This window comes from Chelonia mydas, chromosome 2 (assembly GCF_015237465.2).
Source record: "Chelonia mydas isolate rCheMyd1 chromosome 2, rCheMyd1.pri.v2, whole genome shotgun sequence".
Lineage (NCBI taxonomy): Eukaryota > Metazoa > Chordata > Testudines > Cheloniidae > Chelonia > Chelonia mydas.
This window is the reverse complement of record NC_057850.1, coordinates 257,533,087-257,781,343: the sequence shown is the minus strand read 5'-3', so window position 1 is coordinate 257,781,343 and position 248,257 is coordinate 257,533,087. Positions and strand designations below refer to the sequence as shown.

Genomic DNA, 248,257 nt, shown 5'->3' with positions numbered 1-248,257 from the left:
ATTGAAATAAGTTAGATGTATTCAAGTTGGCAAGGCTGTCCGCCATTCACCCTAGCATACTTAAGGAAGTAGCTGAAGCAATCTTTGAACCCGTAGTGATTATCTTCTGGAATTCATGGAGGATGGGTGTGGTCCCAGAGGACTACAGAAGGGAAAACATTTCTCTTTAAACTTAAACTCTTTTAACATTAAACTTTCTCTTTAAGAAAGGGAAGAAAGAGGACCTGAGGAATTACAGATAGTCAGCCTAACTTCGATACCTGGAAAGTTACTCAAAGAGACCACTAAACAATCCATGTGTAAGAGCCTAGAATAGAACAGAATGATGAGTAGTAGATGAAGGGTGAAGCAATAGATGTCCTATTTCTTGATTTTAGTAAAGCTTTTGACACAGTCCCACACAAGCAAATGAGAGAAAAGTTGTGAAGATGAAATACTTAGAGGTGGGTTCTACAACGGTTGAAAAAACATTCTCAAACAGTAGTTATGAATGTTCACTGTCAAACTGGGAGGGTGTATTTAATGGGGTCTCCAGTAGTCTGTCCTGCGGCCGTTACTATTCAATATTTTCATTAATGAGGTGGATAACTGAGTGGAGAGTACGCTTATGAAATTTGCAGAGGCCATCAAGCTGAGCGGGGTTACCAGCATTTTGCAGGACAGGATTAAAATTCAAAATCACCTTGATCAATTGGAGAACTTTTTTGAGATCAACAAAATAATACTCAATAAAGACAAGTCCAAGTGCAACACCAAGGAAGAATAAATCAACTGCACAAATACATAATGGGGAATGACTGACTAGGTGGCAATACTGCAGAAATGAATCTCAGGGCTACAGTAGATCAGAAACGGAGTATGAGCCAATGACGGGATGCTATTTTGAAAAAGCTTAACATCATTCTGGGGTGTCTTAAGAGATATGTCATATGTAAGACCCAGGAGATCATTGTTCCATTCTACTGGGCACGGGTGAGACCCCAGCTGGAGTGCCGTGTCTAGTTGTGGGGGCCACACTTTAAAAAATACATAACAAATTGGAGAGAGACCAGAAGAGAGTAACCAAAATGATAAAAGGTTTAGAAAACCTGACCTATGAGGAAAGGGCAGAAAATGCGATTAGGGTTATTTCTTTTATTTCTTATTGGCTTGTGGACTCCTCTGTGCTAACCCCAGATGCTTTTGTATGCTTGTAACCTTTACGTTGAACCCCAAGAAAGTTATTTTGGGTGCTTAATTTTTGGAATTGCTCTTTTAAAATCTAGCAAAACCCTAAGTTCCAGATGTATGTCTTTCTTTTTGTTTTTAATAAAATTTACCTTTTTAAAGAACAGGATTGGATTTTTGGTGTCCCAAGAGGTTTATGCATATGCTGCTTAATTAGCTGGTGGCAACAGCTAATTTCCTTTGTTTTCTTTCTCAGCTCTTCCCTGGAGGGGTATGTGTGAAAGGGCTGCAGGGTACCCCACAGGAAGGAATTCCCAAGTGCACCTTCCTGGGTTTCAAAAAAGGGTTTTCCATTTGGGTGGTGGCAGTGTTTCCCAAGCCAATGTCAGAGAAAAGCTGTAACCTTGGGAATCATACAATCATAGATTAACAGGGCTGGAAGGGACCTCAGGAGGTATCTAGACCCTCCCCCTGCTCAAAGCAGGACCAATCCCCAACTAAATCATTCCAACCTGGGCTTTGTCAAGCCTGACCTTAAAAACTTCAAAGGAAGGAGATTCCACTTTTACCTGGGAGTTTAATACAAGCCTGGAGTGGTAAGTATTAATTTTTAAAAATCCTTGCGGGCCCCCACCTTCTGCACTCGAACTGCCAGAGTGGGGAATCAGCCTTGACAGAACCACATTAAATATGTAACTGAAGCGTTGCTGCCGACCTTCATAGTTTTCATACAGTCATAGTTGTTAAGGCTGCCAGGGACAATTGTGGTCATCTAGTCCGACCTGCTGCAGAAAATAGGACAGGCCAAAGAACCTCAGCCAATCATTTCTGCCTCAAGCCTGTAGCTTACATTTGAGTGAGAGCATCTCTTTTAGAAAGAGATCCAGTCCTGACTGAAAGCCTGCAAGTGATGCAGAATCCAGAACATCCCGAGGTAAATTGTTCCCGTGGTCAATTACCGTCACTATTAAAAAATGCACCATATTTCTACTCTGAACAGTACAAGCACTCCAACTTTTAAGCCCCAAATCTGCAGTTATTCTAAAGGACAGAACCCTGTGCCCACATGCACCCCAATGAAGACAGAATGGGGTGCCACACGGGTGCCAGTGTCTGTCTGTCTGCACAATACTGGGGAATTGGGGTTCTACTTAGCCCAGCAAAGAAATGGACTAGAAACTTTATTCCAGTGAGCAAACTGCTGGGGGTGTTACCCAACTAACTTCTATTTCCTGCATTCACAAAGAAATACCATAGCATTTGGGAAGGAAACCTGCAACTGACATAATGTTACAGTGCTGTGTCATTCAAGGCCTGCAGGGGCAGCTCCTTCGCTCTTCCACGGAAGAGAGCTAGGGAGTTCTGGAGGAGCCTGCTGCATGGCATGGTTGTGGGCACTGTATGAGAGGTGAGGATTGTGTTGGAATCAATACTGGCTGGCCCTGGAGGGAGAGGCTGGATTCCAGGATCTGGGGAATGGGGGCACAGGAATGAGGTGCTGGCTGGCTATGAAGGAGGCAGCTTCCCTCCAGATCTGGTGGACTGGGCATACAGGGAAGATATGCCAGTGAGGTCTGGAGAAAGAGCTGCTTGAGGGACCTGGACAGCCAGGAGGGATAAATGCTGGTCAGTTTCCCAAGGGCAGGTTGTGCTGCAGACGGAAGAGCCTGTGCTCCGTGCTCAGAGGATTTCACTGCAGTGCAGACACGCTGGTAACACAGGGCAAACCAAGAAGAACCCCGCACATTTCACTTAAGCAGGAGTGTTGGGATAAGCAGGGTTCAGTGATCAGGTTTGTGCTGGAAAGCTGCAAGGAGGAAGCAGGGGGACATCTGACAGACACAAAAGCAACATCTTGTTACAGATGCACCCTCAAGAAGGAGACGGCAAATGTTTGCAGGCCCCTTGGCTGAGCAGTGCTAAACCTTGGGGCAGCAACAGAGCTGCAGCGGGACTCTCAGAGCAACCACTATTCAATGGAGTGCCCGGAGATAAATACTAGGAGCTGAATTCTTCACCGCCATGCACCTCAGTCTTCTTATTCATAGGACGCTAGCACCTACACACACCAACCAAGGTCTATTATGCTAAGCGCTGTACGCAGACATAACAGGAGAGTCCTTGCCTTTATGAGTGTTCAGTCTAAACAGGCCACACGGACGAAGAGTGGGAGAAAGTAAGGATCGCTATTCACAGATGGGGAACTGAGCCTCAGACAGATAAAGTGGCTTGCTGGGAAGTCACACATGGAGTTGACAGGGTTTGCAAAATAATGGCCAAATTCAGTCATCAGAATCCAAACTGTGACCAAGTACAACTCTGCATCAAGCTGTACCCCAGGGGGGCACATGCAAGAGGCACTGCCTAGGCTGAGAGGGAAATTTTAGGTGGACAAAATATGATTTTGTGATTATGGTTTTACAATAATTATAATAAGTAAATTAAATGTTATAATGACACAAGGATCAGATGAGCTAATAGGGGAGTGTTATAAGACACTTCAAGAACTTCTAGCAACTGACTGATAGAGAAGTAAGTGGTACGAGCGCACTGCCACCCAACCCCACGTGACGCAGCACCAGCTTTAATTCACACACCGCACAGGGAGCGATGGAATTGTCAGTTACAAACCCCGACTGTCCTGCCTGGATTACCAAACCGTAGTAAATGGTCAGCCAGAATGTGCAGGAAATGAGCTGAAGAAAGAATCCTGAGACTTCCTGTTCTTATCCCGCAGCAGAATCCTGATGAAGGGGACTTCTCAGCCAGGATTACCGTCCACACTGTTGACTGTATTTTATGTAGGAGGGAAAGTATTGTGAGAGCACCACACAGAGGACACAGAGAACGTGCTCGAAGCACACAGAAGAGATCCGATAGTTTGATGGTGCTTGACAGAACTGCAGGACCAGTGGATGAAGAGGAAGTGGCAGATAGGATATAACTGGCTTTTAGTAACACATTTGAGACAGTCTCTCATGAATCAGACTCTCAAAATTAATTCAACTTTTCTTTGGTAGGGACACAGCCACGTGCACTGAAAATTGGCCAACTGTAAATACAGGAGAATGAAAAAAGGATAGCAGCCTACAAAGGACTTAACCCCGTGAGAGGGGGATACATTTGGAAAGGGGGCTAGGGGTATGACTAGGAGCAATGGGATAACATTAAGAAGGGACGGGTTAGACTGACTCACAGGAGGACTACATAATAGAAGGTTTCAGAGTAGCAGCCGTGCTAGTCTGTATTCGCAAAAAGAAAAGGAGTACTTGTGGCACCTTAGAGACTAACCAATTTATTTGATTGGTTAGTCTCTAAGGTGCCACAAGTACTCCTTTTCTTTTCATGGTAGAAAAATCTCTCAGGCTTTGTAACAGGGTCCTCCTATTGGATACGAGGGAGCCCCATTGCTAGGGATACAAAAGAGCAGGTTGGCCTGTCAGGAGCAGTCCGATGTGTGGTTATCCATTGTTAATGCACTGTACAGTCCCCCTGGATTTAGTGGTGGCACCATCAAAACCAGTGACCTGGGCCTACTGACTGGCTCTAGGGGAATGATTGTTGTGTGATTTCTGGACAGAGCTGTTGGGTAAAGCTCTGGTTGTCTGGACTTTAGGGGACAGGTCTTCTATTCACGTAAATCAGCGTAGATCCATGAAATCCAATGGAGATATGGCAGCTATACCAGACGAGGATCTGGCCCAACAGAATTAAGACACGTAGCTCAGCCTTTCCCAATACAGGGGGCCCTGGACACCCCCTACCCACTACCATGGGTTGTTTTGCAATTGGTGCACACCATTTCAGCAATTTATTTGAAAAAATCCTCCTTTTCCTCTTACCGACCTCCCCTCTGTGCCTGCTCCAGCAGGGTGGCCAATAGAAACGTCCTGCAGATGGATGGGGAAAAGTCACCTGTTAAGGGGGGATGGAAGCAGGCAGCCAATGAGGCACTAGCCTATACAGAGGAGGCAGCGTATAAAAGGGCTTTCCCCGGGAGGGACAGGGCTGCCCACCCAGCTCTCACTGAATCCCACAGGGCACAGGATGGAGACCTGCCTGAAAGTCCTGCTGATTGTCGGGGCGGTCACAGCAGCCCCCGCGCCATCATCATCCCCTCTGCCAAGCCACGAGGATGCGGTTTTAGCTGCAGTTCAGATCTACAACCAAGATCCAGATATAACACTGGCCTATCGGCTCCTGGAAGCTGAGCCGCAGCCAGACTGGGTGAGTGACCTGGGGAATCGCTTTGTGGCCTGTGTATATTCGATGCCGCTTGAGCTCATAGAGCAGGTCAATGGGAAATCGCTGGCCTCTGATGCTAGACTCCTGTACCTACAGTCTGGTATTTGCACCCTTGCTGTTATTAGCCAGGGCTGATTTCTGGTGGTGCTGGCAATGGGCTAGGTACCCTCCAGGCACTCATGAAAGACAGTTTCTGCTCACAATCCAAGTAGGCAGTGGTTAGGGGAAGGGGAACGACAGGGAATTTATAGACCAGCCAACTCGAGTCACTGAAAGCAGCATGGCCAAAATTGGTTATAAAGAGGGAGTGAAATATGCGCAGGGACGGGTAGCAGCCAGACAGCTATTTCCCTGTATTACCACACAGCAGCTTCCTGGTGCCGCTGCAGAGGAAGGGCCTGAGAGCAGCAGTTCATTCAGATACAGCAGGCAGAGCATGTTTTCCATTTGAATTATACTCTGAGCAACTCGGGGCAGGGACCGTCTTACTCTGTGTTTGTACAGCGCCTGGCACAAAGGCGGTAGCCAGCATAAGTGTTCAAAGAGAATGAGTCTGAAAAAATCATGCAATTGGCTCACAATTCTTGAGTGTTCTTAAAGTAATACACTTGTTTTGTTTTGTTTGTCTGGGTTCTGAAACTTTACAAATAAATACTGATTATTGGTCATTAAAAGAATGGAGTTCGGAAGGTTTAAAAAGGTTTAAGAGGAAAAATTATTTGAATTAAATGCCTCCCTGGGTCTCCTTGCGAAGAGAATTCATATTTAGTAGTATGTAGAAGACAGATTTAAAATAAAGACATTTGATAATCCCTTATTGTCATTATTTATTAAGTGGCAACAAAGCGCTGGGCACTATTCTTCCTGGAGGGACCGAATTGATATATTATTTATATCCCAGCAGCATCTACAGGTTCCAGCCAAGACCATGGCCCCATTGTGCTAGGTGCTGTACAAATACATACTGTCAGCCCTGGCGGATTGGGCTCATGCAGAATGGCCGTGCACACCCAGGCAGTGGTGGGAGGGGATAAAGGGAACAGATGGAGTCCTGCCATTCTGGGGCTGACAGCCAGAGGCCCTGCCTCCCTGGGACAGTCACGGCCTGAATGCCGATGCCCCGAGTCAGTCACTGCCAGAATCCTGCCACCCAGGCTCTCCCTCCCATCCCCCCAATCCCTCACCAGGAGACAGCCCAGGCTTGGGTTCTTTTCCCCGTCCCGCAATCACTCACCTGGAGGCAATGGCAGGGCTCCGGTTGTCAGCACTGGGCAGTGGGGACCTGGCTGTCAGCCCCAGGGTAACAGCAGCAGTGCAGAAGTAAGAGTGGCAACGGGACACTAAGTGTGCTGTGAAAAGTGATATTTCACATTGCCACCCCACCCTTATTCTGCACTGCTGCTGGCGGGGCGCTGCCTACAGAGCTGGACGCCCACCCCGCAGCCGCTGCTCTCTGACCCCCTGGGAAGCAGTCTGTGTATTTGAGTGGCGGGAGAGGGGGGAGAGATAAATGACTATAGATACGAAGAAGGGGGGTGCGATCAAATAAGTTTGAGAACCACTGGACTAGAACAAGTCAATACTTACATTCTGCTTAGACTGGAATCTTTTTGCATAAGGGCCTCATCTGCGTATGTGTTTGAGCAGCTCCTAGCACAATGCGGATCTGATGCCAGTCTAGGCCTCTGGGCAATACTGTAATAGAATAGAAAATAATTACAAGGCCAAAGTGGAGCCTGGTGCCTTGTTGGTCACAGTGAATGTTTATTTTGTTCTTTCATTGAATTTCTTCTTAGGACGTGTCTTCAAAAACTATCCAGCCGCTGACATTCACTGTTCAAGAGACAGTGTGCCCGGTAAAAGAGAAACGCGACATCAGCCAGTGTGAATTCAAAGAAGATGGGGTAAGGATCACTTGCTGCATGGAGACACCTCCCTCTGCACTTTAAGTTGACCAATAGCATCTGTCAGGTCCTGAAGCCTCACAGAAAACGTGTGTTTCCAGCAGAGACATAAAGGAAGGAATGGGGCCATGGGACAGTGCCTTTTCCACAGTAGCCTCCTTACCAATCCTTACATCAATGTCACAAACAACATCCATCCATTCATCCATCCCCTAATTATAGGACTGGATGGTTTTTAATCTCTAGTTTGCTGTTGTCAGCTGGGGCACCGTTCTACCGGGGAACCCTCACTGAAGTCAAAAGGAGAAGGGGATGCAGCTCGTGTAAAATATTATTCATGGTGCACTGACGTTCCTAATGAGATCAGGGCCGCATGGTGCCAAGTGTTGCATAAACTCAGACAGTCCCTGCTTCGCCCCAAAGAGTTCACAATCTAAATAGACCAGACAGAGACAGGCTGGCCGAGAGGGAGTGCTCTTATCCCCGTCTCACTGGTGGGTGATGTGACTCACTCAAGGTGACACACCAGGACAGTGGCAGAGTGGGGAATTCCACCCAGGTCTCCCGAATGGCAGCCCAGTGCTTTAACTGCACGTCCAAGCTTCCAATTCTATAGGTATGCTCTGTCCTAACAGAAATCCTGCTTCACTTGGCTCAACTGAGTACAGATTTTGGCTCATTCTCTCCTTGTCTATATCTACATTTACCCATATGCTGTTCTCTGTGGGCCCCTCTCACTCATCTGGAGTACACAAGGAATCGCAAAGTGACTGCTCGCAAAGTAAGGAACTATTGAACATGAGCAAAGGCTACTTAGATTGAAAGCTCCTCAGGGCAGGGATCATCTTTCTGGTCTGTGTTTGTACAGTTCCTCTCGCAATGGGGTCCTGATCCAGGGTGATGTCCAAATCAGGCCGAAGACTGAGCCTCCCAACGTCCTCTTTAACTTGTGACCAACCCACCCTGGGAAGCAGGTCTCCACATGCAAGAGGCCTGAGCGTTAGCGCTCCCTGACAGTAAGATGCTGAGGTCTCTTTTCTCTCCTTTACAGCTGGTCAAAGACTGCTCTGGATTCTTCTCCACTGAACAGGACCCTGCTTCCGTCATTATCAAATGCGAGGAGGCATCTGAGGAGGTGAGTGCCCGAGACGGCCTCCTCTCTGCTCGCAGCTGGGCTGAGGCAGGGCTAAGGGTTTCCCTCGCTGAGATCCTGGCCAGGTATTTCACACTGCACAAGTGTTCCCAGAACAAGTGTCCAGCTCCACCTGCTGGCAGTGAGCTGGCAAAGGCCGCCTGCCCCATGAGCCTGGAGGTGGAACCCTGCAGCTGCCAGCAGAACCGCGGGAAGGAAATTCGAATCTCCCTGGGATACATAAGAAACCTAAACCTCCAGACGGTGCCTGGGAGCGGGGCAAGGGCAGGGGGGCCTGGGGAGGATCCTCACCACCTGCCTTTGTTTGGCATTGACGTTTAAATACGTTGTATGATGCAGACACTGAATGGCCCCCGGTCCCACACAGCAGACAAAAGGCCCCAGGCATGGCCCTTTCTTCTTGCTCTACAGCAGGGACCTGCCCAAGGTGGGCGTAAGGGTTACAGACAGTAAAGGGCGAGGGGATAAGGGCTGAGTCTATAATCCTGTGCCTTCAATGGCACCACCCTAGCACACTGTCCCCCCAGCAGGCAAGCTCCTGCCCCTCCCTCAGAGCCACAGAGCGATGTCACCCCCTGTCCAGAGTCCAACGGGAACACTCGCTCCTGAAGGCTACTCCTCTCCCCCACTAGCCACCTAGGCCCACAGTGACACTGGTCGGATGCTCTCTGTTGTTCTGGAGAGGCCATGTGCTCCAGGGGAGAGGGCACTGGACTGGGACTCAGGAGACCTGGGCTCTACTTCCTGCTCTGCTACTGACCAGCTGTGTGACCTCAGGCATGTCACGCTCTCACCCCTCACCCTTTACCCCTCTGTCTATCTCGGCTGTAATCCCCTTGGGGCAGAGACTGTCGCCCACTGTGCGTGTGTTACAGCAACTACCGCAGCCCTCCTCAAAGTTGGGGCTTCTAGTCATTGCTAATAACAAATGAAACACAAGAGAGAACAAAGTAACATTCCCTGAGCTGTAGGAGCCAGTTTCAGTCTGCGTGGAGATGCTAACCCTGACTTCTTTTCTCTCTAGCCTAATATCGTCACACGGGGCCGCTGGAAAAGATTCTGGAGAGGAGCTGGCAGGTTTCTTCGTCGACATAAAGGGAAAATCATTCGTGCCGGTATAGGTATCGCCCTTGGCTAAGAAGATCCAGAAAGAGAGGAGATGAAAGCGAGCCGATGCTGCCAGACCCAGCTGTGGCTCCATTTCTCCTCCGCTGGAAGCACCATCGGAAGCCAGGCTCATAACAATCTCAACAGCTTCCGAGTGTCTGCTTCTATCCGCCGCTTAGCAGCTGTTGCAATGCTGCTCACCAGGGCTCCTGTGCGTAATAAATTGCCATTCTGCAAACCTAAACTCTTGTCCTCTGCTTCCATATTGTGGGAGGAGATTAGGGACATGAACCAGAGTGAATCACCTGATTTTGCTACTGGCCAATGAAAACCCCCAACTAGGAGTCACACACCATCCTCATTAAAGAGACCCAACCCCTGCCCTATTGCAGCAGAGATCCAGAGACTAAGGCCCAACTTGTTAAAAGTGACTAGCAACTATGGGTGCCCAACACGGGATGTCCTCAAAGGGGCCTGGTTTTCAGAAAGTGCTGAGCAGCTGCCCTCCGAAAATGTGGCCCCTTTGAAAGTCTCTCTAAGTTTTGAGACACCCAAAATCAATTGTCACTTTGGAAAATTTAGCACTCAGGGCATGCAGTGCTTTAGCCTCCCTGATTTACTGCAGGTTCCATCTAGAAAGTGGGTAACACCCTTTGCCCTCTTGGTTCTATGAGACAGGTAGCCCATAACACCCAAAGAAATCACTCCCTGATGGTTTAGTACACTCCAGGAAGGAGGGCCTGACAATGTCCTGTGTTAAAGGCTTGATGGTGCTCAGGTCCCTTTGCAGCCCGTCTGCCAAGGGGTGAATTTTCCCCGAAAGAACATGATGGGGCTGCCCCAAGGTTTCTCCCAACCAGGCACACCCGTAGAGTTCAGGCTCCTTGCACAGCTTTCAGCGTGGTGTTGATCATGAAAGAGGACCCCACAGCTCCCTTCCCACCTTCCTGTGCACAAACCCACAGGGACAAAATCCCAAAGCCGGGTCATTAAAGGTACAGATTCCATCAGACTGAAAACCCTCGAGCTCTTTGGCCTGACAACAAACTTGATTCTGCCGCCCTTATGCTCCAGCCTTAAAAATCTATCAATTTGGAGTCATGAATGACATGAAGCCTCCTGAGAGGCCAATACGGCTGCATCAGGCACTCTTTAGTGACCTGAACATTATCAAGTGGAAACAGGGACAAATTGCTACGGATGAGTAGAAAAGAACAAGCCAAGAATGTAGGGAAAAAACCAGGAATGCTAAGATATAAAATAAGTTACACCTAGCAAGGACATACCAGGCAATAAGAAGAGGTTCTATAAATACATTAGGAGCAAGGGTAAGACAAAGGAAAGTGTAGGTCTGCTACGTAAGAGGGAAGGAGAGCTAATAACAGACGATATCAAGAAGGCTGAGCAGGTTGATGCCTATTTTACTTCAGTCTTCACTAAAAGAGTTGATTGTGACCAGGTGCTTCACAAGAAGGGGGAAGGAACACAAGCCAGAATAGGGAAAAACAGATAAAATATTGAAATAAGTTAGATGTATTCAAGTTGGCAAGGCTGTACGCCATTCACCCTAGCATACTTAAGGAAGTAGATGAAGCAATCTTTGAACCCGTAGTGATTATCTTCTGGAATTCATGGAGGATGGGTGTGGTCCCAGAGGACTACAGAAGGGAAAACATTTCTCTTTAAACTTAAACTCTTTTAACATTAAACTTTCTCTTTAAGAAAGGGAAGAAAGAGGACCTGAGGAATTACAGATAGTCAGCCTAACTTCGATACCTGGAAAGTTACTCAAAGAGACCATTAAACAATCCATGTGTAAGAGCCTAGAATAGAACAGAATGATGAGTAGTAGATGAAGGGTGAAGCAATAGATGTCCTATTTCTTGATTTTAGTAAAGCTTTTGACACAGTCCCACACAAGCAATTGAGAGAAAAGTTGTGAAGATGAAATACTTAGAGGTGGGTTCTACAACGGTTGAAAAAAACATTCTCAAACAGTAGTTATGAATGTTCACTGTCAAACTGGGAGGGTGTATTTAATGGGGTCTCCAGTAGTCTGTCCTGCAGGCGTTACTATTCAATATTTTCATTAATGAGGTGGATAACTGAGTGGAGAGTATGCTTATGAAATTTGCAGAGGCCATCAAGCTGAGCGGGATTACGAGCATTTTGCAGGACAGGATTAAAATTCAAAATCACCTTGATCAATTGGAGAACTTTTTTGAGATCAACAAAATAATACTCAATAAAGACAAGTCCAAGTGCAACACCAAGGAAGAATAAATCAACTGCACAAATACATAATGGGGAATGACTGACTAGGTGGCAATACTGCAGAAATGAATCTCAGGGCTACGGTAGATCAGAAACTGAGTATGAGCCAATGACGGGATGCTATTTTGAAAAAGCTTAACATCATTCTGGGGTGTCTTAAGAGATATGTCATATGTAAGACCCAGGAGATCATTGTTCCATTCTACTGGGCACGGGTGAGACCCCAGCTGGAGTGCCGTGTCTAGTTGTGGGGGCCACACTTTAAAAAATACATAACAAATTGGAGAGAGACCAGAAGAGAGTAACCAAAATGATAAAAGGTTTAGAAAACCTGACCTATGAGGAAAGGGGGGAAAACGCGATTAGGGTTATTTCTTTTATTTCTTATTGGCTTGTGGACTCCTCTGTGCTAACCCCAGATGCTTTTGTATGCTTGTAACCTTTAAGCTGAACCCCAAGAAAGTTATTTTGGGTGCTTAATTTTTGGAATTGCTCTTTTAAAATCTAGCAAAAGCCTAAGTTCCAGATGTATGTCTTTCTTTTTGTTTTTAATAAAATTTACCTTTTTAAAGAACAGGACTGGATTTTTGGTGTCCGAAGAGGTTTATGCATATGCTGTTTAATTAGCTGGTGGCAACAGCTAATTTCCTTTGTTTTCTTTCTCAGCTCTTCCCTGGAGGGGTATGTGTGAAAGGGCTGCAGGGTACCCCACAGGAAGGAATTCCCAAGTGCGCCTTCCTGGGTTTCAAAAAAGGGTTTTCCATTTGGGTGGTGGCAGTGTTTCCCAAGCCAATGTCAGAGAAAAGCTGTAACCTTGGGAATCATACAATCATAGAATAACAGGGCTGGAAGGGACTTCAGGCGGGTATCTAGACCCTCCCCCTGCTCAAAGCAGGACCAATCCCCAACTAAATCATTCCAACCTGGGCTTTGTCAAGCCTGACCTTAAAAACTTCAAAGGAAGGAGATTCCACTTTTACCTGGGAGTTTAATACAAGCCTGGAGTGGTAAGTATTAATTTTTAAAAATCCTTGCGGGCCCCCACCTTCTGCACTCGAACTGCCAGAGTGGGGAATCAGCCTTGACAGAACCACATTAAATATGTAACTGAAGCGTTGCTGCCGACCTTCATAGTTTTCATACAGTCATAGTTGTTAAGGCTGCCAGGGACAATTGTGGTCATCTAGTCCGACCTGCTGCAGAAAATAGGACAGGCCAAAGAACCTCAGCCAATCATTTCTGCCTCAAGCCTGTAGCTTACATTTGAGTGAGAGCATCTCTTTTAGAAAGAGATCCAGTCCTGACTGAAAGCCTGCAAGTGATGCAGAATCCAGAACATCCCGAGGTAAATTGTTCCCGTGGTCAATTACCGTCACTATTAAAAAATGCACCATATTTCTACTCTGAACAGTACAAGCACTCCAACTTTTAAGCCCCAAATCTGCAGTTATTCTAAAGGACAGAACCCTGTGCCCACATGCACCCCAATGAAGACAGAATGGGGTGCCACACGGGTGCCAGTGTCTGTCTGTCTGCACAATACTGGGGAATTGGGGTTCTACTTAGCCCAGCAAAGAAATGGACTAGAAACTTTATTCCAGTGAGCAAACTGCTGGGGGTGTTACCCAACTAACTTCTATTTCCTGCATTCACAAAGAAATACCATAGCATTTGGGAAGCAAACCTGCAGCTGACATAACGTTACAGTGCTGTGTCGTTGGGAGCGGGTGACCCATTCTGAATAGCCTCTGTCCTTAGCTCTTTCAGGTCGAAGTACTTTGCTCTAATAGCAGAATGTATATTACATTTTACTCAGACATTGTCTCATTAACCCTGTGATGGGTTCGATCACAGAAATCCACTTGGGAAGTGCCAAGACTACTTCTGCCCCTGCTTTCCCTGCCAGCCTGGGACCCCAGCACCCCGTCTTGTTGAGCCAGACATGCCAGCCTGCTCCAGCACAGACCCAGGGTCTGAACCACGTGCCCCAAAGCTGCAGGCTTAAACTGAAAGCAGCTTAAGAAGTGTTCCTGTCTTTAACACTCAGTTGCCCAACTCCCAATGGGATCCAAACCCCAAATAAATCTCTTTTACCCTGTATAAAGCTTATACAGGATAAACTCATAAATTGTTTGCCGTCTATAACACTGATAGAGAGATATGCACAGCTGTTTGCGCCCCCCCCCCAGCCCCGGGTATTAATACATACCCTGGGTTACTTAATAAGTAAAAAGTGATTTTATTAAATACAGAAAGTAGGATTTAAGTGGTTCCAAGTACTAACAGACAGAACAAAGTGAATTACCAAGCAAAATAAAACAAAACACACAAGTCTATGTCTAATACAGTAAAAAAACTGAATACAGATAAAACCTCACCCTTAGAGGAATTCCAGTGAGCTTCCTTTTACAGACTAGTCTCCTTCTAGTCGGGGTCCAGCAATCACTCACACCTCTTGTAGTTTCTGTCCTTTGTTCCAGTTTCTTTCAGGAATCCTTGGGGGTGGAGAGGCCGTCTCTTGAGCAAGCTGAAGACAAAATGGAGGGGTCTCCCACAGCTTTAAATAGACTTTTTCTTGTGGGTGGAGACCCCCTCCTCTCTCAAAGTGCAAAGTCCAGCTCCAAGATGGAGTTCTGGAGTCGCATATCCATGCATGACTCATTTTGGAGTCACATATCCATGCATGACTCCGTTTTTACAGGCAGAAGCCATTGCTTATCTGCTACCTTGAACGTCTTCATGTAGACTTCTTATGTGGATTGGAGCCTTCCAAGATCCATTGTCCCTTAAGTGCTTCTTGATTGGGCACTTAATTTGCACATTCCTTTCTCAAGAAGCTGACCAAATGCTTTACAAAGGCTACTTAAAAATCAAGCCAGTAAGCAGCCAATATTCAGAACTTCGCATACAAAAATGACACATGCATACAAATAGGATTAATAGATTCAGTAGATCATAACCTCTACAGAGATATGTTACATGGCACACGTAGCATGAAACATATTCTAGTTATGTCATTTATACATTCATAAGCATATTTCCGTAAAGCCTTATGGGGGGCACCGTCACAAACCCTCCCAACACTTCAGAGACCCAGGTCTAGAGAAATATTATAATCTCCATTTCAGGGAGTTCCAGGCACAGAAATGCCATTTATCTTTGTCTCCTCTAATGAAAGTGTACCCCGAGAAAGGAAAGGCGCTTTAGTTCTCCTAAAGGTAAATCACAGACTGGCCAACACAAGAGGACACAACACACATGTGTGAGTCACAACAGGTGTGTAGTGTTCTGAGATATCTGTATTGTGTGTGTGACGGACACAGGGTATTTGAAAACTCGAAAGAGCTGTTTCTAGGGAAAAATTCATGGCAAAATTACTTATTATCAGTGATTTGCATCACAGCAGCCCCCATTCAGTGCCGGTATCAGAGTCCCATTGCGCCAAGCACCGTATCCAGGAATGAAGCCTGGACTTGGCTGGTAGCCACCAATGATGAGGGCAGTCTTTAAGGCCAGCCTGCACTGGGATGGCCCCATGGTCCCCTTTAAACCAACCTGTCTTAAAAGCATTTCATGCAAACTAGGGGTCTCTCATTAGCTAAAGGCTTCAGGAGGACACACAAAGCTCTATGAAAACAAGTGGGGATTCCTGAAATCTGAGGCTTCTATCTGTGTGCTCCAGATCCTCCAAACTCTGGCAACAGAGTTCAAGGCCTGCAGGGGCAGCTCCCTGGCTCTTCCAAAGAAGTGAGCTGGGGAGTTCTGGAGGAGCCTGCTGCATGGCATGGTTGTGGGGACCGTACGAGAGGTGAGGATTGTGTTGGAATCAATACTGGTTAGCCCTGGAGAGAGAGGCTGGATTCCAGGATCTGGGGAGTGGGGACACAGGAGTGAGGTGCTGGCTGGCTATGAAGGAGGCAGCTTCCCTCCAGATCTGGTGGACTGGGCATACAGGGAGGATATGCCAATGAGGTCTGGAGAAAGAGCTGCTTGAGGGACCTGGACAGCCAGGAGGGATAAATGCTGGTCAGTTTCCCAAGGGCAGGTTGTGCTGCAGACGGAAGAGCCTGTGCTCCGTGCTCAGAGGATTTCACTGCAGTGCAGACACGCTGGTAACACAAGGCAAACCGAGAAGAACCCCGCACATTTCACTTAAGCAGGAGTGTTGGGATAAGCAGGGTTCAGTGATCAGGTTTGTGCTGGAAAGCTGCAAGGAGAAAGCAGGGGGACATCTGACAGATACAAAAGCAACATCTTGTTACAGATGCACCCTCAAGAAGGAGACGGCAAATGTTTGCAGGCCCCTTGGCTGAGCAGTGCCAAACCTTGGGGTTCCAACAGAGCTGCAGTGGGACTCTCAGAGCAACCACTATTCAATGGAGTGCCCGGAGATAAATACTAGGAGCTGAATTCTTCACCGCCATGCACCTCAGTCTTCTTATTCATAGGACGCTAGCACCTACACACACCAACCAAGGTCTATTATGCTAAGCGCTGTACGCACATGTAAGCAGTCAGGATGAGCTCCACCCTGACATCTGGTGGTGAGGTGTAGCAAGTTGTGGAAAAGAACTTCAGGGGCTGATCTCATTTGCATAGGCACACCCACCCCGCCTAGAATGAGGCCATAGCTGCCCAAATGGTCACTTTGGCTGCTGTGGGATCCCCAGTGTCTCTGTTATTGGGGCAGGAAGAATAAATTGTTATTACCCTGATTATGGGAATCAAGGACAGTGGAACTGTACTTGGCCTTTTGTTATGGTGGAGGGACTCGCCATCAACTAAGTAGCACTCACTAGGCAAGGGACATGGGTTCCAAAACTCTGTGAATTGAGATAGGTTGGGGACAGGTATTAATGCTTGATGGCATAGGCCCCCTGGTGAGGGCCTTATATGCTAATTGCACTTTCTTCTCTTACCGCTGTGGAATATCAGAGCTAATTTTGATTCCATTAGGAATCTAGTTACAGGCTGCTGAGCTGAATTCACTTTGGGATAATGGTGCACCAGCACTGAGGCTCCCCTACTACAAGCTAAAATCACAAAAGAGCTAAACTTACTAAAAGCTGAAATCACTGAGTGTTGTGTGAAGTAGTGGGGGAGCCTGAAGATATATGGTGGAGCAATTTGCGGGACGGCTGGTGGAGCAGAGCAGTTTGTGGGACGGCGAGCGGAGCGCCTGGTGGAGCAGAGAAGTTTGTGGGGCGGCTGGCAGAGCGGAGCCACTTTGAGAGGTGGGGCCATCAGCTTTGGACCACGTAAGATGCCCCTTAACTCCCCCCGCCCCCCAATCTCCACCCAGGTTGGGAGGTAAAACTCTGTAGATAAACTTTTGAACTCTGGGGCTGCCCTGACCAGGGACAGAGACTTTTGGGTCTTTGGACTTTTGGGACTTTGGGTGATTTTGGGTTGCTGGACTCAAGAACCAAAGGGAAAGGACATGCCCCAATTTGCTTTGGGTGGGTTTTTTTGCTCATGGGTTGTGTTATGAATCCTGTTGGTGGTGTTTCCCCAACATAATGCCACATTGTTTCTCTCTGTTATTAAAAGGCTTTTTGCTACACTCAGACTATGTGCTTGCGAGAGGGGAAGTATTGCCTCTTGGAGGCACCCAGCGGGGGTGGTATATATTTGTCCCAGGTCACTGGGTGGGGGCTCAAGCTGGTTTTGCATTGTGTTATTGGAATGGAACTCCTAGATTACTGAACCTGGCCCTTGTTGCTGCCAACTCTGTCAGGCAGAAGGGTTACATACACATAGGACAGGAGAGTGTTCAATCTAAACAGTGTGTTTATGAGTGTTCAATCTAAACAGGCCACATGGAGGAAGAGTGGGAGAAAGTAAGGATCGCTATTCACAGATGGGGAACTGAGCCTCAGACAGATAAAGTGACTTGCTGGAAGTCACTCATGGAGTTGACAGAGTTTGCAAAATAATGACCAAGTCATCAAAATCCAAACTGTGACCAAGTACAACTCTGCATCAAGCTATACCCTAGGGGACACATGCAAGAGGCACTGCCTAGGCTGAGAGGGAAATTTCAGCTCGACAAAATATGATTTTGTGATTATGGAGAAGTAAGTGGTACGAGCGCACTGCTACCCAACCCCACGTGACGCAGCACCAGCTTTAATTCACATACCACACAGGGAGGGATGGAATTGTCAGTTACAAACCCCAACCGTCCTGCCTGGATTACCAAACCGTAGCTAAACAGTCAGCCAGAATGTGCAAGAAATGAGCTGAAGAAAGAATCCTGAGACTTCCTGGTCTTATCCCGCAGCAGAATCCTGATGAAGGGGACTTCACAGCCAGGAATACCGTCCACACTATTTACTGTATTTTATGTAGGAGGGAAAGTATTGGGAAAGCCCCACTCAGAGGACACAGAGAACGTGCTCGAAGCACACAGAAGAGATCTGATAGTTTGATGGTGCTTGACAGAACTGCAGGACCAGTGGATGAAGAGGAAGTGGCTGATAGGATATAACTGGCTTTTAGTAACACATTTGAGACAGTGCCTCATGAAATCAGACTCTCAAAATTAATTCAACTTTTCTTGGGTAGGGACACAGCCACGTGCACTGGAAATTGGCCAACTGTGAATACAGGATAATGAAAAAAGGATAGCAGCCTACAAAGGACTTAACCCCGTGAGAGGGGGAAACATTTGGAAAGGAGGCTAGGGGTATGACTAGGAGCAATGGGATAACATTAAGAAAGGATGGGTTAGGCTGACTCATAGGAAGACTTCATGGTAGAAAAATCTCTCAGGCTTTGTAACAGGGTCCTCCTATTGGATACGAGGGAGCCCCATTGCTAGGGATACAAAAGAGCAGGTTGGCCTGTCAGGAGCAGTCTGGTGTGTGGTTATCCATTGCTGATGCACTGTACAGTCCCCTTGGATTTAGTGGTGGCACCATCAAAAACAACGACCTGGGCCTACTGACAGGCTCTAGGGGAACGCTTGTTGTGTGATTTCTGGACAGAGCTGTTGGGTAAAGCTCTGGTTGTCTGGACTTTAGGGGACAGGTCTTCTATCCATGTAAATCAGTGTAGATCCATGAAAGCCAATGGAGATATGGCAGCTATACCAGATGAGGATCTGGCCCAACAGAATTAAGACACGTAGCTCAGCCTTTCCCAATACAGGGGGCTCTGGACACCCCCTACCCACTACCATGGGTTGTTTTGCAATTGATGCACATCATTTCAGCAACTGATTTGAAAAAATCCTCCTTTTCCTCTTACCAACCTCCCCTCTGTGCCTGCCCCGGAGGGTAGCCAATGGAAAAGCCCTGCAGATGGATGGGGAAAAGCCACTGGTAAAAGGAGGACCAAACCAGGCAGCCAATAAGGCACTAGCCCATACAGAGGAGTCAGCGTATAAAAGGGCTTTCCCCGGGAGGGACAGGGTTGTCCACCCAGCTCTCACTGAATCCCACAGGGCACAGGATGGAGACCTGCCTGAAAGTCCTGCTGATTGTCGGGGCGGTCACAGCAGCCCCTGCGCCATCATCATCCCCTCTGCCAAGCCACGAGGATGCGGTTTTAGCTGCAGTTCAGATCTACAACCAAGATCCAGATATAACACTGGCCTACCGGCTCCTGGAAGCTGAGCCGCAGCCAGACTGGGTGAGTGACCTGGGGAATCGCTTTGTGGCCTGTGTATATTCGATGCCGCTTGAGCTCATAGAGCAGGTCAATGGGAAATCGCTGGCCTCTGATGCTAGACTCCTGTACCTACAGTCTGGTATTTGCACCCTTGCTGTTATTAGCCAGGGCTGATTTCTGGTGGTGCTGGCTATGGGCTAGGTACCCTCCAGGCACTCATGAAAGACAGTTTCTGCTCACAATCCAAGTAGGCAGCGGTTAGGGGAAGGGGAATGACAGGGAATTTATAGACCAGCCAACTCAAGTCACTGAAAGCAGCATGGCCAAAATTGGTTATAAAGAGGGTGTGAAATATGTGCAGGGACGGGTAGCAGCCAGACAGCTATTTCCCTGTATTACCACACAGCAGCTTCCTGGTGCCGCTGCAGAGGAAGGGCCTGAGAGCAGCAATTCATTCAGATACAGCAGGCAGAGCATGTTTTCCATTTGAATTATACTCTGAGCAATTTGGGGCAGGGACCGTCTTACTCTGTGTTTGTACAGCGCCTGGCACAAAGGCGGTGGCCAGCATAAGTGTTCAAAGAGAATGAGTCAGCCCTGAAAAAATCATGCAATGGGCTCACAATTCTTGAGTCTTCTTAAAGTAATACACTTGTTTTTTTTTTTTTCTGGGTTCTGAGCCTTTACAAATAAATACTGATTATTGGTCATTAAAGGCATGGAGTTTGGAAGGTTTAAAAAGGTTTAAGAGGAAAAATTATTTGAATTAAATGCCTCCCTGGGTCTCCTTATGCAGAGAATTCAAATTTAGTAATATGTAGAAGACAGATTTAATGGAAAGACATTTGATAATCCCTTATTGTCATTATTTATTAAGTGGCAACAAAGCGCTGGGCACTATTCTTCCTGGAGGGACCGAATTGATATATTATTTATATCCCAGCAGCATCTACAGGTTCCAGCCAAGACCATGGCCCCATTGTGCTAGGTGCTGTACAAATACATACTGTCAGCCCTGGCGGATTGGGCTCATGCAGAAGGGCCGTGCACACCCAGGCGGTGGTGGGAGGGGATAAAGGGAAGAGATGGAGTCCTGCCACTCTGGGGCTGACAGCCAGAGGCCCCGCCTCCCTGGGACAGTCACGGCCTGAATGCCGCTGCCCTGAGTCAGTCACTGCCAGAATCCTGCCACCCAGGCTCTCCCTCCCATCCCCCCAATCCCTCACCAGGAGACAGCCCAGGCTTGGGTTCTTTTCCCCGTCCCGCAATCACTCACCTGGAGGCAATGGCAGGGCTCCGGTTGTCAGCACTGGGCAGTGGGGACCTGGCTGTCAGCCCCGGGGTAACAGCAGCAGTGCAGAAGTAAGAGTGGCAACGGGACACTAAGTGTGCTGTGAAAAGTGATATTTCACATTGCCACCCCACCCTTATTCTGCGCTGCTGCTGGCGGGGCGCTGCCTACAGAGCTGGACGCCCACCCCGCAGCCGCTGCTCTCTGACCCCCTGGGAAGCAGTCTGTGTATTTGAGTGGCGGGAGAGCGGGGAGAGATAAATGACTATAGATACGAAGAAGGGAGGTGCGATCAAATAAGTCTGAGAACCACTGGACTAGAACAAGTCAATACTTACATTCTGCTTAGACTGGAATCTTTTTGCATAAGGGCCTCATCTGCGTATGTGTTTGAACAGCTCCTAGCACAATGCGGATCTGATGCCAGTCTAGGCCTCTGGGCAATACTGTAATAGAATAGAAAATAATTACAAGGCCAAAGTGGAGCCTGGTGCCTTGTTGCTCACAGTGAATGTTTATTTTGTTCTTTCATTGAATTTCTTCTTAGGACGTGTCTTCAAAAACTATCCAGCCGCTGACATTCACTGTTAAAGAGACAGTGTGCCCGGTAAAAGAGAAACGCGACATCAGCCAGTGTGAATTCAAAGAAGATGGGGTAAGGATCACTTGCTGCATGGAGACACCTCCCTCTGCACTTTAAGTTGACCAATAGCATCTGTCAGGTCCCGAAGCCTCACAGAAAACGTGTGTTTCCAGCAGAGACATAAAGGAAGGAATGGGGCCATGGGACAGTGCCTTTTCCACAGTAGCCTCCTTACCAATCCTTACATCAATGTCACAAACAACATCCATCCATTCATCCATCCCCTAATTATAGGACTGGATGGTTTTTAATCTCTAGTTTGCTGTTGTCAGCTGGGGCACCGTTCTACCGGGGAACCCTCACTGAAGTCAAAAGGAGACGGGGATGCAGCTCGTCTAAAATATTATTCGTGGTACACTGATGTCTTTAATGAGATCAGGGCCGCATGGTGCCAAGTGTTGCATAAACTCAGACAGTCCCTGCTTCGCCCCAAAGAGTTCACAATCTAAATAGACCAGACAGAGACAGGCTGGCCGAGAGGGAGTGCTCTTATCCCCGTCTCACTGGTGGGTGATGTGACTCACTCAAGGTGACACACCAGGACAGTGGCAGAGTGGGGAATTCCACCCAGGTCTCCCGAATGGCAGCCCAGTGCTTTAACTGCACGTCCAAGCTTCCAATTCTATAGGTATGCTCTGTCCTAACAGAAATCCTGCTTCACTTGGCTCAACTGAGTACAGATTTTGGCTCATTCTCTCCTTGTCTATATCTACATTTACCCATATGCTGTTCTCTGTGGACCCCTCTCACTCATCTGGAGTACACAAGGAATCGCAAAGTGACTGCTCGCAAAGTAAGGAACTATTGAACATGAGCAAAGGCTACTTAGATTGAAAGCTCCTCAGGGCAGGGATCATCTTTCTGGTCTGTGTTTGTACAGTTCCTCTCGCAACGGGGTCCTGATCCAGGGTGATGTCCAAATCAGGCCGAAGACTGAGCCTCCCAACATCCTCCTTAACTTGTGACCAACCCACCCTGGGAAGCAGGTCTCCACATGCAAGAGGCCTGAGCGTTAGCGCTCCCTGACAGTAAGATGCTGAGGTCTCTTTTCTCTCCTTTACAGCTGGTCAAAGACTGCTCTGGATTCTTCTCCACTGAACAGGACCCTGCTTCCGTCATTATCAAATGCGAGGAGGCATCTGAGGAGGTGAGTGGCCGAGACGGCCTCCTCTCTGCTCACAGCTGGGCTGAGGCAGGGCTAAGGGTTTCCCTCGCTGAGATCCTGGCCAGGTATTTCACACTGCACAAGTGTTCCCAGAACAAGTGTCCAGCTCCACCTGCTGGCAGTGAGCTGGCAAAGGCCGCCTGCCCCACAGGCCTGGAGGTGGAACCCTGCAGCTGCCAGCAGAACCGCAGGGAGCAAATTCTAATCTCAATGGGATACATAAGAAACCTAAAGCTCCAGACAGTGCCTGGGAGCGGGGCAAGGGCAGGGGGCTGTGGGGAGGATCCTCACCACCTGCCTTTGTCTGGCAGAGACATTTACATACGTTGTATGATGCAGACACTGAATGGCCCCTGGTCCCACACACCAGACAAAAGGCCCCAGGCATGGCCCTTCCTTCTTACTCTACAGCAGGGACCTACACAAAGTGGGCGTAAGGGTTACAGACAGTAAAGGGCGAGGGGATAAGGGCTGAGTCTATAATCCTGTGCCTTCAGTGGCACCACCGTAGCACACTGTCCCCCCAGCAGGCAAGCTCCTGCCCCTCCCTCAGAGCCACAGAGCGATGTCACCCCCTGTCCAGAGTCCAACGGGAACACTCACTCCTGAAGGCTACTCCTCTCCCCCACTAGCCACCTAGGCCCACAGTGACACTGGCCGGATGCTCTCTGTTGTTCTGGAGAGGCCATGTGCTCCAGGGGAGAGGGCACTGGACTGGGACTCAGGAGACCTGGGCTCTACTTCCTGCTCTGCTACTGACCAGCTGTGTGACCTCAGGCATGTCACGCTCTCACCCCTCACCCCTCTGTCTATCTTGGCTGTAATCCCCTTGGGGCAAAGACTGTCGCCCACTGTGCGTGTGTTACAGCAACTACCACAGCCCTCCTCAAAGTTGGGGCCTCTAGTCATTGCTAATAACAAATGAAACACAAGAGAGAACAAAGTAACATTCCCTGAGCTGTAGGAGCCAGTTTCAGTCTGCGTGGAGATGCTAACCCTGACTTCTTTTCTCTCTAGCCTAATATCGTCACACGGGGCCGCTGGAAAAGATTCTGGAGAGGAGCTGGCAGGTTTTTTCGTCGACATAAAGAGAAAATAATTCGTGCTGCTGTGGATATCGTCTTATCCTAAGAAGATCCAGAAAGAGAGGAGATGAAAGCGAGCCGATGCTGCCAGACCCAGATGTGGCTCCATTTCTCCTCTGCTGGAAGCACCATCGGAAGCCAGGCTCATAACAATCTCAACAGCTTCCGAGTGTCTGCTGCTATCCGCCGCTTAGCAGCTGTTGCAATGCTGCTCACCAGGGCTCCTGTGCGTAATAAATTGCCATTCTGCAAACCTAAACTGTTGTCCTCTGCTTCCATATTGTGGGAGGAGATTAGGGACATGAACCATAGTGAATCACCTGACTTTGCTACTGGCCAATGAAAACCCCCCAACTAGGAGTCACACACCATCCTCATTAAAGAGACCCAACCCCTATCCCTATTGCAGCAGAGATCCAGACACTAAGGCTCAACTTGTTAAAAGTGACTAGCAACTATGGGTGCCCAACACGGGATGTCCTCAAAGGGGCCTGGTTTTCAGAAAGTGCTGAGCAGCTGCCCTCTGAAAATGTGGCCCCTCTGAAAGTCTCTCTAAGTTTTGAGACACCCAAAATCAATTGTCACTTTGGAAAATTTAGCACTCAGGCCATGTAATGCTTTAGCCTCCCCAATTTACTGCAGGTTCCATCTAGAAAGTGGGTAACACCCTTTGCCCTCTTGGTTCTATGAGACAGGTAGCCCATAACACCCAAAGAAATCACTCCCTGACGGTTTAGTACACTCCAGGAAGGAGGGCCTGACAATGTCCTGTGTTAAAGGCTTGATGGTGCTCAGGTCCCTTTGCAGCCCCTCTGCCATGGGGTGAATTTTCCCCTAAAGAACAAGATGAGAAACCTGCCCCAAGGTTTCTCCCAACCAGGCACACCCATAGAGTTCAGGCTCCTTGCACAGCTTTCAGTGTGGTGTTGATCATGAAAGAGGACCCCACAGCTCCCTTCCCACCTTCCTGTGCACAAACCCACAGGGACAAAATCCCAAAGCCGGGTCATTAAAGGTACAAATTCCATCAGACTGAAAATCCACGAGCTCTTTGGCCTGACAACAAACTTGATTCTGCCGCCCTTATGCTCTCGCCTTAAAAATCTATCAATTTGGAGTCATGAATGACATGAAGTCTCCTGAGAGGCCAATACGGCTGCATCAGGCACTCTTTAGTGACCTGAACATTATCAAGTGGAAACATGGACAAATTGCTACAGATGAATAGAAAAGAACAAGCCAAGAATGTAGGGGAAAAACCAGGAATACTAAGATATAAAATAAGTTACACCTAGCAAGGAACATACAAGGCAATTAAAAGAGATTCTATAAATACATTAGGAGCAAGGGTAAGATGAAGGAAAGTGCAGGTCTGCTACGTAAGATTTAAGGAGAGTTAACAACAGATGACATTAAGAAGGCTGAGGAGTTTGATGCCTATTTTACTTCAGTCTTCACTAAAAGAGTTGATTGTGACCAGGTGCTTCACAAGAAGGGGGAAGGAACACAAGCCAGAATAGGGAAAAACAGATAAAGTATTTAAATAAGTTAGATGTATTCAAGTTGGCAAGGTTGGATGCCATTCACCCTAGGATACTTAAGGAACTAGCTGAAGCAAACTTTGAACCAGTAGCGATTATCTTCCAGAATTCATGGAGGATGGGTGGGGTCCCAGAGGACTACAGAAGGGAAAACATGGTCCATCTCTTTAAAAATGGGAAGAAAGAGGACCTGAGGAATTACAGACAGTCAGCCTAACTTCGATACCTGGAAAGTTACTCAAACAGGCCATTAAACAATCCACGTGTAAGAGCCTAGAGTAGAACAGCATGATGAGTAGTAGACAAAATGGATTTGTCAGGAATAAATCATGCCAAATCAACTTAATTTCTTTCTTTGTCAGGTTACTGGCCCAGTGGATAGGGTGAAGCAGTAGACGTGCTATCTCTTGATTTTAGTAAACTTTTGACACAGTCCCACATGATATTTGCATAAGTAAATGAGAAAATGTGGTGAAAATGAAATACTAAGAGGTGGCTGCAACAATGGTTGAAAAAACATACTCAAAAAGTATTTATGAATGTTCACAGTCCAACTGGGTGGGTGTATTTAATGGGGTCTCCAGTGGTCTGTCCTGGGTCCGTTACTATTCAATATTTTCATTAACGAGGTGGATAATGGAGTGGAGAGTATGCTTATGAAATCTGCAGAAGACACCAAGCTGAGAAGGGTTATGAGCCCTTTCAGGACAGGATTAGAATTCAAAATCACCTTGATCAATTGGAGAACTTCTCTGAGACCAACAAAATAATACTCAGTAAAGACAAGTGCAAAGTGCAACACCAAGGAAGGAAAAATCAAATGCACAAATACATAATGGGGAATGACTGAATAGGTGGCAATACTGCAGAAATGAATCTGAGGGCTATGGTAGATCATAAACTGAATATGAGCCAAATTGCAGGATGCTATTTTGAAAAAGAAAAGGAGGACTTGTGGCACCTTAGAGACTAACCAATTTATTTGAGCATGAGCTTTCGTGAGCTACAGCTCACTTCATCGGATGCATACTTGATTGTCATGCACGGTGTGGGGAGAGTGGTCAGTTTGGATGAGCTATTGCCAGCAGGAGAGTATAGCTCATCCAAACTGACCACTCTCCCCACACCGTGCATGACAATCAAGTATGCATCCAATGAAGTGAGCTGTAGCTCACGAAAGCTCATGCTCAAATAAATTGGTTAGTCTCTAAGGTGCCACAAGTACTCCTTTTCTTTTTGCGAATACAGACTAACACGGCTGTTACTCTGAAACCTGTCATTTTGAAAAAGGTTAATCTCATTCTGGGGTGTGTTAACAGGAGTGTCATATGTAAGACCCAGAAGGGAATTGTTCCATTCTACTGGGCACTGGTGAGACCCCAGCTGGAGTGCCGTGTCTAGTTGTGGGGGCCACACTTTAAAAAAATACATAACAAATTGGAGAGAGACCAGAGGAGAGCAAACAAAATGATACAAGGTTTAGAAAATCTGACCTTTGAGGAAAGGGGGGAAAAACAGGGCATGTTTAGTCTTGAGAAAAGAAGACTGAGTGGGACCCGATAACAGTCTTCAAATATGTGACAGACTGTTATAAAGAGGGTGGGGATCCATGGTTCTCCATGGAGACTGAAGGTAGGACACGAAGCAATGGGCTTAATCCTCAGCTAGGGAGAGTTAGGTTAGATATTAGGAAATACTTTCCTAATTCTGTGGGACTCTTCAATGACTCCCAGCTCCAACATCCTTTTTACCTCTGCCTTGACCTCCTCCCCCTTTTTGCCGCTGGGACCCAATAGGGCCTTAAAGTTACCTTTGCCCTAGGGTCTGTGATAATGTGGTGATATGCTTCGGTGGTCCGACGTGGCTTGGTTGAAAACACGTCCTGGTACCAGTTGATCATCTCAGTTACCTCCTTCTTCTGGTTTGGTGTCAGATCAGTGGATATCCTGATCTGCTCCTGCATATTATTTCCCTGGATCGGGGTCTCTTGGGCCACTACACATGCCTCTCGTTGGTGCCAAGGCTTTAAGAGGTTAATGTTATAAATTTGTTCTTGTTTCCGGCATCCTGGCTGCCTCACCTTGTAGGTCACTTCCCCCTTGCGTTCAACCACCTCATAGGGCTCCTGCCATGGGGCCAAAAGCTTGCTTTCTGCCATGGGTACCAACACCATCACCCGATCCCCTGGTTGGAACGGTCGGAGTTTTGCCTGGCGATTGTAATGGGTTCGCTGGGCCTCCTGTGCCTTTTCCAAATGATCCCATACAATAGGGGTGACCTGGGCTATCCATTCTCGCATCTGCAACACATGGTCAATTATATTTCTCCCCTCACTGGGTTCCTCTTCCCAGATTTCTTTTGTGATATCTAGTATGCCATGGGGGTGGTGTCCGTATAATAATTCAAAGGGGGAAAACCCAGTTGAGGCCTGAGGTACCTCCTGGATTGCAAACATAAGGTAGGATAGTAGCGTGTCCCAATCCTTCCCGTCTCGACTTACCACTTTCCTTATCATTGCCTTGAGGGTTCGGTTAAACCTTTCTACCAGCCCATCGGTCTGCGGATGATAGACTGAAGTTCTCAGGGTATGTATATGGAGCAGCATACAGAGGTCCTTCATTAGCTTCGACATAAATGGGGTACCTTGGTCTGTTAATATCTCTTTTGGTAGCCCCACTTGGGCAAAGATCCCCACCAACTCTTTAGCTATCGTTTTAGAGGCTGTGTTCCACAGGGGGACGGCTTCTGGGTAGTGAGTAGCATAATCCAGAATGACAAGTATATATTGGTGGCGCTGGGCTGTCTTCTCCAGGGGTCCCACTAGGTCCATGGCTATTCGCTTGAAGGGGACCTCTATGATGGGAAGGGGTACTAAAGGTGCCCTCAAGTGGTGACGGGGACTGTGCAGCTGGCACTCTGGGCAGGACGCACAGTACCTCCCCACTTCTTCATGTACTCTGGGCCAGAAGAATCGTCGCAGGACCCATGCCAGGGTCTTCTCTACCCCCACAAGGTGGATTAGGGAGCATGGGTCTGCCCAGTTCCCCAGGTTACACTGCATAGGCTCCTCGGCATTGGGACACTGTGCAGCTATGTGTCCCCACTTCCCGCAGGCGTAACATCTGTATGGAGCCCTAGGTGTTCCCCGGTCTCTTGGTTTGGGCAGTCTAACATCATGATCCTCTTCCCCTTCAGTGCTCCGACTCTTTGTGGCTTCTGGTGGGCCTTCAGCCCCTCTCTTTTTCCACCTGGGCTCTCCTGGCGGCCCAGTCATCCGAGCTCTAGGGCTTGGTGCTGCTAGTTTAACCCAGGGTGCTTCTTAACTGGTCGGGTCAGCTCCCTCGCCGTCCTTCGCCTTTCTGCCAGCGCGACAACCTCGTCGTAGGTGGAGCGTTCGTTCTGGCTTACCCAGGCGCGAAGGTCTGGCGGTAGTCCTCTCATGTACCGGTCGATGACCTGAACCTCTAGTATCTCCTCTGGACTCCGGGACTCAGTTCGTAACCACTTTCGTGCGAGATGGATGATATCAAACAATTGGGACAGCGGGGTTTTGTTTTCCTGGTAACTTCACTCGTGATACCGCTGGGCTCCGCACTGCGGTCGTTACCCCAGATCTGGCCAGGATCTCTGCTTTCAGCTGGGGGTAGTCTTCAGGCAGATCATAGTAGGCCTTCTGGGCCTCCCCACACAGGAATGGGGTGAGGATGCCAGACCACTGATCTCAAGGCCAGGCCTCCGGGTAGGGCTGTCCTCTCAAAGGCCAGGAGATATACCTCTATGTCATCCTCCCCCATCATTTTCTGCAGGCAATTGCTGGCCCGTATGATCCACGTCCCATCATGGCCGTGGTTCATCTCCGTAAGGGCCTTTAAATGATTTACCAGTTCCCGCAACATAGCCCGGTCTTGAGCAGCCTGGTCCATCAGCAGGCGATTAGTCTCTTGCTGCAGCCACACTGCCTCCTGTTGGGCGGCTGCCTGGACACGGGTAGCCTCCTGCTGGGCAGCCGTGGCTTGTATCAATGCCCTCCTTTCCCTTTTCGACTTTCTACCCTGTCTGGGAGTGGAGAACAAATCACACAACCAGTGATCAGGTGTTCTGGAACCTTCCCTGTTACCTTATCCAGGGGAAAGGAACCTACTTAACCTGGGGCTGATATATCCGCCTTCTGTCACTCTCCTGTAGCCATCTGGCCGGACCCTGTCACACCACAAAGGAAGATTTTAAGTGATTATAAGTCAAAGCGCAACAAGTCAGATTTGGTCAAATGAAATAAAAGCAAAATGCATTCTAAGCTGATCTTAACACTTTCAGTGCCCTTACAAACATAGATGCTTCTCACCACAGGCTGGCTGTTGCCCTTCAGCCAGGCTCTCCCCTTTGAGCAACGCTTCAGTCACTTGGTGGTGATGTCTGTAGGTGGAGGTGGAAAAGAGAGGAAGAGCATGGCAAAGGTGTCTCCCTTTTATCATGTTCTTTCTTCCCTCTTGGCTTTGCCCCTCCACTTCAGGTGAGCATGACCTCATCGTAGTCCCAAACTATCCAAAGGAAGGGGGGTGACTCACTCGAGAGTCCAACAGATCCTTTGTTGCTGCCTAGGCCAGTGTCCTTTGTTGCTGTGAGGCTGGGCTGGGTTTGTCCCATACATGCCCTGATGAGGTGTGAACTGTTCCTGGTGAGTTTTGCCTGGGCTTGTTTTAAGCCATGAGGACACATTTTCAGCCTCATAACTATATACATGAAATTACAACCTATAACATTACTATAACAACAATGCTCAGTGCATCATGAGCCTTCCAAAGACACCTGACATGACAAACTTTGCATGAGGGGGTGAGAGAACCTGGATTTGTGCAGGAAATGGCCCACCTTGATTATCATACACTTTGTGAAGAGAGTGGTCACTTTGGATGGGCTATTACCAGCAGGAGAGTGAGTTTGTGTGTGTGTGGGGGGGGGGGGGCGGAGGGTGAGAAAACCTGGATTTGTGCTGGAAATGGCCCAACTTGATGATCACTTTAGATAAGCTATTACCAGCAGGAGAGTGGGGTGGGAGGAGGTATTGTTTCATGGTCTCTGTGTATATAATGTCTTCTGCAGTTTCCACAGTATGCATCCGATGAAGTGAGCTGTAGCTCACGAAAGCTCATGCTCAAATAAATTGGTTAGTCTCTAAGGTGCCACAAGTACTCCTTTTCTTTTTGCAAACTTTGCATTGGATACCACACAATCATATCATAAGGATGAACATGGGGGTGCAGGGTGTTCCCTTGAGATACAGTGTCACAGGGTGGTTAAACACTGGAATAAATTGCCTAGGGAGGTTGTGGAACCTCCATCATCGGAGACTTTTAAGAGCAGGTTAGACAAACACCTGTCAGGGATGGTCTAGGTAATATTTAGTCCTGTCCTGAGTGCAGGGGACTGGACTAGATGACCTCTCAAGGTCCCTTCCAGTCTTACAATTCCGTGATTAACGCCACTTAACTTTGCCTCTAAATAAACCAGAGCCTGATAAGTAGGGCCCTACCAAATTCACAGTCTGTTTTGGTCAATTTCATGGTCATAGGATTTTAAAAATCATACATTTCATGATTTCAGATATTTAAATCTGAAATTTCATGGTGTTTTAACTGTAGGAGTCCTGACCCAAAAGGGCCTGTGGGGAGGGGGGGGGGGTCACAAGGTTATTTTAGGGGAACCGCAGTATTGCCACACTTCTGCTCTGCGGCTGGGGGCGGCGCTGCCTTCAGAACTGGGTGGCCGGAGAGCCGCGGCTGCTAGCCAGGAGCCCAGCTCTGAAGGCAGCGCCACCGCCAGCCGCAGCGCAGAAGTAAGGGTGGCATGGTATAGTATTGCCACCCTACCCTTACTTCTGCACTGCTGCCTGCAGAGCTGGGCCCTCGGCCAGCAGCCACCACGCTCCAGCCGCACAGCTCTGAAGGCAGCAGCGCAGAAGTACGGGTGGCATGCATGGGCGGCGGGTACAATAGGTCATGGGAGGCTCTACTTCCCCCGGCGCTGCTGCAGCCACGGGACCCCTGGTTGCGGGTTTGGTGGTGAAGTTTTTGCTTTATTATGCCCCATACTGCCTCCTCGGCCACCCCAGACCCTGCATGGGGCATATCAAAAGCATCTTCTAACAGACGCTTTTCCCTGGGGCGGGGAGACCAGTCCGGGGCTCTGCCAGGCGGCGGCAGTGGGGGGGCCTTGGGGCTGCGGCTGGCCCAGGACTCCTGCGGCCGAGGGGGGGCACGCTTCTCTGGGGCTGGGGGGGCGGGGCCTTGTGGCTCCAGCCACAGGGGGGAGGAAGGAGTCTCAGGGCTCTGGCTGTGGGGAGGGCATGGGCAGAAGGGACGGAGCCGGGGGATAGCCTCCCCAAAGGCAGCGAAGGAGGCAGCTGCCCTCCACATGCAGAGGACCAGCGAAGCTATACCAGCGAAGTCTGAAGAAAGAGGCTGCTTGAGGGACCTGGACTGCAATGAAGGATAAATGCTGGTCAGTTTCCTAAGGCCAGCAAGGGCTGGAGCTGGAGGAGCCTGTGCTGCATGCTTGGAAATTCAGAATTTAGTGCAGACACCCTGTCAACACAAGGCAAACCTAGAGGACGACACCTCCAAATTTCAGTTAAGCTGGAGTTCTAGGATAAGCAGTGGTCAGTGATCAGGTTTGTGCTGGAGACCTGCAAGGAGAAAGCAGGGAGACATTTGACAGATTCACATGCAAGAAGGAGATTGCAAATGTTTGCAGGCCCCTTGGCTGAGCAGTGCTAAATGGGACTCTCAGAGCAACCACTATTCAGTAGAGCGCCAGAAACTAAAGACTGGAGCCAGATTCTCCACCACCATGCATCTCATTCTTCTGATTATTTTACATGACACTAGCACCTACAGGTTGAGCCAAGATCAGGGCCCTATTGCGCTAGGCGCTGTACATACAGATAGAAAGAGAACTTACCTTTATGGGCTTACAGTCTAAACAGGCAATTCAGACGAAGAGTGAGAGAAAAGAAGGATCATTATGTATAGATGTGGAACAGAGAGATGAAGTGACTTGCCTGAAGTCAGAGAAGGAGTCGACAGATTTTGCAAATCATTGGCCAAATTCAATTATCAGCATCCAAACTATGATTCAAGTGCTACTCTGCATCTAACCTGAGCCCCAGAGGGGCACATGCAAGAGACACTCCTGGGGCTGAGGGTGAAAGTTGGGCTAGAGAAAGGATGGTTTTGTGATTAAGGTGTCACAATAATACAAAGAAGTAATCATAACAAACAACAATAATAAGTGGATTAAAGAAAAGCATGACTCAAGGATCCGACAGGCTAATAGGGGAGTATTATAAGACACGTCCAAAACTTCTAGCATTTCAGCAACCCACTGATAGAGAAGCAAGTGGTATGAACGCACTGCTGCCAAACTCTGCTTGGCACCAGTTTTAATTCACAAACCGCACAGGGAGGGATGGAATTCTCAATTACAAACCCCGTCCGTCCTGCCTGGATTACAAAACTGTAGCTAAACAGTCAGCCAGAATGTGCAGGAAATGAGCTGAAGAAAGAATCCTGAGACTTCCTGGTCTTATCCCGCAGCAGAATCCTGATGAAGGGGACTTCACAGCCAGGAATACCGTCCACACTATTTACTGTATTTTATGTAGGAGGGAAAGTATTGGGAAAGCCCCACTCAGAGGACACAGAGAGAATGTGCTCTAATCACATAGAAGAAGAGATCTGATAGTTTGATTGCTGTGCTTGACAGAACTGCAGGACCAGTGGATGAAGAGGAAGTGGTCAATGGGATATAACTGGCTTTCGATAAAGCATTTGAAACTGTCTCAAGAAATCTGACTCTCAAAACTAATTCAAATTGGCTTGGGTAGGGACACAGCCACGTGCACTGAAAATTGGTCAATTGTAAATAAGGAAGAAATAGGGCATGAGGTTGTGGGGTCTGTCTAATGGGACACGTTATGGTTTGATGCGAGGCTCAGACTTATTGTAAACAGCTTCATTAATAATCTGGAAGAGAAGAAAAGAGCCAGTGCAAATTTGGGGATGTCTACGGGAAGCCATGTTGTCAGAGAGTAGAGAGGTAACCGTACCTCCCTCAGGGGCTCTACAGAAGCTTAGCGCATGAGTAACTTTACTGACCTGAATAGACTCGTTGCATAAGGGTCAGCAGGATCAGGCCTTAGGGTTCTCCTTTTGGCTCTGGGCATCTTGCCTCCAGAAAGGGACTGACCAACTGGGGAGGAATTCAGAGAACAGCAGCCAACCCGACCAGGGAGGTGGAGGGATCAACCCATGAGTAAAGACTAAAAGAGCTAAACACAGATTGCTGGCCTAAGGGATGTCTGAGGGAGGACACAATGGCAGAGGGGTTCACACAAAGCGAGGGGGATATGTTTGTAAAGGTGGGATATGGCAGAAATGTCATAAAATAAAGAAAGAGAAAAGTCAGCTAGGGAGACCGCCTGATAGTGAGATGTCTCAGATTCTTGGTGACAGGGGAGCCCCATCACTTGGGACACAAAGGCATGAAACCCTGGAAAATGGCCTGTCGGGAGCAGTCCAGCGTGTGCTTATCCACTGTCACTGCACTGTACATTCCCTTGGATTTATGAGTGGTACCATCAGAAACAGCGTCCAGTGGCTGCCAATTGGCTCGAGAGGAATTTCGGACTGAGAGTGGATGGGTAAAGCTCTGGCTATCTGGACTTCATAGGTGTATGTCTTCAGATGACATAAATCAGCATAGATCTGTGAAAGCCAATGGCAATTTATAGCAGCTGAGGACCTGGCCCAACAGAATTAAGACATGTACCCCAGCCTTCCCCAACAGAGGCCCCTGGCCACCCTCCTCCCCCACCCCCCATCGTGCATTATTTAGCAATTGGTGCACACAATTTCAGCAATTTAAATTAAAAATCCCTCCTTTTGCCCTGACCGATCTCCCCTCTGTGCCTGCCCTGGCAGGGTGGCCAATGGAAATATCCTGCAGATGGAGGGAGAAAAGCCACTGGTTAAGGCAGGACCGGAGCAGGCAGCCAATGAGGCACTAGCCCATACAGAGGAGGGACAGGGCTGCCCACCCAGCTTGCACTGAATCCCACAGGGCACAGGATGGAAACCTGCCTGAAAGTCCTGCTGATCGTCGGGGTGGTGTCATGGGGTCCCCGGGCGATGCTCTGGAACTGCTCCCTATGAAACCAGTCAGGACTCTGGGGAAGTCTCCTTTCTGTGAGCAGACTGTCTTCAGGACACAAAGCTCACACAGCTTCCACCCTCCTAGGTCTGACCTCGGAGCATTCAGCATCTTCTGCCCCTCCGTGTGCTTCCCCCAGAGGGTCCGCCCAGGTGGGGTCCTGGGGAAGCCAGAGGGTCCTGCCCCCCAACTCCGCAGTCAGACGTGACTCTCAGCCAGCCAGTAAAACAGAAGGTTTATTAGACGACAGGAACATGGTCTAAACCAGAGCTTGTTGGTGCAGAGAACAGGACCCCTCAGCTGGGTCCATTTTGGGGCGCAGTGAGCCAGACAACCACGTCTGCACTTCACTCCATGTCCCAGCCAGCCCCAAACTGAAACTCCCTCCAGCCCCTCCTCCTCTGGGCTTTGTCCCTTTCCCAGGCCAGGAGGTCACCTGATCCCTTTGTTCTCCAACCCTTTAGCTCTCACCTTGCAGGGGGGAAGGGCCCAGGCCATCAGTTGCCAGGAAACAGGGTGTCGGCCATTCTCTGTGTCCAGACCCCTGCACACACCTGCCCTCTAGGGCTCTGCAACGATCATACACCCTTATCCCACCACCTAGATACTTAAGAACTGCATAGGGGAAACTGAGGCACCCCCCACACTATTCAGAGGAAACCTTAAGAACAGTCCCACTTTGTCACAGGTGGTCACAGCACCCCCGTGCCATCATCACTCCCTCTGCCAACTGTCAAAGTCAGATTCAGGACTCACATAATTTGTCAGCCCACTCTGTTTATTAGCAAAGCGCTTTGCCAATGCACCCAGATATGTGAGCCCCTCTCTGAGGCTCAAGATAACTTATTTATACAGCTAAGCCAAAGCCAATTTAACATAAGAGACAAAAGGAAGCAGAAACTGACAAATATACGTACATATCTTACTTGCATACTAAGGTTTACCAATCTCCTAGCTCAGTAGGAGCTCTAAATTAATTAGTTTGAGGACCCATTGTCTCACACTCCTTAATGTTTCTCTTCCTGACAACTATATTTCAACAAACCCTTCAAGTAGCATTTCTTTAATGAATTATAATTTCAATATAATTCATTCTACTTTCACACAACCCATGAGGGTCTCTTTCCCCCTCCATTGGCATTTACAAGCAAGAGCCAGGCACAACACTGGCCTGTCAGTTCCTGGAAGCTGAGCCGCAGCCAGACTGTGTGAGTGACCTGGGGATCCCTTTCTGTCCTGTGTATATTCCATGCTGCTTGAACTCATAGGGCAGGTCAACGGGGAATCGCTGCCCTCTGATGCTAGACTCCTGTACCTAGTCTGCACCCTGGTTGTTATTATCCTTGGCTGATTTCTGGAGGTGCTCACTATGGGCTAGGTAGTTTCTAAACACACATACAAAACAGTCCCTGCTGTGAGACACTCACAATCCAAGTAGGCAGAGGTTAAGGGAAAGGGATTAACAAGAGGCAATATATACCCATCAGTTCAATTCACTGTAAGCAGCAGAGCTGATGTGGATATTAAAGAAGGCTGTATGGCTTGTCCACACATGTAAAATAGTCTGGAATAAATTAGGGTGTCAATTTAAAGTGGAATAGTGATTCTGGAATAACTCTGTTGGACTCTGGTTTAGCTTAGTCCACTTCCAAAGTGGATTAGGCTAGTTTGGAAAAAGACACTCCTACAGCAGAATAAGAGTAGCCGACATGTGGAGTAATTCAGACTGAGCACAGATATGAACCTGGTCTTCTATGTCCCAGCTCTAACCACTGGGCTCTTAGCTATGCTGGGGTGGGGCACTCTTACTCACTTTTTTGCAAAACAAAATTAAAGGTTTTGTTTTTATTTGACAAGGGAAAGAAAACAACTGTCCAAATCTCAACATTTTTCACAAAATTGAACAGTTGTTTTCCAGCCAGCCCTCCACAGAACCTCCCTCTTCTGTGCCTCTCCTCACAGCCACATCACTGTTAGCGCAAGAACCTTCTTCTCTGCAGCTTCTGTAATTTGGACCAACCTTCCTGCATCTCCCTATCAATCAGATACTTTGCATGCAGCTTCCAAATACACTTAGTTCCTCCACTTTACCAGTGATTCTCATTATGGGCTAATTTCCCTGTTGGTATAAAGGCCTGTATATCCATTAACTTTAACAGCTGTTCTCATTTACATGAGCTGAGGATCATGAGCTGATTTCAATTAGGAAGCCTATTTTGGTAAATTTGCAGCAGGATGATCACTAGCACAGGGGGTGCAGTGAGATATCTACCTAGCAGTGGGTTTGCCTGCCAGAGAGCCATAAGGGCTGTTGTCCTCAAGAAACTGGAAGTGAACATGGGATGTGCAGCCTATACAGAGGATTTCATCAGTTCTGAGTTCCCACCTCTGCTTGCATTAGCATATTTGCCAACAGATATTTTCCGCAGAAGGAAGCGACAGCTTATGGGAAAAACCCAAGTGCACAAAGAACAAATTTCCCAAGGTCAGAGTAACAAACAGGGGGTATCCTAGTGGGGTGATAGGATGGCCCTTCCCAGCACTGGATGGAGAAAGGCTTCCTGGTCATGTTGGTGGGTCACTGTGGCCACAGCAGCCACCACTTCCACTGCTTAGCAGCAGACGCTGAGCTGAGGGAGAAGACAGCCTTTCGGTTTGTCTTTTTCACCTTTTAAGCTCTTCTCCCTGATTTGATGTTCAGTCCATCACTTAAATTAAGATGAAGTTTTGTTTTTATCCCAAGGGAAACCATGTGAGCAAAAAGGGCACAAGTCAGCAAGGGCCTGATCCAAAGCCTGTTGAAATCAGTGGGAGTCTGGCCAGCGACTTCAATGAGCTTTAGATCAAGCCTCGAGACCTTGAAGGTTCAAATCTCCTGCAGTGCCCACATGGTGCAATTAGAGATGCGTCCGCAGTCAGATCTGTGAGTGGAGCCCCTCCCGGTGCAGGTCTGTCTGTGTCTGGCCCACAGAGTACAGGAACTGAGCATGAAGGGCTAGTTCTTCAAGGGGACTGTTACTTGGGTGAGAAAGGATGGTAAATTATGCAGTGGCTGGGGTTCAGGACTAGCACAGTGGATTAGGGAGAGACTCAGAGGAAAGTAGGTGCATCCAACTGGAATAAAACTGAAAATAAATAAAATAAAGCTCAGGGTAATCTAGGTGAACATGCGGGGGGAAAATCTGAAGAGTGAAGTTCATTAGGCTGGAGGTTTTTGCAAAAAAAAATTGAAATGCCTTGGTTTTGTTTCAATATGGAATGAAAAAACATACAAAACTTTGATTTTTGTGTGAAATGCAATTCTAGTTTTCCAGCCAGCTATAATTATTAACCCCCTTGTAGATGGGAAAACCGAAGCCCAGAGGGATACCTTGCAACCAAAATGAGCTTATAATATAGGCTCTCTGGATGAGGGGAAAGCGGTGGATGTGTTGTTCCTTGACGTAAGCAAAGCTTTTGACACGGTCTCCCACAGTATTCTTGCCAGCAAGTTAAAGAAGTATGGGCTAGATGAATGGACTATAAGGTGGACAGAAAGTTGGCTAGATTGTCGGGCTCAATGGGTAGTGATCAATGGCTCCGTGTCTAGTTGGCAGCCGGTATCAAGTGGAGTGCCCCAAGGGTCGGTCCTCGGGCCGGTTTTGTTCAATATCTTCATAAATGATCTGGAGGATGGTGTGGATTGCACCCTCAGCAAGTTTGCAGAGGACACGAAACTGGGAGGAGAGGTAGATACGCTGGAGGGTAGGGATAGGATACAGAGGGCCCTAGACAAATTAGAGGATTGGGCCAAAAGAAATCTGAGGAGGTTCAACAAGGACAAGTGCAGAGTCCTGCACTTAGGCTGGAAGAATCCCATGCACCGCTACAGACTAGGGACCGAATGGCTCGGCAGCGGTTCTGCAGAAAAGGACCTAGGGGTTACATGGACGAGAAGCTGGATATGAGTCAACAGTGTGCCCTTGTTGCCAAGAAGGCCAATGGCATTTTGGGATGTATAAGTAGAGGCATTGCCAGCAGATCGAGGGACGTGATCGTTCCCCTCTATTCGACATTGGTGAGGCCTCATCTGGAGTACTGTGTCCAGTTTTGGGCCCCACACTACAAGAAGGATGTGGAAAAATTGGAGAGAGTCCAGCGGAGGGCAACAAAAATGATTAGGGGACTGGAACACATGACTTATAGGGAGAGGCTGAGGGAACTGGGATTGTTTAGTCTGGGGAAGAGAAGAATGAGGGGGGATTTGATAGCTGCTTTCAACTACCTGAAAGGGGGTTCCAAAGAGGATGGATCTAGACTGTTCTCAGTGGTAGCTGATGACAGAACGAGGAGTAATGGTCTCAAATTGCAGTGGGGGAGGTTTAGGTTGGATATTAGGAAAAACTTTTTCACTAGGAGGGTGGTGAAACACTGGAATGCGTTACCTAGGGAGGTGGTGGAATCTCCTTCCTTAGATATTTTTAAGGTCAGGCTTGAAAAAGCCCTGGCTGGGATGATTTAGTTGGGGATTGGTCCTGCTTTGAGCAGGGGGTTGGACTAGATGACCTCCTGAGGTCCCTTCCAACCCTGATATTCTATGATTCTATATCAAATGTTCTTATACTAATGTAATTTTTCATCAATGGCCTATTCACTTGCTCCGATGTTGATTGCAAAAGTTTCCAGAGTCATTTTTTTATCTTCAGTTCAAGTTTTATCTTCAGTTCAAGTAAAACGCTGCTCCTCCTTTGAAGAATGGGAGTGCCCCAACATGCCAACCCCTTGCTCAGCAGAGCAGCTCTCTCTGCGTATGCAGAGTCAGAGCTGTCAGCTTTGGGCCAAGATTTTGAAAGAGACGAGTGATTTCCAAGACCCAACTTGTTGAGCTCCCACCCTCTGAGAAACAGGCCCCTTTAAGGAGGCTCAGATTGGGCACCCAAAAACTCAAAGCACCCAAAATCACCAGCCACTTTCTAAAACCTTGGTCTATGGCTAACAAAAGTACTTTCTATTTTTTACTCCTCTTAGCTCTTCAGAGACTGTAATCTCTTTAAGGCAAGGGCCTTCTCTTCAGGTTTTCAACAGTGCTTAGCACAGTGGGGTTCTGGTGCTGCTCGGGGCCTCCAGGATGATGATGTGCCATAAAATAAAGATAATTATAAAAGCCAAAGTGGAGCCTGGTGCCTTGTTGTTGACCACAAGCATTTATTTTGCTTTTTCTTGAATTTCTTCTTAGCACACATCTTCTAAAACTATCCAACCGCTGATGTTCTCCATTAAAGAGACAGTGTGCCTGGCATCAGAGAAATGCAACATCAACTAATGTGAATTCAAACCAGACAGAGTAAGGAACTCTGGGTGCGTGGAGACATCTACACCTCTCGTCTATCTCATTGAATGCACAGCTACACGTTGAGATGACCGATAGGCTCTATCAGGTCTCCAAGCCCAATATGGGCCCATAAGTGAGATTGCATGAACTACAGTGCAATGACCATGGGCAAAGGGGCCAGTGTGACATCAGTGCATCCCAAAGTTCCACTTATGCCCTATTTTGAGTACTTTGATGGGGTTGGGCTGACCACCTGCACCAGGGTGCACGTCACCCGGAGTGCTCCAAGTGTCCTAGGCATTGTGCAGAGAAGTATGGAGATAAGGATTCTGCACAGAACAGCTTATTCTAAACAGCCATTATAAGAGATAGATGAGAGAAGGTAGAAGTGAGATGCTGAAAGAGGCAAAAGCTGAATCATGTCCGACATGTGTCTTGTAGCATCTCATCTTCTGTTTGATTTTTTTGTTCCAGCTCTGTTTGGTCATCATTTAAACTAACATTTCTTACGACTGAGTCTCAAGCAGAGAACGGAAGGAAAGAAGGATGGTATGGTACAGTGCCTTTCCTACTGTACTCTGATTACAGATCCTGACACCCACACCTTGAATACTGTGTGAAGTTCTGGTTGCCCCATCTCAAAAAAGATACTTTAAAATTGGCCAGATACAGAGAAGGGCAACAAAAATGATAAAGGGTCCGAAACAGCTTCTATAGGAGAGATTAGAAAGACTGGGATTTTTCAACTCAGAAAAAAGATGACTCGGGGGAATATGAGAGAGGTCTATAAAATCTTGACTGGTGTGGAGAAAGTGAATAAGGACGTGTTATAACATAAGAGCCAGGGGTCACCCAACGAAAATTAATAGGCAGCAGGTTTGAAACAAACAAAAGGCAGCACTTCTTCACACAGCGCACAGTTAACCTGTGGAACTCATTGCCAAGAGATGTCGTGAAGGCCAGACTACAACTGGATTGAAAAAAGAATTAGATAAATTGACGGAAGATAGGCTATTAGCCAAGATGGTCGTGGATGCAGCCCCATGATCTGGGTGTCCCTAAGCCTCTCACTGCCAGATGCTGGGGCTGGATCACTCGATAATTACCCTGTTCTGTTCATTCCCTTTGAAACATTTGGCATTGGCCACTGTCGGAAGACAGGATACTGGGCTAGACGGACCATTGGTCTGACCCAGTGTGGCCACTCTTACCCATGTTATAAACAATGTGCGCTCATGTTATAGCAGGAGGTGAATATCAAAAGTGGGGAAGGTCTGGCTGGGATCAGCTTCCCATGGTACAAATGCTGATCCAAAGTTACCAGAGTTTTCTTGCCGTGGGAATCTCACCGAGAACAGTTTCCGTCAGTCCCTCGAGTTCTTCTACTGCTGAGGTCTCTTTTCTCTCCCTTGCAGCTGGTCAAAGACTGCTCTGGATTCTTCTCCACTGAACAGGACCCTGCTTCCGTCATTATCAAATGCGACGAGGCGTCTGAGGAGGTGAGTGACCTAGACGGCCTCCTCTCTGCTCACAGCTCGGCTGAGGCAGGGCTAAGGTTTCCCTCGCTGAGATCCTGGCCAGGTATTTCACACTGCACAAGTGTTCCCAGGACAAGTGTCTGGCTCATCTGCTGGCAGTGAGCTGGCAAAGGCCTCCTGCCCCATGAGCCTAGGGATGGAACCCTACAGCCGCCAGCAGAACCGCTGGGAGCAAATTCTAATCTCCCTGGATACATAAGAAACCTAAAGCTCCAGACGGTGCCTGGGAGCGGGGCAAGGGCAGGGGGCTCTGGGGAGGATCCTCACCACCTGCCTTTGTCTGGCAGTGACATTTACAAACGTTGTATGATGCAGACACTGAATGGCCCCTGGTCCCACACACCAGACAAAAGGCCCCAGCATGGCCCTTCCTTCTTACCCTAGAGTAGGGACCTGCCCAGGGTGGGCGTAAGGGTTACAGACAGTAAAGGGGGAGGGGATAAGGGCTGAGTCTATAATCCTGTGCCTTCAATGGCACCACCCTAGCACACTGTCCCCCCAGCAGGCAAGCTCCTGCCCCTCCCTCAGAGCCACAGAGCGATGTCACCCCCTGTCCAAGAGCCCAGTAGCAATATTTACTCCTGAAGGCTACTCCTCTCCCTGCCTAGGCCCACGATGATGTTGGTTGCTCTCTGGAGAGGCCGTGTGTATCGGGGAATCAGACGACATGGGTTCTAATCTCTGCTCTGTCACTGACCCGCTGTGTGACCTTGGGCAAGTCACGCTGTCGCCTCTCTTTCTAGACGTTAGTCTCCTTAGTGCAGATACTCTCTGCCGCTGTGTGTGTAGATACTGCACCTTGCATGATGGGGCCTCTAGGCATTATTAATAATAATAATAATAATAATAATAAATAAAGCACAAGAGAGACACAACAAACTAACATTTCTAGAACTTTTGGAGCCAGTATCAGCCTGCATGGAGATGCTTACCCTTCTGTGCTCTTTTCCTTCTAGCCTAGACCCACTACAAGGCATAGAGCTAAAAATTCTTTACAGAAGTTGGTAACTGCCATGTCCTTCTGTCCGGCCTTGATAAACGCGATCTTGCCCCACTAATATCCATTTAGATGCTGTGGCTAAGCTCATTTTCCTAGCCTGTCTCTTTGACCACGCCACCCTCCTCTTTGAATCCCTTCACTGCCTCTCCTTCCAGGGCGAGATTAACTCTCCTGTGGGCTTGGGGCTATTAGATTTTGTGGGGCCCCTGTGTACAAGTCTTTTTCCTGGGAGGCAGTTTGGTGCAGGAGGAGGCTGGGGCAGGGGATTGGGGTGCAGGAGGGAGGTGTGAGGGAGTTTGCGTGCAGGAGGGGGCTCCGGGCTGGGGCAGGAGATTGGGGTGCAGGAGGGGGTGTGGGGTCTGGGAGGGAGTTTGGGTGCAGGAGGGGATTCTGACCTGGGGCAGGGGGTTGGGGTGGAGGGGGGGGTGCGAGGTGCAGGCTCCGGCCGGGAGACGCTTACCACAAGTGTCTCCCAGCCGGCGGAGCAGCAGGGCTCAGGCTGTCTGTCTGCCGTAGCCCCACACTGCTCCCAGAAGCGGCTGGCTGCTGGCACGTTCCTGCGGCCCCTGAGGGGAGGGGGGCAGCCACAGAGACATGCCAGCAGCCAGCCGCTTCTGGGAGTGGTGTGGGGCCACGGCATGCAGACAGCCTGCCTGAGCACCCCTTTTAGCAGCCCAGAGATTGCTGCCTGTGATTTATTTTTGCGAGGCCCCCTTGAGCCAGGGCCCTGGTCTGCAGCCTGTAAAGCCCCTGCCTTAATCCGGCCCTTCTCCCTTCTCTATCGCTTCAAACATGAGCTGCTTGTTTTCATTTTCAACTCCCTTCATGGTCGATTCCCACCCTCCCTATCCTCTTCTCATTCGTTACCGAGCTGCCGCTGCTCGCCTTTGGTGAGCCCATGCTGCTAGCCTCCATTGCCGACGTATTGCCTTCCTGCTCTCTCCCAGGCTGCTCCAGGCACTCGTGAGATGGCCGCATAAACATCTGCCAGGCCACCTCATAATCCATCTGCAGCTCGCACCTCAAAACTCTCCTTTGCAGTGATGCCTACGAAAAACAGCTAGGCTGCCAATGTGCTGAAACCTCTACCTACCATGCTGACGAGTAGTGTCCCATTGTTTCCTCGTCTGTCTGTCTCCAGCTGTTGTCCCTTGTCTTGTTCTTAGACTGCAAGCTCCTTGGGGCAGGGACCATCTGGCTGTTCTGTGTTTGTAAGGCGCCTAGCACAATGGGGTCCTGGTCCACGACTAGGTCTCCTTGGTGCTACGGCCACACAAATTATGCTCAAATAAATTGGTTAGTCTCTAAGGTGCCACAAGTCCTCCTTTTCTTTTTGCGAATACAGACTAACACGGCTGTTACTCTGAAACCTGTCATTATGCAAGGCACTGCATTTAGCCGTATGGAGTGGAAATCTATCAACTGCATGAAAAAACTTGTATAGATACAGACAACATAGGTATCGTTTCATGGTCTCTGTGTATATAATATCTTCTGCAGTTTCCACAGTATGCATCCGATGAAGTGAGCTGTAGCTCACGAAAGCTTATGCTCAAATAAATTGGTTAGTCTCTAAGGTGCCACAAGTACTCCTTTTCTTTTTGCGAATACAGACTAACATGGCTGTTACTCTGAAACCTGTCAATAATAATAATGAGCACGTAAAGAAATTACTAGCTCTGGGTTTAACGTACTCCAGCAAGGAGGGACTGACGGCATCCCATGTTAAAGGCTTGAGGATGCTCCAGGCTCTGTGCAGACCCTCTAGCGTGGGGTAAATTTCAGCCTAAAGAACAAGCTGGAGCTGCCCCAAGGTTTCTCCCTACCAGATACACCCACTATAGATCAGGCACCTAGCACAGCTTTGAGCAAACCCCACAGCTCCCTTCCCATCTCCCCAGACACACAGATCAGCAAAAGGAACCAAATCCCATAGCAGGGTCATTAAAGGTACAAATTCCATCACATTGAAAACACTGAGGCTGTTCGGTCTGACACCAAAAATGATTCTGCCACCCTTTTGTTCTGGCCTTAAAACCGTATGAATGTAGGAGTCAGGATTGGATCCTAGTATTGGCAACAGCCTGGAGAAATCACAATTTCAGTTCTTTGCACACTGACAAGGCTTCTTAAGGTGTCTTTCAAACCTGGAGCAGGGACTGCAGAAGCAGAGGGGGAGCTGGCTCAGCATGAGCGGCAGCGTTGAACGTGCTCTGAGGCAGCAAATCCGAGGGGCGAGCGAATAAAAACCCAACAAGGCCTCTTCTCGGGTGTGCAGATGAGTTACCCGGGGGGAAAGACTGAAGCAGCTGAATGCTTCATCAGAGAGGGTTTGCTACGGACATGTCCATGGCCATATCCAGCCCCTGGGTAAAATGGTGATGACTCTCTCAAGAGCTCTAAACCCTTAACTTGCTAGTCAGCCTCCATCATTTCACTCTTGAGGTTTGAGAGCCTAGATGTGGGATCTCCTATATCCCTCACCTTTGGAGGAAGATCGTGTGCGGCTATCAGGAAAATGATCAGATGGAGTAACAAGCAGTGACACAGGTATGGAAATACTCATAGGGGGAAATTCACCCCGGTCCAGAGGACCAGCACTGTGCCCCAGTTACGTCCCGCTTTAGCACTATCGTCACAGGTACCTAGACCAGCCCTTTGCACAGGAGGCCCGGTCACTAAGGGGGTCCTCAAGGTGACAGAATGCCTGCCGAAGCCATCAGGTGCCCAGGGCAGCACTCATGCTGCACCTACCCTTAGGAAAGTGCACTGTGCTTCCCACTCTGCACCTGACCAGCCCTGTCCTGTCCCCTTTCGGGGTGGTTCACAGCCCCAAGGACTCTAGGAAGGGGCAGCCTCTGTGCTCAGGGGATGGGAGGATTTGGTGCTCCGGGCCCTGGACTCCACCCCCACAGATGACTACGGTATGACCACGGCACTTTACATAGCACTACATGTGCTGTTAAACATCTGCCATGCACCAGACCAGAGGTGGCTGCATTTCACTAAACTAAAAGGTTGTTACAAAGAGGAGGGAGAAGAATTGTTTTTCTTAACCTCTGAGGAGAGGACAAGAAGCAATGGGCTTAAATTGCAGCAAGGGTGGTTTAGGTTGGACATTAGGAAAAGCTTCCTACCTGTCAGGATGGTGAAGCACTGGAATAAATAGCCTAGGGAGGTTGTGGAATCTCCCTCATTGGAGATTTTTAGAAGTAGGTTAGACAAACACCTGTCAGGGATTGTCTAGATAATACTTCGTCCTGCTACGAGCACAGGGAACTGGACTAGATGACCTCTCGAGGTCCCTTCCAGTCCTATGATTCTGTGATTCTAATCCCCGTATTATGGACAAGCGTCCGTGAGACCAGAGCGAAACTTGTGTCAAACAGGGAACAACACTGTGACTCTCTTTTCCATTTTTATATCTAGGGCCTGGTTTTCAGAACAGATGAGCACCCAAATCTCCCAGTGCAGTCAGTGGGAGCTGCAGGTGTTCAGCATCTCTGAAGATCACACTGTACTTTGTCAGGTACTCTGGCAGCTCTGAAGAAAGCTCCTAAACAGCTGAGGCAGCTTGGCCTTGCGGTTAATGAAGTGGAGTTTTGAGTTCAACTCCCTGTTCTACCACAGAATCCTCGTGTGACCTGGGACACTTCTCTGTGTCTCGGTTCCCTTTCTGTATGTGATGTAACATCCCTGGACATCAGGTTGTCTGTGGGCATTGGACCCTCTGACTCTAAAATCATGAGCATAAACTGGGCAAGAGGGCAACAATGTGAGATACAGTATGAGCCTGGATTCCATGTAGTTTGGAGACAATCATATCTTGTTTCTTTAGATTGGAAGCTCTTCAAGGTAGGTATTGTCACTTCCTATGTATACTTATAGCACCTATGCCCCAATCGTGGTTGGAGCCACGGGCTGCAACAGTAGGGCAAATAGGAATAATTTAACTCTATTACTGTATCATTATAAAACCGCCACAAGAAGAAAACAGTCACCTTTCAGAGCATAAACATGCAGAGAATTTCAAATTCCAGTGCAGAGAGAGAAAGAAATATCATTGCAGGAAACAAATCAAGCAATGGAAGTAAAGAACATCAGAGCTACTACATCTCACGAGCTCATAGGGGAGTGGGCATTGCAAGGAGTTTTGGCATGAACGAAGATATGAGCTCCAAAATAGTAATGTTCTGCTCCCAGCGCCTGAGTCATTTATTGACGTTACAAAGCCATTTAATTGAACTGGGGATTCCAAAAGTTACAGCGACAGTGTTGGTAGTCAGGCGTAGCAGGGTATTATCAGAAGCAACATATGCCAAGCAGGAGATTTTTATACCAAAGAGACAGTTGGCAGACAAAATTTTGGCATCCCCTGCAGCAGACAGGATTCCCGGTGGTTGCAGAGAAAGCATGTGACTGAGCAGAATAAACAAGTTTATCTCACATGTTAGCTACCTTCGGATCTAGCGGCCTGATCCAAAACCCACGGTCAATGGAAAGGCTCCCCTTCAGTTCAAAGGGCTTCACACAAGGCGTTACGTTCACACACCACTGCCCTTGAAGTCCACCCATCTAGGGTGAGATGATGTCCCGATTTTATAGGGACAGTCCCAATTTTTGGGTCTTTTTCTTATACAGGCTCCTATTACCCCCACCCCCGTCCCGATTTTTCACATTTGCTGTCTGGCCACCCGACACCTGTCACATCTCTAAACGAACTCCTCCAGCACTTTGTGAGAGCATCTTATGTTTCAATCCAATTCATATTTGTCCAGGGCTTTGAACAGGAAAAGCAGCAAATTGTCCTGGGCCAGACACCCAGCTGATGTCAATGGATCTACACTAATTTACACCAGCTCAGCATCTGGCTCTTCCAGTGCTGTTTGAGGCCAAACAGTTAAAAGCCATGCTGCCTTTCACAGGCAGCGGGAGACTTCTGGACCTAACCGCACACGTAAATAGGAAAGCGTAAATTCCACTTGGTTATACCAGGCTGGCATCAGCAGTAAAAATATCCTGAGTCTGTCACCTGGGCCTGTGTGTTACTGAGAACCCAGCTGAATGTGAAGCCCTGAACTGTAATTTGAGAAATAAGAGACGATTGCTTCATCTTTTCTTCTGCCAGTGGCATCTCCCTTCCCCTCCTCCTCCCAGCATGTGTGTGTGCTAATCCAGCCAGGATTTGAGCAATAAAGAAAATCCCCTGCACCCACCGTTCTAGCTGAGCTCCCCCTTTTTGCATGCCCTAGCGCTTTTGACAGCTGCAATTTCCTGTAAGTGCAAGGGAAGGTTGCAGCCTTTGGGAAAACCCAAGTAAGTAGCCAATCAGTCTCCATCCACTTTACCTGAGGTACCAGAGGAGGCAGCGCATAAAAGGGTTGCCCAGGAGCCACAGGGCTGCATTTCCACCTCATGCTGAAAAGCCTGGGACCAAGGATGGAGAGAGGCTGGGGAGTCCTAATGATGCTCGGGGTGGCCGTAGCAACCACCACGTCACCTCTGCCGCAGACACGGAGCTATGAAGTGGCAGTTTCTCATGCTGTTGACCTCTACAACCAGAAGGCACCTGGAGACTCTCTCTTCCGGCTCCTAGAGGCAGACCCTCAGCCTGGATGGGTAAGTACCCAGGGAATAACAGGAGATCAGACTAGATGATCAAATGGTCCCTTCTGGCCTTAAATTCTAATGAATTACTTCGGAGCCCAGACGTGTATTAGCTGCTGACTGAAATCATGGACCACTCAGGACTCTGGGCTTCCGCATACTCAGGCCAACTCAAACAGGGGTCCAATCATCCTCTTGGGCATTGAGCACCTCCAGCAAGGTGCAGACAAAAGCCCTTGGCTACTACTGATTTCCACACGTGCAAGATCAGGCCCTGTTGTTTCAAACTCACGAGAAAAAAAAGTGCTGACACCAGGTTGTAGTTTCTGTTGGGTGGCTGAAGGCTGGTGCTGAGCTACTGGACATCAGGCCTGATCCAAAGCCCAAGGAAATCAACACAAAGACTCCCAGTGACTTCAGGGGCCTTGGGATCAAGCCCATCCTGCTGGTGAATTGCAGCTGCTGGACAAGCACAACAGTGGGGTCTGGAACGTTGCTGCTCCCCCAGAAGACTTTGTTTTGTTCTTTTATATCATAGATATCTGTCTTTTCATTTAATATCTTAGGACGAAAATTCTCAAAGCACTCAAGAGCTGAACTTCCTCATTAAAGAGACTGTGTGTCCAGTGTCGGAGAAAGCTGTCACGGAGCAGTGTGACTTCAAAGAGGATGGGGTAAGGGATCACATGCTGTATGGAAAATTGTGCATGTTTATTACTATTTACATTACATTTGAATTTAGAAACCCCAACGAACAGCAGGGCTGCATTGTGCTAGGCACTGTACACACACAGAGAGTGAGAATCTGTCCCTGCTCCAAAGAACTTACGGTCTAAGCAAAGAGCAGGAGGTGAAACACACAAAGTGACTTGACTTGTCCAAGTTCACGCAGCAGTGCCAGGAATAAAGTCCTAGTCTCCTGATTCCCAGCCCAGTGCCCGGTCCACTCGGCCAAGCTGCTTCCCTATGAATTCATTGCTTCAATCTGATTTAAATAATTCTGCAGATCACCGATCAGCTCAGTCAAGGTTCTTCAGACCTTATATAAGGAACATTATCTCAGCGAGGTCCCCCACCCAAAGCCCATGCACTCACTCCAGGTACAAATAACACAGAATGGTACTTTCCAATGGATTGGTCAGTGCAGTGCATGAAAAAATTTCTGTTGACATTTTATGTGGGGCGGGGGGGAGAGTGACAATTTTCAGAGTAACATTAACTTATCCAAATGGCACCTATCTATAGAGTAATGTTTCTGATAAGTAGCAAATATAACATGACAGACTGTTAAATGCACTATGTCACACATACTATATTGAAGTCTAGCAGATTCAACATATAATATGTTGCATTTTCCCCATCCAGAGCTGCCAAATCAGTTCACAAATATTAATGAATTATTCCTAATGATGAGGGCAATTAACCATTGGAACCACTTCCCAAGTGGTGGGCCCTCCAGCACTTGGTGTCTTTATATCAAAACTAGATGTCTCTTTCTCAAAGGTCTGCTTTAGTTCAACCCTGGGTTACTGGGTCTGATGCAGCGATCACTGGGTGAAATTCTCTAGCCTGCAAGAGGTCAGATTAGATTATCACATTGTGGCCTCAAAATCTAGTAATTTCCCTGCGAGGCAGGTCAGTATTATAATCCTCATTTGCAGGTGGGTAAACTGAGGCACAGAGAGGGGACGCAACTGCAGAGCAGAAAGTTGTAAGGAGCTGTTACTCGATTGCAACCAGTGATACTCGGCCTGCTGCCCGGTCTCTCTGTGCCCACAGGTGGGGACAACAGCTCAGCAGCAGGAAAAACAATATGATCTAGTGAGCTAAGGTTAGAACTGAGAGCAAGAAACTCCTCTGATCGGCCACTGACCCACTCCGCGGCCTTGGCCAAGTCCCTCAAAAACACCGTGCCTCAGTTTCTCCATCTGTGACATGGGGATACTAATATTCACATTCCTTCCTAAAAGTAGAGGGCTGTAGCTATACCAAGATTTATTCCAGATGGGGGCAGAGACAATGGACCACGTGGGAAACACGAGGCCAAGAGACAGAGAATACGGTAGCAGAAGGGGGCAGAGACAGCAGAAGCAAGAGCATGGAGTGAACCGAAGAGAGACGAAATCAGAGAGAAGGGAATGGTGCTTTTCAGAGGGAAAAAAAGGGGTTAAAGAGGGGGAAAGCCTAATGAAGCAGTGGTCTGGAGCTGGCCAGAATGTGCTGGACATGCTGGAGTGGGAAAGGGGAGATTAAAGAAATGGAAGAAGGAACTAAGACAAGATACATTCACCTGCTAGGTGACAGAGTTATTTCTGCTCCTCTGTGGTAGAACACTCCCCTTGCAGATGGCCCCTAGCCCCGTGAGTGTGAGCAGCTCCCCTTCTCCAGCCACAGAGCAGGCTGGTGGGAGCTGCATGATCGCTTTTGTTGCTCCTTCGGCCAAGCAGTCAGGGCCTTGCCGGGTGGTTTGGGTGAGAAATCGGGGCTGCAGAGGCTGGCTATTTTCTACTCTGTTTACAAAACATACCCAAGCTCCTGGGCCCCTAAACAGCAGTAGGAACAAAACCGCATGGAGGCCACTCCTTGCGGCAGAAATGCCAGATCAGATAGGGCAGCCGCCCCGTCCCGGGCAGCGGCAGCCTGTTTGCGCTGGCTTCTCGCCTAGTCTCCCAGGCTCCCCCCAACCGCTTAGCACTGTTCCAGGCCCTGTTCCAGTTCCAGCACTGTTCCAGGCCCTGCGTTTGGAAGTTAGCAAATCCCCCCGGTTGTAGCTCCATGCCCTTCCTTTGGCCGCATGGGCTGCTCTGGTTGTCAGCCACCCACTCTCTGCAGTCAATCCAGCTGTTTTGCACCACAAGAGCCTGGGTTACTCCTGCTGTTGGTTCCCTGAGCACTTTTGCATGCAAGACCCCTGGGATGAGGAGCCATGAGCACCTTTCAGCATAGAGTTATCATGCCCATGTTGTAACGTCCCTAGTTAAGCACCAGACCAGGAGGCAGCTAACAGGGACACAGCCCAGGAGGTACCAACAAACAGAACTTTGCTGCAGCTTCTCAGAGACCAAACGATCTGAACTCTGTGGAGCTAATTCCACTTCCTGGCATGTGCTACCGTCAAGGCACACTCCCCTACAGGAGACGGCTGGCCACCATGTGCTGGCTGATTTCCAGACATTTCAGAAGGGAGTGGGGTGGTCCCTGCCCCGGGGAGATCAGTCTATACCTCAGCAGACCCACCCCAAGGCGCAAGGTCTGCTCCCAACGCCAGGGCTGCAGAGATTAATAAACTGACCCTTGACCTCTTCCATGCCTTTTCTGAGCTCTTATCACCTTTACTCCCTGGCAGCTGGTGAGAGACTGTTCAGGTTACATCTTCCCTGAGCAGCAGCCGGCCACCATCCTGATCACCTGTGACACAGTGGCTGAGGAGGTAAGGAAGGTTTACGCTCAGGTGACCTGCTGAGGGACCTGCATGGCCATCGTAGGGGCCTGGCAGAGTCAGGGCAGCCTTATCCAGCTGGGTTCCTGGCCAGGGATTCCACACGGCATCAGCTTGGGGCATACTCCCATCGGACAAACAGATCCACATGCACCAAAGAAAGGTGCCATGCTAGGATCTATGGAGTTCACATGGGACTGAGGTGGGCAGGAAAGGGGGGGACTTGGGTCCCTCTAGGCCACCTGCTTCTAGGTGACCCTGATGGGCTAGTGACTTTGGGAACATTATGGGATGAAGACCCTGATTAGAGCAGGGGATGTCCCCATTCTCACTCAACAGCCCCAGCAAGGTTCTTCCCTCACCACCTAGCAGGGCCCTTCACAGAGAGGTGGGGAGCAGCTGCAGTGTCTGGATCTTTAACTTTAGGCCACTATGAAAGTTCTTCTCCAGAACATCAGCCCTTCCACTCCCCATCCCTTATAGTGCACATAACACATTGCCCTCTCCCAGTCAAGAGGGCAGGAGTCACACGCAGAGTCAGACCTCAGCTGGCGTGAAGGGGCAAAACTCTACGGAACTCAACAGAGCTGCCACGATTTACACCAGCTGAGGATCTGGCCTGCGCGCTAAGGTTGCTCTGTTCCCCAAAGGTGTGAGTGCAATGGCAGGGTTTTTCCCCCACATCCCGGTGTGCAAGTATCTTCTCCTCCGGGCCCCCAGCTCCTCCTGGCCCCAGGATCAGGAGTGAAAAATCGCCCTTGAAACTCAAGAGCTCCCTCTTAGGGCAGTGCAAAGCAAGTAGGGATGGGCCGGTGCTGTTCTTAAAGGAGAACCCAGCGACACCTAAAGACATTCCCTCCCCCCTAGATCATAAGTGCCAGACAGAGGAGTGGAGTTCTCTGAGCATCAGGTAGAGTGGCTCCCTGTCTCCCTGGAACCCCTTACGAATGTGCTTCTCTCTCTCTAGCCTACTCGTGTCCGGCGGTCCAGGTTTGGAAGATTTTTCAAAAAAGTGAGGAAGCAGCTCGGCCGTGTTCTCCGCCACTCCCGCATCACAGTTGGGGGACGAATGAGATTCTAAGGCAGAACAGGGAGAAAGGCACAAACATCCCCACAGCCACTTCTGCTCCTTGTGTCTGAGCTGTGCATCTGATTCGATCCTGTCCCTTCGAGTCTCAATACAATAAATGGTCATTTTCAGTGGGTTGTATGTCACTTGCGTTCTCTTTACATCCCAGCTCTCCTCCATGCCTCTCCTTTGTGTCACGTGAAGGGGCGGGGAAACGTGACCCATGAGTCACCTGACTGTGCTATTAGCCAATGGAAGGTCCCGGTGAGGAGACGTCATGTTCTAGTCCCCACCCTTTCTAAGGGTAATACTCCAGCTCAGAAACTCAATGCACATAACGGGTTTATCACCTGCCACTTCGACTAGGAGAACACCAGACTGGGAGAGCAACTGAGCAAAGCCAAGTACCAAGGGCTGATGGGGGACTAGGGGTGACCTGCATGCGCAGCTATTAATTCAGTCCAGGAGGATGAGAGTGACCCAGATGTGGCAGCTAGGGCTTGCCCCACCCGCAGGTCCCACCCAATACGTGGTATCATCTGCATCCTAAACAACCAAATGCCGGCCAGGTTTATAATACCCCTAGCAATCCCTCCCCAAATGACCATATGGGGAGTAGCTCCCTGCTGCATTCTGCATCAGCAACACAGGGCATGAGAGAACTCCACCCCCGTCCCCAGCTCCCCCCTTGCACAGGAAGAGAAAGAAAAGAGACAGCGTGAGTGCACAGTGACCCATCCCCTCCTATAAATACATCCTCTGCAAATACAACAGCTGTCAAGCGGGATGTGTGGCCGACAGAGCTGGCTTGGGAGCAGAGCACACAAAGGGATGGGTATATCAGGAGTGGAGCAGAGGGATGGGCACTGTGATTGGTGAAGCAGTCAGCTGGCAGGGAAGTGAACTACAGAGAGGGACTGTTAGACCCGTCCCCAAAGCTGCACATTCAAGAGGCTGAGATGTATCATTACAAGAAGCCAGGCATCCTCCTGCCTCTATCGACCCCCTTGCCCTTGCTGCGATTGAGAGGCGTTCTTAGCACGTGCAAGCTGCCATGAGCCCAGTCCATCTGTCTGTAACAAGTCCATGGGACTGCCACACTGAAGAGGAGCAGTAAGGAGGGGCTGTGCTGGAGGGTGGTCCAGTGGACAAGGTGCTGGCCTAGCCCTTGGGAGGCCAGGGTTCCACGGCAAGTCAATTAATCTAGCCCTGCCTCAGTTCCCCACCTGTAAAGCAAGGAGGACACTGCCCTGCCTTGCTGGGGTGCTGTGATGATCATGCTGTTAATGATGGTGATGCGCTCAGATGTTACAGTGATGAGGCTAGACAGATAACTACCCCCCAGCATTAATTCAGGGCAGCGCCATGATGCATGCCTGCATTTGGGAGCGAACGTGTTACAGACACAGGACCTCCCTCACCATCTGCAGGGCCCTGCTTAAGGCAGCCGGTGTCGAACAGGGAGCACCGCACCCCTTGTAAAGATGAGCTTCAGTTTCTTTGCTCCTCTCCTTGCAGGGGCCACCCATGACCTGCCCCTTTACAGCCAATCTCCCTTGCTACCAAAAAAAGAGAAGGAAACACATTTCAGTGTTATGCAAAAACACAAGAGGTGCCACTCAGAACAGCTCACTCTCCTCCTCTGTTCCCCTAGAGCAGAGCTACTCAGACCTCAGGAGCCAAATTACCGAGCAACATTACCCAAAAGAGCCACAGGTTTGTGACTCCATTATAGCGCGTTATATTCCTATTTAAAGAGGATGACGGGGAAACACTTAGTTTATATATTAGTCTCACAGCAAAAGGACGGACCAAGGATTATTATTAGATCAACTACAGTTGGTTAACAACATAGGAAAAGCCTCCTGGTTGGTTAATAATGAAATCACACCGCTTTTTACTATTATGTGCTGCCAAGAGCCACCCGCTGTGGTTTGGGAGCCTCAGGCTGAGGGTCACTGCTCTAGGAGAAATACTGCAGGTGGGAAGGCACGCGGGATATTTGAATACTGAGCTGTTAAAACGTTCGGTTACCCGTTCGGTGGCGGCATTTTCATTACACACACCTAGGGCCTCATTCCCCTCACACTTGCCGAGGTGTAAACGAGGAGCGACGCCATTGAAGCGAGCCCATCCCGCACTCCCCCTGGGCAGCAGCTCACGCCAGGCCTTGTAACCTGGTGTACTGGATTGCAGCGCTGGCAGGTTTGGCTGGCCTCCCTCCTGCGTGGTCAGGGCGGAGGGGCAGCTGGGCCAAACCTGGTCACCACACCTGGAGAGGGCTGCTGGACCCAGCCCCGCAGGAAAGGAGCTGCAGGAGCTGCCTCTGCGGAGTGAGTCACGGATGCCAAAAAAAAAATTAATTAATGGACAAACAGGAAAGTGACGCTATCCAGGACTTTCTTCGCCTCCACGACAGACGATCAGCCCGAACCGCCGTCGATGGAGCTATTCCCGTGGGAACACTCAACAGTGACCACAAAGCGGGGATAGGTCTATTTGTGTCTGGTAGGAGGTGAAATTTCCCCCTCCCCCAAGACACACTCACAAGGACAAGTGCAGAGTCCTGCACTTAGGACGGAAGAATCCCATGTACCGCTACAGACTAGGGACCGAATGGCTCGGCAGCAGTTCTGTAGAGAAGGACCTAGGGGTGACAGTGGATGAGAAGCTGGATATGAGGCGACAGTGTGCCCTTGTTGCCAAGAAGGCCAATGGCATTTTGGGATGTATAAGTAGGGGCATTGCCAGCAGATTGAGGGACATGATCGTTCCCCTCTATTCGACATTGGTGAGGCCTCATCTGAAGTACTGTGTCCAGTTTTGGGCCCCACACTACAAGAAGGATGTGGAAAAATTGGAGAGAGTCCAGCGGAGGGCAACAAAAATGATTAGGGGACTGGAACGCATGACTTATGAGGAGAGGCTGAGGGAACTGGGATTGTTTAGTCTACGGAAGAGAAGAACGAGGGGGGATTTGATAGCTGCTTTCAACTACCTGAAAGGGGGTTCCAAAGAGGGTGGCTCTAGACTGTTCTCAGTGGTAACGGATGACAGGGCAAGGAGTAATGGTCTCAAGTTGCAGTGGGGGAGATTTAGGTTGGATATTAGGAAAAACTTTTTCACTAGGAGGGTGGTGAAACACTGGAATGCGTTACCTAGGGAGGTGGTGAAATCTCCTTCCTTAGAAGTTTTTAAGGTCAGGCTTGACTAAGCCCTGGCTGGGATGATTTAATTGGGGATTGGTCCTGCTTTGAGCAGGGGGTTGGACTAGATGACCTCCTGAGGTCCCTTCCAACCCTGATATTCTATGATTCTATGATTCTTTCAAATGCGAGGATTCTAAAATGTGGAGTTTGTTTATTATTGGGAGTGGGGTTGATTAAACATCTAATTAGCAGCTATAATTAATTAATTATATGGGAAACTCCACTGCAACCTTCCCGTTGAAATCAAGCAATTCACTTATTTAGAGATCATTATTAGCTGTCATTATTATTACTACTTATTTTCATGGATTCCAAGGCCAGAAGGGACAATTAGATCGTCTACTCCGCCCTCCCATAGAACACAGGCCAGAGAATTCCACCCCATTTCCCCTGTATTGAGCCCAGTAACTTGTGTTTGACTAAAGCCTCTTCCAGGAAGGCATCCAGGCTGGATCCAAAGACATCAAGAGATGGAGAATCCACCCCTTCCCTTTGTTTGTTCCAATGGTTAAACATCCTCACAGTTAAAAAATTGTGCCTTCTTCCTAATTTTAATCCGTCAGGCTTTAACTTCCAACCATTGCTTCTTACTATGCCTTTCACCACTAGACTAAAAAGTAGTTCCACCCTCTGAAGGTACCGATCCCGTAATCAGGTAATCCCTCAGTCTACTTTTTGACAAGCTGACCAGATCAAGCTCCTTAAATCTCTCATGGTAAAGCATTTTTTCAAGGCATTTACACTGCAGCTGCTGCAGCGCACAAAGTGGTCTGAAGAAAGGGAGGGACCCATCGGACTAGCTGAAATCATTTGCCTTGTGCGTGGTGAGACGGTTCTCAAAGTGCACGCCTCGGCGACCCATTGGACATTTTTTTCCAGGTCTGCTCCCCCTGCTCACTTTAAACACTCAGCAGCTCCTATGGGCACCAAGCAAAGATCAGGGCTATTTTATTTGACTTCACTTCCCGCCTCCCTCACACTTTATATTTTTGCCCATCTCTTTCCTCCTTGTTTTCATCTCTCCCTGCCCCCTCCCTTTTGGTTAGATTCTTCCACCTTCCACCGCCTCCATGCGGAGGGCAGATGTGCCAGGAGTGGTATGGTTTGTCACAGCAGCTCTTTGAGGCCCCAGCCAAGATTGGGCTCAAGTCTGCTAGTACAACATAGTCCGTGCCCTAAAGAATGAACAGTCCAGACAGACAACGGGGGGGGAGGGGGGGAAGAAATGAAGTGTTATCCCCATTTACAGAGGGGAAACTGAGGCACGGAGCAACTAAGTGACTTTCTCAAGGTCACACAAGGAGTCTGTAGCAGAGATGGGAACTGCACCCAGGTCTTCTGATCCACTGCCTTAGCCACAAAATCACCCTCCCTTTCTACTCCCCCTCCATCCCTAATTTTCTTCTTTCCTTCAGTTTCTCTTTGCTGTGAAGACCCCACATTGCACTGGCCAGAAGGACAAGGCTCCTTCCCAGTGTCCCCCCCTTCAGTCAGGTATACACGCTGGGTTTATACAGGAAATGAATAAAGCTGCTTTCCCTTCCAGGAACCAGGAAACCACGGGTGCTTGGGGCGGCAGCAGGTATTCTGTGTGGTCAGAGAAGCAGCCAGTTTCTGGGCACTGCTACCAATTGCCAGCCAATCTCTCTAACCCACTCCAGGCCCAGCTATGCTGGGAACCAAGGCCCCCCCTCCGCCAAACAAAAATAAACACAAGATTTCCTCTTGTCGGGGAAAAACAGCTCCTTACCTAGGAGAAAGCCTTTTCCCTTCACTGCACACCACCCTTCTGCTGCTTGCTTCACATTCCTCCTTCCATTTTTCTCTCACTGGAAGAAGTTTTTAAAGGTCACAGGTAGTCCCAGGAATCCATAATTAACTCGAGGGCTCACAGGAAAGAGGGTTTTAACCATTCTAAGGCCGATGTACAAGCCTTCAACCACCCTTCCAGAACTGTGGGATCTGACTTTGTCACAGACGCTGTGTCCCAAAGAGCTAATGCGATCCTGGGATGCAGAAACAGGGGAATCTCGAGGAGTAGAGAGATTATTTTGCCTCTGTATTTGGCACTGGTGTGACCACGGCTGGAATCCCGTGTCAAATTCTGGGGTGCACAATTCAAGAAGGATGTTGATAAATTAGGGAGGGTTCAGAGAATTGCCTCACGAATGATTAAAGGAATAGAAAGCCTGCCTTATAGTGACAGACTCAAGGAGCTCCATCGATTGAGCTTAACAAAAAGAAAGTTTAGGAGTGACTTGATTCCAGGCTATACGTACCTACATGGGGAACGAATATTTAATAACTGTCTCTTCAGTCTAGCAGAGAGAGGTGTAACATTATCTGAAGACTGGAAGATGAAGCTAGACAAATTCAGACTGGAAATAAGGCAAGAATTTTTCAGAGTGAGAGTAGTTAACCATTGGAACAATTTACCAAGGGTTGTGGTGGATTCTGCATCCCTGACCATTTTTAAATCAATGTAAGAACATAAGAACATCCATACTGTGTCCATCTAGCCCAGTATCCTCTCTTCCGACAGTGGCCAATGCCAGGTGCTTCAGAGGGAATGAACAGAACATTTCAAGTGATTCATCCCCTGTTGTCCAGTCCCAGCTTCTGGCAGTTGGAGGCTTAGGGACATGTGGAACATGGAGTTGTGCCCCTGATTATCATGGCTACTAGCCATTGGTGGACCTATCCTCCATGAACTTAACTAGTTCTTTTTGTAAGCCAGTTATACTTTTGGCTTTCACAACATCTCTTGGCAATGAGTTCCACAGGTTAACTGTGCGCTGTGTGAAGAAGTACTTCCTTGTGTTAGTTTTAAACCTGCTGCCTATTAATTTCATTGAGTGACGCCTGGTTACTGTGTTACGTGCAGGGATAAATAACAATTCCTTATTCTCTTTCACCAGACCAAGTCTGGATGTATTGCTAAAAGCTCTGCTCTAGGAATTATTTGGGTGAAGTTCTGTGGCCTGTGCTATACAGGAGGTCAGACAAGATGATCACAATGGTCCCTTCTGGCCCTAGAATCTCTGAAAGGCTCTGGCAAGGGTGAGCTGCCAGAGCCTTTCCCCCCTACCGGAGCCTTTCCCTGCAGCAAGGACCCTACACTACTAAAAATAGCAGAGTAGACATGGGAGGAACCGCGTGGGCGTGTCGAGAGCCATGCAGGGCAGTGGTTCTCAACCAGGGGTCCGGGGGCCCCTAGGGGGCCTCGTGCAGGTTTCAGGGGGGCCTCCAAGCAGGGCCAGCATTAGACTCACTGGGGCCCAGGGCAGAAAGCCGAAGCCCCACCGCATGGGGCTGAAGCCCAGGCCCCTGAGCCTCACCACCCGGGGCTGAAGCCGAAGCCTGAGCAATGTAGCTTCGTGGGCACCCCTGGGGCATGGGGCCCCAGGCCATTGCCCTGCTTGCTACCCCCTAATGCCAGCCCTGGCTTTTATATGCAGAAAGCCAGCTACTGTGACACAGGTGGGTGGTGGAGTTTTTATAGCAAGTTGCGGAGGCCTCTGAAAGAAGAAGTTTGAGACCCTCTGATGTAGGCTACAGACCCTAAGGTTTTGGCTGGTCGTTACTCTACTCGCCTAAGAAGTGCCTCACTGTCTACACCGCTATTTATAGCCATGCTAGGGTGGCACGCAGTGTATGCATTCTACACGCCGCCATAAAGCGTGTGCAGAGTAGACGTATATCATGTTGTGCACAGAGGGATGGCAAGATGTCCTCCAGGACACAACATCCCCTAAGCCCTCTGCACTCCTTGCACTAGTTCGAAGGGGGAAGGGGCAAGATTTAGCCCGTGCTTCATTTTGCATCAGTGCACACTACAGGCCAAAAGCCCTTCATACAACAAAATAGGTCAAAATTTAAAAAGGAGGCAACTATGTTATGTCAGAAAGCAAACTGCAGTGTACGGATGCTGACACGCAGAAGCCATGGTTCTCTGCTCATTTATAGCAACATAGGAATCACCACAAGGGCTCAAACCAATGAACCATCTCTGGTATCCTGTCTAAGGCAGTGCCAGGTGTTTCAGAGAAAGTTACAAGAATAAGCAATTATGGAATAAACTGGGCAGAAGGGAATTTTCTTCTTGACCTTAAACACCACCTTCTTCCCAGACTCCAACAGAATTAACTCCTGATTCACATCAGCACAAGTGAGAGGAGAATCAGGCGCAGAATGGGGCTTAACTTTGCAACCTCGGACAGGAGTCATGGGCATGCCAGGAAAAAGGACTGAACTATCCGAGATGGAAAGAGCAACAGTGAGGGGTTTTTCCAAGAAGTATTGAAAGGAGCTGGATTACAAAAGTCTGTGGGCCTTTACCAGTAGGGTGGTCAACAGTAAGTCTAGTGTTTTTACACAACCACTCCTCTGCAATAGTGTTGCAAGGTTATTTCTAAAGCAATCGGTTGTCAATATAATTACAGAATGTCAAAAGAAGGAACAGAGAGGAATTCTAGCCAACTGCCAAATAAACGGAGGGAAAACCATACCACCCTCTTTCATTATCTCAACTGACATTAATAAAAGAGAACTCTCTACAGATGACAGTAGAAAGCGGCTATCACCAGACAATGGGTAACACATCTGACAAATTCAGAAGCAAACACTGTACTGAACTCAAGCTGGAAAAACTAATTTAAGAGACAGTTTTCAGAGTAAAAAGAAGAGGAGTACTTGTGGCACCTTAGAGACTAACAAATGTATTTGAGCATAAGCTTTTGTGAGCTACAGCCGTGGAAAATACAGTGGGGAGATTTATATACACAGAGAACATGAAACAATGGGTGTTACCGTACACACTGTAACCAGAGTGATCACTTAAGGTGAGCTATTACCAGCAGGAGAGCGGAGGGGGGAACCTTTTGTAGTGATAATCAAGGTGGGCCATTTTTCAGAGCGGTAGCCGTGTTAGTCTGTCTCAGAAAAAACAACGAGGAGTCCTTGTGGCACCTTAGAGACTAAGAGATAAATAAACAAATACATTTGTCAGTCTCTGAGGTGCCACAAGGACTCCTCATTGTTTTTGCTAATTTAAGAGGGACGACCAAGAGCATACAGTGCATTTGTGAGATTACCTATTTTCCAATACCACGTGCATTATCCCAAGATTGATTTTATTCTGCTATCATGAACAACATTAGCTGGAGTAATGGGAGGTGAAATAGAAGCCAACTGCAGTTAATGACACTGCACCACATCACAGACTTGGTAATTAAGGGTATGTCTACACACCAATCAGACACTGCAACTGGCCCATGCCAGCTGACTTGGGCTCGCAGGACTCAGGCTAGGGGTCTGCTTCACTGCTGTGTAGACTTCTGGGCTGAGGCCAGAGCCCTGGTTCTAGGATGCTGGCAAATAAAGTGTCACAAAAATTTCACCCAGCTCTATTCCCAACACTGTAGCAGATAAGCGCTGAGTATCTAAGACAATATTCGGTACCAAAAATATGAATTAAGTCAGCTGTAGCAGGCACCAGCAAAATCTGCGTTATTTAAACTCCAAAAGATACATGAGCCAGTTGTGAAACTTGTACCCAGGCGATTCAAACAAACAGGAAACAAAATAAAATGCCATTGATGTTTAGGTCAGAAAGAGGGAATCTAATAGGAAGCAAGAGGATATTAACAGAATATGCCATTAGTTACTCCAAAGCAGTATTTGTTGCCATGTGAGCTGCATGCGTTATGGGTCAGAAGCTACGTAGCAAGGAGATTAGAGAGGACCTGGATGGGAGATCTTCCAGGAAAACCCAGGTCCTCTACTAGGGATGATTCAATAGCTGGGGCTTGTAACCTACGGCTACCGCAGCTCACAGACACCTCCCCCCACCATGGGGCCGCTGCAGCAGGATGTGGCTGTGTCCCACATTAATCCTGCACTCGCTCTTCATCAATTTGCATTCGACACACCTGGAGCACGCAGGTTTATCTGTGTTCCCTATGCTAGAGCATTTAATACTCCCGCTCAGTAGTCAGGGTTCAGTGGGAAGCAGCCATACCCCTTCTCTCCTGGCTAGATTGTTGGATCATATTAAAGAAGTGCTGTATTAAAATCACAAATGAGTTTGATTCCCCATAGTTTAAATTCCAGGGTATTACTAATTAAGAGGTCTCTTGGTTTTTGGTACTGTTTCTCTCCCTCTATGTGTGAAACTTGCAAGCTGCTAATTGCATTAGTACATTCTAAGACAGAGTCTGTTCTCAAAGCAATTCACACAGAGAGAGACTCAAAGCAATACTCTGTAACAACAGAAACAGCACCCAGAGACTCCCCGCCCTTTTGTTGTATTAACAATTGTGATTAAAATAGAGATAGAGGATGTATGTGGATGGATGCTTGGTGTGGATAATAATTGAATGATCAGGGCGGTGCCAGCCTAAGAATCCAGTGTCCATCGGCTGAAGAAGGCGTCAAGTGGAAATAACCAGAGGACCCCCGGAGGGCAGACTGGAATCCACCCAACAGCCTCAAGAATGGGAGAACCAAAGAACAAGATAACATCTAGCAGCACGGAGCCGTCAGGAATGTGCTATCTGCTGATTGATTCAGCAACAGCATGATGACGCAATTCCCACAGACTGGCCTAGGAAGAAACTCCTATAAAAATGGACTCTAGAAAGTGAGAACTTTGGGGTCTGATTCTGCAAACCAACTTCCAGGAGCATCAGATGAGCATCTGACAAGGCCCTGCTCCCTCCTCATGTCCAGGCCACCTGGCCAGTGGCTTGGCATGAGCAACTCTAAGGCTGGTAACTACGATAACAACCTTGCAGAACCTGTGTGTGTGTGTGTATGAATGAATGTGTGAATAAATATGAGATTGAATGGAATGTTATAGCTATAACTAGCTGCTTACTATGATTCTTTCTGTATTCACAATAAATGTGGCATTTTGCCTTTTTCCCTTTAATAAAATCCTGCTGGTTTTTATTTTATTGGTATAACAAGATGAGATGGGAAGGGGGCCTGGAACTCTATTCTGTTGTTACATGGGACCGCGGTCTGGAAAAGACTGGGATTTACAGACCACTGATTTAGAAGGCAAACATATGTCCCACGTGGCAGAGAGATTAATTTGATTTCAAAAGTGGCGAGTCTCCTTGGAGTCAAACACATCCAATTTTGTTTTGTTCAATATCCGGTTCAAAACAATCCGGTTTTGTTCAATATCTTCATAAGTGATCTGGAGGATGGTGTGGATTGCACCCTCAGCAAGTTTGCAGATGACACTAAACTGGGAGGAGAGGTAGATACGCTGGAGGGTAGGGATAGGATACAGAGGGCTCTAGACAAATTAGAGGATTGGGCCAAAAGAAATCTGAGGAGGTTCAACAAGGACAAGTGCAGACTCCTGCACTTAGGATGGAAGAATCCCATGCACCGCTACAGACTAGGGACCGAATGGCTCGGCAGCGGTTCTGCAGAAAAGGACCTAGGGGTTACATGGACGAGAAGCTGGATATGAGTCAACAGTGTGCCCTTGTTGCCAAGAAGGCCAATGGCATTTTGGGATGTATAAGTAGAGGCATTGCCAGCAGATCGAGGGACGTGATCGTTCCCCTCTATTCGACATTGGTGAGGCCTCATCTGGAGTACTGTGTCCAGTTTTGGGCCCCACACTACAAGAAGGATGTGGAAAAATTGGAAAGAGTCCAGCGGAGGGCAACAAAAATGATTAGGGGACTGGAACACATGACTTATGAGGAGAGGCTGAGGGAACTGGGATTGTTTAGTCTGCGGAAGAGAAGAATGAGGGGGGATTTGATAGCTGCTTTCAACTACCTGAAAGGGGGTTCCAAGAGGATGGATCTAGACTTTTCTCAGTGGTAGCGGATGACAGAACAAGGAGTAATGGTCTCAAGTTGCAGTGGGGGAGGTTTAGGTTGAATATTAGGAAAAACTTTTTCACTAGGAGGGTGGTGAAACACTGGAATGCGTTACCTAGGGAGGTGGTGAAATCTCCTTCCTTAGAAGTTTTTAAGGTCAGGCTTGACAAAGCCCTGGCTGGGATGATTTTATTGGGGATCGGTCCTGCTTTGAGCAGGGGGTTGGACTAGATTACCTCCTGAGGTCCCTTCCAACCCTGATATTCTATGATTCTATGGACCGATCGATCAAGGTGATCAAGGTATAATTCATCATTTTTTGTGAATTTGGGTCTTTTTTTCCAACAAAAATTAAGGTTTTGAGCTTTTTGGAAGTATTTGCAAAAAGAAAAGGAGTACTTGTGGCACCTTAGAGACTAACCAATTTATTTGAGCATAAGCTTTCGTGAGCTACAGCTCACTTCATCGGATGCATACTGTGGAAAATTTAGAAGATCTTATTATATACACACAAAGCATGAAAAAATACCTCCTCCCACCCCACTCTCCTGCCGGTAATAGCTTATCTAAAGTGATCACTCTCTTTATAATGTGTATGATAATCAAGTTGGGCCATTTCCAACACAAATCCAGGTTTTCTCACCCCCCCCCACCCCCACAAACTCACTCTCCTGCTGGTAATAGCTTATCCAAAGTGACCACTCTCCTTACATTGTGTATGATAATCAAGGTGGGCCATTTCCAGCACAAATCCAGGGTTTAACAAGACCGTCTGGGGGGGGGGGGGAGAGGGAGGGGCGGTAGGAAAAAACAAGGGGAAATAGGTTACCTTGCATAATGACTAAGCCACTCCCAGTCTCTATTCAAGCCTAAGTTAATTGTATCCAATTTGCAAATGAATTCCAATTCAGCAGTTTCTCGCTGGAGTCTGGATTTGAAGTTTTTTTGTTGTAAAATAGCGACTTTCATGTCTGTAATCACGTGACCAGACAGATTGAAGTGTTCTCCGACTGGTTTATGAATGTTATAATACTTGACATCTGATTTGTGTCCATTTACTCTTTTATGTAGAGACTGTCCAGTTTGACCAATGTACATGGCAGAGGGGCATTGCTGGCACATGATGGCATATATCACATTGGTGGATGTGCAGGTGAACGAGCCTCTGATAGTGTGGCTGATGTGATTAGGCCCTGTGATGGTGTCCCCTGAATAGATATGTGGGCACAGTTGGCAACGGGCTTTGTTGCAAGGATAGGTTCCTGGGTTAGTGGTTCTGTTGTGTGGTATGTGGTTGCTGGTGAGTATTTGCTTCAGGTTGGGGGGCTGTCTGTAGGCAAGGACTGGCCTGTCTCCCAAGATTTGTGAGAGTGTTGGGTCATCCTTCAGGATAGGTTGTAGATCCTTAATAATGCGTTGGAGGGGTTTTAGTTGCGGGCTGAAGGTGACGGCTAGTGGCGTTCTGTTATTTTCTTTGTTAGGCCTGTCCTGTAGTAGGTGACTTCTGGGAACTCTTCTGGCTCTATCAATCTGTTTCTTCACTTCCGCAGGTGGGTATTGTAGTTGTAAGAATGCTTGATAGAGATCTTGTAGGTGTTTGTCTCTGTCTGAGGGGTTGCCTACAGACAGCCCCCCAACCTGAAGCAAATACTCACCAGCAACCACATACCACACAACAGAACCACTATTTAAATCCAACATTCTTCTTGCAATTTCCTTTGAATCATCCGGTACTGGCCACTGTCAGAGATGGCATCCTGGCCTTGGTGGACCCTTGGTCTGATCCAGGGCAGAAGTTCTTTGTTGGCTAATCACAATTTCCCTCCCAGTTGCCCAAAGTGTATATTTTATATCCAGTGATCAAGGTATAAAGAACAACTCTGTACACTGCATTCTGAAAACTGCTTAACACAGAGGTCAAAGGTTCTTCAACACTGAAGATATCTTGGTATGTGACTTACTTAGCAAAGGCTCACACAATGCTTACAAAATGAAGGTTCTTCCCAGAGCTGGGTTCAAATCCTCATCCTCCTGCTTCTATTTCTGGATTGTCTTTTTTGCCTCTTGAGGAACAAATATCGCTCAACTCCTTTAAGAAAGAAAGAACCCTGCTAGGGGACTTATTCCTTCACCCACTTACTCCCCTAGTCCTTCTCGCATGAACAGAGAGCAACAATACTCGAAGTCCAAAGGTGCAAACAATTTGATGTTTATTGGGGTGAACTTCCAGCAAGCATGATTCCAGTTTCCTTCCTTAGTGTCCCCCTTCCCAGCTCTGACACCACAGAGCCTTACACCTGTGTCCCTGTTCCCATTCCTGCCCTTAGCTAAACATGATTCCAATTTCCCCACCCCCATTCCCTGCTCCCATTTCCCCCCCACCCACACACTTCCTGATTGACTGCAGACTGTATAGTAAAACTTGAGTTCTGCTTAGCTATACCTTAACCAATCATTTTCCTGAAATTTAACTAACCAATCCTAACAGATTTTAACATGATTATTTAACCAATTATATCCCACCACCTCAATTAGTTTACAGCCAGCAAAATTAATTATACAGCAGACAGAAACAATCCCAGAACCAGACAGAGACCATGCAATTTATGCTGGAAATGGCCCACCTTGATTATCATACACATTGTAAGGAGAGTGGTCAGTTTGGATGAGCTATTACCAGCAGGAGAGTGAGTTTGTGGGGGGGGGGGTGAGAAAACCTGGATTTATGCTGGAAATGGCCCACCTTGATTATCATGCACATTGTAGGGAGAGTGGTCACTTTGGATGAGCTATTACCAGCAGGAGAGTGAGTTTGTGTGTGTATGGGGGTGGGGGGGTGAGAAAACCTGGATTTGTGCTGGAAATGGCCCACCTTGATTATCATGCACATTGTAGGGAGAGTGGTCACCTTGGATAAGCTATTACCAGCAGGAGAGTGAGTTTGTGTGTGTGGTTTTTGGAAAGGGGGGGGTGGGGGGTGAGAAAACCTGGATTTGTGCTGGAAATGGCCCACCTTGATTATCATACGCATTGTAAAGAGAGGTTTCAGAGTAACAGCCGTGTTAGTCTGTGTTCGCAAAAAGAAAAGGAGTACTTGTGGCACCTTAGAGACTAATCAATTTATTTGAGCATGAGCTTTCGTGAGCTACAGCTTGTGGTCACTTTGGATGAGCTATTACCAGCAGGAGAGTGAGTTTGTGGGTTGGGGGGGGGAGGGTGAGAAAACCTGGATTTGTGCTGGAAATGGCCCAACTTGATTATCATACACATTGTAAGGAGAGTGATCACTTTAGATAAGCTATTACCAGCAGGAGAGTGGGATGGGAGGAGGTATTGTTTCATGGTCTCTGTGTATATAATGTCTTCTGCAGTTTCCACAGTATGCATCCGATGAAGTGAGCTGTAGCTCACGAAAGCTTATGCTCAAATAAATTGGTTAGTCTCTAAGGTGCCACAAGTACTCCTTTTCTTTTTGCGAATACAGACTAACACGGCTGTTACTCTGAAACATGCAAATAAACAATAGCAAAGTGGGAACTATAATGACAAAACAATACAGAAGTGAGGATTTCACATCCCAGCTATTGATAAGTGAGTTCTTGCCAGACAGGATGCTATCAAATTAAGTTTCCTTTTACATCTTCTAGGCAGTTCCCTTTCTCTGGAGGCGACAGGCATTATCAGGACAGGATTGTATTCCTCACAGCCCAATAGCACCTTCTTTCAATGTGCCTAGTTTGGAATATGAGGATGTGACCGGTTGCTTCCCAGCTTATGGCTGCCTCTGCTGCTTAGCCAGAGGCCTTAGCCTAAGCACAGGGCCTCAGACTGTCACAGTGAGAGAAGGCCCTTACACCGGCAGACAGTGATTTTGATTCTTTCTTTTATACCTCTATAACTAGCTAAGTGATAAGAATACACCTAAATTCTTAGAGTATTGGCCTTTACAGACAGGCCTGAATATCTATATCCTAACACTCCACCCCGTTTTTTTCTTTTTCTTTTGGGATCCTCCTGGCCAGGTATCCCTGGAAAAGCAGAGGACATATGGCGACACATTTCCTGATAGGGTCAGTCATCAAGGTGGAAGGTGTCGATATTCCATTTGTCCCACTGCCCCTTGTGTAGGATAGTGCCCTGCACCTTCTCTCGTGCGGGCATACCACACCTATTCCAATTAGTGTTCCAGACTTCCCATTAGAGTGGGCCCGAGAAGGTTGGGTCCGGGTTGTCTAGTACACTGTAGGGTTTGGAGGGCTTACTACATTACTTATAGGTTATCTCCATATGCAACGTAACACAAGTACAGTTAACAATGCAAAATCCTCAGCAACACCGAGTCCTGACCACTGCAGTATGGTCCAACATCTGAGACACCCCCAAAACACTGCCTCTCTTCCTTCGACAGGGTCAAGATTGTGTGTGTCCAGTTGCTGGCAGTTGCAACAAGCTGCCCCTGCAGGTTTTGCTTGCTTTTGTCCATATCATAAGTCCATTGAATGTTCACAGAGAAATGGGATATTGTCCAAACCAGCTTAACCACTTGGTATGGAATCAGGCCATATGCTCTGATTTGATTATTCACAGCAATAAGATTCACAGATCCACTTGTGCACCAAAGTCCAGATAGCAGCGTATAGATGGGTGTAGTTTGGTTATGGGCTGGTGTAACTGTGCCCCCAGTAATATGTACATTCCCAGCAAAACACCTTATACAGAGTACACCCAATTGTCCACCCCTTGCATAGGCCATTGATTCTGCTTCTCCATAGTCATAGGAGAGGGGCACATCCAAACACCTTCTGTTGATTTACACTATTTTACACACCCCTCCATTGATTCCCAGTGAGCTCCTCCCCTTCTCATTATTTCCATAGGGCTTGTGGGGACCACCTTAGTTGCCATTCCATTTCCAGGTACCACGGTAGCTATTACACAGGTGTTGGCCTCCTAGCTGAGCATTTTGCATTCCCATACACATCTCCCCCCCCCTCCCCCGGTCAGCCTTTTGAAGCCATCCCCCACCCACATCATGAGATTTTCTGTTCATTAAAACACAACAATGCTAGCAACAAGACAAACACCACAGACAAACACAAAACACAGATCCATGGTATTGTGGGTTATTTTTCCCGCTGGCGCCAGCTTGCTTGTAGAGTGTCTGAAAAACAAAAGAAACAATTTCCACCCCCCTGGTGGGGACAGATTATTGCTTAATAATAATAATACCACTTTCTTTTACAAATTTCCTTGCTGATTGCAGGAAAAACAGAAGAATTATCTCCAGGCTGTCCTTATTTTGTTCTATAGTCAGGCTAGTGAACCACCCCTCTCACTGGTCATTTATGAAATTCATGAGGTGATATACCTCAGTTTCCCCTCTTGTACAACAGACCATGTTTGCAATAGTTTCTCTGCTGTACCAGGCTTTAAGTTTATTCTCAGGTAATAGCTGAGACACAGCTTCAGATTTTAGCACTGTACACACAAAATTCGTTTTTGCCTAACATCCCTTGCACTGTGATTACTCTTTTTTACACAACTGTACCCCGATTACACTTCCATCTTGTACAACTAGACACAACCAGGGGTAGCCAAGTTAAGTTCCAATAGAAACCCCTTACATCCTTTAAGAAAAGGAGTACTTGTGGCACCTTAGAGACTAACCAATTTATTTGAACATAAGCTTTCGTGAGCTACAGCTCACTTCATCGGATGCATCCGATGAAGTGAGCTGTAGCTCACGAAAGCTTATGCTCAAATAAATTGGTTAGTCTCTAAGGTGCCACAAGTACACCTTTTCTTTTTGCGAATACAGACTAACATGGCTGTTACTCTGAAACCTTACATCCTTTAGTGATTTTGATTACATTACCCAATAGTCAAATAATTTTGATCAGATTATTTCTCCGCCTGCTTCCTGCAGCAGTCCCTTATAGACCATTTCTGTGGGAAAAGGGCCCATTTTCCTTCAGAATAGCTGTAAACGCTTCTGGGGACAGAAGCATAGTGGTGGTAGTAGCCACTCTACCTGACCCCCTTGGATAATTTAATTACCAAGCTTCCATCCAATGTGACTGCACAGAGTTGCACATACAGTTACATTTATATAACCGGGTTTTATCATTAAACAAAAACTTCCTTCTTGTAACACCACAACTGTTACTCTTTAACTCTTCACAACAGTTACCTTTTACCATTTCCACAACTCCCAAATGTTTACTTTCCTGCAAACCCTGTATTATCAATTTTTGCAAAAGCTATTTGTAACTCACTTCTTTAAATCACTTACTCCTACATTTAGTTCTTTAAGGCAGTGCAATTTGTCTGTAACAACTTAGCCACCAAGTACAATTATTGCCACACAGCTGCCTTAACCTGTGCTGTCTTTACCTTGAGACTGTTCAAAGAGGCCGTAAAACATTTGTCTCCATGGATGCCCATGGATCTTTTACTCCAAAAATTCCAGTGGAATACAACAGACCTCCGTCATACTTTGTCCAAAATAACCAAAAACAGCTCACATAAGTATCCAAAGTACCCTCCATTAAAGCTTCAGAAAAACAAAAGTGTGGAAAGGCAGGGGGAGAGGTGGAAAGAAGCCAATTAAGCCTGTCAGGTCAGTTTAAAGTATAGGCTACCAGCAGCAAATTAAGTAAACCGAGAAAAAGAAGAAGGAAAAGAAGAAAAGGTCATAGCTAGCTCTGAGCCAAGAGTAGGTTCCCTGGGTTGAAACAGTTGGGAACCCTTATCCCCAGGTTCTCATCCTGGCTCTGGGAGAAGAGTGGGAGTTGTTACCTGCTCCTGCAAACCCCCTGCCATTTTGCACTTTGAAACTTTTTTTTTTCTTCCCCTTCTTTCTCTCCCCTCCCCCAGGACCAAGTCCCAGCTCCAGTCTCTAAAGGTCGTCTGTTAACTCTGCTTTTGACTTTAAACCCTGTTGTGCCAAATCATCTTTAACTCCCCCTAACTAATTTACAACCCTCCAGCAGCCCTTGCTGAAGCAGCACCAAACTTGATAGATTCCTGGCAGCTTCCCATAATGCTGCCCTAACTTCAAACCTCTGACAAGCGGACTGAAGGGCCTCCTTTCCCTGGATGGCATTCAGTCCCCATGGGCAGGGACCTTCTTCCGCTACCCATATACCAAGGAGGGTGGGCTCCTCAGCCACCCCCCATTCCTCTGGGTCCCCTAATACTTCCTCCATTTCCTTTTTAATCTCATCCCAGGTTGACCCCAGCACCTGGTTCTTCCTTATCCATTTATCCAAAAAATCCTTTACCCTGGCTTGCCAGAACCCGCAACTACCATCACGAGAGTTCGCTATACCCCCTCCAAGCAGCTGCGCGGACTGTTGGGGAGGGGGACTTACAGGCTGCCACTCACCTATCCAATGCTATCTATATCCTAACACCCCCACCAAAAATAGCTCAAATTTGGCTGAATCCTATGGACAAAAGAGGAATTTATTTGCTCTTCTGAATGTAAAAAATACTGCCTTACTAGTTAGCACTGGAAAGAAAAAGACATGCCGTGCCATTGTGCAGCAGTGGAATGGAATTTCCTTTCATTGCTAAGGTGAGAGCCGTGATAGATATCACAATCCCACACAATGGGTTTGGGAATCATCTTGTCTTAAATTTATGTATCACTGTAGGCCGGGTATTGTATGCAACTCCCGGGGGAGGGTTACCAACAACTCCTCCAAGAACCAAAAACATTGCGGGGTGATAAAAGTGAATCACGTAGGTTGTAAACATCCCCTGGGGCTTCCATATACTGGTTCAGACTGGGTTTTCCAGAGGCCAACAGCCAAAGATCTAGCAAACGACCAGGACCTTCTGTTCAAGGAGGCCCCAACCTTTGCAGAAGAATTGGAAAGACTTTGGCCCATTAGGGCCCAATAAAACTGATAGGCATCTCCTTGTAGGGTTAGTGTGTGTTTACATCTGTTTATTGTTTATTATCTGTTTTCTCTGTAATGCCTTTGCCTCACAAATAAAGATGCTTGCTTAGAAGAGCTGTAACTGCTTGTAGCTTGCCCAGTACTGAACTTGTAACTGCTGGCAACACACTGTTCATAGCCCTCGGAGACAGCAAAGCACAGGGCTGGCTGGTAGGCAGACTGGCTTGCTGGGAATACCACAGTATAAGGCAGGGAGTTGTGCAGAGTTAAAACCCCAGCTCAGAAGGGAGCAGGACCAGGGTCCCTGCCCAGAGACAGGTGATAGCTGAGACCCGACTGGGCATTCTTAGAGTGGACTGTGGAGTCGGGGGGGGGGGGGGGATACAGGTGTAGTTACCCTGAAACTGTGACAAGAGTGCATAACCTTTTCTATGCTGTGTCTTACTCCGAACCTGGCGATTTCCCATCCACTTATTGGAACTATAACCCAAGGCTGCTGGAAAATCGCTAGAAGGCTTCCAGTAAAATTCTGAATCGGATAATCCATCTCCTCTCTGCTCAGTACTAGGCAGCCCAGGCTTCCTGGCTACATACCACAGCAAAGCCCTTGAAAACTGGCCAGAACGGGGCCTCACTAAGACACTGCAAGTTTTCCGTTGGTGCTGTTGAACTGCTGCGATAGAAACACCAGGCATCCAAAATTCCCTCTTACCATCTTCAGATAGATCATCGCACTCTTACTCTTAACCTGGGCCCAGGTTGCCCCTCCTGTGTGAAAAGCCATGGGTCAGGGGACATTTTCTGAGGAAATCTCCATGACGATTCCCCTGGGAAAACCAGTGGGGCCTGCCCCCAAACCTGGGGAATTTATAGGAGCCCCACTCTGGGGTAGGCCACTGGCAGGATGGCACCATTAGAGCTATCCCTGCTCTCTCCTCCCAGTCAACTTGGATTCCACCCCCTCCCAAAAAGAGAGGACCCAGGCCTGTACAGAGAACCCTCCACAGAGCCAGGGGGATGCAGGGCAGAGGACGGTGCCTCCGGTATTTAAATTAAATGGCTACTGGGGATCTGATTTCTTTGCTGGTCACTAGATGACCTCCTGAGGTCCCTTCCAACCCTGATATTCTATGATTCTATGATAGTTAGGTATCCCCAGCAAACCAGTTATTCAGTCTTTTTGTCTTGGGCCTGGTCTACACTTAAAAATTAGAGCAACCTAGCTACGTCACGCAGAGCTGCGAACAATTCCTTGCCCTGAGTGGTGTACTTCGGTCAGCCTCACCCCCGGTGTAGAGGTGGCTAGGTGAAGGGAAGAATCCTTCCATCAACATAGCTGCCACCTCTCAGCGAGATGGTTTAACTACACAGACAGAAAATCCCTCTTCCATCGTTGTGGGAAGCATCCATACTAAGGCCCTACAACGGCACCACTTCAGCAGCTGTCGTGTAGACAGGCCCTCAGACAGCTATCCATAAATGTCAGCGACCGTGATTAGAATAGTGACTATTAGCAAGTACAAGCCGGTCACCTCTGCTCTTCTGTCTTACCCCGTTATTTGTAATGGATGCAGTTCAAGCTGTGAGAGGCTGTCCATTTTCTGGTTGCAGCTGCGGGGTGGGGGAGTGGCTTTTGTCCCCTCAGTTGATTTTTTTGCTCCCCTTATCGCCCTGACAGACACGCGGCAAGGTTTCGAAGCCCCTCTCTGTGCAGGCACCGGCTCGCTGGCTGACAACACTTTCCTGTGGGAGAAGGGGAAAGCCACAGCTTTGAGGAAGAGCTGCGCGCAGAATGAATAAGCCAACCATTCCCCCTTTGCACAAGGCTGCTGAAGAGGCAGCTTATATAAAGTGCCCAGGCACTGCACTCCCACCTTACCTTGAAATGAAGAGGACCAAGGATGGTGAGCTGCTGGGCGGTCCTGCTGCTGCTGCTCAGCGTGGCCACTGCAGTCCCCGTGCAGCCCCCTCAGCCCTACGAGAAGGCCATCGCCCGGGCCATCGACTTCTACAACCAAGGACCGACGCCTTCCGCCTCCTTACAGCCACCCCTCTGCCTGAAGTGGTGAGTACTGAAGGGTTCCCTTCGCTAGCTGCTGTTTGAAACCCAGGCAGGGACCCGGTGAGACATGATTCTCCCTGACCCTGGGCCCCCGTCCCCTCTCGCCCGGATCACTCGGGGCCTGCTCCGTAGCCCGTGAAATAGACTCCAGTGTGGGTTGGATCAGACCCGCTGGCCTTTCGCTGTTCTAACAATGCTGAGAAGCGGTGTGGGCCGGTGGCTGAAACACAGGATTGGAACTAGGGGCCCCTGGATTCTCAGCCTGGCTCTGCCACTGACCTGCAGTGTGACCTTGGGCCTGTCCCATCCTTCGGCTGCCTTGTGTAGTTAACTGATAAACTCCTTGGGGCAGAAATCTCTGCTTGTTTCTCACTATATGCATGCACAGGGATTAGCTCAATGGGCCCCCCCATCTTAGAGGAGGCTGCTAGATGCTAACAACAGTGATGACCCTCTCAACTTTGAGACTTCACACTCCCCCAAATTTACAACTCAGCAGCAACCTCCTAAGGGCAACCGGTCCCACTCCACTAATCAACCTGTCCTCAGTAAGAATATCCAGCTCTCATCTAGCGCTTTGCATCAGTAGCTCTCAAAGGAGGCCAGTAGCATCATCCCCGTTTTACAGATGGGGAAACTGAGGCACAGAGAGGGGAAATGACTTGCCCAAGGTCACCCAGCAGGCCAGTGGCACAGCCAGGAATAAACCCCAGCTCATTAGGAATTAATGAAGCCAGGATTGCTTTCTATCCCCAAAACAACAGACACTGAAATAAAAAGGCATTTCAGAAGGGTTAACCATGGCTGGTCGTGGTGGTGGGGGTGCTGGTGGGACAGGATTAGCCTGACATACTGCACTCAGGTAGACACTGTACATACAGCATTACTGAAATATTCAAAGCTGGTTGAATGGTGCAGTTCTGTCCTATCAAATCCTCAGCGCTACATCTCAAGTAAATGCAACATTCATCCCACACTAATGAATACCGGTGGATTGCTTCAATATGCATTTATCACATCACATCCGAGCTAAGGATTAGACACTGACATAGAGACTAGGAACAACAGGAGTTATATAAATTGGGGTAAATTTGTATAAAGGGTACAAAACTTTCCTGTTTCAGGGTTTAAGCCAACCACTACCTGCTGCAAGTTATGGACACCTTTCCTCTATGGCAGGTAATTGTCCAGTAGGGGACTTTGATACCTTCCTCCGAAGTGTCTGGTACTGACCAATGTTGGAGACAGGAGACCAGAGTAGCTCACTGGTCTGATCCACTATGGAAATTCTCACAAGTAAGCTCACTGCAGAACATTGACACAAGGCTATCCTCTGCCTCCATCCGCCACATGATACCTTGCTTCATACCCAGGGTTTCAGTGGGACTGCTCGTTTAAGGGCACCAAGGTTGGGTCCCAAAGGCTCAGGCTGCATTTGGTGCATGCGCTGAACAAAGGCAGTGGTTGAGCCCAGCGTGAAGCTACTCACCACCAGACGGTTATCTTGTTCCTTTACTGGTTTTCTCTTAGGCCCAGAGCACCGTATCGAATACTCTTCAGCTGAACTTCACCATCATGGAGACCACGTGCTCAGCGTCAGACAAAGCCCCTGTGGAGCAATGTGCCTTCAAAGAGAATGGGGTAAGGAACAGCTCTGGGGGTGGAGATATTGCCATGTTCTCTTGTTTAGCGCACCTCTGCCGTGATGGGCAACAAGCTCTACTGAGTCCCTGAGGGCTACAGTGGACACCTGACAGGCTTTCACTGCCTTTGGCGTTACATTGTGATGTTATGAACTATAATGATCCAATGAATCATCACAGAACCTGTTGAGCCAGATTCACTGCTGTAAATGAAGCTGCAGGTTTCTTTTGCTTGTTCCAGCAATGAATTTAGCCCGTGAACAGGGGTGCTGGAACAATTTGAATAGTGGGGGTTCTGACAGCCATTGAACCAAACTGTGTAACCCCTGCATATAATGGAAACCACTTCAAACCAGGGGGAGCGGCAACCCCCCCAGCACCCCTATTCCAGCACCTATGCCAGTGTCATACTCACAACTCAGAAAGATCTGTTCTCAGCTTCACTCAGGTCTGTCAACCCACCAGCCCTAGCAGGGCGGCAAATTATGCTGAAGATCAGGGAAAAAATGTCTGTGACCCAAGACAAAAGATGGAAGCCCTGGAACTAGAGATTCTGAAAATGGGGCAGGACAGAGGGTTAAAAAGTTCCTGGAGAGAACAAATGACAGGGAAATGGACCGAGTGATGTACTGGTTCTCTGCCACCTCTGCCCTCTGATATATATGTGTGTTTGTTTCAGGTGAAGGGAGGGATGCAGATTCCCAAGGGTTCGGCAAACAATTTCACAGCCAGAATTTCAAAACCAGCCTTTCGTTTTGGGCGTCTCCATTTGTGGGGTGCTTAGCTTCAGGCATGTAGACACCCAAAGTTAGGCACCTGCCATTCATTGTTAGGCCCCTAACTAAGCATTTGACTTTCAGAGGTGGCGAGTGCCCACTTGAAGCCCCAGTCGAAGTCAATATGAGCTACGGGTGCTCTGCACCTCTGGGGAAAAAAAGCACAACACAGACCCACAGTTCCTAACTTCCCCGAATGTCTTCAGCAGTCCCCAGACTGACTGAATATCAGAACAAAGGGAAGGAGCCAGGGAAGATCGAACAGAAACATATGAAAGAAGTCAGTAAGCAATGCCAGCTGCTGACCAGATTTCACCTCAAACTACAGCAGCTGCATGGTCTAGTGGACAAGGCAGTGACACAGGGTGACCAGATAGAAAGTGTGAAAAATCGTGACGGGGGTGGGGGGTAATAGGCGCCAATATAAGAAAAAGCCCCAAATTATCAGGACTGTCCCTATAAAATCAGGACATCTGGTCACCCCACAGTGACAAGACACAGATTCAGTGACTTAGCGCGACAGGAGGGGTGAGGTCTGATCCATACGTGCCTGAACACCTGCTTCCAGATGTGAGCGGTGGGGTGGTTTCCATCAGGAGAGAAGAGGAGGGTGGTTTTTCTGCTAAACGGATCTGTTTTGAGTTACTGCACCATGTGCTACAAGCCGAGAGAAGCACCATTCTATTTCTTTCCGCTTTTCGCACAAGAACCAGTCAAACAGATGAGCAGAAACAAGACCCTCCTCTCCCCCCATGGAAACCCCCCGCATCTAAAAGCGGACATCCAGGAACCTGTCGATCTGACCTCAGCCCACCTGTGGAAGTCAGGTACGTCAACACTGCAGCCGGGAGCTAGCGGCTGCCGTGTGAACCCAGCGTCCCCGGCAGGGTGCACTCAAGCGATCTCTGCACTTACAACACTACAGTGGCACCGCTGAAGGGCTGCCCCTGAGCTGCTGCAGTGCTTCAGTGTGGACAGCAGTGACGGGCAGGGTTCTCCTGTCGCCGTTGATGATCCACCGCCCCAGCTAGGTCGAGGGAAGAATTCTTGCACAGAGGGCCCTGCACAGAGGGCTAGGTGGGCATAACTACATCTCTCAGGGATGTGATGTTACCCCGAGAGACGTAGCTACGCCGCTGTAAATTTGCAGTGGAGACCAGCCCTCAGATTCCCCTAGATCTACCTAGATCAAAGCGACCTGGGGTATCCCTACGTGAGCTGCAGCCATACCGCCCCAACTGCCGTTTAGACAGACTCTACGCTTTTGTCTCCTCCTCTCCCTCCCTTGCAGCTGGTCAGAGACTGCTCAGGACACTTCTCCACTCAGGAAGCATGCCCTGTCCTCGCAATCACCTGCGACGTCGCCCCTCCACAGGTGAGCTGTCCAACCAGATGATTCGGGGGGGCGAGGGAGGGGAGAACTTATACCTTGAACGAGTGGGGCTGGGGCAGCATCTCCCAGGGGTGAAAATGCCAGTGGGACATCTCCTTCTGCTTTGGGTACATTCACCTGAAAACACACCTCTGCCAAACAGAGAGAGGAGTCAAATCCTCCCCCTACCTGGGACCAAGACACCCCAGGGAAGGCGGATGTCCGAGATGGCTCTTTGTCGCTGCACGGCCAGGTCTAACAAAATGAGTGTGTGGGTTTCAGCAGAAGATGCCCTTAACCTCACACTACAGACATTAGGTCCCATGTTGGCTTCCCGGTCTCCCCACAATAGGATCTGCCTTAGCTGGGATGGGTCAACCCTCAGTCCAAGCCGTAGAGCCTCATCCAGACATCAAGTGAAGTCCATGACAGTCTTTCCAATGAATTCAATAAGCTTTGTTTCGGCCTGGAGAGAAAGTAGTACATGATTTGGATCTCCATAACGTTTCCCCAGAATATCAACCCTCCAGCTGGGAATCCCGGTTCCTCCCCAGCACAGACCCCATTAGTGTGGTGTCATCCAGCAGCCAAGAGAGCTTTCCTCCTGAAAGCGAGCCCTTTCCCCAAGTGCCCAGCAAGAGCCCCAGCTGCTATGGCAGTCGCTTCTCCCGGGACGTAGAATTCCAGCCATCCCTTCCTGGCCATTCCCAGCTCCTCTTGGTCTAGCTCCAGCCTCAAACTCAGCTCCCCAGCAGGGGCTGCACAAAGCCTGTTAGAATAGGCCTCTCCCCTCGCCCCCCAAACCAGCCCTCAGAGATTTGGCAAGGTGCAGATGATGAAGTGGAACACCATTAGAAGCCAGGTAGGTCTCCGTGGAGATGCTCACATACTTCTTTTCCCCCCATATAGCCAGTTCGCGTCACCAGGTGGTGGCCCCTTGTGCGCTTAGGCGCAAAAATCATCGGTCATGGCATTTCCTTTTTCCACTCGAAGAATTAATCCAGAGATCGAGGAGGGGAATGCAAGCTTGGCAGACCTGTCTGTGACCCACGCTGGAAGCTTACCAGGAATCAAGGCGCAAGTCAGAACCGCCTTAGGGATCGCACTTCTCCTCGTGGCCTAGCTACCCCCTTAGTCCAATTGCATCTGCTAGGGCTTCCCTGTACAATAAACGGCTGTTCGCAGACCCATATGATTGTGCATGTTTCCCCTCACCCCTTGCCTTTCCACGCTGCCGGGAGAAGGGGCAGGAATCAATCCCGCACCTGTGCTTGGGGGCACTGAAAAGCCCCCATTAGACACCGAGCTGCCCCTCCTCCCCGGCCCATTGCCAGGGAGGGACAGAAGCCCAAGGCATGGAATAGCTTTAGCATCTGGACTTCAAGTCCAGCAGGGAACTGAGTCACCGCGCTAAGCCCAGCACGCGGGCAGAGCCAATGTAAGAGGCCCGTACCCTGGACTCACCGAGCTTAGTGACATGGACCTTGGGCACCTCTTGCTTCCATCACTGCAGCTCCAATGGTGCAACCAGCCACGCCAGGGCCCACCAAGTTATGGGGGCCCAACCAGGATCTGATTTCAAATGCAGGAGTCCCAGGCTGGAGATCTCTGGGGATTCCACCCCTGACTGGGTGGACAGGACCCAGGCATCTGGCAGCCTGTATACGCACTGCCTGAAGGTGTAATCAGATCATAGATAGATAGAACCCAGGCGTCCGTGATCCGCGGGGAGGGCTCTCTGTGCTGGTGCTGCAGGGGGCTGCTGGCCATGGAGTGCTCCTGGATCTAGCCCACATGTGTTCCTGCCTCTACCAGCAGTTACGCCACAATGCTCCACAATGGAGAGAGGCCCCGGAGGAGAGCAGGACCCGCCGGCCATGCGGGGCAAATGGGGTGGCTAAGATGGGGTGGGGAAGTCTGTTTGGAGTGGCTCCAGGCATGAGCAGCCAGCAAGGACAGATGGGGAAGCCGTGGTGGCACTGCAGCACTGGGAACATGTGGGGGGCCCAGCAGGCAGAGACAGGGGACACAGGCCCCCCTAGAGATGAAACACAAGGTAAAAGCACCGGCCCCTTTGTATGGGGTGGGGGGTGGAACGGGGAGGGGGAGGTAGATTGGAGCCAGAGGGGGACAGGGGAGGACAGTGGGAGCAGAACTGGGGGTCTGGACTGGAGCTGCTGAGGCTGGGGAAGGGGACACGTGGAGCTCAGGGGGTCTGGATCAGAGCTGGGTCCAATGCGGGATTGGAGCAGCTGAAGGGATCTGAGGGGAAGGAACTGGGGGAGGGCTTGTGGGGGCCTGAACCAAGGCTGGGGGTGGATCAGGGAAGTGGGGTCAGGAGGGGAGCTAAAAGGGCCTGGGGCAGGGGAGATGAGATCAGGGCTGGGAGAGCCTAGGGCTGGACTGATGGAGGCTGGAGAGGGGTTGAGGGAGAGCTGGGGATGGGGCGGGGGCTGGAAAGGGGACCGGATTGGGGCTCTGGGGAAGTGGGCTGGAGGATGGTTATTAGTTACTGTACTTGTACCGCCTTTGCACCCAGAGGCCTCCAGCGACACCAGGGCCCCAAGGCGCTAGGTGCTGTACAAAACCAGCGTGAGCAACGGGCTCTGCTCAGAAGAGCTGACAGGCTGAATGGCCGAGACAGACAAAAGGTGGGGGGGGAAAGGAGGCACCATTAGCCCCAGTTTACAGAGGGGGAGCTGAGGCCCCAGGCCAGACAGGGAGTCTAGGACCTAGACTTCCTGATTCCCAGCCGTGTGCCTTACCCTCAAGACCAGCCTTCCTTTCCTAAAGGCTGGAGGAGCTAAGGGTCTGCAAACTGACTCCTAATTGGGGTGGCTGTGCAGGGGAGTCTCCCTCCTTTTGGCGTGTTGTTACTGGCTTTCCAGAGGCTGCTTTTGGGGGTGGTTCTGTGACTGGCCCTCCATCACTGACCTGTCGTTGCCCCAGGCCTCGGACTGGCCCCTCTCTTCCCGCAGGCTCGGCTGCCGTCAGGCTGAGCGACTCTCCCCTCCTGGGGTCATACGGCTGTGAAGCCAGCCGTCGAAGGGTCTGGTTCCCTGAATGTGCTGCCCCGTCATATCAGAGCTCAGTGGTGGTGAGCAAAAGGGCTCCCACCAGCTGGGAGGAGCAGAGTGAAACGGGGTGGGCGGGGAAGGGGGGTCAGCTCGCGCTGGCCCAGCCGAGGGGGATTGGGAGCTGGGGGGCAGCAAAGGGGAGCTCCCTGATGACTTGAATCCCTGCCCGAAGGCCGCTCTGAAAGTGCTCCAGCCTCTCAGCCCCCCATTGTGCCTGCGAGGCAGCCCCACGTCAAAGGGTGGCCAACCCCTGATGCTGCTTTGGAGAATGGGCCACATGGAAGGGACACCAGTCTGGGCTGTGGACCCAGCACTTGGAAGATGGAAACGCAGAGCCCCCATTGCCCCCAGGGAAAGGAGCAAGAGGCAGGAAGAGAACCCCGGGCCTGCGGGATTGATTTCACAGCATGATAATCCGTTATCCCCATCTCTCAGGGACACCATGGAGGATTCATACCAGCCCGGGGTTTGGCTGCCCTCTTGTGGCCGTGTTAATTATAGCCGGTATGGGATGGCCGTGATGAGACATGGAGTCTGGAGTCTGCAGCATCCAGGGTACTTGGCTCAGTGCTCCCGGGATGGCCTGAAAAACACCCCGTGCTGCATCCAAAAGGCTTTACTCCAGCACTGCCATCACTAGGTTGTTATGTTCTGGGGTCCTGAGAGGCCCCAACCAAGAACAGTGTCCCATTGTGCTAGGTGCTAAGAGAGTCCCTGTCCTGAAGAGCTTACAGTCTAGAGAACACAAAGTGAAGGAGGGGAAACAGAGGCAGAGAGAAGATCAGCAGCTGAGCCGGCAGCAGACCCCAGTTTCTCTGGCTACTAATCCAGCGCTCTATCCCCTGGACCATGCTGCCTTCCAAGAGCCACCAGCGCTGGTCTGGTCTTTCTTTCCTCCAGAGCGGGGGGCCGCAGAGCTCATTGGGACTCAGCTGTGCGACATACTGAAACTAAACGCTGTGCGGACCTCCCAGGTCACCCGGCGCTGCTCCAAACCAAACTAGCTGACTGACGTTTGAGCCGGTCTCCGAGCAAGCCGCAGCAACGGGCCACAGGCCCCGTGCATGGTCTCAGCGTCTTTCATGGCAGCGGGGCTTGTCTGAACGATGCCAGCTGTGGTGAGACCCAGGGAGCGGGGCTGATGCACGTGTCCCAGTGGAGACCCGGGCGGGAGGATCCCAGCAGCAGAGACAGGTGGGCTGGAAACAGCAGCAAACAGCACTGGGAAGGCAATGACTCAAGTCAGGCACGCTAAGAATTCGGGCTGGTTCACCCTTGGGCAATGAATCATGCTCCCAGGAACATTCCTGGGACGGTGCAAGGCTCCCTGACAGCCTCTCTGATGAATACCAGGTAGGGTGAACTTACCCAGGATCCCATCCCGTTACTGACACCAGAGGCCACTGCACTTCCCAGATGAGAACAAGACACAGTCCTGGGGCTTTAGATTTCAATCTAAACACTCATTAATTACTATTAAGGTCACACCCAGAGGTCCCATTCAGGATCAACGTCTCATTGGACTGGGCCTGTTCACACGCCAAGTAAAAGACAGGACCGGCTGTGAAGAGACTAGTGCCATAGAGTTCGGGGCAGGATCTGAATTCCTTGGGCTTCCTTGGGATTTTACTTTAGGTTCATCAGTGCACCAGTACTATTAATATTTGCTCTTATTCAGGGCCTTTAAGGGTCTCTCTCTCTCTCTCTCTCTCACTCACACACACACACACACAAGTTGGCTGAGTGGCAGCTGATTTGCTTTGCAATAAGTGAAGCTTCCTGTGGGAAGATCACTCAGGGACCCAGAGTGAAGATCCAGTGACTCGAAGTTGAAGTCACTCATGTTAACTTTGTGTTAACTCTCCCAGGAGGGGAGAGTCGCTCGACCTGACAGCAGCCGAGCCTGGGGGAAGAGAGGGGCCAGTCCAAGGCCTGGGGCAATGACAGGTCAGTGATGGAGGGCCAGTCACAGAACCACCCCCAAAAGCAGCCTCTGGAAAGCCAGTAACAAGGTGCCCATAAGTAAGGTGACCGTTTTAAACAATGAGGGCAGCTGAGCTCTGGAAGAGCTCACCCAGGGGATGTGATGGATTCTCATCTCCCAGAGCCTCTCAATCAAGAGTGGCCATCTTTCTGAACGGCCGACTCTGGTTCAGTCACAAGCTACCAGGCTTGGTGCAGGAATCGCTGAGTGAAAACCCCTGAAACCCCAAGATGGAGTCTAGAGACATGTGGTCTGGCCATATGCCCTTGTACAGTCACAGCAGCCGTTACTTGGAGGCCATCTGTCGTGTTCTCAGGAAGGCTCCCCAGGTGGGAAATAAGCTTCTCTTAAGGCCTATTGTTTTTTCTTCATGGCTCATTGCCCTGAATAGGCCCTTCCCCAGCAGCTGTCTAGACTGAAAGCATCTTGTCTAGTGGGCATTACACAGGTGTAACTACATTTGAAATACAGATACATGGTCAATATTCACAACTTCAGATACAAAAATGATCCATGCATACAAACAGGATAATCATATTCAGCAAATCATCACTTTTCCAGTGACACCTCACATGACTTATCTTGCATTATAATTATGTCATAACCCTATCATAATACTATCACTCCGAAGAATATTGATTGCAGTGTCACACCAGACACCTGGGAAATAATTCTCTGGAGTAACTCAGAGCCCGGCCCATCCAGTGTCCCGTTTCCAGCCATTGGCGATATTTGCTACTATCTGCAGCCGCCGATCGGCTACATGCCACTGGAGGCAGTCTCACTGTACCCTCCCCTCCATAAAATCATCAAGCTCAGTTTTGAAACCAGTTAGGTTTTTCCCCCCACTGGGAGTTGTAGGATCTAAGACAGTTTTTAAACAGGCGGAACTTAAAGCCCTCCAAATCCCCAGGTGAACGCCGCCCAATGTTTAGAAAATTCACAGATCCGGATCTAAATTTGAAAGCTGTTTCCAATCTGCATCACAGGCCAAACCCAACCCCTCGGTAGGTCCAAGTGCCTCTGAGCGGAGGAAGAATCAAACTCTGGATTCGACCACCCAACGCTAACGGATAATACAGTGAAGCAGTTTCACAGGACACTTCCCCATGGCAGGAATTCTGCCCCTGCCTTCACTCGTCCTCGCTTATCCTGGTTTCACACTTTCTAACAACACAAGGAATTCAGGGCCAGGTTTTCAACAACACGTGCCATGGAAAGCGGGTAACTGCCCATAAAAACATGATTGGCTAGCAACTGCTGAGCAGAATGACCCCATTTGTGTGCGCACTTATCCATGCAATTCATTATTGATCCATGCAATTGCAGGAACGCTCATGTGCCTAGCTTTCTGGAAATCAGGCCCTGATCCCTTACAGCCATGAGCACCATCCCTCTACGGGCAGGCAATATGCAGGAGATATTGCAAATTCTATGGGATGCCGAAGCCCCGGTTGCATTTGATCAAGCAGGGCAGGAGTGTCTATTTCCACATTCAGCATTAGAGAAAACAACCAGGACAGTAATGCTGCATGACATCTGGGGTGCGGGCCCCACCATTCACCTGCCTGGGGTTCTGTTCGATCTTATGTTTTACAGAATGGTGGAAGGAAACAGCACAAGATATGTGCCCTTGTTGCCAAGAAGGCCAATGGCATTTTGGGATGTATAAGTAGGGGCATTGCCAGCAGATCGTGGGACGTGATCATTCCCCTCTATTCGACATTGGTGAGGCCTCATCTGGAGTACTGTGTCCAGTTTTGGGCCCCACACTACAAGAAGGATGTGGAAAAATTGGAAAGCGTCCAGCAGAGGGCAACAAAAATGATTAGGGGCTGGAACACATGACTTATGAGGAGAGGCTGAGGGAACTGGGATTGTTTTGTCTGCCGAAGAGAAGAATGAGGGGGGATTCGATAGCTGCTTTCAACCACCTGAAAGGGGGTTCCAGAGAGGATGGAGCTTGGCTGTTCTCAGTGGTAGAAGATGACAGGACAAGGAGTAATGGTCTCAAGTTGCAGCGGGGGAGGTTTACGTTGGATATTAGGAAAAACTTTTTCACTAGGAGGGTGGGGAAGCACTGGAATGTGTTACCTAGGGAGGTGGTGGAATCTCCTTCCTTAGAGGTTTTCAAGGTCAGGCTTGACAAAGCCCTGGCTGGGATGATTGAGTTGGGGTTGGTCCTGCTTTGAGCAGGGGGTTGGACTAGATGATCTCCTGAGGTCCCTTCCAGCCCTGATATTCTATGACTCTGTGTGCTGGGTTTGTGTGAGGACAGTCATCTCTCTACAGCTGGTGCTAGAGAACCTAACCCCCTAATGATTCGTAACCTCTGTGGATCAGACGGAGGGGGACACACGCTGAACAGCAGAGCACATCTGAGAGGCACAGGCCTGCCGACAAGGGGAGGGCAAAAGGGGCAGTCACCGGGGTGGGCCAAAGGGCTCCTAGGCGGGCGCAGGGTGTTACGAGCAGTGGCAAAGGCAGCCGAGCAGGTATGTGGAAGCCCTGGCTGTCATAGGTGCCGAGTTTCTAATCTGCTGGGGGGGGAGAGCGGCTCCCCCCGGCTCCACCCAGTTCCCCGCACACGCACCACCCCCGCCCTGCTTCTTTCTTCCCCTCGCCTCTTCCTGCCCCCACCTGGCCCCATTCTGCCTCCTCCCCAGAGCACGCTGTGGCCTTGCTCCGCCCCCCCAGTGCCTCCAGATGCCGTGAAACAGCTGATTCGCGGCAGGCCGTATGCACTGGGAGGGAGCGGGAAGCGCTGATTGGCTGGGGGGAGGGAGAGGTTCTGTTGGGGGGCTGCCAGTGGGTGCTCAGCACCCACCATTTTTTCCCCTGTGGGTGCTCCAGTCCCGGAGCACCCACGGAGTCGGCGCCTGTCCTGGCTGTGCCCGAAGACCGCACTGGGCACCAGAAGTGCAGCCAGCAGCAGCTCGCTGGGCACCAGCCAGCGCAGACGCAGCACCGCTCAGACATCAGGCGGACGGCGTGGGAGCACCAGCCGCCGCACGGGGCCCAGCTCCCGGCGTGGGAGCACCAGCCGCCGCACGGGGCCCAGCTCCCGGCGTGGGAGCACCAGCCGCCGCACGGGGCCCAGCTCCCGGCGTGGGAGCACCAGCCGCCGCACGGGGCCCAGCTCCCGGCGTGGGTGCACCAGCCGCCGCACGGGGCCCAGCTCCCGGCGTGGGTGCACCAGCCGCCGCACGGGGCCCAGCTCCCGGCGTGGGTGCACCAGCCGCCGCACGGGGCCCAGCTCCTGGCGTGGGTGCACCAGCCGCCGCACGGGGCCCAGCTCCCGGCGTGGACACCAGGCCAGCCGCCCCACGGGGCCTAGTTCCCGGCGTGGACACCAGGCCAGCCGCCCCACGGGGCCCAGCTCCTGGCGTGGGTGCACCAGCCGCCCCACGGGGCCCAGCTCCCGGCGTGGACACCAGGCCAGCCGCCCCACGGGGCCCAGCTCCCGGCGTGGACACCAGGCCAGCCGCCCCACGGGGCCCAGCTCCCGGCGTGGACACCAGGCCAGCCACCCCACGGGGCCCAGCTCCCGGCGTGGACACCAGGCCAGCCGCCCCACGGGGCCCAGCTCCCGGCGTGGACACCAGGCCAGCCTCCCCACGGGGCCCAGCTCCCGGCGTGGACACCAGGCCAGCCGCCCCACGGGGCCCAGCTCCTGGCGTGGACACCAGGCCAGCCGCCCCACGGGGCCCAGCTCCTGGTGTGGACACCAGGCCAGCCGCCCCACGGGGCCCAGCTCCGGCCTGTCCTGCACGAATGAAATCCCAGCCATCCCGTTGCAGGGGGCCCATTGACTGTTCTGCCCTGGGGCCCGGAATTGCTGTCAGGGAGCCAGGAGAGGCACCTGCGGGTTTTCAGAGCAGGAACAAGAGCCTGCAAAATTTCCCTTAGCAGCCCCAGGAACAATGTGTGCCTATTAGGTTACTGGCACCGCAGTGGTGTTGCCTTGGCAGGGGCAATCACAGCACATGAAGTAATAAATCCAAGGTGAACAGGAGGTCAGGAAATTACAGATTCTTGCCTCATCGAGAGCCCGCCCCCTTCCCTTCCAGCGTGTCGGTTTTTTTGCTAGTGAATCCAAGTGTTTTCAGCAACATCAGAAAATCCGCACCCTCTCCCTCTCCCTCAATCAAGCAGCTCCCTGGGCAGGCACGCACCAATTGGCCAAGAGGGCATTCTCGGAACTGAAGGGAACCTGCCTCCTCCAGGAAAGCCCGAGGGCTTTCACAATCCATCACAGGCCACCTTGCATAAGGGACCAGAGGAGGCAGCGCATAAAAGGGCTTCCCCTAAGGCCACAGGGCTACATTCCCAGCTCACACTCCAAGGCCTAGGATCGAGGATGGAGAGCTGCTGGGGAGTCCTGATGATGCTCGGGGTGGCCGTAGCAACCACCACATCACCTCCTCCGCCGCAGCAGCAGATGCTGAGCTACGAAGAGGCTGTTTCCCTGGCCATAGACCTCTACAACCAAGAGCCACACATAGATTTTGCCTTCCGACTCTTAGAAGCAGAAGCCCAGCCTGACTGGGTAAGTACCTGGGGACATATGTAGTAACTGCTGTTGGATATCAGAGACCAAGCCTTGGGACCCTGAGTTGTACAGTCCCCTAAATGTATAGGCCATCCTAACCCCCTTTTTGGCTTGTAGATAGGGCCGGCTAGTTACAACACAGAAACTTCTTGCTTCCTGCGAACAACTGGCCGCACTTCAAATGCCGCATCATAGATCAGCCTCTCATTTTGATTTAATGAGATAGGTGGGAATGGTCCAGCAGGCCCCCTCTTGATTTCACCCCCCTACACCCGAGCACATTAAAACGGTGCACCTGCTGCTCTCGCTGGACTTCAGCAGACGTTGGGGGTGGCTCATAACTCCAAGGATCAGGCCAGTTGTGTCGGCTGTTAAGCGGAGCAGGCACGTACTGGCTGTGTGACAATAGCCAATGAAAAATCAGAAGGATGCTGAGTCTGGAAGTTTTCCTGCGGGGGTGGAATAAAGGTGTGGGTAGATCCTGGGGCTCCGAGCAGAGGTAAAATCCCACTCTCAGCTAGCGAGTGGAGTGACCTACTGCTGGGCCACTCCCACTGCCCAGGGATTTGAGGAGCAGGTTTGGATTGTTAAGGCTTCAGCGGGGGAGTCTCTCTAAGTCCCAAGACAGAGGTTAGGGTTACGACAACCCTGTGTGATGGTTACAGTGAGAGATGAGTTAGTGATTGGTTTAGGTCTTGGGCTCTGATTTACAAACTGGTTTACAAACTTTGCAATCTTGCCTGATTTTTCCAGTCTGGGTCAGGTTCCCTTTTCTATATGTGCACATAGCCCTTTGTTAGTAGTCATATATGCAAAGGCGGAGGGAAACCATAACGTGACTACATTTAGACCCCTAGACCCATCGGGTTACAAGGGACTGCAAGGGTGATCTAGTCCAACCCCTGCCAAAACGCAGGATTTGTTGTGCCTAAACCATGCCAGCCAGGTGGCTAGCTAGCCTCCTTTTGAAAACCACCATTGCTTCTTTTCTGTGTTTGCACACTGCCTAGCACAATGGGGTCTTGGTCCCCGAGTGGGGCTCAGAGGTGCCATGCCAATTATAATCAGAGGTGGCTTATGTCTCATTGTGTAATTAACGGGCAATGAATAGGCTAGAGAAGTCTTATTCACATATCCTTAAACCATGTGCAACAATATGATTTATTTTCAATGTACAGCTACCGCCCGATTGAATGCTGACAGATACCGCAAAAGCTTGTTTCTCTCACCCACAGAAGTTGGCTCAATAAAAGATATTACCCCCCCCCCCGCACCTCGTCTCTCTAAGATACCTCGATTGCAATAGTGCCCTTTGCCGTGTATTAGTTACCTGCCAGCAGAGGAATTTCCTGCTGCACGCACTGGAGAGGTTAATTTAGCAGAGCATCTCAATGACGAGAGTGAATGCTCCCTAGCAGATAAATGCACATTGGAGCATTGCTACTGACCAGCGCAGAGTTAATGCCATGTTTTAATTTCTTCTCAGGCCGCGACCAATGAAACCCTCCAGCTGCTGGAGTTCACAGTGAAAGAGACCGAGTGCCCCGTGTCTGAGAACCTGCTCCTTGATGAATGTGACTTCAGGAGCAATGGGGTAAGGAGATGCTCTGTGTTTTGAAGTGCTCCGTTTCCTCCTCCTAAGGACTGGGAACAGGACTGGGTTCTTGATGTCCATCCATTCTCGTTATTCCTAAATTCTATCCGGTCTCCCAGGGAGCATCTGGGAGAGCCCCATAAACTGCAGCCTTCCGCAGCTTTGTGTTTGAGGCAGAGAGGTCCTGAGCCCTGATGGATTCAGATCAGAATCCAAACTTTTCCTCAGTTAAAGGGGGCTGGGATAAAGTACTAGGTTCAGGCTGGTCATTTTGGCCCAGGTAAACAACCCCCTCCAGAAGCCAGCACACCCGCGACAAACACAATGTTCTAAGGCTGCCGGCTGCACCCTGTCCTAGCTGTGTGGCAGCCTCCCCAGGGACCCTCGAGATGGCTGCACCTGTAGGATGAGAAGGAGCAGTTCCAGGAGAGGGAGGATGGGCGTGTGGTGAAGAGCACTGGACACGGACGCAGGAAACCTACGTTTAATTTCTGGCTCTGCCATAGAACACCCTGTGCATCTGGGCAAGTCCCAGCCTCTCTGGGCCCCAGCTCCCCGCCTGTCAAACAGGGAATATCCCTTCTCCCATCCCTTGTCTCTTTGTGGGTGTCTGCCTGTGGCTCTCGCATCATACTACTACGACCTAGCTCTTACACCCCACTTCTCAGCCGGAGATCTCAAAGCTCTTCCCGGTCTTTAATGTAGTTATCCTCAGAGAAGTGTTATCCCCAATTTACAGACACAGGGAGACTCAGTGACATGCCCCAGGGAACTGAACCCTGGTATCCCTAGTCCAAGGGCAGTCCTTAATTGCTGGACCAGCCATCCTCTGTGGCAACCTCTATCTCGGCTGAGCTCTCTAGGCGCTACCATAAGGCAAATAATAAGTAACAATAATTCCAGCTGAAGGCGCTTAACGAAAAGGCCCTAAAGAGAGCCAGGCCTTCCAATCCTGTTGTCCTCAGGACTCTAGACAGCAGGCAGCGTGACTGCGGGTCCCGGAGGCAGACAGAGCGGCCATGCTTGACAGCTTTAGCGGCTCCTCTTTAACGAGTCTCTCTCCCTAGCAAGAAACCAGGGGCATTTCAGAGAGATTTCACTGCAGCTCAAGAACTGAAATTCTGGAGTGTTCCCCCCTCCGGCCCCTCTCCCTTTGATATGTACCCATGGCCCCTGTGAGCGTCCCTGGAGATGTGGCTTCATATCGAGGGAAGAATACGTCCCCTCCTTGAGCTGCACGTGACACATTATCTGTGGCGATTCACTTGACTGCTGATCCTGGTCCCAGCAGGCAGCTAGGACAGGGCGTAGCGGGCAGGCCGTAACCCCCCCGCATGACCACTCTAAGACAACTTGCAGGCCCTTCCTTAGACGAGATGTCTCCCAAGAGTCCTGGGAACAAGACCTGTCTCCTCTGGGACGTGTTAACAACAGAGGGACATCAAACACCAGAACACCTGGAACGGACCAGACACTTTGCTAAATGTCCCCTGCTCAGTCCCATGGGGGTTTGGTTCCACTGCCCACCTCTCCGCTGGAAATAAACCGATGGGACGTCCTGTGACACTGATCTGTCTTCTCCTCTTTCCTCCCTTACAGGTGGTGAGAGCGTGCTCAGGAACCATCTCCACTGAGCCGGAGGCCCCCTTGGTTCTGCTCACCTGCGACACGGTGGCTCAGGAGGTGAGCTTTCCATTCGGCTGGTGTGGGGCAGACTTGGGCTGGGTCAGAGAGTCCCCACTGTAATGCTATCCCCAGGATGGCTGCCCAAGGGCATGCGCTTGGGGCATAGTCACAAGAGAGGCTCTGGCCCGGTCTGATTGGCCATTGTACTTTGCAGCCCCTCCTCCCACTGCTTCATAAGGAGTCCGACACTCCCCATATTTTGCAGGATTGAGGGGTGGGCACAGGGTTTGGAAAGTCAATGCTAGTGACAGTACCTGGCTCTTCTATAGCACCTTGCATGTTCAAAGCACTGTCCACATGTGAACACTGAGGAATATTATAGGATAGAACCACTGATTCCAACACAGGACTTCTCCAAATAGACATAGGGGCCTGCTGCATGGCTTCTCTTCCCCATAGTAGGTCCCTCCCCGCTATAGAGAATTCATGCACTGCAGGTAACACGCACAACACCACATCTCCCACACTTGGGGGGAACTGGGTTAGAACCACCATCACCAGGTCCCTTAGCTCCAAACACACAGGCCTTGGCCTCTTGAGCCAGAGGAGACCTCCCTTAGCTAGTGGCAATACTAGGTCTCTTCTCCTTCTTATAGGCCAAGCCACTAGGGGACACCATCTCACAAACACACACGGAGCTGCAATATTACACCACACAAGTGGGCCAACACAGCCAGATCCTGCACAGCAATAAGAGGGGATATAGGGCCCAGATGAGAGGTTTATGCATCAGCTACTGGTGAAGGATTAGTCAAGCAGATGAAGCGATGCTCTTAGCATCAGTCTTCCCAGGTTCAGTTCCTGCTCTCAGCTCAAGCAGGACAATTCTGCTACATTCTTAAAAAAGGGGAGTCCGAACACCGCATCTAAATGGAGATTTCCCCCACATTGCAAGACGAAACATGCAAGAGTGGGGCAGGTGTAGGGGAAGGCAAACCCTGCCCTTGCAGAGCAGATGCCAGTCTCCCAGGAAATGCTCACTGGCTTTTCTCTCTTTCTAGCGTACTCGTGTCAGGAGGTCCATATTCAGAAAACTCAGGAGGAAAATCAAAAAGGGTCTTAAGAAAGGGATCCAGCACCTCCTGGCTGGTGGAAGACAAGGCCTACCCCAAGGAGGGAGACCAGGAATGATATAGAGAGCCATGGGCTGCCACTCCACTGAACCTGACAGCAGCTCTCCATAGACCCACACTGGACGAACAAGAGGACTGAAGAATCACATCTGACCATCTTTGGGCAAACTCCTGCCAGTGATAGCTGGGTTGTTAATTCCATGTGGTTCATTATGCACGTTACAATAAAGTGTGGTGGCGTTTTAATTTGTAAAGTATTTGCCGTTGTCTCTTTACATCCCAGCACCGAGCTGTGCTTTCCCATCTGTGCTGGGGAGAGACAGATGACACACTCAGGTGGGGATTTGAACCTAAGGAAGGCACCTGTCCTTATTAGCAAATGAAAAGCACTAGGCAGGATCGGTCTCCATTCCTCACCGAGGTTGCTAGCACAGGAGCTCTCCTGCTGAGCTCAGAGCAATGGAGTTGCTGATTAGACTGATGTACACGCTGCAGCAAAGCAAAAGAGGCCCGTCCTCTTTGAAAGGGAAAAGACAAGGTGCATTGGTGAGCGCACACGAGCGTAACCAAAGGGGTGTTGGTGAGGGCGCAAGCCACCAGTCTGACATGACAGCTCACAGCTGATCACACATACAATGTAACTGATATCTTTATTACAGCACAAAGCTGCCCCCAACACAAACACAGCCAATGCTTTTTGCTATACAGTAAATCAGACAAGACACAGATGGGGGCAAATTTTCAACAGCGCCTAAGTCACTTAGGAGCCCAAGTCTCACTGATTGATACCAAAATGGGACTTAGACGCTTTTGAAAATTTTGCCCTGGATCTGCAATGTTGGCAGTGCTTACATTCTCTGGGGGAAAACGACCGATTATATGCTATGATCAAGGAATGCAATTGAATAAGTCTATGTAGGGCCAGGGAGGAACGAGGCTATACTGCATTGGTGCTTATTTCTATAGAGGATCGTGCGATTGTGCAGAAGCAGGCTTAAAAATAGTGTTAAACTGAGTGTTTTGCTGAAAAAGGGAAAAGGTTACAAGGGGAGGGCAGTTCCAAACTAGAGCACTAGGGGGCACTGTTTACTGTAGCTCCGCACTGACCGGCAGCCCCACTTGGAGCAGGTGCGGGGCCAGAGAAGCTGAGCTGGGGACGTATGTAGACAGTAGTATATGCAGAGTATCAGCAAGGGCGTCGGGGAGACGACGGGGGAGATTGAGCCTTTCAACATGACTGGAAGCCTTTTCCCCTTCACGGATTAAGCTGTTGGACAGTCCAAAGGAGACTCAGGGGGCAAAGCAAAGCTGGAAAGGGCTCTGTCTGAGAAGACGGCCCTGCCATGGGGAGTTACTGGGGCACCAGGAGAAACCACAGCAGGTGGTAGTTTCTGTCTTATTGGAATGAAGTTCTGCTCAGCTCCTCACACAAGGATTTCTGGCTCTGTCTATTCCTCTCAGCCTTCCCTTCAGAACAGCTTCATGCAGCACGTCCCTTCCCTGCAGAGCCTCTGGCCCTGCAAGATTCTGCTTTGCTTTTCCCCTCTGCTTATCATAGAGGAGTGGTACCTAGGGAAATGCTTGACTCCCTATTGCCAGCCCCAAGCGTTCCAAAACCATAGGTCAAGGGTCCCGACAATCGTGAAATGGACTTAGCAAATCACAAGGCTTTAAAGCTACTATCCTTGGAGTTCTTTTATTCGCCTTTTGATTTCTGAGCCTCAGGGCACCATGATTTCAAGCTTTTTTCTCCCATCCACAAGGGCTAGAAGCCTGCTTTTATAGATTTAAAATGAAAAGCCCAGATTCTCGCGTCATCACGTGACTCCAGGAGCTGGGTCTGTAAGAAAAGCACCAGCTGTCGTGACACTTGCAATAAGACCATGAGAGTTGGCCAGTAACTGTGGGAGTAACCATCCCCAGGCTCCCTACCTTGGGACTGGGCCGAGCCTTTGGTATGATGGTGCACCTCACATGAAGCTCCATCTCTTCCCAGCATTCTCATGTGTCACCCCTTTAGTCATGGGCTCAGAATCCAACTAAGGCCAAGATTTTCAAAACTGTCTAGCAATTTTGGGGTGTTCCGTTTCACACACCTTAAAACAGGCCTGGCTTTCAGAAGGCAGGTGCTCAGCACCTGCAGAAAATCAGGCCCCATTAAAGCATCTCAGATTTGGCACCTGAAAATGAAGGCACCAAAACGCCTAAATCTTTGGCAACTCAAGCAAAGGAGGCCCCGTGAGAACGGCTGTCTCTGGAAGGGAACCTGGCAGGGAGCCGGAGGGGATGGATATAACATGTCTCAGGTCTGCAAAAGCGAGGGGCAACTCCGCCACACACTTCAGTCCTTGTTGCGGCTTAGCAGAGAATATCAAAACAAAAAGGCTTCCCCCATTTTGCAAAGGCTTTTTGGGGCCTGCCTCTCAGTCATCCCAAAGCAAAGCAAAAAAACCAGTGAAAGAGACTAGCCAGGAATAACGTGGACCCAAAAGCTCTCAAATTATCTGTCGGATGAGATGGTGGCGTGGCAGGAAAGCAAACAGGCCTTTTGAAGACGATGGCAGCTCCCAACATCAGGCAGACTGTGCTTTAGCCTTCTTCTGGTGCTGTCAGGGCCGCGGTAGAGAAAGACGACGGAAAGTACTGGACAGTCACTTTGGGGACGGACTGGGCCTTGGGTTTTGGTTTCTTGCTGGTTTTTTTCGCCCGCTGGAATTCAAAGGGATCAGAAGGATCAATATTTCCCCCCCCAGGGTCCGGTTTCTATTTCATCGTTTTCAACCAAACCATCCATCTACCCAGTTAGCTCATGATTGCCTCCGGCTGGAAGGAATGGGAAATAATTTCCCCGGCCCTTGCCCAATCCTGAGTGGTTCCTGGATTGAAACCAATTCTATCCTTGGCCTCACCTCTGGGGCTGCAGCCACCTCTCTGAAGACTGGACAGGGTCATTCATCTTAACCCTGATTCTACCTCCTCCAGCCATGGTCAGAGTGAAGGACGGAGGAACCTATGGTGACTCATTCCTGCATTTCCCTCCCCTCTCGCACCAGAGAAAGGAAAACCCAGTCCCACAGGGACATGCGCTGCCGTCAGAGTTAATGAGCAAACTCCACTGAAGCCCACAGGAGCTGCAGATTGAGGGCAGAATATGGGTCTCTGTCTTGGGAGCGACTAATATCCAGACATCTGGTGGGCCCACGATGCAGCTACACATCTCTACAGAGGTCTAAGGCCTTCAGAGTGGGCCCAGCAGCACCATGTGTAACCATGGGGACTGCTATAGCTTCCTCCTTCTGGTGGCCCCATATGTTTAAAGAAAAGTTTCCATGTAGGTTTGTCCGAGGATGAGATGACCAATAGCCAGCCAAAGAAAACACGGAATGATTGCCCCATTGACCCATGTTGGTTCTGTATCAGTCTCCTCTAGGGACAGTCAAGGGACAACACAAACCACTGTAACTTCACGGGGGCAGAGTGTACCTGGCTCGGTGACCCCAATGGAGCGCGCCTACCTAGACAGGTAACAGCTCACCTGCTCCTGGGTGCACTTCACAGATGTCAAAGGTGCCTCTTGTACGAAGTCAAGAACTGACACGTTGGCGGAACAATCCCTTTTCATCTGGGGAGAGAGCGAGGGAGAAGTACTTCAGTGAGGGTATCTGAGGAGCCCCGTTTCAAAGCTTCATGGAGTGTAGTTTTGCAATTGTTTTCAACTCAGAGGAAGCCTCCAGTGACAGTAATAATCATGGTGAATATACACTAAGTAACACTGTAATACAGAACACCCGAACTGAGGGCAGGGCCTCATCGTGCCAAGAGCTGAACAGACATATCGCAAAGGACAGTTCCTGCCCCAAAGAGCAGGACTCGCAATCTATGTAAAGAATTATGTCTGAACTAGAAACATTGGCTGTTAAACAGTGAGCTATTCTCTAGAGTTGTGCAAATAACTGATTTGTCAGTTCAGTGGCTGAATCAAAGTTTTTTCCGGAGTTGTCCCAAAGCAAATTTAAAAAAAAATTTTTTTTTGGTGAAATAAAAGGATCAGAAAAATTGCACATCAGGTCAAATGAAGCATTTTGTTTGAGTTTTTAACCTGGTTTAATAAAAATGCGGTAAAATTCAAACCAAAAGGTGGTTTAGGATCATAAATACAAAACGTTTTGACTTTTTTGGAATTGTTTTTTTCCCGACTGACTCCATTTGCTGAATTCGACACAAATTCACAAAGTGTTTCACTCGACCCAAATTTGTGTGAATAAAGTTCCTTTAGAAAAGTGTTCTCCAACTCTGCTGTTGTCAACCTCCACTCTAGCAGCGTTATCTTACCACCCCACTATTCTACTGAAACAGCTCCAAGCTACACTTCCCACTGTTTCACTATATTCACCGTGATCAGTAGCGACCATGTCTACCTCAGCTGAAGCAGCCATTTCACAGAGAGAACACTTTGGAATTCAGCCCCTGTTTGGAGGCTGGTTTTCCAGGGTTGCTGTGCAGTTGGTTTTATTAAGGAGCGTAACTTATCTGACCACAAATGGGGCAATGCTAGTTTTTGTTTATTAAAATGAGAACTATGTTTTTTGGAGTCCTGTTCTACTTAGGTTGACCAGATGTCCCAATTTTATAGAGACAGTCCTGATATTTGGAGCTTTTTCTTATATAGTCACCAATTACCCCCCACCCCTGTCCCGATTTTTCACACTTGCTGTCTGGTCACCCTAGTTCTACCTCGTACTGCTGGAGATGGAGCCTTCTTGCCTGAATTGTTAATTTCTTTGCAACAACATTTAAGATGATTCAAATCATTTTACTCCCTGCAGTATCTGCAGTGATTAGGAATGCCTTGTAGCTTGGGGCAATAGATCCTTTGCAAAGCAACGTCTTCTTGAAGCCACTAGAAAGGCTGCAACATTTGGCTTAAACACATCACTAGTTGTAAGTTCTGTGGCAGGTGTAATTCTCTGGCAATGCAACACAGCCCCCGGCGGGTGTTGTTCTGAGGCAGGTTTGAGTACAGCAGGGGGAGTCTATTTTTTGTCACCGCCCAAAGTCCTTGGTCAAAGTATAATCAAGGTCCAGACTCCAGAGAAGAAAACAACACTAATGATTTTGGAGTCTGTTCAAAATCATCTGGTGGTTGGGATTTGGCCTGCGGTTCTCCTATTGACTACCCCTGGAGTACAGGACCCTAAACAGTCCACAGCTCAAAGCTAAAGGGCAGGCGGCTTTGACAGTGAATACACTCTCGGCTCAGCACCAGTGCCCACCGAGGATACAAACTACACATGCACAAAAGAAAGGTTCTGCAGCACCAGTGGATTCAACCATGTTCCCTAGAGGTGACCACCAAAAAAAACCCGACCCTTGGAACAGGCAACCTTGCAGACACAGGCCAGTGGCTGAAGAGGGCTGGACACCGATTTCCTCCTTCCTTCATTGGCGCTATGCGCAGAGGGTCAGGAGAACTGACTTCTTTTCTGCCACGGCTCGGCTGGGTGACCATGGGCCAGTCGCTACCCCTCTCTGTGTCCATTTGCCCTGCTATCCTTTCTCTGTCTTAGCGCCTTACATGGCAAGCTCTTGGGGGCAAGGACTGACTTTATGTACAGCACCTAGCACACTGGGGCCCCGATCGCAGTTGGGGCCTCTAGACAGCACCATAGTACAAATAAACTCACCAGCCCTACAGTCACTTGCTTACTAAAATAACGGCAGGGCTAGAAAGCCTGGGAAGGAGATCCTCTTGTGCATGCAAATAAGAACACAGGCCTGGGAGGGCAAATCATAGAAGATTAGGGTTGGAAGAGACCTCAGGAGGTCATCTAGTCCAACCCCCTGCTCAAAGCAGGACCAACCCCAATTAAATCATCCCAGCCACGGCTTTGTCAAGCCTGACCTTAAAACCTCAAAGGAAGGAGATTCCACCACCTCCCTAGGTAACCCATTCCAGTGCTTCCCCACTCTCCTAGTGATGTGTTCCCCTGCCACATCAATCTGCTTGGGTCAAAGCCCAGGGCCACCATCGTGCAGCAGTACCAGCCCCACACACTTCCTCTCTGAGGCTGTTTTACCGAGACATGAAGATAGCATATGGCCAAGCAAAACATTTACAGGGATGTTTTACATACAACAACTACAGCCACTGGCATGCAAACACCTCCCCGGCCTCCTAAAACAGGGAGGAGCATCAGGATGGGGCATGATGGACATGGCGGGGCATGAACATCTTGCTGTGACTGGAACCACGTGAAGTGGGGGCAGGTTTGGTTTGCAGGGGGCCGCGCCCAGAGTTTCCCTCTGAATTTCTGATTTGACCAAATGCTGCTGAACCTGCCAAAGTTTCCATCCAACAAAACCCATTGGTTGTCCCAGATTCCCTGTCACATGACCCAGGCACGCTGGAGACAACTAGGAACAGAGCTGTGCCCAGTGAAACCCAAAACCCGATGATCTGCCCCTGATTTCATTTATAGTTCAGCAAAACTCTAGTCATGCTGTAATGCCAGGTCAGCGGGAGTGGCAGACTGGTGTGAGACTTCATGGCTGAGGCTGCACGTAAGCCTCCCTTCACCTTCAGAGCTTTCTGAGTTATAGCAACAACCACAGTGACGATGTGTGTGTGTAAATGTCTAGCTCAGATGAGCAAGAGCTCCCAAACTAGAACAGGGAAAACTGAAACAAACTGAATCATACAGAGCGGTGAGCGGGAACTTTTGTTCTCCCAGCCCCATGACAAAAAAACAAGGGCACATTCAATGACATTTAAAAGGCAGCACAAGGATTTGTTACCCTCACACAACAGCCTGTGGAACTCACTGCCACCAGACATCCCTGAGGCCAAGAGCTTTGCAGGATTCAAAAAAGGGATTATACATTTATATGGGTAATTAGGATTTCCAGAGTTATAGTATTAAAAACAGTCAAGAGTTTTGGAAGGGATATGAACCCTCATGCGTCAGGGCTCAAGCCAACCTCTGCTGGGGGTCAGGAGGAAACTTCCACTGGGGGGCTTTGTGCACCTTTCTCTGAATCAGCTGGCACCTGCCACTGTTGGAGACAGGACTAGACAGACTCGGGGTCTGATCCAGGCTGGCAGCTGCTATGTCCCAATGCTCCCAGTGAGAAAGGGGATGGTTTCAACAGACATGCCAAACCCGTGAAAAAAACGCAAAAATTGGGCTTGTTTTTGGCTTAATTGGCTTGTGAGTTGCTTGTTGGCTAATTTTTGGCTTGTAGCTTGTTGCTTCTTTTTTATGTCAGCTCCCGGGAAGCAGGGGCCAGGGGCAAGCAGGGACATGGGGGAGAGAGTCGGGGCGCACAACGGGCCCACCACAGTCCGAGACTGCACTCCGGGGGTGGGGGGGATCTAGACACACAGATGTTGGGGTTCTCAGGGATTGGCTTGTTTTGGCCTTGTTTTGAAATGGGACTAGCTTGATTTTTGGCTTCGTGTGAAAGTTGGGGTGCTTATTTACTGCATGAAAGTTGGCAACTGTGTTTCACACCTACCCCATTTGGCCGATATCTGCAGTCCTCAAGGCGGTAGCTAGCCACGCTTTTCCAGCAGTTCGTCTCTTTGATGGTGAAGTTGATGCTGAAGTGCGTGCCCCAGTCAAATTGCTACAGGTACAAGGACAAATCTTTTAATGGCGTCACCAAGCAATGCCTAGTGCACAAGCCACAGCTCCCAGGCATCCGCTACCTGCCTGCTTGTGTCAGGAAAGCCACTTGCTTTTCGAAAAGCACAGCAACCCCACAGGGGGCTTTAAGGAGACCAACAGCTACTCCTGTGTGCAGTCAGGCGTCCATGAAGGGCTGATCTCTGGGTGTGTTTCTAATGGTGCACGCTCGTGCTCTCCTAACACGGTGGTCTTAGGCCAACGTGGTAGCATAGGGACCTGCACCACACACTCCCCTTGGTCACCAGCCAACCCTGCTTTCCCATCTGGAGCCCTGCCTGACTCCAGTCACGGTGGCTCAAGACGGATGGAGTTCCCTCACTGCCAGGGGCATGCACAATGTGGGGCAAGAAAGGACACAGCCCCCCCCCCCAATAATTATCAGGGGCACAGATCTCCTCCAGCCACGGCCTGGGGGAGGGGGAGAGCGAGCTCCTTCGACCCCAGGTCTCGGCGGGGGAACAGAACGTGCCTACCCAAGAGGAGTCTCTCACACTCCCACGCAGGGCCCTGCTCACTGCCCTTCCTCCCCCGGCACCTCCTGGCGTCCTGTGGCGTGTGCTGGGGCATGGGTCACGCCAGGCCACCACCGAGCGACACGCACTGGTGGATGAGGCTAGGGAGCAGCAGCAAGGCATCCAGCGAAGGTGAAATTCCCCCGTGAGCGAGTACCCGCACCGGCATCTGTGCCACTTGCCTCCTGCCCAAACCCTATTTGGAGGATTTAAATCAGGGGTGGGCAAACCCAAGCGCCACATCTGGGTATGGAAATTGTATGGCAGGCCATGAATGCTCATGAAATTAGGATTGGGATGTGGGAGGGGGTGAGGGCTCTGGCTGTGGGTGCAGGCTCTGGGATGGGGCCAGAAACGAGGAGTTCAGGGTGCAGGAGGGGGCTCCGGACTGGGAAAGGGAGTTAGGATGTGGGGGGTGGGGGTGAGGGTTCTGGCTGGGGGTGCGGGCTCTGGGGCATAGAAGAGTGCTCCGGGCTGGAACCAAGGTATTCAGAGGGCAGGAGCGGGATAAGGGCTGGGGCAGAGGATTGGGGCCCAGGAGGGGGTCGGGGTGCAGGTTCCCGGTGGCGCCTACTTCAAGCAGCTCGCAGAAGCACTGGCATGTCACTCCTCTGGCTCTTATGTGGAGGCATGCCTAGGTGGCTCTGCATGCTGCCCTGTCCGCACACGCTGCCCCCACAACTCCCATTGGCCACAGTTCCCAGCCAGTGAAACTGTTGGGGAGGCGCTTCGGGTGGCGGCAGTGTGCAGAGCCCCCTGGCTGCCCCTACACATAGGAGCCAGAAAGGGGACATGCCGCTGCTTCCGGGAGCCACGCGGAGCCATGTCATGCACAGAGCAGGGCAAGCCCCCGACCCCCTGTGGGAGCTCAAGGGCCAGATTAAAACATCTGATGGGCTGGATGTGGCCCGCAGTTTGCCCACCCCTGATTTAAATGGTGCATAGGTCTGTGACCAGGGGTGAACTTCAGCCAGCAACAGGAGGGGCACTTGCAGGCAGCTGGCACATTGGGGCAGGGGGCTTGTTGTGGGTATGGAGAGATGGGGAAAGAAACAGATGGCACCTGGCTCATTCTGATTCACAGATGGCCCTGCCGAAACTGGGACTGGCCCTAGCTGGGAGTGTAAATGCTCCCGTCCTCCAGTGGTTGGGGGTTGATTTATTTGGGTTTCCTCCTGTAAAATAACCCTTGGTGAAATAGCAACATTCAAGATCGGTGTAACAGAGATTTCACCATTGAGGGAAGTTGTCCCCCTGCACACGCACATTATAATCTCTCCTCTCATTCCCAGCTCTGCTGTCCCCTCCACCAAGCCGGCTCTGCAGCAGCCTGTGGGTAGGAGTGACCAGCACACAGAGACACTGGCTGAGGCTGACCTGGCCCAAACAGAAACTGCATTTCTAAGCAGCTGTTTACACTGGCAGCATTGGCTGGTAGGCAGAGCAAGGGCCTGGAAGTCAGGACTCCTGGATCCCACCCCAGCCCCTTCACTTGTTCTGTGACTGAGTTCAGGCTGTTTCACTTCAGTGCCTGTTAGTTTGTAAAGTAGTGATGGTACATACAGGAGTCAGACATACAGTAAAGTTCTGTGCTGAAGAGCGTCATGTGACAACAACAGCTCCCTCCCGTTTGGAGTCACAGCTGCTGTGACAGAAATACCTCTTCCTTACGCTTACTCCTAGCCTTGCAGAGCTGACATGGGGGAGTGGGGAGTGAGCTGCAGTCCCCTCCTCCTCAGAGGGGTCTTGGGATGCACAAGGGCCACTCAGCCACATCTGGGCAAGCCTTTCGGAGCCCATGGGGCTTGAGCGGGTGGCACGGAGTAGCCAGATGGGGACTTATAGCATCTGAGTTACAGGTCACACAGAAGAAGGAAAGCAGCCAGCTTGAGTCTCAGAACTCAGGCTGAGGGGCAAGGCTGGGAGATGGGATTTCTTTATCTTTTGTAAAGAGAGCACTGCAACCAGTACCGGGAAGTGTGTGTTCTGAATTGGAGCAATAAGCAGAGGCAATCTAGAGGCCAAATTATGTTTTATCTCAATTAGTTGGGATCTTGAGCAATCCTCTTGTGCAATCTTTCTTTACAGTTGATGGAATGTGTTGGCTATTTTCCCTCCCATCCTTTCTCGATTACAGTCCCTTCACTCTCTGATCATTTCTCTATTCCTGGTTTCAGAGTAACAGCCGTGTTAGTCTGTATTCGCAAAAAGAAAAGGAGTACTTGTGGCACCTTAGAGACTAACCAATTTATTTGAGCATAAGCTTTCTCTATTCCTGTCACTTCACCTTGTTTGCCTTAATATGCTCTCTGGACGTTTTGGTTTACAGTCATTTTCTTCCTTTTCCTACAGCTCCCTTCCCCACCACTGGCTCCCCACATACTGTGTCCCTTCTTTTCGGATACCAGTTGCTGCCTTGCTTGCTACTGCCCCCTCCCCTCCCCACCGCTCTAGGCAGCCTCCCTCCAGACTCCACCAGCTGTTTCCACTGCTCTGTTTGGCCAGCTCACAACAGTGCTCTGTGTTTCGGGGGCGGGGGGGTGATCCCTGCTCTCCCCTGCTGGTTTTGATCCCCACCCCGATGCACCAAAAAAGATATTCCACGAGTCAAGCTCACCCCACTTCAATGGCTCCAGAATCTTTAGAGTTCTCTAGGACCCTCCACCCCAGAGCAGCTGTTTTGGGGTCCCCATTAAAAAAAAATCCATTCTGAACACCAGGAGGCTGCTTCCGAGCAGCCAACTTGAGTGGTTCCCATTGCTCGTTCGACCCATCAGCCTCCAGCACACTTGGGGATTTGCAGCCCCCTAGATCTGGAGTCCAGGAGAGAGCGAATGCAGAGCTCTGCAGAACCCTCTGCACAGCTCCTCTTCCCAGCAGAGCCACACTGAACTGGTTGGTCCAGCGCTTTGCAAGCCCCAGGGCTAGAGGAGAAGGGCAGCCTAGTTATCTAGAAGAGGCGTTACTAAGGTCTTGTCTCCATGCAAAAGTCACACCAGTTTAAAACAAATTTTGAAACCAATTAGGTAAAAGTGGTGCAAACCCACATGGACACATTTTCATTTCAAGGTGGCTTATTTCCATTCAGATTAAATCCATTTCCAGTCTACTTAAAGCTACACTGAAATAAGTGGCCCCCCCCATACTGGCTTAAATTTACACCTTCCGTTAAACCAGTTCAACTCCCATGTAGACAAGCTTTGCCCATGGTGGGGAGGGGCAGAGAATTCAGCAGGAAATCTGGCTTTATATAGGATGTGATTTATAGGCTTCCTATATAGCACTCCTCATTGTACCTTCAGCACCTGCATTCCTGCCTCAGTTCTGTTCCTGGAGTTCTTCCTGCAATTATACATTCACTTTAAAAACCTCCCTTCCCCCCACCCCCCACACACTATGGGCTAAAGTCAATGGGGAAAAGGAGAATCCAAAGCCAATCCGCTCTTACTGTTTTGTGGAAGCTTTTGAGCTTAAACAGCCTGAACACTGCCTGCGTTCCAGTTTCTTGATTATAGGCCTCGACCGCAGAACGAGCCACATCTCGGGGGGACAGCAGCTGAGCCTCCAAAAGGGGACTGGCAGTAACGGACACCCCGAGAGACGCCAGCAGGGCCACCAGGAACAGCACCACCGCCATGGCTGCTGCTGCTTCCCTGACTCCGGCGGGTGGAATACGCCGACACAGCACTTTATTCCCAGAGTTAAAGACTACCAGGCTAATGGGTCAGTGTCACTGAACTCACTGCATCAAACTTGGCAAGACGCGCCCCTTTCAAAAGCAAACCTAAGCCTTAGCAGCACTCTCCGGGCTAAGTTTCAGGATGGTACCACATGTTTAACTGGGACTGATGCTGACTTCGCGGAATCCTAACTCTAAACAGCGATTTCCCAGAATCAGAGCCCAGAAGCACTTAAACAGGGGTATTTATGCAGCTGGAAATAATTCTGGCCTTGGCTAAAGAAAAACAAAACGCAGCCAAACTCTTCTAGGTTTGTTGATGTGCAGCAAAGTTTGTGGGGCTGCTTTTTTCTCCCCTCCCCCCAAGAGAGAAGGTTCCCAGCTGGCCCAAAGCAGACGGGCCGGGAGGCACTGGAAACTCAGACCTCCGGGTGAAGTCATTCCTGTACTGACAGAGAGAATAACCATGCTGTATGCAGATTAATATTCTGCTGGGAGGGTTGAGTAGAAGGTAGGAGCTTCGTCTCCGTTGGTCCGAGAGTCAGAACCATAAAGCCGACCCTAGTGACCGCCAAACTTGCCTTGCAATCATGGGAGAGAAAACTTTTGAAGGGGTTTAGAGAAGCATTTGGCCCTTTTGAAGGCACATCCCCCTGCTGAAGCCACCATGGAACATTCCACCTGGAGCCAAAACCACCTTCACTGGCTAATGAGGAGCTAGTGTGGGCTAGTGGACGGACCATAGGGCTGGGAGCCTGGAGTTCTGCCACTCAGTTGCTGCAGGGTCAGGAATAGGTCCTATAACCTCATTGCGCCTATTTTCCTGTCTTAAAAAAACCAAGATCATGCTTACCAGTCTCTGTTGTGGATGGGTTTGTTAGCTAACGATTGCACTGGCCATTGGAGATGCAAGTGCTACAAAAACCTGTTGCAAAGCAAATGGGCTTCAGTCATCTTTGAATCAGGCTCCAGAAGGGCTGAGAGGTGCCAGATATTACTCCGAGTACTCCAGCATACACAGCCAGGCAGGGTAAAACTCCACAATGCTAGGAGATCAGGCCAGCTGAGGCAGTCACCAACGCTAGTAATTTTTTGACCTTGCACCAAAAAGTTCAAAGACTAAATAGAGCATCCAAAGGGAGGGCCAATCCAGAGCACTGCCCAAACCCCTTTATCAAAGTCACGTCTCCAGCACACCCAGAATTAGCACACCCAACCAGCCCAATTCTGAGAGACACTACACAATCTGTGCACTCAAAACAGAGAATCCCAGCAGGGTAGGACTGGAAGGGACCTCAGTAGGTCATCTAGTCCAGTCCCCTGCACTTAAGATAGGACTAAGTCCATTCCTGACAGGTGTTTGTCTAACCTGTTCTTTCCAATGACCATCACCTGCCTCTAAATTACGACGATCCACTGAGCAAGTTTGTTCCTTCCCCCCCACAGCAAAATCCCCCAAGATCCATTGTGGTAAGATCACTGGTTTCCTATTGCTCATCACCTGCTTCCAAAGGAACAGCACCTCCACCTTGTACGGCTCCTGAAGAAGGGAGTCAGCAGTTAACACTAGTGATGAGGTACATGGGTTATGTAGTGACTTCAGACATTTCAGTCCTTGCCCTACTCCCACTACTACCAGCTACTTGGCTCGCATACACCCCAACACTCTCCTAAATGCTTCAGCTCTTGGAATGGCCAGGGACTGAAAGCTTGCAAAGGACAAGGAACTATTTGCACACAGGGGTGCTTTATGGAAGTCACTGAGCTCTAGATTTTCACTTTGGGGGACAAATGGCACGAAGCATCTACGGTGCCTCTTTCTACAGATGGAAACAGAGTGCAACAAGAGAAAAAGTGCGGATAGTCCCGGGAAGGGGAACTTATGCATTGCATTTTCAATTCAGGTCTCATTCCAGGCACTGGGCCCACTGACCGACTCTGGACTAAGCTAGTGCAGAGGTTTCCGACCTTTTCTTATTGCGTACCCCCTTCCAGATCTACCAGCTGCCTGCGTACCCTCAGCTTTCTCATCACCGATACTCTGTGTGATACTTAACACTGCCTGTCTTTAGCCATCTGTCCACATTTCATGGTTACGTACAGTTATAGTTACAGTGCAACGTTTACCACCAAACCTCCCCCTAAGTTCTGAGTTCTTTTAGACTGGATAGTTGCTGGGCAACTGAACCCGCCCTGTATGGTGATTGGAGGTGAGGGCTCTGTACATCAGCATCTCTGTAGCGGTGTTCTCACTGGTACATCTTGAAGTAAATTAGCTACCATAATTTTATATAACAAATTCCCAACATTTTAAAGCTTCAACTGAGTAGTCTATTAGGAAAATGAAATAAATACACACATACATAAAATCCACCATAACACAATTTCTCCCATACACCCCAGGGATACACATACACTAGCTCAGGGGTTCCCAAACTGGGTAAGCCCACTGATGTACAGGGTGAATTTAGCCCCTCAGACTTTTCAGAAGGAGGGCCTAATGAATCCACTGGTCTATTTTATTATCGTATCCTGCTGGTTTGCGTTAGGAGCCTTCAGAGGGGCAGGAAGTTAACGAAGCCTGGTCTGAAATCTACATCCAGGTACAGCAGCACGCTTTTGCATGAGGATGGACTGGATGTTGGAGAACTTCCATACCATGGCTTTGGTGGGGAGGCAGGAGGAAGGGATAAGGTGGGAACACGAATCAGTTAAAGGGAAAGGGATGGGCTGGATTTTAAGCTTGCGATTACACCTTCTTTCACAAGGGTGATGGGATTAATATCACTGGGTAGAGCGGAGCACGGCAGAAGCTTCTACCGGGGAGAGACGCTTCTACCAGGGAGAGACGCTTTCCCAGCGCAGTTCAGTACCATCTGCAATTGCAGGGTGGGTTCCCCCTCAGCCCCAGGCTCTGCCATTGCACTTTACTCCTACAGCGTCCATCACTGAGCAAAGACTGGGACAACTGTGCTAGTAATGTAATTGGTGTGCGTTGTGCTATGTAGGAATATGGACTATGAGGAGAGAAACTCATCTCGTACACCAAGCAGGATCTGGCCCCAGGTCTCCACTGGTAAAATGCCAACGCACGAACTCCCATCCCCTGCCTAATAGTTGTTTTGTGTGCCCCCCCTCCCACCTTCCTGGCACACAAGATCTTCCAACCCCAGCACATTGTACAAGTCCAGGTCTCCCCTTGGAAGACAATTTCTCAAACTGCATCCCCGTGTGCTTCCAAATTAAAATTAAAATATTATGCAGCTAAACCAGTTTCTAAGTTGGGTCAGGTAGTGTAGATGGGGCCAAGCCAAATGGGAACCACATTTCAGTCTAGGGTTTTAAACACCATTCTAAAGCCATCTGGCCACAAGAGCGGCCCCAGCATTGTGAACTGCCTTAGCTGGAGCCATGTTTAAAGACCAACTCTTAAGTGTTTAATCCTAGACAAGGCCACACCTTGTGCTGCACTCAGGTTGAGCCTCCCCCACAATGAGATCAGGTTTAATATATTCTTCACTTCTGGGTGGAAAACCTCCTCCTTTCCATGTGATCGCTACGGTACAGCATGTTTCATGACTAAGATGCTACTCACAATTTAGATACGCAGAATTGTCATATACAACAGTTGGACGTCACAAGAGTTGGACAGACAATACATTTCTACCATTTTTTAATATAAAAAAAAGAATTAAGTTACCATAAAAGTGCCCTTTTCACATACACACAATAGAGAACACGATTAGCCAAGCGGGAGGGGAATTGGATCTTTGTGCACCAAAAAATACAATCAAAGCAATTCACATTTCTATCGCTCCGTCATGCGATGACAATAAATAGAAGCTGCAGAACTGGGGGTGGGATGCGTTTTTGTTTGTTTTTTTTTAAAAAAGCAAATTTAAAAATTATGAAAAGTTTTGGTTTTCTTTAAAGTCATGATAATAGAACAATGCATTGAAACAAAAGGGATGTACGAGGTGAAAATGGCACCATTCCCACACAATTTATGTCCCACTTGCTTCCTTAATGTTCATTTTCCAGAAACAAATATTTTTAAGTTTTCCCCATCACTCAGAGAATTTCCTCTGGTATTGAAGGACCCAGCTACATGGGCCTGTTGGAGAATCACGGGCTCAGTATTTGCCTACATAGATAGTACCAAACTATACTTCAGCCATCTTACCAAACTGCGTTACAGTCAACACGGCATTAGACTGGTCACCAGACGATCGAGGCGCTATTCATGGCTCTGTTACTGACTGCATGACAGTGGGAAAGTCACTCAGATTGTAAGCTCTTTGGGACAGAGGCCATCTACTATTCGGTGCACAAAAAGGTCAAAGAAGAATGGGGCCGCAAGGCAGTATTGTAAGATCAGGGCAGTAACAGTTAGGTAATGTGGTTTATGTACGTTTTGGTCCAATCAGCAGAGAGAAGAACCAAACGATGTCATAATGCGGTCAGGCAGCTGAATATCCCCGATCTCCCAGCCCCGTTCAATTGCACGTGCAGACCAGCTAGCTTCAGAGCGCTTTGTGTAGCTTCAGAGCGCCTTGTGTGCTGACATACGCCTTCAAACTCGTTCTCAGAGCTTGCTGATCAGCAATTCGCAGACGAATGCTTAGACTGAACATTCTTTCCATCTCCCACCATGGAAAGTGGCCATATGTTTCTGCACAGTACCACCACCGCCAGTGATAATGGGAGCGCTAATGTAGACAGGCCACTCACCTTGTTATCACTGGATTGGCCAGACCCTGCTCTGAGCAAGTTTCATTGACATTGTAAAGATGTTGGCAGCTAGTCTACACTAGCTCTTCTCACCACTGGTGTGATGGCACCAGAGGAAGGTTTTCAGAAAGAGCTTAGCGTAGACGCCGCCTCGACAAAGGGTGGAAGTCCAGGAGGCCCATCACCCATGACTGGGACCATCTCGGAAGGTTTATATTCCCTCCACAGCTGGGTCCTGCAGCGAGAGGCTAAGAAAACCATAGCTACACCATTCGAAGTGTATTTAAGATGGTAATTTCCTCCATTTTGTAAGGCTCACTAACATTCCATCTGTAATACTGGTACGGATCTTTGCCATAAAGTTTGGGAGCATCATGGTGATGTAGACAACTGTCCTATAGAGGAATGTGCCAATTCTGTGCCTCAATAAACTCTTTAAAGAGAATAAAATGACCCCAAAAGCTGTATTTATGCTGTTGGATACGGTCACAGCAGCTGCCCTAGAAAACCACCTTCATCCGTACACATACCCTCAGGGTGGGGCAACAGGCGGGGGAGATTAGGAATAGGTTTCTATATCAAAGGAGGTTGGCTGATTTGACACTGTACAAAATCCTTGGCAGGAATAATTGCGCTTACCCCCCGTTATTGCACATCAGAGCTAGCATGCATCGTCCATTTGAGCAGCCCAGCCTTGTCCGCTAGACAAGAGAAATACGCTGTGTCTTAAATGCAGGTCTGCTAAGTACAGAAGGCATCGCATCCATAGACCCTTCGCTAGCTGGCTTGCTGGGCGGCTCATTCTCAAGATGTGTCGCTAAGGCCTTCGCTTTCAAAGGGAGCCTCAACTTTCAGGTTTCCAACTTGAGGGACACTAATCCTCAGAGGTGCTGACAAGATGCCACTCCCCCTGATTTCAGTGGGACCAGCAAGTCCTCAGCACTTGCCAAAAATCAGGTCCTGGATGTTTCATGCTTGAAAACATAGGCTTTAACTGGGCAGGTGTGTAACAATGCACTCCCCCCACACCCCGACACACACACATATGCTGACAAACTAGTGGCAGACGAGGCCTTTAAAGTTTCCCTAACAAAGAGGAACTCATTCAAACAAACTCAATTCTTCTTTGAATAGTGGGTAAACCTCTGATTAGAGCAGCTCACCTGCCACCTGAAACATGCACATCAACTAAGATCATACTCGCCTTCAAAGAACAAGGTAACCTTGGTTCTCATTTCTCTTTGGTTCAGGAACACGGAACCACCATTCACAAAGAAGAGTCTCAAGCGAGGGGAACAGACTGACATACCGCAAGGGGAATCCTTAGAGGGCTCCTTTTCCACTATAGCCTTAGGGGATGTGGCCAGCCAGGTGGAAACAAGGCCCAGATCCCCTCTTCTCCCAGCTGGTCTGCAGAGCTTTGGAACCAGACAGGAAGGCTAGCTAGTGGCTGCAGATGGGACTTGCCCTGCTAGGTCCAGAGGACACTCAGAAGAAAGGATTGGGTAGTGGGCGGGGGGGGATGCTAGGCTAAGACATTGCTGAACCCAGAGCACAGAGACTGCGTATTGCCCCACAAAGAGGAGACCACTTTTTGGACCCTGTTTATACCTTGGAAGAGCAGGAGAAATTAAACACTTAATTTCTCCTTTGGGAATGGGTGACTTCCACCACTGGGGAACAAAAGCACCCGTTCAATACCACACAAGAGATGAGACCTGCAACACGTCTGTCACAGGCACCAGGCAGAATGCTTGGTACATGTCGGTACTTCACTCATGGTGTCTGAGCCAACATGGCCGACCACGTGCTCTCACACCTGTTGAAAGCTGAAGCTGGAGAACTCAGCTGACTCAGTTATTTGCGGTAGCTCAAGTCAGCTGGCGTGGATAGATAAGAACATAAGATTTGTCAAATCGGATCAGATCAATAGCCAATCAAGCCCAGTATCCCACCTCCTGCAGTGGCCATTAAAATTTAGACATAAAATGCTTTGATCGGGTTCAATCGTCGCCAAAAACAGAGCCCTCGGTCACCCATCTAGTCCCATCATTTCAGCGGTTAATATTCACCCAACCTTCAATAGCTCAAGAAACCCTAATCCGATCACATATACAAAAAGGAAGAGTCAAAAGGACTCGCTTTGTCTTCTGTCCTGCCTCATAGATGTACACCCAGGTAAGCTTGTGTTGGCAAGGATCAAGAATGTCAGAGGAAAGGTGGCATTTACTGTCCTTTCCAAGAGTTGTTACAGCTGGACACAGTTATCACATTAACAGATCTCCCAACTTCTTTGAAGCAAACCCCTTCCAACCAGCTGCTCTGAGACCTAGAGCAAAATACGCATTAGCTTGGCTGAATTCATAATCTTGATGCCTTTCAGCTGTGACGCTAACCAACCATGACAGGTTATAGATTGATCCAATAGAGAAAAAAGCAAAGAGCCAGATTCTCAAATATTGGTTATCAGATAACAGCGAAAAAGCCCCCGCTGTCTTATACAATTGGCCTAGTATAAATACTTCCATATGCTTTTCTGCATTGTAACAGTCCTTCTGTTAATTAACACATCCGACTGCCACAGAGGAAGCAAAAAGCACTTTGTAAAACAGAAGGCAAGTACATCCCACAGTTGCTTTGTCACTTGGATTAAGAAGTGGACTGAGCCAGCAGGAAATCATGAGGTTGTGAGAGAAGTGCTTTAGAACTCCCCAACCCAGCTGTCTGTGCATTGTTTTGGGGAGGTACCACAATTGTAAGAAGTGCGCTAAAAGCCTAGAGAAAATGCTCAGCAAGATCTGTAACACTGTGCTGCCATGTCCGGCTCTAGGAAGAGCCTAGTCAAAGAATTTGAGTGGCCCGAATGTTTCCAACCAATCAGAAGCTTAGAGTTGATTTAGCAACTTCATCCCTCGCAGGTTGTCACAGGCACACCCCATCCATATGGCTTTTTAGTTGTTTGGATAACTGATTAGAATATTAAATTTGTAAATACTATTAGTTTTCCATTAGTAAGCTATCAGCGAGAGACCTAACTAACTCTGCACTCTTCCATACCAGCTAATGGGCCAACAGCCTCCTAACCACCATAGTTGGGTATATATGGGCATATACACTCTTTTACCAGCTCCTCCAGGTTTGGACAGATCACACCTTAGACCATGGACATGGAGGTTGTGAGAGAAGTAAGGAATGGAGCTCAGGGAATCGGAGAATGTGCTGAAGTTCAAGTACGCTCAGAGCCCAGAGTCTCAGCTGGTGTAAGTGTGCCCTGCTCTATGGACTTCAATGCTTTGATCCATAGCTCTTCTACATGTATTTTGGATAGAATGGTGACCAGACAGGCTACCTACCAGTTAGAACTTGCAGGTTCAGAGTTGTGCGTTTCCCCTGGAGCAGTTGGTGCTATCCCAGACACCAGGCCAGAGGGACAGCACTCCTTCCCCAGCTTTTGGGAGGAACAAGACCCTCAACTGTAGAAGGCCAAGAAACAAACGTGAACTCAAGTCTTGGCGAGACGAGGAAGAGCTGATTTTCAAGGACTTCGCTTTACAGATGCATTATTGTAATTTAATTCTGCTGTGGATTTGGGATCTCAAAACAGGCTGTTTCCCCTTCCTTGCCCCTTGTAACAGTGACCCAAAAAAGAAAGTAGTATGATCTAGTGGCTAGGGCACTGCACTGGAGTCAGGAGATCTGGATTCTATTCCTGGCTCTGACACGGACTGGCTATGTGACCTTGTGGACTCTGTGCTTCAGTTAACCCTCTCACCATTTACACTGGAAACTCTCTGAGGCGGGGACTATCTTTTACCAGACACCTGTACAGCATCCAGCACAGGGGGCCCTGATCCTGCCTGTTAACTGTAATACAAATACATTGTAAAGAGAAGATGCTGCCCACTTTGTGGGGAATAAGGTTATGAGATATTAAACCTGCTGAGTGCACACGGCATAACCTGTGTCCCAAGAGGTGGGAATGCAGGCAGGCAGAGACCCCCCCCGCAAAATTTCCCACCCCACCCTCCAAACTGAGCTCTTTGCTATTGCTTGTTGGTTCGGCTAGCCAGGAAGTGAATTTGAATTTGAGTCCCTAAATCACAGTTGTAGTGGATAAGGATTCCTGCAAACATCTGGCATTAAAGACATTACTAACGCTGTGTTTGGAATACTCAATATCCAGATCTCTCCTGGTCTAGCTAACCCTCAGAACCGCTCTGAACACGGTTAGGAATCTGTTCTCTGCAAACAGATCTAACAGGCATAAGATTGACTTGGAAAACGCACAAAGCTTCCCTAGTTAGCAAACAGGCTGCTGGAGTAACCATTAGCCCATCAGCTGTTTATGGGCATGAAACAGTGTTTGGCCAGGCAATTCCCAGTCAACTAGAAACACGTATCTCATCATCGGCATTCCAATCTCCCTGCCAAGTGAACTCATGGAAGGCATTCAAGGCAAGGCTAAAGGAGATGGCTCGAGAAACTATGAGAACTATCCCAAAGCGATTCAAGATTAGCCAAAACACAATGAGACTAATTCCTCTATGACTCTGTTGTTCAGTATATCTAATTCATTCCTGACATGGCAAAGTCATTTACTCATTATGGTACAAGCAGATCTACCCCAAGTAAGCCCAGTGGCACTCTAGAACTGCACCTACCAATCATTCTGCACATATGGTGGCAGCAAAGTTCAGCCTTACTCAAAGAAAGTGTCACAAGGATAAATGCAGTTCTGAAAAAGTCTGACTCCTCCACTCCCCTTGGGTAACTTTTGATGGGCCTGCAGGATATCTACGCACTCAGTGATGCAAATACATTCTTGCTGAGGGGGAAAATTTGGGATGATGGATTAACATATGGGCAGGGGACAAACGATCCTCTCCCCTAGGAGAGCAACCCCATGATTATCACCATAGTTGCTCTACGGAAGCGGGCACCAAATGACTCGATAACTGCTGAGCCTTGCTGTATCAATGCAACACCCCTGCTAAGAAAGACACGGAAACTCCGGTATTAATAGACAGGTCAATGGGCCCCTAAAGAAATCTGCTCAATCAGACCCCTGCTAGTGAGACTTGGCTGAGAGTGGAAAACACAAGTTGGGAAGATGAACAGGACAGAAAGAAATTGCTAATTCTTTCCTTGCCACACCCTTTACTTTCAAAAGCAAATAAACCTAAAATCCCCCCTTCCCCCGCCACACACACTCCTTCCCCAAGATACATAGTTTAAAAGCCTTGCAGCTAATGGCAAATAATTTTATTTTTCTACCACCTTTCAGCTCATGGCCTGAAAACTACCTTAGTCTTGATGCCGATGTTTAAAAAAAGTCTTAGCAGCATGGAAATGCCAAACGAATGTTTATCCTCAAGCATGATCCATTGGTTGGTAAATGCATATAAACAGGAAATAGATATCGATACCTAGACAGAGCACCCACATTTATAACCACACATGCTCATATTATACATCTACAATATACATGGTACCTGAATACAGAGACATCCACATCCACACCCAAAGTAAAAAAAAATCTAAGCAGCACTGAGGTTTTTGATATGAACAAAAAAATCAACAAAGCCCAGAAATTCAGACTCAGGACCCCGTTTGAAGAGATGCAGAGCATGCTCAGATCCCACTGAATGACAGAAATTAGGGTGCTCCAGGTCTGACAGGATCTGGCCCTTGCAGAGGAAGGTTCGAACATAAAAAAGCGCACACGAAAAGAAATGGACATATATTTGTCATTCCCCCGTGTCCCTGTGTGTCAATGGAAGAGATTAGTGTTTGAATACAGCGTCCTTCCCTTCCCAGCTGCTCGTCCCATCAGAAGCCTGTGTTGGCATTCTCACAGTCTGTGACCAGGGCTTCACTAAAGGATCATATAGGAGGAAGCAGATTGAGAAGGAAGCCCTAGATTAGTGGCAGACCATATTCATGCAAGTGAAATACTGAAGAGCTAATAAATACATTTCACATCATTTTATAATATTATCCCCGAGTTCAAAGGGGTCTCTCCTAGGCCACGCTGTCCTTCCCTCGTCCTGTTGCGTCTAGATATTGCATACACGTAGGCTGTCAGTGTCATGCATTACTCTAACCCCGCTCTGATGTAAGTTAATGCAGAATGCTGGCTTCGCGCTTAGACTGACTAAAGTGGTCACAGACCTACTTGGATTTTGAAAACTTTGTTGCTTCTTGATTTAGCACAAAAGAAGGTTTCAAAGAACTGTCCTCCTCCCAGTCGTGAGAGAACTCTGATGACTTGTCCAGTTAGAATACACAACCATACCATGTGCTGGCCACTCACATTTACCTCAATCAAATCATTGTGGGATGATCTACTTCCAAAAAAACGTGGCAAAGTTTGTAACCTTGAGATATATATATAAAAAAAAAATCATTGTAAAGCCGCATCTCGGTGCCTGAAGTAGCTACACGGCCAGCAATGTAGGACGAGACTCCAACTTAGACTTGGACCCAGTCATCCACTCCCCAGGTCTGCAAAGGAGAACAGGCATCATAAAGGCATCTGACAAGTCTCCAGGGCAAAGGTGCAGGTGCGGAGACTCCAAAGCATCTCTGTCAGGTGGTACGTGCCACGGCAGCTGCAGTAAGAACTCAAGGATCCATGTGTCCTTCCATTTGCAATCGTTACAGAAGAGGAGAGACAGGGATATTAAAAAGGCAAAGAACCAAGGAAGAAGGGGAAGAGAACACCTCATCTTCTGCCAGTGTAGGCTGCATGACAGGAAAACAACAGTGGGGAACATATGGGCATGGACTCCTGGGGAAAGACCAGACTGTCTGCTTGGTCGCTAATAGTCTTTCACATTCATCTCTCCTTTAAGTGAAGGATGTTGACAATATCACACTTTTGCAACTGTCATTGTTTGGCTGTAAAAAGATGGCTGCATGGCTAGGTTAACAGAGCATCAACCAAGCATGCTGTAAAGATCTTTCCACCGTAGCTAAACAGAAAAAGCTAGACACTGATTTAACAAAACCTTCGGCTGTGCTGAAAGTTTGTGCATGTGCAATTTTCCTGGGGCCCAAGTTATGTCCCTTGCACAAACCCTTATTGTCTATCCCTCGGTGTTATTTCTCCGTGAAGGCCCAGTCTGTATTTGAGCTTTCTTAAGTGAATGGCAGCTGTCAAACAGACCAACAACACACACAAGAGCTCACAACACAGCAGGCCAAGTGCATATTTCAAAACCCACACAACATTTTTGTGAAATCAAAAACATCTGAATGCACAGCAGGAACTTTCCAAAACAAAGCACATGTGAGGTGCTACATTTTCATCTTTGCGCAAAAGATCAAAAGGACAGATCTTGACCATACTGGAATCCAGCTGTTTCTAATACGTATTTTGGAAACCAATGCCTAAGTTTTGTGAAAGGAAAAAAGCTTTAAAACAGATTTAATTTAAAAAAAAGATCTGTATAATTAACATTTTGGCAGTTTTCCTATTTAAATATAAGTTTGCTGCTAGTGTCATTTATATTCAATTTTTTCCCTCAGCAGTCTTTTAGAACGGTTAGATGTTTTAATCTATTTTTTTCGTTTTTTGTTTTTTTGAGAATTTGAGAGGGGAAAACATTTGTCATCCTCCCTTAATGCTTACATCCAATTTTCCTGATCCAACAGAACAAAGTAAATTACATTCAAAAGAAGTAAATGAAATACACTGGTCATAGGGATAAATCCTCAGAAATTAAGGAGCGATGCATCTCCAAGGATTACCCCACACATGGGCTTCTAACAACCAATATTGGTGAGAAAGCCCCTCCTGTTTTGTAAGGGTGGGTAAAATCCAACGTGCTTGGTAACTAAACAGAATGAACTGGACTGTCTGCAATACTCAAGCTACTGTAGTTAATAATAAACTGAACTGTGGCATTAGGGTCATTTGCCCTGAACATACTGCATACGCACTCTCTCCCAATTGATCTGGCCAATATTAGTTTATGCAGGGTCAAACCAACATAGACTGCTCCACTGCTTCCCAACAGCATTACCAGAAGTAGACCACATCTGGATCAATGCAGTACCTGAAGCAAAGGCTAGGAGAAGGAAGCATCTGCCTAGCCTTAGATCCACGTAATGACTAGAGTGTGGGGGGAGGGAAGGGAGTAGGGGTTACACACACATGGTCTGAACGGTGAATATTCAACTGTGGCAGAGCCTCAGCCCGGAAAAATCGCAGGGCCACTTTCTTTTTAACTGTTTGTGTTCGTGAATGACGAATGACGCATCTAGAAATGTACCTCTGGATAGATCCCATCACAAAACCCTCGCTAAACCTCTCCAGAGATTGTTGCTTGGAGATGGCTGCCAACGCTTCCTTCTCAGATGGTGAGGAGCGGTATGCACCCCACACCAACCCCACCCTCGTGGCACACCATAGGGGCCATGAACGTCCAGCGGTTGGTTTCTGGGTCGTACATCTCCACCGAGCTCAGGTTGGACTGCCCGTCATAGCCACCCACGCAATACAGGCGGCCGCAGTTGGCTACAAGGGAGACGCGGCTCCGTCGGGTGTTCATCGGGACGATCAGGTACCACTGATCTGCCATGGAGCTGTACACCTCGGCGATGCTGAGGAAGCCAGACCCATCGTAGCCGCCACAGACAAACATCTTGCTGCCCAGGGAGGCGGCTCCGTGCCGACACCGCTTGTTCAGCATGCTTGCGACGGGGTGCCACGTTGCTGTGTGATGGTTGTAGTACTCCACCTGCAGTTAAGAGAGTGTCAACACATTGAGGGGTCCTGGCATTCAGAAACCTGCATTGTGGGTTGCACATGGACAACGAATGAGAGCTGCCCTTGAGCCTAGGTAAGTATATGTCACTGAAGATAATTACAGGCAGACTCGGAAATTTTTATCATGACTTCACAGATTTAGAGTTTAAGGCAGAAAGGGACCATCAATTCATCTCGTCTGGCCTCCTGTTTAACACAGGCCACTAAATTTCATCCAGTTATACCTGTAGAAAGCCCAATAACTTGCACTTGGATAAAGCATCTTCCAGAAAGGCAGCTAGTCTTCGTTCGGAGATATGGTGGTGGTGACTCCACCACCTCCCTCAGTAGGTGGCGTCAATGGTTAATCACCCTCAGAGTTAAAAAAAAGCAGGCCTAATGTCCAATTTGAACTTGACTGGCTTCAGCTTTCAGTCATTCTCGCTAACCTTTCTTATGGCTTATAGAAGCATAGAATCGTAGGGGTGGAACAGGTCATCTAGTCCAGCCCCAACACGCTAGACCATCCCTGACAGGTGTTTGTCTAACCTCATTCTTTAAAAACTCCAATGATAGGGATTCCACAGCCTCCAACGGGACTCTATTCCTGTGCCTAAGTATCCTTATAGTTGGAAAGTTTTCGTAATATATAACCTAAATCTTCCTTGCTTGCAGACTAAGCCCATTACTTTTTGTTCTTCATGTCCAAAGGTAGGACAATTGATCACCGTCCTCTTTATAACGGCCCTTAACATATTTGAGGATTTATCAGGCCCTCCCACCCCCACAGAGTCTCCTTTTCACAAGAAACAACATGCCCAGTGTTTTTTAATCTTTCCTCATAACCTTACGTCAGGTTTTTGAAACCTTTTATCATTTTTGCTGCTCTCCTCTGGACTCTCTCCAGTCTGTCCACATCTTTCTTAAAGTGTGGTGCCTAAAACTGGACAATACTCCAACTGAGGGCTCACCTGCGCTGACTAGACTGGGACAATCACTTCCTGTGTCTTATATACGACACTCCTATTAATGCACTCCAGAATGATATTTGCCTTTTTTGCAACTCTATCACATTGTTGGCTCCTATTCAATTTGTAATCCCCTATAACCCCCAGTTCCTTTTCTGCAGTACAACTGCCTAGCCAGTTATTCCCCATTCTGTAGTTGTGCATTGGATTTTTCCTTCCTAAGTATACTACTTTGCACTTGTCTTTATTCAATTGCATCATGTTGTTTTCAGACAATTCACCAGTTTATTAAGGTGATTTTGATTTCTAATCTTGTCCTCCGAAGTGCTTGCAACCCCTCCCAGCTTGGTGCCATCGGCAAATTTTATACGCAAGTTTCCTACTCCATTATCCAAGTCATTAATAAAAATATGGAACAGCACCAGACCCAGGACAGACCCCTGCTGGACCCCACTAGATATGTCCTCCCAGACTGACAGTGAACATTCATAATCACTCTTGAGTACGGTTTTTCAACCAGTTGTGCACTCCCACCTTGTAATAATTTTATCTAGACTTGTACGAGGACAACTTGGATCTCAAAATGGTTTTTCAACAAGAAAATAGGGTGGCCAGAATGTATCTGTGGTAGCTCTGGAGTGCATGGTCCACCACCCCTCTTCTTGAACTGCAGCGTTAGACCTAACTGGCAGAGCTCAAGGAGGAACATGGCAAAGTTGTGGTCCAGGCAGGCCGATACGTTAGCCCAGATTCAGCTTTTGGGCATCCCAGGCTGCCAGACAATAAGATTTTTCCTAGTCAGCTGGGGAAGGCAGTAACAGTCAATATTACAGCCCAGTCTAAAGGCTGGGCCTCCAACAGACAAGCTAATGTTCCAAGAGCAGTTAATGGGTGGCAAGACTCATTCAGATACAACAAACCACACTTCTGTTCCCAGTAGGGCAGAAGAGATCCCCCATAACAGACTTTTCTGAATTAAAAAAAAAAAATATAAGGAAGTCTGTAAGTTAGGACTGAGACTGGAATCAGACTAGGAATAGCAACTCTTGTCCTGCACGTGCAGCTCCCACTCCCTTCTGAGTTTGTTTAACGGGTCACGGGAGTTTCTGAAATGACATCCCACAAACAGGCAAAGAAAGCAGATGTAACAAATGTAGGCATCTGGGAATTTTAATGGTGCTTGAAACACTAAGGACCAAAGACACAAGGCTGGCTAAAATGATTTACTAAATGAAGAGGGAGGAAATGGTGAGAACAGAGTCGACTTGTGCAGCAGTCTCACTTCTGGAAAGAGGCTCAATTCTTGGCTCAGGCCAGAAGTGAGCAGGAGTTGCACTCTCTCAGTCTAGCCTCTAGTGGGTATTTGTTTGGCTCAGTTAGCGGTCCCTGCTCAGGGATCATCCAGAACTAGATCAACAGGTGACATTAAAGATAAGGACTAAGGAGCTGTATGCTTAGATTAGGGAGCTGTGTGAGCTTTCCCACCTGCCCTTTTACCGATCTCTGGTCAGTGCTATTAGTCCAACTTCATCGGCACAAAGTTACAGGAAATCAACATGGTGCAGAACTGGCTCTGAGATTCAGACTTACACTGCTGAAAATTTGTAAACCGTCGTGCCCTCCAGACACATAGATCCTGCCTTCGAACACGGTGACTCCGGCCGCGCTGCGATTCGAACTCATGGGAGTCGCTACCGTCCACCTTGCCAAGAGACAAGCAAACAGCAGAAGTGCAAGAGTCTCTTCCTTCCATAGGCAGAGCACATGTATCTCCACATAAACACATTCAATAAGCTGCTCCATGGATTATACAAAGCTTTCAGGAGACCCAGAAGCCTTTCAGCTACTGAGTTTCTAGTACTTTTCACTCCACCATCTATAAGCTCCGCACAAGGCCCTTCGTTCTCAGATTTTATTTTGTTTAAATAAACAAAAAATTTCCCTAGAATTTATCAGTGTTTACTATAAAGATTAATAATTGGGTGAATACCAGCACAATAAATTAGCTTCACTGATTATTGGGTAAATACTGGAGTTAATACTGGGGAACGGGAGGACAGAAAAAAGCAACATAGGGAAAAGGAAGAGTATTGAAAGTAAAAATAACTTAATGCTGTGGTTTATTTCATGAACTGTATGTTAACAGGACATACACATGTGTCTTTGACTATGTCATCTTACTTTAACAGTCTTGCATTTACACTTCAACTATTTGGATATTAACAAATCGATCTCTCATGTAATGTATTGAATTTTCTTAACACAAATCGGTATTTCCATGTACCTGGATGGTCCAAAATTTAGGTGGGGGGAAAAAAATCAGTAAACCCTGAAAACGAAGGGCCTTAGCTTTGTATCAAAGCTTTACTCCATTCACTTCTCTCAAGCGAGTGCGCGTGGTTTGAAGCCAAATATAGTTGCTATACAGGAAATAAAAGATTTTTCAGCATACTGTAGCTCATCGGTTTTAAAAACAGTGCTCTCGGTTGTTACTTCTATGCTTCAGGAGAAGGGCAGAACCCAGTGGGAGAAGCAGTAGTAGGTTTAGAAGCTCTTACCTGTCTGTTTCTGGTGAGTACGTCTCCACGGAGTTGAGGGATGAGTTTCCATCATACCCACCGCATACATAGATCTGCCCATCCAGCACTACTGTTCCCATTGCACTGCAATGAACGCACAACCACCAGGTTAGATTCCTTTGGGCAAATGATCCATGTTGAATTATGAAACACATTTTTTCAACATATCTTGGCTGACACCTGGTGGATGAAACAGCTGAACAAGTCTGACAATCAGGTCGAGAGATACAGCTACTGAACTGCCTATTTATATAGCCCCCACGACCACAGCATCGAGCTGACACGGGGACATTCATGAATAAAGTCAACTGCCGCCAGTTAGAAAACAGCTTGAGAGATGTAGAGAAATTGTTTATAACATTCTGCAAATGCGCCTCAACACTGCCCTGAAAGACTCAACTCTAGGGAGCGAAACATTTCGTCTTTGCTCCTTTTTAACTCTACCAAGTGTGGCTACCCATGAGGCTGACTGGTGGCGGAGGTTTTGCAAACTAGGAAGTGGTTTAAGATGGCCATCTCAACTGAGCACACTTTGGTCACTATTGACCTAATATGGAATCAACCAACCAGCCTTTGAGTGAAAGGCTCAGTATCCCATTACCGGTCTGCTAAACTACTTGTCTGGCCCCAAAGCTGGTTTCATGGTAACAGACCTTTAATGCCACAAATGTAATGTCCCAATACAAATGTCCCCTTTTTTTCCTCAAACCACTTCCAAATCCTATCCCAAAATACAAACTTTACCCCAAGAAGAGTTTTGGCCCTGAAAAGAGAGATGTGCCATAGACTCCATGAAGTCCACTAGGGACTTTGCTCTTGAGGTTGATTTTATGTGGAAGATGCTCAGGTACTATGGTGATGGGCTTCAGTATAAAACCCTTATATAGACAGCAACTGCTTTACTGTACCAGTGTCACCTCAATTAAGTTGGTCACCCCTCCACTGTATCTGACAGTTAAACATCTGGCTCACAATGCACGTTAAGGAACGAGACAATGGGATAATGGAATTCCACCTTCAAATTAAACCTTCAGTTTCACATTTATGTTCTTCCACCACCTTCCTCTTAGCACTCATCTTGCAATGACAAAACCATTATGGACTGCAAAAGCCAAGCTCTTGGATAAAATCCTTCAGGCGCACTCTGCTCTGTGTAAAACACCCTCTTATGGACACCCACTCTGCTTTGCTTCAAAAGACTAAGTTTTAGTGAGGATGAAACGACAACATTCTCATGATGCACACTCCAGTAAAGTGCAAACAGAACAGGATCCTCATGGCAGGGTTGCAGCCCAGAAGGTTGTTTAGGGGATTAGCAAACTCAGCCGCTTCGTTACTGGTGCAAAGAGCAGAATAAGCCTACTATGGAAGAAAAGCAGTCGTCTTACTGTGGGAAAAGCTCCACACAAGGAACCTCATAGCTATGGAAAAACAGTTTTCCTACTCGAGATTATGATGTGCGTGGAAATGGTTTCAGGACTTTACACTCAAGATCGTCCCCGGAGCCAGACCTAAAGTCTTGGCCGTCTACCAGTCTGAACAGGGCTTACTTGGCACAACCTGCTTAACTCCTGGACTGTGCACTACAGATTTTAAATTGTATTTGCTTGCACACAGCAGCTAACCACCCTGAATGAGCGCAATCCCAGCAGAATCGCACTGGTGCCACCAAGTATCCGGGTTACAAACAGAATTTCAAGTAACAAGATACAGGCAATATACTCTTCCCAAGTGATTAGCATTTGAAACCACATTAAAATAAGGCACAAACTATTATGGGGAAGACGTGCTGCAAAGCTAGCAGAAGTGGGCAATTTAAGAACGCTCAGTGACTGAGGAGCAGCAAAAAGAAACCAGAGTAAAAACACTGGAAGCCACAAACACGTTTAAATTTGGAAGGAGACAGACGAGCCACAGGCTGCTGCGGAGGCAGGGACAGTGCTGCCATGAGAGTTAATAGGTGGGTTTTCACATTGTTGACCACATAATGCAGTGTGCCTTTCCAAGTGCCACCACAACATAATTCCTAGGTTGGTGTGAACTGAACCAACTTCCCCTTGCTCAGCATATAAACCACCAGCTCTTCTGCTCAGCAATAAAATCACTCAGGACTCATTTTGCAAGCTTGGACTGCAAGTCCTGCATTGTGTAAATTGACTGCACTTTCCAGTGGAGGAGTCTATATGCTCAGCGATGCATGAGTGCACCGGAGAGACAGAAGACCCTTGTGTCCATCACCCTGCCTGCCAGTGAATGAGTGTTCCCTACAACACATTTTCCACTGCTTTATCCAGTCTAGTTTTAAAAAGGTCCCAAGCAACATGGCTTCCGCTACTTCCTTTGGGAATCTATTTCACATCCTTATAGATCTACCAGAAATTCTCTCTGACAATCAGCCTGTCTGCTCTGTCTCAATTTCATCTTATTTTTCTTTGTGCCACCACAAATAATTCTCCCTCAGACTCTGACACCAATAAGAGTTCTTTCTCCGCCCTTGGTCACTGTGTGGCCACACCACACATATGTAGCTCTTCATATCTTTCCTCGTACATCGATCCCTCTAGATTCGCGCTGATGTTCTCTGAACTCCCTCCGGTGAGTCATTCTGGTAAAGAGGAGCCCAGAACAGAATGTAACATTCCAAGTGCGCTTCCACCAGTTATGCAAAGAGCAACTACTCCCTTCCTGTTCCATTCCTTTGATCTTTTTCCTACTGTATCGCCCTACAAACTCTGATCTCCCCGGTCACCTCAGCCATTTTCAGCACTACTGATTCCTAGATTTTTCCCTGCCCTTGTGAACATTTCATCTCTTCCTCCCCTCAAATTCTTTGTACAGAACGGAGTGTATGTCTCACGTACCTTCGTTTGCTGTTCATGCTTCCTACTTTGGACCAAGAATCCATCTCTGGGTTATAAACTTCCACTGTACTCAGTCTTAACTGGCCATCGTATCCACCAATGGCATACAAGAGTCCATTCACCACAGCCACACCCACTCGGCTGCGTGCCGTCGTCATCGGCTGGCACTTCTCCCAGTGATTTGCAATGGGGTCGAAGACTTCCACCACGTTCAGTGAATCACCTGCATAAAAATTTGCTACTCAAATTAAAAAAAGTGACAGATTTTTTTTTTTGTGGAGCCTCTGCTGAACGGGGGCAGAAGCAGAAAGCGATGGACTTTTCCCATCTGTTCATCCATGCAAGGAAGGATGATGGGGATACAGGGTTCGCGCTCTGAGTGTTAAGGGAAAAACCTGGGCTCAGTGCCTTGAGTATCTGTAGGGATGGCCTGTGCAGGCGGCAGTAGGGAAGGGATCTTGTCCCCCAGGCCAAGGGATGGTAGTGGAGCCTCTAAATGGTCCCTACTTGAGTCTCCGGGTTGGCGTAGCCTCCGCAGCCCTGGCATGGCCACATTCCTACATAAATGTTAGCAGGTGCCAGAATACCCCATCAGCACCCCATCTCCACCCAGCCCTGATGGGGAACTGCTCAACATTGGAGGGAGTTCCTGTAAATCTGGGCTCCACAATCCAAACTGTTTGCGGACTCCTTACACCCTGCCCCTGCAATCAAACCGCCGGCAGGACCCTCAGAGCGGGTAGCAGGCTTTGGGACTTAACAATTAACATCGCAGGGGCCAGTCGACTCCCTGGAATCACAGCAGCACCATTCCCGCATGGCTGACCTCATCCTTCTAGGGTACGGAATCCAGGCCTCATGAGGCAGCCCTGTAGTATGCATGTGTTCACTGGATCCGTGGCATTAGTGGGCCGCTGCATGGCATTTCGTCCTATTTTAAAAGTGATTGTAAGTTTCCTGGGTTTATGCAGGCTGATTATGGGCCTAAAGAACTATGGTAAAGTCCGGTTTATCCGAGATCCTACTAGCTGAACCTCCGCGTTATCAAATCCCTTCCTTGTCCCCCGTGGCTCTCACGATGGGGGACAAGGCAAGGGTTTGGATAACTGGAAGGCTCGGCTCACTGAGGAGAGACCCCTGTCCAGGACTGCGAGGAGGACGAGTCCCCGTCCAGAGGGGAGGCTGTCCTGCTGCTGAACGGCTCCTATGGCAGCGCAGGGAACCCGCTGCAGCCTGGCAGTCCTGGAAGGGAATGAGCGGGGCAGTGACAGCAGAGCTGCAGAGGGCTCCTTCCACTGCTGCAGGGCTGCTGACATCTGATCCCTGCAGGCACCAGGTGCAGGGAAGGCTGCAGTCCTGGCGGGGCAGAGTCCTGGTCGGGGATCTCTGCTCTGCCTCACCCCTTCGGGTCTGAAAGGCTTGGGTGTCAATGGCTCTGTGTCAGCACAGCGAGCCCTCTGCAACCCCAGTGTCATGGGAGCAAACAAGCAGGGCAGTGCAGAGACCCCTGGCCAGGACTGCGAGGAAGAGGCTCCTGTCCTCTCGACCGTCCAAACTTCTGATTAGTCGAATAGAACTTGTGTTAATGGGATAATGGGGAGCATACTGTCCTTGGAGTGACTCCATGTGTACCTGAATCAAAGAGAAGCTGAACTAACACATGCTCTTGTTCCCACAATGAAGCCTTGCGTGGCACGAGCCATGTTTTCATGGTTAAGGTACAACGGAAAGGTTCATAATGGAAGAGGAAACTGCCTTTACTACAGAGGCTTGACTTCTTTGAAACAGACCAAAGAGCACGGCAATTATTTTACCTGTTGTACGCTTGAATGCAATGCATTAATGCTGCCAATATGTTCTTCTATTACTGCCTTCAGGGTTCTCCACACTTACACTGGAGCCCGTAATTTTAAAGAGACAAATGCAACAAGTTGGTGCAGTTTCACACACACTGGAAACACTATCCCTGAGCAATCCACCCAGCATTCCTAGAGTGAAAAACGTTCAACAACCGACCACAGCCCCCTTCAGCATTTTGTCGGCAGGATGGCCTGAGTGTCATCAAAGGGCTACAGAAAAAGGGAAGAGCAGGAGAGACCGCTCAACGTTTTACGGGTGAAGCATGACGTTTACAATCTGATGCCGTTACTCAATGTACTCGTCACTTGGTAGCTGTGGGAAGTGGATATGCAAGGTACCTGCTGAATTAAGACCTCCAACAGCATAAATCAATCCTGCGATCGATGTGCAGCACCGGGGACGCGTCTTGAATGCCGGGAGGTGCGGCCGGCGTTCTGGCATTAGGTGATAGTCTTTTGCTTCATCCACCAGGTCCCTGAAATTAAGACCAAACATTAGAACGATAGTTTGGTGGGTCTTTGGACCACCATCCAAACTGGTCCCTCTGCTGAGGTCGCCAATGATTATGTCAACTGATCTCTTCTCTACCGTGCAGAGCTAATCCTTGCAGATGCTGGCTTAGCCTCGTCAGCAGGCAGCACGAGGGAATCGCTCTTCTCCTGTGTGTGGCGCTCCCACTTCACGGGGAGAGGATTTCAGGCTCTGGGACAGCCACTCCAACACACTATCAGTGTGGAAGCCCACACACACTGGACAACTCCTGAACAGCCCACAAGCGCTCACCGGCATTTGTGGCAGCAGCGGACAAGGTCATCTTGTTGCACACGGTCAGTGAGGAACTGAGGTCGACAAAGGGGCAGTCGGATTTTGGACAGTAGCTCAGGTAAGCAGGGTTCCCTCTGATCTCGCTCGTACCGGACCCAGGCTAACGCAGCTTCGAATACCTGCCAGAAGAGAGAGGAGCCATTTCTTTGGTAGGTCTCTGCGCTTCGGGTAGACACGAGATTTTGTTTTCTCTGTCCTGAAGCAGCTCACAAAAGGCGGGATGAAGACAAACTTGAACAGATGGACTGTAACAAAAGGAACGTCTCGCCAAGGAACACAGGTGATCAGGAAAACAGAAGTCACTCGAGGGATCTAGAGCAAAGATACTAACACTTTGTCACTCAGAGCCCAGCATGTCTCCACTAACACCCGGCTCACCACATTATTCCTTCCCCATTCTTAGCATACACCTTTCAATCACAGAGGCCATCAATGCCGTTCCTGAATTCACCAGAGGGGTCCTCTATAACGCAGGACATTCTTCATCAGGGCCCAGATTTGGAATTAATTCCCCACCCATTGGTCTGAAATAGCCCCAGTGTGTTGGCCTTCTGAGCATGAAGCTCCATTTCAGGGGGCATTGTCCCATTGGTCTAACCAGGCTGCTGCCACTGCATCCAGAGATCCTGCTGGGCTGATCAGCAGTAGATAAGAATTTGAACCGAGGTGTCCACAATACTGATGTGGAACAGCGTTAATGCCTTGAAGGCCAACCGTTTACACAGTTCGGCCCCCTTCTCCCAAGAACTGAACTAAGAGATTACCAGAAAAAGTTTTGCTTTGTAAACATCTGATTATTGGCATTTGTGGTTACTGCTGCCACCTTGTGGTGTAACCCTGCCACCAAGCATCATGCACACATGCTAAATATTGGGTTGTCATGGAAAAAATTTGGATAGCCACACACATCGTTTCCAAGCCTTTCATTTACACTGGACAAAGCCACAACCTCCCACTTACTTTATGCTAGAAACCTCTAGAGAACGTATTTCTCCAACAGATCAGATGGTAGTCATATCTTTAAACGCAACTTGCACCCCAGAAGACCCCAAAACGTTGTACAGTAGAACCTCAGCGTTATGAACACCTTGGGAGTGGAGGTTGTTTGTAACGCTGAACAAAACGTTATGGTTGTTCCTTCAAAAGTTTACAACTGAACACTGACTTAAATACAGCTTGAAACTTTACTATGCAGAAGAAAAATGCGGCTTTTAACTATCTTAATTTAAATGAAACAAGCACAGGAACCATTTCCTTACCTTGTCCAATCATTTTTTAAAAACTTTCCCTATATTTTTAGTAAGTTACATTTAACACAGTACTGTACTTCGTTTGCTTTTTTTCATCTCTGTTGCTCTCTGATTGTGTACTGATTCCAGTTCCAAATGAGGCATGTGGTTGACCAATCAGTTCATAACTCTGGTGTTCGTAACTCTGAGGTTCTACTGGACAACTCAGCGGTATGCTGCATCACACTAAAATGCAACCATCTCAGAGGTGGAAGGTGGTAGCCAGCATGCTGCACAACAGTTAGAAGGGAAACTGTCACCAAGGACACTGGGACAGAGTCTGCCGCTCACAAGGAGAGTCATGGGATCATAACTGCTTCACACAGCAGGGAGGACCTCTTGTTTTAAAATCTGATGAAAGATACGAAGCCTGTGCTAAAGTTTACCTGCCTCAGAAGAAGGTGGCTTGATTTGAGCATGCGTGAAATTTGAACAAGAGGTTCTAAGGAGATAAGACGATTCAGACCTGATGTTTATACATAAGAAAGGCCATACTGGGTCAGACCAAAGGTCCATCCAGCCCAGTATCCTGTCTGCTGACAGAGGCCCATGCCAGGTGCCCCAGAGGGAGTGAACCTAACAGGTAATGATCAAGTGATCTCTCTCCTGCCATCCATCTCCACTCTCTGACAAACAGAGGCTAGGGACACCATTCCTTACCCATCCCGGCTAATAGCCATTAATGGACTTAACCTCCATGAATTTATCCAGTTCTCTTTTTAAACCCTGTTATAGTCCTAGCCTTCACAACCTCCTCAGGCAAGGAGTTCCACAGGTTGACTCTGCGCTGAGTGAAGAAGAACTTCCTTTTATTTGTTTTAAACCTGCTACCCATTAATTTCAGTTGGTGGCCCCTAGTTCTTATATTATGTGAACAAGTAAATAACTTTTCCTTATTCACTTTCTCCATACCACTCATGATTTTATATACCTCTATCATAGCCCCCCTTAGTCTCCTCTTTTCCAAGCTGAAAAGTCCTAGCCTCTTTAATCTCTCCTCATATGGGACCTGTTCCAAACCCCTAATGATCTTAGTTGCCCTTTTCTGAACCTTTTGTAATGCCAGTATATCTTTTTTGAGATGAAGAGACCACATCTGTACACAGTATTCAAGATGTGGGCATACCATGGATTTATATAAGGTCAATAAGATATTCTCCATCTTATTCTCTATCCCTTTTTTAATGATTCCTAACCTATACCTCTAACCAGGGACCTCTTTTTCCAACCCAGACTTTCTAAAAGTCTATTTTTCTCTTGGAATAAGCCCCCCGAACCACCACAGGGGATGCGATGGCTTGAACACTGGCAGCAAGATGCAGAGCCTTTCAGCTGCAGATCTCCAGTTCAAATCAGGATCGCTGCTGCTATGGGTCAAAGTGGCAATGGTTATTCAGAGGCCTATGTGAAGTGACTCGGTGTGGTTCAGTCCAGTTCCTTGTACAAAGGCCTCCATATTATGTAAGCCACCATCCCGGCCGACCATCTCATTGGCAATTTCAGGAGGAAGATTCATTACAAAATGCTGTAGAGAATCTCGAAGGGATCCCTCCAGAATAAGGCTGAAACACTGTTTATTCTGTAGTTCTAGAGATCGCCTCCAGGGCAGAGATCCCAGCACCTTTCAACAGAACTGAAATTCACTCAGTAAAGCGAGAGTTCAAGATGTCACTAGGGTTCCGGACGTCAAAGGTTCTCAGCTGCGAACATTTCAGCACAGTTCAGTGCCATGCTTCGCAAATAACGGATGCTCCCCAGAAGAGTGTTCTGATAACCAAGCTGAAAGAAGCCCCAATTCCCACAAGTTATGTACAGAGTGAAAGAGTCAGAGCACCATTATTCTAGCAAAGGGCATACACCCACCATCCACAACAAGGCCATCTTCTCAGCTTTGATCACTACATGGACCAGTTCAACTTCTCACCCAGATCTTGCTATGCCCCAAGGGTTTCAAATCCTGTGGTGGCAAAAGCTGCCTCTGCTATACCATTTACCAGCTGGTGCACATACCTGCTCCTCAGACTTGACATTGAGCTCTTCCCTTGAAACCAGCTCCAGCACGTCTTCGAAGGCTAGAGCAAGGAACTCTTCAGACATGGACACCTCCACAAAGTGCTGGTGGATGAAGCTGTTGGCAGATTCGTAGAGCACGGCACACATCATGGTTTCTGCAAACTGACGTACGCCTAGGCAGTTCTTAGGATGAAGCCTTGGGAGATACAAAATAAGGTTATTTTAATAGAGGGGTTAACAATGTACACATTTTTAATGCGGTCCAAAGAAGCAGTGAATTTGAAATTGAACCAAGGAAACTGAACGTCAGAGAAAGTGTAACCTTGTGAAACTGATGGATGTGCCACATTAGAGAACTCACCCTTCCAACAGACACCAGTTAAACTGGCCAGTGTATGCACAGTCATGAAGATTGACTCATGCCAAATTAAGAGGACAGGGGAAATCGCACTGTAAAAACAATAAGCCCCCTTGCTGACATTCTCTGAAGTACCAAGGACTGACTGGACCTGGAGACTGATGCGCGCTCTCCCCAGGCGGGCCTCCTAAAGTCAGGGCGTGACATGTAGGAGGAGTAGCAGTGCAAGAATCTACACAATGTCTATTCCATGCATAAGTACGACTTCAGATACCAGGAATGAAACCTGTTGGTTTGACAGCAAGGGTAAGCGTGTTCTTCAGAAACTTACAAACACAGTTTGTTTTCATCAGACACCTTTGCTAATTACTGAAGTGAGATGTTGGCCACCTGTTCTTACTTGATTTTCCTGACCAATAAAGCTTTACTGAGGATGTCTTTTAGCAATTAAAGGTCAGAATGCAGGAACAATCCCTGCAGAAATGAACTAGTGATCAGATCAGCTGAACAGGTGCTGCTGCATGCCATCATAAAGCAGCACAAAAGAACTGAAAAAGTATTGCTCCAGGCAGCTGTGTGGTGCAAGGAGCTTTCGGCACAGATGTTTCTAAAAACTTGTAAAAATGCTGAAAATCAAGTCCACACTATGGGAGATTTGGAAACTCCCACATAAGAGAGAAATTCTGCCACCAGATCCGTGCATCTCTATTCAACATGAGATGACCATTCTGGTTGTTTCACAGTATTTATGGGTCATATGGATATGAGGCATGTCAGAATACTATTGGTAGTTTCTCTTATTCTAACCCAAATGAAAACAGTTTGTGGAAAAATTTGGTACCACTCTTGCCTCACTATTAAACTCACTACACAATGCCCAGAATCAGACTCTGACAGAGATACCTCAACTTTTGCCTAACTGGGGACCACAAAGTCACCCGTACCACAGCAGGGCAAACTCAGTGCTTTGAGCCAAGACCATGCACTACAGCAGCAGTAAACAGAATGCTCTGATCAAGATGGAGCCATGCATGCTTAGCGTTTCCAGGGACCACACCTCCATATTTAAGAGCTTACTGGCTGTGTGTTACCATTAAAAGACTCCATAAACTGCCTTTAGCCCAAAGGTCAATTTTGGCACCTCCCTTTTATACTCTTCCTCCTTTTTTCAGTCCCGACGTCTGAATAATGGAAATAAACCCTAGGTGCAAGTTTCCGCAGTCTTCAGAAGGGGTCAAGGGGAGATTCATCACAATGAAGCTGCTTGTTTGGATTTGATCCTCCGAAGAGGGAATCTTCACGGTTGCTTTCAAACTTTACATAACCAATTCTGAGCGTACATCAGCAGAGCAATGACCACGGAGAGGATGGGTACAGAACCCTGAAGGTCTGGCAATGCCAAGCTCTTACAGGGCATAAAGATCCAAACATTTAAAACAACACTGTGGCACGTTTAATAATGGAGTGAACCAAGAGTATTTTACAAAGCAAAGAGTTAGATATGGTGAGCGCAGGGAAAGCGCAGTCATTACCTGCCAAGCAAAGGTTTACACAGCCTTGGACTTTAAATCCTGGCAAACTGTGAGGTCACCAACACCCAGAGAATCCTCAGGAACACATAGTAAAGTTAAATAAGAAAAAAACCCAGTCATCATAACCTTCCTGTAAAAACTGGAACTAGACATGCATGTTCTGGCTATTCCTGAGGCATGTGATCAGAGCCCACTGATTTTCAAATGTATCTCGTTATACATAAAAACCTTAACTACCCTCTCAAATCCATATTTCAGAGCTCAGTAAGAGTGGCCCACCATTCAAAGGTGCTCAGCATAAGCAGCTCCCATTAAGTTTAGGTGGAACTGTGGCAGCTCAGAACCTGTGGGGGAAAAAGAATCAGGCCACTTTTATTTAGGTGCCTAAAAATGGATTTGAGTCTCTAAGCGTGGCCCCAGCACTTCACCAGTGCAACCCAGTTCTCTCTGTTTGGTACCGAGCCCAGGGTGCAAAAATTAATTTTTTTGCCAGGAAAAACCAAGTATGTAATGATTTTACTAACTATTTGAGCTAATTATCTATGTTTTACACATAGCAGAGAACCCCTGGGTTCACATGGAAACATCTGAAACAGGGCCATAGTAAATTTCTTCTCTGAATCATGCATTTTGGGATAAGTCCATACAGAATGAAAAAAACTGGTTGAGATTTTGCATTTATTACGTATGTTTGGTGCAATACCATGGAATGAACTGAAGAGCTGCAGAAGAACACGGCATAGTAAAACATAAAAACTAAGGATACCTGACACTTCCAATGGTGAACGTATGGTATATTTCCAGACACTAACCGAACTCCTTGATTTGTAGGATCTTGACATTTATTACTAAGATGGTCTTGTAGCTCAGGCACTGGACTGGACTCAGAAGACCTGGGATCAATTCCTTGCTCTTCCACAGGCTCCCTGTAGTACCTTTGATAAATCATTTGATCTGTGCCTGGTTTCCCAGTCTGTAAACTGGGGACAGTCCCTTCCTGTTTCACAGAGTAAAATCGCTGTTTGAGGTGCTCAGATCTATGATGATGATGGGCAGTACAAGGTCCTACATCGAACCCCAGAGAAACATTTTAAGGGTAGATATAAAGCTGTGATAAAACTGTTTTACAGCTGCATTCAAGAAGTGGATCAAGAGAGTGCAGTAGAACTGCAGAGCCCTTAGTAAGAGAGTCTGCACAATGAACCCTTACTGAGTGCAGTAAAACATGTCAGTTTAGCATTTCCATTTTCCGGTTTCAGTGATCGGGATGTGTCACCTTTGTTCCAGACAGTAACTCATGCCCATCTGGGCCTGCCCCACCGCCCACAGCTGGACATGGAATGAGGATACAGAGTCCTCCTCCACCCTTCTTGTAAAGGGCCAAAGGATATTTAACTTTTTCCTGAACCCACCACAAGCAACTGGAAGGAAGGACCACAGTTTAGCATCTTGTGCTCTAACAGCACAATTCCACCACCCTGTTCCACAGCAAGACCAGAACCCATGACCCCACGTTCTGAGGGAGCAGTCAAAGGCACAGGACCAAGGGGACCCTTACCTCTCTCTGAGAAAGGTACAGCAGGCATCTTTGATATTTTGCAGCTGAAGGAAACTTGCCCCCATCAGCAAAGACTGAACATTCTGCTGATCAATTGCTAGGTGTCCGTTGTAAGCAAAGTTGATCAGAGCCTCTAGTGCACTAAACAGGGTGGAGAAGAGCAGAAAAAGGGTCACTTGCGTTCAGCTCTATTGGATTATTTCAACTTAATAACAATCTAAGATGCTAGTAGCAACATAAATTTATTTAAAAATGTGATTTATCTTAACCCTTAAAAGCATGTTTCTAAACCTATACATTTGCATTTGTGTGCAGAGATTGGCAAAAACGTCATCGACAAGCTGTATTGGCTGTGGTCCCTTGGCTGTCCCAGGGAGTTACCTTGGATCCATTCCTTGCATGACAATCTCATCCTGTTTGCATTCCATCATGTCATTTGTAAACATAGCATGAAAGTAAGGGATGGAGGCTGCTAGTACGATCCGGTGGGCGCTGAATTTGTGGTCCCCTACCTATGAACAGACAGAAGGGGAACAAGGACAGCGAGCATAACTATTGGTCTAGATCAGGGGTCTCAAACTCAAATGACCACAAGGGCCACATAAGGACTAGTACATTGGCCTGAGGGCCACACCACTGACTACCCCCCGCTGTCCCGCCCCCACTCCACCCCTTCTGTGAGGCCCCGCCCATGCCCTGCCTCTTCCCACGCCTTCCCTGCCCCAATTCCAACCCCTTCCCTGAAATAACCCTGCGGGCCGCATGTGGCCCGGGTGTTTGAGACCCTTGGTCTAGATGATCCACTTTAGTGCGTTGACACCTTTAGGGGTACCAGGGGTTGAAAAGGCTGTGCAAAAACTCTCTGATTTGACCTCTAGAGTAAGGCACTTAAATTAGTGGCCTTATTTTTAGAGGCGCTGACCTACAGCTGCAGTGAAAGTCATTGAGAGCTGCATGTATTCACCATCTATGGAAAAAAAAATCAAATCACTTCTATTTAGATGCTACATGTGGAAATAAGTTTCTAACTGTAGACACCAAAGCCCACCTCCCTCCTGCTCCAGTCTAACGTCTGGAACATTTTCATTCTCCTTTACCAGCCAACGTGACTATCTGCTGTTTGGCATCTGCTGGACCCTGTTGTAGATTAACAGCGGGGTCATCTCTGGATTGTTAATGATCAACAACCAAGGTCGATAGAGTCAGTTTACCTACAATAATTCACCGGTTCAAGAGTGCGCAACTTCTCTCGTCCCAGATCTGTCTCCCCCACCTGCTTCTGTACAGGAAATACCAAGCTGCCGGGGGAAACTGTTATAATCATAATTTTTCATATCACCCATCTACTGTCGGAGCACCCTACGCCAGGAAAACAGCCAGGTCATTTAGACCTGACATGAATCATGCATTCCAGTCCTTCCACAGAATTCAAAGCTGGGCTAATCAGTCATTAGTTTTCTCTTCCCTCAGCCACCAATTACTAGCTGCTGGTCAATGTAAATCCACATCTTTATTTTAGGGTTTACATTCTGTAATTTCAGCCTCTGCCTTTTCCTTCAGCATGGTCATTATACCCCAATGCCTCATCTGTTCATTTACCTTCATTCCCACATAAACTCACTTCCCCACCCAAATAGATCTGCTCATATTTACGTTCTCTGTACAGCCCTTAACCACACTTTAAGCTTTGGCATGTGCATTAACAAAATGGCTGTGTAGTTACACCATGTCAACACAACCTCGCATCGCAGACAGCTGGATGACTAGCTCCAAAGAAGAGCCATCAAACTCAGCACTTAAGACACCGGTGATGAGCGCATTATAAATGCAGTCAAACTGGGAAGAGTCACACGACATACATAATTATTTGTAATCTATGCTTATTTCTCTTTAAAAAACAAATACCCTTGGCTATGTTATTAACAGATTGCTAGAGGTTTTAAAAGTCTATTTTTGCCACTAAATTTCTTACTGCATCTCAACTTGTACAATAAAGTTTCACTTTAGATTTTGTCATCAACAATTATAGAGATGTTTATCCTTTGTAACAAACCTAATTTATATTTCCACACAAACAGAATAAATCCTATCCATATGTATAACACATTTTCCATCTCTCACCTACAAATATAACCTTATTTAAACTGCAAATAATGAAGCGGGCCTCTAGATCAGAGTTGGGCAAACTACGGCCCACGGGACCGTCCTACCCGGCCCTTGAGCTCCCTTCTGGTGAGGCTAGCCCCGGGCCCCTCCCCCGCAGCCACATGGGCAGTGCTCTGGACAGTGGGGCTGCATGCTCCTGCAGGGCAGTGCGGCAACGTGTCTGGCTCCAGCTGGGCGGTGCATCTGGCTCCGGCCGGCTGGCGCGGCTGCCGGACATGCTGCTCTGAGGGACATGGGAAGGGGGCTGGAGTCGGGGTGAGGGGTCCCAGGGGGCGGCTGGATAGGTGTGGGAGTCCCGGGGGGCCTGTCAGGGGGTGGGGGTGTGGATAGGGGTCGGGGTAGTCAGGGGACAGGGAGCAGAGGAGGTTGGATAGGGGCGGGGGGGTCCTGGGAGGGGGCAGTCAGGGGACAAGGAGCAGGGGGCTTTGGATGGGTGGGAGGTTTTGAGGGGGGCACTCAGGGGGCGGGAAGTGGGAGGGGTCAGATAGGGGGTGGGGGCCAGGCTGTTTGGGGAGGCACAGCCTTCCCTACAGAGCTCTCCATACAGTTCTGCAACCCCAATGTGGCCCTCCGGCCAAAAAGTTTGCTCATCCCTGCTCTAGATAGTAACATCACAATTAACAATTAGGAAGGCCAACTCAATAGTGTAAAGGTACTTCCCTGCTATTATTGTTCTGTCTATAAATCATGTAAGTAATATGCATGCTATACGTCACTTTCTAACTCTACGGTATTATTATTTATAAACATTTCCTGCCCTTTACAGCTTAGTCTGAACAAAATACGCCAAGTCACTAGATAGGAGTTCAAAGGAGGCTGAGTGTGGAGGAGAAAGAGGAAAGACTGCTTGAGGAAGATTTCTACACACTTCTACAGCACCGTAGTACCCATGTGCCTCACAAACTTCACCAAAGATGTCCTGCAATGGGACTCAGGCACAGGGTGATAAGTGACTTGCTCAAGGTCAGACAAGAAGTCTGTGGCAAAGCACCTAACCAAACGTGAATCTCCCGAGTCCCAGACTAGTTCCTCAGGCTTATTTAAACTCCAAAGATTTGTTTCCATGGACGCTAAGGAGAGTAGGAGGGTTCCTGCTAAGGGTTTTATAAAGCCACTTTTGCTTAGAAGTGAACCAAAATCTTGCACTGAGCCTACCTGAGAGAACCCATTGAACACACACAAATACACCAACATAGAGGGTGCTTGGCGAGTCAAGCCCACAGAGAGGAAGGAAATTTTCAGGTAAAGAGCCTCTGCACCTCAGGAAGTTAATGAAGTGTAACAGACTCCTACTATGCAAATGTTCTTTAATGGAATTTCCTTTTCCATCATGGTGAATTACCGCGCTCTGTGTCTAACTGTTGGAAGAGATTTTGTTTTTGCATAATCACTTCCATGTGGGTGAACAAATCCCGCCACAAGCATCAGGCTGTGGAATTACTCAGCGCACAACGAAGAGCAGGAAGAGTGGAAACGAGACAGCAACTGAGCCAGCTTTCAGGGGAGACAACGTTATCTCGTGGTCTGAATGCACTATTGGGATGTGGGATCAGCTGGGCCCTATACTCAACCTGTGCACAGCTGACTTTGCCCAAATCACTGTACCACAGTGCCTCAGTTTTCCGCACCTATATGACTGAGTTGATTATCACCCACCGCCCAGGACCATTGAAGGTAAGTGCTTCTACAATAGTTTGAAGGTGTAAAATGTATTAAAAGTCGATCAAGAGTCAGAAGTGGTGGAAAGCACGAAAAAGTATCAGTTCCACGGGGTTTTGGTAATACACGGTCTCACTAAAAACATCACCCAGCATGATGGCTCTGACTCTCCAACGCCAGCAGTCCCTGTGGTACGACAGCGTGAGCAAGTGTTCTTTGAACTACTACACGTTTAGTACGTGCAGCAACAGTAAAGGGATTATTGCCCCCCCCCCCCCCCCCAGTTTAGGGTTTAGTAAAGCCATGTTAACGCTCCACAGTTAGCATGAGCATTCAATACATGTTATTGAGGCCATTCAGTTTCTGTTTTGATTTTGTAGGTCATCTTTCACATAACAGTGCAATTTTTTGAATTGACCATTACGCCCAGCCTTTATCGGGGCATCTTACTGAGCCCAGTTTAAAAGCAGACAAAGAGGAAAAGCATTTACTTTTTGTTGTAAATTTAAACAAACCAATACATTCTAGACATTCATTGGACAGATCATTCCCTGGACTGAACGCATCCAAAGAAAAAAGAAATTAGATGGGCAGCTCAGTTGAAGTTAAAACAGTTGTTTCCAAAGAAAGTAAGAAGTGGCTAAACCTAAAGATTTGGCGTTTTGCATAGCAGCACCTCAAAACAGGGTTTTACAGAGCAATTGCTCTCACAAGGCAAACTGAAGCATTCTACTTTAAAACATCTATCGCTGATGTGTCATTTTCAATATCTGCTGTCCTTTGTTCCATGTTACTAAGCGATATTTGCCTAAAACACGGTGGGACGTAGGCAGGCCAGATGCCAGCTCTTGCCCAGGCTGCAGGCATTAGCTAAGAATTAACAAACTCATAGCTGGAGATTGGCCAGTTCACCTGTACGTTTGTTTTGCTCAAAATAGGTATCAGTCTTGTAAGAATGCATCCAGTGTTTAGACTACGAAATGCTTGCATGCATTAATCTCACGTAATGTGTGTATTCCAGGCTATAAGAAAATATGTTAGTTTTGCTTTATAACTTTGAAAATGTTTGCTCTGAAGTTGTGAACCCAGGCACTGGAATCGTCTCCCGCACCCATCCAGAAGGGCTATCAAAATCAGATGGGCCATCAAGGAACATCCCAATATAGAGAATTGGTTACTGGTCCTGTTGCACCATGGAAGTGCTATGGGCAAGGAAGCTTGTCCTGTGGACTTGGAAGCTGAATGAAGGAAATAAAACAAAGTCAGAGGAAAATTTTCCATCTTGCTGACTGTTTGAACTCTGACAGTGCTAGAGACAAACTAAAGCCAGAGATCTTGAGCCCGCCCTGAGACACACTTTAAATTGCCAGATCACTACAACTCTGTCACTCTTAGGATTTAGGCAATAACTCACTTGTGTGTGTGTGTGTGTCTGTGCGTGTTTACCTGCTTTAACCTGTAAATAACTCATTTCTTTTTCCTAATAAACCTTTAGAGAGTCTATTACAGGATTGGCTAAAGGTGTTTTCTTTGATGTAAGATCAAGAGCACCAACTGATTTGGGGTAAGTGACTGGAAGCAATCGGAACATTTGGTTTAAGTGATCACTTATCGATACGCCAGTTTGTCTGGGTGGCAAGATGGACTGGCGAGTCTAAGAGGACTCTGTCTGTGAACCCATGATAAGACTGTTTTCGTGATCCAGAAGTTCACATTTGTTACTGGCTTGGTGAAATCTAATTATAGAGCACACCACCAGTTCAGGGTGTCTGCCCTGTTTTTGACAGTCTACCCTAAGGAAGGCACTCAGTCGTGAGCCACTCCAGACAGCATGACACAAGGATCTTTTAAGATTTCATCCATACTTTAAGTCAGAAGCTTCCATTTGCAATGACCTAATCTGTGCCATGAGAACATCTGTGAGGTCATAAAAATACAGGCACTCTTATGAGTTCATACAGATTAGTACATTCACCTTTCACTTTTACAGACTAACCTTTAAGTTGGTCTTTAGTCCTTGGCATTTCATTTGTGCCTGAAGTGCTGTTGATAGGAGCCCCAGGAAGAGACAAAACAGGGCACTACTGGTCAGGATTCATAGAGCTGTTTGAGAGCGTCTTGTGTATCACTTGCATGCTTCAATTAGCTCTTTTAACCCTTCAATTTCCTGAGCAAAAATCTTAGTAATAAAGGGCAAGGAGTCTGGTAAGAGTTTACAGAAGGATAAAACTATTTTAGAAATATTTTACAATCCATATTAGCAGGTGTCTTGAAGTTTCCTGGAGAAAGACACAGTTTACAGGGATTCAGTGGAACCCATTACAGGCAGAATCACCCATGCAGTTTATTCCACTTCTGACAAAGGATATTATGCAATGTTCCTTTACTATGATGTGTAGTAGACTAATGAAAAATCATTCTCCACTACACACCCACACGCTTAAAATATTAATTAGTTCCAACACATAATGGAGCCTTCTTCATAGAAAAACACAGTAGGTGTAATAAAAAGACATCTATTGTTTTCATGACAACAGGAGGCTGCATAACTGAGAAGCCATCAGTAAACCCCTTGGTGCAAAGATCTCGTCTTTTTTTTTTTTTTTTTTTGGTTAAACATCTTTAAGAGCCTTTGTTAACAGGCCCAGAGCTACCTAACGTGACACTGGACCTTTTTTTGCTATGATTTCTGGGGCTATTACATTCTGAGGGAAAAGCGAAAGGGCAAAAAGACCAAGCAGTCAACTCTAGTGTAAATTAGAGAGTCAAAAACAGCATAAGCTTAGGGCAAGTCTACGCTATCGTGCTACACTGGCACAGCTGTAGCATGCCTGGTAAAGATGCACTATGCTGATGGGAGAGCGCTCTCCTGTCAGCATAATTACTCCACCTCAACGAGAGGCAGAAGCTATGTCGGCAGGAGAGCAACTCCCACCAACACAGCACAGTGTGGACACCGCTTTAAGTTGATGTAACTTACGCCGCTCAGTGGGGTGGCCTTTTCACACCCCTGAGCAACGTAAGTTACATCGATTTAAGCGGTAATGTAGACAAGCCCTCAGATAGGAGGAAGATAATCAAACATTCCAATTTAGGGTATTGTCACATGTCACCATTCAGCCAATCACTATGTATAAAAATATCCCCTCATGTTCGATACAGGGTAACAGCAGTTAGATGTAAAAAAAAATCTCTCCTAAAACCCAACTGCCTGCAAAGATACCAATAAGCATCTAGAGCAACAGAAGAAAAAATGCCTTATTGGAATTACTAGGGCCAACTGATAGCTTTAAAACAGAGGGAAAATGGCATGAACAAGAAATTTAAATGGAACCTAACCCCCCCTATTTACATTAGATCCTCCTTGGGTCTTGCAGTAAAGGTTGTGAGTAGGGAGTAGTTCTCCGCATAGTTCAAACTAATCAACAGCATTCCTTTTCACTGGCCATCCAGGAAAATTGCATGTATACCAGGCTGGAGGCAATCCACAGCAGATAATACCTTGAAAAGCTAAAGGAATGTAAGAAATTGGAGTCCAAAAAATCTACCTGGCTCCTCTGAGTTTAAAGTACAATACCACTGTGTGTTCCATTTACATTAATTCTTATGGGGAAATTGGATTTGCTTAACATCGTTTTGCTTAAAGTCACATTTTTCAAGACCATAACTACAACTTTAAGCGAGGAGTTACTGTAGTGGAATGGGGGCTGGGAGGAGAGGTGCGCACAAAATGGCATCTAACTTAAGGAGGGATCCACAATCTGGAAGAGTTTGAGAAAGACTGGAATAAGGAATGGTGTTTCTAGCCCCTTAGTTTAGCAACCCAGACAAACCCTGTATGTTGGCGCAGAAATGAAAGGGCATGAGCCCTCAATGGGCACCTTGTACCCTAGCAGGGTGCGCTTGTGCCAGACACACAGCTCAACTTCTGCCCCAGAAACCTTGTGTTCAGAGAGATGATCATGAGGAGCAGTGACAGACTTCCCCAAACCCAGCTTAGAATAATCAGAGATTTGACAGATCGAGTCAAATCAGCACTTCTTTGTCTAATCGCATCTAAAACAAGCTGCCACCTGCTGCTGAAACAGCACCATGGTCTATTGAGCAACCTGAATTGCAGCGGCAGTGATTCTCAGATGAGAAAACAAGTTGGAAGAGAAGTGTTGCAAGCCTGATACAATGTTAAAGTTATCTTACAGGTTTCTCTTGGCAGTGATCATTTGAGTACTGCTGTTTGTTAATCATGCACTTTTCCATTAGACAAACAGAGGTGTCAAATACCCAGCTTATTTATGTGGCCCTAATGACACATTCAGATTCTTTCATTTTAAAATTAAAGTTTCTAGACACTATGGTTGTGAAATTATTTTTTCAAACATGAGCCAAATGTAAAAACTGATGTAGTGTTGTCGGCCTGAGGCCATGTCTACACTACAAAATTAAGCTGACTTAACTTACGTCAGCATACAGCCGCCACAGTAATTACATTGTTTTGTACGTGTCTGCACTTTGCTCCTTGTGTTGGAGGTGCATCTCCTCACCAGGAGCGCCTGTAGCGATTGCGCTGTCAGCGTGGGACAGCTCCTGAAAGCCAGTAACAGTCAACGAAAGCAACGCAGTGCCTACAGTGACACCCCGTCAACCTAACTACATCAACCTTGACTCTACGCCACGCATGGAGGTCGAGCTATTAAGTTGGCGTAGGTCAATGAAAGGCAGCTTACATCAACCTAACTCTGTAGTGCAGACCGGGCCTGAGTATGCAAACAAACAAAGAGGATGTCTGAAAGCTGTGAACTCCTCACGTCCCCCGACCTATTCATCTTATTGAGGCATTGACTCTAGAACTCGAGTCAGCTAAGCACTCAGAAAAGAAGAAGAGCAAAAACCAGAAGTGGTCCCAAAGATTAGCACAATTAATGAGCCAAGTGAGATACAGGGACTTTAACAACAATGTACAAACCTCCTATTGATGTCTGTAGATCCAGGGTAAGGTATTGTCCTAGATTCGTACCCCAGGCCCACAGACTACAGTTAAATATTGAATTCAGCCTTTAACACAGGAGTTAAGACACTCCAAGATTAATTCATTGTTAATCCAAATAATAAACAGTAAGTTTTCAAGTTTTACTATTCATCATATTAAATGAGCTCCTCTTTCAGTTATCGCCATAAAACTCATTTTTGTCACTGATTTTATCCCTTCTATCTCTACTTACAGGAAGCAGAAAGTTAGGTAGAGCTAACACCACTGAACCACTTAGCTCCTGTCCACCCAGCAACCACTATCATATGCTAGAGGAATCCCATTTACAGCCATTGTCTTCCAACATGGTTAAAGTGCTGATCAACACTGGAGAAGAGACCCTTATTCAACTGATCTGTGCTATGGACCACAAGATCAGTGGAAAAAGTACTTTTCATAAGTCAGCTATGTATTAAAGTGGCTGCTGTATCTACTTGAAAAACACTCTCAAAATTTGCTTCCATAATACCCAGTACTGCATAATGAATAAAGCTGGAAAAGGCATCTTGTACTGAATGATCAGGAAGAAAGATTTGGCTTGAAGAGAATGAACCATGTCAACTCAACTGCTAAAGAACATGAGGTCAGTGCTGAAAAGCGAGTTGACAGCCGGTGGAAGTGGCAGAGAAGTAGGATATTCACTATCATGATTAATTACATTGAAAGACACTCTTGAAGAGAAAATAGTGTTAATGAAATAGCCTTAGATGTCAAAGTCTTTTATCAACACAAAAGCTATTTCACAGATATTGGCACTTCAAACCTCACCTCCTCCCCCTGAAATATGTATCAAAAGCGAGCTTGGGAGGATTGCTCAAGCCTCTGCCACAAAGACCACCAAGGGACCCAACTGTGATAGTGGAATTCGTGATCTAGCTTAGGCAGATGTAATGCTATAGCATCTAGACACAAAGGAATGTGGAACTGGACTAGTTTCAAATAGGTTAAAGACACATCAGGTGGCAACTACTTTAGATGCTACTAACATCTCAGGAGTGAGAGGCTTCCCATCTCCATCAGACATCCACACACACTGAGAAACACAGCGCTATATAGATAGAGGTCAATACTTTCTCTCTAAGAAACTACCAAGCATGATCATCTAAGTTGTGAAGGGGATTCTCTGATTATGGCTAGCAAGCCTATCCCAAATATTATATCTTAGGGTATGTCTACACTACGAAATTAGGTCGATTTATAGAAGTCGGTTTTGTAGAAAGCGTTTTTATACAGTCGATTGTGTGTGTCCCCACACAAATGCTCTAAGTGCATGTAGTTGGCGGAGTGTGTTCACAGTACCGAGGCAACCGTCGACTTCTGGAGCGTTGCACTGTGGGTACTTATCCCACAGTTCCCGCAGTCTCCACCGCCTATTTGAATTCTGGGTAGAAATCCCAGTGCCTGATGGGGCTAAAACATTGTCGCGGGTGGTTCTGGGTACATATCATCAGGCCCCCATTCCCTCCCTCCCTCTGTGAAAGCAAGGGCAGACAATCGTTCTCCGCCTTTTTTCTTGAGTTACCTGTGCAGACGCCATACCACGGCAAGCATGGAGCCCGCTCAGCTAACCGTCACCGTATGTCTCCTGGGTGCTGGCAGACGCGGTACTGCATTGCTACACAGCAGCAGTTTATTGCCTTTTGGCAGCAGACAGTGCAGTATGACTGGTAGCCGTCGTCGACGTAGTCCTGGGTGCTCTTTTAACCGGGTGCCTGGGCAAACATGGGAGTGACTCAGCCAGGTCATTTTCCTTGTTTCGTCTCATGGCGATTGAGTCCTACCGGCAGTGCACTGTCTTTTAATCTGCAGCCAGCAGAAGACGATGGCCAGTAGTCATACTGCACCGTCTTCTGCCGAGCACCCAGGTGTTGACGATGGCTAGCGGTCGTACTGCACAGTCTGCTGCCAGCAAGATGTATAAAGATAGATGAAGTGGCTCAAAACAAGAAATAGACCTGATTCGTTTTGTATTCATTTTCTCCTCCCTCCCTCCCTAACGGCCTGCTGAACCCAGTTTTGAGTTCTATCCTTGAGGTTTTGAGTTCTACCCTTGAGGGGGCCATTCAGTTTCTCGCAAGGCCACCCCCTTTGTTGATTTTAATTCCCTGTAAGCCAACCCTGTAAGCCATGTCGTCAGTTGTCCCTCCCTCCATCAGGGCAACGGCAGACAATTGTTCTGCGCCTTTTTTCCGTGCAGACGCCATACCACGGCAAGCATGGAGCCCGCTCAGATCACTTTGGCGATTAGGAGCACATTACACACCACACGCGTTATCCAGCAGTATATGCAGCACCAGAACCTGGCAAAGCGATACCGGGCGAGTAGGCGACATCAGCGCGGTGACGAGGGTGATGAGGACATGGACACAGACTTCTCTCAAAGCACGGGCCCTGGCAAGGTGGGCATCATGGTGCTAATGGGGCAAGCTCATGCGGTGGAACGCTGATTCTGGGCCCGGGAAACAAGCACAGACTGGTGGGACCGCATAGCGTTGCAGGTCTGGGACGATTCCCAGTGGCTGCAAAACTTTCGCATGCGTAAGGGCACTTTCATGGAACTTTGTGACTTGCTTTCCCCTGCCCTGAGGCGCAAGAATACCAAGACGAGAGCAGCCCTCACAGTTGAGAAGCAAGCAGCAATAGCCCTGTGGAAGCTTGCAACGCCAGACAGCCACTGGTCAGTTGGGAATCCATTTGGAGTGGGCAAATCTACTGTGGGGGCGGCCATGATGCAAGTAGCCATTCGTCACACAAATAGGGGGATAACTACCAAGGTAACCCAGGAGGGGTGGTGGAGGAGGGAAGGACAAGGCCACACAGCACTTTAAAAGTTTAAAACTTTAAAACTTATTGAATGTCAGCCTTCTGTTGCTTGGGCAATCCTCTGGGGTGGAGTGGCTGGGGGGCCAAAGGCCCCCTCACCGCGTTCTTGGGCGTCTGGGTGAGGAGGCTATGGAACTTGGGGAGGAGGGCGGTTGGTTACACAGGGGCTGTAGCGGCGGTCTGTGCTCCTGCTGCCTTTCCTGCAGCTCAACCATACGCTGGAGCATATTGGTTTGATCTTCCAGCAGCCTCAGCATTGAATCCTGCCTCCTCTCATCACGCTGCCGCCACCTTTCAGCTTCAGCCCTCTCTTCAGCCCGGCACTTACTCTCTTCAGCCCGCCACCTCTCCTCCTGGTCATTTTGTGCTTTCCTGCACTCCAACATTGTCTGCCTCCACGCATTCATCTGTGCTCTGTCAGTGTGGGAGGACAGCATGAGCTCAGAGAACATTTCATCACGAGTGCGTTTTTTTTCGCCTTCTAATCTTCACTAGCCTCTGGGAAGGAGAAGATCCTGTGATCCTTGAAACACATGTAGCTGGTGGAGAAAAAAAAAGGGATAGTGGTATATAAAAAGACACATTTTATAGAACAATTGGTACACTCTTGCACGGTAAACCGTGCTGTTAACATTACATACATAGCACATATGCTTTCGTTCCAAGGTCACATTTTGCCTCCCCCCAGGGCGTGGCTAGCCCCTCCTCTCTCCCCGTGGCTAACAGCGGGGAACATTTCTATTCAACCACAGGCAAACAGCCCAGCAGGAACGGGCACCTCTGAATGTCCCCTTAGAAAAGCACCCTATTTCAACCAGCTGACCATGAATGATATCACTCTCCTGAGGATAACACAGAGAAATAAAGAACGGACGTTGTTTGAACGCCAGCAAACATACACTGCAATGTTTTGTTCTACAGTGATTCCCGAGTACGTGCTACTGGCCTGGAGTGGTAAAGTGTCCTACCATGGTGGATGGAATAAGGCTGCCCTCCCCAGAAACCTTTTGCAAAGGCTTTGGGAGTATATCCAGGAGAGCCACCAATGCCAAGGCAAATTAATCATTAAACATGCTTGCTTTTAAACCATGTATAGTATTTTAAAAGGTACACTCACCAGAGGTCCCTTCTCCGCCTGGCGGGTCCGGGAGGCAGCCTTCGGTGGGTTCGGGGGGTACTGGCTCCAGGCCCAGGGTGAGAAACAGTTCCTGGCTGTCGGGAAAACCGGTTTCTCCACTTGCTTGCTGTGAGCTATCTACAACTTCATCATCATCTTCCTCGTCCCCAAAACCTGCTTCTGTGTTGCCTCCATCTCCATTGAAGAAGTCAAACAACGCGGCTGGGGTAATGGTGGCTGAACCCCCTAAAATGGCATGCAGCTCATCATAGAAGTGGCATGTTTGGGGCTCGGACCCAGAGCGGCCGTTTGCCTCTCTGGTTTTCTGGGAGGCTTGCCTCAGCTCCTTAAGTTTCACGCGGCACTGCTTCGGGTCCCTGTTATGGCCTCTGTCCTTCATGCCCTGGGAGATTTTGACAAATGTTTTGACATTTCGAAAACTGGAATGGAGTTCTGATAGCACGGATTCCTCTCCCCATACAGCGATCAGATCCCGTACCTCCCGTTCGGTCCATGCTGGAGCTCTTTTGCGATTCTGGGACTCCATCATGGTCCCCTCTGCTGATGAGCTCTGCATGGTCACTTCTGCTGATGAGCTCTGCATGGTCACCTGCAGCTTGCCACGCTGGCCAAACAGGAAACTGAAATTCAAAAGTTTGCAGGCCTTTTCCTGTCTACCTGGCCAGTGCATCTGAGTTGAGAGTGCTGTCCAGAGCGGTCACAATGGAGCACTCTGGGATAGCTCCCGGAGGCCAATACCGTCTAATTGCATCCACAGTACCCCAAACTCGACCCAGCAAGGCCGATTTCAGCGCTAATCCCCTTGTCGGGGGTGGAGTAAGGAAATCGATTTTAAGAACCCTTTAAGTCGAAAAAAAGGGCTTCGTCATGTGGACGGGTGCAGGTTTAAATCAATTTAACACTGCTAAATTCGACCTCAACTCCTAGTGTAGACCAGGGCTCAGACAGCACAACTTTGTTCATGGCCACCACACAGGCAATACACTGGTGAATGCTGCTTTACAAAATATTCTTGTGTATTCTTCATTTAGATGTACGTAACCCACACTACTCAGTGTAAGGAATGCAAAATCTATTTATTTATGTAAATCTTTTTCTAAGGCAGAGGGAAATGGGTGAAGAGTCTCAATCTGTGCAGACTGGGGAACATTTTAGGGTTTAATTCAATAGTATGAATTTTGTACTCACTGGACTGGTCACATGCTTTGAGCATGGCAACAGCAGCACTGTATACATCTAAAAACTCCTATTCTGTTATTAACTTTAACAGGGATTCTAGCATTTTCCTCTGAAGGATCTGCTATGGGCCACACTCAGATACTGGACTAGAGGGACCACTTGCCTGATGCAGTGTGGCAATTCCTATGTTGTAGTTAGCGTGTTCAGGCTTCAGGGGTTTTATTCTTTTTCAGATAGTGAATTAAATGATCTTGAAAGATAATGGATGGCAGTCCTAGAGACTGATTTTCCATTTCTCCACATAAAAGAAACAGTTCAGGTAGCAGCAAGCCAATTCTTCGCCCCACCAATGCGTGTCAACCCTGATGTAGAGTGACCACCCTCTGGGAATTAGAAGGGAGCACAATGTCCATGATTCGGTCAGTGCTTGGACTCTTGACTAAGAGCATCAATAAGGGTGCCAATTGCTGCTGTAGATTTTGTGATGTCGACACATTCACCAGACACTGGACTGAAATCCAAACTCATTTTGCTTAGGCTACTAAAAAAGTTGTAACCATTTTTTGCTACCACCATCCTGGGCGACATCTGAATTAGCAGCCTAATGACAGTATCTGTCTTGCAGTAATCTCTCTACGGCTCACATACCTGTAGCATCGAAGGGTGAATGCTATGCCAACCTGTTACTCTGATTTATAGGTTCAAATCAGTATTTCTCTATTATAACCACCTCTACATTTTGTGTGCGTACAGATCCCTGATTGTGGAACCTAGAAGTTACTGTAACACAATGAATAATATCTCCAAGCAGCAAAAACATAAGCTCCCTGAGCAATATTAATTTGTAGCATATGTATTTTAGCTAAGATTCCTGCTTCACAACAGGCTAGCCAGCCTTGCATTAGAGTGAATTGCGAGACTGATAGCTGTGGGAACATCTCAAATTAACAAATATTTCCTATGGCACCTCAGTGGAGAACACAGAACTATTTATAGGGCCACTCCTGGCATGCAAGGATGACTAGTGCCAAGTCATCTAAACAAATATTTAGGGTGAGAAGAACTGGACTAGATGACTCACTTGACGCACCTTTCCACCCAAAGGCATACGACATGAATGGAGATTAGCAAACTATGGTTGGGTTGGACTTCAACTCCCCTTTGTATGTGACACAGTCTATAGCCTAGGCACCCATTTATACAGAGCTGCTGCTTCTGCCTCCTGTGTGGGACGAAGGCTCATGGGATTGGCGCCACAAGCTGGTATAGTTTTCGGGCCCCCCCATCCCATCGCCCCACGACCCTCACAGCTCTGCATCCCGTTCCCCGCCCCATCCCGTGTCACACTCCCCCCCCGCACATCGGGCCCCCCATCCCATCGCCCCACGACCCTCACAGCTCTGCATCCCGTTCCCCGCCCCATCCCGTGTCACACTCCACCCCCGCACATCGGGCCCCCCATCCCATCGCCCCACGACCCTCACAGCTCCGCATCCCGTTCCCCGCCCCATCCCGTGTCACCCCCCCCGCACATCGGGCCCCCCATCCCATCACCCCACGACCCTCACAGCTCCGCATCCCGTTCCCCGCCCCATCCCGTGTCACACTCCCCCCCCCCCCGCACATCTGGCCCCCCCATCCCATCGCCCCACGACCCTCACAGCTCTGCATCCCGTTCCCCGCCCCATCCCGTGTCACCCCCCCGCACATCGGGCCCCCCATCCCATCGCCCCACGACCCTCACAGCTCCGCATCCCGTTCCCCGCCCCATCCCGTGTCACCCCCCCCCGCACATCGGGCCCCCCATCCCATCGCCCCACGACCCTCACAGCTCCGCATCCCGTTCCCCGCCCCATCCAGTGTCACCCTCCCCCCCCGCACACCGGGCCCCCCATCCCATCGCCCCACGACCCTCACAGCTCTGCATCCCGTTCCCCGCCCCATCCCGTGTCACCCCCCCGCACATCGGGCCCCCCATCCCATCGCCCCACGACCCTCACAGCTCCGCATCCCGTTCCCCGCCCCATCCCGTGTCACCCCCCCCGCACATCGGGCCCCCCATCCCATCGCCCCACGACCCTCACAGCTCCGCATCCCGTTCCCCGCCCCATCCCGTGTCACCCCCCCCGCACATCGGGCCCCCCATCCCATCGCCCCACGACCCTCACAGCTCCGCATCCCGTTCCCCGCCCCATCCAGTGTCACCCTCCCCCCCCGCACACCGGGCCCCCCATCCCATCGCCCCACGACCCTCACAGCTCCGCATCCCGTTCCCCGCCCCATCCCGTGTCACCCCCCTCGCACATCGAGCCCCCCCATCCCATCGCCCCACAACCCTCACAGCTCCGCATCCCGTTCCCCGCCCCATCCCGTGTCACCCCCCCCACATCGGGCCCCCCCATCCCATCGCCCCACGACCCTCACAGCTCCGCATCCCGTTCCCCGCCCCATCCCGTGTCACCCCCCCCGCACATCGGGCCCCCCATCCCATCGCCCCACGACCCTCACAGCTCCGCATCCCGTTCCCCGCCCCATCCAGTGTCACCCTCCCCCCCCCCGCACACCGGGCCCCCCATCCCATCGCCCCACGACCCTCACAGCTCCGCATCCCGTTCCCCGCCCCATCCCGCGTCACACTCCACCCCCGCACATCGGGCCCCCCATCCCATCGCCCCACGACCCTCACAGCTCCGCATCCCGTTCCCCGCCCCATCCCGTGTCACCCCCCCCCGCACATCGGGCCCCCCATCCCATCGCCCCACGACCCTCACAGCTCCGCATCCCGTTCCCCGCCCCATCCCGTGTCACCCCCCCCGCACACCGGGCCCCCCCATCCCATCGCCCCACGACCCTCACAGCTCCGCATCCCGTTCCCCGCCCCATCCCGTGTCACCCCCCCCGCACATCGGGCCCCCCATCCCATCGCCCCACGACCCTCACAGCTCCGCATCCCGTTCCCCGCCCCATCCCGTGTCACCCCCCCCGCACATCGGGCCCCCCATCCCATCGCCCCACGACCCTCACAGCTCTGCATCCCGTTCCCCGCCCCATCCCGTGTCACCCCCCCGCACATCGGGCCCCCCATCCCATCGCCCCACGACCCTCACAGCTCCGCATCCCGTTCCCCGCCCCATCCCGTGTCACCCCCCCCGCACATCGGGCCCCCCCATCCCATCGCCCCACAACCCTCACAGCTCCGCATCCCGTTCCCCGCCCCATCCCGTGTCACCCCCCCCGCACATCGGGCCCCCCATCCCATCGCCCCACGACCCTCACAGCTCCGCATCCCGTTCCCCGCCCCATCCCCCCATCCCGTGTCACACTCCCCCCCCCGTGTCGCACTCCCCCCCCCGGCGGGGCTCCCCCCCATCCCATGCCCCCCCGGCGGGGCTCCCCCCCATCCCATGCCCCCCCCACATCGGGCCCCCCCATTCCCTGTGCCCCCCCTCGGGGCTCCCCCCGGCCGGTCGCCGCCCCGGTACCTTGAGGGTCACGTCGCAGAGCTTGCCCTGCCTCCGGATCTCGCCCATCACCCCGTAGCCGCGGCTGGGCAGGTCCCCCACCGAGAAATGCACCAGGTCCTCGGGGTCCAGCTCCGGCTCGGCCGCCGCCTCCAGCATCTTCCCCGCGCGCCGGCCCGGGCCCCGGCCGCCGCAGCGAGGGCAAGGCGCGAGGAGAGAGGCGCCGCCGTCCGCTCCAGCGCCGCGCTGGCCCCTCCCGGCCGCCGTAGCCAACCAGAGCCCGCGGGCCCCCGCCGGAAACGGCCTCCCCTCGCTTCCGCCTTCTCCCGCAGCACTTCCGGACGTGGTGGGAAGTGGCGGTAGTCATGGTAACGGTGTGTACACCCCCCGGCCCCAGCCGCGACCCGGAGCCTGCGGCGCGGCGGGAGCTGGCAGCGGCGGGAGCCGGCGGCGGCGGGAAGAGCGGCCGGTCCCAGTTCAGTACCGGGTGCCCGGGCCCCTGCCTGGTGCTGCACGGGCTCTCCCCCTCTCCCCGTCCCGTCTCCCCATCCCCCCAACTCCCCCCTTCCCCTCCCCGACCCCTCCCCCTCTCCCCTTCCCCTCTCCCCTTCCCATCTCCCCATCCCCCTTCCCTTCTCCCCATCCCCCCAATTCCCCCCGTCCCCGTCTCCCCATCCCCCTCCCCCCCAACTACCTCCTCCCCCTCCCCCCTTCCCGTCTCTCCGTCCCCATCCCCCCAATTCCCCCCGTCCCCTCCCCTCCCCGTCTCCCCCTCCCCGACCCCTCCCCCTCTCCCCTTCCCATCTCCCCATCCCCTTCCCCTTTCCCCATCTCCCCAATTCCCCCTGTCCCCTTCCCCCTCCCCGGCCCCTTCCCCTCTCCCTATCCCCCCAATTCCTCCCATCTCCTCTCCCCTTCCCCCTCCCCGGCCCCTTCCCCTCTCCCCATCTCCCCAATTCCCCCCAGCCCCTTTCCCCATCCCGTCTCTCCATCCCCCCGGCCCCTCTCCCAGCGCCCCCATCCCTAGCCTCCTCTTCCCATCCCCCTTCCCCTCTCCCCATCCTCCCGGCCCCTTCCCCTCTCCCCATCCCCCCAATTCCCCCATCCTCACCTCCCAGTGCCCCCTTCCCCAGCCTCCTCTTCCCATCCCCCTTCCCCTCTCCCCATCCTCTCGGCCCCTTCCCCTCTCCCCATCCCCCCAATTCCCCCATCCTCACCTCCCAGTGCCCCCTTCCCCAGCCTCCTCTTCCCATCCCCCAGCCCCTCTCCCCAGCCTCCTTCCCCTCTCCCCATCCCCTCACATCCCCCTCCTCCTCACCTCCCAGCACCCCCTTTCCCAGCCTCCTTCCCATCCCCCGGCCCTCTCACCATTCCTCCGGCCCCTTCCCCTCTCCCCATTCCCCCCTCCCCTCTCCCTATTCTCCCCATTCCTCCGTCCTCACCTCCCAGCACCCACTTCCCCAGCCTCCTCTTCCTATCCCCCGTCCCCTATTCCCGTCCCTATCCCCCCAGCCTCATCCCTACCTCCCAGCCATCCCCATCGCTCTGTTGTCATCCCCATCCCAACTCCACCACCTTGTCATCCCTGTCACCGACCCCATCCCCATCTCCCAGCCACCCCCATCCTGTCCCCACCCTGTCTCCCTGTCCTCATCCCCATCTCCCTGTCACTGTCCCCATCCCCGCAGCCATCCCTGTCCCCTGTCACCATCCCCACCTCTCAGCCATCACCATTATTGCCTCCACTTCCCCACTGTCCTCATCTCAGCTATTCCCATCTCCGTCCCCACATCCCAACCATCTCTGTATCACCACCACCCGCCCCGCTCCCACCTATCCCTGTATTGCTACTGGCTTTGTTCCCAGCCATCCCTGTGTTGCCACTGTCTGTGCATCTCGCTGTCTCTGCATGATCACCACCACCCCCCACACATCCCAGCCAACCCCTCATCATCACCTCATCCAACCTCACTTGCTCGATCACACCATCTTCCTCCCCATGTCCCAGCCATCTCCTATCTCATATTACCATTGCTCCTATGTCACCACCATCCTCATCCCTGCATCATCTCTGCCTCCATCCCCAATGTATCAGCTGTCCCTGATCTCACCTGGCCATGGCTCCTGCATCCTCATGTTCTTATCCCTGCATCACCTCCATTTCTGTACCCACATCCCAACGATCCTCATGCCATCTCTAACCCCACAGCCCTGTGTCACCATTGTCTCTGTAACCATGTCCCAGGCATTTAAAAAATCTGGTTGACTGCATGGCTTGGGAGATTGGTGATGGACTATGGAGCCTTGCACTTCTAGGCCACTGGTTAAAACCTGTCTGAGTGAGTGATTGCTGGCAAAGTTGAAAGGCTGTTTTGTGGCCTGTGTGGAATGACTTCGGTGGATCTCAATCCACCGGATAGGTGCCCATGTGACAAAAACAACCATCACAACTGACACTAATTGGCATCCTTGTTGCAGTCACAGAAGAAAGGCCAAGGACTGAATGGTCTATGGAGACTGAACTCCCTTTCTTATCCATAGCTGAAAACTTTCTGTCAATGGTAAAGAATCACAGGAGTCACTTTCTTCTAACACTGAACAAGGAATTTTATTAGAATAAGGAGAATTCCATTAGCCCCAAGGCAATTCTCTTCCTCTCTGTGCTTCACCTTAGAGCTTCTGCTTACAACCTTCTCCAGCTCCCTCTTCCTGCCTGGCTTCTTGCTACAGCTTTAAAGAAACAGTGCACCTATCCTCACAACCTTCTTGTCAAGGTAGAAGCCTATTGCTGTGGTACTGTGAAAGATTACAGTACCACTACCTGAACTGTACCTGTTCTCTGGATAAAGAAAGGACTTCACTCTCCAGGACCATCAGTCTTTCACTAGCACTAAATACATTTTAAAGTAATAACATAGAAACTGCATATTCATGTATATCTGTTTAATCTCCTCCAGGTGTCCCCAAAAGCTATTATCTGTATTAGTTGGTGAGTATCATGAGTCTGATGAGATGGTGAGAATTTTCCAATTTAAGGGTCTAACCTTGCAAGTCCTTAGTTGGTGAAACTGTCATTGAGTCCTGTGGGAGTTTTGTGCATCTCAGGCCCACAGGATTGTATCCTAAATTAGATTAACAGTATGAATTAGACACCGTGCCTGACATACCACCACACTATGGTCATTGGTCGATGCAATGTAAAGGGTTTAATAACCCTCTATGCTGGAGTATTGATAAAGAAGGAAATCTTGAGGTGTTTGGATCCAGATTATGTTCGGAATTTGGGATCTAAACTGAACTGGGTTTGGATTGGGTCATTTTAAATTCTTGAAAATCAGCTATTCTTGTGAGATTTTCAATGTCTTGGGCTAAAATTTGACAAAAATAGGTTTTTTCATGATATTTCTGCCATATTTAAACCAGAGCCAGAAAACACGCTCATCTTTCTTTTTGGGATCCAATTTGGAAACACGGTTGTAGTGGTGTATTTGGATCCAATCCCCATTCCAAAAAATCCTATTGGATTTGGGTTCAGGGTTCCAGGTTTGGGCCTCGCTTAGTTTTAAGGAGGAATCTGAATGAAAAGAATATTGTCATTTGGTGCATTAAGAGACAGTTAATTGAAACTAGAATTTGACCTTCCAGATGTCCTCTATTTTAGGAGTTCACACCAAAAGCATTTGCATCCAACCATTACTGAACTCTAGGCAGAGAGAACCAGGGTGCAGAATTGTGCAAAACCAAAGAGCCAAGGAAAATGACAAGGGAATAATTAGGTACAATTAAAGAGAAATCCCCCTCATATGAAATGAATACACATCCATGCCCTGGGTTGTGTTTCTTGAGCCATTCAGATTGTTTGTAACGTGCTTTGAGAGCCTCACAAGAAAGGTGCTTTTCAGTGATCATGAGACAAAGAAATGTCTATATTTTATTATTCATTTAAAAAATGAATCAGATGGATAATAAATCACCTGAAGCAGCGTAAGGAATGCAGAGCCTTGTTCTACATGGTAACAGTGATGTTGTAACCCTGTGTCAGGTAATTTGATCTTAGGTGAACAATAAACAAATAATCACCCTAGAAAGCTGATATGCTAACATACAACACCCCAGGGGTATTCACCCCGTGTAATGGCCACTTTGTGCTATCTATGCCCCTGGGAGGCTAAGAGCCCCTACAAAGGGGGCTGTTTTGGGATAGTCCATGAATAGGTGGGGGCAGGAGGTGGTGTGGCCAGAGCATTCCTAGTTATTCTGAATTATTCCCTTTTGCTCAAGGCCCACAGTGCCCATGCTAGTTGAAGCACAAGTTAAGGCAATTCTCAGATTGCAGGCTCTTTGGGGCAGGACCACATTTATCTCTCTGTAAAATACTTAGCACAGAGTGGCCATAATCTTAATCAGAGAATCTGGGTGTCATAGTGAAATCATCATAATAATAATGAATGAATAATGTAGCAGCTTTTGTCCATGGATCACAAAATCCTATGTCTGATGTAAAACATTTTCATTAAAACTTTGTGGCTAAATTGTTGCTGCTGTAGCACTGCACCTTTAACACATCCTCCTGTTACTGTAAGAATTACATGGTTGGGTCTTTGCATTTATACTCGGTGACTTCCAGTGCTCTGTTTACAGGTGAAAAGATTATTTTTCCAGCTGTCAGCATCACTTATTCATCTTGGGATCTGAAAATCAAGCTGGTCTCTCCCTGCCTCTCAATTCACGAGTGATCAAAAGTTTGCTGACAGAACCTGGGGCCAAATTCTGCACTCAGGTACACCACTGTCAAGCTGGCATAACTGCATCAATGTCAACGGTTTTCTACCAGATTTGTATTAGAGAGCAGAATCCGGCCATTAGCTGAGAGTTGCACTGATGATGCATGAGGCAGAATAGAATCCATCTCATTCTCCTATAGCTGTTTTGTTCTGCAGGACTAGCAGGAAGAGAAGCTTGTTTGTGTCAGTAAATAACTAGGACTCAGATACACAAGAAGAAATTGAAATGACTAAGAAGGTTTTTGCATGTTCTATTTTTACATGTTCACTTTTCTGACTTTAAAAATTTCCCTGCTTAGGCTAGATGTGTGCTTATAGTTCCTCTTAATAAACCAATTAGAAACTACAGTTTAACATTTGTAAACAGTTTATTTTAAAAATTGATGACACTGCAGCCTACCTTTTGCTGATGACAGCCTTTAAACTGTATTTTAGGGAACACTGTATTTTCTTGTAAACCTGATTTTCCCTTTCCCCCCTTCTTTTAGTTACAATGAGTGCAAAAGAAAATAAAGTACATGCATTTGTGCGAGTCAAGCCAACAGCTAATTTTCCTGAAGACATGATCAAGTATGGGCCAGACAACAAGGTAAAGGAACAAGAGACATCAGGAGCATAATGGATTTAGATTCTGATTTAAGTTATGGTAGCAGAAATGAGCAGTAACCCTGCTGCAGTTACACTGGGGCTGATTTTGGCCCAATCTCTCTTGTAGGACATCAACATTCTTCATCTCTGTCTTTTTAGAGCATAGATATTTACATCAGGAGAGATATTAAGAAAGGAGTCGTCAATAACAAGCAGACTGATTGGTCCTTTAAATTGGATGGTGTTCTTCACAATGCCTCACAGGATTCGGTTTATGATGCAGTAGCTAGGGACTTGGTATCCCAAGCTCTGAATGGCTATAATGGTAATTTTTTTATTGATATGTGTTATTTTAAGATATAGTGGGGCTCCCCATCTGAGGATAAGGTCCCTTTGATGTTACATTGGAGAAATGAATGAGTCCTACTGAATTTATTGTTTTCCTTTAAACTTTTCTAGGCACTATTATGTGCTATGGGCAAACAGGAGCTGGTAAAACATACACCATGACAGGAGCAACTGAAAGCTACAAGCATAGAGGAATCATACCCCGAGCTATACAGCAGGTACCAAAGATTTGAATTAGAAAGGAGGGGAAGAAGGAGAAACTAGTACATCCGTCATATCATCTGTTATCCTCCCAGTCCTAAGAAATGTGTTGACCGCCCCAAACATGGGCTACAAGGTCACCACCAATTATTTTAACAGGAGATGGATATTATATGGTCCTTAAAGAAGTTGTGGGACAATAAAACATCATTATGTTGCACCTTGATGTTCCATTGTGATTTTTCATTGTAACACTGTGACCTTGTGCCGTGAGAGTGGTAACATTTCAATGCAATGTGATGACGTTGCATTGTGGTATGCGGACATGTCATCCTGTTGCAACATAAACATGATGCCATGATGTGCAACTTTCTCAACCTCTCAAAAGGGTACTCTGTTGGGTGAAGATTCTTGTGTGCCTGCTCCCAGAAGCATAGCTGAAAAGCAGAGTGTAGGGCTGACATAACCTACACAAACCAAAGCTGGAAGGTGTTCTGCATTATTTGTTTCCAGTAGCTACTGTGTTAGCTATTTTCCAAGCATAAAAAAGAACCAATTCCTGCAACAAAGAGCTGATCTGATTAGCTCATTGTTATATTGTCCTTAACTCCTGCCCGAATAATTTCTTACTAGTTATATTCCTTGGTGTTAGTGTAAGTGCTGTTCGTGCAATTAGAAAAAAGCAATTCAGCCAGCGAATGGAATGTTCTTTATTGTTTAGATAAAACACAGAAAACTCTTGTTTTAGGCTTCCTACCCTTGACACTATCCCTTTAAAGGTATAATATTTTCAAAACCAAAATAATTTTGAAAATCTTATTAGAGCTGCTGCAGTCCTGCTGAGAGTGTGCCGTACACTTACTGACTGATTTATAAAAAAAGAACAGGAGTACTTGTGGCACCTTAGAGACTTAACAAATATATTTGAGCATAAGCTTTCGTGGGCTACAGCCCACTTCATCGGATGCATGCAGTGGAAAATACAGTAGGAAGATTTTATATGCACAGAGAACATGAAACAATGGGTGTTACCATACACACTATAACGAGAGTGATCAGTTAAGGTGAGCTATTTACCAGCAGGAGAGAAAAAAACCTTTTGTAGTGATAATCAAGATGGGCCATTTCCAGCAGTTGACAAGAACGTGTGAGGAACAGTAAGGGGGAAAAATAAACATGGGGAAATAGTTTTACTTTGTGTAATGACACATCCACTCCCAGTCTTTATTCAAGCCTAATTTAATGGTGTCCAATTTGCATATTAATTCCAATTCAGCAGTCTCTCGCTGGAGTCTTTTTGAAGGTTTTTTGTTGGTAATATTGCGACTTTTAGGTCTGTAAGCGAGGGACCAGAGAGATTGAAGTTTTCTCCGACTGGTTTTTGAATGTTATAATTCTTGCGTCTGATTTGTGTCCATTTATTCTTTTACGTAGAGACTGTCTGCTTTGGCCAATGTACGTGGCAGAGGGACATTGCTGGCACATGATGGCATATATCACATTGGTAGATGTGCAGGTGAACGAGCCTCTGATAGTGTGACTGATGTGATTAGGCCCTATGATGGTGTCCCGTGAATAGATATGTGGACACAGTTGGCAACGGGCTTTGTTGCAAGGATAGGTTCCTGCGTTAGTGGTTCTGTTGTGTGGTGTGTGGTTGCTGGTGAGTATTTGCTTCAGGTTGGGGGGCTGTCTGTAAGCAAGGACTGGCCTGTCTCCCAAGATCTGTGAGAGTGATGGGTCGTCCTTCAGGATAGGTTGTAGATCCTTGATGATGCACTGGAGAGGTTTAGTTGGGGGCTGAAGGTGACAGCTAGTGGTGTTCTGTTACTTTATTGGGCCTGTCCTGTAGTAGGTGACTTCTGGGTACTCTTCTGGCTCTGTAAGTCTGTTTCTTCACTTCAGCAGGTGGGTATTGTAGTTGTAAGAACGCTTGATAGACGGACAGAGACAAATACCTACGAGATCTCCGAGGGGTTGGAGCAAATGCAGTTGTATCGTAGAGCTTGGCTGTAGACAATGGATCGTGTGTTGTGGTCTGGATGAAAGCTGGAGGCATGTAGGTAAGTATAGTGGTCAGTAGGTTTCCGGTATAGGGTGGTGTTTATGTGACCATTGCTTATTAGCACCGTATAATATAATATAACTAATATATTTGTTAGTCTCTAAGGTGCCACAAGTACTCCTGTTCTTTTTTCGGGTACAGACTAACACAGTTGCTACGCTGAAACCTGACTGATTTATAGTGATTCACATCCTGAAAAGCCACAAATTGATAGGAACCTTGTTTGTGAACTCAGAGTGTCATTGACAAGCATATGATCTGTGCAGGTGTACAGGGCAGTTGAAGAACGCATCGATCAGTCCATCACTGTCCGAATGTCCTACCTGGAAATCTACAACGAGACTCTCTTTGACCTTCTCTCCACTGTGCCTCATGACATGTCCGGTGACACTCACATGGCTGTAGTGGAGTACCCCCAGGGTGTCTTTGTGAAGGGCTTATCTATGCATCCAGCCAGCCACGAGGAAGATGCTTTAAATCTCCTGTTTGAGGCAAGATAAAACAATGACTCACTATTATTTCTCATCCTTATTTTTTATGTTTATTTTTGCTGATTTAGCTGAGGAAAGGAGAGTTGTCTAGGGGTTAGAGCAGAAGATGGGAAGTCATGACTCTTAGGGTAAGATCCTCACTTCTTCTCCAGCCCCGGCATAAAACCCCTGGTTCCTGTCAGGGAGGATTCCCCTGGTGCAGATACTGTGGAAAACAGCATATGTCTGCTGTCCGAGAACCCCCCTGCAAGTCCTGGTATAATGGCAGTGCTGTGGTGAGGCTGGAGGTGGAAGGGGTGTGTCTGGGGTGGGGCTGCATCACACAGTGCTGTGGAGATTCCAGGCAGCACTATGGCCCATAGGGCAGGCCAGGGAGGCTGCTGTAACTTAGGTTCCCAAGGTTGTCTAAATTATGCTGGGGGCTTCCCTAGCCCTAGAGCAGCACAGGATTGGGAGTGCAAACTGGCTTGTTTTCAGTGTGCTGGTGATCACATTTAGGAAGTCAAGGAGCAGGTTAAGCAGAGTGCAAAGGATAGTCTGTAAGGTATCCTAATTAGCAGAACCAATGTCTGAACCGTGTTGTCTTTCCTTTTTGAAAAAATGCTTGTCAACACTCTCCCATAGCAAGCGAAGACACCTACCATTGACACTTTCTGCAGATAGATGGGGCAGTCATGGCATGCCTACATCTAGGCAGTCATGCAGAGGGGACACTCAGATAGCTGGGCAGGTGAAACTAGGAGGCATACATACATCTGCATCAACTTTGCACATAGGGGCCTTAGCTTGGACAAGAGTAAGTTGAATAGTTAGCTCCATATTTAGAAAGCATGTTTCACCAATAACTGAAAAGCCCTTAAACCCTTCCTTTTTTTGCTTTCCAATTGCTGAGACTATGTTCAGGTGTTCTGATGAAGCTCAGGCTGGGTAATCAGCTGGGTTACTAGTAACAATCATTCTTGATTTCTAGAATGGGAGACATACAGTGTGGTGGCTAACCACAAGACCTGGGAGTCAGGAGGAGTGCCAGAGCAGTTTATGGAGATAACTAGGCACTTAGACATCAAAATGATCTAAACAGCACCCATAGTTATTTGTGTCTGCGAATTGTGGGTACAAGAAGGGAGGCTGAGTTTTGAAAAATCTGTCCTTTGATCTCTGCGCTTCCGTTTCCTCATCTGTAAAACAGGGATAAGAACATTTCTCTAAAGATACCAACTTGACTGGGTTCCTGTTTTGGGGTCTCGACTCCTTACCATGAGGCAGGCCGGAACTCCTCTAGTTCTCAAATGCTTTGAGACACAGGCAGGCCAGCTGCCTTTTGAGACTAACTACAGGTGCCTTAGTGGTGCCCTCTAGAACTTCAGTTCCTTTCTCACCGTGCTCCACTGTGACGCTCCCTGTCAGAACTGCAGCCATCACAGACTGTCACAGCATCATTTTCAGTGACTGATGCATTTTCTTGTGGTCCCTTCCTATCCTATAAGTAATCTTGGGTGTCTATTACACTTAGGGGAGATCTTTGCTTCATGCTTATCAAGGAACTGAAGCAGGCATGGACGCACTAAGTCTTGCCTGCTGTTCCTCAAAGGGCCACATTTTTTGAGGATTAGAGTAGCTCTGGCCCCTTTCACACTAGGAACGTGAGCCCCAGGGATGGGAATCCAGTTAATATGGAATCTTCAGAGAAGCAGTATGACAGATAAGTAGTGATCCCTTACCTGTCTTCATGAGTGGAATATTTGCAGTGTGCTTTGAGAGCCATGCTAGAAATGCCTAGGATAGACAGATGTTGGGAGTGCCTCAGATAGAAGGCTGTGGATAAGTGACCAATTTTATTATTATCTCTACATATTGAAGATACAAGCATTGTTTGTTTAACTGTGACTTTAATAGTCTTCCTTTCATATTTATTCTACTAGTATTTATTTTATTTTTTAATAAAAATAATGTCCTGAATTTTGACTTCATTTTCAGGGTGAGACCAACAGAATAATAGGTGAACATACTCTGAATAAAAATTCATCCAGGTCCCATTGCATATTCACTATCTATATTGAGGTAAGTCCGCTGGCAGGTTTCCTGGGGGCTCAGAGATCTAAGGGTCTTTGGAATCTAAATGTGTACTCTACTTCTGCCTTGTTGTGTGTAATGTTAAATACAATTTTTTTCCCAGTCTCATTCCAGAATTTTGTCAGATGCCAAATACACTGCTTCAAAAATGAACCTAGTGGATCTGGCAGGTTCAGAGAGAGTGGGGAAGACTGGGGTAAGCAGATGGGGAAAAATGTTTGCTCTTTGTAAGAGATGGGTTCAATTGTTAAAGTGATGCATGTGGAGTCAGAGGACTTTTCCACTACAGTTAATGGAAACAGCAAAACTGAATTCCCTTTATGCCATATTGAACATTTACCTCTAAAGGAGGGTGGTAGTAAACATAATTTATATTTCCGCTTTAGCCAACTGAATTTTATTCTAGCTTGTTTCTGGGAATTTGGTGTCAGGACGAGAAGGAGCTTGATTCTGGTGTTAGATGTATGCTTCAGTTGTTAATCCCTAAGTATGTGTCAGCATCTCCTTACCACAGTTGCACATGAGGAGCTGTAGATTTTTCAGGATCTATGCTTGACACAAGAATCAAACCCCTGGTCAGTAGATGGGAGGAACCATGACAAATCTCTACCCCATGAAAGCATCAGAGGATGCTCGGTTATCTTCCGTAGCTGTAATATCTTTTTATCAAGTCCAGATGTGCAAAACTCCATCCTCCATGCACCTGTCTCCTGCTTGATCATTCCATCCAACAGTGTCATTGCTCAGCCTAGGCAAGAGCCTGAGCCATCAGCCTTATTGGGAACTCTTTGTAATTCAGCTTCATTCTGCAACTGCGCTGAAAGCAAAAATCCTTCTGCTTCTGGTGATACTATGGAGACTGATGCAATCACCTTTCTGAAACAATAGGGAACAACTTAAACCTTCACTGCTCCCTTGTGATATACTATGTTGTGTTGAGCAAGAAATCCCCAGGCAGCCTTGTGACAAAGAGAGGATTTCCCCTTTCAGAACCAGGAAAGCCAATATTCTGGCAGACTTGCTATTGCCCAATCACAGCCCTGAAGAACTTGCTCTCAAACTGCAGAAAGCCCTTCAGGAGCCCTAGAATCTCATAGTTAGTCTGTGTTGGACTCATCATCTCATTTATCCTCCACTTTAATCAGAGCTGTAAGCCCAGTGAGGGGGACACTCTATTTCGCAGTTAACCCAGAAAGATGCACGTGGAAACTTTTTGTCTTTTGGTCTTTCTTACAGTCCGAGGGGCAGGTTCTGAAAGAAGCCACGTATATCAACAAATCTTTGTCATTCCTTGAGCAAGCTATCATTGCACTGGCTGATCGTAAGAGGGACCACGTCCCCTTCCGGCAGAGCAAACTCACCCATGCCCTTAAGGATTCATTAGGTAAGGACCTGGAATCGGAATAGAGGGATGAGAAAATATCTTGGTTTCAGTTCTCATGAGGAGATCAAGCCATGACCAAATATGCTCAGTCAATCTGATGGCTTGTCTACACAGCGATTTAATGCATGGCCAGCCAGAGTGTGAATCTACAGTGCAGTAGCTTGCTGTGTACTAAGTGGCCCTGTGGACCCTGTTATAACACACTAAAAGTTCCATAGTGCACTTTACTGCCTACCATTTCAAACAAGCTAAACCAAGGCAAAGTGATTTCCAGATCACTCACCATTCCAGTGATGTGCGCCCATGTCAAACAGCAGTATGTCAAAGTGCACTACTGAATTTACAGTGCACTCTAGCATTGTCCACATGGCCAGTTAGTGCTTGGCAAGCCAGTGCACGATAGATTCATGCCCTGGCTGGCCATGTGCTAAATCACTGTGGAGACAAGCCCTGAGTTAATAGTCTAACATATGAAAAATTAGCAGTGGTTTCTGTTTTTCTTACCTTAATGAAACATCAGGCGCACGTACACACAAGCCTCATACTGGTCAAGCCAGTAGAAACGTTACTAAACTTTTCTCAGCTGAGAATACTTTAAAAACACACCACAGTCCTTTCAAAGTTCTGATCCTGCAGGTGCTATCAACTCTCATTGAGCCCTGCAGGAGTTGAGGATGATCAGGACCTGAGCAAACATGACAAATGCAAAAACTGTATTACATCTGGAATCTGTAGGACAGGTATCCACTTTAACAACAGTGTATGACACAGTCTGAATAGAGAAAGCAACTGAAGACAGGCTGTAGACATCGGCAGTAAGGAACTGAAATCATACAAATTAAGGGTGGAATTTCAAAGCTCTCAGCATTGGCCCAATCCTACTCCTCCCTCTGATTTCATTAGATGAGAGGCCAACACTGAGCGCTTTTAAAATCCCACCTTTCAGCTTTTACCCCACTCCAACCATTTACAGTTTGCGTTGCCATATACTTAGCACTAACTCAGAAGGCTGGAGTCAGAACATTGACTGTTTCGTTAACTCATTCCATACCATGCTTATGAACATTATCTTTCATGTTCACCACCGATAACCCTTCCTGTTTTCTTGAAGGAAAAATTACAAACTAGCTATGTTCATTGTAGTCGTGATGTGTCTTTCATTCTTCGCTCACTACAGAATGTAAAATTCTTCAGGAAGGAACCCAACACAGAGGAAGTCACATTCCTCCCCCTTGCTGTCTTTTTCAGGAGGAAACTGCAATACAGTCCTGGTGGCAAATATCTATGGTGAAGCTGCTCAGATAGAGGAGACTGTAAGTGGAGAGAGTTCCTTCAGAAACAATGTCCTTCATTTAAAGACATTTTGGTCCTGTCTGCGCTACAGTCAAAATCATGCTAGCAATAACCATGATTAAATTGTAGCATCCAGAGCACCTTAGTCTGAGGTCCCAGGGAAGTATCATGTCAAATTCAACAAAATCACTTGACATTGCATCAAATGCAGCATGGTGGGAACTATATGGGGCTGGTTTTTCCAGTCTGCTAAGGCCACTCTCTGGCCACATAAGCCATCCATTGCGGATGCTAATCTTCCAAGGGGAAAATGAGACCCATGCAGATAAATACTCAAGTCCAAATTCAGTCTGGATCTAAACATGCATCGTTTCATTAGGTATTATTATTATTTGTACCTTTCCAGCAATGGATTTGGAACTGTACAGCACACAGTGAAGTTAATAGTTATACTTAAGGACCTGTTATAATCGGAGATCTTTTTTTTGAAAATGCCCAGTAGTGCCACGCATAAAGTGTTGATTTTCATAGAATATGCATGGCAGCCGAGTCCCTTGTGAAGTGCTGCAGTTTTTTCAATGGTGGGGAGGCAAAAGTGAGCATCTGTGCACATCAGTCTTCTGCTCAGCGCAACTGGTAGTGCGCAGCATCACGTTGGAAGAGCAGTTTGTGGGGGACGCATGTGAGACACAGTAGCCAGCGCTGCCACCACTTGGAACACAAGCAGCTGTGGCCTCAGTGGGAAGGAAGAAACGGGCATTTGTGCTCTGGTCTTCTGCTTAGTGTGATGCCTGGCACATGTCAGTGTCATGTCAGAGCAGCTGTTTGGGGGGACTTGGCAGCCGGTTTTATGCGAGGCACAGTAGCCAGTGCGGCCGCTGCTTGGAACATGCACTACAAGTCACACAGAGCACAAGACTGGCATGTGCAGATGTCTGCTTCCACCTTCCCCCTGAAGCAACAGGTTGTTCATGTTCCAAATGTCAGTGGTGCTGGCTACTGTGCCTCACATAAAACTGGCCGCCAGGTCCCCCCGAACTGCTGCTCCAATGTGATGCTGCCACGGACTATGAGCCACCCAAAGCACAAGACCAGCACGCAGATGCCTGCTTCCATCTCCCCGCTGTTGGAAAAATCACGGTATTGGGCTAATTTTGTGGTTTCCGCTCAGTCTGTGAAATTGTGATTTCCACAGGGCCTTAGCCCACTTTACATAAGGGCTGAATTTGGTCCTTGGTAGCAACTACACAGACAATTTGGTATGCTAGTACCAGCAATAACCTCCTCATGGTGAGATCGCTTAGGCTTTGGAATAATTCTCCACAGGAAGTTGGTAGTAGCCTCATTGCTTGAGTCATTTAAAATTGGGCTGAACAAAACACTACCGTAAAGTATTGAAGGGAGGAATTCTGCAGTTTACCAGGGAAGGAGTTAGACATTTTTTGAAATTAAATGATCTATCATAAATCTTCTCTGCTATTGGATATCATTACTGTTCTTTATTATTTGTGCTGCGGTGACACCAAAGGCCTCAGTCCCATTGTGGTAGGTGCTGTACACACATATAGCAGAAAGGACGGTCCTCACCCCGAAGAATTTACCATCTAAAGTCATCATCTAAAGATGAATAATCATCTAGAAGCAACTACTCCTGGAATGGGGATAATGTAGAATGGTGGCCTACAATGATATAGCTTTTCCATTTCTAGCTTCTGGGATCCTATAGTATTAAAATAGCAAAGGTTTTTGAGTCTGGTCTGGTGACCCAAACTTGCTTCCTGGTTGATAGGCAAACTGTAATGTTTTTCAGCTGTCCTCTCTCCGTTTTGCTACCAGAATGAAATGGGTCACAACAGAGCCAGCCATCAATGAGAAATATGACCCAGAGGTATGTATATTTTTGTGGGGAAATGGAAGGAAGGAGGTTCTTTTTCTTAGATCCAGGAAAAATTAAGACAACGCTTCCCAAACTTCTTCATCATGTGTATCACATATTAATAGAGAAACTGTCTCATGGACACCTTCCCTCCCACTGGGAGGATCATCTCCAGTCCCATCTGAGACCCTGCAGACCACCTCCCTTCCCACGGCTGGTCACACAACGTCCCCGCAACAACTACAGCAATTATTCCCATGGAAAAGTAACATTAGAAAAGTAATCAATATATTTTAGCTTCTTTTAGTGCACTTTAAAACAGGGAGGAGACTTAGAATTTTGTGTCCAACCAGCTCTCCTCAGACCACCAGCATGTGCTCGATGAATGACTGGTGGTCCATGGACCACACTGTGGGAACCACTGCTCCACAACACACGTGGCAGGAGAGAACCTTGCTGTACTGTACTGCCTGGTTTCACGTGTCTGTCTACAGTCGTTGGAAGCAGAGAACCATATAGAGCAGCTTCCTCCAAGAGTTTTCAGATGAGGCTGTGGACTGTGCAACAAACTGTCTTTTCCCCTTCAGCTCCCTTTCTTTCGCTGTGTGATGAACTGAGTGGAAAAGAACTGAAATGTATTTAATGAGATTATTACATGTGGATGCTAAGTGGGAGCTTTGCAAAGGCACAAAGGGCAGTTTGGCAACCAATTCCCACTGAAACTCAGTGGGAATTGCCCCCTAAATAGCCAATGCTTTAAAATAGTCCAGATTAGGGAGACATGCTGGTCTCAGGTATGCAGTGTGAATCTGCTAGCATAATGCATTCCTGTTAAAGTCAGTGGTGAAACTGTCATTGCCTACAGTGAAAGCAGCACTGGGGCTCTGTGCCTTCTGTTTTCAAAACAATGCCACGTAATCCAGAAAGACCACAGTATGGGGGCATCATATCGGTGAAGCACTGAGTAGATAAACAGGTGGCTTTCCCTTTGAAAGCTTAAAATGATTTTACAAAGGGTGGCTCCAAGACACAGCAAAGGAGGCTGCCTGCTGGAAGCTATACTAAGGCAAAGTGATTTCCAGATCACTCACTCACCATTTCAGTGATGTAAGCCCAGCAGTGAATTCTCTGGGAGTTGGTATACAGCTGAGACATTATCCAGCAGCCATAGATGTAGTTTGACTTCTATATTTTGGGTGTGGGGCCACTCCAGTCAGCCAATGGGGAGGCAAATTCCACACCTGCCTTAGGCTTGCAATTCTGGGGGGAAACACCTCCCCTGCCCCCCACCAAACTACACCCATGCCGGCAGCCAATCTGAAGTGGCTTTGGACAGTTCTTTCTCTAGTAGCACTTGGTCACTTGGCATCTTTTTGTTTTCCTGCTAGCGGATGGTCAAGAATCTGGAGAAGGAGATCGCTCTTCTGAAGCAGGAACTAGCCATGCACGACAGCTTGGTAAGGAACAGGTTGCAGCGGTTAATTGCTGCCTATGCTTTCTCTCTAAGGGGTCAGGGGTCCGCAGCCTTTCATAAGCGGTGTGCCGAGTCTTCATTTATTCCCTCTAATTTAAGGTTTCACGTGCCAGTAATACATGTTAATGTTTTTAGAAGGTCTCTTTCTATAAGTCTATAATATATTACTAAACTATTGTTGTATGTAAAGTAAATAAGGTTTTTAAAATGTTTAAGAAGCTTCATTTAAAATTAAATTAAAATGCAGAGCCCCCCGGACTGGTGGCCAGGACCCGGGCAGCGTGAGTGCCACTGAAAATCTGCTCGCGTTCCGCCTTTGGCACGCGTGCCCTAGGTTGCCTACCCCTGCTCTACGCCATCTTGCTGGGGATCTTAGTGTGTGCTTTATCTTGATTTTAATTTATCTCTAGGATCAGTTATATCCATGCTTGTCAAGCTTTTGCTTTCCCACTGTGTCCCCAGGGGAGTCCTTTGAGTTTAGACAGAGTTCTGAGGGGTCCCCACCAGTTTTCCCTCTTGTTAATTTCCCATTTCACAAGGTTCCATGTCATAGTCATTAACCCCCAGAGTCCTGGATGACAGACAGCATAGCCTTTCAAACGCATCAGTGCCAATGTTCAGAAGGGAGAGGCAGGGAGTGCACTACTCCCAGCCAACTCCAGAGTCCAGCACCCAGCCAGTCTACAGGATGAGAAGCAAAGTCTAAGAATTAAACCTGCCGTGGCAAGGCAGAGCACAGCCAGGTGACTGTCAGGCTAGTATTTGCCCAGCTTATTGTAAATTGGTGCAGTTCAGCTGTTCACCTTTTCATTCCAAGGTCAACCGCTCTCTGGTGAATTATGACCCTCTGAATGAAATCCAGATAGCGGAGATTAACTCTCAAGTCCGCAGGTACCTAGAAGGAGCCACAGACGACATCGATGTGAGTATCTACCTAACTGACAGGGGCTTGTACAACTTGTTCAGCTGGTTATATTTGGCTGGATTCCAGCCTCTTTCAGCTAGAGGAAATGAAATCAGTTTGTGGAGGAACTAAATTTAGAATTAAAGGCAGCACTAATTTTTTGAACACTTCCCTGTTATTTACAGGGAAACTCGGAACACCTGCCTTCTCCTCTCATTCTCATCTCCCCTTAAGTGAGTAGGAAGCTGTAGGAGGCTTCCACCCTGGCCTCAAACGTAGTGGGATGATCTGCTTTGAGCTTCCTTATAAAGACAGTGTCAGAATTCTCCATCTGGGTAAAACCATGTCATAAGAACATAAGAGCGACCATACTGGGTCAGACCAAAGATCCATCTAGCCCAGTACCCTGTCTTCTAACAGTGGCCAATGCCAGGTGCCCCAGAGGGAATGAACAGAACAGGTCATCATCAAGTGATCCATCCCCTGTCGCTCTTTCCCAGCTTCTGGCAAACAGATGTGTTCCCAAAGTATCGTTTGAAAAGTATTCCACCTTTTATGGGAGAGGGGAACTTCTGGGGCACTACAGCCCATCTCTCTACTCTTTGCTTTTCTCCTATCCTCAAAGGTCCCAGAAAATTTTCCTGCAGCTGATGGGGGTTGAGGAGAGTTGGCTTCTGTGGAATCCAGGGAGTCTTTTAGGGTCAGAGATGGTCAGTCTAAGTAGGAGCAGGGAAGGACTTAGGAGTTTCTTATAGGGAAAAGATGTCCCTAGTGAGGTCATGGAATCTTTTAGAGGGAAGGATGCTTCTCTGGGAGTGGGGAGAATGTACTTCAGGACTTCCTAGAGAGGAAGGATGGTCCAGTGATTAGGCCACTCACTTGGGAGATCTAGGTCTCAGACTCTGTGTATGACCCTGTGTAAGTGCCTTAGGCCTGATCCGCAAAGGCATTTAAGTACCTAACTTCTGTTGATTGATCTGGGCCTTAATCTGTGAAATGGGGATAATAGCACTGCATTAAAGCTTGTGAGGGGCTCAGATGCTCTGGCACTGGGAACCAGATAAGTACTTTAGATAGACTCAGCAGCATGTGAGTGAGGAGAGAGCTGCATGGCCTGGAGGGTTAGAAGCTGCCTCCTGCGTAATGTTGTGTGTTACACTTTGGCTGATAATTTGCTAACAATTCCTGACCTCTGGGGTTGTACACAATACCTGCACAGCTGGCACCTGCCTCAGCCTATCAGATAGATTCCTCTGTTCTTAAAGCCCACTTAAGAGGCATGAACAATGAGTGATGGTCATAGCCACATGGGGCCTGATTCTCCCGGTGCAGGATACAGGGCTGAGTTATATGTATCCTGAGGCTAGAGAAGGGGGCCCTGGGATTCTTAGTATTTGAACCAGCCTTACAGAGCAAGTTTTTTAAAACGTTGCACAGTGAATGTGACCACAAGCTCACTGACCTGTCTCCCATTATATCTTCCTTGTACATATCTCTTCCTCAGATAATGAACATCAGGCAAATCCAAGAGGTATTTAACCAGTTCAAAGTAATTTTAAGGTAAGATGTTGTAGCCAGGGTGTGTGCATTAGATAAGGAGATTTAGAAACTCTCCACCAAGCTTCTGTCTGTGACAGCACAGCACGGTGTCGTGACACCGCTGGTGATGTCATTGTAGAATATGCAGACAATAAGTTGTAGTTGTGAGAAGCTCAGCCCAGCTCCTGATGGCTTGGTCAGGGGAAAGGTGCTGCTGGCTAACCAGTGACACCTATAGATCATGAGGCTGGTCCATGGATGGTGGGCTCCATTAATTGGTTGTGGGCTCTGGTGTCTGATCAGGAGGGGTGAGATACTACAGTTACAAAAGTAACATGATGTCACAGCAGGAAGATTTGGGCTTTGAGGAGGGATGTGGCAAGTCTGTAGTATGTCACAGGGTGGGCATTCCTGTTCCACAGGAATCCAAACTGGTCCAGGTCTCGTGGGTATTTGTGTTGGTGTTTTGCATGGATTTTGTGCCTCTGGGAATCCTTTTATGGGGCTAAAATAAAGCAAGAAGATCAGGTCTTCTCATGATGGTTCCACCATCCAGGACCAAACTACTGTGGAGTTGTGTTATCTGGGCCATAAAAAAGGCTCCCTAAAGTATTTCAAAAGCTAGTGAAAAGTATACATGTCTGAACAGAAGAGATTTCCAGGCCTAAGGGACAGGGTGGGAAGAAGAAAATAGAAGGAGGTCAGAAGAGGTGCATGAAGGAGAGTGGCTTGTGAAGAATGCAGGAAGCAGGAGGGGGAGTAGGAGGAAAGGAGAGCAGAGATAGACGTAGGGGTGATATTAGGCACGACTTTCCTTTGAAGTGTGACACATTTACAAGTTTGGGGCTGTATGAAATTTTCCCTTGAGCACAATGAAAAGGCCTGTTATCTCTCCCCAGCCAACAGGAGCAGGAAGTGGAAGCCAGACTACGAAACAAATACACCCTGATAGACAAAAGTGACTTTGTAGCCATTACTGCTGCTCAGAAGGTAGGGCTTTGGGACTTGACCTTCTGCCTCAAATTCTTCCTACCCTACTTGAGAGGAACCATTGAAATCTAAGGCCCTGAGCTACCATGGTGATGGGCATGAGAGCAGAACAGAGCTGGTACAAGTCAATAGAGCTGCACCAGTTTCCACCAGCAGAGAATCTGGCCGAGTATTTTAACAGGGTGGTTTATAAAATAGAGAAAAGGAAAATACACAAGAACTATTACATCAAAAATGCCTGCATGCATGTCTGTCTGTTGTAAAATACAAGGTTAGATCCTCTGTCCCTACTAGGCTCCCTTAGCACTGTTGGAGCAGCATAAAGGAAACTTACCCCACCCTAAAGGCAGATGTGGATTTCCTTGGGTAGCTTAGGATACAAGACATTTTTCACTATCAGCTTGTTTTTAGTTGGTCCTAACTTTCTGAAACTTTCACCTTCTGAGCTGATCACCTCCATGCTTCGACTATGCCTCAGTTTGTTCACTTATAAAATGGGTATAAGAATAATTATCTACCTTGCAGAGTTGTGGGGCTTAACTGTAGGCACTTTGAAATCCTTGGAAGAAAGGCACAATAGAAATGCGAAGTATTATTATGACACAAAACTGCCCAATCTCCAGGCAGTCCCCATTCCAGGCTTTAATTTAAAGCTGATTTGGAAAACAGAAATGAAATGTGAGTTAAGCAGATTTCTGTGCTGAATGGGCTATTTAGCCATGCTGTTGAGGCACTGACAGAAATCAGATTTTACGTATGAAATCCTCTTGCAAACTCCTCCTTCGTTGAATGAAGATAACCCAGAGTGCGTCATTCTCTGATTTTATTAGTGAACCATGAGGACAGCAAGATTTCTGGTATTTGTGAGGTGTCAGAATGAAGCATTCTGGGATATCATCAAAGAAACAGAAAATACAATAGGATTTAATAAAGGCGTGGGGAAGAAATTTTAAACATTAGTTTAAACCTATTTCTGTGATGTAAATCCCTACTTCCTCCAAACCTAGTTAGTGGGAGCATTCAGCACATGAATCTGAAAATAATTCCAAGGGCTTTTTTGCTTCTCAGTTCACCTTTAAGACAATTTTTTCCACCAAGGTGCCATGAGGTGAATCTGGATTTAGATTAAGGAATTGGACAGACTTACCCCTCTGAGCAAAGTATTTAGTTCTCACAAGCTGGACATCTGCAGGGCTAATACTTCTCTATTCACATCTTCACCCCTCTCTGTTTTCAGGCAGGCCTGGTCGATGCAGAGGGTCATCTAGTGGGGGAAGTGGATGGACAGGGCTTTGGGATTGGAGTGGCTCCTTTATCCAAACACGGCGGGAAGAAAGTTAAAGCCAAGAAAGCCAAAGAGCAGCTTAGGTGAGTTGACATGTAAAACAGCTGTTCCCTCTCCTGTAATCAGGTCTTTCTCCACTCATGAAAATCTTCCCTATGGCAGTGACATAACCAAGGATTTATGGGCTGCTTTACACCCACAGGGATAAGTAGCTACCCAAGGGAGAAGGCTGTGGAGAAACAGCCCCAATAGTCCTCATGATATTCTGTGTTTGTTTCAGTGAGGAGGTCCCGGCCTACCAGGATTGGTGTTGATACATGGTTGGGGCTTGGTCACAAAGACGATGGGCGGCGGATGAAGCTTCTCCTTGGGGAGGCTAGCCTCTGCCCCACCTCTTCTGGCCAAGGCACGTCCTTGCTCGCTGCTCTTAGCCCCCCCCCACACACACAATGGCCCTGGTTGGGGTGGGCGCGGAGGAGGCTGAGAGCTCGGCCCTGGCTGGGGTCAAGCTCTCAGCCTCAGCCCCTGGCTGAAGCTCCAAGCCCGGAGCCTCTCCCCCATTCCGCTCCTTCTGCCCACAGCCCCACCATAGCCCCACCCCATTCCACCCCTTCCCCCATGGCCCTGCCCCCATTCCACCCCCACTCTGCCTCTTCCCCCCCAGGCCCTGCCTCCATTCGCTCCTTCCCCTTCCTGCTGCTGCCCGAAGACCGGAAAAGCTCTGTGCCCCTGCCAAGGCCCCAGGGCCAAAACAGGAAGTGAGAGCTCCTTCAGCTCCTCCTCCTGTGGCTATAGCTAGGGTGACCAGACAAAAAGTGTGAAAAATCAGGACAGGGGGTGGGGAGTAATAGGGACCTACATAAGAAAAAGCCCTGAATATCGGGACTGTCCCTATAAAATCGGGACATCTGGTCACCCTAGCTGTAGCAGGGGGAGATTTTTCTGGGGGTCTCAAATCCACTACTGCCCCACTGGTGGCAGGAGATTTGGGGAGGCTTAGCCTCCCCCAGCCTCCATTACACACTGCCCATGAGAGACCAAACCTGCCCCTCAGAATGTGTCTTTGCACAGTCAGCGTAAGACTCAATCTGTTTGGTTTTGTGGAAGTCTGGTCTGGGCAGGATTTACTGCAAATGACTACTCATGTTTATTACGGGTAGCACCTAAGGATAAACCAGGAATGGGTCCCCATTGTGATAGGTGCTGTACAGACACAGAATAGTAGATAATCCCTCCCATGAAGAGTTTACAACCTAACTAGACCAGGCAGGAACAGGATGGGGAAGGGGTAGAACACACCAGCAGAGTGACCAATGTAATGGCAGCAAATGGCATGATTTTGTTGTTGGGTGGGTATAGTTAGAAGGGGATCAGCAAAATGGGAAGGGAAGGGGGGTGAGAGGGACAGGGTAGGGGAGGAGAGGGTAAGAGGAGCAGATGTGGAGTGAAGCTGAGCTAAAGAGACTAGCAGGAGGGTTGGAGCAAACAGCCCATCAGCACAGGGCAGAGAAAGTCCAGAGGCCCCTGTTCTAGCTGCTTCTGCTCCTGCTGGTGGCAGTCTCTGGCTGGTTTCTCCTTGCAGTTATTCCCCAAGACTGCATGGGGGAAGGAGGCCCCACCTCAGTCCTAGTACCCCTGAGTGGGGGGCATCTCCCCTGCACGTTTCTGGGTCCAGGAGGGGTGCTGGGGTGTGCTGCCCTGGTTGATGCCCGAGTACTTCTCCACACTAACATGCAGCTTCCATTGTCATCTCTTTCATCTCACACTGGGTGTCCCTTGCTGAACGGACTCACGGAGGCCAATTTAAGGAGACTCTCCACTCTTCTTCCTTAAACTGGACCGGGGGCTAAGCCAAGTCTTCTGGACTCTGCTACTGGGCTCCATTGAGGGTGAATGGGGGTCCGCTGCTGCTTGCTCCAAGCAGACACTTGTATATTCAGTCTCTTAATGTGCCCTAGCCAGGTCCGTGTAACCTGTGCATGCAAATGGACTTCTTGGGAACCTTCACAAGAAGCTGATCCTGTGTGTGCTGCTATTCCTACAGATTTTATATTCAGGGAGGTCCCTCTAGGTTTGCAAGTAAGGATCCGTGACAATAGAGACAATGGCTTCTGCCCCATTGAAGTTGGCAGAACTTTCACTGTTAACGTCAGAGGAGCAGGCTCAGACCTCCAGTTCTTGAATCCGAACTGCAGAAACCAGTTCGGATTCAAGAACTGGAGGTCTGAGCCTGCTCCTCTGACGTTAACAGTGAAAGTTCTGCCAACTTCAATGGGGCAGAAGCCATTGTCTCTATTGTCACGGATCCTTACTAGGATCCGTGTTTTAGTATCAGAGTTTTGTCATATGCAGGAAATTAACCATCTCTTTCCTCTTAGCCCCACTATCCGGAAGGAAGGATTAGGAAGCCCTGTTTTGGGGAAAGATCTGGATTTTGTTTCCCCATCAAAGAGTCAGCTGGTAACTTCCGCAAGGGATTTGGATGTGAAGGAGGGACTAATACGGGAGCAGGATGCAGCTAGTATTGAAACACATCGCTCGGAGTCAGTGCCCAGGGAGGATTCCCACCGACCGAGGTAACCTTTCACCTTAATGAGGCACTTTCTATTTGCAGAGCTAAACAGGTGGGTCATCAAGGTTGCAAAGCCAGACAAAGTGCCCACAGTTGCTGGGTCTGAGGAGGCTTGGTCTGTGATGGGGGCAGAGGGGCCAAGGCTGAGGAAGTAGTTTCTGTTTAGCAAAAGGGACATGTAGTGTTAGCTATCCTCACTCCAGGGTATTTTGGCCTAGGTTTCCTGCTTTTACACCTTGCTGTTTGCAGTGGTACTGTAATGGGGCACCATGCACATACATGGGGAGTGCTCGTGTGTGCATTTCAGTGGAGAAATACATAAGTGTGGTTTGTCTCCTGATTTTGGATCTATTTGATTTGGCATTCCTGTCACTTGCCAACTGGGGATTGACATTGCATCCCCGCTCTGGGTCTAGCTCCGATTAACTTTGAAGTGAGCTGATGGGTAAATTCTAGCCATCGCACCCGGCATCCACCCTGCTTCTGCTCTCTGCTGTCGAAAACACGTCCCTGCTGCCAGCAAAGGAAGCAGTCCCATTAGACGTGTTTTTCAGTAAGCAGTAGCAGCGCTTAAAATTTTGTTCTGAACTACTAAAATGTTACCATTGCTCAGTAACAGAGCTGGTGCTGCTTTGGGGCTTTACATTCGCAAACGCTTAACCCACATTAACTAATTAAGCCTCACATCCCCCTTGTGAGGTATGGATGTATTATCACCATTCTCATGGTGGGGATATAAAGGCATGACCAAGATCGGGCAGGATGCCATCTGACAGGCTTCTGTCTAGCTTTGTAGTCCCAATTTCTAGGGGATCAATACAGGGTAGGCTCCTTTAAGGTAAGAGATGAATGACTTGCCTGTGTCAGAAGACTTCTCTGAAGGTGAACCACTATTTCTATGGATTCACACTCCTCACCCCTCTTGTAGGTTCGCCCAAGGGCGTGGCTCCCTAGGGGATATCCATGGAAGGTTAGCCCAAGGGCGTGGCTCCCTAGGGGATACCATGGGAGGTTAGCCCAAGGGCGTGGCTCCCTAGGGGATATCATGGGAGGTTAGCCCAAGGGCGTGGCTCTCTAGGGGATACCATGGGAGGTTAGCCCAAGGGCGTGGCTCCCTAGGGGATACCATGGGAGGTTAACCTAATATGTAGATCCATAGAAAATACCAGCACCCTCATAGGTATTTGCTGACCTCTTTCTGGTTCTCCTCCCCTGGGTTCCCAGAGTGGCCTCAGAGGCAAGAAGACTCAGAAGTTTGGATCCATAAGATCCAACTTTCTGGGAAGATTCAACTGAGACAGCTGCTAGGGAACTTTGCTTCTGTGTAAGTAACTCTTCCTTCTTGGAGTGGTCGGGCTCGTCTACACTTAAAGGACTGCGCCTTTGCAGCTGCACCAGTGCAGCGCTTCAGTGAAGACGCTCTGTGTGCCAATGGGAGGGCTTCTCCCGCCAGCCCAGGTACGCCACCTTCGACAGGAGAGGCCCTCCCACTGCCATAGCACCGTCTCCACTGTGAGTTAGGTGCGTGTAACTGTGGCGCTCAGGGGGGCGGAAGAGCGTGTAGTCATACCAGCATGAATTGCTAGGATAGGCCAAGCCATCCAGGGAGAGAAGGAGGCATGAAAGTTAGCACAGTGAGAGCGCTGTGATGTTGCAAGTGTCGATAGATTCTGAAAGAGCCCCAAGAGATGTAATTTGCAGACATTGATTATCAGTCCACTCAGGTGCAATAAGTCAACCTGAAGCTGGAGCAACTGACCCTTCCTGTATTTTCTCCTTCTTTGAACCCTGGCGCAGTTCCCCTCCCTCTAAGCTGGTGGCATTTGAGGAGTTTAAAAACGAGCGAGGAAGTGAGATCAACCGGATCTTTAAGGAGAACAAAGCCATCCTCAGCGACAGGAAGAAGAAAGCAAGCGAGATCACCCACAGACTCAACCTAATAAAACAGGAGATGGACATCACCAAAGGAGCCCTTGGGGCTCAGAAGAAGGAGAGGGAGGAGCAGGGTAAGTGGCATATAGAATAGATCGGATAACACAGATCTGAGCAGGGAGAAGGGAGAGCTTGTCTCATTTCTCTGAGCTGTAACTGTTGGAACACATTACGTGCAGTGCTGGGTTTGCAGTGGCGCCATGGAGCCGGGCCCATGCTCAGAAGGGGCCCCGACCTGCTCTGCTTGCTGGCTCCCCCCAGCCCACCATTTGCTCCTCTTGGCCTGTAGGGTTGTGCAGGTTGTGAGGGGGTGTTGAGGGGGGGCCTCTGGCCATAGGGAGTCAGGGGGGTTGTTGCAGAGGTGCTGAATTTCTGATTTCCCCACAGGTGCTTGACCCCAAGGTCCTGCCACCCACCTCTTCCTGCCCCTGCTCCACCCCTGCCCCGCTTCTTCCTGCCCCATTCCGCACCCTCCCGCAGAGTGCCCCTGCTCCTTCCCCTCCCCCCAGCGCCCCCTGCTCGCTGCTGAGCAGCTGATCAGCGGCAGGCGGGCAGTGCTGGGGAGGAGCTGACTGCAGGGCTGCTGGTGGGTGCTGAGCACACACTGGGTTTTTTTTCTGTGGGTGCTCCAGCCCCGGAGCACCCACGGAGTCAGCACCTATGGGGTGTTGGGCAGGGGGTCTGTGTGGCGTGGCATGGGCTCGCCCCCGAGGGGAAGGGGCATGCTGGCAGCACAGGTCTGGGCGGGCCACTGTGCGTCTGGCAACTGCCGGTTTGTAAATAGTGCCCTTGCACTGGGCTGGGCGGAGCGGGGCCACTCCTGCCATGCCATGCCCCATTGCCCCGGCTGGCCCCTCGCTCTGGGCACTGACCTCCCTGCACCATGCTCCATTGCCCCTATGGGGGCCCACAAATATGTTTGGCGCCAGGCCCACAAAATGTTAATCCGGCCCTGATTACATGACACCATTTGTGCCACAGGCTGGAGTGGCAGCCAAAGGGGCCTATGCTGCAGCTCTTCAACCTGGCCTTTGGTTCAGCAGCCAGTTCCACTGCCTTATTGCCTTGCCCTTCAACCACACGGAGCCCAGTCACTCAGGCTTTCTGCAGCTGAAGTGAGTTTCAGCCAGACTGAACACAAAGATATAGGGTCGAATTCTCCACATGGACTTCAGCGGAGTTATGCTGGCATAAAATTGGTGAAATGAAATGGAGAATTAGGCCAATGCACTGTAAAACCCATTAGATGTAGGGTTTCTAGTACCACGCTAGAGTAATGGTAACTTTGTTTCTGGGTAGACATCATTCTATTTGATTTGGTGGGTCTGGATCAGTCCCTGACATACGAAACACCACTCTCCCCGTTTGCGTGAGAATGTCTCAAGCATAAAACGCTCTAAAACAAAAAAAACGGAAATAAGACTCTAAAAGGCGTCAAATTTGAAGAAGTGTCAATTCTTTCAGGCCCTGGTCCTGCAGCTTGTTGCTCGTTGTTACTGCTACACCGGTATGCTGTCAGGCAGTTCATAGAGTCAGAGATTGTAAGCCCAGAAGGGACCACTGTGATCATCTAGTCTGACCTCCCAAATAACACAGGCCAGAGAACGTCCCCACAATAATTCCTAGAGCAGAGCTTTTAGAAAACCATCCAATTTTGATTTAAAAATTGTCAGTGATGGAGATCCACTATGACCCTTGGTAAATTGTTCCAACAGTTAATTACTCTCATCATTAAAAATATACACCTTATTTTCAGTCTCAATTTGTCTAGCTTCAACTTCCAGCCGTTGGACCATTATACCTCTCTCTGCTAGATTGAAGAGCTCATTATTAAGTATTGTTTCCCATGTAGCTACTGACAGACTAATCAAGTCAGCCCTTAACCTTCTCTTTGTTGATTGCTAGATTGAACTCCTCGAGTCTATCACTATCAGGCATGTTTTCTAATCCTTTAATCATTCTCACGGCTCTTCTCTGAACCCCTCAAATTTATCAACATCCTTCTTGAATTGTGGGCACCAGAACTGGACACAGGATTCCACTAGCAATCACACCAGTGTCAAATACAGAGGTAAAATAACCTCTCTGTTGCTACTTGAGATTCCCCTGTTTATGAATCCCAGGATCACATTAGCTCTTTTGGCCACAGAGTCACACTGGGAGCTCATGTTCAGCTGATTGTCCACCATGATCCTCGAAGCTTTTTCAGCATCACTGCTTTCCAGGGTAGGTCCCCCATTCCGTAAGACTGGCCTTCATTCTTGTTCTCAAATGTATCAGGGCCTCAGTGATTTAATACTGAAGCTGTGACTGCACTTCAGTGTCTCTTCTCTTATCCACAGCTTGTATATGCTTATGGCTCAGCGGGCTTTTTTCACTTTGATGCTTTCAGAACTGGCCAGGTAACACTCCAAACAAGAGAAGAGAAAAAGCACCTTCAGTTATATAGATAAGACATGGAACAAACTAAGTCAACGCAACAACGTGCTTGAGATTTTATACCCATAACAGTCGGGACATTCAGTGCTGCAGCAAAATAGCAGAACTGAGTTAATGCCAGCCAAAGGGATCCAGGGGGATCAGAAGGGCTTTTCTAATTGTAAAGGAAGTGCCAGACAGAAAGCAGGCCCACTAATAAATGAACAGGGGAATCTTATTTACTGTGCACCACCTTCTAATAACCTCCCAGTGAATCGCATCCTACTCCACATGTCATCTCATTGAGGTCACTGCGCTGAAGTCACACTTGTGGAGGGAGGTGCTGCTCAGTGCGAAAGAGGGTATCAGAACCTGCCCCGACACTAATTGGACTCTCCTGGTTTTCACCTCTGTACACACAGAGAGATTTTTGCCCAATCATTATGGCAACTTTTTTACCAGGAGCATCTTCATGTAGGGTCCAGTTCTGCAAAGTGCTGAGCTCTCTTGGCTAGCTAATGCAAAGATCCTGAAGTGACTTCTGCCCCTGTTGAAGTCATAATGAAATGAGGGTGTTTAGCACCTCATAAGATCAGTCCCTTAGTTTGGTGACTTGGGTCTTTACTCTTGTATTTCATATCTACAAACTGGTTTATTCTGGAAGCTGGAAATCACTAAAGTAACATGATCAGAGGCAAACATTAGAGGCACAACTGCAAACTCTCCTGATGCGAAGGCAAGACAGGAAGAATAGTAAGAGGCCAATATGGCTCCATCAGGAACTCTTTAATGACCTGACAATCAAAAAGAAATCCCACAAAAACATGGACAAATTGGTAAAGAGGAGTAGAGAAGAATAGCACAAGCATGTAGGGAGAAAATCAGAAAGGCTAAGTTACAAATGAGTTACACCTAGCAAGGGACATAAAAGGAAATAAGAAGTTCTTTAAATACATTAGGAGGAAGAGAAAGATGAAGGAAAGTGTAGGTCCTCTACTTAGCAGGGAAGGAAAACTAATAACTGATGACATCAAGAAGCCAGAGGTGATTAATGTCTATTTTGCTTCTGTTTTTACCAAAAGGTTAATGGGACCAGGTACTCAACACAATATAAACAAGGGGGAAGGAACATAAGCCAAAATAGGAAGAGAAAAGGTTAAAGAATATTGATACCAGTTAGGTATGTTCAGGTCAGCAGGGCCTGATGAAATTCATCCTAGGGTTCATAAGGAACTAGCTGAAGCAGTCTCAGAACCAACAGTGATTATCTTTGGGAAACCATGGAGGACAGGCGGGGTCCCCGAGGACTGGAGAAGGGCAAACATAGTACAGTAAAAGCTGTGTTATCTGGCACTTTGTCAATCAGAAAGCTCTATTAACCAGCATTTCAGATATCTCCCAATACAAATGTTCAGTCTAGTAACTGGGACTATTATACTGCCCAGGAGGTTGTGCAATTGCATATTCTGCACTCTACTTTTATGCAAAAGAGGCAGAAGACGAGCAAACAAGCTAATATCAAGGATTTATTCAAAAAAGCAGCTTCCAGGGTGTGTCATTGGGCTGAATCTGTAATGACCCCATCTCCTACACTTTCTACATCTACAATAATTGAAGTTGATAATGATGACCCTGAGGCACTGCAAGATCCTGAAGTGACTTCTGAATAATCAATGGAAGATTAAAGGATGTTCAGTATAGTTTTGGGGTTAAGCGTATTTTTAGTCATCTGGGTGTATGCCATGCGCTGCCCGTAGTGATATGTAGTATCATAAAATAACCTCCTGTATAGAAAACTTAACCTGTGTACACCTAAGTGCTTCAAGAAACCAACCACTCTGCAGGGCAGTACTACTACTGGATTGTTGAGTACCTGTAAACTATTTTATACTTCGTTCATTTTATTGTATTCTAATTCTTTGAAAATTGGTTCCATTGGTAAGTATAACTCTTAACCAACCAGAATTTTTGATTAACCGGCACCCCCCATTCTCCCAACATGCCGGATAACAAAGCTTTTACTGTATCTATCTTTAAAAGGGGGAACAAAGAGGACCCGACAATTATGGACCATTTAGCCTAACTTTGATACCTGGAAAGATACTGGAATAAATTATTAAACAATCAGTTTGTAAGTACCTAGAGGATGATAGAGTTATAAGGAACAGCCAGTATGGATTTGTCAAGAACAAATCATGCCAAGCCAACCTAATTTCCTTCTTTGACAGGGCTACTGGCCTAGTGGCTGGAGGGAAAGCAGTAGACATGGTGTGTATTTTGATTTGAGTGAGGCTTTTGACACAGTCCCACATGACATTCTCAAAAGCAAATGGGGGAAATGCGGTCTAGATGAAATTACTAAAAGATGGGTGCACAACTGGTTGAAAGATTGTATTAAAGAGTAATTATCAATGGTTTGCTGTCAAACTGGGAGAGCATATCTAGTGGGGTTCCACAGTGGTCAGTCCTGGGTCTGGTACTATTCAATATTTTCATTAATGACTTGGATAATGGAGTGGAGAATATCTTATAAAATTTGCTGATGACATTAAGCTGGGAGGGATTGCAAGCACTTTGGAAGACAGGATTTGAATTCAAAACAGCCTTGACAAATCAGAGAATTAATCTGAAATCAACAAGATGAAATTCAGTAAAGATAATTGCAAAGTATTACACTTAGGAAGGAAAAATCAAATGGGCAATGAAAATGGGGAATAACTGGTTAGGCAGTAATACTGCAGAAAAGGATCTGGGGGTTATAGTGGATCACAAATTGAATATGAGTCAACAATGTGATGCAGTTGTAAAAAAGGCTAATATTATTCTGGGGTGTATTAACAGGAGTGTCGTATGTAAGACACAGGAGGTAATTGTCCTGCTCTACTCAGCACTGGTGAGGCCTCAGCTGGAGAACTGTGTCCAGTTGTGGGTGCCACACTTTAGGAAAGATGTGGACAAATTGGAAAGAATCCATAGGAGAGCAACAAAAATGATAAAAGGTTTAAAAAAATAAAACTTGTGAGGAAAGGTTAAAAATAACTGGGCATGTTTAGTTTGAGGGGGGACCTGATAACAGTCTTCAAATATGTGATGGGCTGTTCTAAAGAGGGTGGGGATCAGTTTTGTTCTCCATGGCCATTGAAAGTAGGACAAGAAGCAATGGGTTTAATCTGCAGCAAGGGAGATTTAGGTTAGATATTAGGAAAATTTTTCTAACTATAAAGACAGTTAAATTCTGGAACAGGCTTCCAAGGGAGGTTGTGGAATCCCCATCACTGGTAGTTTTTAAGAACTGGTTGAACAAATGCCTGTCATGGAGGATCTAGATTTATTTGGTTGTGCCTCAGCTCAGGGGACTGGACTTGATGACCTCTCGAGGTCCCTTCTAGCCCAACATTTCTCGGATTCTATGGAACTATGAGCAAGGGGAGAGGTTTTTAATGTGGGAGGTAGCTGGATGCTAATGGTCTCTGCGGGGTGACCAGTTTATCTTCAATGTCTTGCCTTAACGTGCCAGTCCTGCTCTCAGTGACATCAGTGAGAGTTTTGCAATAGGAACAATGTATGCAAGCCCTTCACACAGTCTGTCTTGCAAGAGTTAGCAGGGCAACCCAATCGGCCCACTCTTAGTCAGGTACCTCTTGGATTAGGGAGGTATCATAGAAGATTAGGGTTGGAAGAGGAACTGAGATCTCCGCTAGTTCAGGAGTTCAGTAACCACTCCATCCCCATGCCACTGGGGGTAGAACAGTGTGTCTAAAGAAATGTCAGCTGTGTGGTCAACCTCCATGTATGATCCCTGTTCTTTGGCACTCTCCTTCCACTCATGAGAACCTGTCACATCCTTCTCACCCTGCAGGGGAGTATGTGAATGAGGAAGGACAGATCATAATTGATGAGGAGGAATTTTTACTGGTCATGAAACTTAAGGATCTGAAGAAACAGTACAGGTCTGATTTCGATGAACTGCGGGATCTGAAAGCAGAAGTCCAGTACTGTAAGCATCTGGTGGATCAGTGCCGCAACAGACTAATCTCAGGTACTCATGTTGCTGGCCAGAGGTTTGGAAATGGCATGTACTTTCGCTGGTGAATTTGACAGCACTCAGATCTCTCAGCCCTGCATTGTGCTCACAGAACAGATGGGCATATATTTAAATGACATCATTTGCCCCTGCAAAATTGGAAGCCTCTAAAATTCAGGGACCCTTGAGTCCCAGTGACCCTGTAATGTGGTTTTGTTAATCACCATTGCAGCTCATATTTTATATATGTTACTCAATTTCTAATGAGACACTTAGCTCCTACAGATTCTGTTCCTCCCATGTTAACACAGTTGCTTCTGGATCAGATGCCGAGATGCAACTAGTAAGCATTGAATTCAGTGGGGCCAGGATTTCACCCATCGTTTTGTTTGACACAGAGGCTTGTGGTGCAAGCACAGCACTGGGCCAAGGCTGAACCAGGTGCTGCAATTTTTGCACCATTCTGAAGCCCGTAAGAGTTCGGTGTGCCTCAAGTCCCCGTGTTGCAGGATGTGGCATTGGTCCATACATTTTGGCATGCACCTCCTCACTGGTACCCTCCTCACTCGGATGACACTTGTTTCTGGTATGAGTTAACTCGGACATATATGCAGCACCCCATCTGAGGCACCCAGTTTGGGCCTGGGTCTATGCTTGGGGCCTGGATTTGACCAGTATGTTTGATGACATTAGATGTATCAAAGTGCTTAGCATTTGGAAACTGTGCAAAGCTCTGTTTTCTACAAACATGCCGGGGCACAAGCTTGCATCTCTCAGGAGCAGCCCACACTGAAACAACTGCCTTGTGTTATTCAGGTAAGTACACATAGGGCCAATTCCTAACCACGCGGAAGGTTTTGCCATTGGCTTAAGTGGGATCAGGATTTGGCCCATATTTGGAGCTGCTGATGTCTATGTTAATTTGAATGTGCAAACAACAGTGTGACCGTTCGTATGAACGCACTTGGTGTTTTCATGGAACGCGAGGTGACTCGTTCGGACCAGGGTATAAAGTCAGTGGTGTTATAGTCATGTCAGTAGTGCCTAGGAAAAGCAGGGCTCTGGTTTGGCTTTCTTCATTCTTCCATACTTTCCAGGACACAAAACAAACGCAGGACATTCCTGGGGGTTACTGTGCTTCTCAGGACTTAATTCCCTCAGATTAGGCCCTGAGGCAGAGCATGCCAGAGGAATGAGGCTTTAGAGACGTGTGCCTGGGAAATGCATATTATTAGAAATAAGAACAAGTTCCAGCCGCGCTGCTCTGCCTCTTGTGCATTCTCAGTTGCTATTATGGGATGGCAAGGCGCTATGATGCTCATTTAGCACTGGAGGCGAAGTCTGACCAAAAATGTGCTGACTGCTTAAAATTGCTTCTTCCAAATTTCCAAATGTCAGATTGAAAACTTCTCATCTCTAGCACTGTGTAGGAAGAGTGACCTCTAAAGGCCACTCAGATAGTTCTAATCTCCACGTTCCCTATAGCTGTCACAGGGGGCAGAGACTGTGCCTGCTTCCCATTTAAAGGTGGAGGAATATGACCAGGCCCTAAACAGCATATTTCAACTGATGGCACCATTCGGGTCACTAACTATGGTACAGATTTAGACTATTGTGGAGGTGCATGTCTAGTCATTGTGCAGCGTGCCAGGAAAAATACAAACCTGGCCCCCTTTGTTACCACAGCCCTGGTTATTGTCCCCTACTTTGTCTTACAGAATTTGAAATCTGGTACAATGAGTCCTTCCTTATCCCTGAGGATGTGCAGGAAGCTATAAAGCCTGGAGGCAACATCAGACCTGGAATGATTCCCATGAACAGAGTCCTGTCTCTGGTGAGTTGTGCTGGGGAGTCCTGCCTTCCCTCCCTGCTTGACTGCGGTGTGTCATACTGTCGTCACAGGGACTACCAGTCCTGGTTGGAGGAGGGAGGTTTGCAGCTTTGGCCCTTTTTGGGGTCAGTGAGGTGTAGCACTGGGACACCAGCCGGGGGAAGCAGACGGCAGCTACTGGCACATGTCTTGTTTTTGTGGTATTGTTTTCTCTTATTCATGGTCACACTAACAAAACATCTATTGATCCAAGTGCATGACCATCCGCTTGATGTCAACAATCAGGCGAGTGGTCAAGGCGGCACAGGGAGTAACTGAGGGGTTGTTTCTAGTGTCTATCATCAACTAAATTAAGAACATAAGAACGGCCATACTGGGTCAGACCAAAGGTCCATCTAGCCCAGTATCTTGTCTTCCGACAGTGGCCAATGCCAGGTGCCCCAGAGGGAATGAATAGAACAGGTCATCATCAAGTGATCCATCCCCTGTCGCCCATTCCCAGGTTCTGGCAAACAGAGGTTTGGGACACCATCCCTGCCCATCTTAGCTAATAGCTATTGATGGACCTATTCTCCATGAACTTATTTAGTTCTTTTTTGAACGCTGTTAGTGTCTTGGCCTTCACAACATCCTCTGGCAAGGAGTGCCACAGGTTGACCGTGTCTTGTGTGAAGAAATACTTCCTTTTGTGTGTTTTAAACCTGCTGCCGATTAATTTCATTGGGTGACCCCTAGTTCTTGAATTGTCATGTCTCCACCTACTGGCCATTGCCACTTAGCCAGACCGCTGTAGAGAGATGCAATCCCTGAACTTTTCTCCTGCCTGAGCATGGGCAGTTCTCCTAACTGTTCTCATTCTCCAACCCTTTTCTCATTAGTGTTGCTCTCCTCTGAATGCTCTCTCCAGGCTTCTTCTTTTTTTAAAATGTGGGATTCAAAACTATAATGTTGTTTGACATTGACTTGGTGCCACCAATCCCAGAGAAGCTCAAAACACGTCTCATCCTATACACATACAGTACCACTGAAATGCAGCTACCTCTGGGGTATACCATGACAGCTGAGAACAAACAGTATTGAGAAGGGTGGAGTTACTTTGTATTACATATTTGCATTCTCCCTGTTTAACCCTTGCAGATCCTGACCATAGCAAGGGGATCTGGCGGGTTTACTTTTTTAGAAGAAAAGTTGAAAAGGAATTATTTTGCTACCAAGTGTACCCTTATTTGGAATATAAAGCTCAGAGTTAAGCGTTACCTCCCAAACTGCTCTAGAAAGACACATTAGAGTGTTTTTCAAGGGCAGTCGTGGTAGGCACCTTCCCTCCCTATTGAATTACTCCACCTCCAGTGTATAAAGAGCAGGTATAAAGTGAGGGCAAATGAAACAGGTTTGTTATTAGTTATCGTTGAACTACAGACAAATACTTATACAAGGATCATGATAGATTTAAAAAAATAAAAATAGGTGTTAACTCTGTCCAGAAGAGCCCAAAGGGGATAAATACTCAGAGTGAATGCGCCTATTGAAGTCACTGGCAAAACTCCCATAATGCCAATGGGACTAGATTTCACTGTTCACATATACAAGAAGACACATCAAAAGTAACTTCTGTTAGAAGTAACGTAACCCTGTCTAGTTCTAGGACTATTCAGAAGTTGGACCAACCTCATCTCACCTAGTCTTGGTTTACCCGGTCTCTAGGCTTCTCTTCCAACACCTCTTAAAGGAGAAAACCAGCTAAGGTCATGCAGCCTAGAGTCAGCAGTTCAGATGTCCTGGCTTCTCCTGTGCTGTTTACCAGTCCACCAAACACCTCTTTGAAGTGTGTTTTCTAGCTCTGGGCTCCCAACTTTGAATCAAAACCTTTCTCCACACAGGCTTCCTGAGTGGTTTCCAACCCCGGACTATTTGTCCTCCTTACGAGTCGAGCCCAAAAGGTGTGTAGAATGTGCCTTGCAGCTCCCTCTGACTTTGGATGCTACAGGTTTACATCACAAAGATGCCTCTAGTAATACAACCCGGTGCAGCAGTTGCTTTGCTTTTCCTTTGGCAAGGCATTGAGTTATTCTTTTCTATTCAGTAAGCTCCAGCTCTGTCTCTGTGGGAGCATCACCCAGGCCTGTGCCCTTTGGTGTATAGTGGGGTATTTGATCATTTCGTCCTGCTTTGAACCATTTTGCATTTGTCTGTATTGAATTTTAATTTAATGATTCCAACCCATTGCTCCAATGCCCTGGAGCGCCCCGTTCTGGGCAAGCATGCTTCTGCAGCACTCTACGGGCCTGTGTTTCCCTCACAAATTAGGGTTTCCAGATTTGGATTACACCAGGATTATCTGCATTTATGCCCAACCCAAGTTTCTTTATTGGTACAGGGTCACCTTATCCCTCCCCCAAACAGGAGGATTTACGTTGTTCTAAAACCCAGCGTCCAAGGACAACAGCAGTCTCTCCTCCTTACAGTTCTCCCCGTTCACCCATTCTCAGGGCTCGCTCGATGGAGACAAGCTGAATCTCTAGCCCAGGATTCAAACACCGTCCTTTAATATTATAGGTCCTGCCACCTTTTCCCAGCTGGTGCCTTTTCAGGGCTCTGGCCCTGGAGACAAGCTTCTTCTCTAGCCCAGAACTCCAGGTGCTTCTTACCAGGCTCAGCATCTTCCTCTCTTCCCCAAACACTCTCCTTACTCTTGTGCTTGGAGGGTTTGGCAGGCAGCCCTTCACCCCTGCTGCTGTGTCCCTCTTGATAAGGCAGAGGTGCTTTCCCTTTAGCCCAGTTGGGCAAGTGATAATCAGTCACAGGTGCACTAGCCTCCCCTGCTCCCTTTTAAAGGGCCAGTCACCCTCTGACATTCATACTGTAGATTTTAGCCCATTCTCCATCCAATTTCTGACCCCTCCCATCTTTATATTGTTCATAAACTTGACTTCCACGTTCTCCAAGCCGTTCATGAGAAGACAGAATATATTCCTGAGGGTGCTCACTTGAGACCTGACCCAGCACTCTCCCAATCACTGTCAGATTTGGGTATCCTTCAAACGCACATTTCTCTTCATTGTCCTTACGCCCTCCATGCTGGCGTGCTGGACAAGTGCTGGGAGGAGAGATTAGAAGGTGGGCATTAAAGGAGAGGGCTGTTCAGATAAACACATAGGTGGGTGTCTGTCCGCCAGCTCCAGTGAGTCAAAACCCACCATGCACATGTGGCATTAGACTTTAGACTGGGCAGATTAGTCCTTTTTCTGCTCCAAGAAGCCCCATGTCGTTCTTCCAGCCTGCCGCGGAGAACAGGTTATCCTGGATGCAGATATCGATAGAGCACAGCCATGAGAAGATGCGGAGTTGCTCCTTGCCTATACCCGCTGGTGTGACCGGCCAACAGAGAAATGATGGAACCTCCTGTCAGAGTCTGACTGGCCGCCTGTAAACTGCCCAGGGTTCCTCATATACCCCAGGCACTGAAAGGGAAAGAGCTCTCTCATCTCCAGTCCATGTCTTTCTCGCCTTTTATAGGGCCCCCAAGATCATACTATCTGAGTGCAGTATCACAGGAGACTAACTTCCATTCATGTGAAGGGCCTAGACTGCCCTTAATTGATAAGAGAATCACCTCTTCCATTTGCTGTCGCAGATACGTCTGCAGCCTCCTGTCTAATCCTTCGTTGTTCATATAGGGCTGGGGCGCATTCACCAGCAGAGCGCCCCCCTCAGGTCAGGACACAGCATTGCAGGGACTTGTCCCACTCTGTCGCCCCCCTTTTGTCAGCTGATCTGTTTCTGCAGTTGTCAGTTCTGGGTAGTTCAGCCTCTGGACCGGTCACAGGTAAAGCGCGATCCCATCCCAGCAGCACCGGGTTTACCATGGCGCCGGGCCCAGAAGCAGAAGAGGCCCTGGCCAGCCCGATCGCCCGGCCAGAAAAGCTGCCCCTGTCCCTTCTCCGCCTCCTCCCACCCCTGCTCCGCCACAGCCCCGCCTCCCCTCCGCCCCTTCCCCCTTTCAATGAAGTCACACAAATGAGGGTCATTCTTGTCAGTTGCCAGCTTGTGCAGATCAAGGAGTGACTGGTTCACATTCTTTTCCAGGTGCAAGGCACACTCCATTGCTGTCAACCCATTCTCCCAATCATCACGATCTGGTTTCTTGATGTCCCCTTCCCCCCCTCCCCGCACTCACGGGGCAGCGAGAAGTGGAGCGACCCAGCCCTGGCCCACTCCACCCCGCCAGCTTGTGCTGTAGGAGCGGTTCCCCTCTGCCCCCCAAGCCTGGGGAGGAGATGGAGCGGTGGGGATTGGGGAAGAGGCGGAGGGAAGGAAGGGGGTGGGATGAGGAGGAGATGAAGAGGTGGGGAAGGGGCATGGGATGAGGAAGAGAAGGGGATAGGGGAAGCAGGGGCAGTGGGAACAAAAGGGGTGGGGTGGGGAGGAGATGGGGCAGTGGGGAAGGGGCAGGGGATGGGGAAGAGAAGAGAAGGGGAGGGGGAAGCGGGGGCAGGGGGAAGAGGCAGTGGGGAAGGAAGAGGGTGGGGTGGGGAGGAGATGGGACAGTGGGGAAGGGGCAGGGGATGGGGAAGAGAAGGGGAGGGGGGAAGCTGGAGCCCAGCCTGCGGCGTCCCCTTGGCAGAAGCTGGGGCCCCCCTGTTCAGCAGGCCCATCGAACCCTCACCCTGACAAGCCCCACCTCCCCTGCATCTGTACCACCCCGATGAGCCCCCCCAGACACCCTGCCCACTGAGCCCCAACCACCTGCACCTGGACCCCCACCCAAATGAACCCCACCTCCCCTGCACCTAGACCCCCCCCCACTGAGCCCCAAACACCTTCACCTGGATCCCCTGCACAGTCCCACTGCCCCTGCACCTGGAACCCCCCAATGAGCCCCTGTGCATCCAGATCTCCCACTGAGCCGCCTGCACCCAGACTGCCCCACAGAAAACTCTCTTAACCCACCTGGATCCCCCCACACTAAATCCCTCTGCACTTGGCTCCTGCTGCCGGGCTGAGCCTGCTCACCCACGCCTGGTGGGCCTGGCACAGGGGGGCAGGGCCCCAGGGTGTTTCTGGGGCAGGCCTGGCCCTTGCACTATGTCAGGGTCGGGTGCATCCTCACTGCTGAGTCCCTGTCCCAAGGTGGGGTCAGGAGAGGCTGCAGGGTGATCTCCCACCTCCATGCAACCTGTGGCCTGTGCTCCCCACTGCTATGTTGGAGCCTCCACATTTATTTATTGACAAGTAAAATTTGCAGAATTTTAAAATATTGTGTGCAGAATTTTTAATTTTTTGGTGCAGAATCCCCTCAGGAATCTGGGGTGCTGTGCAGCTGTGATGGTGGGACTGTTAGGAAGGTGGTGGGCAGTGGGGAGGTGTATGGGCGGGGAGTGCTGGGCGAGCAGTGTGGTGTGCAAGGGTGCTGTGCAGTTGTGGTGGGAGGCCAGCCGGGGAGGTCTCTGGGAGGGGTGAGGGCTGGACCTAGAGATCTGTGGTGGAGGTCTCTGGGCAAGGGGGCGCTGGGCATAAGGGTGAGGCACTGGGCAGGGAGGTGGTGTGGTGCGGTACGGGCCTGCCCTCAAGGGAAGGGGCATGCTGGCAGCATAGGGCTGGGCAGGCCAGTGTGCTTCTGGCAGCTGTAGGTTCGTAAACAGTGCCCTCCTGCTGGGCTGCGCAGAGCGGGGCTGCTCCCGCCACGCTGTGCCTCATTGCCCCCAGCCTGCCCTTCACTCTGGAGACTGACCATCCCGCCCCCCTGCACCTTGCCCCATGGGGGCCCACAAATATGTTTGGCCCTGGGCCCACAAAAAGTTAATCCGGCCCTGCATTCCAGGGTAACCAAAGTCTCACTAAAGAATCCAGTTACATGTCCAAACAATGAATCTTCTGCCCCTGTTGGGTTATGTTTCATTTCCTTGCTCTACACCCCTACTCGCAGGCCCTGCACCGCTTCTTCTCTGCTCTTGAGGCAGAGCACGGCCTCCCTGGGCTTTCTCCCTGGAGGCTCTGCTTCTTAGCAGGTTTCCCCTCGCCTTCTCCCAGGGACCTCCCTGATTCTCTCAACCCCTATCTCAGGGCTTTCCACGGGAGACTAAGCTGCTCCCTGGGGTTCCGATCACAGGGTCTCTGACTGTGGTTCCTTGAGCCTTTTCGTTCTGGCGCCCAGGTGTTCACCACAAAGACCTCCACCACAGATCTCTGGGCCCTGCTAACACCTGGCCTCTTAGTCCCACCCCTTCAGGCTGGGATGCAGTTAATTGCTGCACAGGTGGGGCTGGCCCTAATCCCCCTCCAAGGGGCCAGTCACCCTGTGACAGCTGGGTTCTCGCCTTCTCTTCCTCCCAGGATGAAGATGAGCAGGAGCGGTTTGACCGGCTGCAGGGGGAAGTCCTGCCAGCCTGTCCAGATTCCACCTCATTCTACAATGCCAAAATGAAGACTGATCAGAAGGTAGCGTGAGTCGGTGCCGGGCCGCAAGCGGGTTTGTCAGCGCCTGCTGGTAGTGCAAACCTGTGCCAGGATTTTCTGTTGGGGGTAAACGCCCACTGTGCGCAGGATGGGGCATCGGCAGTACCCTCCGAAACGGCCCCTGTTCAGTTATACAGCACAAGGAGCTGTTTGCAGCCCCGTTCACCGCTCCCTCTCCCACCCCGGGGGCTGGCGCTTGGTGGTCGTATGCTACAGGATGAACTCTGAATTTCTTCCCATCACCTCAGCTAATGACTCCAAGGGCCAGAGCCTCAGCCAGTGTCAATGGCTGTGACAACAGTGGTGCTACACTGATTTACCCCAGCTGAGGATCCGGCCACCGTGGCTTGGTCTCTAGTGCTCTGGCACTGCTATGGGGCAGTCTCATAATAAAGAGACGCTCAGGACTTCCCCTCCCATGCCTGGCAGGGGCTGGGAGCGCCAGGCAGTAGGATGCTCTCAGCAAGTTACTGTGGACGTTGATTCTTGCTGTGACTTTTAACAAAGCTTGGGAAGGGACTCGGGATGTAGCTGCTCTCTGGCTCAGCGGGGAAATTCTGTATATTCAGCTCTGTGCTGGGGAGCAACTAGGAAACCTGGTGAAAACATGGTGCCTGGCGTAATCAGGTGGGGCATATCCTACAGTCAATCACAGAGCGTTCTCACCAGGGCAGCTAAGGCAGTGGGGGCAGAGAACCTGGGCTCTGCAACCAGATCCACTTGCTTAATATTGTAGCAAACACGCACAATACTAGGTGCTTAAAAATATCACTAATTATTACACAAGGCACAATTAGCCTGTGGAACTGATTGCCACAAGATATCACGGAGGCCAAGACCTTAGCAAGATTCAAAAAAGGACTGTATCTATATGGGTAATTGTCACAGGGTGGCTGGTCACCCCATGTCTGGAACAGGTACAGCTCCCTTGTGCCAGAGCATGTGCTCCCAGCTAGCCAAAAGCAGGAGGCGGAAGTGAGGGGGCTATAAAGGATCAGAGGGAGTTCAGTGAGGGCACAGCTAGAAAGGGAATTGCAGAGTGAAGCTGCAGGAAGAGAGAGTCTCATGCAGGGAGTTGGGGCCAGGCAAAATAACCTTTGGGAGAAGGCAAAGAAGACAAGCCCAGCCCTGCATCTGCTCAGGCAGCAGGAAGGGGCAGTACCTCGGGGAGGAGGGGCCGTGCCCAGCTTAAGGTGGGGGTGGAAGATTTGTTTTTGTGGTTGCGTTTTACAACTTTGTGTTAATAAAGAAACCAAACCCCAAGAAGGGCTGTGATTGGCTGAGAGGCTGTGTGGAGTTTGTTTAAGGAGCCCTGGAGAAGGGGAAACTGGGGCAGAGCACGGCAGAGGCACCCCTGACCCCAAGGGCTACTTGGGTGGTGGTCACCATGTTACAGTAGTGGCCACATCCAGGCTTACAGTAGTAAGGATTCTAAACCAAACACCCCCAAACCAACCTTCAGCTGAGGGGGGTAAGGAGAAAACTGACCCTGGGGACAGGTTATCCCATAACTGCCCACTAGTGGGTTTTTTGCCCCTTCTTTGGAATCAGGTGGGACGGGCCTGTGTTGGAGATGGGTTACTGGACTAGGAGGGGCTCTGGCAGTTCCCATGTTCCCAATGAGGACAACTTTTCTAAATAAGCGTGACACGGGTGAAAGTAACGTTGTTCCGGCTCCGATAACCATCTCTGCATCTAAACTATAGGCCTGAAGACCTGGCGCCATTTTAATAACTAGATCTTGTTTTTTGTTATCAGCACAAGTACTTTAGAGCCATGGCCGCCCTCCAGCAAATGCACAAGAAACCTGGACTCATCACAGCTACGGTGAAGAACAAACCCCCAGCGGTGCTCCATGTCATATAGCAGGTGCAGGACAGAGCCATTTGCGTTGTGTTCTATACAAGGAAATGAACCAAACTGACCTCAGAAAACGGGTCAGCATTGGTTTCCACGAGAGACTTATCAAAAAATAAAACTGGGCTCGTGACAAATTGCTTTGGTTGGCTAGAATGAAGGTTAGTGCTAGGTACAGTAGAGTCGTCAACACCCAGAGAGGAAGATAAAATACACGTTCGTTAATTGAACTAGGAGAACTTGTTTCCCTGACTCTGAAAAGTGCAACGCCTTGGCAGGGCAGGTGTGTGCATGTTACCGGTGAGCTGCAGAGGAAAGAAAACCGAGCTTGTGCCTCTTTGCGACAGGTGAAAAGGCCTGAAGGGTTGTTCTCTTTCTCGTATGTTTTACCATTAGAAATACCAGGAGTGTCCAGGCCAGGCCCCTGGTGGGGTGGCCTCCTTCGGAGGACCCAGAGAATTCAGAGCTTCTGAAACATCAGAATCTTACCCGCCACTCCAGCCCCTTGATGCCAGATAAAGTGGCCAGAATGGCACACAGGGGCTCTCAGCATCTGTCTACACTGCACACTAAGCCTAGGTCTGTGGGACCTGGGCTTATGGACCTGGTGTTTCCAAGCCTGTGCTTGAGTAGCCACACTGCATTGCAAGCCTGGGTTTACGGTTACTGGACCGGGTCTCCCAGATGTGCTGACGCGTCCATACTGCACTACGCAGGCCTTCTGACTCAGGTCTGCGGCTTGAGCTGTGTCCATGCTGCATAATGACAGGGCTGGGACCCAAGTCACAGCAGCACGTGGGCTCTGCTAGCAGGGGCCGAGGAGCCGAGTGCCTGCTGACCCGAGTCAGACTGACTGGGGGGGCGGGGAAGTGGGGCTTGAGCTCAAACCCGAGTCAGAGCCCGGGCTTAGTGTACAGTGCAGACACTCTAAAAGCCCTCGATCCAGCCAATGGAGAATTCTTGTCCAAGAACGGAAGAAGGCAGCCACAGGTGGTCCTATGAGAACCCCCTTCCTCTTGAGGGCACACTATTAAGGGAGTAGAAAGAGACAAAACCTAACAGCCTAGTGATGCTGGGGCACCTTCAGCCAGTACTAGGCAGCTGGTCAGGCATCATGTTGGGCCAGGGTTTTAAACAACCATCTTTTGACCTTGTGCACAGTTGCTTCTTGGTACAGCTGGTTCTAGAGCTAGTTCTGGAGCCTGCTTTCAGCTTAGTGCTAAATACATAACGGCCAGACTGGGTCAGACCAAGGGTCCATCTAGCCCAGTATCCTGTCTTCCGACAGTGGCCAGTGCCCGGTGCCCCAGAGGGAATGAATAGAACAGGTCATCATCAAGTGATCCATCCCCTGTCGCCCATTCCCAGCTTCTGGCAAACAGAGGCTCGGGACACCATCCCTGCCCATCCTGGCGAATAGCCATTGATAGACCTATCCTCCATGAACTTATCTAGTTCTTTTTTGAACCCTGTTATAGTCTAGGACTTCATAACATCAAATAACAGGGTCCTTGTAAAACCTGCAGGGGGCACTCTGTCAGATGCCCCAATGGAAGGGTGGGGGTTGCCCTTCCTGTCCCCAAACATTGCCTATGCAACGTGTCCAAGCCTTTAGCCTGGTTAAGGAACATCTGAGGTCCTGTCTACAGGCCAAATTGCAAGCACGTTGTAACTGCATCTCCTGCCTGGCTGTACAAGTGGAGATGAGTCAGGTCAGTCTTCTCCCTGAATAAATCTGCTCGGGTTTTTGTTCAGCCCTCTAATTACCTGCTCAATCTCTCTGCTTTGTAACCCTGTCTGTTCGTAGCTTCAGCTTCCTCTCTGGTTTCCCAGGGACCAGATTAGGGACCAAAACCTGTTCCCCTTCGTCATGCAGGGTGGCTCCCCCTCTATGGAAGGTGCTAGGATTTGGCTTTAGCTCGAAGCTAAGGAGAAGGACCCACACCCTAGATCTCTAAGAGCCTTGTGTCACCATCCCAAAGTGAGTGAGATCTTCCGAGGCAAGGCGTGTCCAGGTGGTATGTTTATAGGCTTTCTTGGTGGCCTTGCCACATGACCTCTGTCCTCCAGAAGCAAAGGCATGGTTCCTCTACGACTCCCCTTTGCTCCAGGGGCATACCAACTTGCTGCTAATCCAAACCAAAAGTAAATGACTACCCCTGCGATGCTGGCTCAGCTGTGCTGGCTGGCCTTGCGGGGGAGCCCTTTCCCTCCCATCACACATTGGGTGGGGTTGGTTCACCCCCTTATACCTCTATGCAAGGTCTGGATAGCCTGTGCGGGGGCACGAAGGGGCTCTTGCTCTCCATACCACCCCTGCATGGGCCCATGGACCAAGAGACAGTCGAGCCCACAGTCTGTTTCGCACACACTCACGCCCCACCGGCTGAGAGGCGATTCTATTTGTCTAGTGTTATGTGTCACAGTATTGATTTACAGCAGCATCCCCCTCGACGCAGAACCACCCCTTTCCCAGAGACCTTGGCGCGATCTTTCCTGGAGGTTTTCCGGGCTCTCAGGAGGAAGGCTGACAGCCAGCAGCCTGGAAGTGCCAAAGCAGACAGTGTTATTCTCCCAGCCGGCTGTAATCGTCTGCCACAGAGCAGAGTGTCTCGAAGGCCTGCTGGAAATCCTCCTCCTCGCAGCCGTATCGCCAGTACCAGTGGAGGTAGGCGTTGGTCTTGTACATTGCCTCTGCTCTGGCCACCACCTGCTGCAGGAGTTCTGCTGAGCTGCTGTGGTTGGCACAGACAGTCAGCGAGTGACTGTGACATCCAGGCTCCACGATGTTGAGAGAGTCTGTGGGACGGAAGGTCATCTCTTCACCCAGACGTATTAACCCTTCACCAGCTACGTGTTCCCAAGAGATCTTCTCCCACCCGAAAGGGTTAAAAGGGACATATGGCACCTACCTCATTCCCGGAGGGGGAAAGCCCTCTGCATTCTAAACACCTAGCCTAGCTAAACTACAGTTCCGGTCTACCACTGTGCAGGTGAGAACTCTTCATAACGCTGGTCTTGCTGCAAAGTGCAGAACGGAATTATACAAGAGCCTCATTTCCAATAATACGCACATGTGAAATCTTACAGGGCCTTATCCCGCTCCCCTGAAGTAAACAGCCACCACGTGACCGGGTACGAGCCACTCCTCTACCTCCCTCTCATTAAAGCGGGGATCATACTTCCCTCGTTGGAGTGGTGTGATGCTTCATTAACGTGTGTAAAGCAGGGGAGCTCCTCACTGGCCCCTAGCACCATCTCAGAGTCAAGGGCAGTCCGAGAGGAAACTCAGCATGAACACGCCAGTGGTTTTAGCCTCTACTCACTGCTCTTCAGTCGCTATTGGACAAGGGCCTCAAGAAGTGTATTGACCGGGGAATTGATTGTGCTGGGCCTGTTTCACATGCTTGGCTAACGTAACAAGGCAAAGGTGTGTGCAGCTTTCCGTTCTCTCCCTTAACCTGGAGTTACTGCTTTTTGTGTCTATATGAAAAATTACAAATAAAAGCCTAATGACCCTACTTCTATGTAAAAAGTGTGCATTTCCCTGCTGGCTCTTCCCAGCATCACACTGAGGGTTGGTCTGTGTTTGTACAGCCCCTAGCACAATGGGCTCCTGGTCCGTAACCAGAGGCTACGGTAACACTACTAATAATGAGTACACGGATTCAGAGATTTCTGCAGCTGTAGTCCCTGCTGCTGGGTCTGCCTTTGTCCATCGGTTTTTGACAGGCAAACAGCTGAGTCAGAAGGAAGGAGCCTTCCTCCATAAGGGTCACTGCAGCTCCTACCTGTTTTTGCTTTCAGTTTTGCTGCCTTTTCTCCCTCCTTTCCCATTTTGCCCGAATCTCTTCCCACTGTCCCCTCTCTCCTTCATTTCTCCCTTCCAATCCCTCTCACAACTGCATCATTTGGGTGCGAGGGGCTTATGCATGTTCTAAATGAGGAGGTTTGAGGGTGAGCCAATGAATTTGAGGTCACCTCCCTCCAAATGTGGGTGACTTGACAGTGCTCCTGGTGTCTCCGCTCAGCAGGGTCCCAGGACTGGACTAGTGAGGGTGCTGCGGCCAGGCCTGGGCTGCCTTACAGTTATGGGACAAAAGCTCCCACAAAGCCAGCAGCACCAACTAGTTCTGTCAGCCTCTCCCGAGCACCTCACTATGGAATGGACCAAGGATCTGGAGTCCCCACGTTCTTGGGGAAGCTACAGAATGAACTAGAGAGCCCAGCTTCCCCCCAGCTCTGGCCTCGGCGGGAAGAGCTGGAGGGGAGGTGCTGGTGACACTGCTCTCTGGGTCAGTCATGATCCAGTGCTTCAGCTGGGGCAGTGCTGGGGGCACCAGGCAGCTAGAGATCCCTTCCTGCTGAGCCATAAAACAAAGGCCTGAGCCACTCATGGCTATTAACTCTTCAAGCCCCAAGGATGCGTGAATTGAGTGGCCGTGAACTACACTGAGAGACTCCCAAGGAATCTGAGGGCAAGTCTGCACTACAAAATGAAGTTGACTGAAGTTATGTTTCTGTATGGCCACCTGCAGTAATGAAATCGCTTTTGCATGTCCACTCTACGCTCCTTGTGTCGGCGGGGCACATCCTCCCCAGGAGACTTGCTCCGATTTGACGGTCAGCGTGGGGCACTGCAGGACGGCTTCTGAAAAGCCGCAACAGGGGATGGTAAGCAACACCATATCTAGAGCAGTGCGGGCAGGCACCAACCCCGCAGCTCCCATTGGCCGGGAATGGGGAACTGTGGCCAATGGGAGCTTTGGGGGCAGTGCCCGCAGAGAGGGGCAGGGCGCGGCGCATGTGCCCCCAACCCCCCATGTTGGCCCCTTCCAGGAGTGGCATGGGGTCGCGGCATACAGGGAGCCTGTCTTAGCCTTGCTGAGCTGCCCATCGAGGTAAGTGCTGCCCAGCGTGAGGCTGCACCCCAGCCCTGAGCGCCCCCCTGGAGCCAGCACCCCATGCCCCTCCTGAACCCCAACCCCCTGCCCCAGCCCAGTGAAAGTGAGTGAGGATGCGGGAGAGCAAGCAAGGGAGAGAGGAGGGGGTGGAGTGAGCGGGGCGGGGCTTTGGGGAAGGGGCGGGCTAGATCCTGGGTTGCCCTTAAATTCAAAAAGTGAAATTGGACGTAAAAAAGTTGGAGACCACTGATCTAGAGTGACACCAAATCAGAGTCCTCCCACATCTCTATCCCTCACCTCCACCCTTCCACCTGCAGGGACCCTTCCCCTCTCTGCCAGCGTCCTCCCACTGCCCTTCATCTGAGCCCTTGCTGAAACCTGCTTCCCCGGGCTGGCTTCTAGCCACTTGGACACTGGCCAATCCTCAAGGATCAAATAGCCCCTGGCTCCCTTAGAACGAGTAGGGATGTTAACTCCAGCTTGGCTCATTTACATTCTGCCTTCCTACATAGCCCCCCCGCCTTCCACCCAGCTAGGCTGGGCACAGTAGAGATTCTCAGGGTATGTCTCCACAGCAGCGAGCGAGCCGCAGGTGTCTAGTTGCTGTGCAGACAAACCCACAATGACCTTGAGCTGAATTCAGTCCTGGGATACGTGGAGGCAGCTCCACTGAAGTCAATGCTTCTGCTTCCACCAGGCTTGAATTGGTTCCTCATGTACCCTTGGGGTCTTGGGGTTAAGGCCTGGGATTCAGGAGAGCTGGGCCCAGTTTCTGGCTCTGCCACAGACTTCCTGTGAGACCTTGGGCAAGTCCCTTAATCTCTCTGGGGCTCCCTTCCCTTTCTGTAAAATGGAGAAGAACGGTCCTTCGTTATGCATCTGTCAGGATAAATGAAAGTGAGTTTCTGAGGGGCTCAGATGCTACGGCGGTGGGTGAGATGCAAGTGCTTAGACAAGACCAGCAGTGAGTTCAGTGGACTTGGTGATGTCTGTGCAGGTTTTCAGACGCTTCCCCAGCCTGTGACCTTTTCTCCAAAGCAAAGAAAACCTCTCCTGAGCACAAGGAATGTGACACACTCTGGTCTGACCTTTGCAGACTGGCTGCATTTGTCAGCCTGTCCCATATCCCCAGCAGCAATATGCACAGAAGAAGGCCCAGGAAGACTGACCTGTCCAGCAGCTGAGAGGGAAGGGATTCCAAGGAACACAGCGGTAGGCTTGCTTCAACTTCCTCAGCACCGAGTCACGGGACAGAAGAAAGGTGTCCTCTTGGTAGCTGTGGGCTACAGCGAGCACAGAGGTGCTATAATGCTGCAAACAAGGCAAGCTAAGGACAAAGGGCAAAGCAGATCCAGGAATGACCTTCAGAGCTTTCCCCCAGCCGGTGGGGAAGAATTCTCCTTTCCTGGTTTGAACGCTTCCCACCCTAGAGTTGCTAAGGCTGGGATTTGAATCTGCTGGACATTTCGATCACAAATCTAGTTGTATAGGGCAGGGAAGTCAATGGACTCATGGCCTACTGGCTAGAGCAGTGGACTAGGACTCAGGAGACCAGGGTCCTATTCCTGGCTCTGCTGGTGACCTTGGGCAAGTCACTTTCCCCTTTCTGTGCCTCAGTTTCCCCCGCTATATAATGGGGATGATGATACTGGCCTCCCTTGTTAAGGGCTTGAGATGGATGGATGAACAGTGCTGTATAAAAGCTAGGACATATTCTTCTCAAATCTAGTTCAGAAACTCCGTGGGGGTCAGATTTCAACTCCTGTCTAAGTGGCTCTGCTTGGGGCCTAGACGCTACTGCAGTAAATATCCCAGACAGCCTGAATAGATCCAACCCATGCATCATGCAGCACTCCATCACCCTTCCCTGACAGATGGACCTCTCTCTGGGACACTTTAAAAGCTGCAAGGCAGGTGGGTGAATGTACCCCATCTCCTCTCCTTGGGCCAGCAGAGGTTGGCGAGTGGCAGAGGAGGAGAGGGAGTAGCTCACACCACTGCAGTGACCCTGACACGCGGGCTTAGTGAGGAACAGTACTGCAAACTCCAAAGCATGGGCCAGGGCTTCCTGCTCACGCCCTGCTGATGGACAGGTGACAGCAGGGACCAGGGGCCTTGAAGGAGGTGGTGGCACGGAAGTTATAACAGAGGGAAGAATAGTGGGGGACCTTTAAGGTTTTATAAAGGCTTTAGAGGATCCCTCTCCAGTGGCATGGGGTGAAGGTTGTGTCCATATCACCACCTGTATGATGGGGACAATAATACTCCTTTCCATCCGGCTTGACCAGCTAGACTCTCAGCTTCTCAGGACCTGCTAGGTGTCTGTACAGCGCCTGGCACAACAGGTCCCCAGCCTTGGCTGGAGCCCTCTAGCTTAGGGGTTCTCAAACTTCATTGCACCATGACCCCCTTTCTGACAACAAAAATTGCTACATGACACCAGGAGGGGGGACTGAAGCCTGAGCCTCAGGCAGGGGGGCCAGGGCCAAAGCCAGAGCCGCACTGCTCTTGGCAGGGGGGCCAACACCGAATCCCAAGGACTTCAGCCCTAGGTGGGGGGCCTGTAACCTGAGCCCCCCACACACTCAGGGCTGAAGCCCTGGGCTTTGGCCCCAGGCAGTGGGGCTCGGGCTTCGTCCCTGGGGCCCAGCAAGGCTAATGCCAGCCCTTGGTGACCCCATTAAAATGGGGTCGCGATGCACTTTGGGGTCCCGACACAGTTTGAGAACCACTGCTCTAGCTGGTACCCATAATACAGACAATAGGCATGGGAGGGACAAGCTCACACCTCTATCTTCTCAGCAGATCAGATTTTTAAAGAGACCAGTCCCACAGGCAAACTTCTGGGTGCCCAGAGGTCCCATCCTGGTCTGCATTTAAATCTAGACGTTTCCAAATGTACTTCAAGGTGGATGAACGGAGGTAGGTAGGGGACGTCCCTGTAGTTAGCTGGGAAGTTTTGGAATGTGTAATCTTGATGACCCTGTATCTCAGCTTGAAGGTTGCAAGGAATAAACTAGAAGACAACTGGTTTCGCTTTCTCTTTTCTCCCGGCCCCAGCCAAGGTGCATAGAACACTCCTACAGGGCTTTCCAAGGGCCCTTTGGCTCAAGTCAGAGGCAGGTAAAGGGGAACTTGTCTATCTGGTTGATGTTCTCTCCCCTTCCTCCACCCGAGTCCCCAGTTCAGCACATTTGGAAGACGCAGCGCTTGTGGAGAAAGGATACGGGCTGTCCTGCGTGAGACGCACGCGGCAACGAATGCACAACGGACGATGCCAGGCTGTCCCAAAATACTGTCCCCCTGCGAAATGAGAAACAAACCAAATTCACCAGGAGCTACGGTGAAAACTAACATGTCGGTTTCACTAAAAACTAGGGGGCAGAGCCTGGGCTTAGTTTGACTAAGGTAACTCCAATGAAAAAAGCACAAACAGCTGCATCAGTGCAATGTTCCGGTAACACCAAAGCATCAGGGAGTGCAGCAATGGGAACGCTCCCGCCTTGCATGGGTCTCAGTCCCCTCTCGCACAATCAAGCAAGCCACCCAACAGGTACCACGGAGGCGGAAACGTTTCCAATGGCCGTGCGCTGGGTGCGCAGACACCAGGGTGGAATGCACCTGTGTAATCACGCGAAGAAGAACTTTAGTTTTTGCATTTAATTTCCAAACAAAGGGGAGATAAAAGTGGCCCAAGCCCATTAGAAGTTAAATGGGACCCCACTCAGCTTTGACATCACTAAAATGACAGGGGGACAACAAGCAGACCCCCACGTCATTGACGACGACAGGGTGAGGGAGGGTCAGGGTCAAATCATTGCCGCTTTCATTCCCTGACTAGTGAAAGGCATTTTCTGCCAGGCTGTATTAGCAGGGCAGCGGTGCATCTGCAGTCTCGCCAGCCCCAAGTGAGGGGGGAGTCAGGCTATGTCTACACTACAGCGGATGGTGGCAGAACTTACATAGCTCAGGGGTGTGAATACCCCCCCCCCCCCGGCAACATAAGTTACAGCGACATAAGCGCTGGTGTGGACAGTACTCAAAAGCTCTCCCCTCGCCATAGCTACTGCCTCTCGCAGAGGTGGTTTTATTATGCTGCCCCGCTGTACGTGTAGAGAAGCCATCAAGCTCCTGGAGAAAAAATCCTGAGTTATTTTTAATCTCATGAATTTAAAGCTACACAAATAATCAATGTTGGCTTTTTCTTTGCCTGCTCTTTCTGAGCCCATTCGGGTCATATTTCCAGACTTTTCTCCAGAACCATGAGGTCTAGAAATTTACCATTTCCAAGCCGAAAACGGAGATTCTCTTACAACTACATGTTTCCAGCGGGAGCGCGGGGGGGGGGCTTTAAGAGAAACACCAGCTATCGCAAGACTTGTGATAAAATGGAGACGGCCTCTGGGGGCAGCAGCAACATGAACTTTTCATCTTCTGGAGGACTGTGCAGTGTCTTAGTCAACGAGCCACTTACAATCTCCCTCCTGCAAATGGCCCATCACAAGCTGCCCCTGGCCAGTCACAGGAGTTTCAGAGCATCACGGGCTCTGCTTAAACCCACAGTGCGGGCGTCTGTACTTAAACCTGATGGTGGGCCACGTTTTAAGACTCCACAGGAGTCTTGTACTGGTCTCTTAAACTAGCTGCTGGGCTACGGACTGACCTGGACAAGTAGAGTGAGAATATGAGACTCATCTGAGAGGCTCAGAATCTCTGTTCAAGTGGGGGGACAGGCCCCAGTCCTACCTCTCGCAGGCTTGAGCAATGTGAAGGAATTTCATAGTCGGCACGGGGCAGACAGACCTCAGCAGCTCCCCGGGTTCCATCCCCATGCTGATCCCACTGGAAAGCAAGGGAGAGACGTACAGTCATCTACCACCACCACGGTGATACTTAAGCAGCTACTGAGTGGTGCAGCCTTATCTCTCAGAACCTCTTTCTTGCCCCATTCAGACACGGACAACCTCTGCTGGCTTCTTGGTTTCCAGGGAGAGTGTTGCAGGCTAGTTATTCTGTAATATCCAGTTAGCTATGGCTGAGTTTAATAATAAGGTCTTCGGATGTTCAGGACTCATGCATGCTGCTGTTGCTTTCGATGTTCATTTATCTCTGCTCCCTTGGTCCCTCCGTTCCCACACTGGGAATATTTTGACTGCACTTAGAAGTTTTTGCCTCCATGCCAAAGGATTCACCTAAAGCTTTCTATGGACTAGATTTCATGGGCCAGATCCTCAGATGGTGACTGCTGGCACAGTTTGCTTGTAACTGATAGAGTTATGCCAATTTCTAAATTTCTACCAGCTGAGGACTGCAGTACATCTAGCGTCATCTGCAGAGCACCAACAGCGGTTGGAAAGAAGACAAATATCTGTGCTCGGTTCACCTTCCTGTGGTGAAAGCCTTGAGAGGGTAAAGCAGCCCAGCAAGGCAGGAAGCAACGTAGGTGTTCATGGCGGAGAGGGAGACCTGGGGCTGCATGTCAGACACTGGCGCTTTCTTCGCAAGGAGAGCTGCTGTCCTCCTCAGCACGGCATCGTTCTGGAACAGGAGGACGCCGTCAACGTGCCTAGACAGACATAAAATGGAGTCACGGTCCCTTTGGAGTTCGGGGTCTCCGCCACAAGGCCTTAGACAGGAATCCCACGGGAGTTAGTGGGACTTCTGCCTGGGCCAGGACTGAGCAAGTCCTCACAGCTCGTTCCGGAGGCACATCAGGTGGCCGTGGGAGCGAAGCCCCATTCACTTGTATGAGCGGCGTGCTCACAGGGTCCAGCCAAAATCGCTGTGCTAGGCACTGAACAGACACAGCCAGAGACGGCCCCTGCTGGAAAGCTAAAGAGGCAGGACCAAGGGATGGGGAAAGGTGGCGTGATTGAGATGACGTGTCTTGCCCAAGGCCACCCAGGCAATTCGTAGGAGATGGGGGAACTGAACCCAGCTCTCCTAAATGCCAGGCCAGCGCCTTACACCTGCGACCTTCCCCCCCATCTCAGTAGTCCTGCCAAAACCTCCCTCGCCCAGTCAGGTTTCACTTCTCGATATCCTAATTGTACCAGTAACTCCAGCAGCAGGGGCTGCGGGTCTCGAACCCCCGGCCACAGGGCTCTTAGAAGCCAGTGCGTTCCAACCTAGCACCCCGTGATCTGCTAGGAGTTGCCACAACTTGAAGCTCAACTTTGGCAGAGGACTCCCAGGCTGGGCTCTGACTGGCAAAACCCTGCGGGTCCTGATTGGTCCCCTGCTTCTATTTAACCAAGCAGAGAAACAGGAAGTTGTCTGTGTAACTGGGTTTTCCCTGCTGAGGACGGACTGCCTGCCCTGCACTACCGGTTCCTGCTGCCTGACTCGGACCTCCTGGTACCCTGACCCTCACTCCCAGCATGCCCTCTGGCCCATCTCAGACTCTGATCTCCTGGTATCCAGACCCAGCCTGCCTGCTGGCTCCCAACTGCTGCTCCACCCCCTAGGTCAGACGGCCCAGCCGTGACATCCCGTCATCAAGAGCACCTGCCAGGAAAAGCAGGTTAGTGTAACTTAGTGTAGGTTATTCCATAGCTGCCCACTAGACAATAGGTTTTATATTTTATATTTCTCAGACAGCGAGCTCTTTGGGACCAGGCCTTTGCTCCACATTGTGGGAACCACCACGCCACAAGAGCCACCTTAGTGAATGGTGATCAGCGTCCGGCGCGTAGCATCACGATGTGCTGCTGACCTGTTGTCACTGCCCAACTCCCACAGCCCCCAGGAACGTACCTCTGGAGCCACGAAAGGCACAGCAAGGCATTGTAGTGCTGCAGAGGGCTCTCGCCAGCCTGGTGGGGGGCTACCGTCACTGACAGGATCTGACCCAGGGAGTACTCGTCTCGGATCACTTCACACAGCCGGGAACTGAGGCCTACGTGGAAAAAAGCCCCCAAGCCTGTTCATAGACATGATCGGCCTGGCCTAGCGCACGGAGCTCTGGCAATCGCCATGCTGGTCTTGTCCGTACGTGCCTGAGAGACAGTGTGTTCCAATGGGAACGGGGAGCCAGGAGACCTGGATGCTAGTCCCAGCTCAGCCACTAACCCGCTGTGTGACCTCAAGCAAGTCAATTCAGCTTTCTGTGCCTCGGTTTCCCTGCCCATCCTTCATTTGCCTTGTCTGTTTGGACTGTAAGCTGTTGGGGGTCAGGGACTGTCTCTCGGTAACAGTATGTACAGTGCCTCGCCCAACAGGCCCAGATTTGGAGTGGGGTCTCTATGTGCAACAATAATAGAAATAATAATACACCCACCGGTGGCCACAAGGAGGTGCTCACTGCATGGTGGTAGGTAAGAGTTGACCGTGTATTAGGATAGTAGCAACTGTTATAGTTAAGGTGGCATAAGCATTTCCATTCTAACTTCCTGTTTTCAGCTGGGGGGGGGGTATAAATAGAACTTTCACCTTTCCTGCCGAAATCTTCCAGAATTGTTCTCTTCCTGGCAGTGAACTTTTCTGGCAAGTTTGACCAGTAATGATTGAGCCACTTTTGAGTGAGAGGAGAGTGGGGAAAAATATACTTTCCTCATTATAAAAAAAAATTCTTGAAACATCCTCTAGCTGATCTCACAAGGTGTTCTGCTGAGGCAGATTAAGCCACGCACCAATGTCAAACTCACTGAGCTGTGCGGGGTGGGGAATGTAGTGAAAGCCCTCAGCAAATGAGGCAGGCTCTATCGGGGTTCCTTTCTTCTTCACTGCACCTCTTGCAAAGGCTGCATAGGACCTCATGAGGAGATTAGACCCTCCTGAGGGTTTCTAACCAAGTATCTCCATAGTATAGATTTTTTTTCCTATCCTTTTTCTGTAAATAAAAAAACCTTAAATTCCATCAATAAACTATGTTAAAAATGTTAACGTTGCCTGTTAAACACTCAACCTCCAGGAAGGGACAGTTGCATGTACAACCTTAACTCTGCCCCCACAAGGGCTTGCCTAATTGTTCGGGTTTACCTAATATTTCTCAAATTATGCATTCTAATTAATACCATTTTTCTTCTACAACCTTAGGTACACATATGCAGCATCAGCTTGTAGTGTTGGGGATTGCTTTGTAGGTCAGAGTCCTCTGGAAAACCACTTACACGAAAGGTACAGAGTACCAAGTACGCTGCAAGTAACAATGAAACACCACAAGAGTAACAGTGAAAATGTGACGGCAAATGTAATCCAGCTCAATTTGTTGGACAGTTACCTGCCATCTCCCCTGGATTGCACCTGTGTAAAGCAGGCTTCTGGTTGGAAGGAAGTTTGTACGGTGCACATGGAGGGAAATGTAAAATAACCTGGGAGGACCTACTGAAAAAAATAAGTTCTCTTGTTTTCCCATCACAGCATCTACCTAGCCCTCCATCCGTGAAGTATCCAAGCACCTTCCACATAAAACCAACTGCAAGGGCAAAGTCCCTACACACCAGCTCCTGTACCGCCGCCGAGGCTATGGAAAAGCACCGTCCCACAGTAACAGTCTCTGCGCTCGACCTCCTTCCGCAGACTCTCCATCGTCCTTTCTAGGAGGTTCTTCTCGCTGGCTGAGTGCAGGCCATGGTATCCTGTCAACATTAAACCATTTAGAGGCCAAGGTGAGCTCACCTCAGCCATCAGTGCTCAGACAGCTTCTGGGGTCACGCGACTTAAGGATTTTTTTTAATGATTCAACACCTCATTCATCTCTGCATTAAGGGCATATCGTCTATATCTGAGTCACTGTGTCTAAACTAATCTCAGCAGAGCAACAGCTGCTTCCAGTGCAGGATGAGTGAAGGCCAGACAGTGCAAACACACCACTTCAGGCTACTCTGGTTTACACCTGGAGTTTACACACTGGGGTGCACTGGCCCCAGGATCAGGGGAGCCTAAAGCCACCCTGGCCTCCCACCCTATTGCCATGCACCAAGCAACACTCAGTGCGAGTGGATGGATTTATTTCAACACGCTAAGGAGGCTGAGCTCCAGCTACCTCCTAGCGTGGTGAATCCAGATCCTGTGTGCAGGCATCAAGAGCATCTGCTCTACCGCGGCCAGGCCGCTCCAGGCACAGAACAGAAGACTGTCCCTCCCAAAACGCAGGTCTGCCAGTGTCAGGATGCAGAGGAACCACTGGAACAGGAGCAGGGAAGGGGCTAGCTTTGACTGCCTATCTGTAGCTGGAGGTGGGTGGGGCAAGGGGGCTGAAAGCCCAGTAAGGAGGCTTGCAATTTTAAAAAAAACCAAAACACGGCTCTATAAATTATGGGCTAGAGAGGAGAAGCAACCTCCAAGGAGGGAGAGGAAGGACTGCTTTGTCTGTGGGCTGAAAAGGGCCTTTTTATTACTGTTTGTGATGGATGTGGGCATGTTGGGAATATTTTTGAGGCCTGTGTGCACCTCGGTTTCCCTCTGGGCTTTGCATTGCCATGCACTGAGTGTAAAAGGAAGGGATGAAGGGTTGACTGAGCAGCCTGGTTGGAAACCAGAGTCATAATAAACGGAACAAAATCGGCACAGGTGAATGGAGGATCCAAAGGGTGAATGGAGGATCCAACAGCCAGGACAATCACACTTCACGACCACAGCCAAGAAGAAGCAGATTCTCCCCCCGCGCATCCCCACAAGAAGCAGAGCAAAGCCCCCCCCCCATACACACACACTCAAGTGGGAGAACAAAGGGGGAAAACAGTGTCAGGTGACCACGTAAAAAGCTGAGCTCACAGAGATACTGCATGCACAGTAGGAAATGGAGACAAAACAGAGAGAAAGAGACAGGGCCAAAATGGATTTTGCAGCAGCTTGCCTGGAAGAGCCCTGATGCTGCCTTAGCTTCTCTAGGCTGACCTAAGGACTTTCAGAGTCTGTAGGCCAGGTGACTAACACACTGTTACCTGGTTCTGAAAAGGCTGCCTGATGTCCCTGCAAATACTCACTGGGAGCATGGAAGGGGTACAGGGCAAGCCCACTGCTGGAGTCTGGCTTTGCTGGAGGGAGCCATGGAGACAGACATGGTTGGCTGGCACCTGAAGGCCCAGTTTTGGAGTCCTGGAAGTCACAGGCTGGGGCCTAGACTGGACCTTGTGGATCTGTGACCTTATTAAAGCCAAACAGCGCTACATGCTGGCAAATACAAACTAAGGAAAAAGACATCCTAGTAACAGACATTGGGGCATCACTGGAGCAGTGCTAATTGATATCCATTGAATATCTTACTCGTCTTGTTTTGCTGATGGAGGATGTGGGCTGACTGTCATTTTATCAGAGAGCCAAAGGAGCATTTCCATTAGCTAGCAGTAGTATTAAGGTTTTTACAGCCTTATAATAGAATATCCGGGTTGGAAGGGACCTCAGGAGGTCATCTAGTCCAACCCCCTGTTCAAAGCTGGACCAATCCCTACATGTTATGATGATTTAGTTGGGAACTCCAGTCATGGACCAAGACCCTGTTGTGGTAGGCACCCTACAAACCGAACAAGACGACAGTCCCTGACAAAAGGAGCTCACAACTGAAGTACAAGACAAGAGATTGACACAGACAGGTGGACATGGGAGTACAAGAAAGCAGCGAGACAACCCTGATAGGCTGTGGTCTTGCACACCAGCAGCCGAATCTGATCAGTTATAACGAGAGAGGAGCAGCTTTCCTTGCCATTGCTTCCAGCAGAGCACAATGGCGCATGTAGGTCGCAGCCGCAGGCGTGAGGGAGGAGCTGCCTTTCCTCAGGAAGCAGGTGGCTCAGAGCTGCACTGCAGATACGTATTTTTTTCAAACCTTGATGGACTTCTTCCACACCCAGAAGCATTTCAGCGAGGGGGAACTGAAAGATGGACTCTTACCATAGGCCCAGTTGTTGCCTCTTCCTCGCTTCCCCACGATAAGATTGGTCTCCCTAAAAGAGCTGGGAGAAGAGTTAGGATCTAATCTGTGCGGAGGACAATCACACTGAGCCTTTCACACACGACTCTTCAGCAGTTTTACCAACTTGACAAGGGGACGTCTAGAAGATTCTCTTGGGAGGCAGGGGGAAGCAAACAGAGGCCTAGACTTCCCTCGGCCCCTTGCCCCAGGGATGTACGAGGGGTGTGTGTGTGTGTATGTATGTGTACGCAAGATGCAACCCAGCTCCTTGCAACCTCTATGCTCCCACCAGGCACACATAATCCTATAGGGGGCAGGAAAGACCAGGGAGGAGTAAGCCCGTGCAGTCAGCGCACTGGGAGGTATTGCACCAGGGACTACTGATTTGATTTATTTAGTGTACCAGTTAATTATTGTATATGGCACCTAGCACCAGGGCAGCCGTGCGCTGGGACTTCAGCCTGGGTTTCAAACGAATGAGACAAGCCACTGTTCTCTTACCCTCTCCTGACTCGTTTCTGCAGCTTCCTCACCACTTTGGGTTCGCTGTCCACGCAGATAGCGCTAAGCTGTCCATCGGGGGAGCAAAACGGATGTCTGAAAAGGACACGAGCTGTGTGTATGGGGAGCCCCCTTCCCTGAAGCCTGATCTGGACTCCACCTAGCAGGGTGCTCAGCACACGAGTTCAAGAGCGTCCATTCCTGCAGGCGACTGGGTAAATACACTGCAAGTGGACTCCCAGCAACTCTGATCCCCACAGCAAATCCTTCCTCAGCTCAAGGAACAGTCCTGCCCTGCCCTGGGAAGATGGGCTGGGTGACCTATTCGATCTTCTCCATTTCTCTTTTCTAGGCAGCTGTTACTTCTCAGTTACTCCTGAGGGCATTCTGTGCCAAACAATTAAAAATTCTGCACCAAAAAAATAAAAATTCTGCAAAGTTCTGCAAATTTTATTTGTCAAATAAATATTTAGGCTCCAGCATGGCATTGGGGAGCACCGGCCACTGGCTGCACAGAGGTGGGAGATCACGGTACAGCTCCCGCCCTGGGACACGGACTCAGTGGTGAGGCTGCACCCAACCGTGACACAGCACAAGGACTGGGCCTGCCCCAGAAACAGCCCAGGCCCCTACCCCTCCTTGCCAGTTGTACCAGGTGTGGGCAGACAGGCTCAGCAAGGCAGGATCCAAGTGTGGAGGGGCTTAGTGTGCTGCATCCATGTTTGGGTTGAGAGGGTACTGTGTGGGGCAATCTGGGTGCGGGCAGCTCAGTAGGGGATCCGGGTGTGGGGGTGATCTGGATGCACAGGGCCTTGTTGGGGGGTTCTGGGTGCAGTGGAAATGGGACTCTGCAGGGGGTCCTGGTGAAGGTGGTTGGGGCTCAGTGGGAGGTGGTCTGGGTGTGAGGGGTATAGAGCTTGGCAGGGGGGTCTGGGTGTGTGGGGGCTCAGTGGGGGGTCCAGATGCTGGGGAGGGAGGCTCAGTGGGGTGGGGATCCAGGTGCAGCTGGTTGGGGGTCGGTGGGGTGGGGATCTGGGTGAGGGTGCCTTGTCAGGGTGGTCGAGGTGTAGGGGGAGTGGGGCTCATGGGGGGGGGGTTCTGAGTGCAGGGGGCTGAGGCTTGGTGGAAGAGTCTGGGTATGACGGGACTGGATGCATGGGAGTTGGGTGGATGGGGGTACAGCTCCCTGTACAGGGATACCTCCTGCTGCAGCTGCGGAGTGATGGGTGTAGGAAACTGGGGCGGGGGAGGAGTTTGCAGAGCTTTCTGCAGCTTGGGGAGAAATCTGGGGGTGGGTCTGACCTGGCCCCGGATGCCGTGCAGGGGAAGAGGAAGTCCTATCCTCCCCAGCCCAGCTGGGACTAGCAGCTGAGCCTGGCATGGGGTAGGAGACACCAGCTGGGTCTTCCCCAGTCCCACCCCCTGCCCCACCGTGATTTACCTCTCTGCCAGCTTCCCTGGGCACCCGAAACATACTGCTGGGGAGGTCTGCATGACCGCTCTTGTGGCTCCCCTTTGCTTCCCCATCAGAAAGTCATTTTTCTGTGGGGAAGCAAAGAATTCTGTGGGTGACATAAATTCTGCACATGCGCAGTGGCGCAGAATTCTCCCAGGAGTACTTAGTGCAGTTCCAGGGGTACTTCCATCCAAGGGTAGAAACAGTTACATTTGTTCATATTTATATGGGAATTTGGACTCTAAACCCAGAGTTTTACATACCCTTCCCTTGGCTCAAACATGCTGGCAGGGGGAATACCTGCCTTTGATCGGAGGCCAGCAAGGGAAGGTTTTGATCAACAGCATTAATCCCTCTGCCCCACCTTGCAGCATTCTGGTATTTAAAATGGTCTGTGGAAAGTGAACTGGAACAATGATCTTACTGTTATCAGAAATATAAAGCTAGGAGCACTCCGCAAGGGTGCATGCGGCCTTGTGATAGGACTGCCAGTTGCACAAAGAGTGCAGAACTCCTAAGATTACCCTCTGTTAAGAGCAGGGATGGATCAATTAACCCATTTGACTCCAAGTACTAGCAGGCGTAGGCTCATGAGTAACTTAAAACTGGTTTCCTCCTTAGAACTGCAGAGTTACCATACCTATCAGCCTCTGCATGCGGCACCTTCTCACTGGTTAGGATCTGCCACCACTCCTCGCCAATCTGATTGCCACATTGTCCAACATGTAGCCACACAGCAGACATTGCCCTGAGAGCAGAAATACACACACAAAAATGTAGGTGGTAAATACCTTAAAGAGTCAATGTCAGGTCCTTAAACTCAATTTCTGACCTGTCAAGAATGTATTATAATCTAATACAGTGGTTCCCAAAGTGGGTCGCAACGCTGTTTTAACGGGGTCACCAGGACTGGTTTAGACTTGCTGGGGCCTGGGGCTGAAGCTGAAGCCTGAGCCCAACTGCCTGTGGCTGAAGCCAATGCCCGAGGGCTTCAGCTTTGGCCATGGGTGGTGGGACTCAGGTTGTAGGCCCCCCCCCCACCATGGGGCGGTGAGACTGGGGCAGGCTCAGACTTCGGTCCCCCCTCTTGGGGTCCTGCAGTAATTTTTATTGTCAGAAGTGGGTCATAGTGCAATGAAGTTTGAGAACCCCTGATCTAACACATTGCTGCCAAGGCTAAACAAAATACACAAACTACCAGTTCTGCAGACCCTACAATAGCCCCATGTTTTGTGCTTCTTCTGCAGGGGCAATGAGCTAGCAAACAGAGAATTGTGTGGGGCACTAATCGATGAGGCTGGGCCAAAAGAAAGAATAGGCCAGATCCTCAGGTGGTGCAAATGGATGTTGTTTCAATGAGGAGCAGACACAATATATTTCATGCCTCATAAAGGCAAAAAGGACGGAAGTTCACAGGAGAGCCACTGACTTCAGCCAGGGATTGTGGGGGTTCAGCACTTCTGAAAGAAATCAGGCCCTAAAAGCAATGTGAGTTGTTAACTAAACAGTCATCATCCAGATGGACTCTGTGCTCCCTTGGAAACACAGGGATGGGGCAGCAGAGGGGGAATTGACATTTGCAAAAGGGCAAATGCTACAATGAACAGGAAAAAATAATTATTTTCAAATTCTCTCTCAGGGTCAGAGCCACAGGTCCTCGGCGTGGGTCATTGCCTGTCTGTAGCTGTAGGGGACAGAATCAAAGCTGTCTGGATGGCTGATGAAAGACTAGCCCCCACCTTCCAGACACCCCCTTGGTTTTGTTCTGCCTCTGGTAACTACTGGCAGGGTAGTGGAATCCAGCACCTACTGCGATAGGCAGAACATTAATTAGTAATGTGGGATAACATTTGGTCTAATTTGGACATATTGGTCACCCTACAAAGGGGCGGGGGGCTTAAGAAGCTGTGTTTCTCTTGTCTGGAGTTATCACAGTGCACCCCACACCGCTGGATGGCGGAGAAAGGTCTAAAGAGGAGACCAAGGCTCTGTCCCTTCCACTCTGTTCCCCTGCCAGAAGGTGCAGCAGGAGAGGTTTGCACCTTATGCACTCCGGCCTTCTCATCCGCTGGGACTGGAAGGATTTGCTTTGGCCCCCTTCTCTGACCCAGGCGTCAGGTCCACAGGAGTTCCCCACCTTGGGGAGTCAGACAACCAGGCTGCGGCTGTCTCGAAGGATGATGGGAAAACGAAGAGAGCCATCCAACCACCAGAGGTGCTTGCGCCAGAGGACAGTGGCCTGGTGTGGGAAAACCATAAGCAAGCGTGGCCGAATCCACCACAGATGGAGCAAGGAGTGGCACAGACAACCACTTGTGGCATGCGTCCCTGCATAGCGCAGATCTCATCATCTCCCCCCACCCCCCTGCTGGGCAGTTTGGTCTCGATCCCTTAGGAAGTTAGGAATTATGCATGGACCTCCCAGACCTCCTGCTCAGGGCAGCAAGGAAACAAAACAACCAAGCAGGATTCAAAGCAGTATGGGGCTGTTTAGCCCCAGGGGGGCTCTGCAGCTGGGTTGCTGGAAACCCCTTCGGATAGGGAGGTCCCTGGCAGCAGCAGCTGGGAGCGTAGCATGTCTGGGCAGGCCTCTCTGGCAGAACACTTCATGAGCAATCAGAGGAATAGAAAGGTTGGCAGGAAAGGGGGGAAGGGGGCGGGGGAAAGGCCTAGGCTAACCAGACCCCACTTAAGCTGCAGTCAGCCATTCCACAGCTGCCAGGCTAACAGGACCCTGCTCACTGAGGGTCAACCAAGTTTCATGGAGTCAGCCTCAGAGGGCTCAAAGGGAGAGCAGCCCAGAGGTGGAGGAACAAGCAGGCGGCCAGGGGCCCCCTGGCCCACCACTTATTTCTGACTAAATTTATCTGCCAGCTTTAACCAGGTGTGAGTCAGCCCTTATAGAAGCCTGAGTGAGAAAAGGAATAGCCAGCCTTACTACAGGCCAAAGTATCCTTTTCACGGCTACTTCTCGAAGCACAAAAAGCGAGGCTACAACAAAAGCTGATGAAACAAGTCTAAGCCAGAAAGGGAAGAGATCTTCTTTCCTCAATGCAAATTCCAACACTAGAAGTAACCCCTGACTGCAGTCAGGAGAGGTCCATCAAGCACCTCCCAGGGGACGGGGGGGGGGGAGGGGAGGATATTAAAATGCAAGGACCAGTGGCCTCTCTCAATGGTGGATAGATTGGTCCTGGATGTGGCTCGACAAAGGAATGGCAAACTTTTCACAGAGTCCGAATCATCGTTTTCTCCCTTCTCCACTATCCTCAAATCCTCAAAAGATGCAGAATATGCAGAAGGCCACAGACAATCATTTGCAAATAGGTATAACAGAGAGAGAGAGTTCCTGAGGCAGAGGAGATGTTTTCCAGCCATTACTCAATCTTATTTCTGGTACCCAAGAGATCCGGGGAGGCTAGAGCGGTGTTGTACTTAACACCTGAACAAGTTCATAAGGAGGACCAGGTTCAAGATGGAGACCTTGAAGTCGATACTGGCGGTGATTTGCCAGGGAGATTAGCTTTCATCAGTCAACCTGAGGGAGGCTTACCTTCATGTGCCAATTCACTAGCCACACAATGATAGTCAATGGGCCACGGTAATAAGAGGGTACAAAATACATAGGAATGAGAGTAGGTTGTGCTGGTAGGGGAGTGGCACTATATGTGAAAGAAAGCGGAGAGTCAAATATAATAAAAATCTTAAGTTAAACTGTACCATAGAATCTCTATGGATAGAAATTCCATGCTTGAATAATAAGAATAAAGCAGTAGGAATATACTCCTGACCACCTGACCAGGATGGTGATTGTGAAATGCTCAAAAAAATTAGAGAGGCTACAAAAACACACACATGAAAACCCAATAATAATAATGGGGGATTTCAGCTATCCCCATATTGACTGGGTACATGTCACCTCATGACGGGATGCAGAGATAAAATTTCTAGACACCATAAATCACTGCTTCTTAGAGCAGCGAGCTAGTCCTGGAACCTGGAAGGGGAGAGGCAATTCTTGATTTAGTCCTACGTGGCACACAGGATCTGGTCCAAGAGGTGACTAGAGCTGAGCCCCTCACTAATAGCGACCATAATGTAATTAAATTTATCATCCTTGTAGGGAAGAAAATACCAAAAAAACCCACCACAGTAGCATTTAACTTCAAAAAAGGAAACTACACAAACATTAGGCTAGTTAAACAGAAACTGAGGGTTACCAAAAGAAACTACAGCATTTGCTCAAGAAACTCCCTGAAAAAGCACAAGAACAAATCTGCACAGACACACGCCTGGAACCCTGACCTCAGGTATTCTATCTGATACCCAAGATCCATAAACCTGGAAATGCTGGACGCCCAATCATCTCAGGCATCGGCACCCTGACAGCAGTATCGTCTGGCTATGTAGACTCCTCCCTCCTCAGGCCCTATGCTACCAGCACTCCCAGCTATCTTCGAGACACCACTGACTTCCTGAGGAAACTACAAGCCATCGGTGATCTTCCTGAAAACAGCATCCTGGCCACTATGGATGTAGAAGCCCTCTACACCAACATTCGACACAAAGATGGACTACAAGCCGTCAAGAACACTATCCCCGATAATGTCACGGCAAACCTGGTGGCTGAACTTTGTGACTTTGTCCTCACCCATAACTATTTCACATTTGGGGACAATGTATACCTTCAGATCAGCGGCACTGCTCTGGGTACCCGCATGGCCCCACAGCATGCCAACATTTTTATGGCTGACTTAGAACAACGCTTCCTCAGCTCTCGTCCCCTGATGCCCCTACTCTACTTGCGCTATATTGATGACATCTTCATCATCTGGACCCATGGAAAAGAAGCCCTTGAGGAATTCCACCATGATTTCAACAATTTCCATCCCACCATCAACCTCAGCCTGGTCCAGTCCACACAAGAGATCCACTTCCTGGACCCTATGGTGCTAATAAACGATGGTCACATAAACACCACCCTATACCGGAAACATACTGACCGCTATACTTACCTACATGCCTCCAGCTTTCATCCAGACCACACCACATGATCCATTGTCTACAGCCAAGCTCTACGATACAACCGCATTTGCTCCAACCCCTCAGACAGAGACAAACACCTACAAGATCTCTATCAAGCATTCTTACAACTACAAAACCCACCTGCGGAAGTGAAGAAACAGATTGACAGAGCCAGAAGAGTTCCCAGAAGTCACCTACTACAGGACAGGCCTAACAAAGAAAATAACAGAACGCCACTAGCTGTCACCTTCACCCCCAACTAAAACCCCTCCAACGCATCATCAAGGATCTACAACCTATCCTGAAGGACGACCCATCACTCTCACAGATCTTGGGAGACAGGCCAGTCCTTGCTTACAGACAGCCCCCCAGCCCGAAGCAAATACTCACCAGCAACTACACACCACACAACAGAACCACTAACCCAGGAACCTATCCTTGCAACAAAGCCTGTTGCCAACTGTGTCCACATATCTATTCAGGGGACACCATCACAGGGCCTAATCACATCAGCCACAATATCAGAGGCTTGTTCACCTGCACATCTACCAATGTGATATATGCCATCATGTGCCAGCAATGCCCCTCTGCCATGCACATTGGTCAAACCGGACAGTCTCTACGTAAAAGAATAAATGGACACAAATCTGACATCAAGAATTATAACATTCAAAAACCAGTCGGAGAACACTTCAACTTCTCTGGTCACTCGATTACAGACCTAAAAGTGGCAATACTTCAACAAGAAAACTTCAAAAACAGACTCCAAAGAGAGACTGCTGAATTGGAATTAATTTGCAAACTGGATACAATTAACTTAGGCTTGAATAGAGACTGGGAGTGGATGGGTCATTACACAAAGTAAAACTATTTCCCCATGTTTATCCGCCCCCCCCGCCCCCACTGTTTCTCACACGTTCTTGTGAACTGCTGGAAATGGCCCACCTTGATTATCACTACAAAAGATTCCTCCCCCACCCCCCGCTCTCCTGCTCGTAATAACTCACCTCAAGTGATCACTCTCGTTACAGTGCGTATGGTAACACCCATTGTTTCATGTTCTCTGTGTATATAAATCTCCCCACTGTATTTTCCACTGAATGCATCCAATGAAGTGAGCTGTAGCTCACAAAAACTTATGCTCAAATAAATTTGTTAGTCTCTAAGGTGCCACAAGTCCTCCTTTTCTTTTTAAAAAGGAACCGTTACAAGAGTGAAATCCTTGCAAGCTGCATGGAAAATGTTTTATAAACCACCATAGAGGGTCAAATTAAATTAAGTATACCCCAAATAAAAAAAGGACCAGAAACAACACCACCATGGCTAAACAGAGTAAAAAGAGAGAGAAAAAGGCATCCTTTAAAAATTAAATCAAGATATAACTTGACACGTTATCTGTGCCTTACATCTAAGGTTCCAAGACACAACTTATGAGAAACTTTCACAGAGGAGGCCACAAGTTCTCCCTGTCATTCTGCTAAGGACCTGATTTCTTTTCCAATAGGTTTCTGGAACAGCATGCCCTTCAAAAGGGAGGGAGGTCACTGCTGAATATACCTTAGGGCTGAAGGTCAGAGTTTTGCTTTGGCAGCAAAGTGCTGGTAGAACTTGGCTAAGTTGGTAGCAAGGGCAATGCAATTTCAGGCATTGCCCGGGTGTAACTGAATGCATTGACGGAGAGTGGGGGGCGGGGGGGGGAATCAAGTCAGAGTCCTACTCTGCCAAGATGAAGGCAAGCTCCCCAGAGATAGCCGGTGAGGTGAAGGTCTTCTAAGAATGCTGGTGATATTCCTACATAGGAACTGCAAGTCCTCTGTCATAAATATAAAGGGAAGGGTAAACCTCTTTAAAATCCCTCCTGGCCAGAGGAAAAATCCTCTCACCTGTAAAGGGTTAAGAAGCTAAAGGTAACCTCACTGGCACCTGACCAAAATGACCAATGAGGAGACAAGATACTTTCAAAAGCTGGGAGGGGGGAGAGAAACAAAGGGTCTGTGTCTGTCTGTATTCTGCTTTTGCCAGGGACAGAACAGGAATGGAGTCTTAGAACTTTTAGTAAGTAATCTAGCTAGGTATGTGTTAGATTATGATTTCTTTAAATGGCTGAGAAAAAAAACTGTGCTGAATAGAATGACTATCCCTGTCTGTGTGTCTTTTTTGTAACTTAAAGGTTTTGCCTAGAGGGATTCTCTATGTTTTGAATCTTATTACCCTGTAAGGTATCTACCATCCTGATTTTACAGAGGTGATTCCTTTACTTCTATTAAAAGTCTTCTTGTAAGAAAACTGAATGCTTTTTCATTGTTCTAGGATCCAAGGGTTTGGGTCTGTGGTCACCTATGCAAATTGGTGAGGATTTTTACCAAACCTTCCCCAGGAAGAAAAGGAGTACTTGTGGCACCTTAGAGACTAACCAATTTATTTGAGCATAAGCTTTCGTGAGCTACAGCTCACTTCATCGGATGCATACTGTGGAAAGTACAAAAGATCTTTTTATACACACAAACCATGAAAAAATGGGTGTTTACCACTACAAAAGGTTTTCTCTCCCCCCACCCACTCTCCTGTTGGTAATAGCTTATCTAAAGTGATCACTCTCCTTACAATGTGTATGATAATCAAAGTGGGCCATTTCCAGCACAAATCCAGGGTTTAACAAGAACGTCTGGGGGGGCGGGTAGGAAAAAACAAGGTGAAATAAGTTACCTTGCATAATGACTTAGCCACTCCCAGTCTCTATTCAAGCCTAAGTTAATAGTATCCAATTTGCAAATGAATTCCAATTCAACAGTCTCTCGCTGGAGTCTGGATTTGAAGTTTTTCTGTTGTAATATCGCAACTTTCATGTCTGTAATTGCGTGACCAGAGAGATTGAAGTGTTCTCCGACTGGTTTATGAATGTTATAGTTCTTGACATCTGATTTGTGTCCATTTATTCTTTTACGTAGAGACTGTCCAGTTTGTCCATGGCAGAGGGGCATTGCTCGCACATGATGGCATATATCACATTGGTGGATGTGCAGGTGAACGAGCCTCTGATATTGTGGCTGATGTTATTAGGCCCTGTGATGGTGTCCCCTGAATAGATATGTGGGCACAGCTGGCAACGGGCTTTGTTGCAAGGATAGGTTCCTGGGTTAGTGGTTCTGTGGTGTGGTGTGTAGTTGCAGGTGAGTATTTGCTTCAGGTTGGGGGGCTGTCTGTAGGCAAGGACTGGCCTGTCTCCCAAGATTTGTGAGAGTGTTGGGTCATTCTTCAGGATAGGTTGTAGATCCTTAATAATGCATTGGAGGGGTTTTAGTTGGGGGGTGAAGGTGACGGCTAGTGGCGTTCTGTTATTTTCTTTGTTAGGCCTGTCCTGTAGTAGGTGACTTCTGGGAACTCTTCTGGCTCTATCAATCTGTTTCTTCACTTCCGCAGGTGGGTGTTGTAGTTGTAAGAATGCTTGATAGAGATCTTGTAGGTGTTTGTCTCTGTCTGAGGGGCTGGAGCAAATGCGGTTGTATCGCAGAGCTTGGCTGTAGACAATGGATTGTGTGGTATGGTCAGGGTGAAGGCTGGAGGCATGTAGGTAGGAATAGTGGTCAGTAGGTTTCCGGTATAGGATGGTGTTTATGTGACCATCGTTTATTAGCACTGTAGTGTCCAGGAAGTGGACCTCTTGTGGGGACTGGACCAGGCTGAGGTTGATGGTGGGATGGAAATTGTTGAAATCATGGTGGAATTCCCCCCACCCCCCAACGTTCTTGTTAAACCCTGGATTTGTGCTGGAAATGGCCCACCTTGATTATCATACACATTGTAAGGAGAGTGATCACTTTAGATAAGCTATTACCAACAGGAGAGTGAGGTGGGGGGAGAGAAAACCTTTTGTAGTGGTAAACACCCATTTTTTCATGGTATGTGTGTATAAAAAGATCTTCTGTACTTTGCACAGTATGCATTCGATGAAGTGAGCTGTAGCTTACGAAAGCTTATGCTCAAATAAATTGGTTAGTCTCTAAGGTGCCACAAGTACTCCTTTTCTTTTTGCGAATACAGACTAACACGGCTGTTACTCTGAAACCTTCCCCCGGAAGTGGGGTGCAAGGGTTGGGAGGATTTTGGGGGGAAAGACGTGTCCAAACTACGTTTCCCAGTAAACCCAGTTAAAGTTTGGTGGTGGCAGTGGAAATTCCAAGGGCAAAGGGTAAAATTAATTTGTAGCTTGGGGAAGTTTTAACCTAAGTTGGTAAAAGTAAGCTTAGGAGGTTTTCATGCAGGTCCCCACATCTGTACCCTAGAGTTCAGAGTGGGGAAGGAACCTTGACATCCTCTATCAGAGATACAAGATGACTCAGGTACTTCCTTTGGGATATCCTCCAATTCAGATCCATCAGAATCCTCGTCCTATGCCAGTTTGGGGCACCCTACCACCACCTCAAATGAGGAAAGTGGGAAGATGGAGCTAAAACTCTCAGCAATGTCCATCAGGCTTTCATAATTTGTGTCCATGGCATTAAGGAGAATGTTATTAGAGGTTGCATGAACCAAGATAGCTTGACCTTGGGTGGCAAGCTAACAATAGATGCTTTCTTACATGATGTAGCTCGCGTGCTTATCTTAAGAAAGGGAGGAAGATATGAAGGCCCTTCCTTCAGTCAAAGTTTTACTTATGAAAGAAATAAGTTTAGGAATAAAAGACATTGGAAGGCATCTGATGAAGAAATAGCCAGGGTGAGATTTCCTCCCTTTTCAATAGGATGACAGCTGCTGAGAAAGCTCTATCTGGGCTTCCAGACACTGAAGACTTGTGAGTAACAGAAGCCTCACTGAGCATCTTGGATGACAGATTCCTGTGAACATGAGACAAACTGACCTGCTAACAGCACATCAGGAAGGTTCCCAGCAAGATAACCAGACTCCACTTCCCCTAAGTTCTTCAGCCACATTTACTAACAGTCACACTTCCTAACAGTTCATTGTTTGGTATTTACACAGAAGGAGCAGGTGTGGGATTCTATGACTCAATGAAGTAGAGTAAGACTGGAGAACTCAGAAGATACAGGGTATGACCTACAGTTTGTTGCTTCTGCCTATGTCACCATCAACCTAACCACTCCAGAATGGTGAGTGGAGTTGCAGAATTCCATGCTTGTCATGATTTGTTTTGCTGCCTTGAGGCTTCCACTTACTGACAACACCCTTTTAAAGAAAGCAAAGAATTTTTTTTTTTTTTTTTTTTTTTTTTGCAGCTGTGGTATGAAACAGAGAACAGAATTGGAAACTGCCTTCCACTCACTCATTGCAAAAATGCTTCAGTTCTCAAGACTTACACAACTATGAGAAAAACCCACAAGCTCTTTCAGCTAGCCCAGTTCATGTAATACTTTCTCAAGAAGCTACACTGTACCTGAGGGCACTGGACATTTATGCCCTACAGAGAGTCTGAGTCTAAAAATAACCTCCAAAGAAGCTACAGGAGAAATAGGCTCAGGTGCACCATACTCCAATTGTATAGATCTGTCATTTGTGTGAACAGAAGAAACACCTGATGCAGTGCAAGGAGCCACCTTTGCCATCCGCTCTGTTTTAACATACACGTAGCCCTTTAAAAGTCACTATGTGAGTGACAGCATCTCAGTACTTAGCAAGACTCACGAGTAACCACCATTGACATTTTCTCATCTCCCTCTTCTCAGTTGCATTCGGTCAATTACAGCTTTTCACTATTAAACTGAGACGGTAACACAATGATTCAATAATACATTTCCCCTTTGCAGCAATTGGGCTGCACTATGTGTTTCCTGCTACTCTAAACACTTTGAAAAGAGTCTATGGATGCAAGTCCCTTAATGGACAATTGTGCCCTAATGAGACTCTTCAAAGGGCTTTGGATCAGGGCCTTGCATGCCAAAGGAAGCAGTATTTTCCCAACCCCAGGCAGTAAGAGGTCAGCTTATGTTCTGAAATACAAGGTTTTATTCTAGTCCTTACAGATTTTTATCCTAATGTAGCTGCGGATTTTCTTGTTATTCATATAGGCTCTGATCCAGCAAAAACTTTAAGTCTCATTGACTTTGATGGGACTACTCATGTGCTTAAAGTAAACCACATGCTTAAGAGCTTTGCTGGTTCAAAACTAGCAAACGTCTAGATAAAAAATAGGAACAGATGGTCCATTTTCTATTACTGATCTTACCAGGGACTCTCAAATTCTCTCCCTTGTGTGGAGCGCATCTTAAGGGGCATTGTCTTATGGACACTTCCCTCTTGTTTATGATCACATGAGCCACCTCCACTCCCATTCGTAATCGAATAACATGCCTTTGGCAACTATGGCAGTTGCTTCCATGGAAAAGGACTATTAAGAAGGTATTTAATGTATTTTTAACTGCCATTCCATGCAATTAAGTAGCTGGAAACAAGGATCAGAGATAGCACTACATGACCAAGTGGTGTTCAGTACACACCCACACTTCAGGCACTTATGTTTTATTCAATGACTGATCCAAGACTTCTCATTCCTATGACTCTACTTAGTTAATTTAATAGCCTCTGAGGATGCAATTTATCCAAGGCGCTTCAGAATTCCAAACAAATTAGACCTCCCAATTCTCCTTTGTCTGACTCTCTTGAAAAAGCCCTACTAGGATGGAGGCGTACATTTAATTACATATAATATCTACAAACACTTTCTGCACATGTACCCACCCAGGAAAGCTTTTGTTCAGCTATAAGATCTGGTATCCAGCTAGGTTTGTTTTTTTTAAACTTCACTTTCCAACTGAATTGCACACGGAGATGAAGTGACTGATTCAAGGCCATAATAACTAAAAGCAGTTGAATGGGTATTTATTTCACTTTATTACCCCCTTTGAAATCACCACCAGGTCACGGAGTCAGGCAGCTTTTGCAATACTACTTAAAGAAAAAACCCTCTTGTAAAGGGAAGTTCACCAGATACCATCTAACAGCTGAGTCTAGTCTCAAGTTAGAGGTAAAACTGTTCGCCAGTTGTGAGAGGTAATCCCAGGTGCTAGTTCTCTTAGATCTTCCAACCTCCCATCTTTGACCATGATGCGCTGTTCAGTAGTGACAGGGAAGCTGTGGTATTGGATTCCGTCACTGAACTCAAAAGGAAAGATGGAAAAAAACAAAGTCTAAGTAAGCCATCATCTGGGCCTTCTAGCGAGGGACTATGTTCAAGTCCTGAGTGAAGGACATTATTAGGGCCAAGTAGTTGTCCCTGTAAGGGGCAGAGTTTTCTGATGGGAATCAAAAAGAAGAAACCTGTGGTGATAATCTGCACCAGGACACCTTTTAAAGTGCCAGCCGAGCTATAGGAAAAGGTAGCAAGGTGGGTTTCCTCTCGCCTGTAGTGCGGGTAGGTCAAACCAACCAACCAAATCCTGTTCTTCCCTTGATGTGGGGTTTCATCTTGTTTTAGAAGGATTCCCCCAGTCAGCCCCTTCCCGTCTCCAGACTACAGGCAGAAAAAACAAAACAACAACCTCCACCACACAGTTCTCCCCTTTCCAGGGTACAAACAGAACTCACCCATCGGGCCCGGTTCACCACTGTGTAGTTTGCCCCCATGCAAAGGGAGTATAAAAACACTGCCATTCAGATTTGGTAACATTTTACACACACTATGCACTGGGGTAAATACTGCACCAGGTGCCGGGCAGTGGGGAATCAGGACCAGAGAATTCTCATCGTTCGCGAGTGCCAGCTGGGCCAGCCAGGCTCCCCCATCAGGCTGAGGCCTGGTCTATACCTAAAACTTAGGTCAACTCAGCTATGAAAAATTCTCTCCCCTGAGTGATGTAGTAAAACTGACCTAAGCCCTGGTGTAGATACCACTAAGTTGATGGAAGATTTAGCTACTAACCTAAAGCTACCAACCTAGCTACTGCCTCTGAAGAGGGTAGGTTTACTACAGCGACAGCAAAACCCCTCCTGTCACTGTAGCAAGTGTCTGCATTACCGCACGACAATGACGTAGAGGCACTGTCACAGCTGTGCCCCAGGAACCCTTGCAGGGTAGACGTACTCTGAGACTAGCATTTCCCCATCAGCCATACCTTTCCTATTCCTCCTTTTTTATACCGGGCACTGGACACTGTAACATAAATGAGACCCACCTACATCCGTTCTCCAGCCAGTTGGCCCTTTCCAGAGCTGGCTCCTGATAGTGGAAGGACTTACATATGTGCTTAACTGTATGCACTTTGAATACAGCCATTGAAATCAATGTGATTACCTGCAATGCTTAAAGCACATGGGGAAGTCTTTGCAGGATTGGGGCCCAGGTAGGAAAACTAGGTGGTGAGGTTTGGCCCTACCTGCGCAGCGTTGCACCAAATGACTGAGGGCCTCCTGGGAGCCAGACGGCTAGCATACCTTGTCACTGAAAGTCAAACAGTGGGGCAAAGGGGAGTTTCGCCACTGACTTCAATGGGAGAAGGATCAGAACCAGAATTAAAGTAGCCAAAATAGAAAAAAATTCTGTCTTCAGTGGGAAGAGCATAATCAGTGAGCTGTCAACTACTGGGAACCTGGCATATTTCATTAGTTCAGTACAGTGCTTTGAACATGTTAAAGCACAATATGAATGCTGTTATTAATAATTATTAACCTATTAAGGCTTATGGTTGCATAGTTAATTACACCAGTCTGAAATGTAGTAATTAAGTAAATATGCTGGTTGCAACAGTATTATTAGAAAAACTGGGCCAAATTTGTCAGTGAAGTTACACCAGGGATGGCACTAGCAGATTCTCTTTTCAACACTTGTTAAGCAACTGGCATTCGATAAGTGAAAGGTGCAGAATGCTACATAGATGTGGCAAGATGAACCTACATTGAGGCTTAATTGAGGAGAAGACGTTTGCTTGAATATGACGTCATAATGTCTCCACCCTAAATTCTTCCAATCCTTCTGCTTCCATGGTAAGCCCCTTGTGGAGGGACCCTGGGCCACAGTCAGTAGTGATATAAGTGATAACGTAAGTTGGTCAGCAAATAAGTGCAAGGAGCTCCTGCAATATATCTCATATGAGCTTAACCATCCAGTTCTGCCCTCTGTCTTGCTCATTTCCTCATTCCATAGGAAATCAAGAGTGGCTAAAACAGTAATAACTTATAAATTAAGCAAATGATTTCCTAGATATCCCCCTAACATAAGTTAATCACAATGTGAAGGAGTGCGCAAGCTCTTCAGAAATCATTAAGGAAAAAGAAAAAATCTTTAAAGACAAGAAACACCCCAGCCCAATATCGAAGCTGGAGCACATGCTCATTGGCCTTTGGAAGGTGCCAGAATGTACAAAAGTCACAAGATGTGGCCCAAGGAATCTGAAGACGCCATAGCGAATCGTGATCTTAGTCTTGCCTTGTGTATCTTTGAAACAGTCCTGAAGAGGGGGCGGCCTTTCAACCCTGTCCCAGGCAAAAATGAGATAGGAGTTTCATTACTGACCTGGTTAGTCAGGACAGGTGACCATCTTATCTTAAAGAAGTAGGGTGACCAGGTGTCCGGTTTTCGACTGGAACACCCGGTCGAAAAGGGACCCTGGCGGCTCTGGTCAGCACCACCGACCAGGCCGTTAAAAGTCCAGTCAGCGGTGCTGGTGTGCGTGACCAATTAGGTATAATTCGTAACACTGGGGAGCTAAGGCAGGCTAGTCCCTATCTGTCCTGGCTCCGCACCCCAGAAGCGGCCAGCAGGTCCAGCTCCTAGGTGGGGGGAGCCACAGTGCTCCGCGCGCTGCCCCACCCCGAGCACTGACTCCGCACTCCCATTGGCCAGGAATGGCAGCCAATGGAAGCTGGGGGGGGGGGGGCGTGCCTAGGGGCAAGAGCAGCGTGCAGAGCCGCCTGCTGAACCTCCGTCTAGGAGCCGGACCTGCTGGCCGCTTCCAAGGCACAGCGCAGAGTCAGGACAGGCAAGAAGCCTGCCTTAGCCCCCGCACTGCGCCGCTGACTGGGAGCCACCCAAGGTAAGCCCATGCCTCAACCCCCTGCCCCAGCCCTGATCCCCCTCCTGCATCCAAAGCCCTCATCCTTGGTCCCACCCCAGAGCCTGCACCCCCAGACGGTGCCCTCACCCCCCCCCGCCCCAGCCTGGAGCCTACTCCCACACCCTGAACCCCTCTTTTCTGGCCCCACCCCGGAGCCCGCACCCCCAGTTACATCCCTCACCCCCTCCCACACTCCAATCCCCCGACCCAGCCCAGTGAAAGCGAGTGAGGGTGGGGGAGAGCAAGGAATGTAGTGGGGCAGGGCAGGGCCTTGGGGAAGCGGCAGGGCTAGGTTGTTCAGTTTTGTGCGACTAGAAAGTTGGCAACCCTATGAAGAAGCCCCATTCAAAGTGAACCAGTAAGAGGTTTGTCTCCTCTCATAAGGAGGACAGATGGAAACAAGTGGACCAGTCAGGCTTCTGTTCTCCAGAAGCCCAAGGAAGAAGCACTATAACATGTGGTTCAGCTAAGACAAGTTATTTCTTTTGGCCTTCATTTTGAAAAGTTCTGAGAGGGAGAATAGGCCCTGTGACTCAGGACTCTGGTATTTTTATTCTGTAACTCAGCACTAAATACAAAATGCAGGAAGGGACTTTTTCCTTTCACCTGGAAAAGCTGGTGTGTTGTCCCTATGCTGATCATGGGCCTTCCAAGAACAGCATAATCGAAACCCCAATTAACTGAACAAGGACACCTTTGTGCACAAACAGCTCTCTTAGGGTATGTCTACACTACGAAATTAGGTAGAATTTATAGAAGTCGGTTTTGTAGAAAGCGTTTTTATACAGTAGATTGTGTGTGTCCCCACACAAATGCTCTAAGTGCATGTAGTCGGTGGAGTGTGTCCACAGTACCGAGGCAACCGTCGACTTCCGGAGTGTTGCACTGTGGGTAGCTATCCCACAGTTCCCGCAGTCTCCCCCGTCCATTTGAATTCTGGGTAGAAATCGCAGTGCCTGATGGGGCTAAAACGTTGTTGCGGGTGGTTCTGGGTACACATCGTCAGGCCCCCGTTCCCTCCCTCCCTCCGTGAAAGTCAGGGCAGACAATCATTTTGCGCCTTTTTTCTTGAGTTACCTGTGCAGACGCCATACCATGGCAAGCATGGAGCCCGCTCAGCTAACCGTCACCGTATGTCTCCTGGGTGCTGGCAGACGCGGTACTGCATTGCTACACAGCAGCAGTTTATTGCCTTTTGGCAGCAGACAGTGCAGTATGACTGGTAGCCGTCGTCGACGTAGTCCTGGGTGCTCTTTTAACCGGGTGCCTGGGCAAACATGGGAGTGACTCAGCCAGGTCATTTCCCTTGTTTCGTCTCATGGCGATTGAGTCCTACCGGCAGTGCACTGTCTTTTAATCAGCAGCCAGCAGAAGACGATGGCCAGTAGTCATACTGCACCGTCTTCTGCCGAGCACCCAGGTGTTGACGATGGCTAGCGGTCGTACTGCACAGTCTGCTGCCAGCAAGATGTATAAAGATAGATGAAGTGGCTCAAAACAAGAAATAGACCTGATTCGTTTTGTATTCATTTTCTCCTCCCTCCCTCCCTCTGCTCAACGGCCTGCTAAACCCAGTTTTGAGTTCTATCCTTGAGGGGGCCATTCAGTTTCTCGCAAAGCCACCCCCTTTGTTGATTTTAATTCCCTGTAAGCCAACCCTGTAAGCCATGTCGTCAGTTGTCCCTCCCTCCATCAGGGCAACGGCAGACAATTGTTCTGCGCCTTTTTTCTGTGCGGACGCCATACCAAGGCAAGCATGGAGGCCGCTCAGCTCACTTTGGCAATTAGGAGCACATTAAACACCACACGCATTATCCAGCAGTATATGCAGCACCAGAACCTGGCAAAGTGATACCGGGCGAGTAGGTGACGTCGGCGCGGTGACGAGAGCGATGAGGACATGGACACAGACTTCTCTCAAAGCATGGGCCCTGGCAATGTGCGCATCATGGTGCTAATGGGGCAGGTTCATGTGGTGGAATGCCGATTCTGGGCTCGGGAAACAAGCACAGACTGGTGGGACCGCATAGCGTTGCAGGTCTGGGACGATTCCCAGTGGCTGCAAAACTTTCGCATGCGTAAGGGCACTTTCATGGAACTTTGTGACTTGCTTTCCCCTGCCCTGAGGTGCAAGAATACCAACATGAGAGCAGCCCTCACAGTTGAGAAGCGAGTGGCAATAGCGCTGTGGAAGCTTGCAACACCAGACAGCTACCGGTCAGTCGGGAATCCATTTGGAGTGGGCAAATCTACTGTGGGGGCTGCTGTGATGCAAGTAGCCAAAGCAACCAAAGATCTGCTGATATCAAGGGTAGTGACCCTGGGAAATGTGCAGGTCATAGTGGATGGCTTTGCTGCAATGGGATTCCCTAACTGTGGTGGGGCCATAGATGGAACCCATATCCCTATCTTGGCACCGGAGCACCAAGCCGGCGAGTACATAAATCGCAAGGGGTACTTTTCAATAGTGCTGCAAGCACTGGTGGATCATAAAGGGACGTTTCACCAACATCAATGTGGAATGGCCAGGAAAGGTACATGACGCTCGCATCTTCAGGAACTCTGGTCTGTTTCAAAAGCTGCAGGAAGGGACTTTATTCCCAGACCCCAGACCAGAAAATAACCACTGGGGATGTTGAAATGCCTATAGTTATCCTTGGGGACCCAGCCTACCCCTTAATGTCATGGCTCATGAAGCCATACACAGGCAGCCTGGACAGTAGTCAGGAGCTGTTCAACTACAGGCTGAGCAAGTGCAGAATGGTGGTAGAATGTGCATTTGGATGTTTAAAAGCGCGCTGCGCAGTTTACTGACTCGGTTAGACCTCAGTGAAACCAATATTCCCACTGTTATTACTGCTTGCTGTGCGCTCCACAATATCTGTGAGAATAAGGGGGAGATGTTTATGGCGGGGTGGGAGGTTGAGGCAAATCGCCTGGCTGCTGGTTACGCACAGCCAGACACCAGGGAGGTTAGAAGACCACAGGAGGGCGCGGTGCCCATCAGAGAAGCTTTGAAAACCAGTTTCATGACTGGCCAGGCTACAGTGTGAAAGGTCTGTTTGTTTCTCCTTGATGAAACCCCCTGCCCCTTGGTTCACTCTACTTCCCTGTAAGCTAACCACCCTCCCCACCTCCCTTCGATCACCGCTTGCAGAGGCAATAAAGTCATTGTTGCTTCACATTCATGCACTCTTTATTCATTCATCACACAAATAGGGGGATAACTACCAAGGTAGCCCAGGAGGGGTGGTGGAGGAGGGAAGCACCAGGAGGGATGGTGGAGGAGGGAAGGACAAGGCCACACAGCAATTTAAAAGTTTAAATCTTTAAAACTTATTGAATGCCAGCCTTCTGTTACTTGGGCAATCCTCTGGGGTGGAGTGGCTGGGGGGCCGGAGGCCCCCTCACCGCGTTCTTGGGCGTCTGGGTGAGGAGGCTATGGAACTTGGGGAGGAGGGCGGTTGCTTACACAGGGGCTGTAGCGGCGGTCTGTGCTCCTGCTGCCTTTCCTGCAGCTCAACCATAAGCTGGAGCATACTGGTTTGATCCTCCAGCAGCCTCAGCATTAAATCCTGCCTCCTCTCATCACGCTGCCGCCACCTTTCAGCTTCAGCCCTCTCTTCAGCCCGCCACCTCTCCTCCCGGTCATTTTGTGCTTTCCTGCACTCCAACATTGCTGCCTCCACGCATTCGTCTGTGCTCTGTCAATGTGGGAGGACAGCATGAGCTCAGAGAACATTTCATCACGAGTGCGTTTTTTTTTGCCTTCTAATCTTCACTAGCCTCTGGGAAGGAGAAGATCCTGTGATCATTGAAACACATGCAGCTGGTGGAGAAAAAAAAAGGGATAGTGGTATATAAAAAGACACATTTTATAGAACAATGGGTACACTCTTGCACGGTAAACCTTGCTGTTAACATTACATATATAGCACATGTGCTTTCGTTCCAAGGTCACATTTTGCCTCCCCCAAGCGCGTGGCTAACCCCTCCTCCCTCCCCGTGGCTAACAGCGGGGAACATTTCTGTTCAGCCACAGGCAAACAGCCCAGCAGGAACGGGCACCTCTGAATGTCCCCTTAAGAAAAGCACCCTATTTCAACCAGCTGACCATGAATGATATCACTCTCCTGAGGATAACACAGAGAGATAAAGAACGGACGTTGTTTGAACGCCAGCAAACATACACTGCAATGTTTTGTTCTACAGTGATTCCCGAGTACGTGCTACTGGCCTGGAGTGGTAAAGTGTCCTACCATGGTGGATGGAATAAGGCTGCCCTCCCCAGAAACCTTTTGCAAAGGCTTTGGGAGTATATCCAGGAGAGCCACCAATGCCAGGGCAAATTAATCATTAAACATGCTTGCTTTTAAACCATGTATAGTATTTTAAAAGGTACACTCACCAGAGGTCCCTTCTCCGCCTGGCGGGTCTGGGAAGCAGCCTTGGGTGGGTTTGGGGGGTACTGGCTCCAGGCCCAGGGTGAGAAACAGTTCCTGGCTGTCGGGAAAACCGGTTTCTCCACTTGCTTGCTGTGAGCTATCATCTTCCTCGTCCCCAAAACCTGCTTCCGTGTTGCCTCCATCTCCATTGAGGGAGTCAAACAAGACGGCTGGGATAGTGGTGGCTGAACCCCCTAAAATGGCATGCAGCTCATCATAGAAGTGGCATGTTTGGGGCTCGGACCCGGAGCGGCCGTTCGCCTCTCTGGTTTTCTGGTAGGCTTGCCTCAGCTCCTTAAGTTTCAAGCGGCACTGCTTTGGGTCCCTGTTATGGCCTCTGTCCTTCATGCCCTGGGAGATTTTGACAAATGTTTTGGCATTTCAAAAACTGGAACGGAGTTCTGATAGCACGGATTCCTCTCCCCATACAGCGATCAGATCCTGTACCTCCCATTCGGTCCATGCTGGAGCTCTTTTGCGATTCTGGGACTCCATCATGGTCCCCTCTGCTGATGAGCTCTGCATGGTCCCCTCTGCTGATGAGCTCTGCATGGTCACCTGCAGCTTGCCACGCTGTCCAAACAGGAAACTGAAATTCAAAAGTTCACGGTTCTTTTCCTGTCTACCTGGCCAGTGCATCTGAGTTGAGAGTGTTGTCCAGAGCAGTCACAATGGAGCACTCTGGGATAGCTCCCGGAGGCCAATACCGTCTAATTGCATCCACAGTACCCCAAATTCGACCCAGCAAGGCCGATTTCAGCGCTAATCCCCTTGTCGGGGGTGGAGTAAGGAAATCGATTTTAAGAGCCCTTTAAGTCGAAAAAAAGGGCTTCGTCAAGTGGACGGGTGCAGGTTTAAAATCGATTTAACACTGCTAAATTCGACCTCAACTCCTAGTGTAGACCAGGTCTCAGTGCACCAGAAGTCACACCTTGACCTTTTCGTCATATATCAAAGTGTGGTGAAAGTCAAACTTTTTCTTGACAATGCCTCCATATTCCCATTTATCATTTTCAGATAAAGGTAGTGGATTCAAGATATGGCTGGAGGAGGAGTCAATGCAAAGGGGACAAGATTACAGCCTAAGCATAATGAAGAAGAGGAAGAGAGTGGCACTTGGAAAATTTCTATTTGACAGGAAAAAAAATTGTTTTTAAGATTGTATATAACACGGGCCTCCTGCGGACGCTTACAGGGGATCTGCAGAGTGGGTGAAAAAGGTGGTGTTCCTCTTTGTTTCTTTATGATATATAAAAAAGGACTGAAAGGACAGGATTAATTTTAAGTCTGCTTGCTTGTATATTGTTGCTTGCTGACATGAAGAAGAGCTTGTAAGTTTGCTTCTCTTACCAACAGAACTTGGTCCATTAAGAGAGAGATTACCTCATCCACTTTCTATCTGCTTTCACATTACAAATGTAGCTCGACTGCACTGCTGAGATTTTGTGCCTGTGTTTTGGTTTTTCATTCCCCCCCCCGGAAGATTGAAGGACAATTGGACAAGCTGCACAATTCTGAGATTGCAAGAACCAAAAAAGTGAAAGCTGAGCAAATGAGAGTGAGAGGCGTTTTCAGTAAGATGGTTTAAAAAAGTTCTTTGTTTGTGGTAACACCAATGCATGAATTAATCACAGTATTTCAAAAATGCTGGGCTGGAAGGGACCTTGAGAGGTCAGCTAGTCCAGCCCCCAGCGCTGAGGCAGGACCAAGTAAACCTCGACCACCCCTGACAGGTCCGACCTGTTCTTAAAAACGTCTAAATGACGGTGATCCCACAACCTGCTTTGGAAGCCTGTTCCAGAGCTCTTTACAGTTAGAAAGTTTTTTCTAATGTCTAACCTAACTCTCCCTTGCTGCAGATTAAGCCGATTGTTTCTTGTCCTACCTTCAGCAGACATGGAGAACAATTGACGACAGTCCTCTTATAGCAGCCCTTAAGATACTTTGAAGCCTGTGATCAGGTCCCCTCCTCAATCGTCTTTTCTCAAGACTAAATAGGTCCAGTTTTTTAATCTTCCCTTGGAGGTCAAGTTTTTTAAACCTTTTACCATTTTTATTGCTCTCCTCTGGACTCTCTCCAGTTTGTCCACATCTTTCCTGAAGTGTGGTACTCACAATTGGACACAGTACTCCAGCTGAGGCCTCACCAGTGCCAAGCAGAGCAGGACAGTTACGTCCTATTAATACACGCCAGAACGATACTAGCCACTTATTCCCCATTTTGTAGATGTGCATTTGATTTTTCCTTTCTAAGTGCAGTACTTTACACTGGTCTTTACTGAATTTCAGCTTGTTGATTTCAGACTAATTTCTCTAATTTGTCAGGATCATTTTGAATTGTAATCCAGTCTCCAAAGTGCTTGCAATCCCTCTCAGTGTGGTGTCATCCACATATTTTATAAGATACTCTCCAGTCCCTTATTCATATTGTTAATAAAAATATTGACTAGTAGTGGACCCAAGACAGATACCTGTGGGACCCAATTAGATACATCCCCCCAGTTTGACAGTGAACTGTTGATTACTTTTTGAGTACAGTCTTTCAACTAGTTGTGCACCCACCTTATAGTAATTCCATCTAGATGACATTCTAATAAGCAAACTAGGGAAATGTGATGTGGAATGGTGTCAAAAACCTTACTAAAAATCAAGACTATCATGCCTACAGCTTCCATCCTATCCAGTAGACCAGTAACCCCATGAAAGAAGGAAATGAGGTTGGTTTGGCATGATTTGTTCTTTACAAACATGCTGGCTATTCCTTATAACCCCATTATCCTTTAGATGCTTACAAATGGATTGTTTAACAATGTATCAGTATTTTTCCAGGTACTGAAGTTAGGCTGACTGGTCTAATGTTTCCCAGGTCCTCTTTGATCCCCTTTTTAAAGATAGGTACTAAGCTTGTCCTTCTCCAGTCTTCTGGGACCTCACCCATCCTTCGCTAGTTCTTGCAAATAATCACTGACGGTTCCAAGATTGCTTCAGCTAGTTCCTTAAGTATGCTAGGGTGAATTTTGTCAGGTCCTGCTGACTTGACTACACCTAACTTAGCTAAATATTCTTTAATCTGCTCTTTCCCTATTCTGGCTTGCGTTCTTTCTGCCTAATATCTGAGAGAAAAGATCCCTTTGTTGAAGATTCAACACCCTTTCTATTAAGAACTAAGAAAACCGCAGCGCCAGTTCTCTGAACTTCCAAAGTGTCCTCCAGCGGACAGTTCTAAGGTACAATAAACCTAGCAGGAAACAAAAATTAACAAAACCCTTCCAAGCCTTCTGTATACATTAAAATAAGTGAAAAAAAAGAGGGCACAAACCCATTTTATCATCCTCTATAGGTCATCTTTAGAATACCCCTCAGGCTGTATGTTCCCACGGTTAACTCACATAAAACAATGGAAGTCTGTTTGCAGTCCTAGCAGAGGATTTTCAGCTGCATTCAGTGTTGGCCCCAATCTGCTGCCATTGAAGTCAGTGGTAAAATTCCCACTGCCTTCACTAGGAGCAGAATTAGGTGAAGGCGGGGTGTATTTTTTAAAATGCCACCCTTCAAGCTTTGATGAAATAACCGATTTTAAGAAGTGCACACATTAAACTTGCTGTTACTCTGATTCTCTCTCTAACCAATACCCAAGTACAACATTATCCTAACACTTCCTATCCCAACCAGGCCAAATCACCACCTTTGTTTCCTCCATCAATAGTTCATTATTCTTCAGTCTGAATCCCCCCTGCCAATTTACTCCTCATTCCCCTCCACTGCTGAGAAGGAAGCTATGTTCTTCCGCCTCTGAGAGATGGGGCGGAGGGTGTGGGGAGAAGTAAGAGGATGTCGCTAGTCACGCTTCCACTCACCGATGGCACAAGTGTCCAGGACCCCCCCATTTTGCTGTTTGCTTCTTCTTGGACCAGTTGGCACTTCCAGCAGTCATAGGACTTTCTGATCCAACATTTTTCAATCTGCATTTAAGGAGGGACATTGCCCTACATTTTTCTCACTGTTTAAAACACTCTAGCCTCAGAAAAGACTTGGTTTCGCCCCCCTATTTCTAATCAATGAGAGGCTAATCTAAATTACAATTGAATATAAGGAAAGCCAAGAAACTGGATGTTCACATCATCTTTCGGCATATTAATTAGTCAAAGCTGTTAAGCTTAATTTAGTGAACTGTGGCACAATCACATTAGAATAGTGTTATTTGCTCACTACAACCACTACAGTTAATAGCCTGTAAATGAGCCTTTCCTTTATAATAATCCATTTCCAAAGGCTTATTATTTTGCTGTAAAAATTCAGTCCACACTGAATCTTTAGACTTAAGATCTCAGCCTGGGAAAAGCTTCTTTACAAACTCTCCTACATATCCCTTTGGGGCTATGAGTTATTGCATGTAAAAAAAAAAAATTAATCTTATTTTGTGCTTACAACTCAGCTGTGGCCGCTAAGATTCTTACCAAATTTGGCAGGGCGTGTTAGTCTATAAAAATGCCCCTGCGTTTAACAAGCAAAGAGTGACTTCAACATCAAACAGCCACTGAAAGCAAAAAAAACAATCCAAATATGTAGTGACCGATAGTCATCCCTATCTGATGATGGTTCATTTTTTTATATGCTGTAACTTGGTGACTTCACTCCAGTTCCAGTTGGATTGGTATCCACAGGCACACAAAAAAGTGGGTACCCTGTTGGCAGAGGTCTGTTGAATTGCCTAGTACCAAATGGGTCATGGAACCCATACTACGATTTTACCCCTTGTGACGGAGTCCACTCACCACAGCAGCGCCTCCTGCTGGTCATCACAGGGATTAGCTCTGCTAGCCAGTACTCCCTCTGGTGGCGCCACTCCTGTCATCTTCTCCGCCTGCAGACTTCACTCAGTCCAAGTACCATAGTGTCCTCTTCATGACTCAGCCCTCCAGCCATGTCACCATCTGCAGTTATCCCCTTTCGGGAGGAGGGGAATTAGTATCACAGTCCAAATCCTGACAGGTTTCAGTATCCTGCCACTTCCCCAATGGCAAGCGGGGTGGGGTGGGAGGGACACCTGGGTCCACCCACTACTCTGGGTCCCACCCAAGAACCCTGTGGATAGCAGCCTCCTGCTGCATCTCTTTAACCTCTGTCTCTGCTGCTTCAATTCCCTGGGCCACTTCCCCACAGCACCAGCACCTTCTTTGCCCTCTTCCCTGGGCATTCAGCCAGCAAGTTCCAGCAGCCAGCAAGGAGCTCCCTCTTGTTCCCCTGGTCTCTGCCAGCAAGTACTCTCTCCAAGGTGCTACCAGTTCTCAGCCCCTCAGGGACACAGTCCTCACTTCCTGAGCACCCAGCAGCCACTAACCCTGATCTGCCCTGCAGCTCCCTTTTATGTGAGCCCACTAAGCCCTGATTGGCTGCTTCCTGCACAGCCTCCTTAGGCTGCTTGGAGGATTCACCTTCAACTGCTCCTTTCTGGGCCAGGGTGGCAGGCCCATGAGGCATCCATTAACCCTTTCTTCTCCAGTGTGGGTTGAACACCCCATCACGCCCCCACTGATGCTCCCTCCAGAACATGGTTAAAGCACATTGCCAGTGTCTTTCAAATGCCACTCACTGTCATGTTGTGATGGGTGAGGGCCCCCTGGAGTCCCCACTAGATCACAATTTGGGCTGCTCACAGAGTCCTTCCCTGCTTGTGGCATACAAGGGATTCTCCAAACAAAAAGGTTCTTTCCCCTCTCCGTCCCCTGGGAGAGGGAGAATCAGAATAAAAGAAAGGCAAAGGTGGTCAGTTTCTCAGGCAGTCTTTTAGTCACCCCTTTGGGGTTCAGCTTATCTGCAGATTCTAGTGGCCTTGGTCAGGGTTAGGGTTTGCCTCCAGCCCCTCTTTTTGCTCACCCCCATTTTATACTTGGTCTATGAAGCCTCAGGGGCAGCAGGTCTGCAACTGTCTTCCTCTTTGCTGATCTATCCCTGTCGCCAGCTGTCTCTGAGGCACAGCCTTCTTCCCCTAGCCGCCCCTTTTCCGGTGGCATGCTTTCCTTTTCATCTCTCCAGGCACAGCAACCTTTACAGGTGCGTCTGCTTAGTGCTGGCTGAGCCCATAAGAGCTCATTAGCTTCCTCTGAGAATGTCCCCTCACAATCCTACCCCTCAAGTTGGAAAGGCCATCTTAAGTCTGGTCATCTTCGTCTCTGATTTCCTGCTGAAAAGAAATCGGTACTAGTATGGTCTTTTCCCTCCCAGTGCTGCACTTTGAGACTATAGGGTTGTAGTACAAGGTACCATCGCATTATACGCAGGTTCGCGTCTTTTATGATATGGAGCCAACATAGGGGGGCTTGATCTGTGGTCAGGGAGAAGGGGCTGCTCAGAATCCACCGCCCACTAATTTGCCTCCTCTTCAACAATTGAGTAGACCTTTTCCTCTAGGGAAGAGCTTCATGCTCAGGCATAGGATTGGGTATTCCTCCCCTCTGAAGTCCTGTGAGAGCATGGCACTGGGATAGACACCTGAGGCATCTGTGTGCAATATGAATTCATGGGGGGAAAACAATAAGGGCTGAAGCGCAAGGGCATCTGGCACAGTCGTGTTTGCCGCTCGTTAAAAGCTTCCTCACTGTTCCCACTGTATCGGATCTTCTCTGAGTTGTTGCCTTTTATGAGGTCTGTAAGGAGGGCTCCGAATGAGGCGAAGCCGGGGATAAACTTCCAGTAATACCCTGTCAGGCCAAGAAAATGCCTCACTTCTCTGGGGAACTGGGCATCCGTTAGGACCTGTACTGTGTCAATTCCTGGTTTCATAAGGCTTCCCCCGATGCAGCACCCCAAATAGGTTATTTCAGTCGTGGCTATTCAACATTTTGCGGGGTTGGCTGCAAGACCTGTGTCTCGAAGGGCTTTTAACGCTGCCTTTAAGTGCTGTAGATGGTCTCCCCAAGTAGGACTGTAAACAACATCATCTAGGTTGGCAACAGCATACTGATGATGCGGACTGGGGATCCTATTCATAAGCTGGAAAGTTGCGGCAGCCCCATGGACGCTGAAAGGCCTTGTGTCGAATTGGAAATACCTGAACGAGTTTGCGAAAGCAGTTTTCTTCTGTGAGGATGGGGACAGAGCGATCTGCCAATAACCTTTTGTCAGGTCAATAGTGCTCGGATACTTTGCTGGTCCCATAACTCCTCTACCCTTGGCATCGGGTAGGCATCAAATGTCAAAATGGAATTAACCTTCCTGAAATCTATGCAAAACCAAACTGTCCAGTTTGGGAATTAGAACTATAGGGATCTCCCATTCATTTATGGACTTCCTAATTATCCTCATCTCCAGCATTGCTCATATGTGTCCCACATCCTCCATGGGAATGGTAGAGGCTTCTCTCTGACTAGCTGGCCAGAGGTGATCTCTAGGTGGCATTGGAATGTGTTCCCCCGCGGAGGGCGAGGAGGAAATACAGTTCCAAAGTCACTGGTCAATTGGAGGAGTTGCTTCTTCTGTGCAGGGGTACAGGCACTGGTGTCAGTTCTTGGCCACTGGGTACTTGGGGCCCTAATTTGGGCTCTGTGAGGGAGGGAATTATCAGCAGGGCCTCTTTTGTCTTCCAAGGTTTAATAAGATTCACGTGATAAATTTTAGTTTTCTTCTTTCTACCTGGCAGTTTTGTCTCATAGTCCACTGGCCCTGCCTGTCTAACAGCTTCAAACGGACCCTGCCACTGGGCCATTAATTTTGACTCAGCTGAGGAAGCCACAGAATGATCCAGTCATCAAGGTAGGTCTGTAGTTGTGCCCCTTAATTATAATTTTGTTCTGAGTATGTTGGGCCTTTCTCAAATTCTCTCTTGCAAATACTCCTAGATTCCCGAGTCATTCCCTTAATTGTAAGACTTTTTGGGTTGCACTTAAGTTGCCTATGCCCTGTTCCTCTCAGCCCTCTCGTAACAAGGCCAAGAATTCCCTGTGGTTGGCAGCCATAGAGTACGTGAAGGGACAGAACCCTGTGGAGGCCTGCAGCACCTTCCTTAGGGAAATCAGGAGTGGCAGGAGTAGCTGGTCCTAGTGCTTGGGGTATTTACTAACGAAGTGTCTCAACATTCTCTTCAGAGTCTCATTAAATTGCTCCACTAGGCCATTTGTTTGCAGGTGGTACATTGAGGTTTTCAGGGACACGACCTTCAGAAGGGAGCCTAATTTGCACATCAACTGGGAGGCGAAGTTAGTCCCTTGATCCATTACTATTTTGTGGGGAAATCCCACACATGAGAAGAGCTTCAGGAGCTCTGGGGCTATCACTGTAGGTTTCACAGCATGAAGAGGAACAGCTTCCACATACCTGGCTGCTTAGTTCACAATAACTAATATGTACCTGTGCCCTGATGCCGTTCTTTCCAGAGACCCTGACAGTGACAGTGTTCAGAGGTTCTTTCAAAGGGCATCTCAGTCAAGGGCAGAGGGACCACAGATGCCTTCAGAGTCCTGTCATTGCTGGCTAGCGAGCACTCCGGACATGAGGCACAGTATTCCCACACCTCCTGATGCATGCAAGGCCAGCAGAACCGGACTAGTACCCGTGCCATTGTCATCTCTCTTTCCAGTGCACAGGATGTTGTGCACAAGCTGCAACACTGTCTAGTGATACTTGCGCGGCACCAGCAGTTCTGTCTTCACTATCACAATTTGCTGATCCCTTTTGATTTGATAAAGGTGCTTTTTCCTCAAGCACAAAGTGCGGATACTGCTTGACCCGCTGAGACTCTGTTACTTCCCCATTTACGGAAGTCAGCTGGTCATATGCATGACTCAGCGTAGGATCATTTCTCTGTTCCTGCACTAAACTCCCACCCTACAAGAGAGCTTCCAGGTCCGGACTGATTGCCTCTTCTGTCCCTTGAAGGATCGATGATCATACTGCTCAGGATGTTCCCTCCTCAGGGTCTTCTGACTTTGTATGAGTGTTGTCCTCTCCTATTAGGGAGGCTTGGACCACCGTCTGACTACAGCTGGAGTCCAAGAGTCCTTGAACTATCACCAGTATCATCAACTTAGCAGGGAGTCCTTTTCCGTGTGCGGGTTTCTGTTGTCCAGCCCTAGGCATATCCACTTTCCAAAAAAGGGCATTTGTTTCACGTGTCCTGTCTGCCCACAGGAGTAGCCAATTATCCGGCTGGCGTTGCCTGTACTTTTCCTAGCTGGGGGTGAACTCAGTCGTGGAGCAGTGGCCAAACCCTGTTCTACAGATTCTATTTCAATTGTTTGAGGTGCTTGGCAGTCCCACTGGTGGTGGTGGGTGTGAGCCCAACTCCCTTGGACTTCCCATGGTCTAAGGGGCTCTCTGACCTTCTGGAAGGACACCCTCAGGGTTGGACTCCTCAGAGTAGGTGTTACTGGTTTGAGGTCACCCTCCCGGGTGTCACTCCAGTCCATCCTGTGAACTGCCAAGGCCCTGGGGGACTCTGTCTCTAGCAATCCCTCAGATTCCAGAAAGTCCTCCATCACCCACACCACATCTGACAATGTCCCAGAGCAGTGCTGTAATAACCACTTTCTGCCTTTTACTGGTAATATCCTTATTAATTGTTTGGTCACAATTGCCTTAGCTACTTGGGCCCCAGAAGGTCTTCTGGATGGAGCCACTTTCAACGGTGTCGCCTCAAATGCTGCGCTACTATCCGGGGTCTGGCCTTTTTGGGGTAGATCTTGGATCAAAATATTGCCAATGGGTTTCCCTCAGGAGTGTCCAAATAGTCCAAAATGGCAAACCTTACTTGTTTACAGCCCTTAGCCTCCTCTAAGTCCAGGCTACGGTAGGCCTGCCTGCGCCAGACCAGCCAAGTGTGGAACTAAAAAGCCCACTGCTCAGAGGGCCACAGAGATGCTAGTGCCACTCTCTCAAATGTAACTAAAAAGGCCAGGATCATCGTCTGGTCCCATCTTGGTTAGCTTCACAGGTACAGGTGGGGGACCCACCTCAGCGGAAGTGTGACCCACTGGTACTCTGTGGGGGGTATAGGACCAACACTATCTGTTGTATCATTTCCTTGTATAACTCCTGCTGCTGGGTCTTCAGTTCCCTCAGCAGCTGTTGCTGTTGTGTGGTTGGAACTTGCTGTCGGGTAGCCCACTGCTGCAGCAATTGCTGCTGGAACTGTCGCTGCTGAGCCCCATGCTGCAGTCGCATGTCCGCTAGCCATTTACACCACTGCTCAGGTTCCATCTTGCTCAGAACTGCTAAGCTCAGTAAACACCCTTGTATCAGGTGTAATTATGCCCGCATTCTTCACCACTTGAGGTGGGTGAGGGACCCTTTGGGCTGCTTACAGAGTCCTTCCCTGCTTGTGGCATACAAGGGATTTTCCAAACAAAAAGGTTCTTTCCCCTCTCCGTCCCCGGGAGAGGGAGAATCAGAATAAAAGAAAGGCAAAGATGGTCAGTTTCTCAGGCAATCTTTTGGTCACCCCTTTGGAGTTCAGCTTATCTGCAGGCTCTAGTGTCCTTGACTAGGGTTAGGGTCTGCCTCCAGCCCCTCTTTCTGGTTACCCCCCACTTTATACCTGGTCCATGAAGTCTCAGCGGAAGAAGAGTCTGCAAATGTCTTCCTCTTTGCTGCTCTATCCTTGTAGGCCACTTTCTCCAAGGCCTTTGCCCTAGCCACATCCCCTTCCTGTGGCAGGCTTTCCCTTTTTAAGCTTTCTCCTTCCGGGCACAGCAAATCTTACAAGTGTGTCTGGATAGTGCTGGCTGAGCCCATAGAGTGTGGGCGTGCACCCTCACACATGTCCTGTGGAGTACCTGTTCTGTGATAGACAGAAAGCTTCAATTCAAGGCTGTCTCTCTGGCTGCTTTTGTCAGGCAGCTGTGTTTCTTAAAAGGGTATATATGAACATGAGTACGGTGACTAAATGCGCTTCAAAAATACAGTTAAAACTCACATATGTATATAAAGCAAAGCAGCAACTGCCAGTCTCAGGGCCCTGGGACCTTCCATTCTAAGCGTGTTACAAGTTTCAAATAGTCTGGTTCTGATTGATATCATTGCCACGTATATGATTTGTATGTCTGCTTTAATTTGCCATTTCCCCCCACAGGGCAACTACCACAGCACCATTAGTATGTCACATAACACCATACTCAAACCTGATGGTTGTGAAGAACCACTGGCTATTGACAGTCGAAAGCGTGGTGGGACTGTGGGACAAAGTACAGACAGAAAGCCTGCAAATGTCAGGGACAGTGCAGTCTTGAGAAGGAATAAAATGAATAAAGACACTGGGCCAAAAGGGCATAGAGCAGAGAGATACAGAAATAGGCACCTCTGGGCCACACACTATTATTTGGTCAGCACCAAGAACGTGCTTGGTGCTGCACAGCACATAGAAAGAAAGAGTGCCTGCCCCAAGGAACATACAGTCCAAGGCCTCAATCCTGCTAACGCTTACGCCTGTGCTTAACTTTAAGCATGTGAAGAGCCAAGTGATGTCTCATATGCTTAAAGTTATTATAACCACCTCTCGTGATGTTCTAAGTCTCAGAACATTTGGTATTTTTCTTAAAGTGCCAGTTCCTGTGAATAAAGAAAATCTGAGCTTTTTATTATTTTTTTTGGTTAAGAATTTTTTAGCCCTCTTGATTGTGGAGAAAAGCTTGAAAAAGTGAAATCTAAAGGCCCGAAAACCAGAAGGCAATTCAAAAGAACCTCAGACTTTTTTTTTTTTTTTTTAAATAATCTCATGATTTTTGAACATTTGGTGTTGGCAGTACTGAATTAAGCAAGTGCATAAGTGTTTGCAGGGCTTAACAGAAGACGAGGTACGCTAGGAAATTCGGAGGTAAACGTGATTTTTTTTTAAACTAAATCTACATCTTGTGCTTAAATACTAATCCCAATATTATGTTTATTCACCACACAAAATCTTGCTGCACCATTTTTCCATATGCACAGGAGACTGACAGGAGAACCATGAGAACAAAGTATTATCATCTTAAGAAAACATTTTAAAATTCTGTATTCATTTTTTTACTGATAGAATTTTTATACAAAGAGAGAAAATGAGACCAGGCTCTGGAAACAGAGAGAGAAAGCAAGTGGGGGCAATGAAGGCAGCTGGAGAGACACAGAACTGCTGCAGCAGTCAGAAAACATGTCCAGAGTCTGAGGTCAATCAACAAGGTGTAAATCCACAATAACTCCAATGGAGATACACAGACAGTGGTAACAGAATCAGAATATGGACTTAGAAGAAAAGGCACAATGAGCATTTTAAACCATAAAAAAGGAACATAAAATATTCATTAGACAGATTCTGGTAAAAATATTTTACCTCGGATTTAGGAAGCTATTCTGTATGGAGTCCGATATTAAACCATAAGTACAATCAATTGGACACGACAGTAACAATTGCTATCTCCTGCACGTCACCAACTCTCCTTATTTTATTGCAATTGATAAACATGATACTTGGCACTAATCTTAAAGCCCTTGCTTCCTGAGTCATGTGAATATCCAAGACCCTTAGCTGTCATGGTTGCAGAAAAGAGCTTGATAACGTGACTAAAGTGTAACCTAAGAACTAAAAAAACAGAAGGTAAAGATAGAGAATCCAATTTTTTTTTTTTTAAATCTCATGATTTTTAAGCCAATCTAATGATTGGGGTTTGACCCATGATTTTTAAATGTCTGCGGTTGGCAATACTGCTCCTATTATGCAAGCACATAGGGTTCTGAAGCTCAACAAAAATCTGTCTAATCATACCAGTGACTACAGAGTACAATTAGGACAATAGCCCTGCGCTAGCCCTACCTCAGCAGTTTGTCTGGGAGATGTTGCCTGTAGTGAATATTGTTTAATTAATTTTGGACAAGGTACCTAATGGCCTTCAGGCACAGAGCACTAGGGTAACTGTGTGAGCTGATTCCTGCTGCCCATGCAAAACCCCTCTGAAGTCCATGGGACTCCACATGGATGCAGGATTCTGCAAAGACAGAGCTCATTGGAGGATCGATGCCTAAAATATTAAAAAGTTGAGTTATCAAAATAACAGATAATGAAGTTCTAATTACAGCCCAGGAAAAGTGACAACAATAAATTCCCTTATGTACTGGCTTAATGGTTTGCAGGAGTAGAGTCTACATGTGTACAGGATCAAGCTCCTAACGATTATTGCTGGTTGAATAGCAGTGAAAATATTGTCCGATGTTGACAAATGTTATTTCTCAAGTCAGTTATTCATATTAAATCAGCTATAAAGATGACCAAATACTTAAAAAAGTGATTTGTCAAAAAACAACAAATACCAGCATCAAGTCATATATTCCAGCAGCTGACTAAGATTTCAGTTCTGCAAACTTAACTTTAATCACACAAGTAACACCTAATAGGGGGCCTAGTGGTGATGTTACACAGACCAGAGAAAAACATCACTTAACTAGTAGATCCCAGGCTGGGTTCTTCACACTAACCGAAGAAACAACTTTTCATTCATAAATTGAATACATTTCACCTAGAAATTGTTGACATTAACTATAGAAGCCCATAATTCCGTTTTCAACAGTCACTTTTCAGAATGAGTTGACTAACTTATAAGGGAAAACTTTATTAGTGACACCACACAAGTGAAAGACAGTACTTATATCACCATGGGAAATAATGATGCAGAGAATCTTTTCCCGTGGGTAAGCCTATTTCAAAGAAGCAATACCTAAATGCTTTACTATTCAGCCTAAATAAACCTGCTGGCTTACCTCTGACTTCCTTTTTATCACCCCACAGCTATTGGCAGTAGACCCTGGGCATAACATAGGTGGTGACTTACCGCGGCTTCTTGTTAGCCCCAATAAAAGGGGAGAGCAGCCAGCCTCCCTCCCCCTAGGGAAATCAAAGACCCAGCTGTGTACTAGCACAGCAATAGGGCATATACTGAGGGAACGTTACATCAGGTAAGAGGATTAATAAATTCTACTGTATGGGTTTATTTTAGAAAAATAATTTATTAAAAGTTGGGGTTACTTTCATGTCCCCATAACCAACCACCAATGGGCGATTTAAAAACTCATCCTCCTAAGCCTGATTGAAGAGTCCCTTAATTTAAGAGATCCTCAAAGGTAAAATACAGTTAAAATAAAACACTTGAATTGGATGGGCCCAAACACAGTGTAGGCTACTGGGAACTCTTTCCCCCAGCTGTAGACAACACAGGCAGCCTAAAGTCACTTTTGGTGGCACATCCACTGTCCTTGATCACACTTTGCTTGCTCCTGCTTCTTAACAAATCCAGTATCCTTTTTTCTGCTCTGCTCTTGTATAGCCACTATCATTGCTAGACAGTAGACACCAGAGCAGATACAATCAATTGAGCTGCCTATGGCTAGATGATTTGGGTGGTGCTGATCATGCAAACATTTATGCATGAGTGTGGGACTACGCACGTGTACTAATCAATTCAGTAGGATTGCTCATGTGGATAGTTACTTGCATGAATATTTGCTTACAAGATTATGACCTTGTTGCTTCCTGTATATTATTTGGACCTTCCATGCCAGGACCTCATACCAGGAAAACTAATATGGGAAACTCCCTCTAACCAAGCCCCTTGTAGCTGGGCTGGGCTTGTAAACTATGAACGTTGTTCTGTGTGTGTTACAATTACTTTCTCTGCTGAATCACTATTTTTGGCTGCTATCCCTAACGGACCATATTCAACCATGTATTATCTACATGCCAACAGTCACCACACAATAGCATATTAAGTAATTTATTTGTGGATTATTTAATTAATTTTACACAATATCCAATTAACAACTAAAAATATACACCACTGAATGCTATCTGACAAGTGTACTGAACAGATTGTGTGTTGTATTGAATATCGCATCGCATGTTGCAGCACTTTCAGCTTGATCCAAATCCCAGATTTGGAGGGTTTTTTTTTTTTAAAAAAAAGTCTTCATGCAATTTTAAATTTCAGCCAATAATATTGTAATTTAAACACTCCCCTCCCCCACTACAGCCTAAATAATATTATCATTAGAAAATGCAAATGTACATGGGAAAGTAGAGCAAGATTAGATTTGAAAAGTTCCTTGTTCTAAGAATTTCAGATGCTAAGGCAGAAGTAAAGATATGTCTATCTTTAATAAATTGTTATTTCTAATATTTTTTATTAATAAAAGTTAAATTGCTTCCTCTGGCTTTCCCAGGGCATCCTATCTTCTCTGAGTCTATCTTTTAGGCCTCAATCCAGTGAGTTGCTCCACATGGGTTCTCTTTACCATTGACTTAAATGCCTTCGACCCCAATCCTGCACAAATTCACACGCATGTTTAACTGTATGAATTATGCCCTAACACTGCCATGAGTTTTGTGTGTGGTGGATCTTCACTGTAATCAACATGCCTGTGTGTGCGCACGGGTCTTCCATGCAGAACTCGCTGCAGGTAAGGGTGTAAGACTCATTGTTGTGAAGTTAAACATGTGTGTAAGTGTTTGTAGAATTGGGACCTACACGTGTAAAAATTAAACGTGTAAATGTTCCTGGGATCAGAGCCTTAGGCCACAATCTTACAACTTGTTACGTACAGGAGAACCTTTGTACTCATGTGTAGACCCACTGAAGTCAATGCGAGTCCACACAGGCATAGCAGTTCACCTGTCCAGAACAAATTGCAAGTTCAGAGCATTGCCCTGTAAACTCATTAGGAGCCAACTGTCTTTGTTGATATCTGTACAGTACCGAGAATTATGTTTTACTTAACAATTAATTGATAATGATTATGGCCGTATCCCTTTCATGATGCATTAAGAGGTAACTGTCCCTTGTATTGTAGATCTTTTATATTGACTAAATAGCATTCATTATTTATTGCTGTTTTTAAAGTAATGAGGAATAAAATTATTTTAATTTGCCTAAGTAGCAGGCTTTATTTTACTGTTGCTGTAAAAAATGAAGGATAAAATCAAAGAAAATTTTCCAGCCCTTTAATTTAGTAAAATTCTAATTATGACATTTTTCAGTTGCATCTCCAAAATTTGTGTATGATTACCAATCAGCTTTGGGTGTCTATCTTACTTGAGAGACTCCACTTTGCATCTTACGTAATATTTCATCATCCACAAATCTCTGCTGGAGGTTTAAAAAACTGAGTAGCTAATATCCCATTTAACGTTAGCTTGTATACGTGAATACATAATATCTGTTCAGTAACAATAACTCCTTTTCAAAGATTCTCTTGCAAATGCGTCTCAAAATCACATTTCAAGATTAAGGCCCCAGTTCAGCAGTCAGCTCTGTGGGAGCTAGGTCCTTGCACCTACAAACATGCAGATATAATTGCAGAATTGAAGCCTTAATTTTGTAACTTCTTAGGATACTACCATGTACTTTAGGGTCAAGATTTAATTCTTGATTTTTTTCCCCACAAAAATTAACAGAAATGTTTTTGTTTTGTTCAGACTTCAATAAAAACTGTTTGCCCCCGACCCTGCAAGCTGTTCCACATGCATGGACCTTTGGGCCACCTGAAGTCCCATTGACTTCAGTGGGACTCTGTGCAGGTGCAGAGATCTGCTCACCTGGATCAGCTTGTAGGATCATGGCATGTTTGGATTTAAACCTTATATGGCAGTGTCTATAATATAAACATTGCAGTTGCTGTGCAAGTGCAGGAGAACCAGCAAGCAAAAATGACTAATCTGCTTTTATTATCCAAGCTGAGTGAAATGCAAAGCCTTAACAAACATAAATGGTGAAAAATAAGACCTCGATTCTGCAATAAGCTCAATGGGGCTATGTCAGGGCATGAGAGTCTCCCCATCCATTCATAGCTTCATGGAATTTAAATCCAGATGGGACAATTATGATAACCTAATCTGATCTCCATTTTATACAGACCATAACATTTCACCAAGTGATTCCTTCATCAAGCCCATAACTCCTGGTTGTGCTAGAGCATATCTTTTAGAAAAACATCCAGTCTTGACATGTGGAATTTATTGTGGGATAGGGACCTAATTTAAATTCCTTCTGTTTTAAGACTCAGAGACCAACATGGTTCAATGGTTCATGCCAGAGATCAGGAAATTCTGAATTGTACTTCTGGCTTTCCCACTAGATTCATGGTTGAAGTGTCCAGCTCAACTAGAAGTTATAGTCTTGAGGCAGGAATTATTGGGTGAAATTCTATAGCCTGTGATACGCAGGATATCAGACAAGATTACAATAATGGCCCCTTCTGGCCTTAGATTCTGACATGACATTGAATCTCTTGCCTCAACTTCCCTGTTTGTAAAATTAGAATAATACATGCCTCTCTGGTGTGCTGAGGATTAATGTTGAACATGATATGCCATGTAAGTACGAAGTATATTTTTATTAATAAGAAGCTAAGATGCTAACATTGGTAAAGAAACATCCTTGATACAAATATTAGAGAGACAAGGTGGGTGAGGTAATATCTTTCATTGGTGTAACTTCTGTTGGTGGGAGACACAAGCTCTCAAGCTTACATAGAGCTCTGAAAGCTGGTCTCTCTCACCACCTTGTCTTGATAATATCCTGGGACCAACATGGCTACAACAAGACTTGACAAAAATATGATTTTTAACCTGAGAGTGTGTCCTGTGGTGCCATTGACGCCGCACAGGAGGACTACCATGTCCACTGACTAGTAACTCAACCCACATGAGTGACTTGTTGTATCATAGTCTTAAAATGCAACCGTCTGCCTTTTCCTGCGAACTGGGGGCAAGCGGTGCAATGGCTACTAGAGAGGAGGGAAATCATGTAAAAGTACCAAAGCTGTGGATGTAGGTAAATAATGTGCTGTATGTAACATGTTAACAAATGATTATGGCAAAATTCTCAGAAAATCTATCAAAGGCAAAAACACAGCCGTTGGGCTGGGGAAATTACTGAATGTTTATATCCATGGAACAGGTACTTTAGGAGGGAGAGGGAAATGCTCCTAGTTCCCAAATGTGAAAAAAGAAAAAGAAAAGAAGGCTGCAAACTACTCATCCGGGAAGAAAAACCTGATCTTCAATAAAAGCCCCAAACCAACAGAACAGACATGTCTCCTTTAATAGTGAGCTTCCTGCTCCATGTTTGTTTCCACGACATGAAATTGCTTCTTTACCTTGCAGAGAAGGAGCAGCAGCTTGCATTTATGGCAGTTGCTTGCTTTGGGGCCTTGTCGCTGTTTCTCTCGCTCTCTGTATTTTCTGTTACTCTCTTAGTAGGAAGTAGATGAGTTACAGTTTCCGTTTGTGTTTCAGAGCAGGAGGAGGAGGGAGCGAGGAAGAAGCCTCTGAGCTCAGCCACCGCTAAAGAGGAAAAATACAGTATACGGGGGAGGGGAGAGCTATTACAAATATAATCCACTTTCAACTCCCAGAACTACATCATAAGGGGCTGTGAATCCCCCCCCCTCCCCCCTTCCTCCAGGGCATCGGACCGGACACCTGGAGCAGAAGAGGAGCAGAAAACCGAATCGGCGACGGGGGAGACGCGTTCGTCCACGTCTAAACTCGAGGATTTACAGTTACTGAGGGAAGGAGGTTTCAGCTGGGTTGATCTTTTTCTTTTTTCTTTTATTGCTTGGCTGGATTATTTCATTGGAAACGAAGGGTGGCTCCTTTTCGGGGTGGGGCCTGGATCTCGGTGGAGGACCCAGCCCGCCCGCTCTCTCCACCACCCCGGCAAGGCGATCGCTGTTGGAGGGAGAGGATTATTGCTAATTATAAATTGGCGTCTTTCTGCGGCCCCCCCAGCCCCCGGGCGCGGGATGGAGGGGAGCCCCGTGGCCTGGGCAGCGGCAGGTTCCTGTCCCTGAGCCGAGGGGGCTGATCGCTGTGCATGGGAAGCGTTTCGTGGCCTGAAAGGGGGTGGCCCTGAGACACCCTCCTACCACC

General features: G+C 48.5%; 8 protein-coding genes and 1 pseudogene across 15 annotated transcripts; 6 read left to right on the top strand and 3 right to left on the bottom strand.

Moving 5' to 3' along the window:
* Nucleotides 1-5,157: 5,157 nt before the first annotated feature.
* Nucleotides 5,158-23,907, top strand: LOC119565442. Its single transcript, XM_037891298.2, has 8 exons — nt 5,158-5,394; nt 7,209-7,316; nt 8,368-8,455; nt 13,137-13,147; nt 19,279-19,485; nt 21,303-21,410; nt 22,462-22,545; nt 23,581-23,907. The coding sequence occupies exons 1-8, from the start codon at nt 5,215-5,217 to the stop codon at nt 23,692-23,694; spliced, it is 900 nt and encodes a 299-aa protein (XP_037747226.1). The 5' UTR covers nt 5,158-5,214; the 3' UTR covers nt 23,695-23,907.
* A 5,121-nt stretch (nt 23,908-29,028) lies between these two features.
* On the top strand, nt 29,029-43,225 carry LOC102946196 (annotated as a pseudogene).
* Nucleotides 43,226-47,617: 4,392 nt separating this feature from the next.
* Nucleotides 47,618-52,494, top strand: LOC102946426 (cathelicidin-related peptide Oh-Cath). Its single transcript, XM_007066447.4, has 4 exons — nt 47,618-47,864; nt 48,419-48,526; nt 51,199-51,282; nt 52,259-52,494. Exons 1-4 carry the CDS (start codon nt 47,661-47,663, stop codon nt 52,370-52,372), a joined length of 510 nt encoding a protein of 169 aa, XP_007066509.2. The 5' UTR covers nt 47,618-47,660; the 3' UTR covers nt 52,373-52,494.
* A 20,510-nt stretch (nt 52,495-73,004) lies between these two features.
* LOC102946651 (cathelicidin-3-like) lies at nt 73,005-78,353 on the top strand. Its single transcript, XM_043541725.1, is given in 5 exon segments — nt 73,005-73,348; nt 73,351-73,388; nt 74,916-75,026; nt 77,096-77,179; nt 78,086-78,353. Coding segments are annotated over 5 exon segments (447 nt in total). The 5' UTR covers nt 73,005-73,224; the 3' UTR covers nt 78,176-78,353.
* An 8,031-nt stretch (nt 78,354-86,384) lies between these two features.
* LOC102946876 (cathelicidin-2) lies at nt 86,385-91,396 on the top strand. The gene is made up of 4 exons (XM_007066449.4): nt 86,385-86,786; nt 88,276-88,383; nt 89,983-90,066; nt 91,071-91,396. Exons 1-4 carry the CDS (start codon nt 86,598-86,600, stop codon nt 91,203-91,205), a joined length of 516 nt encoding a protein of 171 aa, XP_007066511.2. The 5' UTR covers nt 86,385-86,597; the 3' UTR covers nt 91,206-91,396.
* Nucleotides 91,397-91,773: 377 nt separating this feature from the next.
* LOC102947106 (cathelicidin-2) lies at nt 91,774-103,239 on the bottom strand. Its single transcript, XM_037891292.2, has 4 exons — nt 102,791-103,239; nt 98,658-98,768; nt 94,678-94,764; nt 91,774-93,851 (listed from the first exon to the last, which is right to left on the bottom strand). Exons 1-4 carry the CDS (start codon nt 102,977-102,979, stop codon nt 93,732-93,734), a joined length of 507 nt encoding a protein of 168 aa, XP_037747220.1. The 5' UTR covers nt 102,980-103,239; the 3' UTR covers nt 91,774-93,731.
* Nucleotides 103,240-106,908: 3,669 nt separating this feature from the next.
* KLHL18 (kelch like family member 18) lies at nt 106,909-150,119 on the bottom strand. Of its 2 annotated transcripts, none has more exons than XM_037891282.2 (10): nt 149,821-150,119; nt 132,729-132,859; nt 132,348-132,488; nt 128,897-129,095; nt 125,556-125,716; nt 125,111-125,247; nt 122,913-123,135; nt 120,031-120,135; nt 119,063-119,174; nt 106,909-116,496 (listed from the first exon to the last, which is right to left on the bottom strand). In XM_037891282.2, exons 1-10 carry the CDS (start codon nt 149,956-149,958, stop codon nt 116,110-116,112), a joined length of 1,734 nt encoding a protein of 577 aa, XP_037747210.1. In that variant the 5' UTR covers nt 149,959-150,119; the 3' UTR covers nt 106,909-116,109. The 2 variants fall into 2 exon arrangements, with proteins under 2 accessions (XP_037747210.1, XP_037747209.1); XM_037891281.2 differs by having other exon boundaries at nt 122,913-123,150; nt 149,821-150,090.
* On the top strand, nt 150,070-195,667 carry KIF9 (kinesin family member 9). Of its 7 annotated transcripts, none has more exons than XM_037891273.2 (23): nt 150,070-150,173; nt 152,757-152,788; nt 154,441-154,579; nt 155,072-155,172; nt 155,331-155,496; nt 155,631-155,737; nt 158,052-158,276; nt 160,254-160,337; nt 160,453-160,545; nt 161,586-161,733; nt 162,982-163,046; nt 164,837-164,914; nt 166,291-166,359; nt 167,194-167,298; nt 168,785-168,840; nt 169,719-169,809; nt 171,047-171,177; nt 173,473-173,670; nt 175,464-175,672; nt 181,876-182,055; nt 183,759-183,874; nt 190,205-190,309; nt 192,086-193,538. In XM_037891273.2, the coding sequence occupies exons 4-23, from the start codon at nt 155,077-155,079 to the stop codon at nt 192,191-192,193; spliced, it is 2,430 nt and encodes an 809-aa protein (XP_037747201.1). In that variant the 5' UTR covers nt 150,070-150,173; nt 152,757-152,788; nt 154,441-154,579; nt 155,072-155,076; the 3' UTR covers nt 192,194-193,538. The 7 variants fall into 7 exon arrangements, with proteins under 7 accessions (XP_037747201.1, XP_043397651.1, XP_043397654.1 ...); XM_043541716.1 differs by lacking the exon at nt 154,441-154,579 and adding an exon at nt 194,061-195,667 and having other exon boundaries at nt 150,134-150,274; nt 192,086-192,196; XM_037891276.2 differs by having other exon boundaries at nt 150,144-150,167.
* On the bottom strand, nt 194,751-247,563 carry LOC102947325 (tubulin delta chain). Its single transcript, XM_037891283.2, has 11 exons — nt 247,483-247,563; nt 210,541-210,648; nt 208,445-208,540; nt 207,922-207,983; nt 205,530-205,667; nt 203,845-203,986; nt 202,472-202,654; nt 201,835-201,930; nt 200,316-200,391; nt 198,258-198,399; nt 194,751-194,983 (listed from the first exon to the last, which is right to left on the bottom strand). Exons 2-11 carry the CDS (start codon nt 210,642-210,644, stop codon nt 194,751-194,753), a joined length of 1,272 nt encoding a protein of 423 aa, XP_037747211.1. The 5' UTR covers nt 210,645-210,648; nt 247,483-247,563.
* Between the last annotated feature and the right edge of the window lie 694 nt (nt 247,564-248,257).

Excerpts from the sequence above, each read along its gene's own strand:
- LOC119565442 (XM_037891298.2), top strand. The coding sequence starts at position 5,215 with ATGGAGACCTGCCTGAAAGTCCTGCTGATTGTCGGGGCGGTCACAGCA. Across the intron at positions 5,395-7,208 it reads CTGAGCCGCAGCCAGACTGG|GACGTGTCTTCAAAAACTAT; the intron begins GTGAGTGACCTG and ends ATTTCTTCTTAG. Across the intron at positions 7,317-8,367 it reads GTGAATTCAAAGAAGATGGG|CTGGTCAAAGACTGCTCTGG; the intron begins GTAAGGATCACT and ends TCTCCTTTACAG.
- LOC102946426 (XM_007066447.4), top strand. The coding sequence starts at position 47,661 with ATGCTGAAAAGCCTGGGACCAAGGATGGAGAGAGGCTGGGGAGTCCTA. Across the intron at positions 47,865-48,418 it reads CAGACCCTCAGCCTGGATGG|GACGAAAATTCTCAAAGCAC; the intron begins GTAAGTACCCAG and ends TTAATATCTTAG. Across the intron at positions 48,527-51,198 it reads GTGACTTCAAAGAGGATGGG|CTGGTGAGAGACTGTTCAGG; the intron begins GTAAGGGATCAC and ends ACTCCCTGGCAG.
- LOC102946876 (XM_007066449.4), top strand. The coding sequence starts at position 86,598 with ATGGAGAGCTGCTGGGGAGTCCTGATGATGCTCGGGGTGGCCGTAGCA. Across the intron at positions 86,787-88,275 it reads CAGAAGCCCAGCCTGACTGG|GCCGCGACCAATGAAACCCT; the intron begins GTAAGTACCTGG and ends ATTTCTTCTCAG. Across the intron at positions 88,384-89,982 it reads GTGACTTCAGGAGCAATGGG|GTGGTGAGAGCGTGCTCAGG; the intron begins GTAAGGAGATGC and ends CCTCCCTTACAG.
- LOC102947106 (XM_037891292.2), bottom strand. The coding sequence starts at position 102,979 with ATGGCGGTGGTGCTGTTCCTGGTGGCCCTGCTGGCGTCTCTCGGGGTG. Across the intron at positions 94,765-98,657 it reads GCAGATATCGGCCAAATGGG|ATGAAAAGGGATTGTTCCGC; the intron begins GTAGGTGTGAAA and ends CTCTCTCCCCAG. Across the intron at positions 93,852-94,677 it reads TGAAGTGCACCCAGGAGCAG|CGGGCGAAAAAAACCAGCAA; the intron begins GTGAGCTGTTAC and ends TTTGAATTCCAG.
- KLHL18 (XM_037891281.2), bottom strand. The coding sequence starts at position 149,958 with ATGCTGGAGGCGGCGGCCGAGCCGGAGCTGGACCCCGAGGACCTGGTG. Across the intron at positions 129,096-132,347 it reads TGTACCTTTCTCAGAGAGAG|GCTTCATCCTAAGAACTGCC; the intron begins GTAAGGGTCCCC and ends GTATCTCCCAAG. Across the intron at positions 125,717-128,896 it reads ATGTCAAGTCTGAGGAGCAG|GTATTCGAAGCTGCGTTAGC; the intron begins GTATGTGCACCA and ends CTCTTCTGGCAG.
- KIF9 (XM_043541716.1), top strand. The coding sequence starts at position 150,165 with ATGGTAACGGTGTGTACACCCCCCGGCCCCAGCCGCGACCCGGAGCCT. Across the intron at positions 166,360-167,193 it reads TAGCCATGCACGACAGCTTG|GTCAACCGCTCTCTGGTGAA; the intron begins GTAAGGAACAGG and ends TTTCATTCCAAG. Across the intron at positions 168,841-169,718 it reads CAGTTCAAAGTAATTTTAAG|CCAACAGGAGCAGGAAGTGG; the intron begins GTAAGATGTTGT and ends ATCTCTCCCCAG.
- LOC102947325 (XM_037891283.2), bottom strand. The coding sequence starts at position 210,644 with ATGTCTGCTGTGTGGCTACATGTTGGACAATGTGGCAATCAGATTGGC. Across the intron at positions 207,984-208,444 it reads CAGAAACGAGTCAGGAGAGG|CTCTTTTAGGGAGACCAATC; the intron begins GTAAGAGAACAG and ends CTCTTCTCCCAG. Across the intron at positions 202,655-203,844 it reads TGCCTTTCGTGGCTCCAGAG|GCACGTTGACGGCGTCCTCC; the intron begins GTACGTTCCTGG and ends ATGTCTGTCTAG.